Genomic DNA, 288,358 nt, shown 5'->3' with positions numbered 1-288,358 from the left:
ATTCTGTCATAGTAGTGCCTCTTACACATGGTCCTATTACAATAGAATAGAATAGAATAGAATAGAATAGAATAGAATAGAAGGTCTTTATTGTCATTGTACAGGTACAAAAAAGTGCAATCATCCTAGGTGCCATAAAAAAAGTATAATATATATAATAGAGTATAAAAACTAAAATATAAAAGAAAAACCCTGACGGTATAAATATCTAAAAAAAAAAAAAAAAAGGCAGGAAAAAAAAAAAAGAGTGTTACTAGAAGTATAATAAGTTATGATGTTATTATAGGTAGTTATTACAGAAGTTGATGAACAGTAACTTGTTAAAGGCAAATACACAGCTTGGTCAGACCTGAATAAGGGTGTATTGGCAAGAATCTGGCGATACGATAATACGACACGATTTCCATAATGACCTAACCACATGATTTGCGTACTTTCACCCTATCAAGTGCCAACACTACTCAAATGTGATTAAATGGAAAACCCATTTTATTTAGTCACCCATGAATGTTTTATCAGCATTAACTTTGTTATAAATCAATGACATGTCATGTATGTACAGTAACTATGGCAACGTTCAGACAGGAGGTCTTAATGCACAATTCAGATTTTTTGGTGAAATCCCATTTTTTTGTGTGTTCGTCCATATTACACATTAAATGCGACTTCTATCAGTTTTGAGTTTGAACTGAATGTGACCCTGAAGTGCATGCGCAAAAGAGATCCTGATGTAATACGTGACCACGCAGACACACACTGTGTTTACAGAAGGAATTATGTTTTTCCCGCCGCTCCTCCTGGGACACAGAATTGTGATGTTTGTCACATTTCAATTATGTAAAGGTTGGATAAATGCGACCTGGCTGTTCAGACTGAAGTTGCATTGCAAATATCAGGGCCTGTATTCCTAAAGATTCTGAGAATCCTCTCACAGAGCTTCTAACTTCACCAAAAAATTCCTAGCAAGGAGTCTTAGCTTAGGAGTGATTCCAGAACACTCAGAGAACTCTGAGCAAGGAATGGACAGAAACTCCTATCTTAGTGAGGAGGTGTGGTTGACCCCGTTGCCAGGTATGAGTCATCATTTCAAAAGCTGTGATTGGTTGATCCTAAAAGCTAGAAAAAAATATACTTTTGGTGATAATGGGCAAGGGATGGACCCTCAAACCGATAAACTTAATCACAGAATCTAAACTTATGAAGACTATGTAATTGTAAATAATATTTCACATAGAAGAAAATATCTGTTAAATTAATAGTAAGCTATACTTTAAAATTATCCTACAAAATGTGTGATAAAACTCAGGCCCACTGGCACAGTATTCACATAGTGATAGTTTTATTTATTTGCTCATATTAATTGGCATGCTGGTAATTTTTGCACTTTCAGCTTTCAACATTTCACCTCAATTTGGTATTAATGAGGGTAAACTGGCTCAGCTTTCATCAGTGTCTGTGATTGCTGTCCGGCCTCAGGAGGTTGTGACCCTGCAGATGGAGGGTTGGGACAGACCCAGGTCATCACTGCTGCATTGTTGCATTTCCCCTGTTGCCAAATACCTCAGTGTTGTGATGATTTTCATTTGGGGTGGTATTGCATCGTGGCGTTGGGTTAGAGAAGTAAGTGCATCTGTAATGAGATCAACCACAAACATGATTCCTGCACGATCCACACTGTAAAAAAAAATCTGTAATTTAACAGAATTTTCACTGTTTATTTTACAGATTTTTCCTGTATTTTTTAAGATACAGGAAAATATCAGTAAAATGATAAAAAATAGACTGATTTTACACATCAAATGTAAAATAACACAAAAAAACTAACTGTGAATAACCATAAAATTTCCATTTTTTTAAAAGAATTTTTTTCTTTTTTCACAGAAAAATACAGTTAAAATACATTTGCAAATGTATCACAATTTCACAAATATTTCTTTTCTATTCATGAGATTGGGGGGGGGGCACTGATCGTTAGTGTGCAACATAACTCAAAAAGTTCTGGACAGATTTGGATGAAATTTTCAGGGTTTGTTGGAAATGGGATAAGGAAGAAATGATTAAATTTTGGTGGTGATCGGGGGTGGGGGGGCCCACGGGGGGGGCACTGATCGTTAGTGTGCAACATAACTCAAAAAGTTCTGGACAGATTTGGATGAAATTTTCAGGGTTTGTTGGAAATGGGATAAGGAAGAAATGATTAAATTTTGGTGGTGATCGGGGGTGGGGGGCCCCACGGGGGGGGCCACTGATCAGCCTTGGCGGAGGTCTGCGCTCTTCGAGTGCTTCTAGTTTGTAAATGTAGCAAAACTAGTCCAACTGAACCTTGAAGACCTACCAAGAACAATAGTGACCAGGGCAAATGAAAAACTGAATAGGAAACTGTTCTTATTTTAGTTCCAAACTCCAAATTTCTAACAATATTATGAATTAATACCAAATAATATAATAATATACTACATAATTTAATGTTTTATTGCACTAAAAAAAAGGTGTCAATATTTAAAGGTTATGATGATATTACTTTACTGGTCCAGACCAGTTGAGATCCAACTGGGCTAAAGAAATGAGTCTGACACCCCTGATCTACATGTATGAGTTAACTGTTTTATCTTTACATTTCCATCTTCTTTGACTTGTTTTCTTCTGTCTTCTCCTTGTCAGGCCTCTAAACCCTTAGGTAAGATGATGAATTCGTCCTCCTTCAGCCTCCCTCTACCTTCCAACGACATCTACCATCCTCACCATCTCTTCTGCACCAACAACACAAATACCATTTACACCATCGCCTCCTTTGTACTGACCAAAAACCTCCTGCTGACCCCCATCTCCATTCTCACCCTTCAAGTCGCCCTCCAACAATGGCAGCAGCGGCAAACACCCAGCCATTCTGACACCTTTATCTACCACATGGTTGCCATGGACTCTTTCAGTCCTTTAGGGTGTCTCCTCTTCTACTTTGGTGCCTTCTTTGACCTCCCAGAGACAGTCAAACCTGGGCTGATTATACTTTTTGCATGTACTTGTGGACATTTTCTGTTTCATGTCCTCACCTGTGTAGAGCGTTACCTGGCTGTTGTCCACCCAATCACCTACCTGGGGCTCCGACAAGGTGGCGGGGTCAGGATCAGAAACATTAGCATTACTTGTGTGTGGCTGCAGTCTTTGCTATGGATCATTGTAATACATTTCTATTTCCCGGCTTTGCCCAGAGCTGCTTTCTTAATTTTTACAGTTTTCTGTTTTGGTGCAGTGTCTTTCTGCTGCTTTTCAGTTCTCCATGTTCTGATTCGTCCACGGCCAGGGGAGGTGGGCGGGGTCACAGGAGAGTCAAGGGGACTTCAGCAATCAAAAAAGCGAGCTTTCCAGATGATTGCTATGATAACAGGAGTGCTGTTTGTGTCTTTTGTTGGGGTAATTGTTTGCACTGCACTTGACATATCGGCAAAGATGCCCATCGATGGTTGTGCGATTGTGTCTCTTGGATTCTGGTTCGATCTGCCCAGTTATCTGGTTTTACCACTGCTGTTTCTGTATAGAGCAGGAAAACTACCATGTTGCTGTGGCAATGCTGAGCCCTAAACCTGCAGACCACAGATGCAGGACAAGCTGAGTTGAAACCAGTCTGGAGTGGTCCACCACTGCAGCTACATGAGATGGTGTCTCAATGATGTGGCAACGATAACTGCTGGCTTTTCACCGTTATTAGGCAGATGAGTGCATCTATGAAACAGGGTACATTTTCATACCTGGCACTTTTCCAGCTTTTTTAGATCCAATAATAAAAGAGAAATGTAGACATATTTCCCCCCAGGATAGACCGAATGATAACCTCAGATAAATGCAAAAAAAATTATACTGTTGCTCTGAGCCATCCCAGAATTAATGAATTTTTAATAAAATATTGCGGCCAAAAATAGGACCCAAATTGGGACAGTAAAAGCTACCTAGGTGTCAGTGCATTAGATCTGAAAACATGGCTGTAAATGGTCTTATATAGACTATAAATAAAGACACTGTGTTAAATTTGAGGATCCTAGTGGTTTTTCTAATCCAGATATGTGGGTTTTTCATCAATTACCAGTGTCATTCTAGGTTTCGTGTGTAACCCATTGTGTCCACTTGCGTTACATACAGAACCTGCCCATTTAAACACAAATAAATCATGAGTGATTTTGCAACAGCGGCCATTTTTATGATACACTCTGCCTTGAATAATTAGGTCAATTCCCAAAATGTACATGTGAGAGAATAAAGAGATATTTTAAAAAAAATAGCGCGTAATTTTCATGTCCTTTTTACCGTGTTACATGCAGATTTTTGTATTAAAAATAATATAAAAAAACATAAAAATGTGTTCTATCTCTTATATTTTTAAAATAGACCCAAAGTGCTTCCAAACTTGCTTCACAACATTAGTCTAGATTTGGTTTGAATTTTTAGCTCCCATGTCCTGTTTTTTGGGACCAGTTTCATAGAAGCACCCAGGCAGACACTAAATTATATATGTTATAATAAAGGGTCAATCGAAGTGGGGGAAACTTTCAGTGGGTTGAACGGGACTAAACTTAATTACCTGTGACATCCTGAGGCAGATAATTATCTACTTCTACAAGAAAATTTTAATTCCCACTGGCCATGATTGCCAAAAATAGCATCCCATTGAATCTTTAATCTTCCAATGAGAGCACAGTCAGAACACTTAATGTCAACTCTTCCGCAAAAGTTTTAGGCGTACATATTCATTTCACTGATGCCCAGCGACCAGGGAGTGAACATGTTGACACACGAAAAATTCAAATTTCCAGTGGTCATTGGTGCCAAAAATTACATCCGACTGAATCTTTAATCCTCCAATGAGAGCAGAAGTCAGAGCACTTCATGTCACCTGTTCCGCATATTCATTTTAGAGCCTAGTGACATGGAATATTCACACAGAAATACAGATAAAAACAACTTCAATAAATGTTTGAATGTTGTATGGTGAATGTGAGAGTGAATGGTTGGATGTAGTCTATCCCAGCTAACACTCATTGCTAGCTAACACCCATTGTAGTCTATCCCAGCTAACACCCATTGTTAGCTAACACCTATTGTAGTCTATCCATGCTAACACCCATTGCTAGCTAACACCTATTGTAGTCTATCCAAGCTAACACCCATTGCTAGTTAACACCTATTGTAGTCTATCCAAGCTAACACCCATTGCTAGCTAACACCTATTGTAGTCTATCCCAGCTAACACCCATTGCTAGCTAACACCTATTGTAGTCTATCCAAGCTAACACCCATTGCTAGCTAACACCTATTGTAGTCTATCCCAGCTAACACCCATTGCTAGCTAACACCTATTGTAGTCTATCCAAGCTAACACCCATTGCTAGCTAAGACCTATTGTAGTCTATCCCAGCTAACACCCATTGCTAGCTAACACCCACTGTAGTCTATCCCAGTTAACACACATTGCTAGCTGAGATAGACTACACTCTGAACCCACCATGACCATCTCGAAAACTAAGTAGATCAGAAAACGAATGAGTGAATGAATGTCTAAACAGCTTTTAGCAGTGGTTGGAAGTGGGGTGGCGCCCTCTAGTCATGGATAGTGATACAACTAGAAAAGCAGTCGGAGAGCGCAGACCTCCGTCAAGGCAGATCAGTAACCCCCCCCCGATGTTTTCTGGCTGGCTGGCTGTGTGCAAGATAACTCAAAAAGTTACGGACAGATTTGGGTGAAAATTTCAGGAAATGTTGATACTGGCACAAGGAACAAATGATTACATTTTGGTGGTGATCAGGGTGAGGGTGGGGGTGGGGCACTGATCTGCCTTGGCGGAGGTCTGCGCTCTCTTTTCTAGAAAAGCACTCGTAGACCGCAGACCTCCGCCAAGGCAGATCTGTGGCCCACCCCCTGCACCGATCGCCACCAAAATCTAATCATTTGTTCCTTGTGCCAGTATCAACATTTCCTGAAATTTTCATCCAAATCCGTCCATAACTTTGTGAGTTATCTTGCACACGGACAGACAAACCAACGCCGACAAAAACATAACCTCCTTGGCGGAGGTAATAATAGGTCATTTGCTTGTTTTCTGATTCATGATCCTATCTGGTGAATCTATGAATGGGGTCATGCATCATCTTATCAGAGAACCCTCTATCAAGACTTTTCCTTTAACTTGTCGCCCATATTTCTAGCTCTGACCCAAAGCTGAAATAACCTGTAACTGAACCAGAGACAGGTGTACAGGACTAAGATGTAAAGCCTTTGACTGGACAGAATATATGAACCATAACTGAGCACTGATCACAAACAATTCATGTAAATTCAGATGTGCTTTTGTTTAATTTTAGTTTGTAGGAAGATGTAATACTTTTATGTGGACTAGAATGTAAAAGTACAAATAATGATTTAGGTGAGATTTTTTTTCTATGTACCTGTTTGAATGACATGTACCTGTTTTCTGAGATATAAATATACAGTCGCAGAAAAAATTATTAGACCATCAAAAGTCATCAAAAACAATGGTTATGCAATCCAGTACAAACTCCTGTGTGTATCATGTGACTAAAACAGACAGAAAAGAAAACATGGAATGTCTAAAAGCACTGTTTTTGGTACTACATTGATGTAAGAACTGAAGTGATTTTGGTTATTATCAAGAAAACATGGAAAATGGATAGATATCAGCTCTAAAAAAATTACACTACTATGAGCTATTTTTGTTGTTATCATTACATTTGTCCAAACAAATGTACCTTTAGTTGTACCAGGCATTAAAATGAACAAGAAACTGAAGAAAACAAGGGCGATCTAATAATTTTATCTGTGACTGTACATATCTGTTAAGTTGACAACTACAACTAGTTACACTCCAGCTGTCTATGGCATTTTTTTATTGTTTCAATTGATGATAATGAATTTATTCAGTTGTGCTTTAATATATTTTAAAGAAAACAAATCCTGTGTAATATTCAAATATCGGCACAAGTGACTGCACCTTGAGCTCCGTCTTGTACAAATACATTTGCCTGCTGTAATTTACCATAAAAAGTGTCATTCAAAATTAAATGGGTTAGCGACATGCAAATAACTGAACATCCCTGCTGTCAGTGTCTCTTTAAGCGCAAACATCCTCAACACGCTTTAAGAGCATATGTAAGAAGTGAACATCCAGTACATGTGGATCAGATCCAGAGAGTTTGGAGACGAAGGAGAAGACAATCAGAAGCAAAGAACAGCTGACGTGAGTTGATCATTTCAACTTATTTCTGCTTTAAACTTTATTTAAATTTTTCTATTTATCACATTAGTCACATTATAGACGATGTTAGAAACCACTGAGATACATTCATCATTTTCTTTGCATGAAAGTTTTTCATTGTTACATGATTTGCATGAATTCGGACCCAGCCACTAAAATCAGCACATAGTAATTTTCCTTAGTTTAATGAAAACTATGGCAAATTCTCTCGAGTAAAAATGTGCATTGACATATTTTAGATAATTTCACCTAGCACAAAAAATAATAATCCATATTGACCAATGTTGCTGTTAATGGACATATATGTCAGGCTGCAAAAATAAAAAATAAGTAATCAAATTTTTATATATTGATTTTTTTTTTTTTTTCTCACTTTTTGGATCAAAAAAATATGGTTTGTTTAGGTCATATTAAACTAAGATGGATGGATCATTTAAATAAATATGCATCTGTACAGTGTAATCATTTATGACATTTAGAAATAAATCTATTTCTTGGCCTAATTCTTATTATTTTGGGGGTCAATTTGGTCTCTCCCTCTCTCTGTTAACAAAACATTAACAGTTCAGAGGCTCTGTAGTTACCGTGGAAACACCGTCATCTTCTACAACATTGATTCACCAGTAAAACCCATGGAGTTGGATCAATGACAGTGGATGGACACTGGGTTTATGTTCAGTTGTGGATAGATTTGACTGAAAAAATTGGAAGTTGTTAAAAAATATAGTTGCGGAAAAAATTATTAGACCACCCTTTTTCTTCAGTTTCTTGTTCATTTTAATGCCTCGTTCAACTAAAGGTACATTTGTTTGGACAAATACAATGATAACAATAAAAATAGCTCATAGTAGTGTAATTTCAGAGCTGATACCTATCCATTTTCCACGTTTTCCTGAAAATAGCCAAAATCACTTCAGTTCTTACATCAATGTAATACCAAAAACAGTGCTTTTAGGTATTCCATGTTTTCTTTTCTGTCTGTTTTAGTCACATGATACACACAGGAGTTAGTACTGGATTGCATAACCATTGTTTTTGATGACTTTTGATGGTGTAATAATTTTTTCCATGACTGTAATTGTGGGTCTTTAAGGGATTATCCAGTCTTTCTGGGTTTCAGTTCACCTTTATGCAGTAAATATAGTTTGTCAAGACTCTAACTACAACAAGTGGACCAAAACACACCTCTGATTAATGAATGTTAAAATTCTGAAATCCACATTTGTTGAGTATAGGGGTGCAAGAAAAAATTGGTTCTGCAATATATTGCGATGTTTCATTTCACAATACTGTATCGATATTTTTAGGTATTTATTCAAATGCAGATATTGTGGAGGTTCATTTTTCTGTTTATATTTCATTTATTATTTAACACTTATTAAATAATTTTAGTTCCTTTCTTTGGGTTGCACAAAAATAATGTTCTGATGTTAGTTCTGAACTAATAGAATATGAACATTTGAACAGGATTTTAAACTGTAATGTCTGTAAAATATGATTTAAGTTTTAACACAGGAAAATTGTGTGATATAGCATTAGATCCTGTTCTGATCAAATAAAAATGTGTCAAATATTTGTGCATATTTCTGATGTAATTCAATTCTTCAAGGAAATAATATTTTAAAAAAAGAAACAAAGAAAAAAATTGCCTTTTTAACAGTATCATGATATATCGTGATATAGTATCATGATCCTAGTATTGTGATTTGTATCGTATCGCCAGATTCTTGCCAATACGCACCCCTATTTGAGTACTAACTGTTTTCTTTCTTCCTCGTCAGGCCTTCGTGTCTACCAACATGTTGGACCAACCCTCATCGTCAGATGCTCGTCCTCCTCTAAACTCGTCCAACTCTGTCCTCACATGTTTCAGGTCCAAAGACAGCATCATCATCTTCTCCATGTTCACCGCCACCTACTTCCTCCTCGTCCTCTCATGTTTCCTGTTCTTCTGTTACGTGGGGTTTCACCATTGGAGGCAACAGCGACCAAAAACATCCATGAGCCACTCCGACCACTTCACCTTCCAAACCGTCGGCATGCAGCTGGTTGAATTCTTTGGGTTTGTCTTGTTCTTTTGTGGCGGTTACACTAATTCCAGACTTCTGCTGTCAGTTGGGATTGGTTCTATTGCTGTAACTTCAACAGGACAGGCTCTGCTTCACCTCTGCACCTGTCTGGAGCGATACCTGGCTGTTGTCCACCCCATCGCCTACCTGGGGCTGAGACCTTCCTCCAGGATCAGGATCCGGAACGTCACTATTGGGTGCATCTGGTTGCAGAGCTTTGGATGGATGGCCATTTATTCTTCACACAAAACTGTGGCGTTCATATTGTATCTTACCATTCTAGTTTCCTCCTTGGTTCTCGTCTTCTTCTGCAGCGTTTCGGTTCTGCGCGTTCTGAAACGTTCAGGACCAGGTAAAGAGGGCGGAGGCAGGGAACAGGTCGACCAAGCAAAACTGAGGGCTTTCCGTACCATCATGATCATACTGGGGGTGTTACTGTTGAGATTTGCTGGCAGCTTGCTGTGCAACGTAGTCTACACTTTAGGAGCACTGAGTCCTGTAAGTAACTGTGTGATGCCCATGTACTCGGTTTGGTTCTCTGTGCCAAATGGTCTGATGACACTTCTGCTGTTTCTAAATAGAGAAGGGAAACTACAGTGCTGTACACGAAGCACTGAAACAGGAGAGTAATGGAGTTGACTTTTACTGTCACTAGATTAGATTAGATTAGATTAGATTAGATTAGAAAGAACTTTACTGATCCTTAGGCAGAGAAAATTGAGGTTCCAATAGCAGCACAACACCTAAGATAAGATATAAGCTAAAATAAGGTAAGATAAGATGAAGTCATTATTGTCATTGCACAGGCATACTAAACACACGGTACAGTGAAATTGGAGTACTGCTCCCCATGGTGCAAAACAAAAAAAAATGAAGGCATGCAACAATAAACATAAATAAAAATCTGCGCAGAAAAATAGGCATAGGCATATGTACAAAAATATTAAAAACAGTGTGTAAATGTATAAAAAGTACTGCTGATACACACAAGAATTACAAGAAAACCGCAATACAATAACAATAAAAAAAAAACAGTAGTGAAAAATTGTAATTGCACATTGGAAAGTACTAGTAGAAACAAGTGGCAAAGTAGTAGTAGTAATAATAATAATAATAATAATAAAAAGTATCTTATGGTATAATATAATATTATGGTATGCACAATATGTATATAGTAATAATAACAACAGGATAAAAGTTATAATAAAGTCGTAACAGTAATAGTAGTCATAACAATGATATACAAGTAATATAAGTATGTAAGTAATAATAACAGTAGTATTAATAATAATAATAATAATAATAATAATAATAATAATAATAATAATAATAATAATAATAATAATAAGGGCTGAGATCTACACTATATGGACTCGAGTATGTGGACCCGTTGAATTCAGGTGTTTCTTTTCTAACAGGGGATACAAAACAATAATGATAAATGTCACAATGTGGAGAGAAATTAAGTAAAAAACATCTCTGAGCTTTTCAGAAGCAAAGATAACAATTTAACCCAAACTAATCAATGCAATGATATTTATCCTAATCTATATTATGACATTAGTCATTATTGTTTTGTGTCCCAGACCCCTGCTAGAAAAGAAACAACTGAATTCAACGCCTCCACATACTTTTGTCTGTATAGTGCATCTTAATTTGTCCTCTGATCTCCTTTTCATGGGGATTATACAGTTCTTGTCATTGAATAACACTGTCGAGACTGTGTTTCTTATTCATATCCAGTGTATTTATATTTTACAGAGATCACTGCACTGAGCTGTTAGTAATAATGTAGGTAGGTTACCATATTTATTAGTGATTCTTTATCCTCTTTCCACACATTGGTGTTGGGTTTTAGTTTATGTAAACTTACAGAGTTTGTGTAATGTGTTTTATTGCTTTAATTCTAGACAGTGAAGAAGTACTGTTAGCATATGAGTCTGTGGTCCAGGTTTGAAGCCTAAAGGCGAAGACACACCAACCCGGACGTCGTTGGGCAGTCTGGTGAGGACGGTGACATGAGTCTGTTTAGTGTGTTCTGAGTGATCGGCCATCATTAATGCCATCGTCAGTCTTTTCGGCCAGTTCAACATGTGTAATCAGCTACTACTTGTCATTGAGTCAGACCAATCTGATTGGTGGAGAGATAGCCCTGGACTAGTGAATCAGTGAAGGAGAAGTTTCCACGTGAATCCAGCTATGCCAAGGTACTTCACACTTTTATTGTCTTCTGTAATAGTCCAGTCACTGCTCATATCATATCTGAATGAGTGCCAGTCAGTGTTGACTATGGACTTCATTCATTCCATGAAGTGAACACCGTTAGCATTGTTAGCATTGTGCGATTTCTCGTCAGTTTTCACCTGTGACATCTTTCTTCTTCCACAAGAAGAAGCCCAAGAGCTGACAACGCCAGTACCTTCTTAGTACTAACCATCCGTTCAAAGAGTACAACAACAACAACAACCCTTCTTGATGACTCAAAACTCTCTGCTGGCAACAATGACTGATGACAGTGAGCTCTGGGTTTAGAGAGATGTTCCAGTTTTACATCTCACACAAGCACAGAACGTACACTGAAGTCAGTAGTTGATTTGATGTGTACTTCACACTTTTTTGACCGTGCTGGTGATCGTTTCTAGTGATGACTGGCAGTCGGTTGGTGTGTCTTCACCTCAAGTTGTATTGAGTTTGTTCTACAGTAACACTGCAGAATTATGTTATTGTGTAAAACTTTTGGTTCATAATCTCTGTGGACAGACAAATTAAGTCATAATTGATATAATTAATGCAAACACTGTATTACATGTACAGCTATGGAAAAGTGGAGTAATGTTCATTAGCTATCGGTAAAATATTGCTATAATGTGTGTGTAAAATGCAAAAATTTAAAGACTTGTCAGATTACAGTGAGAAAATTGTGGTTAGGATGGTAGATTTTATTTCTGTCAAAAATGATCGTTCTGATATTTTGGCCAGAACCCCCCGGTGCTGTTGAGTGACACCACTGGGGGGTTCTGGTGGGAAGGACACATCAGTGCAACTCTGTATAACAATGAACTAAACATTGACAAAATGGTAATGGTTCTTCTTAGATGTAAATGTTTATATTTCTGTTGTGCAGTCTAATATTTATGTTGTATTTTCAATAATGCATCCTATAATACTCATATAATACTAGATTTGTTCAGACTTGAATAAAGCAAATAAGGGTTATGTTTGAAGTTGAGCTGTGACTTGTGTTAAATTTCCCCAAAAAACAAAATCCAACAGAACATGGACCGGGATCGCAAGTTGGGAAACCAACACACAAACTGCACAAAAACCAAAAAAATCCCATAAAGACCCAGAGCTACTTTTGCAGCACTTCCCAAATGAATTTTTCTCTCTAAGCTTTCTTAAGTGATTTATCCCCATTTATTATATTATCCTCTGTACTTTGCGTTTTTTCAGTGCAAATCATGTAATTTCCTATATTTAATTTAATGATCATGTAGCTGTTCATTAAAGGTCAGATTAAAGTTGAGGGTTAATATATTAAAACAGAGAAAACTGAAGAAAAAGTGACTTTTACAGCAAACATATCATTAACTGAACATAAAACAACTGTCTCCATCCACTGTCATTGATCCAACTCCATGGGTTTTACTGGTGAATCAATGTTGTAGAAGATGACGGTGTTTCCATGGTAACTACGGAGCCTCTGAACATCCAAATGGGTCATATCTGATGACCATGAAAAGATAACTAACTGTATTTTCCACCAATTATTTATATATATTGATAGGATTAATAGATCAACAGGTAATAAATGTTTTAGATCAGCAGATACTTTGTGATCGCCACTGCAGGTTTGGGTCTTTATGGGTTCTAAAAGGCGACTGAAAATGAGTCACCTACTAGGTCTATCGCAAAGATAGAAAAACTGAAAAGGTGAGGTGACTCCGACAAACACCAACGCCTTGTGAACAAGACCCTAAACCAGAAGGGAAAACAACTGTGGGGGGAACTGTGCCTGTAACAACTTGTTACTGCCGCAACATATTTGAAAAAGTTCTAATGTTGTGTTTTGTTTTTTATTTATTTATTTAATTATGGAATCTGCACAACTCCTCTGAGAAGCAGATCATAGGCCAGATGAAGACCACTTCAGGTAACTCCACATATTCATATAATGTGACATTCTGTTAGACTAACCAGTATTCGTCAGTATTTGTGTACTACATATATTTATGTGTGGAACATACTAAACCTCACAAGCAGGTGTGCAGTGAACTTAGCTGAATGTCCCTCTGTTTATGTACAAGTTATTTAAAGCTAGACACAATAAATTAACTGTAGCTGAGGACTGATGCCTTAATGTCAGTTCAGGTATCACTGTCTGCTTTTGTTTACTTTTGGTGGTTAGGAAGCTTTAATAATTGTATGTGCATTTATTTGTTAAATATAAGTATAATATGAAATGAACTGAGGATGTAAAAATGCTCCACATGATGGTATTCATGGTTTTAACCCTCTGGTATCCAAACCTTTAACCACCATAGTAATGTCAAAAACATTTTCATACATTTTTGTCTATGTGTGTGTGTGTGTATTTCATCAACTTCAGCCATAATCAAAAATACCAAATAATCAATAACTGATTTTTTTAACTCTTTAAATTCCGTGTTTGTAATGTAAACAAACCATACTTTTGATGCAAAAAAACAAAAAAAAATTTTTCCCCCAATATACTAAATAAAAATTTGATTACTTTTTTTCCCCAGCCTGGAATATTTAAGTGATTAACAGTAACATTGATTAATATACATCATTATTTTTTTGTGCTCAAAGGTAAAATGTTAAATGCTAAAATGTGTCATGTGCATTATTTACTCACTTTGGAGAATACTGGATATTGGAAGGTTAAACTGGTTTTATCCCTTTGGCCTCTTCATACATTATACAGCAATGTTTGAGATGAGGTTTAAAAAAAAAAAAAGAAAAAAAGATGATCATAGACAATAATAGGGTTTTTTTCTTTGACTAAATTGATTCAGATTCTAAGGTGTCGTATTTACATATCAGTGAAAACTGACCACGACTGCACGAACTGAACTCTGAGTTGAACAATAATGAGGAATAATATATTTGCATGTTTTAATTTACTGTAAAAAGTATCATTGGAAATGAAATGGACAACATGCAAATAACCAAACAGCTCTGCTCTCAGTGTTTCTTCACACACACACACACACACACACACACACACACACACACACACACACACACACACCTAGAACACACACCATATAATGCCACATGGAGCGGGTGTGAACATCCAGTACATGTGGATCAGATCCAGTGAGTTTGGAGACGAAGCAGAAGACGATCAAAAGCAAAGAACAGCTGAGGTGAGTCGATCATTTCAACTCATTTCTGCTTTAAACTTTATTTCATTTTTTCTTTTTTATCACATCAGTCTCATTATAGCTGATGTTAGAAACTAATGAGACATATTAATCATTTTCTTTGCATGAAAGTAGTTCATTTTTGCATAATTTGTAAAATTCTGACCCCTCCACTAAAACTATGTTGAATGACGACACTAACACCCTTCTACCAAATGAGTAAAAAATGCATATTGACATATTTTAGATAATATGACCTAGCGCAAAAAATAATAATGCGTATTAACCAGTGTTGCTGTTAACTGACATATGCCAGGCTGCACAGATTAAAAAATAAGTAATCCAATTTTCATGTAGTATATTGAGGAAAAAAAACCTTATTGTTTTTTGTGTGTTTTTGCATCAAAAAATATGGTTTGTTTCTGTTACAAACATGGCATTTAAACGGTTAAAAAATATGACTATTATTATATTGAGTATTTGGTATTTTTGTTTATGGCTGAAGTTGATGAAATACAATTTTTTTTTAAGTTAAAAACAAACTATTATTATTATTATTTTTTTTATTTTTATTTTTTTACATTATTTCGGTACAGCGCAGATTATGCTCTTTTGGTGATTAGGAAGGGCCTTTGTGGGCAGGATACTGGAGGGTTAATTTAAACCATTCCTAGTGACTACCTCATAAATTAGATCATCACTGTTTAGATTCAGTCAGATGTGACTGATCAACTCCACTGTGTTTGACCTTTACAGTCTTTGGACCAAGAGGAGAGAGCTGCAGAAGGTTGGGTCATTTAGAATTCTGACTTTTCCCTTGATTTCAGCTCCCACACCTTTAATACTTGACATTAAATACCCACAAAGTCTTGAATGTATTGTAATACATATATGGTAACACTTCATTTTAAGACACACATATTCACCATTAATTAGCTGCTTACTAACATGTATATTAGTAGCATACTAGCCATTTGTTAGTCATCATAAATCATTTATTAATACCTTATTGTGCAAGACTTTATTCTACCCTTAATTAGGAATTTCCCCTATACTGGACTGGACATTCTATTTTACAATTCTTTTCCATATACAATGTACATAGACTTAATATACACATTCTTTAGTATTTTTATATTGACGTACATATTGAGTGTTATTATATTATTCCGTTTTTTATTTTTTATCTAGCTCAGAACTACCTCTTAGAAAAGTTTCCTTATATGCTCATAATGACAACAAGGCTTATGGTGTCGTAGGCCAACGGCAAGGGTATCCCCCCAATCATCTGCTTTATAAAAATCTCTCCACAATAATTGTTAGACAATCGATATGAACTCAATTTGAGCTACATGGACCTGATAGTGGTAGAATAATGGTCAGAGAATTTCACCTAGTGAATGAAAATGACCCCATATGAACTCCGGATGGTAGAGAGAACATGGACACTTGGAAGACCATCAATATGAACCAAATTTTATCTGTCAGCCTATTATTGCTTAATTTATGTCCAAAAAACTGATTTCCAACTAAAGCGCCCCCATGTGGATGACTTATAATACTGATAGAGAAGCTGAAATCCATAGGGTTCTTCCACTGGGGGTCCACTATGTTGGTTATCGAGGGAGAAGAAATCCAACCAAATCTGTCCTAGTTATCGCATTCACATGAAAGATATCTGGCAGCAGCGTTCGGGGTAAAGCCATTATATCCCTGAAACTTGATTTTGGGGATATAATAAACATTTCTGAATCTTGGATAAGCTCCTAATTACCGCTTATTCACGGTTAGTAAGTTGTATATTTACTATGATCTCACAGACATGGATATAAGGTACAACATGACTGGTTCTTAGAAGCATCGGGTTGGGAATTGTAGTTCAGAAATTAAATATAATATAATTATTTATGTTTTTTCTTCTGCCCCTCTATCTTCTCCTTCTCTTCCACTTCAGGTCTTTGTGTCTGTAAAATATGGCAGATGAACCTTCTATCATAGATAGTATCCTTTCTCCTCCTCCTCCCAACTCCTCCAGCTCCACATGTTTCACATCTGGAGACACCATCATACTCTTCTCTGCAGACATGGTCATCTACATCCTGCTTGTCCTGCCGTTTCACATGTTCTTCTGCTACCTTGGATTTCATTCCCAGAAACAACAGCGACCACAAATGTTGATAAACCACTCGGACCACTTCACCTTCCAGTCTATTGTCATGCAACTGATTGAATTCTTTGGGTTTGTGTTGCATTTTTGTGGTGGCTACACTAATGACTTGGTAATGGTCGCTGTTGGGATGAGTATACTGACTGTCACTTCGATTGGACAGGCTCTATTTCAAATCTGCACTTGTGTGGAGCAATACATGGCTGTCGTTCACCCCATCACCTACATGGGGCTGAGACCTTCCACCAGGGTCCGCATCAGGAACATCACTATTGGCTGTGTTTGGATAATTAGTCTTGAAAGCATAGCTCAACTTGTTGTTTTTGGTTATTCGATAAATATGACTTCATATTATTGTTTTATTTTGATAATCTTTGCCGTCGTGGCTTTGTGCTGCATTTTAGTTCTGCGAGCTCTAAAGCGTCCAGGACCAGGCAAAGAGGGCAGGGACAGGAAGCAGGTTGACCAATCAAAACAGAGAGCATTCCGAAAAATCCTGGTTATAATGGTAGTGTTATTGTCCAAGTTTGTTTCTTGTGGGCTTTGTATTGCAATTTATTCTAAATTGAGTTCTGACATATGCATGATGTTCTTGTTGGGTGTGAATTTCTGGTTTTTGCTGCCCAGTTATTTAATGTTACCACTGATGTATATACACAAAACAATGAAATTACAGCGGCGTAAGTGAACCTCTAAAGCAGACTTGGGCATTGTACGGCCCGCGGGCCACATGTGGACCAATACCCAACCCTGATTGGCCCACATGAGGTCAGTGGCAAATTAAAAGTCCCTGCAAACACATATAATCGTAATAAATGCAACTAATACAGCGGCACTGCTTTTATTTTGAATGATCTGCTAAATTAACATTTTTTCGCACATACTTTCCATACTTTGCATACCGCTTATGTACTGATTGGTTTCTTGGTCAGTTTCAACCCATGAAGATGTCAGCTAATGCCAAAAAAAGAAAGACTGATTCAGAATCCAGTTTTAAACAAGACATGAACTTCTAAGTATTTCTTCACTGAAGGCAGAGGTAAAGAAGAAAAAAGAACTGAGAAACAAACAAAGCTGGATACATTTATTGTTTTACGTGTAAAGTTACAGGGTTTCTGCAGGTTTCAGGAAATCTAATTTAATGCCCTTTTTAATGCCACTTTAAACAGATTTAATGCCCATGTCCAGCTGCAGAAACAGTTTTATATATAATTTTATGACAGTTTACCATCAACAGGCTTTAACCAGGTTCTGAATAGTTCCTCCTCCAATCACTTCTGCTGAAACTTGCATTTTCCCATTTTCCCGACATCTGCTAATATTCCCTCCGCTCTTTCGCCACAGCATGAACATGCTCACAGCACGCTGCATTCCAAGCATCCGATGTTGTGATTTCGTGTATCGGCCATAAAAAATAGCCAATTAAAGGGTTCCACCTGTCAATCATCACACTATACTTCTGATCAAAATTATTAAATGTTTATATAATCAAAATAAATAGTGAATAACAATTATGACAATGTATTTATTTTTTTAATACCTCTAGACATCGAATTTAATGCTTTTTAATGCCATTCAAGGTCTTAATTTTCACAAAATCTATTTAATGCTTTTTAATGACCCGCAGAAACCCCGAGTTAATGTAGAGGGGGTTTTGCACATTTTCAAATGTTTTGTGAATATTCATTAAATACTTGTATTCTGTGCTCCACATTTCCATTGTATCACTGCCTTGTTTCATGTACAGTTTTTTTAGAGATACATATTGGGCAGAGCTTTAAGTGTATTCGTCCGGCCCTTGACAACTATCACAGTCCCTCAAGTGGTCCCATGAGAAGAATAATTGCCCACCCCTCCTCTAAGGCCTTTAATAAACTTAGGTTTCACAGATTACAGACTGTAAAATATAAAAAACATTGAAGAAGGAGCAATCTGTTCTGTTATAGAAATATAAAATGGTGTAATGGCTGTGAGGTTGATACTTGTATGTAAAATGTTACATACATGCTAAATAATGTAAAACATAGGGAAAGCGTTCTGCAAAATCATGGTTATAATGGTAGTGTTATTGTCCAAGTTTGTTTTTTGTGGGCTTTGTATTGGTATTTATTCTGTATTGAATTCTGATTATTGTGTGATGTTCTTGTATGGTGTGAATTTCTTCTGTATGTTGCCCAGTTACCTAATGTTACCACTGTTGTATATACACAAAACAAATAAATTACGTTAGTGTATACAAACCTCCAAAGCAAGGACATTAATAGATTTAGGTTTTACAGATTACAAAAGCTGTAAAATGTATAAAGCATATTACAAAAGGGGCAATCTGTTGTTATAGAAATATAAAACAGTGTCATCAGTGTATAACAGTTGTGTGGTTGATACCTCTTTGTAAAATATTACAATTGAATAATGTAAAACATAGGGATCAAAAATAACCTTCTGCGAGATGAAGACTGAGGAGCTATGTCAGTTTTGTAAGCTAGAATTAAACATTTTATCTGCTGTAGGTAGCTCCCTATTTAAGCCTCACAACTTAACTGAAAACAATGACTTTTTAATGTTAATGTAACGCAAAGATAAAAAAAACAAACAAACAAAAAAGAACATTGTGACTATATGCATGTTAGAGTTACTTTTTTTCATTTATTTTAGGTGTTTTCTCAAACATCAGATGCTTGAGATGATTCTTCCTCAAAGGAAAAATTTGATGATAACCGTTTAGAATAACATTGACAAACAGGAGTTGTAATGTTTTTTTGGGTCATAAATGTCACATTTGTGTTTTAATTACATATGATGTATAACCTGATGTTTTCTTGTTTTGTGTTTTTTTTGTTATTAGATGTAATAAGAAGGAGTCATTGTAAGCCTTTCAATTATATTAACATGTAAAGTTTTGGAATCACAGGAAACATTTAGTTCATTTGAGCAAATTTACAAACAAGTAAAATTTATACAGAATAAAGTAGAACTGGAGTTTTTACTGCAGAAACACAGTCACATATTTCTTCATATACCAATAACAAAAATTAAAATATTTTTTATTTATGAACATTTTTGTCTAAAAAGAATTATCAAGGTACAACAAATACATACGTGGAAATGATCACAGCTTTATGATATTATTGAACCTAATGAGTCATTAATACACTTGAGCTCTACTTTTTTTTTTGCAAGTATATATCTAAGGAATTAGGCAGGAAAACCATTGAAGATTACGTCCCCATTTACAACTAAGTCTTACTAATGTGAAAATTTGTCACTGGAGGGGGCCATTTTGGTCCTACCCTGGTCATTTTTTAGGAGGTACAAACAGAATAATTAATTTGATGTCTAATGATTACTGGAATAACGATAAACTGTGGTAAAATTGCCAATGATTAGTATTACCGTTTAAATTTTAATTATCATGATAACCATATTTGATTACTGCACTTTTAGGGGAGAAAACGCCTATGTAAAGATATATTTTTATGTCAAATATTTGAGTATAGTTTTAATTTATTACAATTTTAATTGTATATACCTAACATTTGGAACCAATATCCACTTTTAAAGTCTTTGAAAAGGTTCATTAAGCATCTGTGTGTTATTTATGCAATAAATTATATACATTTTTCAAATCGGATTTTATATATTTTTTGTGTTTTCTGTCCTTTTGTGTTGATATAGTAGGTTAAAGTGAAAAAATAATGGACAGATGATATAGATGAAGTTGTGCTGAAAAAAAAAAAAAGATCCCAAACATGGGTATAGTAAACATTAGTTTATATAGTATATAAAGGCAAAATCAAAAGGACTGAGAAACGGACAAAATAGGCTCAGACCACTAAGGGTTAATACTTGAATGTTTTTGTAACAGAAAGTACACTGCACCAATTATTTTATTTATTTATTTATTTTTAATACAACTTGGTTAAATTCTTTCAGTGTGTGTATCAGTACTTTTTGAACATTTTGAGCACAATTTCAACAATACCGTGATAATAATGATAACCGTGATAATTTTGGTCACAATAACCATGACATAAAATTTTCATATTGTTCCATCTCTACTCGTGACCATGATTTGTGATAATTAAGCACTGGGCTCAAAATACTTTGATAAGGTTCAAAACAAAACAAATCATTACAAAATGTTATGGTCAGTGGTGTCCAGTTCTACAAAACAGAATTATGTAGTTTATTTGTGCAGTGTTGCCAATCAAATTACATATTGTAGCAACTAAAAAAAACTCTTTATTTTTGACATTATGCAAATTAGTAACTGTATAAATTAAATACCGGAAAATATCCAATTTTCTGTTTCTTTCTAATTTGCTGTGCAGAAATGTAAATTTTATTTTTTTTCCCAATATTGTGATTGGTATTTACATTTTATAATGAAAGGTAAACAAAGTAAATAATAATATACATAAAGAACATGAATCAAAACAACACAAACACTCATACACACACATGCACACCATGTAGACTTGCATCAAATTATATATATATTCTTATGAACATGTATACATATACATAGAAATAAAATTAAAATACAGCAGTCATAATAATAAAAATAAAACAGCAATTTGGATGTCATGTCCCTATTTTCCAGATTCCATAATGTTCATATAAGGTTCCTATAATTGTACATATTCCTCCAGTTTTCCTTTGGAAATGTAAGTCAGTCTTTCCAGTCCGATGAACTCTGATAGTTCTTTTATCCATTGCTTTACAGAAAGAGATTCCATGCTCTTCCACTTCAAAGCGATAGCTCTCCTGGCACGCAACAGTCCAAAGTCCAACACTTTAGTTTGTTTCTTTGTATGTGTAAAATCCTCATGATATATTACCAGTATACAAAGTTTGGCACAAAATGGAATCTTGATGTTAAATACCTCAGACATACAATTGATGACCTCCTTCCAGAATCTTTGTATCTTTGGACATTCCCATAGACAGTGAGTAAGAGTTCTTGTAGTAGAAATGTTAAATTAGTAAGTGTTCTACCCTGAACTAAACATGTAGCTAAACCTTCTGAAGCCTGTATCTGGACACAGTAAATGAACTGGAACCAGGATTGATGCACTGACACTTTAGCGACAGCTGAATTTCCATTAAACTGCATAACCACGATTACAATAAATGAGACTAAAGTTTAACATTCAAATACGACGGCAGCCAACCGCAATCTGAGCCGAACAGTAATGAGCAAAAAGACATTTGCCTGTTGCAATTTACCATTAAAAAGTGTCATTGACTCACAACAGGCAAATAACTACAGCCCTGCGCTCAGGATCTATTTACACATGCAAACATCTAGAACCCACACACACACTTTAATGTCACATTTACGTGTGAACAGTATATTTGGATCAGATCCAGTAAACATCAGTCAGTGAGTTTGGAGATTCAGCAAGAAAACAATCAGAAGTAACAGCTGAGGTGAGTCTGACATTTACCGTCATTGAACTTACGACAGTTGTTTTTTTGGGTAATTTTTTAAAAAATCGTATACCGAAAGGATGTCCATAAATTGTGTACATGACTTAACCTCCTAGGACCCACTGTCCACAATTGTTGGACAAGAGTTTCACAACTTTATACAAAAAAAAAAAAACAAAAAAAAAAAAGTCCACCACAAAGGACATTCCATAAAAATTTTAAAAACTGCATCTGAAAAAACTGTTGCATCATGATGTTTCCAATATAAGCACTTATTTAATAAAAAAAAAAAAAAAAAAAAAGCTTGTACTTTGCTGACATATCCTGGGTCTTAGGAGGTTAAATTAACTTAACCCATAAAAACACAGTACTAGTTATACGGTAGTTCCCAAAGGCATTTTTCTCTCCATTTCACCTTACTTAAGTGATTTATCACTATTTATTGTAAAATTATCCTCTTTATTTAGCTTTTTTCAGTGTAAATCATTACTTTTCCTATATTTAATTTACTCATCATGTAGATGTTCATAAAAGCTCAGAATAAAGCTGAGGATTATTATATCAGAAACATTGAAATCTGACGAAAAAGTGACTTTTTTCAGCAAAGGCATCAATAACTGAACATAAATGTGTCCATTGAGTTTTTCATTGTGTCATGTATTGTTCTGTTTACTTCAATCATGTAGATGTTCATTACAGCTCAGAGTAAATTCATAAGTAATTCTAACAAAACAGAGAAAAATGAAGAAAAAGTGACTTTTTCAGTCAAATGTATCATTAACTGAACATAAATCAAGTGTGTCCATCCACTGTCATTGATCCACCTCCATGGGTTTTACTGGTGAATCAATGTCGTAGAAGATGACGGTGTTTCGACAGTAACAACGGAGCCTCTGTATGTCCAAATGGGTCATATCTGACAACCATGAAAAGATGAATAACTGTATTTTACACCAATTATTGACATGTACTGATAGCATTAGTGCATCAACAGGTATAAAAGAGTTTAGATCAGCAGATACTTTTGGTCGGTGGATGTTTGGGTCTTTATGGGTTGAAGTAAAACTTGACTTCTAGTGAAATTTTGGGTCTAACGTTAAGGACTTTACAGGTGCAAGCCTCTGAATATTGTATAGACCTTTTTTAGCCATAATTGTCCACTCACTCTTTTGTTTTTATGTTAGGCTGATTCAGTCGACTCCATTAAAAAAAACAGATTGGTTTAATGTAATGCATTTTATTAATAATTAAAATTTTTGTGACACTGTGATTTTTAATCTGTGAAAAAGTGCTACATAAATACATCTTACTTGGATAAAAACAGAACTGGATACATAGCCACTTTACACAGAGATCCCAGAAAAAAAGGCAAGATGGTGATCCCATCTTTTTTCCACCACAGACCAATTTCTTCATTCAAGCCAAAGGAGTAACAGAGGTGAGACAGGCTGGACTTTTTCACAGCGGACCTGCGTTCCAGAATCAAAGAGGCAGTTACGCAGCACCCCTGGCGGCTGCCGCAGAATCCATGCCAGTGCCTCCATAAGCGCCTGCTGTCTCTCAGGTATGGGGGTCGCCTCGTCAAAACGTCACAAAACCGATTTGTGATGTAGCAGCAAAACTTCAGTTTCAACTTGTGTGAAAGTGCAGATGTCAAGATAATACAGTGAACAACGAAGTATAACCCAGGGTTCTCGCTAGCATCCTTGAATGTCGACTACTTCCAGAAGCATTACAAAGCTGCAATAAAGGTGGGACCAAATGTTCCCACCATTTTGTTTACACAGACGTCGTTCTGGAACAAAGGCTAGATATTCCCGTAACAGAAGTGCTGTGGAAAAGGGGCTTTTAGATTATGTCGATCACAGGTGTCAAACATGCGGCCCAGGGGCCAAATCTGGCCCGCCAAATGTTCCATTCTGGCTCGCAGGATGAAAGTGCAAAAATTAACCTGAACAGTCCAGGTTGTCAAAATCGTTTTGGTTCAGGTTCCACATGCAGACCAATGTGATCTACAGTAAAAATAACAACACAATAACCCATAAATAATGACAACTACAAGTTTTCTTGGTGAAAAAGTATGTGGAAAAAATTTAAGAGTAAAAAATAACAATACATTGTGAAAATATTTACAATTTACAAAACTATTTTTCACAATAAAATGCAAATAAATACATAAATAAAAACAAAGATAAACAACCCGAAATGTGCAATTTGAACAATATTCTGCCTGTTACTAAATGTTTGGTGCATTTATGGATCCACTGTGATCTGGAGTTGTGTTAATAATAATAAGAGATGTAATATTGAAGAAATTGTAGTTCCAAACTCCAGAATTTTAACAATATTCTGCCTGTTACCAAATGTTTATGTAACATTGTGTGTAAATGTACATGTATAAATAATAAGTCGAGGCATAATATTGTTGAAATTGCACTAATTTTTCTAATGAAATTTCTGTTTTTTCAGGTTATTCACATCTTTTTTGTAAAATGTAAATATTTTCATAATTAAATTGGTTTTTTTTGTACTAAAACAAAAAGAAAAACTTGGATTTGTCATTATTTAAAGGTTATTAAGTCTTTATTTTACTGGTCTGGCCTGCTTGAGATCAAATTGGGCTAAATATGGAACTGAACCAAAATGAGTTTGACAGCCCTGATGTAGATGTATAGGGAAGCTCTGGGGTTGTGGCGCAAGTCTATCCTTCATTCATATCTCTTTCTTTCATCTCTGCATCCTCCTCAGCCTTCCTTATGATGGACATATCAGTCAACTCCTCCTCCAACTCCTCCCTCCATCCTCCTACTGGTGATTGCATCACTTCCAGAACTGGCCCTTTCATCTACGTAGCCTGGGTTGTCATCTACACCCTCTTCGTTCCAATCTTCAGCTCTGTCTTCTACATTGGCTACCAACGATGGAGGAAACAGCGCTTGGTTTCCATGGTAAGAGTCACAAGTCATTCCGAAGTCATCACCTTTCACATGGTAGCCATGGAGATGGTGGGTGTTGTGAGTGCATGGTTGCATTGTTTGAGCTTGTTCACTACAATCAAAAGTCTAGCAATGGTTGGGGATGGAATGTTCGGCCTAGCTTTGAATGGACAGATGTTCTTCCACGTCCTCACCTGTGTGGATCGCTACCTGGCGGTGGTTCATCCCATCACCTACCGGGGCCTGAAGCAGGTGGGCGGAGTCAGGATCAGAAACCTCAGCACTGGGTGTGTTTGGCTGTTGAGCTGTGGACTGACAACTGCACTAAATGTGTCTGGCGTCAATATGAACTTGAATTTAAGTTTATGTATAATCTGTTTGATGTTATCTTTAGTCGTTGTCTCTTTCTGCAGCATTTCTGTCGCCTGTGTTCTGATTCGTCCAGGGCCAGGGGAAGTGGGCAGGGACAGGAAGCAGATTGACCAATCAAAACGTAGGGCTTTTTACACTATAGTACTCATAATGGGAGCACTCTTGATCAGGTTTATAGTCAGTGTAAATAATTTATTTTTATTTTATTATAATGTTGAGTGTTTTGTAGTATTAATGTCTGCTCTTTGGTTCAATCTTCCCAGCAGTCTGGTGTTACCACTGTTGTTTCTGCACAGAGCAGGAAAACTACCAGGCTGTCAACAAAGAAAAATAACAAAACAAAACAAACAATCGAGCATCTGCACAACACAATGAATAAACTGAATCTTGTAGCAAATAATGTGGACACTAAACATAATTTTTATGGCAAATTAATTTTTTTGCACATAAGTTAGTTGGTTGCTGTAGTCCCTGGACGCACCATCGCGTCCACATAACATAACCGATTTAACATGGCGTAACAGCAAGACTTCAGTTTCAACTTGTGTGAAAGTGCAGATGTCAAGATAATACAGTGAAGTCAATTGTGTTGAACGACGAAGTACAACCAGACTTATGATAAACAATAAAAGCATCATTTTTGGCAATATTGTCATGTTTGGTGTGTGGTCAGTGCAGGAAGAGGAAATCTACGGTGGCCTAGAAATGTCACAGCAATACAAAAGCCGCAACATAACAGAATTAGTCACAGCACAACACAATTAACCGCAACACAACACAATAAGCCACAAGACAACACAAAACTGCAATGGAAGTTACACGCACGAAGTGAGCAATAACAAAAGTTACACCACAGGAAATGAGCAATTTTCAGTCCTAAAGTCCTAAAAGCAGCAGATCTTTGGAAAAAGCTTGAGTAGTAAAACACTGATGGTAAATAATATTTATGAATTTCGCTCTGCGCTATTATAAATGTTGTTAACTGTGATGTGTAAATAAAGAGTTATTGCATGTTCGAGGTAGTGATGTGGCCACCATTGACATATACATAAACGCTGCCACATTGACCACCTTAGCCCTTTGTTGTGACACATCAGTGCGTCTGAGTTGACGAGTCCACAAGTGTTTAAAATGGAATACTTCACTAGTGGAAAAAAGTGAATGTGAGGAAAGCAGACCTTTACTTTATTTAGGGTGACTGGACGTCCTCTTTAACCCGGACTTGCCCACTTTTTGAAAAAAAATGCATCTGGTCGCAATTTCAAAATCATCCGGGATTTTGCCTCAAATACATTTACATCAGATTTGTGTTGCGTTTCACTCCCTACACTCGTTTACTGTTGTTATCCACTCTCTCAGACAATGACCAACATGAGAGGAAGGGGAGAGGAGGGCACAGAGAGGCCAGAGGAACTTGGTGTTTGTGCAAAACTGCGGAGAACTGATATGAGCTACCAGCACTCTGCTTTGCATGGGATGCACTGAGCTTCCCATGCATCACCACCAAGATGAAAATGACATTTTATTCTGTAGTTTGTCCGTGAACTTACATTTACGTTTCTGCATTTTCTAGCTTTGCAAGACACTGGACACTCAGATCTAAAACTTCTTAACAGCTTCTTCCCCAAGCCGTCAAAGTCATCACACCCAAAACATGCACCTTGTCTTCAGTTCGTCTTATTAAGGTGTTTGTGCAAAACTGCAGACAGTGAAAGTATGAATGGCTTTGCATCCCCCATGGGTGCGAAGCCCATCTGAGATCATATGAGGAGGGAGAGTCACGCACACTTTTTCTGCAGTTTTGCACAAGCACCAAGTCTTATTGTGTTGTGGTTTACGGTGTTGTTTTGCACTTAATTGTGTTGTGATTAATTGCATAGTGTTGTGGCTAATTGTGTTGTGACTGTGTTGTGGTTAATTGTATAGTGTTGTGGCTAATTGTGTGGCGTTGTGGCTAATTGTGTAGTGTTGTGGCTAATTGTGTAGTGTTGTGGCTAATTGTGTAGTATTGTGGCTTATTGTGTTGTAGCTAATTGTATAGTGTTGTGTCTTACTGTGTTGTGTTGCAGCTTTTGTATTGCTGTGACTCTGCTGGGCCAAAAAAAAAGGCTTCTTGTATGAAAAAAAAAAATAAAAGTGTCACTGCATTTGGTGTAAAAATGAACTACATCAACCAATGAGATGTGTGGCATCTTATGACAACAAATTGTTTTTAGAAATAGTTATAGTTTTATGAGTTGTAAACACGGATATTTTAACATGTTTGTTCATCATATTGTGACGTCAGATTGTTTTGTAAATGGCTGTATATAGTTAAAGTGCCTGAGACATTGCCTGTATTTTCATTTAAGTGCTAGTATATAACTTTATTATAACTTTACAAATATTCTGTGAACATTTTTTTAAGGAATGGAATCAAAAAGTAAAAGTTGTTAAAAAAAATATTAATCTGAGCACAGTCTCTATCTGTTCTGTTCCCACACTGCCATCTAGTAGTTTATGATATTAACTACAAGAACCACTTGTACATTTTGACATGTGAATATTATGTGATTTATATACATTTATTCATAGATTGGGAACCATTTATTTGAGTTTTTATGAGTTAATTTCACATATCTTGCTTTAGTGTTGAATGATGAACTGCTCTGAAATCCACACTTCTGTCTATTGCTTTGAGTGATTTCACCTATATTTAATTTCATATATATTGTTTCATTATTGTGAAGTGGGTCATGGTGACAGATGAGAATGCAACTTTTCCTTTTTGTGTCTTTACAACAAGCCAACTAAAGAGTCAATGTGGAACAAAATTAAAACACCCAAACTATCTGAAGATTTTGACATTTAACCAAACATCAACACCTTTCAACATTATGCTGATACATGGATTGGAGATTAAAATGGGAAGTTTATACCCAGAAAAAAATGCAGCCAAACCTTCACATCCCAGCGCTCATTGTCTGGTAAATGCAGGTTAAGCCTGGAGGAACTCATAGGAACAGTTCCTCCTCAGAGATGGGTTAATATCAGAGGAGTCATTTTTATTGTTAATATTACATCTTAAATGCTCCAGAATTAGCGTCTTGTTGCCCATTCTCTTACAGTAATTGCACACATCCCATCTTTAACTATCACCCTACTCAGTTAACTGTTATTTTAACCTCCAGTGATTCATTTTACTCATTTTCCTTGCTTTCACTCAATGGTTCGGCAGTTATTGCTGATGTTTATGTTTATGTGTATCCATTTGGCTGATATTCATGGTCATATATTATGTGATGTTAGGACAAATAAAGGTTTTCATTTAGACTTTTTTTTTGCATTTTTTTTTCTGATAACAATGATAAAACACTGCAGTTTCAGCAAAAACTCCATATTTTGTTTATATATTACAACAATTAAGTCTGACATAATTAGAATTTACAAGGTAAAATACTTGTAAAATATAAAAACAGGTAAAGTATCTTTTTCATCAACATGTGTAGTGTGATATCTAGTGACTGTTTTCAAACCTGTGTGGTCACATATGGATATCTAAAGTTAACAAGTGGTTCCAGGCACAACAAACCCCGCCCCTAGCATGTATTGTAGCTTATTTTGGCATCGATCCAGCTGATGTCATCATGTCTATGCATGTGCTGATGTCAGCATATCAGGTGCCTCTATACAGTATATGAGCCAAGTTTTAAGTAAACTGAAACGAAATTAATGTTTTCATAGATATTTGAAATTTTGCCCATTATAAGTAAATTGGAGAAGAAAAAATATTTTAAAAATTCATTTAAAAAAAATGGAACTTGGGCCCAGTGGTTTTAGTTTTGGGCTCTTTTTTTCTAAATCAGTCCAGCTGCTTTTTGACACCTGGTTGAACTCCAAAAAGCAGTTACATGATCAAAACTCAGTAAAAACACTGGGAAAAAAAAAAAAGAAAATCACCACAACACTGAAAAAAAACCCAGTAAAAACAAAAAACCACAAGGAAAACAATGCAAAAAAAAAAAAAAAAAAAAAAAAAAAAAAGCCCAAACCGTCTATTTTTATAGCGAGCCACTCTAACTCACTGCTCTGTGTTTTACTCCCTATTACACAGGCAGTGGGGGGGGGGGGGGGGTGAACTGAGCATGCTCAGATGTCTATGGAAAGAACAAGGTCTATTCTATCAGCACAGTATGAATTTTTTCTAACTGAGCAAATGGTTGAATTTTTATGAATATTTAAAACAAATCATACATTCAGAACACTCAGCACAGGCACGTCAGGGGTTAAAGGGTTAAGTAACACTGACAATCATTACAACACTTGAATTTCTGTAAGTTTTGATTGAATACACTGTACCGCTCTGACATATAATATTTGCAAATTACATTTATAACAAGCTCTGATTTAGAGGAATATGCAACTGAACCACAGAGGTAGGTGTGCAGGGCTAAATAATTGGATTTGAATACATTTCTCTCTATGTAAAAGTCATTGGAATCCTGTATCTGAACACAATAAATGAACCGTAGAAGGAGACTGATGACACTGACACATTCATGGAAATACTGCTGTCACTGCAGGCTTTATTTTTAATTTTAGTATCCAGGAAAATTTAATAGTTTGATGCACTTTAGTGATTTTAACTGTATAACCAAAATTTAAAACAAGTAAATCTGCTGCACCACATAATTTACATCTGTCGATTCATTACATAACATCAGCCTTTTCCGAGACAGTGTATTTTATATGAATGTATGCATTGTCTTTATTAGACATTTTTAAATCATTTACAGGAATTCATTCAAGTGTATTTAAATGCAATTTTGTGATGCAAGTTTTCAAGAAAAAAAAAAAAAAAAAATCATATATATTGACCCCCGTCGTAATATTCAAATATCGCTGCAGCTGACTATAATCTGATGTGAACAACATCAAGGAGAAATACATTTCCCTGCTGTAATTTACCAGAAAACGTGTCATCAGTATATCAGATTTGCAACATGCAAATAATCAAACAGCACTGCTCTCAACATTTGTTCACACACACACACAACTTAAATAGATGTGAACATACGATCTATTAGATTAAATACCGGTGAACATCAGTGAGGTTGAAGATGCAGCAGAAGCTGATCGGAAACAACAGCTGAGGTGAGTCGCACATTTCAACTCATTAGTACTTTAAATGTCATCTTCTCTGCTTTTTACATAAAATGAATGAAGAGATACATTTTTCCTCATCTCTTAATATTGATTGTTGGAATTAACCATTCATGTTATTTTACCTACTGTCATTTAATATCATTGCGGGCTCTTATCTTTTAAAAAAATACAACTTAATGAAATAGTGATGAGATGATCACATTAAATATTGTCTTTTATACTGTATTATACTATTTACTATACTATTTGCTTATAGATAATGTTGCAGTGATAAATAAGCTGTAATTATTAAAGAAAATTGTTGAATTGTTGAGTCTGTTTGACTGTACTGTCATGATCATATTGTTGTTTATAATTCAATTACTGCACTATATATTCGTTATGGTTGAATGCTAAAATTAGGAAAAATGTATAGTTTGATTCTTGTGTTAAGTTAGTGATAAAGGTGTAAAAGCATTTGAGGGGTAGGATTAAATAAGTTTACACTTTTTCCTACACCTTTTCGACCATGCAAAATTCAGACTCGCACATACTTGAAGACAGAATCTGTTCATTTTAATGTTATTTTGTTTTTGTCTTATTTTGCTTTGTTTTGTTTTACTTTGTTTCTTTGCATGTTCGAAATAAATAAATAAATAAATAAATACTACTACTACACTAAATTCATGTATTGTGGAAACAATTGAAAATCTCTGAATATGAATTATCTTGTTCTAGATGTTTTATTTTGTTATGCTTTTTAGGTGTAAAGTTAAACTTAATTAAAGCTATGGGAGATGGATTTGTCATGTGTTGGGATGAATGTGACTATGTTTCTGGATAGTTTTTTCATTCATCAGTGTTTGTATCAAGAAATGGGAAATTTCCCCATGGTGGGATCAATACAGTCTTATCTCAAGAAGCTTAAAGCAAAAATGTCACAAAAAAGCAAGTTGCAGCTTTTCTGATAGACCATAAAAAACTTTTAGGGATAGGTCTACTTTTTTTTTTTTTTTTTAATTATGCAACATTAAGGGGCCATCCATCCATCCATTTGCGGTGTGGATTTCCTTTGACTTCCCTCACCATTAACAAAACAACTTTCCATAGCTTAGTTCCCCTGTCAGTTTCATTGACCCAGGTAATGATAAGAATCTGGAGTTGGTCCCTGAGCACCTTAAAAGGCAGCACACTGCTCCTGATGTGCTAAATGCTAATGATAAAGCAAATTTTAATCTTGGAACTATTTACAAAATTTGAGTCTGTAACGGTCTAAACCCTGCAGAGTTCAGACCAATGCAACAACACACAGGAGTGAATCATTGCAATACCAAAGACTGTCCATCTAAATCCATATCTGGGTGCTTCTATGAAACTGGTCCTAAAAACAAGACATGGGGGCTAAAAATTCATACCAGATGTAGACTAATGTTATGAAGCAAGTTTGAAGGCACTTTGGGTCTATTTAAAAAAAAAAAAAAATACTGAGATAAAGAGAGCATTTTTCAAATAAAACATTTTTACATTATATGTAATACAAAAATCCACATGTAACACGGTAAAAAGGATATGAAAATTACATGCCATTATTTTTTTTTTATATTTCTTTATTCTCTCACAGGTACATTTTGGGAATTGAACTAATTATGCAAGGCAGAGTGTGTCGCAAAAATGACCGCTGTTGCAAAATCATTTGTGATTTATATGTGTTTAAATGGGCAGGTTCTGCATGTAACACCAGTGGACACGATGGGTTACATACAAAACCTGGAATGAGACCAAGATTCATGAAAAACCCACATGTCTGGATTAGAAAAACCACTAGGATCAACACATTTAACACAGTGTCTTTACTTATAGTTTATATAAGACCATTTACAGCCACGTTTTCAGATCTAATACACTGACACCTAGGTAGTTTTTCATGTCCCAGTTTTGGTCCCATTTTTTGCCCCGATATTTTATCAAAAATTCATTAATTCTGGGATGGCTCAGAGAAAGAGTATAATTTTTTGCTTTTATCTGAGGTCATCATTAGGTCCATCCTGGGGGGAAATATGTCTAAATTTACCTTTTATTATTGGGTCTAAAAGCTGGAAAAGTGCCAGGTACCAAAATGAACCCTGTTTCATAGAAGCACCCATCTACTATAAAGATGAACGATACTGAGTTATTTACTATAGTTGAATTTCAGATATTGAAACTGGGAAAACAAAACAGTCAAAAATGTGTCTGTTATTCAGTGGAATTGGTGTCACCTCTAATAAGCAGAAAAACACCAGCTAGCATGTTGAATGCATGAATTATTATAATTGTTAGCATGGTATGATGTTAAAAACATTGCATTTGTGCTTGCAACACAGATACACATCAGATCACAGTTTATGAGCAATTTATGTAGAAAACCTGGACATTTTGAAAGGGTTGACATTTTCCTGCCACTGTATGGGGACCTGAGGGGTTATAATGCAAGTCCGTCCTTCGTCTCACATCTCTTTCTTTCATGTCTACCACCTCCTCCTCCTCAGACTTACAATGGACATATCAGTCAACTCCTCCTCCAACTCCTCCCTCCATCCTCACATTGGCGACTGCTCAGAGTCCACAGTTAGTGGTTTCATCTACATGTCCCGGCTCATTGTCTACATGCTCTTCCTTCCGGTCTTCATCTACGTCCTCTACATTGGCTACAAACGATGCAGGAACCAGCGCCCTGTTTCCACAAGTCACTCCGATGTCTTCACCTTTCACACGGTTGCCATGGAGATGATCAATATTGTAGGCTCATGCTTGTATTTTTGGGGCTTGTTCACTGAGATCAAAACTGTACTATTAACAGGGAGAAACATGTCTGTCTTGGCTTCAAATGGACAGAAGTTCTTCCACGTCCTCACCTGTGTGGAGCACTACCTGGCTGTTGTTCACCCCATTACTTACCGAGGCCTGAAGCAGTCAGGCGGGGTCAGGATCAGAAACATCAGCGTTGGGTGTGTTTGGCTGTTGAGCTGTGGACTGGTGTGTGCAAACTATGTTCTTCCCGTGGATGAGAGTTTTTATTGGATTTTTGGTTTATTCTGGTGGGTTTTATCCTTTGCATTTGTCACTTTCTGCAGCTTTTCTGCTCTCTATGTTCTGATTCGTCCAGGGCCAGGGGAGGTGGGCAGGGTCAGGAAGCAGATTGGCCAATCAAAACGCAGGGCTTTCTACACCATGGTGCCTGTAATGGGAACACAGCTGGTGGGGTTTGCAGTCCATATGGGTATTGCATTTGTATTCATTCTGCATATTGATGCTGTATGTGTGATAATGACATCTTTCTATTGGTTCAGTCTACCCAGCAGTCTGGTGTTACCGTTTCTGTTTCTGCACAGAGCAGGAAAACTACCAGGCTGTACACAAAAACAATAAGAAAGGTCAATATTACATTTCCACCACATTGTTAATCAAACAGGAAGTATCTCATTGGCACAAAAACTAAAGACAGAAACTATCTATGTACAAATCTGGAACATTGTCCTTTGTCATACAAGTTTCCCTCTGGGTTGCTAAGTTGCTCACTGTTGACTATTGTTGTCGTTTGTGATGGTATAAGTCAACCGGAAATGGCCCAATACTTACCAACTGAAAGAATGCATATCAACCACCTATTGTAGCAGAGGTAACATGATTTCAACAATAAACTGAATAAACTCCCTTACATGTTCACTGGGACAAAGACAATAGTCCACCAAAGATACAACATAGCTCAGCTAAGCTGCGCAAGTAAACGTTCTCAGCGTTGGAGAAGACGGGGATGCAGGAGGATATTATACATGCTAATGCTAGCATAGCAACTTACCTGAATTTGAGGTGTCACCCTCCAGAGGTGGGAGGGGAAGTCAATGTTGACACAAATATCTTCTGTATAGGTCAGTGGTTTGTGATGAAGCTGAAATATTGAAATTAGGGCTGACCGATTTTGGCCAAAAATAAAATCCCAATTTTTTCTCCTACAAACTAAATTTTTGAGTTCGATTTTTGGGTTAAACTACAAAAGACAACAGAAGTCGGCATGGCGTTTTCATGAGCAGCCCACAATGCAAGGCATTGCTCCCTACCTCAAATCTGTGACGGTATCACGGAATCCCCGAAAATTCTGTGATAGACCTACAGAAGTTCTACCAATGTAAGTCAGTGACAGGCATCAGTCACGCATACGTGGACCACGTAAGGTGAGTGATCCCCATGTGATTATATTTAAATTGGGGGATCCGTGCGTGGAGGAGACTGACCCAGGACACGCTGGAGGGATTATATCTCTGGGCTGGCATGGGAATGGGATTCCCCTCTGCTGAGGCTGCTGCCCCCGCGACACTGATCGGAAGAAGACGGTACGGTATGGATCCGTGCACGGACAACATAAGATGAGTGACCCCCATGCAGTTATATTTGACTTAGGGGATCCGCAGCTTACTTTGGTAGTAGTATTGGTCAATACTGCGGCCCATGGTCATTACTCAAACTTCTGTGAAAGACCACTCTCACAGTTAGGAGGAGGAGCCTATGGTGGTCCAGAGATACAAGAGAGATGAAACTGATTTGACGATTTCCCTTCTTTAAAAATCGGTCTAATTAAAAAAATCTAATTTCGCTTTAAAAATCGATTAGTTGTGCTGCCCTAATTGATATATTCAAAAATGCTGGGCTGCTTCAGTTGTGTTTCTTTACTATTGTCCGCTGTGACCTGATTTGCCCCACCACCCCATGTGTGTTAAGTTTATCCTGTTTTACAAGCCTGACATAAACAGACTGGCTTTTTGATGCTTTTTTCCAGTCTAAACTGTCAAGAAGATATAATTATTTGATTCCTGAAAGACACATGAGCAGTATTCAACATCTGTCAGATGTAGGATGTATACAGTTGTAGTCAAAGGCAATGACAAGTTTGTTTTTTGGGTTTTGTTTTTTTTTTTTTTGTTGCAAAATTTGCTGCCCAAATTTTTAAAACAAAATTTCCATATATTTCTGAGGTACACTGAAGTACAATTAAAAGTATTATATAGGTTACAAAGACTTTTACTGACCAATAATTCACATTTAAGCAAAGAATCTTTTTGCCTCATTCCCAAGATTTTTGGGAGTGACTGTAGATGGGAAAAATATTCCATTTTCTTTTGGAATTGTCCAGCTAGTGCTAACAGAAGGTGCTGTGTGTATTAGGATGCATGAAATGCAGAGACTGAATTTCCATTCTGTGATAATAAAGTGTGTCCACTTCAACCACGTTTATACAGTCTTTGATTTTCTATTGATTGTCCACGACAGAAAATGGGTGGAAGTTCTTGAAATGCAGAATTTGATAATGAAGACCCGTACCTTTATAACCCTGAAGACTGTTTGTGTAGAAAGAAGGAGACAAAATGACACCTGAAACATTTCATCATATGGCAAAAAGGAATGCCAACATTACAAAGTGGTAAATGCTTTACTGTCCTAAGTTTGTTTTGAATGTGTGGTTGACTGAATATGGGGGATGGATGTACATTAAAACATCAAATAAACCTAATCAGACAAAACATGAAATATAGTGCATTCATACTGCATTTGTAGTTGAACTAATTAATAATTATCTGAGCAGAAACACGGTAATTTGTCTTCATATTTTATTCAGTTTTTTTACAGTGTAGGTTTAATCAGGAATTAAATTTACATGTCTGACCTAGAGCTGTAACATGCAACTAAACCACAGAGGCAGGTGTCTGGGGCTAAATTATTTCACGTGAATACAATAAATGTGTTCTCTTTATGTATGAGTCATTTAACACTTGAATCTGGACACAAATGACCTGTAGCTGAGGGACACATTCCCTAATGCGTTCAGGTAATTCAGCTGTCACTGCCTACATTTAACCCATAAAGACCCAGTACTTTTGTGGTAGTAACAAAATGAATTTTTCCTCTCCATTTAAACTACCTTAAGTGATTTATCATCATTTATTAAAATATTATCCTCTTTGTTTTGTGTTTTTTCAGTGAAAATCAGATATCTTCCCAACGTGATATCATGAATTGCATACAGAAAACACGCCACTTAATTGGCGTGTTCTCTGTACGCATTATAAACTTTCAGTGTGTATATTTAAGCCACGTAGAATAATATGCCATTAGCGTGATTAGTGGCCAGCGCCATTAGCAGTCAGAGTAAGGTTTAGGGTTAGGGGTTAGGGATAGCAGTTACCAATTAGTGCAATTAGCAGCTAGCGCATTGACACACCATCAAATGGCATTAAATAACATGCGAAAGGATGAAAATGTATATGTATAATACGCCAAATGCAATAAACTGGCGTCACATACAGCACGATTTCATGAGATTAGTCTGTATTTTCCTGTATTTAATTCACAGTCATGTAGATGTCCATAAAAACTCAGATTAAAGTTGAGGATTATTATCTAAGAAACAGAAAAAAGTGAAGAAAAAGTTACTTTTTCAGCAAATATATCAATAACTGAACACAAAGTGTGTCCCTCAACTGTCATTTCTGCAACTCCATGGGTGTTACTGGTGAATGAATGTTGTAGAAGATGACAGTGTTTCCACGGTAACTACAGAGCCTCTGAACGTCCAAATGGGTCATATCTGATGACCATGAAAAGATGAAAAACTGTATTTTACACCAGTTATTTACATGTATTGATAGGATTAGTGGATTAACGGGTATTAAACAGTTACATCAGTAGATGGTTTTTCTCTCCAATGGTTGGTTGTGTCTTTGAGGGTTAATGTTTACTCTTAGTATTTAGTAGTGATGGGTAACTCAGATCATTTTAAGGATCCAGATCATTCTGAATCACTCACTGACAGGATCTGGATTGCATGAGTCGCTTGACCCAGAACTGTCCAATCACAGCCAGATGTCTCACATTGCATCAGATCCAATGAATACCTGAATCTCTGTGTTCAAGTGGTTTCTCTGAGAGTGGATCACAGTTAAAGATCCAAGTAGGAATTCACTTGACCACCTCCAGTATTTAGGAAGCTTTAAACTTTTTATATGCAGTTCTATCTATCTATCTATCTATCTATCTATCTATCTATCTATCTATCTATCTATCTATCTATCTATCTATTACTAATCAGAGGATAAGTGATAAGTAAAGTGATATATGTAACAATAGACGTAACAACAACATGCAAGTGATAAATAGATAGATAGATAGATAGATAGATAGATAGATAGATAGATAGATAGATAGATAGATAGATAGATAGATAGATAGATAGATAGATAGATAGATAGATAGATAGATAGATAGATAGTTTATTCATCCCATAGGGAAATTTACAAATACTGCATTTGCATGAAAAGTATCTTTAACAATGACAGGGTTTTGCAACATGCAAATAACCCAATAGCCCTGCTCTTAAGGGTTTTTGCACACACACACTTATCTGAAGCGCACACACACACACACACACACACACACACACTTCAAGGCCATGTATAAGTGTGAACATCCAGAATATGTGGATCAGATACAGTGGACACAGTTGGTGGTATTAGAAATAAATAACAGCTGAGGTGAGTCTGACATTTCAGTTCATTTCTAATCTACTTCAGAGATTGATCATCCTTTTCACATTAAATCAAACTTACTGTCATTATCACATTACTCAGATTACATTTATCTCAATTAACCTGTTCCTACTCCCGAAGAATGTTTAGAATGATTAACTTTGTTAAGATGTGACTCGTCTGCTCCTCTTAACAGAAAAATCAACATTCTACTATTTTTTCTAAATGTCATTATTTACCAGAGCTAAAAACATATGTTTGTATCTCATAACGTTTATAAGTTTTCCTCAGACATTTACTTTACTATTGACTGTTTAATTCCTCATTATAACCACATAATTTTTTTATCACAACAATATTTTCCCACACTAATTTATGTATATTTCTTTAATTAGCTACTTTTTATTATAATACTTGAATGGAGTGACTGTAACACAATAATTTCCCCCTGGGATTAATAAAGTATTCTGATGACAATTACTCCACAAGAACTTATCTTTTGTACGACTGGACTGCTGTAAATCAGCAGACACTGGACTATTTCCTTCAACAAATCTTTGTTTGCCACGACATTAAACATCAACATTATCCTTTAAAAACTGTGAAGAACAGCTTGAATAAGTGAGATAGCATGTCATGTATTTTTCTTGTATTGTATCAGAACTTTTAAGTTCCTGTCTATGTAAACTATGAAGTTTTTTTCTTTCTTACATTTCATCCATTCGATCTTAATGACTGTTTAATGTTTTTGGCTTCTAATCCATCCTGCACAATGTCTGAACCTTTTCCCCATAAATCTATCATTTTATTGTATGTTATATCCAACTAAATTTACCATTTACTTTTAAAACATGAAGTGCTTTTTTATACTTCACGAAGTAAATGAAGTAGCATCAGTGTATAAATATTTTAGCCATCTTTGAGGATGAAGTAAAATTGGAATAGACTCTGAAACCTTCTATGATTTTTCATCAGATTTACCTTGAAATCGTTTCAAGTCCAAGATTCGTCTGTGGATCAGGCAGCTGGTGACTCCAAATATTAAGACGCACTGGAGGAACGCCAACCCCCGACATCATGTTAATTTACCCTAAAACACACACAGAAGTAAGTAGAATTCCATTCACAAAGAATAAAAAAGCAACAGGCCAGTGGCTTTACTGAGATTTACTGCCAACTACGAACTCAACTGGCTGATATCAAAATATAACAGTTGTTTTTCAATCCAAATCTCCAAAACTCTCCAATTCTAATTAAACTCCATACCTTATCAGTATACCTAAATTAAATAATAATAATAATAATAATAATAATAATAATAATAATAATAATAATAATAATAAAGGTATTAAAACTGATTTTCTGACCTACCACTCTTCAGTACTTGACATATATTTTTAATATAACAATACGTGATTTGAGAGATTACAACACGTCATGGTTTACATTCAGTGTTCACTACATGACATGTACCAACAAAAGAAAAAACAGTGGAACCTCTTTGCGTTTTACTCGTTTTACGAATCAGTTTACCCCATTGAAATTAATTAAAATATAATGAATCCTTTCCAGTCCCCCAAAACAACCCAAAAATAATTTTAAGGGTTTGTAGAACTGAAAAATGGCAGTTAGCGCGAAAATAAAAAATTATATAAACAAATAAACTGGTTTTATTAACTTATTTACCTTCAAGATGAAACGGTCTGTGCGCGAGGAAGACGGTTGATGACGTCAGTTAGAAGAGTTTCTGACGTTTTTTCTCTCTCTCTTCACTTAATTTGTTCTTTCTGGCCTCATTTTCATCACTGTCCACACTTGCAGGTCTTTCATTAAAATCCTATCCAGAGAAATCTGGTTTTTGCTTTACAAAATGGTCCGAAAATGCGTCCGACCACTGTCATGTCAAAAAAAAAAAAAAAAAGCAGCTGCACGAGCTTAACATATTTAGATTTTTTTTTTTTTTTCCAACTAAATCAGACACCTGTCTCCACTTTGTCAGCACTTCTTTTAAATTTCTCGTAGAGGTAGCCTCTTCTGCTTCAGGGAATCCGTTATAAACCGAAAAATATGTTAAAAACACATACACACCGGTGCGTACTTCAGCAATGTTACTCCACTTTGTGCGCGTGTGTGCGTACGTGCCGTCTGACGCATGGAACTGTCGCGCTTTACCTGCATCTCTTAAAGGGGCAGCGACACACCCTGAGTAACTGATTCCTTACACTGGGTTACAAAAAAATGTTTTTTGCAAGTTGTCCAGGTTTTTTCAACTGAATTAGGACCATTTTGCACCACTAAATCCAAAAATGACATCCTTTTTTCTCAATCAGGTCAGGTATTTTTTTTTGCTAATTTGATTTTGAAAAATTTGATCTTCTCACAAAATATAATAATTAATACAAAAATAAGATTGGTAAGCACACTTTATGAAACTTGTGACTTGATTCCTGTTAGGTACAATGGTGTATTCACCGCAGATGTAGCAGAATACGTCAGGCTTATTTTTGCAAGATCTTCTAGTCGAAGCCATTTCATTCACTTGTAATATTAAAAAAAACATTAATCATAAATTGGCAAAAGTAAAATCTTCAGAACTCGTTTATTGCAAGAAATATGAAAGAATTTTGTATCATATGATGTGAAAATGCCCATAAATGTAAGCAAAAATGTTAAAAAGCCAATATGTAGCATAGTTCAGAAAGTTGACCTGGTTGAGCAAAATTAATGTGATTTTTGGATTCAGCACACCAAAATTATCCTAAATCAGCTCAAAAAACTTAAACAATAAATTTGTTGTTGACCAGTGTTATGGAACTTTATTTCTACATATATATTTGAGGCTTTAGGAGGATTTAACTTTGTTTTAACATGTAACTACATTATAGAAAAGCTTCCTGTTAAACTTTCTAATTTTCATAAACAGTTACTTTTATGTTGGTCCTTGGTATATAAACATAACTTTTCCCCTCACAAATATTTTATATGGAATAACCAGAATGTATGTTTCAAATGTAAGTCATTGTTTTTAAAGAACTGGGTTGATAACGGAACACTGCTTGTCTGTCAGTTGTTTAAAAGGGAAGGTCAGCTGTTTACTTATAGTGAATTTTTGTTAGAATATAAAATTCCGGTACTCCCAAGAGAATTCGCCATTGTGTTTGATGCTATCCCTTCAGGTTTCAAAACCTTGCTATCTTCTACTATTAGAACTTCAACAACCATTACCCCTCAAATTGCGCAATCAGAATTATACATAGGAAATTTAGATCCATTCTTGAGTAAAAAAAAACAACAACTAATAATAGATGCATTAGATAACTGATCCAAAGGGATACAATGTGTAAGCCAACTTGTACCTTTTTCTGGAGTAATTTATATTCTGATGTGGAATGGGGAAAAGTATGGTTATTACCGAGGAAGTTTTTTAATTCGAATAAGGTAAGAGCGGTATCTTTAAAACTGTTCCACAGGTGTTATCCAGTTAATTTAGCTTTAGTTAAGTATAAGATCAATGTCGACCCTCTTTGTTCATTTTGTCATCATTCGGATGAAACATTAACTCGCGTTTTGGGAATATGCATTCTGTCAAATTTTTTGGTGTGATATCAATCTTTTCTTTAATAGAACGCTGGATATTTCTTTTAACTTCAAAATTGAAGATATTTTATTTGGTTTCTTTATTACTGATCTGCCTGTTCAGAAATTGTTTATTGTTAATCTCATTTCCTAATTAGCCAAATTTCATATACATGCCAGCAAATTTGCCAATCAGAAACCCTGCTTTGTGGTTTTTAAATCTGACTTAGAATCCTACCTAGACACTTAAATTTTGCACTAACCCTAAAGCTGTGAAGACTAAAGCCTTATGTGATGAATTTAAGTTGTAATTTCTTTTTATTTATTTTCTAAATTTATTTATTTATTTATTTATTTTCTCTTCTTGTTTATTACTTTACTTTTATTTATTTAATTTACTTACTTATATATGTATTTATATTTAATTTCTTCCTGCCTTACCTCGAGCACTATGTTTTCTCCATGCCATGTTCTGTTCTATGTGTATATGGTATTATGTAAATAAAGTATGAGAAAAAAAAAAAAAAAAAAAACTGAATAATTGAACTAATGCTGCCTTCATGGCTATGGGCCATTATGGTAAATACTAAATACGAAGTTGAAATTGCACATGAACGCCCCCTCATGTCATATTTTGCACTGGGTAACTGGGAAAAAAATTTGAAACACGAGTGGCTGAGATGAAAATAACCTTTGACCTTTTCAACATAGTGGAAAGCAACGAGGGATTAATCACGAACCATAAACACGGCTTTTATTAATCTCCTGCTGCAGTTACCAGATGTTTTGTACATTTATAGTAAACGCAATTTGCAAAAAACAAAAATTGCTGTATCAGATTAATTAACACATCCAAAACTGGTTTACCCAAGTAACAGGTCATGATAAATTGTGTGTCAGCCATTTTTCATTTGGCTACGACAAATACCACTAGAACACAACGCACATGTAATTTCAAATTTGCAAATTTTTTTTTTCCATCAACAAAAAACAAGTGGAGTTTGCATTAATAGGTTAACTGGTTAAGCTAAAGTGCCCATAGGTGTGAATGTGAGAATGATTTATCTCTATATATGAATGAAAAAAAAATGCAGCAGCAGATGAATTAACATGTCCATAACTGTTTTACCCAAGTAGCAGGTGACGATAAACTGTGTGTCAGCCATTTTTTGTTTTATTAAGACAACAAAAGCACTTGAACACAATGCACCAGTAATTTCAAATTCACAAGTGGAGAGGATCATCTTCCTGATAGCACCTGAAGGCAGCATAAATAACAGGTCCATAACAGTCTGCTTTCAGGAATTTCATCAACTCCTCCACTAAATGCTGGCATTTTGCGACAAAAATTCTCAAAAGCCACGGCTAAAGCTAATGTCTCGCACTTAGATGCACTCATACTGCAAGGTTCCACTGTACTTAGCTAATTTAAACTTAATTAAATCTGAATACTTTTAGAGATTTATTGTATTAATTTGCTGATGTTTTATACTGGGTTTTATTCAACACATGTCAGATGGTTATTATGACTGCGTATTAGGGCCACATAAGAAAAAAAAAATCCAAAAATCCAAGTAGTTATTTCAGGAGAATAAAGTTATTTGACAAGAATAAAATCGTAGTTTTAAAAAACTCATTATTTAATGAGAATAAAGTCGTTATTTAACGACAATAAAGTCATTATTTAACGAGAATAAAGTCGTAGTTTTAAAAAACTCATTATTTAACAAGAATGATAATTCGAGAATAAAGTCATAATTTAATGAGAATAAAGTCGTACCCACTCGTCAAATAATGTGGAACTTGGAATATTTTGTGAAGTTATACTTTCATTTGGGGGTTAGGCATAAAGGCCAAATACTGAGTCCTTTATTCTCATTAAATAATCAGTTTTTAAAACTACGACTTTATTCTCGTTAAATAACGACTTAATTCTTCTTAATTAATGACTTTATTCTCGTTAAATAATGAGTTTTTTTAAAACTATGACTTTATTCTTGTTAATTAACAACTTTATTCTCATTAAATAACGAACTTTATTCTTGTTAAATAATGAGTTTTTAAAAACTACGACTTTATTCTCATTAAATAGTGACTTTATTCTCATAGTGACAAGTGTTTTTATTTTCTTATGTGGCCCTAATACGCCGTCATAGGTTATAACTGTCGGTGCTGTTCCAATTCCAAGTAGCACCAGTCATCAAGAATCTACAGTGGCCAACAAGGGCCAAACACATTGCAATGGCCCAGTGCATCTCAGTTAGAGAAAACAGCTGCATGTATAGAAATGATGCAAATTCACAAACTCAAACAAAAGTCTAAACGAGGTACAAAAAGAGGAACGTGGTGCAAATGAAAAAATGCGCTGCAAGAAACAAAACCAAATACATAATCATCAAATGCTCTGCAAATAAAGAAATTATTCAAACCAAGAAAACATCTGCAAACGAAAAACGCTGCATAACCAGTCACTACAACAAAAGTGCTCCAACTTGGGCCGTTGCATTGTGTTTGGCCCTTTTCAGCCACCGTAAGAATCATCCAATTTTTGTGTATAAAACTGTATTTACATTTTCATGCATCTTCTATTTTAATCATTAGTGCCTGTCTTTCTCCCCCTTTTGTACTCACCTTCCCCCACATCAGACCTTTGTGTCTGTAAATATCTCAGACCAACCTTCATCCTTGGACGAGGTGCTTCCTCCTCCCAATTCCTCCTACTCCTCCTCCTCGCCTCCCTTCTACCTATGTTTCAGGTCCAGAGACAGCATCATAGCCTTCTCTACGCTCACCTTCGTCTACTTCCTGCTTAGCCTGTCATTTGTCATGTTCCTCTGTCACCTGGGATTTCATCAGGAGAGGCAGCAGCGCCCGTCCATGAGCCACTCAGACCACTTCACCTTCCAGTCTATGGCCATGCAGCTGATTGAATCCTTTGGGTTTATCTTGTACTTTTGTGGTGGCTACACTGATCACATAAGGATGGGAGTTGTTGGGGAAAGTTTTATGATCGTCACTTCCACCGGACAGGCTCTGTTTCACCTCTGCACTTGTGTGGAGCGCTACCTGGCTGTTGTTCACCCCATCACCTACCTGGGGCTGAGACCTTCAACCAAGGTCAGGATCAGGAACATCACCATTGGCTGCGTTTGGATAATGAGCTTTGGGTGGATGATTTCATGTTTTGTAGTCAGTTACAGAGCAACCACGATTTTGTATTTTTGTACTGTTGTTTTTTCCTTAGTTCTTCTGTCTTTCTGCAGCATTTCAGTCCTGTTCACTCTGAAGCGCCCAGGACCAGGGGAAGGGGCAAGAGAACAGGCTGACCAATCAAAACTGAGGGCTTTCCGCACCATCATGATTATAATGGGAATATTATTGTTCAGATTTACAGGTAGTGTGATGTACAATTTGATCTATGTTGCACCACTAGCGAGCCACAGTAACCAGTGTGTGACATCCATTTACCAATTTTGGTTTTCTGTGCCCAGCAGTCTGATGTTACCTCTGTTATATCTACACAGAACAGGGAACCTACCATGTTGTAAATAAAACACTGGGGGGGCATACCTATGTTCCCTGGTACCGATGTTCCCCAGTGCCTAACCCTAATCCCTAACCCTTACCCTACATGGGCACTAAAGAACATAGGTACTGGACAACACAGTGCTGACCTCAAACACAAGCAATGGAATTGAATTTGAGAAATATTGAAAACAATCATTAGTTGATACCATTTTGAAATACTGTGGGGTAATTCTGGAAGGATTTAAGTTGGAATGGTTGCAGGATGTGTGCATAAAGGTAATAAAATGCCAATTAGGGTTGCTAGAGGCTTTTTTATAAGAATGAACGTGATAAAAAATTTTAACGTATAGGTAAAACCTGAAATTTTGAAAGCTACGCTATAGAGTCATTATTATTTATGTGTTCTGTAAAATTTCATGTTGAAAGTTTGACTCCTCAGAAGCAGAATTCTTTATCGAAATGAATAATAAATAATTCCTTAAGGTACGACATGAGCTTTGAGAAACTGTGCTCAGACTGTAACTAAAGAAGCGCCACACTAGATTGGCATAAAATGGTGTCATCTGCATAAAATGATTACATGATTGAGGTCATAATATAAATAGTTACTAATAGATATGTCTAACACAACCAAAAATAACGCTCTGGAAGATGCAAACTTAAATTGCTTAAATTGCAGATTTGATCAACTATCGCTATCCATCTACAACTGATTTATTTTAACTTGCTGGAGTTCCACAAGTTGAATGAAAATGCTGTTTGTTTGATATTTTAATCTTTCCATATTATTTGTCTTGAAACATATCTTTTAAAAACATTTTGTAGATATGCTCTTGATGGCTACATACAATATATGGTACTGTGTGAAAACTAATGCTAACTGGTCCTTGGGAAAACATCTGGTAACAGTTGATGAAAAGGATGAAAACAACAATGTGCAACTTAACCCTTTATTTATTTATTTATTTATTTATTTAAAATATTTTATTTCAACTTCATGGGCAACAGTGATTTTTTTCACGTTATTCACATTTTTTTGCGAAAGGATGGTTTGTAAATGTAAACATTCTTGTGGTGTAATTTTACACTTTTCATGCTAAAACAAAGAGAAGAATTTGGAATTGTCATTTATAAGTTATTGAGCTCATAAACAAAGCTGAATTAAATTTGTTGCTGGTCCAGCCCACTTAAGATCAAATTGGACTGTATGTGGTCCCTGAATGATTTTGACACTGTTGACTGTGAATATCTTCAGTATAAGTTGTGCCTCGGGCTGGATTGGACCCTTTGGTGGGTCAGTTTTGGCCCACAGACCATATGTTTGGACATCACTGGTTTAGATAATCTATTGAATTTCAATCTATACAATTAGATCACAATTAATTACATGATAATTTTTGAGTTTATATTGTAGTGTACTTTATTCAGTCATAGACATTTGATATATAGCAATATTTTGTGACAATATGTGTGATATCAGACCTTTACTGTAACTGTTGATTATGACATTTTACTAATAAAGCAAACAAAAACTACAAAGACGGGAAATGAAGTATTTACTCAAGCAACATACAAAATTCACAGTAGTTGCGTTCGATTACCTTTTACACAACTTCATCTTCCACAACTATTACAGATAAACTGATTAAGTTAAACAATTGTTAGTTTTTCACTGATCAACAATACATTTCCAGTCTTCAAAATAACTCCTCTTCTTCATTCTCCCTCCCATCCACCTTCTCTCTTTCTATTTTCACTGGCATGCTAGACTTCCTGGGTTTCTTCTTAGGCAGGATGTCGCTGGACTCCCACTGATTCTTCTGACTGTTCAGTGAAGTGGCACGAGCTTCGCTGACATTTCCCTTTGAAGTGTCATTATCACATATTTCTTGGTTGCTGGAGATTTCTGTAGAGTTTGGAGAGTGGCCAGGAAGGGACTTTGGTGAAGACTGGTAAGGGTGGAGGCTAAGCAAGTGTGGGGATTGTTTAGGTGGGACCTCTACAGGTGAGGTGAAGGAGGCTGGCGAACCAAGGGGGGATGTTGTATCAGCTGGGAGGAAGGGTGGAGGAGGAAGTGGAGGAGGTTGCTGGTTGGATCTGAAAGAAGCGTTGTTGTAGGTGTCAGTGGTTGGAGACTGGGGGATGGAATGAAGCGATGCAGGGGGTGAATCAGCATGAGGTGGTGTGTCACGCTGATGACGGTGCTTCAGAATCATCTGAGTGTTTAACCCATGTCCCACTGTGTTTATATGTTGCATGTTTTGTTGTACGTTGTCACCATTTTGTTGCCAGTGTCTGCTGTAGCTGTCTTGCTCGTCCTGTATGTCATTGGACATTTTCGACGGAGTGTCATGTGTGTGTTTGTGAACATGTGAGTCCCTGTGCGTTTGCATTACTGTGTACGATTCAGAGTGGCTGTTTCGGTAGGAGTAGGAGTCCCTGCTAGTACTCGTGTGTAGCCGTGGGTTCGGATTGGCGCTGTGTCGGTTTCGGCTGCGTAGCGAGCTGAAGACCATGGTGCAACCTGCCACCGTACAGCGATGCTTGATCTTCAGATGAACAGCGTTGTAGTGAATCTTCAGTGTTCCTGCACAGAGATATGGAAGATTATTAAGATCCTTTATTGTCAGAATACAAGGGGGGGGGGGGGGGGGGGGGGGGCTGAAAAGTTCATAGCCTGACAAAGAAGGAGTTATTCCACAGCATTGAAACTTGGCCTACATTAAATTCAACCTTTCCTGATACTAACTGCATGGTTTCCTTCCAGATAAACCCACATTGGATAAATAATTTAGGACTTTGAAAAGTAGTACTACAGGAATTTCATGAAAATGCTTGCTTTTCACCCTTCCCTCGTTCTCCCTACTCGTCTTGAATTCCTCTTCCCAGTTTTGCACAGTTGATAAAGCTGGAGCATCATCCCCTATAGCAACTATGTCAGCGTGAATGTCCTTGGGGGCTAACCCCTTTTTCTGCAGACATTTGATAAGACTACGGTGCCACGGATGGTTCACAAAATGTCTCTGGTACTACTTTTCAAAGTCCTAAATTATTTATCCAGTGTGGGTTTATCTGGAAGGAAACCATGCAATTAGTACTAGAAGAGGTTGAATTTAATGTATGCCAAGTCTCATTTCTGTGGAATAACTCCTTCTTCGTCAGGCTATGAACTTTCCAGCCCCCCGTATAGTACTTTTTTTTTTTTTTTTTTTTTACCACACACTGAAATTCAGCCTCTGCTTTTAACCCATTTCTAGAAAATGCAGGGTGCCATAGCAGGTGCCTGGGGAGCAAATGTAGGGCTAAGTGCCTTGCTCAAGCGCACATCAGCCAACAACTTTTTCTGCCAGTCTGTGGAATCAAACTGGCAACCCTTTGGTCACAAGCCGACTCTCCAGCTGACTCTCCACCCCTCAGGACAATATCTGCCCCCAAAGATAAACTCTAAAGTGAGCCCAATGACACAAGATCAGCATGGACCCTAGAACAGAACCTTGCAGAACTCCCTACGGAACTCAGATTTTGCCCTCAGGAAGTCCATTAAACAATATGTCAAACAAACCTCAATTTGAACCAAATGGAAACCCAGTAACATTACGGAACCCTCTAAAGGTAAGATCAGTTAGGGCCTATGGGAATTCCTCAAGGAACTCATATTTTACCCTCAGGAAACAAAGATCAGCAACAGCCTTTAGACTGAATGCCTTACCTTTGTCATAGAAGCTTTTCCCACAAACACCACAGCAGACCCTTCCTTTCCGACTTCCTGCAGGGGTAGAAGAAGAGAGGGAACAGAGGGAAGAAGGCATAGGAAGGAGGGAGGAAGAGGAGGACAAAGAGGGAAGAGGACAGAGGAAGGCAGAGGAGATGGGTGGGAGTGAATGAATGGAGGATGAAGAAGAGCTTTGCCACTTTTGGGTAGGTTTCAGAGGAGAGGAGGAGGAGGGGGAGGATGAAGAGATGGATGGATAAAATGAAGAAGAATGGTTAAGGGTGGACTTCATGGGAGGGAATGGTGAGGTGGTCTCATGTTTGGGTAAAGCCCTCTGCACTTCAAGCACTTTGAGGTCTTTCTGGATCGAGTGGTTCTGATGCCAAAGTGACCGGTCCAGGTATGGCTTATCAGGGTCAGGTTTAATTTTATAGGCCAGTTCATTGTTAGCTTTTTGCACTCCGTGTCCTCCATCTTGTTTACGTCCTTCAGTCGGTTTGGTCCCACTTAGCTTGGGTTGGCACTGCGTGACTTTAGTGGAAGGAGGAAGATTCTTAGAAAAGGAAAAAAGGAAGAATCATACCAAGGATATTTGAGTTAACTGAAACTGAACTTTAAAATATGAATATTAAATAAATCCCACAATCAACAGTGTAATAAACTAGAACTGAATACATTTGCAGATAAAATCAGCTATGTTTTACTTGTCCCAAAATGTTCCGTAGTGTTTTTTGTCTTTCCTCAAAATATACCAAAAACTAATATTAACATCAAAGTTAAATAAAAATAAAACCCACGAGTAGTCAATTCATCACAGTAAAGATTAAAAAATATTCATGCAGCTGCAACTAAAACTAAAAATATGAAAAGAGTTTCTTAATTTGAAACTATAATAACTATGAATTGAACTGCTTCGGAAAAGAAAAGGATCTGAAATTGAAAGAAACTGCAGTTATAGATGAAATTTGTGCAGAATAAAGTCTTAGACTCTGCTTGTAAACATCTTGAATCTTGACCTGAATTACCTTTGTGGGATGAAGCATACAGTGGAAGGTGGAGCCTGAATAGTGGAATGGGAGAAGCAGAGATGGTCCACCTGGAAAACTTTCGAAAGGGTGGACAGTGCCTTTGCGGTCAGCTGGGGTCTCAAAATGACAGCCATCTGCCAACAATCGTGAATCTCCTCTTGTGTTTCGGAATGCTCCTGGCGTTCCCGTGCTCTGCTCACTGAATGTGCAGACGTTCGAGTGGCAGGTCTTTGGGTGGTCAGGTGACATACACTGGATCATCAACTCGACAATCGGGCGTGTCTCCCCAAAGCGTAGGAACTGTTTGAGGATCAGAAATTCTTCTTCGGGAGTAACCATCAACCACTGGTCCAACACCTTACCACTGGACTGCTGAGGAGGAAAAACAAACAAGAAGTTGAAGTAATGCTCCATTCTAGAGTGCTAGGAGGTAGAATATATCTCACTTGGAATTAAGTACATCCTGAGATGCCGATAAGGGGGGGGTAAACCTGACAAATTCATGGGGCCCAGCATCTGTGGGGGGCCACAGAGCAGAGGAGGGGGTCCAGTGGATACAGGTTGGAAGTTGTGAAAATTTTGTGTAAGATCTGCGGTATAATAGAGACAAAGAAGTCAGGAATTGGACGTTGAAAGAACATTAAGTTTCAGTTTTGTTTTCACACTAGCATAGCATCAGTGATGTTATGTATGGACCCCCTGCTCCAACAGATCAACAAGATACTGAATTTGATGAAAGGGTCCCCAGCGTTTAGCTTTCATGGGGCCCACAATTGGTAGTGGCGCCCCTGACTACATCCCACCTAAAAATGTTTCAGATGGTCCATGTTGAACATAAAAAATAAACATGGAGATTGCGAATCTAAGCTCCTATTTGCTTTGTTACTGAAGAGGCATTTTGACTGTCGACTCAACAGTGTTCTCATATATGCAAACAAGACAGAAGAAGTGTTTTATCATCAGACTTTATGTTGCTTAAAGCTGTACCTGCAACTTGTATCCTCGAACATAATCACTCAGACTCCAGCCCAGTGTGTGCAGGATGTGGCCGACCTAGAGAAGTCAAAAAGCCCTCAGTTACACATTACCATTATTGGAAATGCCATGTTACAAAAGTAATACATTACAGTAATGGATTACTTTTTGCTGTAACGCAGTTGTGTATAGCACTACTAATCAATTTTCAGTTATATTTTACTCGGTACATTTTCAATAGCACTTGGATTACAACACACTTTTCGCCCATTATTTAATTGCTCAAATGAAAAAAAAACAAACAAAAAAAAAACAGCAAAATTGCAAGATCGTAAGGAATCAAAATTGCATCCGTAAAGTTCTATTTCCTGTTGGTGTTCAGCCAATGGGTGCAGACGGCAGAAGACAGTCCATTAACCACATGGACGTATGCTCATTACTAACCCTAACCCTGCTGTACAGACGTTAGTTAGCATGACCCCTGTGAACAGCAATGACAAGGTAAGCTAACGTTTCTATGGCTAGTTCAAATTCTTTATCAGTTGTGGATTTATCTACCGGTGTCCTTGGCCCCGCCCCCTGTTCGAACATGGAAAATGTTGACCGTAATGACTTTAGCGTTACTTACTGAGCTATCCATCCACATGTACTTGGAGGAGCAAATTTACACGTCCCAAGGCTCTCCTATCTCTGGTATTGAGGGGAGGGCTGTTATTATTTGACTTTGGGGTGGGGGGGTTTCTACGCATGTGCCATTTATGACAAGAGTCTGTATGTAACTCCAAAGTAATACAGGAGTCATGTGACACATTACAATTCTGAGACAGTAATATTCTAAGGTAAGGAATTACTTTTAAATAATAGTAACAAGTAATCTGTAATAGATTACAGTTTGGTGGTAACTTGTACAGCACATTACAGGCCAGCTGTGATTTTTTTTTTATAAATTTGATCATAAAATCACTTAGATTTCTCATGTTTTTCTGATCACTGCTGCCATGTCCAGTTTTACCTGTTCTGGGGTCAAGACGCTGTAGAGTCGGTCCAGCAGTATCTTCAGCCGGACGGGTACAGCCTCAGCTCCGTACAGGACCAGGGAGCTGAGGTCAAACACAAGCCCAGGCAGGGCCACCTCCACTGGGCCACAGTTGGAAGGGGGCTGGGCCTGGAACTTCTCCAGAGCTGGAGAATAGGAGAAGGTTTTACTATCAGCTCTTTTTGTCACATCGGTCAAACATGGTGCATTGTCAGTGATTCCAGGTCAGTCATACAGGTGAATGGTTCATGTTAAGGCAAAGAGAGGATACAGCGACACTTCCTACTTCAGCAGGAAGAGTTATAAAAACTCAATTAGTTTTTGTGTTTTCATTTCAGTTTAGTTTAAGTTTAAAAAGTAAAGGAGTATTTTTATTGTGAGGAATGTAATAATTTTATTGGTGTGACTTTTCAGGTATTCAAAGGAAAGGCTAGATTTAAAGCAGCTGAAAAAGGTACGTAAAAACAATGCATGACATCAAATATGATTTATTAAAGTTCCCGTATGATAAGAAGCTATTTTATTGTTACACGCTGCGACTCATGTACCATGAAAAGTCCCAGATTGGCTTATCTTAAGTTCCACTGACTAAGACCTACAACTGGCTAGCATATGTTTACACATTTTAAATCATATTCAGCTTATGAGCGAAGGTTAAGACTTAAGCCAAAGAAGCTTCAAAGACCAAAACACCCACTGGAGACTCCCAAACATCTATTGGTATAATATATTTATTAACTTTTGAAAACCGTAATCCTATCAATACATGTGAATAATTGGTGTAAAATTCAGTTTGTCATCTTTTCATGGTCATCAGATATGACCCATTTGGACGTTCAGAGACCCTGTAGTTGCCGTGGGAACACCGTCATCTTCTACAACATTGCTTCACCAGTAAAACCCACGGAGTTGGATCAATGACAGTAGATGGACACACTGGGTTCATGTTCAGTTGATATATTTTAGTGAAAAGTCACATTTTCTTCAGCTTTCTCTGTTGTGATGTAATAACCTTTGGATTTACTCTGAGTTTTTATGAACATCTGCATCATAAATAAATTAAATACAGGAAAATCTGTGATGATTTGAGATGAAGATAATATTATAGTAAACTGTTAAATCATTTTGGAAAAGTTGAATGAAGATTTTTTAAAAACGTTGTGAATTCACCTCTGAAGTAGTTCTTTGTCTGTAAATGTTAAAGTGTAATACCACTGAGATCCACTAGAGGCCACTCCAAAAAAGCTTAGCTTTCATCGACTTAACATTGAACTTCTCATTGTTACTCAGTTTTTCAGTTTTTCTCTGTGTCAGTCCATACATTAGCATTAGCATTAGCTCCCAAACACAAAACAGTATCTAAACAATCACTGGTGACGTCATGGTGGCTCCGTCCACTTCCACTGCACAGTCTGTGGGAAATGCACTCTCGGCAGATGTCCTCTCAGAGCTATCTGTCGCAGATGTGTGTGTGTGTGTGTGTGTGTGTGTGTGTGCGTGTGTGTGCCTGTGTGTGTGTGTGTGTGTGTGTGTGTGCAGATGCTCAGTCCAGATGCTCTCGGTGATGTGATGACAGCGACACCTGACACCATGTCACCATAGCGATGGAACACATCTGGCCTGTGTGTCAGATGGGTGAGGTCCGTGTTGTTAAACTGAGGAGTTCTGAAGTCTTTTTAAAATCCAGGTTCTAGTGTTGAATATTGGAGGAAGTATTCAGAAGTACTTCTGCAGTAAAAGTACAGATAGAGTCCTGTGTACAAGTCCTGGTCCAACAGTAGGTTTGTTGGTTTAGTTAAGTTCTAATGAGCACACACACATATACATTTGTCTCTATTAAGATTCAGTTTAGATATATGTGGAGGATTTCCATTATGTGTATATATGTGTGTGTGTGTGTGTGTGTGTGTGTGTGTGTGTGTGTGTGTGTGTGTATATATGTGGAGTATATTTATATATGGAGTATTTACATTATTTTTCCCTGAAACTTTTGAAAAAACAAGTTTCATGGGAAAAAACCTCTTCTATAAACCAAAGTGGTCGTATTTACAGTGACTTCACTTCACACTTAACATGTCGTTCACCCTTTTTTTCAGACAATATGAGTTTTACTGCATTCATTTTATTTTATTCCAGATTTCATTCAACATGTCAGATGTTTCAAACTGCATCATGTCATGGGGTCAGGGGTCACACTAATGAGTAACTTTAACATTTAGCTCAGTTTTTTGTGTCTTTTATTTTATTTTCTTGCATGTAAAGAAAAGAGCATGTGAAATAAATATGTATAATTTCAACTCTGCTGTTAAATTTCATGATGTAAATGAGGAAAATATTGGATATGACCCAGAGTTTATGATGGGAGTAAATGTGTTAATCTAAATTACGTACTGTGATGTCACAGGGTGGCGGCCATATTGGATTGTGTCATTTTTAGTAAAACTGAACTTTGAAGTTTTCTTTGTGTTTTTGGTTTTTGTCATCTTATCCTGAAAATAAAAAAAACTTAAACATTAGTATAAAGTATAATGCAGTAAGTTTTAGTGTCTTTTTATCCAATCAGTAGAGTATCCAAATCTGTCCTTATCTATCCAAACTAAAACTCATTAAACTTTACTTCCTTACTGAACCAGTTCAGGACCACACCTTTGAACTCTAGTTTCTTCTCCACTTCCAATAGAAACATGCCCTGAAATAGTGTTGGGACTGAAGGGCACATGTGGTTATGGGAGGTGGTAACAAGCTTTGGTAACTCTATCTGGAGATATTATGGTCTGTTTGATTCAGTTATGTTGTTTGTCGTAATTTTGCAACTTTGGCACTTAAAGGGTTAATTAAATAGTTTTGAGATTTTAGTTTTAAATACATGGTTGATTTATCAGGACAATATATGTGACATGGAGGTTTTGTCCATTATTTGTGCACAGATTAAAGTTTACAATATGAGATATTCTGGAATAGAAGTTTAACCCATGAAGACCCAAATATCCAAAAGCATCTGCTGTAAACTGTTTAATACCTGTTCATGCACTAATCCTATCAATACATGTGAATAGTTGGTGTAAAATACAGTTTATCATCATCTTTTCACGGTCATCAGATATGATCCATTTGGACGTTCAGATGCTCCATAGTTACCATGGAAACACCATCATCTTCTACAACATTGATTCACCAGTAAAACCCATGGAGTTGGATCAATGACAGTGGATGGACACACTGGGTTATGTTCAGTTCATGATAGATCTGCTGAAAAGATCAGTTTTTCTTCAGTTTTGTCTGTTCTTGATATAATATTTTTTGAATTTACTCTGAGTTTTTAAGACTATCTACGTGATCAGTGAAATACATGTAGGAAAATAGCAGATTTTCACTGAAAAATACAAAATGGAATAATAAATACCATAAAAAATGCAATAAAATTATGATAAATTGTGATAAATCATTAAAAAGATTAGATTTAGAGGGGGAAAAATCATTTGGAAGTCAACACAAAAGTAGCACTGGGTCTTTAAGGGTTACAGCTGCAGAAAAACAAATACAGACATGTCAACATTTGTCACTATTAAACCATTCCATGTCCTTTCAGTTGAATATGAGCCCCACTATGACACTCACAGTCTGTTAAATGTCCTCTTATTTATTTCATTTCCATGTAGTGTCTTACCGTGAGCCACCCAGCCGTGTCCACACTGATCACATGACCTGAGCTGGACGCCACCGGGTTTGAAAGACGCACAGCTGCAGGTGGACACTGTACACCTGATGGACTGAAGGGGACGCAACCCCAAAACAGACAGCGCACAGATGTATTTACAACTCAACCCCAAAACAGACAGCGCACAGATGTATTTACAACTCAACCCCAAAACAGACAGCGCACAGATATATTTACAACTCAACCCCAAAACAGACAGCGCACAGATATATTTACAACTCAACCAGAAAACAGACAACGCACAAATATATTTATAACTCAACCCCAAAACAGACAACACACAAATATATCTACAACAAATCAAACTATAATAACATATTCATTTCAAGTTAGTAGAAAAAAAATCAGAAGTTGTAAAATATTCAATATTACACATGTAACATAGAGTAAACTGAATACACATATACACATATACGTACACATATATACACATTTACACACATATACACATTTACACATATACACTTAAACACATATACATATATACATATATACACAAATACACTTATACACATACACATTTACACAAATACACTATATACTAATACACATATACACTAATACACATACACACATTTACACTAATACACATATACACATTTACACATATACGCATATACACTAACACACATCTACACTAATACACATATACACTGATACACAAATACATACTCATACCTCTTCAGCATCTGGAGTCATCCTCATGTCTCGGTCCTGCAGGGTCAGTAACTAAAGAAAAGCATCAATATTAACTCATTTGTCACAGGTGACCATTTTTATTTATATAGTCAATAATAAGTGTCACATTAAAAATGTCTGTATTTAAGGGGAGTTTTTTTTTAAGTTTGAGAAAATAAAAATATGCTGCAGAAAAACTGATTTTAACTTTTTGTAGATACTTTGTAGTTTAATTTTATGAGACATGATGAAGAAAATAAAACAAATGAAAGAAAGATGGAAAAAATATCTAAGTGTTTAATGTGATTTTAAAGAGTAACTGATTATATGAGACAACTTTTAAGTCCTTTTAATATCTGGATTATTAGTAGAGAAAACTGACCTGTTTGATGTGGAATTTCAGCTTCTCTTTCAGTTAATTTCCTTCACTTTGTTTGTCTTTGTGTCTGTTTTCTATCTTCGTTCTAGTCACTTTTCTTCTGTTTGTTCTGTCACATCCTCCGTTGTTTTTTTCTGTCTTTCTTCATGACTTTTCCTCTTCATTTTCTCCTTTCGTTCGTCTCCATCTCACCTTCCAAACTCCACTTTTCTCTCCGTCTCTTACATATTTATACACTCAGTCTTTCTTTCTCTCTTTAAGATGCTCCATCCTTTGGCTCCTCCCATTTATCCACTGTGCTTGGACGTGATTGGGTGAGGATCAAAACCTTTACATTACTTGATTGGATGTGTAGGTTCATTTTTCCTCCTCCTTTTTCTTCCTTTGATCATATTCTAATAGATGATGGCTTCAGGATTCAGAAGAGGAACTGTGAGGAGTTCAGAGATGCAGAATGATAATAAAAATAAATTATTATTATTATTATTATTATTATTATTATTATTATTATTATTAATAATAATAATAATAATAATAATAATAATAATAATAATAATAATAATAATAATAATAATGATAACAGTAAAAATAGACATGAATAAATACATGCAACCAAAAACTAATTAAAAACTCCAATAAACATGAGAATCTGCTTCTTTTTAAAAAAAAATTTCCTCCCAGTATTGATGGTTGAGGTCAACGTGAATATGATGTCTTTATATATTAAGGATTTTTAATATCAGTGTTTTTTAAACATATGGGATTTCAGGTATTGTTTTACCCAAATATTTTCAGCTTCAATAAATCAAAATTTTTTGCACAATTCCTGAAAAAAATCTAACTAACTCTAAGATGGAAAAAAAAAAAAAACTAAACTAAACTGAACTGAATTGAATTGAATTGAGCTGATTTATTTCAAAGTTGAAATATAAATCAAAGCAGTTATGTACTCACCCAAAAAAAAAAAAAAAAAATCTAAAATGTAACTGAAGACAAAACTGAAGTTGAAAGACTCACTAATTCAAACTAATGGAGCTGGACAGGACCAGCTATGTGTTTGTTTTCATTAATAAACCATTAAAAACCAACATATACTTCATTAGTAGCTGTCAAAACAAAGATTTTCATCTTAGATGTTGAGCATATTGAATAGTTTGAAGGAAAAAAGGGAATAATTTACACAAAACATAATAAAATCTCACTAGAACTGACTGAAAGTGTAATAAAACATAAAGATTTAATGCAGTCATTTACCAATAATATAATATAATATAATATAATATAATATAATATAATATAATATGATATAATATGATATAATATAATATAATATGATATAATATAATATAATATAATATAATATAATATGATATAATATAATATAATATAATATAATATAATATAATATAATATAATATAATATAATATAAAATGCCTTGACAGACAGTTCTGTAATAATCTATGGATGGATGGATGGAAAATAGAAAAAACTGAAAAAAGTAAAAAAAAAAAAAAAAAAAAAAAAATCAGTGTAGACATTTTACTATTTTATTGGTCAAACTGTTTCATGGTTGAGTTTTATTACTTTTTTAATCAACTTACATTCATTTATTTTCAATCATTGACATTAATAAAGCACTTTGAACTCCATCTTCTCTGTGTGACGGCTGTGATTCCAGTTTGATCCGTTACTTTACTAATAGTCTCCGTCTTTTCGTCTCATGTCCATGTGACCAGTGTCTCTGAGCGTTGGTTCAAATCCCAGGTCTTTGTCTCCTACCCTCCTTTCCTGTTCCAAATGTACAGGTTTCTCTAAAAGCCCTTCTGTCCTTGCCGTGTCCGTCATCTACTGTGTCCCCCGGGAAACGGCGTCCCCCTGGTAGGACGGCCCCCCCCAAGGGTCCAATTGAATCAGGGCGACAGTAGGGCTTCTGGCCTGCAGCCACACACACACACACACACACACACACACACACACACACACACACACACACACACACACACACACACAAGGTTAAACTAATGACAGTAAACACAGGTGTGATCTGGACATGAACATGCTGAGGGTTCTCTGGGTTCTGCAGAACTTTAACAAAGAAGTAAAACATCTAGTTTGTCCTGCAACTGGAAAAAAAACTAACTATGGCTTAAGATAGTTATTATGGTCTGGAAATATTCATGAGTTTTTATCTTTTCATTTAAGTGAATAATAACTATAATAATAACATGAATAATTCTGTAGTTTTTTTAGTTTTACATTGGGTAGGTGCTGTAAGTGTCGCTTTCTCTTTATTTGGACAAACTGAGTTTTTATTTGGATTTAAAATGATTTATTCTGGCTCACATGTACAGTTTGACATGTTAATACTGAAAATGTTCATTTTAATTTCAATCATGCTGAAAAAACATCAACACGACTACTTTCTATTTGGACCACAATGCAAATTTGAGCTTCATTCATTCATTCATTCATTCATTCATTCATTTTACCCTGAATGCATTAACCAGCAGGACTTTACCAAAGCCATGAAGTATTGAAAAAAAAAAACAGAGTAAAAGTTTCCTTTTTCCGTCCATCCATCCATCCATCCATCCATCCATCCACTGGGTGGTCAGGAGTCATTTCTCCACAGACAGAGTTGACCAGTGGGAGCAGACCTTTGACTGTTTCATGGGACTTATTATTATTATTGAGGATCCTAAATAGGATCAGCCTCACCTGCTGTTGTTCTGTTCTCATCTTACTGGTGGTTGAATCAGTTCATTTGAAAAGAAAAGCTTCAGTCAGAAAAAAAGAACCAGGAATCTGAAAGAAATGACGACTTCACATTTTTCTCTCCCTGAAGCAGAAATGACCTGAAAAGTGTGTGATATTGTTGAACGGAGGTGTAGACACACACACACACACACACACACACACACACACACACACACACACACACACACACACACACACACACATTTAGTCTGAAGGTAGGACTGTTGGACAGGCTGTGGGTCTGCTGGGACCATGTGGACCTCTTTCCTGTTTTGAAGTCTACTAATTAGAATATCAGACGATAACTCTCTGTGTGTGTGTGTGTGTGTGTGCGTGTGCGTGTGTGTGTGTGTGTGTGTGTGATTGCCGTCAGTTGGTTCGTTCCTTGGTTGGTTGGTTGGTTGGTTGACACACTTCCTGAGCAGAACCCCTCAGAGGAGTCCTGTTTGAAAGGCGGCAGCAGTACCACCTCCTCTCCCTGTCCTGGTCCTGTATTCTTGGCTCGGTCTTCTCTAAACTCACTGAATCAGGTCGCACTCTTTTGTTAAACACCACAAGAAAAACAACTCAACCAGACAGGAACAGGAGGAAACTCAAATCACCTTCACTGACTCCGTCTACATCCATATTCCACATGTATACCTTTACTCTGAGCTCTGGAATGTTCCAAACACGTTTCCATTTCCATGCAGCTGTGCAGCTTTGTATTGAAACGTACAAACCCTTCAAACAAAAAGGTTCATTAGTTTGTATCTGAGCGCTTCTATGAAACTGGTCCTAAAAACAGGACATGGGGCTAAACATTCAAACCAGATGTAGACTAATGTTATGAAGCAAGTAGGGCATTAGTGACTCCAGAGTTTTTCAGGTCGACTTTTTTGTCAGTAAAGTTGAAATCGAGTCAACTTGTCGTATGATGACGTCATCACGTTGACAGCGGAGGAACAACCCAGACACACAGGTGATCAACAATGAGCAACTTGTACTAATGTTCACTGGAACATGAACAATGTACAGTAAAGAGCAAATTAAAAAACAACCCGTCAACAGTCCTTCACAGACATTTAACCAAACTAAACAGAGGTTAACACCTGGAATTTTCTTTCAAATTTAACTGAACAACATAAAGTGGGAAAAAGTTCAGACAGCAGCAGAAAAGACGCACAGCATGTTAGAGAACAGCGTGCATTGTCTTCATGAAATAAATGAACAGAATGATCCAAACACACTGGCTGTTCAAATTATTATTAGTACTGGTGGTGCTTCCATGGTTCACAGAACATCAGTGAGACCAGAGTTTTTCCAGATCATAGTCAGTTCAGTTATCGTACTCTGAGTCGTCTTCTTCCTTCAGTCTTGGGTTTGCACTAGTGATGCGTGGGTGTTTTTTTTTTTTAACCCGCTTTGTGGAATTTTTTGACCCGCCCCGCAAACAAAGTGACATGTTTTTTTGGACCCGCACCAACCCGACCCAGGTCCGCTGATCCACGCATCACTACCACTCACTGCGCTCCATGTTTTCATGTAGAAAGATGAGAGTATCGACATGCGCTGAATCACGGCTTGTGCGCTGTCGGGTGATGGAAGTGAGAGAGAGAATAACACACGACTAGTCGACTCCTCCAAAGTAACGTCGACTTGTGCCACAGATGTCGACGCGTCGACAAACCGTTAATGCCCTGGAAGCAAGTTTGGAAGCACTTTGGGTCTGTTTTAAAAATAGATACTTACTGAGATAAAAGAGAAACTATTTTTTAGATAAAAAACATTATGAAAAAGGACCTGGAATCTGGTACCTGGTACTAGTTTTTCGGTATCACCTCTGCTGTGGTTCCAAGTGATACTAAACTGTGACATATAAACACTGCAGACCACTGGTTGGTCAGACAGTCTTCTCTGTGACCCGCCGCTTTACAAAAAACAGATGTGGAAATGGACAGTAAATACAGCGGTAGGTTATTCCACATGATGACAGCCCGTAAAACTACACCATGGTCGGTCGAGGAGATTCAGTCTTTGGTGGCCGACGTAAAAATTCAGACGAGACAATACGCAGCAAGCGAGTTTCCAAGCCCGGACCACCAGACTCCGAAACAGTTTTTATCCAGAGGCAGTTAGAATGAACTCCTGCTGAACTTTGAGCCCAGAACGCACTTTAAAATTGGCACTTTACTGCTGTGCACTTTATAAATAAAACTGTTTTTTTAGTTATTTATAAGTAATTTTTAGGGGGGGTGTTATTGTTATTGTTATTGCTATTTTAATATCAGTATTTTATTATTTTTATTATTTTATCAGTAACTTATACTATTTTTTAGTAAATGCTGCTGACAGTTGGGGACCTGAGTACAATATTTCGTTTCTGTGTATTTTTTATATGCTGAAATGACAAATAAACTTGAATCTGAATCTGAATCAGACAACATGGAAAAAACGTGCCACATCGCTATGACGTCCAGGTACTGTAAAGTCTGTAGTATCCTGTAATAGAAAATGGTCTACAGGAATACCGAGCCGAGACAAGTCGAGCCGAGCCGGTTCCATGTAGTGGAAACGCAGCATTAGAACACGAATCAAAAAAACAACTGAAAAGTCCAACTTCTGAACTCAGAGTACGTACGGATACACGTCAACCCTCGGGAACAAGCATTGCGCGTTCTGGTACTCTGGAGGCGTGGCTTCGGGGGGAACTCTGAAGAAAGGGGTTTGGACTTCTGAACTGTGTCTTTTCAAAATGTAGCTTACTCAAACTGTTTTTCCAAGATCTCCCACCCTACCTTTAATTTTGGGTTTTCGGTCCATAATGTTGGTTTAATGAGCTCAAACACCAGCACAGCCCTTTAAAAAACAACTCTTCCCTCTCTGCGCCGGTGCCACATCCCTTTCCCCTCTCTCCTTGTCATTTGTCACCGCTTCAGGGGCTCCAGAGGTGAATTTTACATGACACTAAAATCCACGTGTGGTGAGTGTAATGTCTTTAAATGGACATTTTAGGTCTCTTTAATATCCGTGTCCCCTCACATATGGTGCGAGTCTTGGAGTGTTTGTGCGTCCTCTCTAAACCCTCCCCCACTCCCCCCGTCACGGTGCATTCAGGTCCCTTCTCCCACCCCTCGGAGTGATCCCACCCCCTTTAAATCTGTGTCATTACACCACCCCAGTGTGAGTGTGTGAGCGTGGGCTTTGTAGTGGGTCCAACTTGGCATCCGTGCAGTCACTGTGCGCAACTTTAAGAGCGTTTGAACATGTGTGTCGTCAGGTACAACTAGGACAGCAGGCAGGGAGGAACAAGGACTCCGAGATGAAAAATAAAGTTTGGGAACTAAAACTGCAGTTGAATATTCATAAGGGAAATGCACGAGGAAAAAACGGGGCGCTGACATGTTTTAATGAATTCTTTCTGTTATCGTTGGACTTTTCTGGCTTTTCACTCTGAAAAACGGGCTAATCTAGCGTCAGCTCAGATATTCAGTGAAAGAAAAGGACAGTTTTACATTTCAGGACAGAGCTGAGGATTAAAAAAACCACTTAAGATGTAAAAAAGGGACAAGCTGCACACAGGATTAGGCTGAAACATTTCTGAGCTCAAAACATGTAACACGATGACAACCAGAATCATGAAATTAGTGTCATTTAACCCATAAAAACCTAAACCGTCTGAACTGTTTAGTACCTGTTGATCCACTAACCCAGTGGTTCCAAACCTTTTTAACATCACAAATTTCTGGTGACCCCAGACATTCAAGATGGAGACTTTTTTTGCTAAAATTAATTTGTTTTTGATCATGTAATAGTTTGCTGTACTATGTTGCAAATAAACCTTAATTTTAGACGACATTTAGGCACAGGCATTTATTTGAACTGGATTTTTATCAGGAAAAGTGTGTGGTGTTTTAATTATAATGAAATGTATATTGAATCATTAAAAAAATGTATTAATAACTTTTTTTTTAATCAATTACCAGTGTTGGGAATAACGGCGTTAAAATAATGGTGTTACTAACGCCATTATTGTTTTCCAGTAACAGGTAATCTAATGAATTACTATTTGAAATGTTACAACGCTGTTACCGTTACCGGCAGTGAAACGTGTCACGTTACTTTGCACTGGTATCTAACAGCTGTTTTCTGTCCTGGCTCAGCCAGGCATGAGATGTGGCGTTCGCGGATGAGTCGAGTCTTTTAAACGGCTCTTTTCAGTGAACGATAAGAACTGATTCACTGTGAGTCGTTCGTTTATGAGCCGTTCTTCTATTCACATCCCCCACACTGCCTTCATGCTTCACCTGTGTGTCCACGCTGCCTTCACCTGAACCACTAATGACATCTACCAGTTTGAGTTGTCCCAGCACACCACATGCACTTGAATGCAGCTACGTGCGCAGTTTAATTTCTGGGAGGAGTCATCAGTGAGAGTCTGAGTGACTGAAGACATTTACTGCTGTACCAGGGAGAGTGGCTGAAAAAAGAGATGTGGGATTAACTGGAGGAGCACCTTCTTCCTATAAATGCAGATATGCACTTATGTGGTGGAAAAGCCGGGCCCTGGTGGACCCCAGCCGGGCCCTGGTGGACCCCAGCCGGACCCTGGTGGACCCCAGCCGGACCCTGGTGGACCCCAGCCTCACCACAGTTATGGTATTCAGTCCCTGTCTGCTGTTCTACTTTATACAACTGGCAGGTTAAACACGCTCAAAAATCAGTTTCCTTTTACGTATTTGAAGGTTTTTCAAAAAAGTAATGCAATAATTACTTTCCCTGGTAACTAATTACATTTATGAAGGAGTAATTCCATTACTAATTCATTACTTTTTTGGGAAAGTAACTAGTAAGTATAATTAATTACTTTTAAAAATAATTTGCCTAACACTGTCAGTTACTAGACATTTTAGGCGACCCCATTTGAATTCCAGGCGACCCCACATTGGCTCACGACCCCAAGGTTGAAAAACGCAGCACTAACCCTGTCAGTACATGTAAATAACTGGTGTAAAATGCTACCAGCTACCATGTGTTTACATGATTTAGATCATATTCAGCCTATGAGCGAAGGGTAAGACTGAAGCCAAACCAGCTGGAAAGACCTAAACAGCCCCTGGAGACCCCGAACATCTGCTGATATCAACTGTTTATTAACTTCTGACGCACTAATCCAATCAACACATGGAAATAATGACGTTATTAAACATTGTTTCATATATTGGTCGATGATTTTGGTTGCCAGAGGTTGTTTGGGTCTTTATGGGTTAATGGACAAAGGAACCGTTCAATCATACGAACCAAAACAACCATGGAGGAACAGAGGAAGTGTGATGTCATACATTTAGCTGTTGCCATGTTAGGTTTTTGGAGATGGAAGTGACCATATTTGGACAAAAAGGGTGGTGGTGCAGCAGTATGAGAGGTCAGAGCTATATTTAAGGGTCATGGGGCAGGTCATGCTAAATGCTAAATGCTAGCTTAATGTATCGGTAAAACACTAAATTTGATCAAGTACTACATAACAAAGTCACTGTAGCGTCTTACATTCAGTATTTTTTGCACATTTTGGGCGTTTCTTATAAATGTTGTTTTGGTGTGTTTTAGTTTTCATTCCAACTCTGCATCTCCTGTCAGGAAAACTAGTCCATATGCTTTTCTTAGCTGTGCAGTTGTTCCACTGGTGGTCATTTAGTCGTCAGGATCAGAGGGTGAAAATGTACTTGTCGCCTCTTTGGTTTTGGGATTAAGTGATTTATCCTCAGAAGGTATTCATTTCTCCTCAGCCTGTTTCACATGTGTCACTTCCAGCTAGAAATGCGATTTGGTTTTCTAAAGGAGAAGTTGCTGCTTGGTCGGGTATTAAAGTCAGAGCGCGTTGGAAGAGCAGCAGGACAGACTCTGACCGCAGCCCATGAATGAAGCCGTCTGCGGGAACACAGTCAGCTGTCCTGAGTGGACGCCCACACCACATAAACCTCCATCCTCCACTCAAAGCCGGTGACAGGACACGGGTCCAAGGCTTTAATGTGGTTTCAGTCCAACAACAGAAGAGACGACGACGACGACGAAACTCAAGTCCATCTCAAACCTCATACAAACGCATCCAATCATGTGCAATAACCCTGCAAAATGTGGATTATGTGCAATACGCTACACAATTACCTTCAGTTTGCAATATTAATGCAATATTTATCGGAATACAAATGCACTATTTTTATATAGACTCGACTTCATAGATATACAGACTGTTAATACTGTTAATATTGTGACCATTTGTATTTTATGTCTATTTTTTATGCTTTATTCTTTTCATAACACTATAAAATATCCATGATTTTAAGGAAATATTGATGTTTTTATCTCAAATCTTCATGAGAATTACATCTTCCAGCTGTAGACATGATGTGTCCCAATATTTATGGAAGTGTGGAATATAAAACTGTAGGATCACTCTATTATTGTATGATTTTATTATTGTTGTTCTGTGGTGTTTGAATGTAAGCGACATCTGGAAGTGGGGTTTTTTTTATACAAAGTACAATAAAATACAACAAAATCTAAGATACCATGAACAGAAAAAGAACCCTTTGTACAATTTATTAAAAAAACAAACAAATAAAAAAAAACAGAGATGGGATGAAATATTGAGAATGTCAACATCTGGAACGTGTCCACATACTTTTGTCCATATAGTGTTCTTAAAGATAAAAAGTCTAAAAATATATGAAGATATCTGGAAACACTTTGTACAATTTATTTAAATAAATAAATAAATAAATAAATATATATAGGACAAATCCTACAGAAAGTGTCGGATATAATACTATAGGATCATTGTATTATTGTTTAATTATTATTTGTTCTGTGTTTGAATGTGAGCCACAACTGGAAGTTTGTTTTTTTTTAATGCAAAGTAAAATTAAATGTTACAAAATCTAAAGTACCATTAAGAGAAAAGGAAGACACCTGAATTCAATGTGTCCCTATACTTTTGTCCATATAGTGTTCTTAGAAATAAAAACTATAAAAGTATCTGAAGGTATCTGGAAACCCTTTGTACAATTTATTAAAAAAAAAAAAAAACAGAGATGATATACTGAGAATGTCAGCAACATCTGGAAGTGTTTTTTTTTTTTTTTTTAAATGCAAACTACAATAAAATACAAAAAAATCTAAAAAGAAACACCTGAACTCAACATGTCCACATACTTTTGTCCACAGTGTTTTCCTCGGTGGACAGATGTGGAACTGCGATGCCAACTTTCCTTAAAAAACTTCCAGAATGTGAGAAAAAGAAAAGGGAGTGTGAGCTGCAGCGACTCCTCTGAGGGATGACGGAGGAACAAAGCGACAGGCATCTCCAGAGGCAGAGGAGCTTTGAGCGGAGCTGAGTCAGCACTGGCTGAGTGGGTGAGTGGGCGACAGACACACACACAGACACACACAGACACACACACAGACACACACACAGACGGCAGCTTAAGTGTGTGAAAGGAAAGGAAAGGCCGGCGGCGGCGTTGGCGCTCACACACTCTCACACACACACACACACACTCACACTGGGCCTCAGGCGTCACCAGGGTCGTGATGCTGATGCAGCAGCTGGATGTTTGTCATCATGTTCTTTGATTGAAAACTTCCCTCACTTTGTCGTCCACTTTTCCACCATCATCTGCCTCATTTATTAAACTGGATTTGTGTTGAATACAGGGAAAAAATGTAATATTTCAACCCTAGAGTGTTACTGGAGGACATAACAGGAGTATTATTTAATGAAATTTTCTAAACTTTTAGTGTCATGTAGAAAATCAAGGTTACTGAAGTTACCATATTTGGTTCCTTACCTGTATGCGGCAAAAAAAAGAAGTAAATATAAAATACAACAGCGTATTAAGGCCACATACCAGTTGTTACTATGAGAATAAAGTTGCAAAATATTGAGATAAAACCCATAATTTTATGAGAAGGAAGTCAAACACAAAAGAGTCATAATTTAATGAGAATAGCATCGGAAAATTTCAAGAATAAAGCCATAATATTATGAGAATAAAGTCGTAGTTTAAAGAAAAAAAAAACAACTCAATTTAATGAAAAGAATGTCATACTTCTATGAGACTGAAGTCCTCACATTTTGAGAATAAAGCCATAATATTATGAGAATAACGCAATTTAAAAACAGATGGTAAATATCATAATTTACAAGAATAAAGTCGTACCCACTCGCATAATAGAGAACTTGGAAAATTGTGAGTTTATACTTTCGTTTGGGATTTACGCACAGTGAAATATTCAGCCTATTAGCCCCGCCCACCATCAACACATTAGCATTAGCCGTCCGCTCCAACAGAAGTGAAAGTTGCTGCTTCGCTTGGTGCGTTCGTTGTAACTGGAAACTGTCATCAACAAGGTTTAAGGCTTACGATTTGTAAATTATGACTTTTTAATCGCACTATTGTGAATTTATTTTCAAAATGTTACAACTTTATTCTCATAATATTATGGCTTTTTTCTCAAAATATTACAACTTTATTCTTATAAAATTATGTGTTTTATCTCGATATCTTATGACTTTATTCTTGTGGTGACAAGTGTTTTTATTTTCTTATGTGGTCCTAATACGCCGTCATAATAAAAAATACATCATGTTCTTAGTCTGATTGAAAACTTCCCTCACTTTGTCGTCCACTTTTCCACCATTATCTGCCTCATTTATGCAGTATTTGTGTTCAATACAAGGAAAAAATGTAATATTTCAACCCTAGAGTGTTATTGGAGGACATACCAAGACTATTATTTAGTGAAATTTTCAAAACTTTTAGTGTCATGTAGAAAATCAAGGTTAATGAAGTTACCATATTTGGTTCCTTACCTGTAAGTGGCAAAAAAACATAAAAGTAAATTTAAAATATGACAGCGTATTAAGGCCACATAAGAAAATAAAAACACTTGTCACTACAAGAATAAAGTTGTAAAATATCAGGCTAAAACCCATAATTTGTTGGTACTTTCACTGGAGGAGAACTCAGCTAATTCAATTCAAGTCCATGTATGACTTCTACTAGTGATCAATAGGAACTATACTGATATCTCTAACTATTTACATGTTGCAAACCATCAAAATATGGACCATTAGAAGTAAAGGGTGACTGTGGCTCAGGTGGTGGAGCGGGTCATCCAGTGACCGGAGGGTTGGTGGTTCAAATCCTGGCTCCGACTATCCACCTGTCAGTGTCCGAAACTGCTCCCTCTAGAGCCTGGCAGCACGTGTGTGAATGTGTGTGTGTATGTGTGTGTGTGTGAATGTGTGTGTGTGAATGTGTGTGTGTATGTGTGTGTGAATGTGTGTGTGTATGTGTGTGTGTGTATGTGAATGTGTGTGTGTGTGAATGTGTGTGTGAATGTGTATGTGTGTGTGTGTGTATGTGTGTGTGTGAATGTGTGTGTGTGAATGTGTGTGTGTGAATGTGTGTGAATGTGTGTGTGTGAATGTGTGTGTGTATGTGTGTGTGAATGTGTGTGTGTATGTGTGTGTGTGAATGTGTGTGTGAATGTGTATGAATGTGTGTGTGTATGTGTGTGTGTGAATGTGTGTGTGAATGTGTGTGTGTGTGTGTGAGTGTGTGAATGTGTGTGTGTGTATGAGTGTGTGTATGAATGTGTGAATGTGTGTGTGTATGAGTGTGTGTATGAATGTGTGAATGTGTGTGTGAATGTGAGGAACTGTAAAGCGTTCTGGGCACCATTAAGGTGTAGAAAATGTGTCATGTAAGTTCAGTCCATTTACCAAAGGTACGTTTGTCAAAGATGCAAACTTTGTTGACATTGTTCCAAACTACGTAAAAAATTTGAAATGAATCCAGGCTGTAGTTATGGAAAAGAACAGATGGAATGTACGCAGAGGACGGACAGAACGCTGCGTCTGTTTCTGTCTGTGTCTGTAACGTTACTTGCAGTCAGCGTTACTTTTATCATCGTCATTTATTTTGAAAAATCTCCGCACTCTTCACACATTATACCTGCTGCACTGAACTGTGACTGTCACACAACCATAAGTGGTATCAGTGCATTTGTATCAGATTACTTTTACGAGTACAAGTACACACACTGAGTATCAGAGCCGATGCCTGATACTGGTATCAGATCAGTGCATCCCTACATTTCAGGTTCATGGTGGTTCAGGTTATTTACATTTTCATTATGTATTTTTTTGTATTTTTCACTGTAAAACTGTTACTTGGTGGTTAATATGCTGATATTATTTTACTTGAGATCAATTTCGATGAATGTGGCCCCTGAACTAAAATGATGGAGAGGGAAAATACAGAGTTGTGTCCTGGTCCTATAGTGGGATTTACCAGGCTGAAGTAATGTGATTTATTGAACTTATTTTGTTCATGGTTGTGCATTGCATCAGCAGACATTCAATAATCCTCAGGTGAACAAACATTTACACACACATGCTCGAAAAGGAGCAGGATGAGGAAAATCTTGTACTTCCTGACCCCTTCTAAATAATAATAGCCTTAATGGTTAGCCATACACAACTAGCTCTACAGTCATACTGTATAAAGTCAGACAAACCAAACAAAAAACATCCAAAGATAATACAAAATGAATACAAAACCAAGTGCAAAACTACACATCTAGGAAGTACAAAACAAACAAAACACAGGTAAATAAATATATCTGACGAAATGATGCAAAACAATTACGATACCAGACCAAAATAAGTAAATAAATAAATGTCACAAGATGCAAAAACAAATTCGTAGTAAAATGTACTTCCAGTGTTTTCTCCATGAGTGTTTTCTTTCACCTTTCCCTGCGCTGCCCTGCTGTCTGTCTGAGCTGACGTTAAACATCTGCTCCAGTGTCAGATCAGACCAGCAGATGGTCTTCATGTGTCTGTCACCAAACACCTGTGTTCTGAACACACACACACACACACGCACACACACACACACACTGTCACCAGGTTTTCAGCTGACATTTAGTTTTTGTTTTTTGTTTTTTTTACAGCTGGTATATAAATATATTTTAAATACAAACAGTCCAGGATTTCTATCTTTATGAACTAAAGTGGATCTAAAACAGGGAGGTCGAACTCATTTTAGCTCAGGTTCAACATTCAGCCCAATATGATTAATAAAATAATAATATAACAGCCTTTAAATAGTCGACTCCAAACTTTACTCCATGTTTTAAAGTGAAAAAAGGAAAATTACATTAAGAAAATATTTACATCTACAAACTATCCTTTAAAACAAATGACTAACATGAACAACCTGGAATTTCTGAAGAAAAATAAGCGTAATTTTAACAATATTCTGCCTCAGTTTATATAATTTACACATTATAATGTACAGACCACAGTGGAAATACAAATATACAAAACATTTAATAACAGACAGAATATTAAAATGAAACTCTAAGACATTTCAGGTTGTTCATTGTCACCATACTGTAAATATTGTAAATTTGTGTCCATACATATATTGTCTTTTTTTTATTCTATTCAGCTTTATTCTTATGTTACTTTGTCAAATTTATATCTATTTTCTTATCTTAAGTTTAGTTTTTGTAATTTTATATTCACTCTTTTCGTATTTTCTGAAGTATCAGTTTTTTATTCATATAACTGCACTGACTGGAGGAACACTGAACACACGACAATAAAGCCTATTCTATTCTGTTCTATTGTATTCTGTTCTATTTTGTTGTATTCTGTTCTATTCTATTCGGTTCTATTGTATTTTATTCTTTCACTGTATTCTGTTCTATTGTATTCCGTTCTATTTTATTGTATTCTATTGTATTCTGTTCTATTTTATTGTATTCTATTGTATTCTGTTCTATTTTATTGTATTCTATTCTATTCGGTTCTATTTTATTGTATTCTATTCTGTTCTATTTGTTCAGGTTATTCATATTTTTTGTGAAAGGACAGTTTTTAAATGTAAACGTTTTCATGTAATTGTATTTCTTTACACTAAAAACAAAGACAAACATTTGTATTTCTCATCATTTATTGTTTATTCCGTTACTATTTTACTGGTTTCATCCACTTTAGATCATATTAATCTGAATGTGGAACCTGAACTAAAACTAATTTAACATCATTGACTGTAAATATCTTCTACAAATTCCTCCCAAAGGCCCAGATCGGACCCTTCGCCGGGCTGGTTTTGGTCCGCGGGCCACATGTTTACCACCCCTGATCTAAAACAACACTTCCATGTTGTCAAATCATTCCGTGTTTTTACTTAATTTTGGATTTTCTTCACTTTCTGACTCTTTCCCGTCCTTTCTTCTTCTTCATGACTTTCTTCTCTTTATTTTTGGTTGGTTTGGGTGTGGCTGGAGAAGGGGCGGGGTTTAATTTGGAAGGGGCAGGGCTTAAACAGACAGGCAAAGGTTTTAAGGAATCGCAGAGCAGAATGGGCTCGGCAGCTTCGACGTCAGTGAACGGAGACGTTTCAGGAAATTCAGGCACCTGAAAAACATGGACACGAGAGTTCCGATCAATACATCAGCTGATCGGTGAATCTGTCACCTCACTGCTCTGAAAGTACGGACAAATATTCCACCGTGTTGAATTTCATTTTTTATTTACAGAGGTGTAAGCGAGGTTGTCACGGAGACAGGCGTCCTGAAGCTCACTGCGCAGCGCAGTCACATGACTGCGGTGGGCGGAGACTTCCTGCTCCAGCCAGTCGACCCTGGAGATGAACGTCTGAGAGAGCTGAGAGAAGGACGAGAGTAAACTCTGCAAGAGACGAAGAGAAACTGGGAGTGAGGAGAAAAATAAGGGAAAAGGAAAGCAAATAAAGTAAATATTAAGAAAAAAACACATTAACCCTTTAAGCGCTAAATAACAATATATATTTATATATAATGTATAATGGCACATGTACTATAAAATATAAACAGAACGGACCTAAAACTGCACCAATGAGAGTTCCACTTATAATTAGATTAAATTATTAACCCTTTAAGCACCGATGTTGTAATATTATGACAAGCAACATAACTGAAAGACTGTAGCCAAGTTACATTTGACTAAAAGTTACACAATCCAATATGGCCGCCACCCTGTGACATCACAATATGCAAATTAGATGAGTACATTTACTCTCATCATATTGAACTTTCAACATATTTTATTTGGCCTTTCACAAATTGATAAAATAACGCCAGAAAAAAGATATATTATCAGCCTTCTAATAATATTTGCCAAATTTCATATCCATTGGACTAAATCTGCACACCAGCGTCCAAACATTATTGTTTTTAAAGCCCTTTTTTCCAAATATTTAGAAAATTTAAAGAACATCACAAACTCTAAAGCAAATAAAATAAAAAAATTATGTCAAGTATATAAATTTATTTAATTTGTATAATTTCTATTTTATACCTTGAGCTTATTTTTTTTTAAATTATATCTTTTATTTTATTTTATATATTTTTACTTCCATTTGTTTCTATGTATTTGAAATGTAAATTATACTGTGAAATGTGAATTTTTCTATCCTACTTTGGAGTATACTATTATGTATATATTCTGTTCAATTGTTCAATTCATGTTCCAAACACTTCCAAGATACAGCTTTTTGAAATCTTGATATCAATATTGAATATTAAAAAAAAAAAAAAAAACTTAAAATTGTAAATGTTGATAAAAAATTACTTAAATGGGAGAAAAAAACTAAGCAAAGAAAAAAGGCTAGGAAAAACAAAAGGTTAGCAAATAATAAACAAAAAAAAGACAAATTAAAAACTTAAAAAGGGAATAAATGTTATTGAATTGTTCATAAAATGATTTACACGGAATAAACACAAAGAAAAAGACAAAAGGATAAATTATAGATAAATTAAAAAATGAAAAACTCAGATACAAAAAAAAAAAAAAAAAAAAAGGAAACAAAATATTTGAAGCAGAAAATACAGCGACCTGACACGATGCCAGAGCAGGATCTCCCATAATGCCTTCTGTTCCACTGAGCTCCAGAAGTCCCACAGGTAACATGAGGGGGCGTGGCTGAGCTTGTAGGGAGCGCTGTGATTGGACGAGGCTTTCCCTGAGCTGAGGGTCACAGATAGGAACGTCACTCATATACAACTTTTTTTTCTTTAGAAGTTATCTAAAAAAAACTGTATTAAATGTGCTAAATTGACTTTAATCACATTAACTGAAAACCAACGACTAAAATGTTTGTCTGATGTTTTCAGTGTATTTGATGAAGTCTTATTCCACATTTATGTTGGTTTCTGTCCATTTATCCAGTAGGTTATAAATGTTCCAGGATACAGAACCTGTAAAGTCAGTATATTGTGTGTTGAAGTCAGTGTGATATAAACATTCCTTTGGACTCAAACCCGTTCTATCATTAATGGCCAATATTTCACATTTAGACCATAGACTGTATCTGTGAAACTACACAAAACCAGTATTTAGTCTGAGCTGTTCTTTGTTAGTGCCTCAGACTTGTTAAACTTTCTCTGCTTTTATTATTCCTTTTCCTTGTGGACCAGAGTTCCACATGTGTGTGTCTGTGTGTGAACCTGTTTGTTTCTATATTACCTGGCTGTAACTCATCTCTGCTGCCTTCATGTGTCCAATCAGACGATCTCTGCGCCTAAAACAGACCAAAAAGTACAACGACTGGATTCATTCTGCTGAACACTTCCAGTCATCATCAGTACAAAGTATTGAATCTAAAGGGATGAAGTGAATGAGTCGTACGTGGCGTCCTCCCTCAGCTCCTCGTCCGCCCGTTGCAGTCTCTCCTCCAGCTGACGCTTCTCCCTCTGAACCCCGGACAGGTGCTTACCCAGAATCCTCAGCGAGCGCTCCTTACCGCTCACCTGTTGATGAGCCTCCGCCAAAAGCTGAAGAAAAGAGTGAGCAGAAGAAATCATCAAAACTCATTTATGTTCAGGTTCCACATTCAGCCCAATTTGAACCCCAGTGGATCAGACCAGGAAAAGAATATTATAATAACCTATAAATGATCACAACTCCAAACTAGTCTCATGTTTTAGAGTGAAAAAACAATTAATTACATGATGGAAATTAAGGAAAATGCTTACATCTACAAACTATCCTTGAAACAACGTGAATAATATGAACAACCATGAAAAAGCTAAAATTTCTTATGAAAAATACATGCATTTTTAACAATATTAAACTTCAGTTTATCATTTACACGTGTATTATAACATGCAGATCACAGTGGATCTACAAATAAACAAAACATATTATTAAAACGACACTTCTCAGACATTTCAGTTGGTGTATGTGCTTTTATGTGACTTTTTTTTAGACATTTTTTACTATTTTTTATCCTATTTCTTATCTTATTGTGGTAGTTGGACAGGAACTTGTATGTTTCTTGTTATATATCTGAAAATCAGAACCCTTTTGTAGTCTTATGGTTTGGGTTGGTTGTCGTACCTGTTGGTTGTGAGTCAGTGTGCGTTGTGTGTCTGTCTGCTCTGTGGTGTGTGAGTCCACTCTGACTCGCAGTGTGTTGAGCTGGTTGTTCTGGTCCTGAATCAGTTTCTGAGCCTCCTGTTCCCGACTCAGAGCCTGACGGAGCTCTGAACACACACTGTGGAAACGCTCGACCGGGACCTAAAAAAAACAAAATATGTTTTTCCTCCACAAAATCAAATGTCAGGATGGTGTATAGAAAACAGAACAATAAAGCAGAGAACAGGTGCATTAGCTGACAGACGATAAATTCACACAAGATAGATGGAAAATGAGTCTAAAGTAAAATTCCAATACCTTTTTTAAATAGGGGTGCAAGAAAATATAAGTTCCACAATATATCACGATATTTCATTTCACGATACTGTTTCGATGTAAAAAAGTACTGTATCAATATTTTTAGGTATTTATTCAAATGCAGACATGCTGAGGGTTCATTTTTGTTTTTTGTTTATATTTTATTTATTATTATTTAAGAATGTTTTTTAAATAATGGTTATTCAAAGCATCCTAAAGCCCTTTTTATTGTCTGAAAGAGGCAGATGTTAGTTCCTGTGTCAGAATCACACAAATATAATGTTATAATGTTGGATGATTCAGGGACTGTCCACAATGCATTCTTTTCACAACTAATAAAATATGAATGTTTGAGTGGGATCTCAAACTGTAATGTCTGTGAAACATAATTTAAGTTTTTACTGAGGAACGTTTTGTGATACAGCAATAGATCCTGTTCTGAGTGAAATTAGTTTAGTATTTGTGCATATTTTTGGTGTAATCAAAATTGACAGTACATAATCTTTTAAAAACGGAAACAAAATTAAAAAATATTGCTTTATTAACAGTATCGTGATATATCGTGATATATCGTAACATGATCCTAGTATTGTGATTTGTATCGTATCGCCAGATTCTTGCCAATACACACTCCTACTGTTAAATACTGCACTAATACGCTGGATACACCTGTGGTTCACACTCAATAATATTCACCGCTGTTTTCAACATTTTATTTTTCTAAATTGTTAATCTTAAGTGTTATTGCTCAATTCCAGTCACTGCAGGTGTGTGTCCCTTATTCCTTCATCACATCTGTTCTTTGCAGAAGGTCCTTGGGCTCTCGGCTGCAATATCAACAACTAATGTGACAGCAACGAAAATTTAAATCTAATTTTTGCACACTTGTACATGAACGAAAACATAATTCACATAAGCCAAATGTCAGTACGTGGAAACAGTGATAAACTATGACATCTGAGTTTCATCAACTTATTTTAATGGAGCTCAACGTGGACAGTTTTCACCACTGTACAAAATAATCATGATTAACTGAAATAATTGCATAATAATAGGTGTATCTGAGGACAGTTTTGATGGGAGCGGTCATTTTTACAGTTCATTTCACTAACGTTTCTTAATGTTTCGTTAATAATGCTAAACTGTGCAACATTTTACCTTCATCAAAACATTGCAGATCCTGTAATATTAATATTGCACTTGGCTATATGGTGATTTTTGACATTTTACATTTATTGTTCAGCTCTAAAATGAGAAACTAAAACATTAAATATCTTGTCGTATCTGTGATGAACCATGTGAATTTAAAAATCACCGTTTCCTACTCCCACTTTTTCTGATACGAAGCACCAATATTTAACTTTGAACCAGATTTAAAACACTTAATAAAGTCAAATTTCCTCAAATGTAAACAATAATCAGTATTAATTGTATCACAACATTATCCTGTGAGTTACCGTCTTGCAGCTTTTCTCGCTCTCCTGCCTCCTCGCTGCTTTCCTCAGATTGGCCAGCTCCACCCTCAGGCTCCGCCTCTCCACCTCGGCCGAGTGCAGCCGTTGGCTAAAGAGCAGGAAGTGCTGCTGCAGGCTAGACACCAGGGTCTGATGGGAAATCACACACAGAAGGATTTTATTTAAAACATTTAATACTGAATGATATATCACCTTTTTCCAACTAAGCCACGCCCACTGTGAGAGACTGCAGCCAATCACGGCTCTTCTTGTCCTGACCTTCATGCGGGACTGTGGAGACGTCACTTTCAGTCTGTCCTCATCTGCTTTACCAGCAATGCATCGACCTGACGCTCTGTCTGATTGGCCGAGCAGGTGACCCAGGAGGCGGGTCAAAGTGGACCGGGCTGCTGACACCACATGTGGAGGGGAGGAGCCTAAAGTTGAAGAGAATGAGAGTCAGACATTCTGATGATGGCTGTAGTAAAAGCGTTTGTCTGTGTGTGTTTGTGGTTACCAGGGTGTGTTAGCGCCGCCTGCAGGTCACTCATGGACGACAGGATTAGAGCTGAGATGCCTTTGGAGCGAAGCCAACGAACGAATGTCGCCTCACGACTGGAATCATCATCTGGAAAACAAATGAGGGAAGACCTGATCAAAAAGAGACACGGAAAACTAACTTTTGTGACATTTCAAGGAGCTCAAGACAGCTTTTAGAAAAGCTTTTGGTAGATGGATTTATCCTTTTTATTTATTTTATTATTCTATTCTATATAATTATTCTTATGTAGTTTTATTGCACCCATTTTACGTGCAGCACTTTATAAATAAACTTTACTTACTTTACATACATTTATGAGATTGAAACTGCAGAACGACCAAAAAAAAACATTCTGCAGGACACTTCAGTGGGACTGAAGACGGACTTTCCAATAATACAGAGTGTCTTTACAGTTTCAAACATGTATGACAAAAGCACCTGATGACATCTGTTTATCAGATCAGTTCTATTTACTCAGTGGTTATCAAAGCTTTTAATCACATTGTTGGATCATGTGATAACGAATCCTTCGTCTATTTTTGTTCAATTACTGCAAATGTTGACCTTTGACTGAATATGTGGCACCACAACTGGATGACTTTCAACCAACCATCATTTCACAATAAGTTTGTTGGCGTTGTCATTTCTTTTTCTTCTTCTTAATACTATTATTATCACTATTACTTGCATACTTATATTACTTATTACTTACATATCATTGTTATGACTATTACTATTATCACTTTATTATTTTTATTCTGTGGTTATTAAACTACATATATACTGTACATAATTTAATATTATAATCCTACTTATTCATTATTACTACTTTATTATTTAATAATTCTACTAGTGCTTTTTAATGTGCAATTGCCTGTTATTTCACTACTGTTTTGATAGTTATTGTTATCGCTCTTTTCTTAAAATATTTCTTACATGTGTACATTCAGTGTTGGGCTGCGACTGGAACCTTAATTTCCAGAGGGATTAATAAATTTCTATCTTATCTTATCTCAGTTACATAATTCCAGGTGTCTGACAGCTCGAAGGACATAAACTTTGACAGTGCAGTGACCACCCACCTGTCCTCTGTGTGTTTTGTCCCTCCTGAGCTGCCGTACTCTCTCCACATACAGATAAACCCACTGCAGGTCCACCTCCCAACTCCAGCTGAAACATCACACATGTGTTTTTCCCCAGAATCCTCCATGTTCTGAGTGCAGACAGCACACACAGCGTCCTCCTCCACCTCCTCATGGCCCTGCTCCTCCTCTGCTCCTCTTCCTCCTCCTCTTCGTCGCCCAGCGCTGCAGCCAGCCTCCTCACCTCCTCCTCCAGATGCTCCCTCTCCTTCAGCCGTCGGCTCAGCAGCCTCTTGTGTTCGCACAGCGTGTGGACGCGGCGCTCGGTGTGTGTCAGAGCCCCGCCCACTAGCAGACACGCCCACAGGAAGCACGACGACTCCCTGCGGCTCCGGGCGAGGAGACCCCGCAGACGGGAGAGGTCGGAGGTCAACGAGGAGACCTGATCTTGAAGAGAGGTGCACTGGGACCGACACAGCTGAAACAGAGACGATGAGTTTATGGAACAAAATAAACACTTGGCAAAATATATGGCACTTCTGATTTGAACTTTTATTTCAGTCTGACAATTTACAGTTCACTCTGTTGTAAATATGTATATAGTCTGTGTAGTTTGTATTATTATTATTATTATATATTATTTTAATTGCACTATCTATGCATGCACACATATTTCTGCACTTCATTCTGTTGCTGCTTTGAGGAATTTCACAGTTGCGGGATCAATCAAATCAAATCAAATCGAATCTAATCTAATGTGGTCTAATCTAATTTATTCTAATCTAATCTCATTTAGTTTAATCTAATCTAATGCAGTCTAATCTAATCTAGTTTAATCTAGTCTAATATAAACTATTTTAATAAGTCTAATCTAATTTATTCCAATCTAATCTAATTTAGTTTAATTTAATCGAGTCAAATCTAATCTAATGTAGTCTGATCTAATCTGGTCTAATCTAATCTAGGCTAATCTAATCTATTCTAATCTAATCTAATCTAATTTAGTTTAATCTAGTCTAATCTAATTTATTCCAATCTAACCTAATTTAGTCTAATCTAATCGAATCTAGTCTAATCTAACCATCATTCAGCAGCATGATGGACCTGAAGATATTGTAAAAATTTAATTATATATACATATTCAACATTCTCGAGACCGTGAATCATTTTGGCCGATGACATGGGATCAGGAGAAGGTTTTACAAACTATCAGTATCAGCTTTTTCAGGCACAACCTATATTTACATCTGTATCATTAAAACAAAACTGTCAGTCTGTTAATACCCTTTATAAATGGAATATTAACATCCCAGTCCAATCACTATCAGACTGCACACATGTGTAGACTTAATGTGTGTGTGTGTGTGTGTATGTGTGTGTGTGTGTGTATTACCTCCAGCTCATTGTGCAGTTGCGTTACAGTGTGTGTGTGTTGGCTGCTCCACGCCTCCTCTCTCCTCCTCACACTCTCCTCCAGACGAGTCAACACACACTCCTGACTGCGCTGAAGTTCACGCACACACACACTCTTCTTCGCACACACACTCTGCAGCTGGGCGACCTACAGAGAGAGAAACAGACAAACAGTGTGTTCAATGTTCTGTGTATGACATGTTATTATCACATTATTAATATTATTATTATGATGTCACTGTATCTCAGGGTCATGTTCTATCAGAATCAATAAGTTGAATGTGTGAGGTTGTCAGGTTCTGTTCTATGTTCTAGTCCTGTGGTCTGGATGCAGATCAATCTAACAATAGAAGTGGGCGGGACTTTCACTGGAGGAAAACTCAACTATTTCAATCAAAGTCCATATATGACTTCTATCAGTGATCAAGAGGAACTATTTTGATATCTGTAACCATTTACATGCTATAAACCATCAAAATATGGACCATTAGAAGAAAGGCACATTTGTAATGTTTAGAAAATTCCTCAAATTTAAATATATCAATAAAGTGAACAAAATAATCAAGAAAATGGACAAAATAATCACAAGACAAAGTTTTTAATATGTCAAAAATTCATAAAAATTTCAAAAATCGAAATTTCTAACCCTGTGACCAAACTTTGTAGACACTGTTCCAAGGAAGACACAGATCAAAACTGAAAAGAATCTCACCAGTAGTTTTGGAGAAGAAGATTGTTGAAATCTAGACATTGGTGACCTTGAGTTTGACACTTCAAGGTCAAAGGTCATGAACCCAAATGAAAGTCCATATATGACTTCCTATCAGTGCTCAATAGGAACTATATTGATATTTGTAACCATTTACATGTTATAAACCCCCATGGCTGTTTGATGTGAAATTTGAAAATACATTTAAAAGTGATACAGTTAACTTTAACAATTTAATTTAAATGATTGAGATATAGTGAACTGATATTAGATACTGATTGTATTTTCAGTTTTCTCTACATCTTTAGCCTCCTCCTGCCTTTAGCCGAACAGCTAACAGACTCTGAAGCTCTGAGCTCGGATGACAATGGATGAAATGCACCCTGGGAGTTGTAGTTGGCTCTTCACAGAATCACAGATCAACTGTTTTAGTCTGACCACTGCTCACCTGGTCATTGGCTTTCTGGAGGTCAGAGGTCAGCTGGTCGACCTGCTCGTTGATGACGCCGCACAGCTCCTCCCATGTGAAGTTTCCCAGAATGCTTTGGGGCTGATGGAGGAGGACGCAGCCGGCCAGCAGGCGCTGATACAGACAGTAGAGGAAGGACAGTCGAGCCTGGAACACACCAACACAACGGGGGGGCGGGGTTTGATCAGATTGACGCAGCAGCACAAAGGGTTTAATTAAATGCATCTGACATAATGACTGCACACTGTTCTGTAGGAACGCCTCACACAGGGACCACATGAAGAGAAGGAGGCAAAGAGCAACGGGCTTTAACTTTGAGTTTACAGCTCCTGCAGCTTTAATGTACAGCCTTTAAGATGATCATGTAGGAAATGTATGACCCATTCCAGAACCAGACCCAGGGTTTCCTTTATATACATTTTAACATATAGGGTGTCCACAAAGTCTCTTTACCATTTAAAATATTCATTACAAAAGCAATTGATGAGATATATTAATCAGATTTGTTCTAATTATAAAGGTTTTTAACCCATAAAGACCCAGCTCTACTTCTGTGGAAGTTCCCAAATGAATCTTTCTCTCTATTTAATCATTCTTAAATGAGTTATCATCATTTATTATAATATTATCCTCTGAATTTAAATTTTTTTCAGTGAAAATCATGTATTTTCGCATTTAACAGATACAAAAAGGGGAAACATCTGCTCGAACAGAGAGGGTATAATGCACATGTATAGATGATAAATTGAGGAATAATATTGTTAAAATTGCACATACAGTATTTTTCTTAAGAAATTTCATTTTTTTCAGGTTATTCGCATCTTTTTTTTTTTTTAATTTTTTGGATCATTTGTTAATGTAAATATTTTCACTATTCAATATTACCCCACCCCCCGAAGGGGAGGCAAGGGGTATTGTTTTTGGTTCGGTTTGTTTGTTTGTTTGTTAACACTCTAGCAGTAAAACTATTGGGCGAATTCATACCAAATTGGGTTTATTGATTCCCAGTAACCCAGAATGGATCTCATTACATTTTGGGAAAAGTAGGTCAAAGTTCAAATTTTTTATGAATTTTTAAAATCTTACCATTAACTTATAATGGGTGAAATATGTGTGAGGGGCGGGGTTTGTTATGTCTGACACCACTTGCTTAATGTTTTTGTTTTTTTTTTGCATTAAAACAAAGAAAAATTCTGAATTGTCAATAATTATAAGCTATTATGTTATTATTTTACTGGTCTGACTCATCTGAGATCAAATTGGGCTGAATGTGGAACCTGAACTAAAATGACTTTGCGACCCCTGGTTTATACTTTGATGTTTTTCACTGTAAGACAAACATATTCACAACAATTTAGCTTTTAATGCATGTCATGTAAAATCAAATCACATCAAATCTTGTGGTAATGAGTTTCTTGTTTTTCCTATATTATCCTGTTGTGTGTCTTTGTGATTTGTTGCATTTGTAGGATTTAAAACAGCCTGATCTCACAGCTTTTACAGCATCTGTTTGTAACTAATTGGCAAAAATCAGTGCAATTGAAAGTACAGTCGCTGAAAAAATTATTAGCCCATCAAAAGTCATCAAAACAATAGTTATGCAACAAGTACTAACTCCTGTGAGTGTCATGTGACTAAAACAGACAGAAAAGAAAACATGGAATGCCTAAAAGCACTGTTTTTGTCAGTACAATGCCATAGATACTGATGGAAGAACTGAAGGAATTTTGGTTATTATCAAGAAAACCATGGAAAATGGATAGATATCAGCTCTGAGATTAAACTATTATGAGCTGTTTTTGTTGTTATCATTATATTTGTCCGAACAAATGTACCTTTAGTTGTACCAGGCATTAAAATGAACAAGAAATTTAAGAAAACAAGGGGTGGTCTAATAATTTTTTCCACAATTGTATTATTTGCCACAACTTTTCATCCGTTTCCATCAAAAAAAACTGACCTTTATAAGATTAAAAAGGCACCAACAGGATAAAGCTACAATATGAGACAAAGCATTATGGGAGTTGCAGTTTTTGATGCTAAGCGACTGTTCTGAGCTTTAGCCCATTTGCAAACAGAACTAAAGTAGTCAGAAAAAGTCCATAAAGGCACCTTTGAGTCTTTCTGGTAGTGTTCAGTTATCTTCTGCACTTCTTCTGCCCTCTCCTCCTTCTCTCTCTTCTTCTCTTCCTGTAATTCCTGCAGCTCGGCCTGCAGATTTTGGCTGTGTGTTGACCAATCAGAGCTCTGCAGCTGCAGCCGGGCCAGCTCCTCCTTCAGTTTGACCATCAGCTGCTGCGCCTCCTGCAGGAAAACGAACACAGACACAAACCAATGCACCGCTGAACGTTGCGCTCTGCAGGTCTGAGTCGGACATTTACCTCCATCTCTGCGCTCTGATCTGAGGTCAGCTGGGTCAGACTCTGCTTCTCCGCCTGCAGCTTCTGTGATTCCAACAGCAGATCCTGGACCTGCGAACAGTAAATACAACACAGATGAGAAACTGACAGTAAAACCACAGCAGACTCACCATGAGTGGTGTATTTATACCCGTTGGTCCGCCTCCTGCTGTCGCCGTCTGCAGGTGCACAGCGTCGTCTGCAGCAGCTGCAGGACATCAGCAGGACTACAACTCCTAGGACTACAACTCCCAGCAGAGGATACTGGAGGATCACAGCCTGCACACAGACAGCATTTACATTCAAGTCATCACATTTTATTAATCCTTATTTTCACACAGAAATACACTGGAGTACAGGCTTCATTTACAATGTAGCAGAATAAAAATCAAGATTTCAGAAACTTATGTTTATGAAGTTGTATTAGGTTACATTTATGTAAAGAAACTGTGACAAAAGTGGAGCAGATCGATGTTAAAGTTGGAATTATGAATCAAAATGTTGAAATCAGGAGACAAAATGCTGAAATTGTAAGATTAAGTTAATATTTTGAGGTAAAATGTTAAAATAATGACATTTATATGTTGATATTAAGTGATTAAATGTTGCCATCATTACATAAAAAGACAAAAGGTGATTTAAGGTTTTTAAATACACTGAAGTACAGGGATCATTTACATTACAGCAGAACAAAAAAAAAAAAATCAAGATTTCAGACAGTTATATTTATAGATTTGTATTAAATTACTTTTACATGAAGATAAATTATAACAAGATTGCAGCAGAATTCTGAATTAAAATGTCGAAACTGGGAGAAAAAATTTTGATTACTTTTATTAACCTTTATTTAACCAGGAAAAAAAAAAGACTTGTTGAGATTAAAAATCTATTTTGCAACAGTGTCCTGGCCAAGATAGCAAAGTTAGACAACAGAAATTTCAGCCACACATCTACACTAAAAATATACATAAACACATTGTAAAACTCAGTTCTAAATTGAAATCATAAGATTTATATGTAGATGTTTGGTGATTAAATGTTGTAATCATGAAAAGTTAAAATGTGATTTCAATGTTGAAATTACAAGATTAAACATCAAACCTATGACAAAATAAGTTGAAAACATTACAGTTACGAGAGTAAAAGCCAATTATGAGGTAACACTAAAAGTATTGTTTCCCTCTGAAATGTTTGACAATAAATCTCAGTGATCTGTGTTTTTTTTTTTTAACTACTTTTTATTAGGGTTTTACAAATACAAGTACATTTCAAACAAGCTACAACGATATGCATATGTATATACTATAAGTTCCCAAAATGGGGAAAGAAAGATGAGTGAATAAATAAATACACACATAACATATGCACCAAACCAAACAAAACCAGACAAAACACAGTGACAACAGGAGAAAAAAAAACACACATACAAAGGATGTCTTATGCTCTTAGTTTTTTGGGGGGGTTTCTTTACGTATTTATGGTGGGTTATTTAGTGATCTGTGGGTTTTTTTCATGGTTTCCTGATGACAGTGTAGCTCAACAGCTCAGACCAATGACATAAATGAGTTTATAGACACAGATAAAACCCTTTGGAGGATTAATTCACTGCTATTTTTGGCTGTGAAATGTGAATCTATTACTTCCTCACAGAGAAAGTGGAGTGATCCTTTGGGTGAGACCCTAGTGTGTGTTCTCAGGTGTGTGTTCAGTGTTTACCTGTGTCTGTGTGCGGTTGAAGTGTCTCTTTGACCTGTTTCCTGAAGTTCTTGAAGGCGTTGTCTGTGTTGCTCTGCCAGTGAACCGCCTAAACACCACAGAAGAAGAACCAAACCCATCAGTATTAAAGTTAGAGTTAAGCTAAAGTTAGCGTGGGTGTGTTACCTGCTCCAGCTCTGAGCGTTTATCACAGTGTCGCCTTTTCTCCTCCTCCAGCAGTTGTGTGAGGTCAGAGGTCGTTTTCTTTTCTGCTTCCAAGGCAACGCTGAAGTTGGACTTGCACTGCTCATACTCCTCCTGCAACCTGAATACAAAACATATTTAATCGTTTTCATTCAAAGCCAAATATGTCATTAAAATAATCAGAACACAGAAAAATGAATAAATATTACAACATATTTGTATTTATAATGGCATATGTACAACATCATATAAACAGAACTCACCTAAAACTGCATCAGTGAGAGTTCCATTTATGATTATCTTAAATTATTATTATAGTAAATATTCAGATATTCAGATATTAAATAGGAGAAAAGAATGACAAAAGAAAAAAAGGGCTAGGAAAAACAAAGATTACCAAATAATAAATAAAAAAAGACAAACAAAAACTTAAAAAAGGAATAAATGCTACTTAAGTGTTCATAAAATGATTTACAAGAAATAAACACAAAGAAAAAGACAAAAGCTTGAAATGAGATAAATTACAGACAGACTGAAAGACTCAGAGGCACAAGCTACAGCTTTTGAAAACTTAATATCAAAGTTGAATAAAAAAAAAAAAAAAGAAAGAAAAAGCACCAAAAGGGTTAAAATATTTCACTATATGTGGCTTTGGAAATTATATTACGAGGGCCATTCAATAAGTTCATGGCCTCACCCAGAACAGAACAACACAGACTGATAATTTATATTTTATTTTTCAACATAATCTCCATTTACAGCAATGCACTTGGTCCATCGATGTTCAAGCATCACTATCCCATCACGAAAGAATGTAACATCCTGTATTATAACAACCCGTATTTCTGGGTGAGGCCATGAACTTATTGAACAGCCCTCGTATGAGACCAAGTCAGTGAGATATGCAAATATTTCAAGAACATAATCTCAAAAGTTCATATTGAGGGTCTACTGAATTCTACAAATCACAGGAGGTTGAATAACAACAACAACAACAATAATAATAATAATAATGATAATAATAATAAATTTACTATAACATATTTAATTCAGGGCTGTGCTGGTATGCAAATCCAACACACCTCTGTGTATCAGCTGACCGTCCCACCTGTTCAGAGCGCGCTCAGTGCTGCTGCTCCTCTCTCTCTCCACACCGTATGCTCGCTCCACCTCTTTGAACTGAGTCCTGAGCAGCTCCAGACTGGACGTGGCCTCCTGCAGACCGGACCGCTCCACCGCCAACGCCGCCTCCAGGTCACGCACGCGCAGCTGGGAGGTCACATGACCAGGGAGGGAAGTCTGTTTACGGCTTCATTCAGAGACGGTGACGCAATACTGGTGCAATTATAATTTTTACTGAAAGGAACATCAATATCAGAACAGTTCTTTTTGCTTTTCTTTGAATAATTTGCTGTGCAAGTTAAAAATAACTGAAGATTTTTACTTGAACAAAACAAATAAACTCAAAGAGATGGCTCCATGAGAATATTTTTCCAAATACAAATAGGAAATGTGCAGTTATCTTGTAACCATAATGATAAAGCTACTTTTCTTTTAGAACAACAAACAAATTTAGGTAACAAAGATGAATATTTTATACCCACATATTCTGGACGTGTCCTAAGATCAGACCTTTCCGGGATGATATATTTGCTGCTGTGAACACAGTTTTCAAACATTTTCTAAAGATTTAAAGTTTGCTATTTAAGGTGTAATCCCAGAAAGTTTCGTTGGAAATAAATGAAAATACCTCTTGCGAATTTTGCTAACGGCAGCCATTAAATGCATCACTATCAAGTGGTTGAAACCTGAACCTCCCACATATGACCTTTGGAATGAGAAAGTGAAGGAAATCTATCAGATGGAGCAAATTACTTATGTACTTAGAATTCAGGGAGAGCTATTTATGAAGAGATGGAGTCCCATGATGAAGCTTTTAATGCAATAAGCATTCAGAAGTGGTTGTATACATGTGTGGTTTTTTTTGTTTTGTTTTTTTCCATTCATGTTTCATTTGTGATTAATTGTAATCAACATCTACTGCAGATATCTTTTTTCTTTCCATGTGTACCATATGGGGATGTTTGATTAGATATGTCAATGTATGTAAAATGTCTTGTATATTTGTATGAGCAAAACTACATAAAAATTAAGTTGAAACAAACAAAAAAAAGGGTGAATATTTTAACAGTATTAGTGACTGCAGTGAGTCCATTTACACTGCACATCTCAGAACATTAAAGTGCAAACTGTACAAATGCAGCCAGGCCAGCGTCTGTCTTTCTCAATGAGAAATCCGTCTGGAATCGTGGGGCTTGAATCCAAATATGAAGGTGGGACTAACAGACGCCGAGTAAACCAATCACAGATAAGACGGGCGTGACGCTTTTATCAGAGAAACTTGAGAATACAGGATGTAATCTGTAATTCAATCCTTATTTTTGAATCAAACAACTGACAACAGTTGTAGGGAGATCTGCGGACTAGGAACTGACTTTGACTCACGACAAAAAGAAGTCTGTGCGTATGGCGGATTGTGAAACACCCGCCCCCCCAGACTTGTGATTGGTTCAGCATTGAATAGATTGTGTAAATTTTACAGCGACTGGTCCAATTCCAGACTGTTTTCTCAGTACTGAATACACTGAGAAAACCGGATAGATGGACAGGTGAGAACAAATAGTGCAAAAACAGAAATATTGTACATTTTTCTTTTCCAGTAAAATACTTGTCTATTCTCCGAGCCTCAACCCCTCGTCTAGTGTAGTGGTATGCAGGTGTGTGTGTGTGTGTGTGTGTGTGTGTGTGTGTTACCTGGATGATCTCAGAGTTGAATTTGGACTGGAGGTGTGCAGCTCGCTCTGCCTCGATGTTGGACTCCAAAGCCTTCACCCTCTGGTCTGACAGCTGCAAAACACAAACAGTCCTGACCCAAACCACAGCCACAACAGAGCCTTTAGTTCAGTAAAAGTCCTTATACACGGCCTTACACACTCCTGTTTCCCAAATGAATCTGATAGGGATCTCAATCTGTCAATGTGGAATCAATCAAATTTTATTTATATAGCGCCACATCATGACAAAAGTTATCTTATGACACTTTACATTTAGAGCTGGTCTAAACCAGACTCTTAATAAGTCAATTCATAACTGGGTATTATCACCATAACAGTGAAAGTTGATGCTGTGTTTCCTACTTAAGTTACATAAGGAAGCATGTTTAAAGGGGTCATATTTATCTAAAAACACTTTTATTAGTCTTTGGTTCATTTGTTTGTGTATTTGGACCCTAACAGTTCATAAAGATCTCTATAACCCATTTCAATTCCTGCTTAATTTGTTACATCTATAACTAGTTACGTCACGACATTTGCACGTATGAGGTCAAGACTTCCAACAAACATTTCTCTGAGTGCGCCATAATTGTTTGTCAGCAGCAGCAGTTGTAGTAAAAACTGAAAATATGTCCAAACTTCAAGCCAGTTACCTAAAATGTTCAGTTGTTGGTTGAATGGGACAGAGCAGCACAGCTGACAACCTAGAAGGGTGGAGTCATGTGCATTTAAAGGGCCAGCGCTCAAAACAACCTTTTTCGTGTCATTACTCAGAAATAGGGTTGAAGACGGACCTGTGGAGTTGAATTAATGAAGAATTCAGATCCAAGCAGAGCGCTTACAGTTTATGTAGACCACAGGGAAATGTTGGAAAATGAAGAATTCTATTTAAAAAAGCAAAATATCACTCTTTTAAGGTGAACAGTATTGGTCCAAGAACCGAGCCTTGAGGAACTCCATGACCAACTGTAGTGTACTGAGAAGATTCATTATTAACATTAACACACTGATCTGTTTGATCGGATTTAAACCACATTAATGCAGTTCCTTTAATATCACCTGATGGTTTATCTGTTCGGTCCAGTTCAGGAAAAGGTAAATAAAGTCAAGCCCACCTCCTCCTACTGGACCAGATATGGTTAAGTCTGACTCCAAAAGGCCAAAATGGAGCAGCACATATACAGATATTAGATACATATTATGGATTCATTCATTCATTTTCCAAACTCTCAAGCCTGGAAACAAACAACCATTCACCATCATGTTCACATCTACAGTTGATTCAGATTTAGACCAATTACAGTCTAGGAGTCCAGGATCTGGGCAAATTCAAGTATAAACCTGCAGAAACTGGACCCCCGGCAGTGCAGTCCAAGTCCTGGGTCCTCACCTCTTTGTCCCTTTGGCTCCGGTCGTCTCTGTCCGTCAGATACTTGAGTTCCTCCGCCTGTCGTCTGTTTAGCTCCGCCTCCCTGTCGGCGTCTTTCTGCAGCTCGGCCATCCTCGCCTCCATCTCCTCCAGAGCTGCTTCCTGCTCCTGGACCAACCACCACCCCCACAGACCAGGACACTTCAACAGGACTCACTGACTGGACTCATGTCTGGTGTAAAAGTGATAACTCTGGTGTTCTTCCAACTGTACAATCACTGCCCTCCTCAATGTAACAAGTCGTGCATTAATGTTCTGTGCAATAACAATGCAATATTTATTCAATATTTATCCAAACAAATGCACTATTTTTAACAGATCTGAGACACAGATATACATACTGTTTCATAGATATACACTTAAGTCCCTTTCTTCAGTTTTCTGTTTTTGATATAATAACCCTCAAATGTAATCTGAGATTTTATGAACATCTATATGATCAGTGAATTAAATAGAAGAAAATACCTGATTTTCACTTTAAAATACAAAATACAGAGGATAATATTAGAATAAATGGTGATAAATCACTTCTATTTAAAGACTTAGAGAAAGATTCACTTGGGAACTGCTGCAAAAATAGCACTGGGTCTTGATGGGTTAAAAAATGACCTAGGGTGTATAGAAGAAAGAGCTCTGAAATTATGCCAGTGTATTAGATTGTGAACTTAATTTATTTAAAATGCTTGTCTGACAAATATATGTGACCACTAGAGGGAGTAGTGACTCACTCTGTCGGTGGAACATGGTGTTGAAACCTAAAACCACTGGGACTTTGACCAAAGCATCAGAGAGTGACCAGATTTGATGAGAACCGATTAGAAACAACTTTTAGAGTCGAAGAAAGTGACAAAGTGACAAAAGCTAGAAGTCCTGTTGTTTTCTCTACTGGACTCAGCTGTAAACGTAAAGAATAGAGTTTCAACGTTTCTTCTACATGGCTGAGTTTGATTCTGAAGTTAATGAAGGTCTAAAGATATTATGGGATGTGATTGTCTTTGCTAAGCTGGTGTTTGTTGGATCCATGGTGACAGTTCTGACCTTGTTTGTTGGATTCCAAACAGATGTTTAGTTCAGCTACTGACAACACAAACCATACAAAAAAAGGAGGTGATTTGTGGTTTTACTGTGGCTCTTTTTGGTCAGAGCTAAGCTAACAGAGCTAAGCAAACTGCAGATGTAAATTAGCCAAAGGCTAACTCTGGTACGATGCATCAAACGGCAACATTTGTGTTTAAAATTGTAAATGGTCCCTAATAAATAGAGTAAATAAATACAAAAAAAATAAATAAAAATAGAGCTAAGATAACAGAGCTATAATGTAAACTATTAGCTGATGCAGCACATCAACATTATAAGGCACAGTGTTATTTTGAAAGTGTTAATTTGGAATATAATTACTACATGAACCCCTTCATCAATATCACTGTATTCATGTGTTTTCTTGAACTTTATTGTAAGTTGCCAAACAGACAGTTTTACACCACTGATATGTCTATTCCTTCCAAAACGTCAACATGCTTCTGTCATTGTGCTTGTTTCTTATTATAATGGATGGATAACTTCGACCTCATTTTGAAATATCCATGAGTCTGCTCCTCACAAACACACAAACACAAACCTGTGTGTGTGTGTGTGTGTGTGTGTGGTGTTCATTAAAACCTGCAGGAGTCCATGCAGTCTTTGGTTGTCTCCGTTGAGGCTCTGAATCAATCTGCTACCCTCTTCCACTTCCTGCTGTAAAGCATGCTGGTCCTCTTCTCTGGCCTGTCGGGTGATGTCCAGAGCTTTCTGCAGCTCCGTGACTGTCTGCTGGAGCTGCGACACTCGACCTGGGACGCAAAAGCACATAGAGATCACTATGGTATCACTGGGAGTCAGAATATTGATGGATTTAATCTGATGGATGACAGTGAAAACAAAAGGAAAATGTACAGATACGTGTCTATAAACGCTGATTAACAATGATAATCACATAGTTTCACATATTTTTGATCAGGTAGCACATGTGAATGACCTCACCTGACCTGTAACACTCCCAATAATGTGCAATAACCCAGTATAATGTGAATTTTATCATTACTATCATTATTATTATTTATTACTATTACTTATACTACTTATTACACTGGTCTACAATTTTTTTAGAAATGATTTGCTTCAGAGATTAAATGTGCTAAATGTTACGTATTTTAATAAGATTAATTGGAAAATAAATGACAAAAGTGCCGGTTTGCTGATGTTTTCAAGGTATATGATTAAGTGTTATTACACATATATATTGGTTTATGTACATTTATATAATAGTTTTATAAATCTTCCACTAAATAGAACCTGTAAAGTGAATGTATTCTAATGTGCAGACAGTGTTGTGAAGTAGATCTTGTAGCTCTGAGACAAATATTCCTTTTGAGTCAAACCCATTCTGTCGTTAATTCTTGAATTTCACATTTTGACCCAAGGCTGTATCTTGGAAACTTCAGCCAACCAGCATTTTTGACTTGATTTTTCTTTATCAGTGACTCTCATGTGGTAAAATTTCATTACTTTTATTCTGGAAGCATTTTCCTTGTAGACCAGTGTTACTTATATCGTTACGACTACTATCACTGTTATCACTTTATTGTAACTTTTATCCTGTGATTATAAATACATACATACATATTGTGCATATTATATTATAACATCACATAATTAGTTATTTATTATTATTACTACAACTTATTATTACTACTCTGTTGTTTGTTGTTTTCACTGTACTTTGCCTGTTTTTTCACTACTGTTTTTTCGAAGTTATTGCTTTACTATTTTCTTATAATATTTCTTAAACTGTACTTTCGGTGTTCTGTTGCTATTGGAACCTCAAACCCCCAAGGGATCAATAAAGTTCTATCTAATCTAATTATGTGCAATAACCCTCTGCTCTGCAATAACAATGCAATATTTACTCAATATTTATTCATACATAAATGCACTATGTTTATAGATTTGTTCATAAATATACATACTGTTAATATTGTGTCTATTTATATTTTATGCCTATTTGTATTTTTGTTTTCATTTCATTTTTATTGAAAAAGGTGACAAAATATCTCCAACATTACCATTCATACAGATGTTATCTATTAGAACCCTTTTCGTATTTCTTATTTTATACATACAAAAGTGTAGAAAAAAAAACAAAAAACAAATTATGAACTGGGTGCTTACAGTTTTGGTATTTCTCACTTAAAAAACAATCATAGCGTTACAATACCTCTGGGTTCTTTAAACACTGTCTATTTGTATTTTATTCTACTTTTAGTTCTATTCTCATTACTTTGTGTAAAATTTGATATTCTATTTTCTCATTTTACGCTTTAGTTTTTGTAATTTTATATTCACTCTATTCTTATTTTCACACATACTGTTTTTCTTCTTCAAATTGTTGCACCGACTGAAGTGTCACTTTCACTGAACACACTCTGACAATAAAGCCTGTTCTGATTCTAAAAACTCCTCTGTCTGTTCATCTGTGTAAAAAAAAAAAGCTTGTGCCCACATTATTTCCATTAATGCACCTCCTCGTTGTCACTGTGGTTATAGGAGCTGCAGGGTGCGTTGGATTCGCTTACCTGTGAGTGTCTGTCTGTCTCTGCTGAGCTCGTCGGCCCGGTCGGCGTCCCTGCGGCTCACGGTCAGCTGATACTGAAGCTCCACCCTCTGGGCTTCACCGCGCTCAACCGATGACCTGAGCCGGGTAAGCTCCGCCTCCAGCCTGCACACCTGCACCCGGGAAGGATCCAGTACAGGTTAACTTAGCCTCATTCTCTGCACTGACTAAAGGGACCTACCAATCATTCTCTTCTTATGATACTTTCAACAAATCCTAACAAAGCGATGAAGTAAATTAACACCAAGGACAGAATGTTTCTTTTCTCAGAAACACAAAAGACAGAGCATTGAGGCCACTGTATGTTGAGATAATAAGAATATAGAGCTAGGGCAACATTTAGAAAAATAAAATAAAAATTTCATTCTCCAATTGTTTTAAATGAAAGTTGTAAACTGAAGAGAAAAAAAGTCACAAAAGTAGGATTCTATGTCTGGTTTATTTGATCTCTTATGCATCTAAATTGAATATATTTGAGCTTTGGACTCTTGGTCTAACAAACAAGATCAGTATTTTTCTGGTGAATTATTATAAATAACTGTATTTAATAGGGATAGTGCTGTTTTGGAGGGTTTTTGTGGAGTTAACCCATTTGTTTTTGCCTTTTTTTTCACAGTTTTAAATCTGTATTTTTCTAGTTTTTATAGTTCATTGATAGTTGTATTTTAACTGGAAATATTATATAAATGTATATATACTGTTGTGTTAATATATATACAGAGAGCTAGCCAGGACACAAAGAGATGCGCTGTTTGTAAAAGAAGCAGATCATGGATGTTTTTCTTCCAGTGGGGGGCTCTGTCTACAGATACTATCACACAGGCTAAAAACAACTAGAAATAATAAAAAAAATAAAAAGGTATAACATGAAAACAGAATGCTCTAGACAAAAAAATAAATGTTTGAGCTCATGTAAAATAGTTGAAAGTTTATTTCTATAATTTCATAAAGTTTGTTCTGAACATTTACAGCCGTTTTCATAAATAATATGATTGAAAAAATGCAAGTTCGGTTTTTTTTGTTTTGTTTTTTGTTTTGCTACAACACACTGTTTTCAGCATTCATTACATATAATAATGATCATTAATGGCCAAATATTGAAAGTTAAATTCTTGCTGAAAAAAGGTGCAAAAGAATTGGCAAGAAAGACATTTTCTGACACTTTAATTGCAAAAAAAGAAAAAAACATCAAGAAACCTAGGCGGCCTGTTATAACAGTAGTTAGTAGTAGTATAAAAGGGTTTAAGAAACTCAAGGACTATGTTAAGTTTTTGGGTTTTTTTAAATTCTAACATTTTGTATAGATTATCACAAACAGTCTACAACAAAATTCCCATTTTATTTCCAAAAACCGGTGTCATATGAGTTTGAACATGAAAACAAGGAGAGGAATTGGTCCAAAACAAAACCCTTAAATGCTAAATTAAAAATAAGTAAATAAAAACAACACAGATCTGCTGACTTCATTCTCACCTCCTGGTTGTGACTCGTCGTCAGCTGAAGCTTGTCTTTCTCCAGCTGATTGAGTTTCAGCCTCAGCGTCCTCGTCTCCTCGCTCTTGTCGCTTCCTTCTGACGTGGCCTTCCTCCCTCTCCTCCTGCTTCCTCTGTCTCCTCGGCTCCTGTCCTTCACCTCCTCCTCATCCTCCTCCTCCCTTTTTGAACCTCGGCCTCTGTCTCCTGCTCTCTCTGTTTCATGCTGCATGGTGGCGATGGTTTCTTTAAACCTGATGGTGGTTCAAGAAATAATCAGAGCCTTTATTTTAGAAAACAGAAAAACTACTAACAGTGTACCGTGCAAATATCCCACTACATGTAAAAATATTCATGTATACTGTCAACAGAATATAGTTATTGTATGAAAAGTCATTGTGCAGTAAAATGATCCATCAGTGTTTTACTGATGATGTTGCTGATTGCTTGTGGTTTTTAGTTGGTTTAGTTCAGGGACCACATCCGCCCCAATATGTTCTGAACATTGCTGAAGTTTTTTTCCTCCTCAGTGACAGTAAACTGAATACCTTTGAATTCTGGACCAGACGTGAGCTCCAGGACCCATTTAAAGACCACACCGGAGGTTTTGGGTTAAACTATAATGTAAAAATAATGTGAATTACAGCTATAGTAAACTGCATCTTCAATGTTTGTCAACGGGGACATAGAAAGTCACTTCCATTGGTCAATATTTCTAATTGTAAATGATTTGATATTCAATTTTCTTCAGTTTTGTGTAGAAAAGGATTTGGGCCACTGGAAAAAAAATTAAAACTAAGGTCCAATACATTTTTTAAAATTATTATTATTATTATTACGAGAAAAAAGTCCGAATTCTGAGTTTAAAGTCCGAATTCTGAGATTAAAGTCACAATTCTGAGAAAAAAGTCTGACTTTTTTCCTCAGAATTCTGACTTTTTTCTCAGAATCATAAGATAAAAAAATATCCATCCATCCATTCTCTTCCGCTTATCCGGGGCCGGGTCGCGGGGGTAACAGTCTAAGCAGGGATGCCCAGACTTCCCTCTCCCCAGACACCTCCTCCAGCTCTTCCGGGGGGGATCCCGAGGCGTTCCCAGTCCAGCCGAGAGACATAGTCTCTCCAACGTGTCCTGGGTCTTCCCCGAGGTCTCCCCCCGGTGGGACATGCCCGGAACACCTCCCCAGGGAGGCGTCCAGGAGGCATCCGAAACAGATGCCCGAGCCACCTCAGCTGGCCCCTCTCGACGCGGAGGAGCAGCGGCTCTACTCCGAGCTCCTCCCTGGTGACTGAGCTCCTCACCCTATCCCTAAGGGTGCGCCCAGCCACCCGACGGAGGAAACTCATTTCGACCGCTTGTATCCGGGATCTTGTCCTTTCGGTCATGACCCAAAGCTCATGACCATAGGTGAGGGTAGAAAAATATATTGGGCCTTATTGTTCTTTTTTTCCAGTGGCCCTAATCCTCCTTTTTTTCCCCTTTAGATTTAATGTGCAGGCATTTGTAACAAGATGCTTTTAGATACATACTCAGTGAAACACTAAGTGCACCTCTGCATGCATGTTATTTACATTCAGTAAAAACATACTTATTTGCATGTATTTCCAAGCAGCTTAGGCCCGGAGGTGGTTGTGGTACCAGGGGGTTTGGTGGTTGCTTGGCTGCTGGTGTTGCCTTGCCAGCAGACGCACACAACCCTTGGATTAGACAGAAAACTATCTAAAAAATCGTCATATTTAGCTTCATTTAATTCAAACTTCATTCAAGCTTCTCTCTTGCAATTAAGCATATTTTTAACACAAAAACACGTTCTTTACAAAGCAGCCAGATTAACTTTTTCGCAGCAAATATTTTGATTTGTCAGGGTATAAAATAAAATTGATCAGATTACCTAAAAAACTGATGTTTATCTGTTGTAACAAGTTCCAAATAAGTAAAAATAAAACATCCAACTCCGTTTATTTTAACATCAGTTCAACCTGTGACTTCACATTTTAAGTGTACGTACGTCACCTCTCCAAAATGTATAACGTCAATTTATGAACATTAAAAGACAGCAGGGGTATCAATTGTAAGCCGATTTCACCAGAAGGTCATAAAGATTCTTAAATTGATCATTTATTAGCTTTAATGGACTTACATTTTACTTGTCAACAAAACAATTGCTAACTTTCTCATTTCGGGAACGGAATTTGGTGAAGTGTTTCTCGTAACTACCTTAAAAGTTATTTACGCGTGTATTGTTGCATAATACAAGCTTAGTGTGTCTCAAATATGATAATTAAGTAGTTTCAATGCAGTTACAGTGTCTATAAATACAAAAAAAACTTGGAAAAACTCAATACTTACTGCTACAGCTACTCATAAGCCGTTTGAATCAGACGCCATCTTTAGTGTCACAACGTCACTTCCGTGGTACCTGTTGATTGGTTGGATCCAACCAATGGAGAGCGCCCTCTTCCGTGAGTCACAAATGATTGAAACACAATAAAATAAAATAAAATAAAATAAAATAAAGGTAAAAAAAACCAAAAAAAAACAAAACAAACCCAAAACGTAAATCTACATCTACATCTCATCTACACAGCAGACTTCCGACACCACACAACAAACTGCCACCTACAAAAGTTCTCAGACGACTCAGCCATTGTCGGTCTCATCAACAATGGAGACGAAAATGAGTACAGAGAACTGAACCAGAACTTTGTGGCCTGGTGCCAGCGGAACTGCCTCCAGATTAATGCTGGAAAGACAAAGGAGCTGGTGGTGGACTTTCGCCGGCACAAGGCCTCCCCTCCCTCCCCAGTGAACATCCAGGGTACAGACATTGAGATAGTGGACTCTTACAAGTACCTGGGTGTTCACCTGAACCATAACCTGGACTGGGCTGCCAACACCCAGGCCCTTTTCAAAAAGGGCCAAAGCAGACTCCACCTACTGCGGAGACTGAGGTCCTTTGGTGTGCAGAAAGCTCTCCTGAGGACCTTTTACGAGTCTGCAGTTGCAACGGCCATCCTTTACAGTGTGGTCTGCTGGAGCAGCAGCATCACGGCAGCAGAGAGGAAAAGACTGAACAAACTGGTGAAGAAAGCCGGTTCGGTCCTAGGCTGCAGTCTCGATCCAGTCGAGGTGGTGGGGGACAGAAGAATGATAACAAAGCTGTCATCAATCATGGACAATGTCTCCCACCCCCTACATGAGACTGTAAGAGCCCTGGAAAGCACCATCAGTGACCGGCTTCTTCACCCACGCTGTACGAAGGACAGATACCGCAGGTCCTTCCTTCCCTCTGCTGTCAGACTGCACAACCAGTCCTGCTCCCAGAAGATCACCACATATGTGGTGTAATAACAACCCTCCCTCCATTCCATCTAATGTTGTATATATATATATATACATATATTCAAATCCATATTTATATATATATATTTTTTTTTTTCTATATTTATAACCATTGCACTACATACCAAAGCATATTTGCACTCTCCTTTTTTAAACACTTTTTTCTTTTATTCAAATTTATATGACTGTTTTACGTGAATGTGTATGTCTATGTGTATGTTTCTATGCTGCTGTTAACACTGTGAATTTCCCCATTGTGGGATCAATAAAGGAATATCTTATCTTATCTTATCTTAAATAATCGATTGTAAAATAATAACAATAAACAAATAAATAAATATAGAAAAGCAGAGAAATTACTTTGTTTTAATTTATAAGTGTTTAAATAAAATAATAATTGTGAAGGTACTTAGTGACATTGTAATGAACATTACTCATCATCTGTACATGTTTTACATGACTTGTATCTTTGATCTCCCTTTACTTTCTCATTAACTGTATCTTTTTTGCATTTTCTTACAAGAGAGGCACAAAATTAAACTGTATGGTGCTCAGTAAATTTTAGGACCAATTGTGTTTTTTATAGTCTTTTTGCATTTTAAGTATTTTCTGCTTCTATTCTATTCTATTCTATTCAATATGCCGAATGTATAGTTATTGTGAAAATACAGTAATATTGTTTTTTTGTGTACAAAATCTAATCTAATCTAATCTAAACTAAACTAATCTAAATATTTACATATCACCCATAACATCTAACTGTATCATTGTATCCAAATAATGATGACAGGTTCCAATACCCTTTTTGTTAGAAATCCCATTTTACTTTCATCGTACTTTCACAAAAGAATCCAAGTATAAATGTACAAACACAAGCACCCACACAAGAACCCATTAAACAGATGCAAACAGTTATTTTGCAGCGTTTGCAGGTTTTAAAGCTCGTTCATCAAGGAAACAGTTTCCTCTGTACGTCTGTGTGAAAATCCACAGTTCAAAGGCACCGATTCATTTACACATCGAACATGAAATACTGTTTTTTTAATCGCTGCCGCTGTCACTGTCGCTATCTTCCTCTTCCTCCTCCTCTTCTTCATTGTCTTGTTCTTTCTTCTCCGTTTCCTCTACAAGTCCTGAGAAGAAGTCATTGTCTCCGTGTGCTTTCTTGGTGAGAGACTTCATCCTGCCGTCTTTCTTCTTCCTCTTGCGGTACTCGTTGACTGTTGTGTTCGGTAAACTGGAAATGTCCCAGAACTTGATGAGCTGGTCGTGGCCCGTGCTGACCAGGAAGCGGGAGTCCCAGGATGTGGCGAGCTCCTCGATGGGTTCGCCCACGTGTTGGCCGATGCATCCGATGACCCGGTTAGGGAGCAGGTTGATGGCTCTGACGGAGGAGAAAGACGACAAACTTAGACCAACAAATGACTTAAACCATAAAGAAACCTCTAAACCATGAGCCCGAACCATTTAATAGACTATCAGAAACATAAGTTTGAATCAAATTAAACTCTTAAAAACTATTTCAGACAAGCATTTACACCCTTAACCCATGTCTTAAACCATAAAGAAACCTCAAAGCCATGAATCATTTCAGACATTAAAAACACTTTCAGTCCAATAAACTAATTTGAGCCAGAAAATAGACCATCACGAACACACTTTTGAACCATTTTGAACAATTAAAAACAATTTCAGACCAGTATTTACAACCTTAACCCATGTCTTAAACCACAGTTTGTTTGTTTTTTTTGACAATTTTAGCTAATGTAACCATTAAAACAGGGTTCCTCCAGGTTAAATTTAAGACTTTTTAAGACCTTTTTAAGACTACTTAGAACAGAATTTAATCCCCAATTTCAAAATTCACAGCCTGTTTCATGGCCACACTGGCAAAAATTCCTGACTCCTAGAATTTAGGAAAATGTATTTATTTACTCCAGTGCCTTGATTCCCACCATTCAGAGTCATTTCTCATTGGGGGCTGCAGAGTTAATGAGAACTGGTTCCTAATTTCAGTGTAAATTGTCGGGTTGGAACGGGTGGAACTGAGTCGACTAATGTTACTTTCTTTGCAGCTTGAACATTTAACGACACATTTAACACAACACAGTGAACAAATTTATGGCAATGTGGCTTAAGACCTACCATATCAAATTTAATACTATAGACTTTTAAGACTTTTTAAGACCCTGCGGGAACCCTGTTAAAAACATCGTGGACAAATAATTGATGATCATAAACCAGGTCCAAACTAATTTTGGACCATTAAAGCATCAGCTCAAATTATTTTACACCATTAAAAATATTTTTAGTATAATAAACAACTGCTTAAACTACATTAAAACACACTTGGTCCATTTGGGTCTCAAAGTCCAACAACTGAAAATAAAAAGTTAAAATGTACTAAAGGTCACTCAAACATGTTTCAGTGTGAGTGTGTTGCACCAGTGCCCCCCCCCCAATCCTTTCCCCTCTTACCGGATGTACCCGTCCATGGAGCCGGTGCACATGATGCTGTCGGTGACGGGGACGATGCAGTCCACAGACTCAGCTTTGACAGCGAAGCGGTCGCTGGTGGCTCCGAAGCCGTTCCAGTTGAAGATATAGATGGTCCCCTCACTGGACCCGCAGACCACCTTCTTGCCCCTCTTCATCAGGGCCACTGAGGTCAGGTCTCCGCTCTGGTACTCCGACAGCAGCTCGAAGCGCCGCCGCTTGATGTTGAAGACGCCCAAAGTACCGTCACCACTGTCAAAGATGAGTTTAGGTTAAAGATGCCAAGAAATGGATATCTGGTCAAAAAGTATGACTGTATAATTAGAAGAGGAGAGTAAACCTGTTTCCATCACATTCCATATAGTAGAGGATTAAACATACGGCCTGTGGGCCAAACCAGCCCACCAAAGGGTCCAAGAGGGAGGAATTTATAAAAGGCAAAAATTACAATTCAGGAGCCACATGAAGCCCGATGGACTCAAGTGGGTCAGACCAGTGAAATAGAATAGAATAGAATAGAATAGAACAGAATAGAATAGAACAGAACAGAACAGAATAGAATAGAATAGAATAGAATAGAATAGAATAGAATAGAATAGAATAGAACAGAACAGAACAGAACAGAACAGAATAGAATAGAATAGAATAGAATAGAATAGAATAGAATAGAATAAGGCTATGTTTCTGCTTGACACTTCAAGTGTAAAAATGCTACAAAAAAAAATATCACACAAAATACTGAAAAATATTAACAACATACAAAAACTACAAAGATCAAATACTAAATATACAAATACTACTAAAATATACAAAAGCTAACTTTATACTACAGATAAGAAATATGTACAACATATAATGATATATACAGGTAATAAAGATACAAGGTAAAATTAAAGACAAGGTTTTAGTGTAAAAAAAGTTAAATTAAATGAAAATGTTTCCATTTACAAATTATCCTTTCAAACAAAATGTGTAAAACCTGAAATGTACAAGAACAGTAAATGCAATTTGACCAATATTCTGCTTGTTACTAAATGTTTAGTGTATTTATAGATCCAGTGCAATATATAAGTTGTAATGCACATGTGTAAACGATAAACTGAGACATAATATTGTTAAAATTGCACTTATTTTTCTTCTTAAGAAATTTCAGGTTGTTCATATTATTTGCATTTTTTTAAAGGATAGTTTGTAGATGTAAATATTTTCATCATGTAATTTTACTTTTTTCGCTCTAAAACATAGAGAAAAGTTTGGAGTTGACATCATTTATATATTATTGTTACCTCCGCCAAGGAGGTTATGTTTTTGCCAGGGTTTGTTTGTTTGTTTGTCTGTCTGTTTGTTTGTTTGTCTGTCCGTTAGTGTGCAACATAACTCAAAAAGTTCTGGACAGATTTGGATGAAATTTTCAGGGTTTGTTGGAAATGGGATAAGGAAGAAATGATTACATTTTGGTGGTGATCGGGGGTGGGGGGGCCCACTGATCAGCCTTGGCGGAGGTCTGCGCTCTCCGAGTGCTTCTAGTTATTACTGTATTGGTCTGACCCACTTGAGGTCATATCAGGGTGAATGTGGAACCAGATCTAAACTGAATTTGACACCTGTCATACAGCAGAGTATTATGGGATGCGGTCCTGCAGTTCCAGCAGTAGTATTACCTGGCGGTGAGCAGGATCCTCTTGGCCTGGTCCACTGCTATGTCACTGATGTAATCGTCATGGTGTTTCAGATCCATGATGGACGTCCCTTTCCTCATGTCCCAAACCTTCACAATGACACAAAACAAAACAAAACAAAAAACAAAAACAAAAGAAAAACAGAACACAAACACAAACAGATGAACACATGGACTCAGAACTAATAAATACACAAACCAGTCAGTGGATTCAGTGATTAGTATCAGTTCATTATTTATCAAAGTTAAATGGATGACATTTAATCCTGAGTGAAAGTTCAAGAAACTAGAGGAGGAACAGGATGTAAAAGACACAAGATGAACATGAAGTACAAGATAAATTCTAAACCAGTCTGGTGTAACATGTAAATAACTAGAATACAAGGATTTCCAACCCAACACATCTCAGAAAAGTTGGGACAGGGGCAACGAAAAGCTCAGTGACACTAAAAAAAAAAAAAAAAACAGCTGGAGAAACATTTTCCAACTAACCACGTTAACTGGTACCAGGTTAGTGACAGACTGGGTTTAAAACCAGGATGTGAGGCTGTCATCAGTACAGACTGGCAGAGGGTCACCAGTCTGTCCAGAACTACACACACGTTATCCACCAGTTTCAGACTGAGGTTCCTCTGCCTCCAGTTCTAAAGACTGTGAATGTGTGGAATCTGGAGTGAAGAAGATACTGCTATGAGGAGTGGGTTCAGTGGGTTCAGACCTGAGGGGTGGGTTCAGTGGGTTCAGACCTGAGGGGTGGGTTCAGACCCGAGGGGTGGGTTCAGGAGTGGGTTCAGACTGTGGTGGATTGTGGGTAGTGGGTTCAGATAGTGGTGCATTGTGGGTAGTGGGTTCAGATAGTGGTGCATTGTGGGTAGTGGGTTCAGCGTTCAGATAGTGGTGCATTGTAGGTAGTGGGTTCAGACTGTGGTGGATTGTGGGTAGTGGGTACAGATTGTGGTGGATTGTGGGTAGTGGGTTCAGATAGTGGTGCATTGTGGGTAGTGGGTTCAGATAGTGGTGCATTGTGGGTAGTGGGTTCAGGGTTCAGATAGTGGTGCATTGTAGGTAGTGGGTTCAGACTGTGGTGGATTGTGGGTAGTGGGTACAGACTGTGGTGCATTGTGGGTAGTGGGTTAAGACTGTGATGGATTGTGGGTAGTGGGTTCAGACTGTGGTGCATTGTGGGTAGTGGTACAGACTGTGGTGCATTGTGGGTAGTGGGTTCAGCCTGTGGTGCATTGTGAGTAGTGAGAACAGGGTTCAGAGTGTGGTGCATTGTGGGTAGTGGGTTCAGACTGTGGTGCATTGTGGGTAGTGGTACAGACTGTGGTGCATTGTGAGTAGTGAGAACAGGGTTCAGAGTGTGGTGCATTGTGGGTAGTGGGTTCACACTGTGGTGCATTGTGGGTAGTGGTACAGACTGTGGTGCATTGTGGGTAGTGAGAACAGGGTTCAGACTGTGGTGCATTGTGGGTAGTGGGTTCAGGGTTCAGATAGTGGTGCATTGTGGGTAGTGGGTTCAGGGTTCAGATAGTGGTGCATTGTGGGTAGTGGGTTCAGACTGTGGTGGATTGTGGGTAGTGGGTTCAGACTGTGGTGCATTGTGGGTAGTGGTACAGACTGGTGCATTGTGGGTAGTGGGTACAGACTGTGGTGCATTGTGAGTAGTGAGAACAGGGTTCAGACTGTGGTGCATTGTGGGTAGTGGGTACAGACTGTGGTGCATTGTGGGTAGTGGTACAGACCTTCAGGGTGCCTTTATCGTCTCCGGTCGCCAGGATGTTTTCGTCCACCAGCAGCAGACTGTTAATCGGAGCCGCGTGGGCCCCTCGGATCCTCGTGACCAGCTGTCCCCTCTCCACGTCCAGCTCGTGCACCGCCTTGTCCCGGGACACGGTGAACACTTTCTGTCCGTCCGCGGAGAACCGGACCTGGCGGCAGGACTTCAGGTGGTGTCCGGACGACCACAGCTCCCGGGTCTCGCCCTCCGTGCACGAGTAGGAAAAGGCGTACACGTCCCCGTCCACGTCCCCGCACACCAGGACGTCCCGCCCCGGGTGCACAGCCACCGTGTTGGCGATGGCCTCCAGCCGGATGTCCTCCGGGGTTTCACGGACCTTTGGAGCCGCCGGTTCACCTCCGTCCTCGTCTTCGTCCTCATGTGGGTCTGGACCAGCGGGTTCTGAATCGGAGGATTCTGGGTCTCTGGTGGGTTCAGGAGGTTTGGGTTCGGGTGTTTCTGTTGGATCTGCTGAAGAGGAGGAGACTTCAACGTGTTCCGTGGGAGCCGCCATATTGTTTTCATTCTTTCTTCTTCTACGCTCCTGATGTACCTGAACATGTCACACTGCCCCCTAGTGGACGGATGGACGGAACCGAAAAATAAAGTAAAAACGGACTGGGTTTGGTTTTAGTTTATACTAATGCTGTCAAACTCATTTTAGTTCAGTTCCACATTCGCCCCAGTTTGATCTGCAGTGGGCCGGACCAGTAAAATAATACCAGTGAAAAAAGTAAAATTCTATTATGATCAGGTTTACGTTGACGAAGTTTCCTTAAAAATCTGAATAACGTGAACAACTTGAAATGTCTTAAGAAAAACAAGTGCAATTTTAACAATATTCTGCCTCGGTTTATCAGTTTATCATTTACATGTGTGCGTTACAATCGCACAAAACATTTAGTAACAGGCAGAATATTGATCAAATTGCATTTACTTTTTTAAAGACATTTCCGTTTGTTCATATTTGTTCAGGTTATTCACATTTTTTTGTAAAAGTAGAGTTTGGTAATGTAAACATTTTCATGTAATTTTACTTTTTTTAAACCAAAAAACAAAGAGAAAATTTGGGGTATCATTATTCATAGGTTATTCTGATAATATTTTACTGGTCTGACCCACTTGAAATCTAATTGGACTGTATGTGTCTGTATGTGGAACCTGAATTAAAATGATTTTGACACCACTGATTGTTAATATCTTCAGTGTAATTTTTGCATTTCACAAATTCATCCCTGGGGCCAGACTGGACCCTTTGGTGGGTCAGATTTGGCCCTCAGGCCGCATGTTTGACACCTGTGTTATAAGTCATTCATATTAAATTTGAGCAGTAGTCCTCTGTCTGTCAGATCTCACATTAGCTGTCCTTAAAAAAGTCAGTCCATTTACTCCACCTTCTCCTGTAGAGTTCCGCTTGCAGCCTTAACATAAATGCAAACCTCTCCCCTTTGTGGATTTCATCCACTGTACTCATCCAGTCTTCCAACACTGGTGGCTCAGGCCGAAGCCATCTTTGGGTGATTGTTTTCTTTGCTGCAGCACCAAAAATCTTCAGGAGGTACCTGTCATTCACCGTCGAATCATCGGGAAAATCTCCCAACAGAAGTGACAGTGTGGGTTGCTGCAGTTCAAAACCCAGAATCTGTTCTATTTTGTTCCAACATCTTTCCAAAAAGTTGTAATTTTTGTACAGGACCAAAACATGTGAGTGGTTTGACTCCGTGTCCACACAACCCCTCCAGCATGCAGAAGCACTCAAGTTTTTACTGAACTGTTGCTTTGGCGTTATTAAGAACCGTACTAAATGTTTCTAGTAAAATTCTCGCTAGTAGGCTGAAGAGGAGGTAGCAGTAGCAGATTCACACATACTGTCCCATTGTTCACATGATATAACAGTATTCCAGCGAGGAAACCTCTGGTGAAATTGTGCTAGAACATGATGTCACCAACATTTCCTGCGGCCATGGCTCAGTTGGTAGAGCGGGTCGTCCAATAACCGAAGGGTTGGCGGTTCGAATCCCACTCTGTCCATGTGCTGTTGTGTCCTTGGGCAAGACACTTCACCCCCCTTGCCTCCGGTGCTGCTACTCACACTGGTGTGTGAATGTTCGGTGGTGGTGGGAGGGGCCGTAGGTGCGGATTGGCAGCCACGCTTCAGTCAGTCTGCCCCAGGACAGCTGTGGATACAGATGTAGTTTACCACCACCAGAGGGAGGATGTGAGAGTGAATGAATAATGGATCCACTGTGTGCGCTTTGAGTATGTGTTCATAGAAAAGCGCTGTATAAATCTAATCAATTATTATTATTATTCAATTCTTTCTCCCATCTTTTTTTAATATAATCTCTTGAGTTTCCTTTGCTTTTAACAGGCCTTGATAGAGCTTAGAAATAATACTTACATTGTTTAGAATAAGATTTTTCTTGCACTTTAATCTGTTGCTGCCTTGATCATTGAATTTCACCGTTGTGGCATCAATAAAGTCTAATCTACTCTAATAATGTAGGGTTAGCCTCATTTTTCATTTTCATTTTAAAGATTCTTTGTTTGATTTTCAGTGACATTCACTATCAGGGACCCAAACAAGTCCCTTCTTTTATCTTGAGATTAAAAGTGTATTTTCCATCATTGACCTGAATTTAGCAGTACAGACTAATTCTGTTAAAATGGACCCCCCCCCCCAGCCTAATGAAATATTTACAGTTTGAAAATATAAGATTATTACTGAGGGGCATATTGGAAGTATTTGATCAAACATGGCAACCGTTCATGGACGTCTTTGATGCTGCAGCTTGATCTGATTCAGACAGTGATGTGATGTCCTCTTGTTGATGTTTGCTGTTATTGATTTGTGAATGTGTTTTGTAAAAAAAAAAAAAAAAAAGCTGAGTGAAGAGATTTGGCAAAAGAAGAAAAAGTACATAAATATTCACTATATGACTGACATTTGAGTCATAGTCACATATTAAACAGTCGTACATGCATGACCGTCTTTGACATTTCCTGTTGGTGAAAAAGCCAAAAATGACTCGTCAGTCCAAAATGCACAATTATTCTCCTTTTATTGCACCATTTCTAACCATATAGCCGTTATATAGGATTGTATCGCTTCCTGCTGTAAATACATACAGTAAAGTCTCATTTTTAAAAAAAGAAGAAAAGAAAGAATAAACACATTGAATAACATGCAAAGCAAATCCTATAGAAAACCCTCTGGAAGGACAGTCTGAGCACAGACACAGAAAGAGGCACTGACAGAATGAATGAAACACATCAACCACAAGAGCTGTGACAATCAAAGACTAACGTTTTATCTTTCACATCTATATCCTCTGTACTTGGCTCTGTTGCATAATAATGAGATTACATCGGTTAATTTAGCCAGAAAAATGATAGCGTTTCCTTTTGTACTGTGGTTGAAAAGCCTTCTTAGTATTTATATTTATATCTCACTATGTTCATACTTTTATAAACCTGGTACAAAGTAAGGCAGCATATATCATGTCTGGACTAAATATGTGTATTCGTACACAAACGTTAACTTAAGAAACAGATTAAAATACCCTTATGATGTGATGAACAGAATATTTGTCTTATTCAAGTAGTGTGAAAGGTCAACGCAACAAGTTTAATCGTTGCCAAACATCCTGCTGGGTTTTCACATTGAATGTTTATGTTGACAACAATGAAATGAAGCTAACACATTAGCATTGTCTCCCACTGTAGCGTAGCCTACCATTGTCAAAGTAAATTAAATAACAAAGTAACCAACATTTCAGCAGTTGTAAAAGCTGTTTTCTAACATAAGGGATAAGATTATGTTGTTGTTTAGCTCTGGGACGCTAATTTAATAGTGTAGTTAGCATCTAGCATCTATTAGCATAAACTATACAGGTAGTTGTCAAGGGAAGAAACATGCTAAACATGTAGCATATTTGGATTTGTTGCTAGAATATATTTTGTAAGTTTCAGTTCCACTTAGAAACATAAACAGTTGAAAATTCTGTTGTTTTCACCATTATGAAAATTCCAATTTGCATTTAATATATTTAGTACCATTAGCTTGAATTAGCACCATCCTTGAATTTTAGTAATTTCAGCTAAACTTCCCAATTTTTTCCTTAGATTAGAATTAGCAACACTAGCCAAACACTTCTAACTTCATCCTTATGTTACACATCTTTTAGGAATATTAACCTAAAACTCCTCGCTATGTAAATTACTCAGCATTAGCCAAATGTTGCTAAGTTCATCCTTGAATTAGCACGACACTCATGGGGCTTCATTAGTTTCATTGTCACAACTCTTAATGGTATACGACTCTGTTCTTCAATACATTTGACTTCAGCGACTAAGACAAACTCTTTATTATTTATTACACAAATAAAGTTGTTCTGTAGTTTTCGATTACATAAAATTACACCCAAACAATTGTAGGCACTAACAACACACAAGAAAAAATAAAAATAAAAAGACACATATAGCAATACACATATAGAATTTGGTCTTTAGGTTGATACATTCATTGAAGGGAGAAGGATAATTATTATCAACGCTGCTTTTATTCAGTAAAACGAGTTGCAGTGACTTCTGAATAAGAGTCAATGGGAAAGTGGGTCCTTCTCCCAAAAGGAAGTTACGAGGCCATAAACCGACTCTGCTGCTGTTTTTTTTTTTTTTTTAAATTCATAAGGTGGATTCTGAACATCAGTGGTTATGGTTCATCTGTAGCTCTAACATTTCTGACGTCACCTGTCCGGACTCATTTTACATGATTTTTGGACATTAAAACATTTCCATCCACCCACCTCTTGTCATTGCATCTTCATTTTTGTAAATTTAGTGTTTACACATAAAAACTAATCTGAGCAATCGCAGAAAAAACAGTCTTTTATAAATCTTAAAAATATTTGATTTTCAGCAATGGCAGATTGTAAATTGTGCTTTTTTAAAACTCTATCAGTACATAAGCGAATATTATTTATTCTTGTTTGTTATAAAGTATGGAATTCAGTTAATAGAATAAACATAATAAACATCTAGTGTTAGTTAATGTGTATTCAACTAAAACCTTAAGAGCCGGGATGTTAGCATACTACATTTTTTTCCTTGATTTTCAGACAAAGTGATTTAGGAGTTTCAGTGTTATGGACGTTCTGGATTCTTTATTAAAGCTGCATCAAACTATTTTTGACCACAAGGTGGCAGCAGAACAGTGGACACTGTGGTAGAACTGACTTCGCTTTTTATTAGATGGTGTTTATGTCAACATGGTGAATCTAAGACCAGTACTTTTGGATTTAAATTCTATTTTGAGCCTCACCACTTCGCAAGAAACATGTCTCATTAGTTGGTAGTTTAATGCGTTCCAAAAACTAGACAAAAAAAATCAAGGATTAAGTTCGAAGGCCAGAAATCTATTAGCAATAATCAGCTAAATAATAGGAAAATTAGAAATGGTTAAATTTAGCAGAAACATCAGTTGACTTGAATGGAATCATGAAAATTAGGGCATTTACATCTGTAGATCCTTCAGAATTTTAAGCTGAATTTAATTTTCAAGAACTTACTTTGTGGGACTACAACTAGCTTTACTTATTCTTTAGCAAAAATAAGATCGAGGGTTATAGGAAAATTGCAAATGGTTAAATTTAGCAGAAACATCTTGAATAGAATTATGAAAATTAGAGCATTTTAATCCTTAGATCATTTAGAATTTAAAGTTGAATTTAATTTTCATGAACTTTTTTGTGTGACTACTACTAGCCTTTTATCAAAAATAAGCTAATAGCTCCTAGGAAAATTGGAAATGGTTAAATTTAGCATAAACATCAGTTGACTTGAATGTAATCATGAAAATTCAGGCATTTACATCTGTAGATCCTTCGGAATTTTAAGCTGAATTCAACTTTCATTAACTTATTTTGTGGAACTACTACTAGCTTTACTTAAATAAAACCTTCTTGTGTGATCAGGCTTTAAAAGACTATTTTCTTATTGTGTTCTTCAGTACAACAACCCCTTTCAACTGTTCAAATGTTAGTTCAATCTACGTATTGTTGGTTATTGCAGCTTTAATTGAAAAACATACAAAATGTCCTCAAAGTTGGAAGATAAGTTTCAAAACAGCTCTGTTTTTCTTCAAACAGTCTGCTCTACATGAACACACTGACAAAACCACAACTTGACAGCACAAATTCTTTCATATTGCTGCTAAATATGTGCGTTTACAGCCGTGTGGGTTTCTTTTGAAAAACTGTGCAGAATGTGTACACCGTTTCTAAGTTAAGGCTGCGATTGCACATCTGTGTGCATGTACGACTGATTATTAAGAAAAATCTAAAAGGCAAAGTAAAAGAAAATCTAAAGCGTATATACAGTGTGTTATACTCGCCATCTCCCTGCTGTAGATGATTGCACTCACCAGAGTTTCTTCATCTGTGTTCTGTCCATACTTCAACAGTCAGTAATCATGATTCATAAAATATATATATATATATATATATACATAAAATATATTAGTAAACGAATATCTTGTAATGGGTTCAAACTTTGAAAGGAAATGTGCACTGCTTCAGTTTAAGGCTAAGATTTGTTTATAAGAATGGTCAGCTTTTACACAAATTGAGGCGGGTTCAAACTGAGAAATGAAACATGACTGGAGATGATGGACGTGAAAATGGAGTATTTGTGTCAGGAATGTGCCAAATACTGCCTTGGCTTTTGCCCCTTCACTTTGTGCTTTACTGATGCCATGTATACACATAACTAGGTATCTGGAAAACTGATATTTTCTCATGTGTTTTTCCTTTCATTCACATGAAAACTCTGGTTTAGTTCAATGAAAATGACTATTTCTGTAAAACTCGAGCCAAAGTGGAGATTTTGGAAAACTTGGAATATCCCAGTATTCAACAAAAAATGCATCTTTATCATGTGTTTATCCTAAGCCTGACCCTATGATGGCGCTCTACGGCATATTTATGCAAGAAAACCTTTCTGAAAACAATCATGTACAGTGTTATTATTGAATACAGGTGGATCCACTTCTATAAATACCAGGCTACTTGTATACATAACCGGAAAAAGGACAGCAGTCAAACTGCTGTAGGAGGAGCCAAATGTCATGGGCGAACGTGGAGGTTTTGCTCTGGTTTCCTTCAACAAAAAGCCAGTGGGATTTTTTTTTTTTTGCTGGATTTGGGTTCATTTCATTAAAAAAGCTCCATAATAAAGAAGAGGTTATGATACTTGCACAGAATCCCATAGAAAACAACTTTAATAGTAGCATTAAGTAGTGAGCTATGGCTAACGTTGGCTAGTGAGCCTTAAGGCGAAGATGCACCAAATCAACTGCTGACTGTCGCCAGAAAAGGTAGTCAGACTGATCAGTCACCTCCCGTCTCCCTGACATAGTTAAAAAAGTGCAAAGAACACACCAAATCCACGACCGACTTGAGAATATGTTCTGCATTTGCACGACATGTAATGTCTCCATAACAGCAGGTGGCGCTAATCTGTATTGTGGACTAAAAAAAAATTTAAAAACTAGAAATGAAGGAACATCTCTCGAGACCACAGGTGTCAAACATGTGGCCTGGGGGCCAAAACCGGCCCGCTAAAGGTTCATATCCGGCCCGCAGGATGAATTTGCAAACTGCAAGTTAGGGCATCAAACTCAAAAATAATATCATAATGACAACACCAGTTTTTTCTCTTTGATTTAGTGCAAAAAAACATTAAATTATGAAAATGTTTACATTAACAAACTATCCTGTAACAATAAAATGTGAATAACCTGAACAAATATGAACAACCTGAAATTTCTGAAGTAAATTAAGTGTAATTTTAACAATTTTCTGCCTGTTACTAAATGTTTTGTGCCTTTTCAGATCTGATCTGTAATGCACATGTATATGAATATAAATGATAAATCAAGGTAGAATATTGGTAAAATTGTACTTATGTTTCTTTACAAATTAAATTTTTCTCAGGTTATTCACATCCTTTTTGTTTGGATAGTTTGTAAACGCAAATATTGGCATAATTTAATGTCATTTTTTGTACTAAAACCATTTGGAGTTGTCATTATTTATTGGCTATCATGCTATTATTTGACTGGTCCGGCCCACTTCAGATTAAATTGGGCTGAATGTGTCCCCTGGAAGAAAATGAGTTTGACACCCTTGCTCTTGACCAAAACACAGAGCTCGCTGCTGTCAGTCATTGTCAGCAGAGAGAGCTGAGTTGTCAAGACGGATAGCTGCTGTACTCGTTGAATGGATGGCTAGTATTAAGAAGATACTAGTGTTATCAGCTGTCGAGCTTCTTCTTGTGGAAGAAAAAAGATTCCAGTCTTCTCGTTCACTGATTCGCTAGTGGAGAGCTATCCCTCCACCAGTCAGACTAGTCAGACTGAATGACTGGGTAGTGGCCGATTACACATGTTGAATTGGTTGAAAAGAATGGCATTAACGATGGCCAATCGCATGGAACACACCAAACAGACTCATGTCACCGACCTCACCAGACTGCCCAACAGCGTCCGACTGCCGAAAATCGGGTTGGTGTGTCTTCGCCTTAATTAGTCAGCGAGACAGAGGAGAATTTATATTCAAGTTATTATGAAAACCTTCTTGTGAGAAAACATTTGTTCCCAGAGCCCCAAAAAGCATTTCCTATTTCATGCCAAGTGGTTAATAACAAAAAAGTGGCTAATCCTCCATGTCATTAGCACCATACGATAGGAATTCTATACTAAAAAAAGAAAGATGTGTTTTCTTTTCTATCTTCACCTTTTATATATAGTAAATACAATGATAATATTTACTTTCAGTACCAGAAATTTACACTCAGTTTTGGTGGAAGGAGGTAGCTGTATTTTTGAAACACATACAGAGTAAACCAGGAACTGAAAAGTATGTCAGTAAAACAAAACAAAAACCAAACTCTGATCCAGCTGCGAATAGTGAGTACAGTCTTGCCAACTATTTTTATAGAAGCTAAAGCACGCTCCAAGAGTCACTAGATAATGTCACATAATAATTAGCATGTTTATGATGTGCAGATATTTACAGGGTTGAAATTGTGTTTTTGCAAAAAATTAACAGTCAGTAGTTTCTTCATTTCTACTTAAAAACAAAACAAAACAAAACTTCTGGTTTCTAAACGAATTTAAAATACTACACTGAGCTCTGTCCATTTACAGTCTATGGTTGAAATCTGCGCAAAAACCGTTCATGAGGCTAAACCTAGCAACAAAACTGCTAAGATGGCACCAATGCTTATAAGAGCTCAATATAGCAAAACTATAAAAACAGACGAGTGAGTAGAAGTTGATGTTTAATGCCCTCGACAACCTGTTAACAAATGCCTTTAAAAGATACAAAAAAGCCTCAAAATCAATAAGTGAGGTATTTAATTGCATATTTTATGATGTGCAGAAAAAAACAAAAAAGTCCTAACGTTGAGCGAACCCAAAACCCTTCGACCCCATTGACTTCAAGGGGAAGGAAACCAGAAAATCCCAAATGTTGACTTGTTTTGGGTGATTTCAGGATCTACTGAACAGTTCCAGTTGATTTCATTAACTCTCGTTGTCTCTGACTGAACAAACCTCCAGTCTGACCATGAAACATGTTCAGCCTTGTGTTCAATTACACTGTTTCTACATAAAATCCAAAAGAATGTTCCTACATATTCACATCTTTCTGTCTCTTTTTGCATACTTTGAAGAAATATTCTGTCTTTCCTTTGCCATAATTCCTGTTAATTTTGGTTTGCACATAAAGTTAATAGCTATTATCTATGAGGCTAATATTTGGCATCGACTGAAACTCTGCATCCAGCTGTAAAATCTGGATTTCAGATGAATGTGAAGTGGAAGCCCAGGCCTGTTTGGAAAGAAGCTTCAAATAATCTCAGCAACACAAATAAATACAAGAAACACATATGATGTCGTATAATAGCAATAAGGAATAAGAGTCCAGGTGAATTAAAAACAACAACAAACCTAAGCTTCTTCATTAATAATCCAGCAGAATTCTGGTTTTTCAGACATGTCCTGTTGTTTCCAGCTGCAGGTGTGGTTGTTTGGAGTATTATGGGGTGCTAACGGGGGATCCTTTGAGGCTGCTGAGAGCTGCATGGATCCTGAAGTGCAGCCTGGACTCCATGGAATAGTCCTTGTAGTTGGTCCTGATGGAGAACACAACGAAACCGTCAGATCAATGGATAAATGCATTTAATTAAAAAAAAAAAAAAACAAACATAAAACTATCATTCCTTATGCTCATTTTCTCCCAAATCTGTTACTATCCCCTGCAAGAGTTAATTCTTTTTCATGAGACCAGATCTGTTTGTAGGCTTGAGTACGTCATCCAGCCTTTAGGAAATACCAAAGTATTTCTCAATTGAAACGTCTGGTTCGACAGTGAAACAACTGGTGCGTCAGCGCTGTTGAAGGAGTGGAGTTGAGGTAATGCTGAAACGCTGTACAAATAAAAAAAAGACAAAACATGGGCATGTTCTGGTGGTACAAATATCTAAAAGTTATAGAACAGTTTAAAAAAGTGTAAAAACTAAATTGATATGATATATATTGATGTTTAGAACCTATATGGACAAAAATATTGGGACACATTGAATTCAGGTGTTTCTTTTCAAACAGGGTTTGGGATACAAAAGATGTTTATTAACTATATGGACATAATTATTGGGACACATTAGGGCTGCACGATTAATCGATTTTAAATCGAAATCGGATTTTTTAATTAGGACGATTTTTAAAAAAGGGAAATCGTAAAATCGATTTCATCTCTCTCGTGCCTGCGGGCCGTGCGCTTGCGGGCTCCCGTAGGCTCCTCCTCCTATCAGTGACAGCGGTCTGTCACAGAACTCCGTGTAATGACCGGACTTTAAATGTGTTCATGAGCCCGCAGTACTTATACCAATGTAAGCCGTGGCTTCACGCACGGATCCCGCAACTGAAATAGAACTGCATGCGGATCACTCATCTTCCGTTGTCCCGGATCCGTACCGTACTGTCTTCTTCTGATCCGGGTCCGGGTCTCGGGTCATCAGCCTCAGCAGAGGAGCCCACACAGCCCCCTGCCCACACACATCCACCAGCTCCAGGGATAGAATCCCTCCAGTGTGTCCTGGGTCAGTCTGTTCCACGCACGGATCCCTCAGTTTAAATAGAACCGCATGTGGATCACTTATATTAACCTGGTCCACGCACGCACGCACGCACGACTGATGCCTGTCACTGACTTACATTGGTATCACTTCTGTGGGCCCAGATACCCAGGAAAAAATAAATAAATAAATAAAATTAAAAAAAACAACAACAACAACAACACACATATATATATTTTTAAAAAATTTAAATAATTAATTTAGTCCTCTTACTTGCTAAATTTTTCATTCACAAATGTAAGTTCTGTTACACAAAACCAAATATTATTTATTTTTTGAAAGATGTTGAACTTTATTTAAAGCTGTTAGATAAATCTGGAAACAAAAAGGCTATAAAAAACATAAGTATTTGCTCTGATTTGGACATTGTATTATAGTGTATTCCCCCTTGCAAACTTATGTTATTTTCTTGTTGCATACATTGTTTGTATACTCTATTTCAGTCAATAAAGATTTAATTAAGAAAAAATAAACTTCTGTGGGTTCATCACGTGATACCATCACAGATTTGAGGTCAGAGCAGTGCCTTGCATTGTTGGCTGCTCACGAAAACGACATGCTGACTTCTGTTGTCTTTTGTAGTTTTACCCAAAAATCTAAATCAAAATTGAAAATCGAGTTTTTAGAGGAAAAAAATCGGGATTTTTTTTCTGCCAAAATCGTGCAGCCCTAGGACACATCATTTCTACAGCCGTGAGATGTCCTGTTCATGAGGAGTTGAGAGGAGGATTTGTCTTCCTCAGTGAGATGTGAACAAAGTAGATGGTTAGTTGTGGTAGAAAATTATTATTTACAGTCAGAGCAGGAAAAATATTTTAGAAATTTAGAGGAAGAACAGTTAAAAATCATAGCCATGGATAAAAAAATTAAATAAATCAATGGTAAGAGAAATTAAGTAAAAACCATCTCTAAGGCATTTTGGAAACAAAGATAACAATTTAAACAAAACCAGTGATATTTATCCTAATATAAAACTATATTCTGACATGCGTCATTATTGTTTTGTCCCAGACCCCTGTTAGAAAAGAAACACCTGAATTCAACATGTTCACATACTTTTGCCTGTATAGTGTATGAACCTGCAAAATTTTTGAAGTAATAAAATCAGTAATTTGTTGTGTTAAATATCTGAATTTCAAATGAAGCCAAACATGTAACCACTAGGTGTCGTACTTCTGCTCAGCTTAGTAGAAGAAATGAGACTACCAAAGCTCATGACTGAGACTGTAGGCCATATTGGTAGCGATAATGCCCACATAAACTGGTTCAACACCTGCTGGTAAACTCTTAGTAAAGAGGGCTGGTTATCTGAGACTAAAGCAGCATCGTAAGCAGGTGTAGTTTTAGTCTCATGTCACCTCAAAAAGCTGGATTTAGCTCCATGACACCTTCGGCATCAGGTCGCCTATCATAACGACACGTCAGTTTGGTCCATTTGATCAAATCACATTGAACTGAGCTTCAACACCAGAAACCCAGAAAGAACTGCAGGGGTTTCCAGGTTAACAAAAGCCATTTAAATGTTTGGTTTAATCTAATATTCCTATGAAATGAAACACAAACAGCCAGTTTGGTTACAGCCCTGATTCATAAATACTAAGCAGAAAACACCACTGGTAACAACCAACCAGGTGTTAACCAACAGGTAACAACCAACAGTAATAATATGCAATAAACCACATATTTTTCATTTTATTATATTTTAGAAAACTATCTTGAAGTGGGTTTAACATATAAAGTTGACTTACTTGGCATTTTCGATGTACGTCGCCGCCTTGGTGAAATCTCCCTGCTGTTTATAGAGCAGACCCAACTCATAGAGAGTGAAGGGAATCAGGTAGTGGTCGTACCGGATTCTCCTCTCACTGACACCATGGAAACAGACACAACACTGGGTTTTACCTCTGTTTACAGGACAAGCAGGAACAGTATGTGTGTCCATGTTTGAGTGTGTGTGTTCTACCTGGATAGGACCTGTGTGAAGCAGAGCTCGGCCTGTAGTAACCTGCCCAGGTGTTTCAGACAGAGGCCCTTCAACATCTGGACCAGACAGCTGTCGTCTGGGTGGAACTCTGACGGGTCTGAACAGTCAGATTAAACTGGTTAACCCTGTAAAACCTGACCCATCAAAAACTAGCCACAAAATTCAAATTTTTACCAAAACATTATGTTTATGATACATTTTTGTATCAGGTTTGATATATTGGGTGTTTTATAAAGTACCTTACACACCTGCAGTATCAAATATGATACACACATTTTTAACACAATTTAACTGTACAATAAAGAATCAATTATCAAGTAGCTATGCATTGTTTCAGTACATGAAGTACTTTTTTTTTTTTTTTAAATGAACAACATTAAAGTTCTTCTTAACGTAACTTTTTGAGAATTACCAAACACTTGACTGCAAAATGTGCGTCGATGACTTAACGACAGCAGCCATATTGAAAAAGGGCAAAAAAAAGCCCTTCCACTGGCTGCAGGGGTATGATAATCCACCAGGGGGCACAAAACACATATTGCGTCAGAAACAACAGGTTTTTAAGGTAAGGTCTCAGAACTTGGTGTAGCAAATACAATACAAATGGATTTATAGGGTTGAGAACTTTTCATCAACAGAGCCCAGACTTAACATCAGCTGGACAACACTAATCTACCTGTATTTACTTCAAAACAAAAACAAAAAATAGGACCATTGCCCCTGTATGTCAGCGTCATGTTCTACGTGAATCAATCCCCAGTTGAATTTGTGAGGTTGTCAGGTTCTGTTCTATGTTCCAGTCCTGTGGTCTGGATGCAGGAGATGAATCTCCCAGTAGAAGTGGGTGGTACTTCTACTGGAGGAGAACTCAACTAATTCAATCAAAGTCCATATTAGACTTCTACCAGTGCTCAATAGGAACTATATTGATATCTGTAACCATTTACATGTTATTAACCATTGAAATATGAACCATTATAAGTAAAAGCACAGTTTGAATGTTCCAGAAATTAATCAAAAATTCAAATAACAAAATTTCTCAAAACTGTGAACAGATTTTGTAGACAGTTTCCCAAAGGAAGATACATATAAGATTTGAAATTAATCTGAGCAGTAGCTTTGGAGAAGATTGTTGAAATGCAGACATTTGTGCCCTTGAGTTTGACCCTTCAAGGTCACTCAAGGTCAAAGATCAAGCCATATGGACCAATATAAGTTAAAGCAAATTTTTAATATTTCCAAAATTTGAAAGTCAAAATTTGCCAAAACTGTGAGCAAACTCTGAAAACATTGTCCCAAGAAAGCTACATAAAATTTTGAAATTAATCCGACCAGTAGTTTCGGAGAAGATTACTGAAATGTGGACACTGATCACATTCGAGGTCAAAGGTCATGGACTTAAATGAAAGTCCATATATGACTTCTATCAATGATCAATAATATACTGATATCTGTAACCATTAACATGTTCATAAACCATCAAAATATGAACCATCATAAGTAAAGTTACATTTTATAGATTCCAAAAATTCAAAAATCAACATTTCTCAAAAGTGTGATCAAACTTTGTAGAATCCAACCAATAGCAGGTGTGCTACAAAAAACCAGACATAACGTGACTTTTATTTTGTTAACGTGTACATTATTTACTATCATCTACGTGTATTCACTCACTGGGGTCATTGCGGAGCTGCTCCTCTGCCGTTTCTATGGTAACCAGCAGGGCTTCAGTAGAGTCGGCTCTTTTCCCGACGATGGTGAACCCGTTCCAAACGTACATCATCTCCTACAAAGACATGAAAAGTCACGGATATGTCCTGTTTGATCAGGTCACATGGTTGTGGTTCGTACAGACTGAAACTCTACCAGCGCAGGGACGACCAGGAGGACGGGGTTCGCAGCTTTGTATCGTCTCGACTTCCTCACTGCAAATTTCTCCGTTGGGATGGATTTCCCTGCCAGACGCTGCTTCAGACCCTCCACCTGCCTGGAAACACAGACGCAGGTTTATTATTCAGTACTTTTGTGGAAAACTGTCTGACCTGCAATGATGTACAGCGAACCCTTAGGTCGTCCTCAGGCACTTTTGCACTTTTTTTTTTTCGAACATTTTTTTTAAAATTTTCATCATGCATCTCCAAAAGTACAACACAAAAAAGAAAGAAAGTCACATTTTATGATACAAGGTTCTGTGACATACAAAGTATAAATCCCCCCCAATCCAATGGTGACCCCCATACCAACCCAACCTGGATCTTAAAATACGAAAACCACTAATAAAAACAAATACACATGTATAGATGAAAATGAATATAATTTACAGATATAAACAGATCAGGATAGTCAATGACAATTACGCTGCACTCTTTCTTTAACCATAATGTAAACACCATCCCACATTCTGCCTGCATGCATCCAGGCCACTGACCTCTCCATCATAACTATAGCTAGAAAATAACTGATCCATTGTTATTTCTGTACATTTTTATGATTTTTTTTTATTTCAATTTGGCTTTGTTGCAGCTTTTGGCATCAAATTTGGCAAGAACTTAGATTTTCAGTTATATTTTTGAAATCCAGTGTCTTTTACTCTTACATGTGTTTTATACTCCCATGATACATTCTGCACCCTCTGGTTACCTTAAGAGCAAAAACGTACACGCACAAAAAAACTGCAGTTTTTTCATGCATCAGCCTACAATGGGAAAAGGGTTGAAACTGGTGGAATACAGTAAAGGCTTTGTTAGAATAACTGTAAATAAGTTATCACATTCATGCCATACTTATGATGTTATTATATGCTATGTTGAATGAGGGCAAAGTGCTCTTAGAGTTCTTTTACAGGCTTTGCAGAAGTGAAACTAATCACACCCATGTAACTAGGGAACACCCAAATGAAATAAATGAGGAGACCAAGGGCAGGACCCTCAGAGTGAGTTGGGACATTGTAACTGAGCAGTGTTCTGTCAACTACTCTCCTCGCGAGCAAGAGATGTTTGAGATGAGATACTTGACTCCTGTGTGTTCTTGTGTCTTTCTTTTGAACCTGACAGGCTTTTTCAGGATTCTATCTTTTAAACAATGAAGACAAGGGTGTCCTATGTTTTTCCTCATAAATAAATTATTAATTAGAATTTACCAACACATTTTAAAAAGCATTTCTTAAGTTTCATCTTTACCTCTGCCAAGGTTATGTTTTTGCTGGCGCTGGTTCTGTCTGTCTGTCTGTATGCAAGATAACTCCAAAAGTTATGGACGGATTTGGATGAAAATTTCAGGAAATGTTGATACTGGCACAAGGAACAAATGATTAAATTTTGGTGATGATCGGGGGGCCACTGATCTGCCTTGGCGGAGGTCTGCGCTCTCCGAGTGCTTTTCTAGTTTTAGGTATATTTTCTCCACATTTTAGTAGAGTTCAAATAAAGATAAAAATCCCAGATGATTAGACTAAGTTAAGCTGTAAAAAGGGGGGACATCCTAACTTGTTGCTCCCTCGCTGAATCAATATCGTGTTCATCCACGGCACTCGTGCTACAGTGCATCAGCGGAGCTCATATACTGTAGTGTGAAGTGTACACATCCGCAAATCTGCGGTGCATGTTAACGTGGGTCTAAAGAAAAGAAAAACTTTACCCAAATAAATAGTAACATTTTTAAATGCAAGTAAAAATATATTCTATTGAATGGATTGAATTTTATTGATACAAACATTGCATGCATCTCAATATCATTCCAAAATTTTCATTCACTCGCAGCTTTTCTACCAGTGCGTTCAGATTGTGCACACACGTGTCGGTGTATCGGTACGCATCAGATCATCTACAAAACTGCAGGTCTCCTGGTGCACGCTGCATGTTTTCTGCTGTGTCCAGATAATCTGCACTACTGTACCTCACTAACAAGAGCTGCTTGCAACCAGGGAAACTGTTCATATTCATCTTCACTGGAATCAACTTTTCTCTGTTTTGTGCTGCATGACCACCTGCCCACGCCCCAGTGTCTCTCCAGGTGTTTGTACTAATACTTAAGGGTTAACTGTGTCTACTGCATATGTGAACTAATGCTGTGGAATGTGTGGGTGGAGCCTTAATTTTTAAAATGTTTCTAATTTTATGAACGCTGGTACTTTACTTCTTACCCAGGGACAACAGTTGAAAAATAGCTTTTGCTAATACTGGCACATTTACAGAAAAGTTCATTAATGTGTACTGTCCCTACTAAACACACAAACAAACAAACAAATAAATAAATAAATCTTCCCATCCCTAATCCACTCTGGGACATTCAGATCCTCCTCCCCTCCTCTAAACCTGACTTTGAGGTGCTTTTCCAGTCATTTCGTTTAGACTTTCATACCTGAACAGTTCTACGACGTCCTCTCCGGTCTTCTTCACTTCCTCCTCAGTCATCATACTGAGGATGGCTGCCTTCTGGTAAACGTAGATGGCCTGGACACAGACACAGAAGCACAACAGTGAAGTGTCTGAAGAACTAAAACAACATTCTAAAACAGGAATAGAGTGACTGAGCCTATACCATCCTAAACACCAGACTAATCCCAGAGGTTCGGTGCCTGTTACCTTGGACCAGCGGCTCTCTTTGCACAGCAGGTCTGCGTAGCGGTACGCCTCAGTCCACTCCTGCTGGTACGAGTGGGTCCACATCAGCTCCCAGTAACACAGATGGTGGATCTGCTTCCACTCCTGCTGACTGCCGATGCACTCCTCGTACCGGGCCCGGGCCTGGAGAACCACCACAACATAAGGCTCCAACTTTTAACCCATAAAGACCCAGTTCTACTTTTATGGGACCTTTATTTAGTGATTTATCATAATTTATTATATTATTGCCTGTATTTTCCATGTTTTCAGTGAAAATCAGATGTTTTCCTACATTTAATTCAGTGATCATGAAGATGTTCATAAAACATCCTACAGCTGTCTCACTGCTGAACTCTGCCCCATGACTCCCATGACCCCCCAACCCCCGTACACACACATACCCACCAACCACCCAACAACCCACCACCCCCTTCTCTGTGGATAATGTACATTCTGTACATATATGCTGTAATCATCCCATTTGCACTACTGTATATAATAGACATTCAAGTAGATGTATACTATAGCATTCATACCACACGTCCTGTACACACTGTATAATATGTATAACACACTATCATATGCTATTTTAAGATGTAATATTAAATATTTAATCACTGCTAAGCACTTCTGGTTAGATGCAAACTGCATTTTGTTGCTTTGTACTTGTGACATGTGCAATGACAATAAAGTTGAATCTAATCTAATCTAATCTAATCTAATCTAATCTAAAAACTCAGATTAAAGTTGAGGGTCATCATATCTGAAATGTTGCACCATGTAGGACTGTTGTAAATATTCTGTCTAAATGGTTTGTAATTGGTTTTATTCCACTGACTATCCAACACGTATGCGTGACCTTTTGACCTTCTGACCTTTTCAAAGTTTCCTCGCAGTGTCGCGATTCGAGCCGAGTAGAACAGAATAATGGAACCCTGAAAGACAAAACAGAGGAATGTTTATGCAAGTGAATACACTTCATTTGAATTTCATTTTCAATTCAAGTACATTTTCCTACAGTTGATTTCTGACTGATTTTTTAATTCGTTTTGCACTATTTTCACCACGATTATTAAATAATAATTCCAATGTCCCTGTATCTCAGTGTCATGTTCTATCAAGTTGAATGTGTGAGGTTGTCATGTTCTGTTCTATGTTAGACTCCTGTGGTCTGGATGCAGATCAATCTAACAATAGAAGTGGGTGGTTCTTTCACTGGAGGAGAACTCAGCTCATTCAATCAAAGTCCAAATATGACTTCTGTCAGTGATCAATAGGAACTATATTGATATCTGTAACCATTTATATGTTATAAACCATCAAAATATGGACAACACTGGAAAAAAATCTAAATCTTACTGAGTGTATTTTTCTCATTTCTGAAAATCTTGAAATTTCTTGAAAATCTTATTTCAAGAAATCTTACCAAGATAATTTTCACTTGTTCCATTGGCAGAATTTTTTGCTTAATTCAAGCAAATAAATCTGCCGATGGAACAAGTGAAAATTATCTTGGTAAGATTTCTTGAAATAAGATTTTCAAGATCTATTGTCTAAAAATAAGTTCTTATATCTCACTGAAAAGTTACTCTTCAGGTGATTATGTCTTAGTTTAAGTGTGATGAGATATTTGGACTAGAAATGAGAAAAATACACTTGGTAAGATTTTGATTTTTGCAGTGCATTATACGTAAAGGCAAATTTTTAATATTTAAGAAATTCATGAAAAATTAAAAAATGAAAATTTCTCAAAACTGTGAACAAAGAAAATACACATAAAATGTGACATGAATCCAACCAGTAGTTTTGTAAGTGGCCTTCATTATGGTCCACTGAGCTGGAGTGGACTTACTTTGGGGTACTTGTGTTGGTACGGCTCCAGCAGAGCTTCAGCCTCCACCAGGTTCCCTTCACCGGTTCCTGATGAAACACAAAACCAGTACTGGACCATTTTCAGGATTTAACATGATAAACAGAATCTGAGGATTTTAATGCCCAGTGTCTGTTAATAATTCCCAAAATGCTGAAGGTAATTATGACACATGCATGGTGGTTTGTACCGAGTATGAGCGACACATATGTGTTGTAGAAGAGCAGCGTGAGGGCGCAGAGGATGGACCGCAGGCTGTGACTGGAGGCGCCTTCTCTGAGCTGAGACAGTCCAAACTCCTGCACAGTAAAACCAAACACGCACCGAAATCAGACGAATACGACAGCGTCTAGTTTGACTCAGAGATACAGAAGAAAACACACATCCCACTCACTCTGTTTCCTGAGAATCCGATAAACTCCAACAACCGCAGAATCCTCTGAGGCAGCAGAGACAACATCTGAAAAAGATTCAACCACGTCACATTCATGGAATAAACCACAGGTGTCAAACATACGGCCCGTGGATCAAAACCGGCCCGCCAAAGGTTTCAACCAGGTCCGTGGATGAACCTGTGAAGTACTCAAACTCAGTTTAATTCAGGTTCCATATTCAGCCCAATATGATCTCCAGTGGGTCAGAGCAGTAAAAGAATAACATAAATAATGACAACGTGTCAATGTATCCTCAGAATCACTTCCTATAATGTGCAGTAATCCATCAAATGTGAATTATGTGCAATAAGTCCTGCAAGAATCTTCTGTCCTGCAATAACAATGCAAAATTTATTCAATATTTATCAAAAATAAATGCACTATTTCTATATAGACTTGGTACACAGGTACTCATACTGTTTATGTACATATACATACATATACATACTGTTTCTGTAGGAAATACATACTGTTAATATTGTTAATATTTTTCAAAGATATACATATTGTCACATACTATTAATGATGTAAATTTGTGCCTATTCATATTTCTCTCTATTCTTATCTTATTTTGTAAACTATAAAATATATGTTCTATTGTCTTAGATTATTTTTAGCAATTTTTTATTTGCTCTATTCTTATTTTCTGTTGAAATGGTGTTTTGTTAACATCTCTATTCTATTCTATTCTATTCTATTCTATTCTATTCTATTCTATTCTATTCTATCTGTATTCTATTCCAACATTTTAACAACATAAAGCGTGTTAAACTAACTAAATCCAATCCAACTTTATTTCTAAAGCAACAATACAGTTGGTCAAAGTGCTGAACACAAATAAACACCTAAAAGAGTTATTAAACACATAAAACCAAATATAAAACTAAAGCAAAACAGTTAAAAAAAAGCAAAAAAAACCCCCAAAACCATAAAACCATAAAACACATAAAAAAACAACAACTGTAAAATGTAAATGTTTTGTGCATTTGTAGATCCACTGCGATTTGAAATACAGATGTTGAGGCATAATATTGCTACAATTCTTCAATTTTTTCTGAGTAAATTTCCAGTTGTACATGATTAAAAAAGGTGAACAACACGCACATCCAAAATTAGAGGTGTGCTGGATCCCAAAAACAGTAGAACGTGAGAAAAAATAAAGGAAGGTCCGCACAACCAGTGAGCTCCCAGTGAGCTCCTTCAGTTGTACATGATTGTCAGGTTATTCTCCTTTTTTTTATTAAAGGATAGTTGCAAAATTTACAGTGTAATTTTACATTTTTGCACTAAAATAAAGACAACAGTTTGGAGTTGTCATTATTTATTAGCTATTATAGAATTATTTTACTTGAGATCGTTTTGTGTAATTGCTGCCTGAACCAAAATGAGTCTGACATCTGTGGAATAAACTATTACAATATCATCCATCATAATCACCAACAAATACAGCTATTGTTTGATCCATTTTCACTTTCACCAAATAAAGACAGAACTTATTTTAACCTTCCGGTATCCAGGTGAGCATATTATGCACACTTTGCCTTTCATGTTACAAAAGGTTATATTATTTTTCACAATTTATTCTTGGTCAGAATTCAAAAGTTGTTCATTTTTGTGTGGTTTTTTAAAATTCTGACTCAGCCCCTAAAATCAGCACATTCTAAACAATGGAAAATGACTACACTAACACCCTTTTACAGAGTGAGAAAAAAATGCACACAAAAAGTAACAATGCATATTAACCGATGTTGCTGTTAATCACTGACATATGCCAGGCTGCAAAAATTGAAAAATAAGTAATCCAATATTTATGTAGTATTTAGAAAACAAACAAACATCAAAACATATGGTTTGTTTACATTACAAACATGGCTTTTAAATGGTTGAAAATATGACAATTATTGAGTATTTGGTATTTTTGTTAATGGCACAAATTGATGAAATACAAAAAAATGTTTAAAAAAGTTAAAAACTATGAAAAACTGTGTGATTATGTGCTTTTAATTGTTATGAAGGGTCTCTATGGGTGGGATACCGAAGGGTTAAAGGTGAACACATCGAACACTCACCAAGTTAAAGGATCCAATGCCCAGCTTGACCCCGCCCTCAAACTGTCTGAATGAATCCGATTGGCCTGCGAGGTCCTGAGTGACATTCATCACATTCTGACAGTCCCTATTGGACAAGAAGAAGTGCAACATCACACCCATGATCAGGACAGACAGACAGACAGACAGACGTCACAACTTAAAATACATGTAAAAAACAAAACAAACAAATGCACATTGAACTGTACGAGTCTTAAGCCTTATATGTACAGGATTAATATAATATATGAGCCTCTGGTCATTTGTATTGATTAAAGTGGTCGTCTGTACAACACAGAGAACGTTACATTTCCATTTGTCCTTATCTTATCTTATCTCATCTTATCTTACACATTGGAGTAATTGTGAAGACAGCCCTACTTTACTATATTTTGAGATCAATGACTTTAAAAGTACAAATGGTTTTCCTATTATGACAGACAGACAGATAGACAGACAGACAGACAGACAGACAGATAAATGACGGTCGCTGCTTTAATCCAGTATTGTTCTGATATTTGTGACATATCACTCACTTATAGATTTGGTAGCTGGTTCGAATCTTGATGCCTCCTTTGATGAAACTGATCATGTTCTCATCCTGAAACAAAACCAGTGCATCACTTTTATCATGTTTTATTCAGTAAATACCAACAGTTTATTCAGATAATGGACCTTTGGAGACGGGACGGATTATTTGAAGAAATAAAGTCACAATTTGTGTTTTCAAGATTCAAATTCAGGGTCCTTTTTTTCCTTTCACCTTTGTTTTCTTTTTTTGGGCAGCAAACTGCAGATTCTTTTCATGTTCATGAACACATGAGAATATGTGGATTGTTGGTGGGTGGGGGGTAGAGGTTAAAGGTCATTATGTATATGTATATTATATGTATTTCTTTTGTACTTGAAAACTCTCAGTAAAATATATTAAAAACAAATTCATTCAGTCACTTCACTAGATGCACAGGACATACAAAGAACTGAGATGCAGTTTCTCACCTTGTGATAAAAAAGAGGTAAAAACAGGACAAGAATAAATAATAGGTATGAAGGATAAACTATAATAGAATATAAAGTGTATGCATTAATCTGTTTATAATGGCAGTGTTAGTGTAATACAGTATAATGGATCAAAACAGCAGCAGATATGAGTATAGTGCAATGTTTGTGATGAGGTAATTTTCTTTTTAATTATGGCATTTGATGATTAAAAATCTGCCTTCTCTTTGTGTGTTTGCTTTTTGTTTTTTTTTAATATGGAAGGAAAACGTCATTTCGTGCTGATTTTTTTGTGTTTTTCTCATGTGAATCTGCAGCTGACGGTGGATCTGAGTGTCAGGTTCAGAACTGAATAATAAATGATCCTGTAACTCTATAATGAAGCTGCTGTGACCTCTGAAACTTCACCTCCTCCCAACTGTTTACAAAAGGGGCTTTTCACATGCATTATGGGAAATGTAGGCTGGCATCAGGGAGTGCTTCTGACCTGGACGAAGGTGAGCGTGGCTTTCTGCAGGAGGCACTCGGCGTAGCAGATCTCTGCATGCATCTCCTCTACAGACACAAAGAAAACAGCATAATATTATTATTACTGTTATTACTGTCTGTGAGACCTCAGCTGTCAATCAAAGTGTGTTAGGGCGGGACATGTGTGTACCTTCCTGCAGGTTGGACTGTTTGCTGATCAGACTGGACAGAGATCCAACCATCGAGTTTCTCTTCCTGAACCTGCAGAGACACAAACGTCACATCCTTCTAGTTATTATGAGGTAATTATAAAGTGTTTGTATGTCAGCGTCATGTTCCATGAATAATCAATAACCAGTTGAATGTGTGAGCTTGTCAGGTTCTGTTCTATGTTCCAGTCCTGTGGTCTGGATACACATCAATCTAACAATAGAAGTGGGCGGGACTTTCACTGGAGAAGAACTCAACTCATTCAATCAAAGTCCATATATGACTTCTATCAGTGATCAATAGGAACTATATTGATATCTGTAAACATTTACACGTTATAAACCATCAAAATATGGATAATGTGAAGGAAAGGCACATCTGCGATATTTCAAAAATCCAAATTTGTCAAAAGCGTGAACATACTTTGCAGACACTGTCCCAAGGAAACAACATAAAAAATATGAAATTAATCTGACCAGTAGTTTAGGAATGGAGACATTGGTGACCTTGAGTTTGACCCTTCAAGGTCACTCAAGGTCAAAGGTCATGGACCCAAATGAAAGTCCATATATGACTTCCTATCAGTGATCAATAGGAACTATATTGATATCTGTAACCATGTACATGTAATAAACCATCAGAATATGAACCATTAGAAGGACAGGCAAATTTTTTTATATTTAAAAAATTTCTCAAAGTTTTTAAAATCTAAATTTCTCAAAACTGTGAACAAACTTTGTACACTTTGTCCCAAAGAAGGTAAAATCTGAAATGAATCTGACCAGTAGTATCTATCTATCTATCTATCTATCTATCTATCTATCTATCTATCTATCTATCTATCTATCTATCTATCTATCTATCTATCTATCTATCTATCTATCTATCTATCTATTGTGTTGGTGTGTTGCCTTCGATATTCTGGAGTATTCTGTTTAAATTTGTGGTTTCTCTTTGCCTTCGGTTCACCTTTATATTTTGTTCCTGTTCATGTTCAAAATAACATTTATCATTATCATTAACAACTTACAATGAAGTTGGTCAGTCAAAACAATTCTTTACATTTTTCTCAATCCAATAAAAGCCCAAACAGTTCAAGTAATCATATATTATAGTTTTTACTGTATCCTCAAAAAAGTCTTTTCTGGATACGGAGTTTGTACATTCACTCTAACAGAAGTATTAAGTGCCACATTAGTTCCCACATACTGTATATATGTCACATGGAATAATAATAATAATAATAATAATAATAATAATAATAATAATAATAATAATGATGTCAGACCATGTAGATGTGATCCAAAATATTTAAAGTGTTTACATTATTCACTTGCCATCGTCTAAAATTAAACTGTTCATGTGCAGACGGACCCACCTCTGACAGGTGTGTAACGCCTCCTTGATGGTTGCCATGGCAGTCTGGATGTCTCTTTGCTCGAAGGTCATGGTCGCCTGCATCACCAAGATGCTGCTGTAACCCAAGGCATGGTACATACTGTCCCTCCACCTACACAACACACACAGTTACTGACAGCTCCGGTAAACACTGAAGAGGAGGAGGCAGACTTTGGACTTGTACTGTCCTACGCCTCAGTCAGTAGGACGGAGATTTAACAACTGAGGCTTTATACAGTACTTCAGGTGAGTGTCTGGACCTTAAACTCTGCCATAAACAGGTCAAAAAGGACTCCTGCTGAAATCTAAGTGTTTTTTATGACACTTTTGTCATTTTGTCATGCTAGAAATGATCACTTGTTTTATATATTCATACACAAAAAAAAAGATTTCATGTTTGAAACATTTACTTATTTTTCCACATTTTTGAGTTTAAAATTTTTTTTTTTGACAATTTAAAAGATAAAGTCTATATTGTTAAACTCATAACATAGTTGCTTTAAGGGGTCATATTTAGCTAAACCCACTTTTATTAGTCTTTGGTTCATTTATTTGTGTATTTGGACCCTAACAGTTCATACAGTTTGAATTTGAACCCTCCAGGTGCTGCAAAACTATCTGTATATTCATTTTGGCAAAAATCCAGTGGATTTCTACAACCTGTTGCTGTTTAATTTGTTATGTTTTATAACTAGTTACGTCACGACATTTGCACATATAAGGTCAAAACTTCCGACAAACATTCCTCTGAGTACGACATAGTTTGTCGTCAGCGGCGGTTGCGGTCCAGACTGAAAATATGTCCAAACTTCGAGCCCATCACCTAACGGGTCAGGGACGGGGGTTGAACGGGAGTTGAATTAATGAAGGATTCAGACCCAAGCAGAGCATTTACAGTTTATGGAGACCAAGGTTGTAATAGTTTTGGATTTTTCATCATAGTTTAGTTTTATTTAGTTTTGACTTGTTTTTCTCTAATTCAGTTAGTTTTCATTAGTTTTTAGAGCAGGTTTGCCAGTTTTTATTAGTTTTTGTTATTTTCTAAATGCTTAGTTTTAGTTTAGTTTTAGTATTAATTTTAGTTTTGTCGTATCTTTTCTCTTCTCTTCTCCGTCGTATTCAAATAAATCCCAGACAGGACTCTGCTGCTTTCTCCCAACTTTAGTCTCCATGTTTCCAGGTAGAGTGGGGACCAGAAGACGACTAAACGACAAGTGACGAGAAGTGACGGATCATTAAATATCGTAGGGTTCCAGCAGTTAAAATTGCTTGAGGAAAATAAATTGATTTCATATCAATCCGACACTGACACAGACGAAAACGAAGGGAATTTTATCCATAATTTTTATACGTTTTAGTTAGTTTTGTAAACACACAATACAGTTTCAGTTAGTTATCATTTTTTTCTTTGAATTATAGTTTTTATTTATTTCAGTTAACGAAAAAGTTTTTACAATTCTAGTTTTTTTTAATTTCATTAGTTTTTGTTAAGGATAATAACCTTAATGTAGACCACAGGGAAATGTTTGAAAATTAAGAATTCCATGAAAAAAAAGCAAAATATCACTTCTTTAAGTCATATTTTTGGCCAAATTGTGATTTATGCATTAAATGGAGCAGCAGCGTTAGGAGAGTAAAGTTATGCTGATTTCAGTTTGGCCAAAAATACGACTTAGGCAATTATGCTATGAGGCTAACGAGTTTATAAAATATAGTATTAAAAAAACAATAGAACAATGTCAACATCCATTTTAGGAGAGAGTGTGTCCTTTGGTTTTACTGTTGAATGAATCACAGGTTCAGGTGTAATTCCATTGAAAATGAATGCAGTTCATTTTGGCCCCCCCATATGGAAGGATGGGGTAGTAATACAAGAACTACAATTACATCAAATCTATAAAAGGTAAGTTAAAAATTCAAATAGCATGATGTCAGTAACATGTTTTTTGAGGAAGGCCTGGAATATGAAATAATAATAATAACTTACGTCATATTTTTGACCCACTTCTGCATCTAAGGGTTAACTGCTGCAAAATGTGAATAGTCTTTTTTTTAAGTTGATGTATTGCCATATTTCATCAAAACCTACAATTTCATAAAATCTACAAAAGGTAAGTTAAAAATTTAAATGGTATGACATCAATAACATGTTTTTTGAGGAATAGCTAAAGTATGAAATAATAACTTTTCATTACAAAGATATTATAATAAAAGCACCTCACCGGGTCATTTTAACCCACTCATACATCTAAGGGTTAAACATCTACAGGAGTAAAATGAAAAAAAAAAAAACACCTGAATGCATCATATGTAATAATATGACACCGACACCATTTTTCTACACAATGAATGCTGTGACTTTTCACACTTTGACAACATTTTGCTGATGACTTAAGGTTTGGAATGCACCACTTTTGTCTATTACTCATCGCAGATACGTTGCCGTGGTTACCATGGTTTGAGGAGGTCCAGCGCTTCAGAGAACTTGTTGTTGAGGACCAGATTCAGAGCACACTGAGTCTCCTGGATGGCAGTGTGGAGGTCCATCTGACACGCCCTGCACACACACACACACACACACACACACACACACACACACACACAGAGTTTTCCATTGACTTACATTCATCTCATTGGACACTTACTCTAGCTGTCACATGTCTGGACTTTACTTCATGTATTATTATAAATACATCTGACAACTTTTCACTTTTACCATTTATTTTTCACTTTTTTTTCTCTATACATTAATTTTTTTTTAAATTTAAAAACAGGCTTGTGATCAGTTTTAATACATCTGAGGAAAATTCTTTAAAAAATTAAGAAAAATTTGCATCTGTGCATATAACACACAACAAATGTAAAAAATGAAAACGATGTAAAAGTCAAAATGAGATGTGAAAATGTAAAGGACAAAAACATCAGTGCATGTTGGCAACATTAAACAGAACTAAAAAAAAAAAAAAAAAAGCCTATTCAAGAAAGTTTAAACATAAAAATATAACAGGATGGAAAAAAAACAAAGACGAACAAGAAGAAAGAAACATAAAAGACGAAATGGGATGACGGGATAAACCGACTTTCACATTTAATAAAAAAAATAAAATAAAATAAAAAAAATAGTGAAGCCTGAGTCCTCATTCAACAACTTTAAACAGTGTAAAAGGTTTTACAAGATGAAAACGTTAAGTTCAGATTTCCAGTGAATAAGTTCTGTCTGTACTTTTGGTCTGCATTTGACCTTATTTACATTGTGAAAACCAGCTTTTTGTTCCCATAATGTGACTGTAATCCTTTTTGCATCCCCACAACAAACTAATGAGTTTATTCTGTTAAAGTGTGTGTTTGACTCACGCAGGTATCCGGTCGAAGGCATCTTCGAAGCAGTCCTGAAACAGACAAACACACACACATCAGTGTTCTGACTGAAGGAAACACATGTCATTCTCTCCTATTGTTGGATTTCTCAGCCTCATGAACCCATGAAGACCCAAATATTCACCAGTGTCCAAAAGCATCTACTGATCTAAAATGTTTAATAACTTTAGAGCCACTAATTCTTTCAATCCATGTAAATAATTGGTGTAAAATACAGTTTGTCATATTTTCATGGTCATCAGATATGACCCATTTGGACATTCAGAGGCTCCGTAGTTACCATGGAAACACCGTCATCTTCTACAACACTGATTCACCAGTAAAACCCATGGAGTTGGATCAATGACAGTGGATGGAGACACTGGGTTTATGTTCAGTTAATGATAGATTTTACCGATAAAGTCACTTTTTCTCAAGTTTTCTCTGTTTTTGGTATGATAACCCTCAAATGTAGTCTCACCATGATGACTAAAGTACATGATCAGTAAAATAAATACTGGAAAATATCTAGTTTTCACTGAAATAAATGCAAAATGGAAAGGATAATATTATGATAAACAGTGATAAATCACATAAGAAAGGATTAAATAGAGAGAAAAATGTATATATGAACCCTCACAAAAGCAGCACTGGGTCTTTAGAGTTTAATGTCATCAAAAAAAATTGTATTTATTGATTTATTTTTACCAAAAAAACATACCTAAACACAATAAGATATGTTCTAGTTCTAACTTTGAAAGGCCAAAAGTGACCTCCAGATGAAGGAAAGAAGGAAACAATCTAGTACCATGTGCATTAATGATGGGCTGAACTAGTAAAATGATAGGAAAAAAAACTGCCTATAAATATTTACAATTCCAGACAGATAGACAGATAGACAGATAGATAGATAGATAGATAGATAGATAGATAGATAGATAGATAGATAGATAGATAGATAGATAGATAGATAGATAGATAGATAGATAGAGATTTACTTTATTAATCCCAAGGGGAAATTCAGAATACAATAAATAAATAAATAAATGCTACTCTTTGATTTAATAGGAAAAAGTAAAATTAAATGTTAAAATGTCTACATTTACAAACATTCCTTTCACAAAAAATAATGAATAACATGAAAAACCTGAAATTTCCTTAGAAAAATAAGTGCAGTTTTAACAGTTCTATCCTTCAACTTGTTATTTATACATGTGCATGACAGATGACAGTGGATCTGTAAAGGCACAAAACGTTTAACAGAATATTATTAAAATTTTGCATTTTGGCATTTATAGATTATTCTGCTGTTATTTTACTAGTCTGACCCACTTGAGATCAAACTGAGTGAAAATGAATTTGATGCCACTGACTGTTTATGTTTTCAGTGTAAATTTTGCACTTTGCAGATTCATCCTATGGGTTGGATTGGAATCTGTGGTGGGCCGGTTTTGTCCCACGGACCTTATGTTTGACCCCCCCTGATGTAATATAAGCAGATGAGCGCAGGTGTCACAGGAGAGGAAATTAGCTACAGAGACCATAATCATGTAATGTACCATGATGTAAACATGTTTAACCCTTTCATGCATACTGGTCACTCCAGTGGACAGCTATTCTACAGCTGTTCTCTTGTATATTCATGGATTTTGTTGTTCTTTTCATTGTTTTTTTGTTTTTATTTTTTTTACACATATCTTTATTAAAGTTTTAAGACACTACATATCTTTTCTGACATGAACTGGTAACATTATGTAGATCTCTCCTGAGCATAAACCCCCAGAATCACAAGCCCTCCCCACAGTTTTCACACAATTTATCAGTAAATACATGTTTCTGTGCGTTAAAAATTAAACGTGTGTCCAGCTGAGTGGATATATTTGCAACTTCATGAAAAATAGGTTCATTTTGAATTTTTTTTGTCATTATTACTTTTTTAAATGTATTTTTAATTTTTTTAAATTTTTTTTTAAATTTATTTATTTTTCAGAAGAAAATTTTCTATCATATTGTTTTTTTCATGCCTAAAGAGGAATAAAAACACTCAGGAAAAATTTTTGATTAAGGTTCTCATAATTCGTGCATGAAAGGGTTAATTCTGCTATAAAGATCATATTCACACAGGGACGTGGTTTCCAACCTTTTTTGGCTCGTGACCCCATTTTAACATCGCAAATTTCTGCGACCCCAGACATTCAAAATGCAGACTTTTTTTTTTTTGCTAAAATTAATTTGTTTTTAATCATGTAATTAGGGATGTAACGATTACCAGTATAACGATAAACTGTGGTAAAATTCCCGATGGTTAGTATTACCGTTTAAATTCGAATTATCATGATAACCGTGTTTGATTACCGCACTTTGAAAACTAATGGTACTGCTCATTTACTATCTATCTATCTATCTATCTATCTATCTATCTATCTATCTATCTATCTATCTATCTATCTATCTAGCTATCTATCTATCTATCTATCTATCTATCTATCTATCTATCTATCTATCTATCTATCTCTGAAAAAGAAACTAAAACAACTCAAACTTGATCTGGAAAATGGTCAAACAATGGCCATGAAGTGACATCTTTAATGCACATTTGTATGTTTGATCATTTACATGTTAATATTTGAATGTTCTGCCAACAGAAAGTACACAGTGGCTATTATTTAATTTTATTTGTTTATATATTTTATTTATTTATTTCAAAATAAAACTTGGTTAAATTATTTCAGTGTGTGTATCAGTACTTTTTGAACATTTTGAGCACAATTTCAACAATATCACGATAATAATGATAACCGTGATAATTTGGGTCGCAATAACCGTGATATGAAATTTTCATATCATTACATCCCTACATGTAATAGTTTGCTATACCATGTTACAAATAAATGTTAATTTTAGACACATTTAGTCTATATAATGTATATTATTCTGGACAGAGGCAGTAAATCCAGGTGTAGATTACTGCACAAAGTGAGAATTGTATTTTCCTTGGTCAGGATATGTACAGTCAGTCCAGCTTGGATTCACAAGGCTGACAATTAATACTGAACAAACAAGAACTCAAACTATGAATTATAAAAGAGCTGCAGCATCTGAAACTGACCACAGTGAACATTTGACAGATAAACAGAACCACAGTGCTGCAGTTTCACACTCACAGTTTGTCATGTCTGTTATGGATTGAGATTGTCTCTCTCAACTCACCATATATTTTTTATTAGGAAGTTTTTATTTATATTTTTATCAATTACTAAAAATTTCAGGCGACCCCATTTGAATTCCAGGCAACCCCACAGTGGGTCCTGACCCTAAGGTTGAAAAACACTTACATAGGGACACCACCCCCACCCCCACCCCACCCCATGAACCAGCCCCGAGTGGACACACAGTTTACAGCTGACTTTGAAGCTTCTGCACTAGCTTCACTTTTCAGGCCCCGAGGCTTGATAAGCCACAGCGCTGACCCAGAGTCGAGGAGCCGTCTGATTGGTCACAGCTTTTTCCGCCAGTTTGAGCTTCATGTGGTAACGTTTCCAACGATACACTGATATAAACTCTATTCAGAAGTGATTAAAATCTAAAACAATATCTAGTCATACAACACAGCACATCAAGTGGGAAGTCACAGCACACACACACACACACACAAACACATGCACACACACACACACACACACACACACACACACACACACACACACACACACACACACAGTCTCTGGAGCCTCAGTAGCAGGCTAATAATAGCAGTCAGTGGCTTCTTACATAATAACATACAGCTGCAGTCTGAGGGCTCAGCTATCGACCCACTGTAGTTACACACACACACACACACATACACACACACACACATACAACACACCACAACGCTCTGACCCATAACTGAACACTATGTGGACGCCGAGCCATGAAAAAGATATCTAAAGATCTGCGCTTACATGAACATCCATTCTACACATGGACACTGTTTGACATGAGTTTCCAGTGTTTTAAATGTGCTTTCAAGGAAAACTGCAAAAAAAATAATCTGTTATATAAATTAAATGACTGAAATAAAATGTATATCTACAAAGCTGAAAGTCAAAACAGTTCTAAAATATAGAGTTCGGATCAAGTTACATATACATAGATAATACTGTTTATAGCAGGGGTGTAAACATACAGCCTGGGGGCCAAAACTGGGGTAAAAAGGGTAAAAATGACAAAGAAGACATAAACAATCAAGTGTGTCACTGAGTCATGAAATGTTGTATTTATCATAAAGTTAAATATAAATAAATAAATAAATAAATAAAACTACATGAAATTATTTACATTTGTACACTATCCTTTCACAAAAAATGTGAATAACATGAACAAATATGAACAATCTGAAACATCTTAAGAGACGTGTAACTGGACCGATATTCTGCCTGTTGTTAACTGTTCTGTGTGTTTGTAGATCCACTGTGATCTGTAAGATGTAATACTGCATATGTATAATTGATCAGCTGAGGCAGAATATTGTTAAATTACACAGATTCTTCTTCAAATTACTAGTCGTTCACAGATGTTCATGTCATTCACATTTTTTTTTTTAAAAAGAGAGTTTGTAAATGTAAACATTTTACCTTTTTTGTGCTAAAAACTAAAGAATTTGGAGTTGACATTTATAATTTCATTTATGTTATTATTTTACTGATCCAGCCTGTTGGAGATCATACTGGACACTTCGTTTATGCGTGTGTGTGTGCGCTGTTCTTTACAGTAGATATGTAAAAAAAAAAAAAATTTTTACAGCCGTTTTTAACACTAATATTGTCTTTTTAACGTAACTGTTCCATACTTATATTTTTATTCTTGAATGTATATTTGATGTGTCTATCTTATTTGAGCACCTAACAGAATGACAATAAAGCTGATTCCATTCTATTCTATTCTATTCTATTCTATTCTATTCTATTCTATTCTATTCTATTCTATTCTATGCTGTTCTGTTCTATTCTATTCTATTCTATTCTATGCTGTTCTGTTCTATTCTATTATACTCTATTCTATTCTATGCTGTTCTCTCTATTCTGCTCTATTCTATTGTATTCTATTCTATTCTATTGTATTCTATTCTATTCTATGCTGCTCTATTCTATTCTATACTATTTTATTCTATTCTGTTCTATTCTATTCTCCTCTATGCTGTTCTCTATTCTATTCTATTCTATTCTATTCTGCTCTGTTCTATTCTATGCTGTTCTATTCTATTCTATGCTGCTCTGTTCTATTCTATTCTATTCTATGCTATGCTATGCTATGCTATTCTATTCTCTGCTCTTCTGTTCTGTTCTACTCTATTCTGCTCTGTTCTATTCTATTCTGTTCTATTCTATTCTGTTCTATTCTAAACTCAAATTAGTTCAGGTTCCACATTGATAGAACAGAATAGAATAGAAAAGAGCAGAATAGAGTAGAATAGAACAGACTGCTCTGCTCTATCGTATTCTATTCTATGAATGTGGAACCTGAACTAAAGTGAGGTTCACAGCTCTGGTTTATCGGATCATTTCGCTGCTGCTTTAGGTCTGTACATCAGATTAAATTGACAATAAAAAAAATAAATAAATAAAATCACCGAACTGCCTTTAAATGCATTGAACTGTTCCTTTAAAATGAAGACAACGAAGTCTGAGAGAAAACAGGAGGAAAAGAACAGAGGGAAGTGGGAGGAAGAAAAAGATGGAAGAGGCTGGAGGTCAGAAAAAAGAATCCTGTTGAAAATGTGTGTGAGTTTGTGTGTGAAGTTAAACACACGCTCACACACTCATCCACGTTTCACACTTGTACGTCTGTGACTTTCTCTTTTCCTACCAACAGATGCTCCCTCTGACACTCCCTCACACTTCGGGGGTGTTTTCTGCTCGAGTTAAAAACAGAAATACGACTTTTTCCTCGAGTTAAAAACAGAAATCCTATCAACTCCTGCTATTGTTATTGACTTTTTCTGTTTTCTTTGCCTCTTTTTTCTTCTCCACAACCTACTACTTATTAAATACAATAACTGATGACCGATGATCCATTAATAACTGGATTAGAATATTTGTTTTTCTTATTGTTTAGTGGTTTGTGTGTTGAATGGTAGGAGGGTCACTGCACTTACCAGTTTTTTAAACCTATCGATTAAAACAGGTTTCATGTCTTCTGTGTGTGTGTAAAAAAATGAATGTCGTTAAACCAGACAGTCGTGCACTTTAACACACAACAGAAAATACATGATCATAAAAGTTGTAGAGCCTGTAGCACAGAGAAAACAAAGTGCTACTCCTTTGAAATTTGAAGTTCTGGTGTCCCCCAAAGCTCATTCCTTGACCCACTTTAGAACGTCTATAAAAACCTTGTTTTATGAGTGAACAATGTAATATTTATGGGGATTTATTTGTAGAAATGGAAATTAACACTCATCATTGTTTTCATTTTTATATAATTGTGTAAAAATAGTAATCTAGGGTAATGGGTGAATGGGTCAGAATGGACTTCCTCTATTCTTTTACTGTCATCCAATGTTAAGGTGTCTTACCATAACGTAACACTTGAGGTGCCACCGGACTTTAAATTTTTTTTTTAATATTCAATTTTGATATCAAGATTTCGGATTAGTATTGGCAAAACTAATATAAAAAAAAAACTCTATCAGAAGCAAAAAAATCCAGATCGGGACATGACTAATTACAATAGCTGCAGGTAATGTTAATATGTAAATGTTATCATAGTCAACAGTCTAAGACACCAGGACTAAGGTTCTAAATAAAAGGTAAATTATAAGAAAATATAAGTGCTTCTATTTACCAAGTCTGTAATTCAAGACTTTCCATTTGGTGACGTAAAACATATGATTCTACTGAATGGTGAATTTACAGAAAATGTGTTGTGATCAAGATTGTTCTTTGAATATTAAATTATTGGTATAAGGCAGGGGTGTCAAACATAAGGCCCACAGCCCAAAAACTGCCCACTAAAGGGGCCAATGAGGCCTGTGGGATGAATTTGTGAAATACAAAAATTACACAGCAGACATTAATAACACTGGTCTACAATTTTTATTTATTTATTTAACAAATTATCTGCCTCAGAGATTAAATGTGCTAAATGTTACTTTTTTTTTTTTATCAGATTCATTGGAAAACAAATGATAAAAGTGCTGGTTTGCTGATGTTTTCAAGGTCTATGATAAAGTGTTATTATACTTATATATTGGTTTATGTACATTTATACACTACATTTATAAATGTTTCACTGATAGAGCCTGTAAAGTGAATGTACTGTCATGTGCAGACAGTGTTTTGACGTAGATCTGGTAGCTCTGACACTAATATTCCTTTGGAGTTAAACCCATTCTGTCGTTAATTCTCGAATTTCACATTTTAACCCAAAACTATATCTGGGAAACTTCAGCCAAACAGCATTAAGGACTGGATGTGTCTTTATCAGTGACTCAGACGTGGTAAAATTTCACTACTTTTATTCTGGAAGTATTTTACTTGTAGACCAGTGTAACCAATCAGCCCAGGTTCCACAGACAGACCAGTATGACGTCAAGTACCAGTAAAATATTATCATAATAACCTGAAAATAATGAAAACTACAATTTTTTCTCTTTGTAAATGTGTAAAAAAAGTTAAATTACATGAAAATCTTTACATTTACAAACCATCCTTTCACAAAAAGTGTGAATAACTAGATCAAATATGAACAACATGAAATGTTAAGAGAAATAAGTGTAATTGTACCAATATTCTGCCTGTTATTATATCTTGTGTGTATTTGTAGATCCACTGTGATCTGTAAGTTGTAATCCACATGTGTAAATGATAAACTGAGGCAGAGTATTGATAAAATTACACTTATTTTTCTTGGGAAATACCAGATGGCTCATGTTATTCACATTTTTTAAAGGATATTGTGCGGATGTTAACATTTTCATAATGTAATTTTTCTTTTTTCACTCTAAAACATAGAGAGACATTTAGAGTTGACATAAATTATAGGTTATTATGTTATTATTGTCCTGGTCCGACCCATTTCAGATCATACTGGGCTGAACGTGGAACCTGAACAAATGGATTGGACATCCCTGGTATCAGGTGATGAGATTTCAGTGCGATGAGGTTTTACTCAACTGCAGTTTTTATCCCATGGTTGGAACTGTTAGTGTCAACAATAGAGACCTTATGAACGTGAAGCAGAGCAAATAAAGGTTAAAGCATGTTATTTACATTCCTTTCATATCTCAGGGATTTAAACACTGAGAAATACTCTGCACTCAGCAGCAGAATTAGCATTAGTCTCTAAACTGAAGTGATAAAAAAAGGAAAAGGGAAGTAAAAGTAAAAGCCGTCAGGGGTTAAAGGTCACAGGACTTTAATGAAGGGCTGCCTGGGTTTGAGTCCAGACCAACAAACCCCAGACACACACATCACCTCTGTCTGCATACCACAGTTATTTATTGTTGTGTTGCTGGGCAGTAAGTCGGACGATGACCTTCCACTGTGTTTAGTTTTTGTTTTTTTTTAGACATAAACACAGTTGGTCTCACATTCAGCGGCACTCAGTGCAGTCAGCTAAATTCCTCTGTAATGTGATGAGTTAGACTGAAGGAGGCTGACAGAGGGGCGTTTGTCAGCTCCTATGAGGAGATGAACTGGTGTGATATGACGCAGGACGGCTTCGACATCCACAAAAACACCCACACATCCACCTGAAGGCAGGCAGCTGGGACACAAACGCACAAAGACATAAGAAAGGAGACAGAGTTCCACCGGAATCTTCCTCAGAATGAACAAGACCCAAACTAATCGACGGTGGAGCTCTTAAAAATACGACCAATGTCCCTGTATCTCAGCATTATGTTCTATTAAGAATCAGTGAATTAGGCAGTGAGCCATGCACCCATGATTTCCACAGCTAATTTTCAAAAAGCATGGCCAAAAAAATGGTGCACATCTTGCTCAAGGCTGTGCTAATTATCAATATACTCTTCTCTTACCTTGTCATGGCCTAATTTTGCCTAAATCCATCTATTTTTCACAAAAATGAAGTGAATCGTCATTTAACTCTAGAGCAGTGTTTTTCAACCTTGGGGTCAGGACCCCACATGGGGTCGCCTGGAATTCAAATGGGGTTGCCTGAAATTTCTAGTAATTGAAAAAAATAAAAATAAAAACTTACTAATAAAAATATATGGTAAGGTGACAGAGACAATCCCAATCCATAACAGACATGACAAACTCTGAGTCTGAAACTGCAGCACTGTGGTTCTGTTTATCTGTCAAATGTTCATTGTGGTCAGTTTCAGATGCTGCAGCTCTTTCATAATTCATAGTTTGAGTTCTTGTTTGTTCAGTATTAATTGTCCTCCTTGTAAATCCAAGTTGGACTGACTGAACATATCCTGACCAAGGAAAATACAATTCTCACTTTGTGCAGTAATCTACACCTGGTTTTACTGCCTCCGTCCAGAGTAATACACATTATATAGACTAAATGTTGTGTAAAATTAACGTTTATTTGCAGCATTGTATAATAAACTATTACATGATCAAAAACCAATTAATTTTAGCCAAAAAAAATTTTACGTTTTGTATGTTTGGGGTCACCAGAAATTTGTGATGTTAAAATGGGGTCACGAGCCAAAAAAGGTTGGAAACCACTGCACTAGAGGGTCCCTGGACGTGTCGGCATGTCCTGATGACGTGTGATTTAAGACGATGTGGCAGTAGACGCAGCCTCACTGAAACTCCATTTCAATTAGTGTGAAAACTGCAGATGTCAAACTAACACTGTGAAGTCAATGGTGTTAAAGCAAATGGAGAACCAACGTTCTGAGACACAAGAAGAACATCACTTTTCAGCAAATGTGTCATTCCATTTGGTGTGTGTTCGGTGCAATTGGAGACGGTAAAAACAGGCTTCGAAGGGAATTTTTGCACACAGGAAGTGCCTGCATGAAAGAAAACATATCTGTGTTAGTCACTGAAAAGTGACTAGAATTTTATTCTTTACCCTATTATTTTCATTATCTAATTATTTATTTCTAAACTATTTTTGCACATTTGTACATGGTTGAATAAATGTTCTAAGCTGTTCAATGTTGTTTGCGTAATGAACAGGATCTCACAATACATTCCATGACGTGTGTCGCTTTTACACCCCCTCAGAATATTACACACCCTGCTTTTTTTTTTTTTACACACCCTGTTCCTCCATTTCTGCTGAACACACTGACAAGAATCAATACCAAGCTGATGTTGCATGCATGTTTGTTATAATCATCCTCCCTAGACCTCACTTTCTTGTTCTTGTTTGTAAAATTTAAATGTTATAAATAAAAAGTGTCAAAAAAAAGAATCAATACCAAGTTGAATTTGCGAGCTTGTCAGGTTCTGTCTCTATGTATGTGCATCACATTACATCTGGTGTAAAAATAACAGCATTTCATAAAAACAACATCCTTCCAACAGTCAAACATGACGGTGGTGGAACTACTTGCTGAACTTGATGGAAGCATGGATTCTGTTCTCTACTAGAAAATGTCTGACCATCAGTTCCTGACCTGAAGCTCAAATGCATCTGGGTTCTGCAGCAGGACAATGACCTGAAACATACCAGCAATTTCCACATCTGAACAACTTAAAAAAATACTAAATAAGACCAATGTCCCTGTATTTATTTCATTATACTTTTACTTTTTTTTTTTTGCTACACTCTAATTAGAGTGCTCTTTCATTTGTTGTTTTTATATGCATGTGTGTGTATATATGTGTGTAAATGTGTCTATATATGCACATATACTTAGCTAAAAGGACGGTAAATTGGAATTCTGTGATTGAAAGTATCTTATTCTTCTTCAATAAAAGTATTTTGGGAAAAAAAGGAGTGGGTGGTACTTTCACTTTCACATAATTTTCTTTGTTTTGCACAAAAAAAAGACAAAAAATGTGCAGTTGTCATTATTTCTAGGTTATTATGATTGTATTTTACTGGTCTGACCCACTTAAGATCAAACTGTTCTATTATATGTGCCCCTGAACTAAAATAATTTTACACCCTTGACTGTTAATATCTTCAGTGTAATTTTTGCATTTCACAAATTCCTCCCATGGCCCAGATCGGACCCTTTGTCGGACCGGTTTTGGCCCACAGGCCGCATGTTTGACACCCCTGTTCTACAACATTGCTTCACCAGTAAAACCCATGGAATTGGATCAATGACAGTAGATGGAGACACTTGTTTTTACCTTCAGTTAATGATAGATTGGATGGAAAAATCACATTTTCTTCAGTTTTCTCTGTTTCTGATGTAATAACCCTCGACTTTAATCTGAACTTGAATGAACATCTACATGATCAGTGAATTAAATATAGGAAAATACACGATTTACACTGAAAAAACACAAAATATGATGATGATAAATTATTTTAAGAAATATATAATAATAATATGTTAAATATTGAGAAACATTCATTTGGGAACTGGCATAAAAGTAGCTTTGGGTCTTTAAGGGTTAATTTTTTTTAAATCCAGGTGGAAGAACTGCAACTACAGCTGTATTTGGACCAGAATAAATGCATTTCAGACGCCTGAGACTCTTATTCAGCTTCCTGTTTGTTGTGCAGTGAAGACAAACTGTGGGTGAAATCAGATCTGTCATTTACATAAGCCCAAACACACACACACACACACACACACACTGACAGGAGGGACTGGATCGTATCACCTCACTTAGAGCTGATTACACTCGGCAGATACATAAGTCCAATAATCAGCTCATGCCTCACCTGTTCTGCACATGAACCATCTACAGCCACCTGTGGAACCAGAACCAGCCTCCTCTAAAATACAGATACTGTGGACATGTAACGACCGAACATGTCAGTAAACGCCTCATGTACCGGCAGTAAAACAGAGGTACTACAGACGCCACACACACACACACACACACACACACACACACACACACACACACACACACACACACACACACACACAGGGCTGTAAATTACAAACATGTGATGGAGCAAATAAACAACAAATGAGGAAAGGAAGGAGGGAATCTACCAGTGAAATGGAAGACGGAGCTAATGAGCTACGGTTACATGTTGTCTGGACTGACGTATGTGTGACCATTCAGCATTTTATTTTATCGCACATTAACGCACAATCTGAGTGGGATTCTTTTTTACACTTTTTACACTTGCAGAGGTATAAAGGCTGGTGTTTGAGTAAAATATCAAAGCAAATGAATAAATGATGAGCAAATTTGTTGCCAAAACTTAAAAAATAAATAGATTTTTAACAAATATCTGAAATTTCACATACAAATGCATTTTGTTTTGCAAATACAAAACACACCTGTCAAATTAAAAAAACAAAACAACCCCAAACATGAACTATTTGCACAGAACCATAACCGGCACTGTTAGCGTGTTCTTTTGTTGGAACCTCCAAGAATAAGTCTGGATTCGTCTCTGTCTCATTATTATAAATGTATTTTGACTTGATCTGACCACAAAGTACAACTCAGTGCTGAGGATTCACACTAAAGCCGGAGATGGACCCAGATATTCCAACACACATTGCTTTTATAATCCTTGTAAATTTCAACTATCTAAATTAAAATCATATTTCAGTACCATCACACCTCACAAAACCCACTGGTTTTGTCCACACTGTATCTCTGTCTTACTTGTTTATTTTATTTTTTGCATGCTCCGTCTTCTACATATGCACCAAACCACTGAAACAAATCCCTGCTGATGTGAACCCTGTTTACTTACACGCCAATAAACATGATTCTGATTCAACAGTTTTTCCGCCAATGTAATGCCCCGTTTCCACTACGTGGTATCGGCTCGGCTCGACTCGACTCGACTCGACTCGACTCGGCTCAGCCTTTTTTGTGTTTCCATTATGAAAAAGGACCTGGAATCTGGTACCCGGTACTACTTTTTTGGTATCACCTCCGCTGAGGTTCCAGGACTGGGGACCAGATACTAAAACATGACGTGTAAACACTGCAGACCACTGATTGGTCAGACAGTTTTCTCTGTGACCCACTGTTTTACAAAAAAAAGCTGAAGTGGACAGCAAATACAGCGGTAGGTTAATCCACATGATAACAGCCCAAAACTGCACCATGGTAGGGCGAGGAGATTCAGTCTTTGGCAGCCGACGTGAAAATTCAGACGAGACAACACGTAACGAGCGAGTTTATCAGCAACTCTCTGAACAGACGACATGGAAGTAACGCACCACATCGCTATGACGACCAGGTACTGTAAAGTCTGTAGTATCTGTAATGGAAACGCTCTCCAGGAATACCGAGTCGAGCCGAGCCGAGCTGAGTCAAACTGGTTCCACGTAGTGGAAACGCGGCATAATAAACAGCTTTCCTACAGGTAAGGTTTAAAATACTTACCATCACACCATACATTTGATATAAAAAAATCATCACTACACATATGTATAATATATAATAGTTCTACTATCTTCAATAAGAAGCCACACACTCTGTGCCACTGTATAATTTTTACTCCCATATTTTTTTTTACCCCCCTAAGAATTATTATAGAATACTAGCAGCATTGTACCCATGGTGCCATTGTACAATAGCATAACAGACTAAAATCGCCCAGCATACCTCACAACATTTGAATACGGACATAAAATTGTGCCTAGTAGATAGTCAGGTAATGTTTCTATTCATTTGGTGAGTTTGGCGGTGGTCGGGCCTGTGAAGGCTGAGGAAAACCCGTACAAACGCCCTCCTGTGCTGCAACATCGATCGGACACAGGACGGACACAGAACGTGCATTACAGCAGGATCCATGCACATGCTCCAAACCGTCAGGCATGTGCAACTGCATTCTTTTTGATGTAAACATCTGGTAGTGAAACCTGTAGTACTGAATTCACCCCATTTATTTATCATTTACTACAGTAAATGTCAGTGTATTTGGATATTCAAAACTACACAGTTAATGGGGGTGAAAATAATACGGGTGTAAAACTGCGGTTTTAACACCTCTGATATAACTGATACTGATGAGTTTTGACTTGAGTGGATGGTGGAAGTGTACAAACAGGTAAACAAAGACCATATTTCCCTTTTTTTTCCCTCTATAATAGTCATTTTCTGTTGTTCACTTTCTCTTATTTCTTATTTCTTCACTCTCTTGTATTTCTATGTTATTTACTCATATGTTCTATTAGAGATGTAACGATATGAAAATTTCATATCACGGTTATTGTGACCAAAATTATCATGGTTATCATTATTATCACGGTATTGTTGAAATTGTGCTCAAAATATTCAAAAAGTACTGATACACACACTGAAATAATTTAACCAAGTTGTATTTTGGAAAACAACAACAAAAAAACAAATAAAATAATTGGCACAATGTCCCTTCTGTTGCAGAAACATTCAAATATTAACCCTTAGTGGTCTGAGCCTATTTTCAGTCCTTTTGATTTTGCTTTTATATACTATATAAACAAATGTTTACTATACCCATGTTTGGGATCTTTTTTTCAGCATAACTTCATTAATATCATCTGCCTATTATTTTCACTTTAACCTACTATAAAAACATAAAAGGCCAGAATACATACACACAAAAAAAAAAAAAAAAACGATTTGAAAAATGTATATACTTTATTGCATAAATAACACACAGATGCTTAACGAACCTTTTCAAAGACTTTAGGTATATACAGTTAAAATTGTAATAAATTAAAACTATACTCAAATATTTGACATAAAAGCAGATCTTTACATAGGCGTTTTCTCTGGAAAAGTGCAGTAATCAAACACTGTTATGATAATTAGAATTTAAACGGTAATACTAACTGTCTGCAATTTTACCACGGTTTATGGTTATATTGGTAATCGTTCCATCCCTGTGTTCTACATTAGGGGTGTCCTTGAGGGCTGGTATCCTGCATGTTTTAGATAGTTCCCTCTTCCTGCACACCTGCTTCAGTTAATGATCAGCTCATCATCGTGCTCTGCAGAAGCCTGATTATGATGTAATGGCCTCCAGGTGTGATGGATGAGGGGAATGTCTAAACCATGCAGGATACCGGCCCCGGAGGACCAGATTTGGACACCCCTGTGCTACATTCATTCATCTCTTCCCTTCATAAACCCACCTACGTTCACACACCCACACATTCACAGCTCACATGTTTCATCCTCTTATTGTGGTTTAGAATATCATGTTAGATATTTTACCCATATATGACCCCATTATTTTACATTCAAGTCAGCAAATTCCAGTAGAGAAGCCTCAGGATGCAACGTCTGACAGTTCCACTAGTTTCTAAGTAAATCTATAATATTATTCAATCTAATGCAATCACCTCCAAAAATGTGCAATAACCCTGAAGAATGAGAATTATGAGCAATGAGTCAAACAATAATCCTCTGTTCTATCTATCTATCTATCTATCTAGACATATATACTGTTAATATTGTGTCTATTCATATTTCATGTCTATTTCCATTTTTGTTCTACTTTTAGCTCTATTCTTATTTCACTTTTTGTTAAATTTTCTATTCTTTTATTTTAAGTTTTTGTAATTTTATATTTGCTCTATACTTATTACCCCGCCCCCCAAAGGGAAGGCAAGGGGTATTGTTTTTATTTTCGTTTGTTTGTTTGCTTGTTTATTTGTTAACACTCTAGCAGCAAAATTATTGGTTGAATTCATACCAAATTGGGTTTATAGATTACCAGTGATCCAGATTATATGTGATTACGTTTTGGGAAAAGTGAGTCAAGGTTAAAATTTTTAATGATTTTTTTTTAAATCTGTTTTTCCTCATTCACTTATAATGGGCGAAATTTCAAATGTCTGCAGTAGCAAAACTATTGGTTGAATTCATATCAAATTTGGTTTATAGACTGCTAAAGACACAGAATAGATGTCATTGCATTTTGGGAAAAGTAGGTCAAAGTTCAAATTTTTTATGACTTTTTAATATAATTTTTTTCCCCATTTACTTAAGATGGGCAATATTTGTCATGTCTATAAAAACAGCTATTTTGTTTCAGTTTCCTTCAAACTTGGCACATAGATAGAGGCAATTGATAATGATGACATCAGAACACACGTAGACATGATGACATCAGCTGGATTGATGCCAAAATAAGCAACAATACGTGCAAGGGGCGAGGTTTGTTGTGCCTGGAACCACTTGTTTTCTAATGTATTGATTTTTTTTTAAATTATTAATATTGTTGCACTGACTGGAGTAGCACTCCTAATTTCATTGCACACACAATGACAAGAAAGGCTATTCTATTCTATTCTATTCTATTCTATTCTATTCTATTCTATGACCTGACAGTATGTTTGTCTTTATGTGTTATTTGCATTGAATTTGCATGTGCTGCCTCTGTAATCATTCTATAAAGTAAACGTATAAACACCATATGGTCTTTGGAGTGTTTTGCAGAGGTATGATGTATTACAGTAGGGGTGTCAAACATAAGGTCCGCGGGCCAAAAGTGGCCAGCCAAGTAGGGCTGAAAGATATATCGTTATCGTATCGATATCTAGATATGAACATTCAAGATATTAATATCGAAAAAGCAACGATATAAACGATATAGATTTCCCCCGCGCTCGCCCTGCATGTACAGCTCTGGAAGTCACAACAAATTTCATTTATTCGTATTTTATGTTAATGTTGATGACTGGTAGTGAGTTCTTATAAATAAAACTGCACTTTCCACATTCTTTTGTATTATCATGTTTGTATTTTTCTGAAAAATGCTTGGTTTTCATTGAACCCGTAGTCATATTGTATTGTATCGATATCGAGATATCTGGCATGAATATCGAGATACGAAATTTAGTCCATATCGTTCAGCCCTACTGCCAAGTGGTCCAATCCGGCCCACAGGATGAATCTGCAAAGTTCAAAAATTACACTGAAAATATTAACAGTTAAGGGTGTTCAGGGGTTACATACAGCTCAATGTGATGACGTTAAATAATAGCATAATACCCATTAAATAAAAATAATGACAACTCCAAATTTTCTCCTTGGTTTAACACGAATAAACTAAAATTACATTATGAAAATATGTACATTTACAAACTATCCTGTCACAATAAAATGTGAATAACCTAAACAACTATGAACAGCATGAAGCGTCTTAAGAAAAATAAATGCAATTTTAACAATATAATGCCTGTTAATAGGGACGTTAGAAAATATCAGTTCTGCAATATATCGCGATATTTCATTTCACAATACTGTATCGATATTAAAAAGTACTGTATTGATATTTTTAGGTATTTATTCAAATGCAGATATGGCAGAGGTTCATTTTTGTTTTTTGTTTTTTTTCTTTATTGTTTATCTCTTATTTATTGTTATTTAACACTGTTTTATTAAATAATGGTTATTTGAAGCATCCTAAAAGCACTTTTTACTCTTTACGTTACCCCTGCCCTCTTTATTCTGATTCATTTAATTTATTTGAAGTGTCATGTTTCTGTATTGTTGTACACATCTCTCCTATTGTGTTGCTTCTGTTTTAGTGTTTTCACTTGCATCTTGAATCCTGCTGTTGTGCCCTTTACTTGTTTGTCAAAAGCACTTTGTAAACTTTGTTTTTAAAAGGTGCTATACAAATAAAGCTATTATTATTATTATTATTATTATTATTATTATTATTATTATTATTATTATTACTGTCTGAGAGGCAGGTGTTAGTTCCTTTGGAAACTAGGAGAATTAGAAAAATTTTGTGATATAGCATTAGATCCTGTTCTGATCAAATAAAAATGTGTTTAGTATTTGTACATATTTCTGGTGTAATTCAATTCTTCCAGGAAAAAATCTTTAAGAAAAAAGAAATAAACAAAAAATTGCCTTTTTAACAGTATCATGATATATTGTGATATATCGTACTGTGATCCTAGTATTGTGATTTGTATTGTATCGCCAGATTCTTGCCGATACACACCCCAACCTGTTAATAAATGTTTTCTACATTTTTAGATCCACTGTGATCTGTAAACGGCATTAATAATAATAATCTGACACATAATTCTGTTGGAACTGCACTTACATTTTTAAAAGATATTTCAGGTTGTACACGGTTGTTCTAGTTTTATCACATTTTCTTTATCAGATTACATTAAATTAAATAGAACTTTATCGATCTTTAGGGCAGAGCTCTCAGGAAATTGAGGTTTCTAATAGCAGCACAAACACAGGATATAGACACGAGAAATACCACAAGAAAAGAGCAAAACAATAAGTGGAAAAGAGAAAAACAGCCATGAATGTAATGTATATGCAACTGAATGTATATGCAACTGAATGTATAAGTAATTGAATGTCATGTGACTTTCAAACAAAAACAGGAAGAAAATTTGGTAATATTTATTATTTTTAGGTTATTATTTTACTGGTAGAGGGATCACATTGGGTTTGTATGTGGAACCTGAATTAAAGTGAGTCGGACACACCTGTGAAACAGCCTGAGTGTGTCACAAGTGATGGAGTTAATGGAAGCAAAGGTCAGCGGTGAAAACAATGGAGCCAGTGTAAGGAGGGTCATTATAGGAACATGAAGCAGCAACAGCACTAAGGACACAGGGAGGCAATACAGAGGAAGTATGACAGCAAACACACACACACACATGACATATATATAACACACACACACACACACACACATATGACATATATATATAACACACACACACATATGACATATATATATAACACACACACACACACACACACACACACACACAGACAGGAGGACAGACAGACAGACAGACAGACAGACACACACACACACACACACACACACACACACACACACACACACACACACACAGACGGGGCTCCCACCTCCTCCTCCGCCGTGGCTCCGTTGCCTACGTGGGCCATATCCGTACCCCGTGTGTCCTCTCTCAGGTCCGCAGGTTCCGTTCTCTTCGTCTCTCAGGACAACCGCGCGCCCATGTCCGTGTCCGCGTCCCCGCCGCAGCCTGAGCCGCCGCAGCTGCACCCAAACCCGGCCGTCCTCGCGCCCGCCTGCGCCTGCGTATCCCCGGGTCACCTTCCCTCCTTCGGCCTCCGGAGATGGAGCTGCTGCTGCTGCCTGAGCTCCTGTATGGTGACTCTTCCGTGAACGAAGGGAGGAAAAAAAAAAAAAAAAACACGACTACGTTGTCTCACACACCGACAGAAAACACACCTCCTGGACTTCCTTGTCTCCGCCCCTCCGACTGCTGTCAGGACGGAGCTACGTGGAAACCAAGCTCACATTTCACTCACGAGTATGGACCTGGAAACGGAATTAGCACTTATTATTATTATTATTATTATTATCATTATTATTATTAGGACTTATTATTAGGACTTATTAAGAGTCATTAAACGATTTTTAATAATTTATTACCTGAAAACGGGCTGATACGTACAGAAGCGCATTGCATTCACTCACACAAAAAAAAATTAAATTCAGCTGTTTTTCCAAATTAACGAGATAATTATCTCGTAAAAACAGAGCCGATTTTTTTTTTCAGAAAATAGTAGAAAGTCAAAAAAAAAAAAAAAAGAGAAAAAGGCTGTTTTTCCAAATTAACGAGAAACTGTTTTCTGAAAAAATAAGAATTCAGCTCTGTTTTTACGAGATAATTCTCTCATTAATTCAAATAAACTGAGCCAGATTTTATTTTTTTGTGTGAATGCAATATGCTTCTGTATTACTGCACTGCAATTCTAATATGTCCTAATTCTAAAATCTATCGACACTTATTTTAACTTTAGCACAAATTTTAATCAGTTTAGAAATGCTGTTTTAATTCTGTTTTTTCATAATGCATGCATGAAGGAGTTAACAAATATAAATTAATGGCTTATTACAATAAAACAGGCCATTTTCGATTTTTCATTGTTCATGTATATTTGGCGCTTTTTAGTTTTAAAGGTTTCAATGCAGGAATTTAATTTTAAACTAGTATTTTTCCACTTTGGTATCGACACATTTACTGCACTACTGTACTTTACAGTACATTTGAGGTTCTAGTTCTTTTATTTAACTCTATACTCCACTACATCTCAAAGCCAATTCAGACCTAGATCAACAACTAGAAAAGTAACTACAATGAGAAATAAAGTTTTTTACTCATGAAACAAAACAATAAATCAAAGTCCAAAGTCACTTAACATGTTTCAACACATTTAGACAAAATAATCCCAACCCAGATGAAGTGTAAGGCTTGTAAAACAGTCATTTTACTTAAAGATTTCTGCAAACCAAATGCACATATTTACATGTAACTTAAAAACAGATGAAACATCTGCACAAGGTTACAAAAGAATATAAAAAATGTTGTGAAAATACAAAATAAAAAATCTATTTAAAAAAAATGTTGCTGTGACAGTAAAGGGTTTAATACTTCAGTGAACTAAATTTCAGCATATTTGACTACAATTCCCATCAGCCCTGTTACCTCGCGTACCGGTCGGAATATGAGTTAACATCAGATAAAAAATAAAATAAATAAAAAGCGACCATAACAGCTGGCAGAGGTAGATCAAATTTAATGCTAATGTGATGGAATTTAATTTGTCTCTGCATTTTAATAGTTAACTTAGCTTAGCATAAAGACTAGAAGCAGGTTAAATAAACAAAAATAATCTCACCTGTTTAATGCACATAATGACCAAAAAACCCAAAAAGAGCCAAAACACTTTTCTAACATGGGACGACTTCTTAGAATGTCGTTGCCATAACAACAGCAGCATCAAATGGTGCAAATGTGGTGACTATGGATGGAGCCAAAAATAACAGTGAAAAAGTGTCAAAATACTCCATTAAACTTAGGCTGAAAAGTGAAAAGGGACAACTTTCAAAACCCACAAAGGAGCCTAAAAGCTTAAAATGTAGAAATAAAGCTGTGGCTGGGATAAACACTTTCCTGGTACATTCAAGTGAGACAGTAACTCTGTGTTATATATAGTAATGCAAGTAAAATGACAACATAAATACAGCAGTAACAGGGAGAACACACAGTTCAAAACATTCAACCGTCCATGAGAAGGGGCGGGGCTTCAATTCGAGACACGCCCATCTGTGCGGAGTTGGTTCGGTCCCAGTTGAATTTAGCATCTGTCAGTGACAATCCAATGAAGCTGCGGACGGTAAACAAAACAAATAGTAAACCACATGACAATTTTAATGAGTCTGAATTAGCTAGCATAGCTTAGCATGAAGACAATTTAGGTACAAATACAGTTCAAAAAGACATACAGTTGAAAAAGCAGGAGCAGAAATCAGCATTTACATATGGAGTAAGTGTACAAATACAAGACAAACATGACATTGATTCCTTCCACCATGTGAAAATGAAGCCAAAATACCACTGTTATGGGAGCTACCGTGTTGCCTCTGTATTGAACCACAGAGCAGTAGAACTCAGTAAAGCAGCCAATCACACACGTAGAAATGTGATTTGACACTGTATAAACCATTCATTCATTTGTTTTCTGAACCCGCTTTATCCTCACTAGGGTCACAGGGGTCACTTGGAGCCTATCCCAGCTACATGGGGCGAAGGCGGGGTACACCCTGGACAAGTCACCAGTTCATCGCAGGACTGACATATAGAGACAAACAATCACTCACATTCACACCTATGGGCAATTTAGATTAATGCATGTCTTTGGATGGTGGAGTACCCAGGGAGAACATGCAAAAAGGTCCCACCCCATCGACTGGTGTTGGAATCAAACCCAGGACATTCTTGCTGTGAGGCACGAGTGCTAACCACTGCACCACCATGTCGCCTGTATGAACCAGTCAATGGCCAAAATCTTGTGACAAAAATAAAAGTAGTGACAAAAATAACTATAAAATTCTCTAATGGGGGTGTCAAACATGCGGTCCGTGGGCAAAAACTGTACCGCAAAAGGTACCATTCAGGCCTACAGGATGAATGTACGAAGTGCAAAAATTACACTGAAGATATTAACAGTCATGGGTATCAAAGTAATTTTAGTTCCAAACTCCAAAACTGTAATAATATTCATCCTGTTACTAAATGTTTTGTGTATTTGTAGATCCATTGTGATCTGTAATGTACATGCATAAATCAATCAATCAATCAACCTTTATTTATAGAGCGCTTTTCATGCACAGATGCAACACAAAGTGCTTTACAGAATTAAAAACAATTACACAATAAAAACAGAAAAACAATTACAAAGAAAACCCCTCCCTCCCACCCTCCATACTAGACACGCACACACACACACACACACACATATACGCACACACACGCACACAACAGGGAGACATGGCATGGCACTAAGGATCAAGGAAACGCCACCTTTGGGGCCGTCCACACTGGGAGGAGCCGCAGGCCGTGCCATCGGGGGGACCGGCACCCAGGCCCCCCGACTCCGACAGACACATCGAAGGGAGGACCCCCAGCCAGCCGGGCCAAAGGGACCCAAGGACAGTACCCCCACTAGCAGACCAGACACAGCTCCCAGTGTGGAGGACCCCCCTGAGGAAACACTGGCGTTAAAAGCTAAAGACTAAAAGCATAACATAGGACTAAGAGAATAAATAAAATAAAATAAATACAGTACCAAGAGTAAAATACGTAAGATTATAAATAAAATAGAATAGATAAAGTATCAGTGATAAATAAAACAAAATAAGAACAAGAAGAGTTTAAAAAATTAGTTAAAAGCCTGATTAAAAAGGTGTGTCTTTAATCTTCTTTTAAAAATAACAACAGTCTCTGCAGTCCTGAGGCTCTCTGGCAGGCTGTTCCACAGGTGGGGGCCATAGTGGCTAAATGCATAATAAGTTGATGCATAATATTGTTAAAATTACACTTATTTTTCTTAAGAAATTTCAGGTTATTCACATAGTTTGTTATTTAAACATTTTCCTAATTTAATTTTACTTTTTTGCACTAAAATAAAGAGAATATTTGGAGTTCTTTTTATTAATAGGCTATTATTTTATTATTTGACTGGTCTGACCCACTTCAGATCAAATTGGCCTGAATGTGGCTCCTGTTCTAATATAATAGAACTCATTGAACATCGCTGAATGACTAAGCTTTTTTTTTTTTTTTACTTGCGATATCGATATTTGCATTCACATTTTACAGTAAAAAAAACATTCTGTATGGGTGGAGTCAATTCCCAAAGGACTGAATTGAGGCTGAATTTCTTTCTTGGACGTTCTCATCTGGTAGTTCACCTTTAAGTTATTACTATAATTATCATATAATTATTATTTTTAATTATACCTCAAGTCTAACAGGCAGGCACCTCCACTGTAATTGTGTTTCAAAGGTTCTCCTAACACCACTGCAAAATGATCTTATTATGCAATGCTTGATTAACCTTCCTCTTGTCTTAGGGTTGGCACCGACCCATTTTAGGTTCTAAATGCATAAAGGAACCACATAAAATTTGTGTATTGCATCGAGGCTTTTTAACTTTATGATGAACCTCTGTTTCAACAAAATAATACAAAAAAAGTTTCACTAAATTATGAAATGCTCTGGTTGAATTTTTTTTTTTAACCTTTATTTACCCAGGCAGGCAATTAAGAACAGATTCTTCTTTACAAATGCAGCCTTATCAAAGAGCAATGGCTCCTACAAATTAACACCTTTGGATTGTTAGGGTCGACCCAGTTCTAAAAATAAGATTATAAAGCAATAAATAGAGCCAAAACTGAACTCATAAGTGCACTGTCAGCCAACACACTGACAGACAGCTCCTCCACCAATCATGTGAGCTTTGGGAGATTCTCATTTCCTTACTACAAACTTACCACACTTTTATCATTAGGACAATTTAAATCCTTAATCACTTCTTATTTTATCTCCAGCTGCTCCTGTTTTTAAGTAAATGTCTTTGTTTTTACTTAATCTTTATCACGTTTACTTTTTGGTACTTCTGATATGGCATTGCATGTTTCAAATATTTTGTGTTTTAAATCCATGATTCCATCTTATTTTACCTCCAGCTGCTCCTTTTTTAAGTAGACTTCTCTGTTTTTAATTTGTCTTTGTCACTTTTACTTTTCAGTATTTCTGAAATGTACATTGTATGTTTCAGATGTTTTGTTTTGTCTCGGCTATATTGTAAATGAGGTTGCATCCTCAATACACCTCTGAGTTTAAATAAAGGTTATGAATGAATTAATTTTGCCTTGTTATCCAGTATACCTGCAAAAAAAAAAAAAAACAAGCACAGATGGGCATGTCCACACGTGGGATCAGTTTGGTATAGAGTTGGTGACTTACAGAATGCACATCAAGGGGTATGCTGATAAAAAAAAGGCCCAGAGGCTAACACCAAAAATATTAAAACCAATATTTTCATGGATAAGGAAGCCTAACAAAGTAACCAAGAGATGAGAAACACATTGGATGGTAGATAATTGTTTTTAGTGTATTTTACAGCAGATGGGTCAAAACCGACCTGTTAACGTAAGAGATGGCAACAGAAAGCGAACACAAGAGGAAGGTTAAGTTCTGGTTTAGAGTCAGTAAACTAGCATTTAGCATTAGCTCAATTATGATCCATTCAAATTTTCATAACTCATAGTATCTTTAATTTATATGTTTATTATTACTAGCAGCATTGTACCCGTGGTGCCATTGTACGATAGCATGATAAGTAGAACTTGTCTGCCACCACTATCCATTTGTAAACTACCATTTAATCATGCATTGTGCAGGTAATAATTTGAGCCAACATGTGAGGCATGAAGGGAAGAGCATGTATTTGTTTGGCCTGTGAAGCATGATTAAATCCATACAGCGGTAGTGAACTGCAGCATTCTCATTGTAGTGTCGTCTGCTAGCAGTAGAAATTTCATGAACGGCAGCATAACCACTTCCGAAAATGGAGTATGGCGGCAGGGATGAAGAATTCAAAGTAGAGAGAGGCTAAAATCACCCAGCATACCTCACAACATTTGAATACGGACATAAAATTGTGCCTAGTACATAGTCAGATAATGTTTCTATTCATTTGGCGAGTTTGGTAGCGATCGGGCCTGTGAAGGCTGAGGAAAACCTGTACAAACGCCCTCCTGTGCTGCAACATCGATCGAACGACAGACACAGAACGTGCATTATATAGTAGGATTTATAATCATTTTCTAACATGTAAAATGAAAACCCAACAAATCTCTGAATTGACTTCAATGATGAGTCTTTACCTTTTCTGAGCGTCTCCTCCTCCTCTTCCTCCCTCTTCCTCTCCTTCACCTGGTCCATTCTCTTCTTCACTTCCTGTAGAAGCTCCTCCCTCCTGTCCCGGCAGCGCTCCACCCGCTGAGCCTCCTCCCTCTCCTTCTCCTCCAGCAGCGAGCGCAGGAAGGCGGCGCTCACCACCTCCTCCCCCTCTCCGAGCAGGAAGGCGTTTTTGAAGCGGTTGTAGAGCATCGAGGCCTTGTGCATGATGGCCTGGTTGGCCCGGTAAAAACGCAGCTGAGCACCACGACAGAACAAAAGAAACAAACAGGTCAAATACTCAGATCCAGACGGTTATTTATGTATACTTAGAGACACACTTGATTTACTGCTCAGTTTATATTCATACATTCATCCGTGACCATGAAAAAAAAACTCATTTTAGTTCCGGTTCCACATTCAGCCCAAGTGGGCCAGAGCAGTACAGGAAAATAAAATCTTCCCGATTGCACCTGAAGGCATCATAACTGAGCTACTCAATAATGGGTCAGGGTCTGTACCTTCCTCAAAGTGGCGACGAGTTCACTGTGCCTCTGGACATGTTGAGACGTCACATAAACCATACTGAGCTGATCCAGCGCCAAGATACACTTACTTATGTCCTGAAACAGAAAGAAAAACAAAGGGTCAAATAATATTAGCTTCAAATTCAAATCAACTTTAGACCAGTCACAATTCAATTTCAGACTGTTATGGACTTAGATAAAACCTACACTATATGGACAAAAGTATGTGGACTTGTTGAATTCAGGTGTTTCTTTTCTAACAGGGGTCTGGGATACAAAACAATAATGACAAATGTCAGAATATAGTTTTATATTATGGGATAAATATCATTGCATTGGTTAGTTTGGTTTTGTTTCCACCTCAAATCAGCACGAACAAGACATCTTACACGTGTCCCAATATTTTTGTACTTTTGTTGACTATTTTGTTCCATTCGTTGATTATTTTGGTCCTTTTTCTTCATTTTGTTGATTACTTTCTTACTTTTTGTTAAATTAGTTGATTTTGTTCATTTTTCCTGATTTTTTAAATTATTTTATTCAATTTGTTGATTCTTTTGGTAATGATTATTTTGTTGATTATTTACCAACAATAAATAAATAACAGTCCATATAGTTAATAAACTATTTTTTGTTTACTGACATTTATATGTTTAAGTCAAATCAGCATGAACTGTTTATAATCATCAATAGTTTATAAACATCAATATTTCCTTACAGTTTAATGGGAGGATTTTCTTCCTCAGTGAGATGTGAAGAAAGTAGATGGAAAATTATTTACAGTCAGAGCATGATTTTTTTTTTTTTTAATTTAGAGGTAGAAGATTTAAAATCATAGTCATGGATACAAAAAAAAAAAAAATCAACGTTGAGAGAAATTAACTCAAAACCATCTCTGAGGCAAAGAAAACAATTTAAACCAAACTAACCAATGCAATGATATTTATCCCAATATAAAACTATATAATAACATTCATCATTATTGTTTGTATCTCAGAACACTGTTAGAAAAGAAACACCTAAATTCAACGAGTCCACATACTTTTTGTCCATATAGTATAGTGTTTCCCAACCACTGTGCTGCAGCACATAAGTGTGCTGTGAGAAATCATCAGGTGTGCCGTAGAAGATTATCCAATTTCACAAGGTTGGTACTGTAAGTAGGCAGCATGATATAGATACACACGACTGCATGCACCAATGATCCACTCCACAACGGTCTCCTGTTCCCCTTTGCAAAATAAAAATGAAAGTGAACCGGCCCTGATGTGGTGTGTTCTGTTGATAAAGCCCCGGTATATATGACATGCTGGTCCCACATGAACCATGTTGGACCCTGAGAACCTCAGGGACTGGTCTTCTGCTGCTGCCCAGAGTCAGGACTAAACACGGTGAAGGTGCGTTTCAGTTCCATGAGCTAAACCAGTGGTTCCCAACCTTTTTTGGCTCGTGACCCCATTTTGACATCACAAATTTCTGGTGAACCCAGATATTCAAAACAAAGAAATTTTTTTGCTAAAATTAATTTGTCTTTGATCATGTAATAGTTTGTTATACTATGTTACAAAAAAAGTTAATTTTTGAGGACATTTAGTCTATATAATGTATATTATTATGGACAGAGGCAGTAAATCCAGGTGTAGATTACTGCACAAAGGGAGAATTTTATTTTCCTTGGTCAGGATATGTACAGTCAGTCCAGCTGTGATTTACAAGGCTGACACTTAATACTGAACAAACAAGAACTCAAACTATGAATTATGAAAGAGCTGCAGCATCTGAAACTGGCCACAATGAACATTTGACAGATAAACAGAACCACAGTGCTTCAGTTTCAGAGTTTGTCATGTCTTTTATGGATTGGGATTGTCTCTCACAACTCAACATATATTTTTTATTAGTAACTTTTAAAAAATGTTATCAATTACCAGAAATTCCAGGCGACCCCACGTGGGGTCCCAACCCCAAGGTTGAAAACACTGAGCTAAACTCTGGAACAGTCTTCCTGATGATGTGAGGCAGGCCTCTACTCTGACAGTGTTAAAGTCCTGGCTGAAAACGGCTCTGTTCAACTGTGCATAGAACAACTGAAAGGGTTCTATCTGCACTCTGACCTTTTACGTTATTTTAACTGATTATTATTTATGTTTTATTATGTTTTAATTGTAACTGTGTGTTTTTAACCTGTCTCTTTACCAATTTTGTAAAGCACTGTGAATTGCCCCTTGTATGAACTGTGCTATACAAATAAATTTGCCTTGCCTTTGCCTATCGGGTTGGGGCAGGGGAGATACGCCTCCCATACTATTATATGACGGACCTCAATCCATACGCCGGGGGGTCCGTCTGAGGGGTCGCTGACACACCCCTCTCAGCTTTCTTGTTCCAAACGCCCCACGACAATGTCACCCGTGCACAAAGTGAGAGACTCAGAGCTGTTGAGGAAGATACGTGTGTGTCTTTCTTTCCTGCGAGTATATCAGCTTTGTGTTCAACTAAACAGGCCCAGGTTTCACACTGAGGAAGTAAATTGAGACTAGATCTGCATCATATTTAAATAAATACACTTCGTGTGATATTTTTGTTTGGTGTGCCTTGTGATTTTTCTAATATAGGGTCAAAACACGGTATTCAAAATCTCTCTGACGGGACATTTTAGAGACAATTTGACGTATCAGTGTTGCTAAATGACCCACAGTTTTACTTTTAAATTCATTTTTGCTTTAGTCGGACCATAAGGGATTATCCAAAACAAGGAGCTACTTAATATTGAAATAAATGTTGGAATGGCAATCAAATGAAGTTCGCTCTCTGATGGGATATTACTGGGTTTTAACCCTATAACTAACAGGTGTCACACATCCGGCCCGCCAAAGGGTCTAATCTGGCCCACTGGATGAATTTGTGAAGAACTGCAAAAATTACACTGAAGATATTAATAATCAGTGGTGTTAAAATCATTTTAATTCAGGTTCCACATACAGTCCAATTAGATTTTAAGTGGGTCAGACCAGTAAAATATTATAATAATAACCTATGAATAATGACAACCCCAAATTTTCTTTGTTTTTTGGTGTAAAAAAGTAAAATTACACAAAAATGTTTACATTACCAAAATACATGTTTACAAAAAATGTGAATAACCTGAACAAATATGAACAAACAGAAATGTCTTAAGAAAAGTAAATGCAAATTTACCAATATTCTGCCTGTTACTAAATATTTTGTGTGACTGTAATGCACATGAGCATGGGTCGGCAACCTTTGCAAACTAAAGAGCCACTGTAGGACAGAAAAAGAAAAAGAAAAAATGTCTGGAGCCAAAAGATACCCTGATATCTTTCCTCAAACTGGTGACTGCTTATGAAGCTCTTCAGGATTAGTTTGGACAGAATATGTGGAGAATAAATCAAAGTTTCAGTGCATTTACAGACCTACAAAGAAATGACAAAACTAAAAAAAACAGTGATATTTGTCATTTTTGTTTGATGCTAAAATCAACTGATAAGTAAAGGCTTTCTTTGCAATGGAGACTACAGATAAATACACTACAAACAAAAAGTTAAGGATATTTTTTCTTTTTTTTTGGTCTTTTTTCTTTTGCCATTTTTAAATAAAATCATGCCTGGTCATTAAAAAAATGTGTTTCAATTCAATTCACACACAAAAAAGTAAAAAGCTCTATGCAAGAATCCCAACTGAAAAAAAATAGTCCAAAAAAAAAAAAAAATCCTTAACTTTTTTGTTTGTAATGACCCTTCAGCAGTCTACTTTTGCTACTGTTACTTTTTTTTTTTAATTATTCATTTGAAGTAAAGTCTATATTTTTACAACTGCATAACATCAGAATCCCTTTATTGTAATGGCAAAATGTGAACAAAAAAAGTGTTTTTCATTTCCAAATAGTTTTTGACAAAGATACATTGAGCCACTGGAAAAGGGTCCAAGAGCCAAATGTGGCCACAGGTTGCCTACCCCTGCACATGAGTACATGATAAACTGAGGCAGAATATTGATAAATTCTGTTGGGTTTCTGTAAATTGGCTTAGAGTCTGGTTTTGACCAACTCTATATATAAAGTGTCATGAGATAACTTTTTTGTTGGGATCTGGCGCTATATAAATCAAATTTGATTGATTGAGTGATTTGATTGGTTTTCCCCTGTAAGTCGCTTTGGAAAAAAGTGTCTGCCAAATGCATAAACATAAACATAAATTGCACTTGTTTTTCTTAAGACAATTCAAGTTGTTTCATGTTATTCAGATTTTTAAGGAACTTTGTAGACTACCCCCTGATCATAATATAATTTTACTTTTTTCACTGTTATTATTTTACTGGTCCGGCCCACTTGAGATCAAATCGTGCTGAATGTGGAACTGAACTAAAATGACTTGGACACTCCTGCTATAACATATGCACCGTGGCTCAAAAAGGTTAGGAAACACAGATATTGTGTAAGTGCTCCCACCGGCCACCAGGGGGCATAGTTTGCTTCATTTTGCGGCCTGTGTGTTTGCTCTTACTGGGTTGTCGCTCTTGAGGGAAATCCGAATGTCCCCGTGGATTCTGTGCAGAGTGGAGTCGGTCAGCGTCATACCCAGAGTCTTCTTCTGCTCCGCTTCTTCGTTACCTTTCGCTTTTCTTTCTTCTTCTTCTGCGCTGATGTTCGTCGTCTTTACCTGCGACGTCTGTGGAGTTTCTGGTTCTTTGTCGTTCTTCATCGTTCTAGTTTTGACATCCTCCTCTTCCTCCATTTCATTCTTTCCGTCTTTCTTCTGTTCTCTCGTCTTCACTTCTTCGTCTTTCATCTCCTGCATTTTTCTCTGTCCATCTTTCCTCCTCTGCTCTCTAGTTGTTACTTTCACAGTTTGTTCTGCCGTCGTTTTCTCATCCTTTTCATCCTTCCTCTGTTCTCTTGTCACTTTTTCGACTGCAGTTCTCTCATCCTTTTTCCCCTGTGTTTCATTCTTTCCATCTTTCCTCTTCTGTTCTCGCGTCGTCACTTTTTCCGTTTGATTCGATGTCGTTTCTTCTTCATTTTTCTTCTCCTCCATTTTGCTCTGTCCATCTTTCCTCCTCAGCTCTCTAGTGCGTTACTTTTTCAGTTTGTTCTGTCGTCGTTTCTCGTCCTTTTTCTGCTGCGTTTCACTCTTTCATCCTTCCTCTGTTCTCTTGGGACTTTTTCTGCTGCAGTTTTCTCATCCTCTTTTCCCTGTGTATCATTCTTTCCCTCTTTCCTCTTCTGTTCTCTTGTTGTTACTTTTTCTGTCTGATCCTCCGTAGTTTTCTCATCCTTTTTCTCATGCGTTTCATTCTTTCCATCCTTCTTCCTCTGCTCTCATTGTGACTTTTTCCGTTTGTTCTGCTGTAGTCTTGTCATTTTTCTTCTCCTGTATTTCACTCTTTCCGTCTTTTCTTTTCTGTTCTCTTGTCGTTACTTTTTCAGTTTGTTCTGCTGTCATTTTCTCCTCCTTTTTCTCATGCGTTTCGCTCTTTTCATCTTTCTTCTGTTCTTTTGTCACTTTTACTGCAGCAGTTTTGTTGTCACTTTTACCCTGCGTTTCACTCTTTCCATCTTTTCTTTTCTGTTCTCTGGTCATTACTTTTTCAGTTTGTTCTTCTGTCATTTTCTCATGTGCTTCATTCTTTCCATCTTTCTTCCTTTGCTCTCTTGTTACTTTTTCTGTTTCCTCTGTACTTTTCTCCTCCTTTTTCTCATGCATTTCATTCTTTCCATCTTTCCTCTTCTGCTCTCTTGTTACTTTTTCTTTTTCTTCTGTACTTTTGTCATCCTTTTTCTCATTCATTTCATTCTTTCCATCTTTCTTCCTCTGTTCTCTTGTCACTACTTTTTGTGTTTCCTCTGTACTTTTCTCATCCTTTTTCTCATGTGCTTCATTCTTTCCATCCTTCCTTTGCTCTCTTGTTTTTTTTTTCTGTTTCTTCTGTACTTTTCTCATCCTTTTTCTCATGTGCTTCATTCTTTCCATCCTTCCTTTGCTCTCTTGTTTTTTTTTCTGTTTCTTCTGTACTTTTCTCATCCTTTTTCTCATGTGCTTCATTCTTTCCATCCTTCTTCCTTTGCTCTCTTGTTACTTTTTCTGTTTCCTCTGTACTTTTCTCATCCTTTTTCTCATGCGCTTCATTCTTTCCATCCTTCTTCCTTTGCTCTCTTGTTACTTTTTCTGTTTCTTCTGTACTTTTCTCATCCTTTTTCTCATTCATTTCATTCTTTCCATCTTTCTTCCTCTGTTCTCTTGTCACTACTTTTTGTGTTTCCTCTGTAATTTTCTCATCCTTGTTCTCATTCATTTCATTCTTTCCATCCTTCTTCCTTTGCTCTCTTGTTACTTTTTCTGTTTCTTCTGTACTTTTCTCATGCGCTTCATTCTTTCCATCCTTCTTTCTTTGCTCTCTTGTTACTTTTTCCGTTTGTTCTGCTGTAGTCTTGTCATCTTTCTTCTCCTGTATTTCACTCTTTCCATCCTTTCTCTTCTGCTCTCTAGTTGTTACTTTTTCAGTTTGTTCTGTAATTTTCTCATCCTTTTTCTCGTGCGTTTCACTCTTTCCATCCTTCTTTCTCTGCTCTCCTGTCGTCACTTTGTCTGCTGTCGTTTTCACTTCCTTCTCTGACGTTTCATTCTTTCCATCCTTCCTCTTCTGGTCTCTTGTCGTCACTTTGTCCTCCTGTGACTTCCCTTCCAGTTTATCTTCTGCCTTCTTCTCTCCGTCCTCTCTTCTCTTTTTCTGTCTTTCCTCATCCCCTTTTCCCTTCCCATCCGCCTCTTTTGCCGATCTTTCCGACCTCCTCTTGCCGTCTTTTCTTCCCTCTCCTTCCGCCTCGTTGGCCTTTTCTGAACTTTTCTGGTCCGTTCTCTTCTTGTCCTCCTCGGTGGTCGACGGTCCTCCCATCGTCTTCACCTGAACCTTGGCTCCTGGCGCTTTGACGATTTTTCCGATAATACTCCTCTCTTCCTTCGGCGGCTTCGTGTCATCACTTTTCTTTTCCTTGATTTCATCGTCCCTGTCTAGTTTCTTTCCCTGTTTGTTGCTGTCTTTCGGGTTGACCTCTGCCGGTTTTGTCTGTGAGGTGTTTCTATCGTCCTTCTCCTCCAGTGTTCTGCTTTTTCTGGATGAACCTTCACTTCCTGTCCTCTTGGAGACCACCTTAGTCACAGCTGATTCTTTGATGCTCTTCTTATCCGTTGATGTGGACTCCGTCTTCTTTTTCTTTGCTTCATCCCCAGCTGTCCTAAAAAGGAGTTACAAATATCAAATTAATATCGACATGAATATAAATTATGTGATGCACTTCCTTCCCACTTAAACACTGGACTAATTAAATTACAATCCCATATCAGAGGCACAAAATGACCCCACCCTCTGGTATCGCTAATGTAGTTTGAGTTAGTTCATGTCTTACTGAGCGCTCTTCACACTCTCCCTCCTCTTCACTCCTCCAGTTGTTGTTAACAGACCTCGCAGAGATTTTAACAGACTCTCCCTCTTTGCAGCCAGGCGTTGTCTCTGCACATTTAAAGAAAATAAAAACATCCCATATTGGGGTGAACGCATGTGTCCCTCAAATGTGAGAAATAATTTTTATGCACGTATTTCATTAGTATCAAACCATTATTTACATTCTGCATGACCAAATTACAATGATTCTATCTATCTATCTATCTATCTATCTATCTATCTATCTATCTATCTATCTATCTATCTATCTATCTATTTTGAGTGATAAAGATATCACATCGATGCTGATGTTCCAACCTCTTATGCTTCATTACAGATTATAATGACGACAGCAGTTTAAAGTGGATGTGGAACATTGAACATTTAGACTGTAGTGTGTGATTTTGACCTTAGGCTGCGTATGTGAGGAAAACTTAATGAAGTGTGAGTGAGTGTGATAGGGCTGAGAACTGATAGAACTGTGAAAGGAGAAAATAGAACAAACGTAAAAAGCCAGTGTATCTCTGTTAGCGGGGTACATCTGTGGAATAATGTGGATCAAAACTTTAAAATGTTTTCTTCAATTTGTACATTAAAAAAGATGTATACATCCACTACAATAACAAAATATAGAATATTATTTGAATAAGTGAACATCTAGTTATAATATACGTAGAAGAATATGTAAAATAAGATATTATTGTAATTAATCAATACAGACCATCATGATTAGGAGATATTACCATATTTATTAATGATTGTATTTGTAGTAAATGTTTAAAGTGCATATAAATATTATAGTTTATATTAAAAATGAATTCAACATGTCCACATACTTTTGTCCATATAGTGTATTTTTGTGGTGCAACACTCATAATCTAACTTTAATCAGAATTAAATTTGTACAGTACTAATACTTACAACACATTTTACACAAAGTCTTGAAAATGAGAGTTTGAGCAGGAGTCTGGTCTTAATAAAACCCACCTCCTCGTCCACAAGTCCGTCTCCTCCCTCCCTCTCCTCTTCGTCCATGTTCTTCATTGCCTCCTCTTCCTCTTCTCCCACATCCTCCTGCCTGCTTTTCCTCTCCACCCTGTTCCTCTTCATCACCCTGTTCTCCTCTTCACCTCCTGAAAAGTCCTGCTTGGTTTTCCTCTGCTCCTCCTTCTCCGACCTCCTCGTCCTCATACCTTCTCCATCCGTAGGCGGTTTCTTCATCTCTTCTTCCTTCTTTTCATCCTCCTTCGTTTCCTTGTCTTTGTCTACGTTTTCTTTCTTCTTTTTCGTTGATGCTTTTCCCTCTGCTGTTGTTTCGTTTCCTCCTTCACTTTCTGCCTCCTTCTCTTCTTCCCTCTTCCTCTTCACTCCTTGACTCTCTGACAACTTCTCCTTTATTTCTTCAGGTTCCTTCTTCTCTTGGACTTTCTGCACTCCATCATTCTTACTTATTTTACTTTTATCTGCAGACTTTGACTCTGAGTTCTTCGGTCTCCTGAATTCTGGGAGCGGAAGAGGCGGTCCTATCAGACTTCCCCCTGACCTAGTGTTTCTTGTACTTACGGCCGGTCCTGCCGCCGCTTCTTTGACCGTCGGTGTCTTTGCAGGGGTTTGTTTAGAGTCTGGGGTTTTATCTGGAGCCCCTCTTGACGAAGCTCTGAGAGGAGTTTTATCAGCAGACGCCGTTTCTTTCTTACCACTGGGCTTTGAAGGAGTTTTAGGCGGAGTCGCTTTACTGGTAGCTTTTTTAGCACGTGTAGTGTTACTGGCAGTAGGAGTTACTTTTGCAGGTGTAGTTTTTGCAGGAGTCTGTGTGCTGGACTTTGCGGGCATCTGAGGTGACAAAACAGAAATCAGATCAAAAAAGGAATGCATGAATCAGTTAAATAACAGACAGTTTCTGAGACTGTTTCACAACTCATTAAGGATCAAAATGTGAAGAGTCCTAGATTTCCTGTTTTAATATGGAAAAGGAGATAGCTCCAATTAGTACCATTTGTCTCCACTTGATACTTTTTTGTGAAAGAATAGAATGCCATTGTGGGTTCAATGTAATGAGTGTACTACTCCAGTCAGAGCAACAATATATATATATACATACATACATACATATACACACATATGTGTGTGTGTGTATATATATATATATATATATATATATATATATATATATATATATATATATATATATATATATATACACATATACATATTTATATAAAAACACCAGAAAATAAGAATAGAGCAAGTAAAAAATTACAAAAAATAAAATAAAATAAAATGCGAAAACAGAATACAAATTTAACAAAAGTACAAAAAAAAGAACTAAAAGTACAATAAAATAAATGTGAATATAGATAGATGTGAACAGAATAGAATAAAATAGATATGAATGGACACAATATTTACAATATTAACAGTATTCACAGTATGTGTATCTATGAAAATAAAAATCTAAAAAAATATCTATAAAAATAGTGCATTTGGATCTGAATAAATATTGTATTGTTATTGTAAAAACTATTGCAAGAATTAAGAAATATGCATTAAGAATTATTGCACAAGAAGAAGAAGACTGTTGCTGTAATATCTGACATAATGAATTACATTATTATCATAATTATCAATAATAACAACATGCAAAAACATTGATACACAGTAGCTTTTCTGGAATTGTGGTTGTAAATTTTGCATGGAATAAACACTAACTTTGAGTTTGCTCCCAATTCCGGGCGTGTTCTGGATCTCCCACATCCCCTCAGAGAAGCCTTTGATGCGAACACCAGTGCCGTACTTCATCTTGTTTCCGACATAAGGAACAACGTTTTCTGGCACGAGACTTCCTCTGAGGAGGAACATGGAGTTAACACCCATTAACCAACAACTGTCATTTAATAAGATCAAGTGTTGCAGTCGATGTAGAGGTACATACATCTGGTGGGTTCCGAAAAAGTAGACCAGGACTCGCTTCTTGCATCCGTGTTCTGGATTATGGACCTGAAGAAACACAAAAGGAGATAAATCCAAGTAGTTTCTCCTTCTGGTAAATTAAAAAAAACAGCTTCAATCTAAAGAGAATTTCTAGACTTTATAATCTCTGATCTTATCTGTGTTTTATTTTTAATTTATGAACTTATCTCCTCAGAAAAAGTATCACTTTAAACTGTGGAAATAGTCAGGCTTATCTTCATGTAAATTTACACCTTTTGTGTTTGTTCATAAATATATAATTTTAAAATCTTTGATCTTTCCCTTATAAATATATGAGTGGTTTTGTGCATTCACCATTTTAATGTCAGAGGATTTTCTTTGAATATTTCTTAGTTTCATCTTGTATATTTATCATTTTAATGTAGTTTTTTCTCATCAATCTAGACATTTCTGTTATTTAAAAAAGAGCATTAGTTTGTAATTGAAGTTTATGAGTGATGCCCAAAAATGAATGAAAACAGACTAATTTTAGAGAATATGTTTCTTTTCTTACACATTTTTACCTCTATAATCTCTCAGAATATCTCATCTTTTTACCTCATTTCTTTAACCTACACTGGCCCTACCACCCTGCAAAAAAAAAAAACAGTAGAAAGTTGCAAAGAAACTGTCATTTGGCATCCATTTTTTTGAACAAGAACTCAAGAGAGTTGAACGCTGGGGTGAGATTCCCCCGTTTGTGTCTTACCCTGGCCGGCCAGTGAGGGAAGCCCTTCATCTTGGCGAATACGAGGTCTCCTGTTTTGAAGCGTTCGTTGGATTTCCCCGCCATCCTGCTGCTTCAGTCACACAGAGAGAACTGAATCTGTGACACAGTAAAAGAAAACAGGTCATTTTCAGCTTTGAGACAGCGATTACCTCCAACATCTATGTCTAGCCAGATGTGACACCATGTGTTATTTTGCAGTAAAATTTTAAACACAAGAGGAGACCAAAAAGAAAAACAAATAATAACAACAACAGCAGCTTGCGTATTCATCTAGACAGAATATTACACTACAGACTGAATGGCTTTCACTCTGAGCTACAGCAACAAGTTACTATTTACTAACTCACTGTTTTGATCACTTTATGAAGAAAACATTTTTGATCTGAATTGTGAGGCTTTAATTACTTTTTATATTGTGAGTCAGGACAGACGTGTTTTGAATAGATTTCTGGACGTGTCAGTTGGTCAGTTTTTTACATGCTTGGCCATTTAGTCCCAGTCTCTTTGGCTACATTCAGACTGGAGGCAAATGTGGCCCAAATACAATTTTTTTGCTCGTATGTGACCTGTACCCAATCTGTTAAAGACAGTTTTTTTTCATATCTGACCCAGGACACTTTCATATGTGGTAAATGGTAAATGGACTGAATTTATATAGCGCATTTTCTACACCTTAATGGTGCCCAAAGTGCTTTACAATTCCTCACATTCACCCATTCACACACATTCATACACCAGTAGGTGGCTGCTGCCAGGTTCTACTGGGAGCAATTTAGGGTTCAGGGCCCCATGTGGACAGTTGGAGCCAGGATTCGAACCGCTGACCCTTCGGTCAAAGGACAACTGAGCCACATGTGGTCCTCGATCCAATACGTATGTGATATTTTGCAATGCGACTTCAGTCTGAACACCCAAGTCGCATTTAACCGACCTTTACATCACTGAAATGCAACAAAAGTCTCAATTCTGTGTCCCAGGAGGAGGAGCAGCGGGAAAAACATATTTACCTCCATAAACACAGTGTGTGTCTGCATGGCCACATATTACATCAGGACCTCTTTTGCGCATGCGGGTCACTTCAGGGTCACATTCAGTTCATACTCAAAACTGATAGAAGTCCCATTTAATGTGGAATATGAACCAGCACACACAAAAAAATCTGATTTCACCAAAAAATCTGAACTGTGCATTAAGACCTGCTGTGTGAACGTAGCCTTAGTTTGACCATCAAGCAGCATGGATAATATATAGTAGCACCATCATTTGTTTGAGAAGTGAAACATTAACTTTAGGTATTCGATTTCAAAGATGACAAAAGCTAAACATGAAAAAATAAACAAATTGGCCAATTTAATGGGCCTTTCAGTTTTATGTGTTAACACATTTACACACCTGCAATGTTTTTAGTTTGTGGTTTTATTCACTCTCTCAGATGTGAGCTTATAATGACAAGCAATGTCCTCTGAGTGCATAAATGAAAATACTTGTATTAGGTTCAAGTAGAGATGGTTAATGTGTTTAGCAGGCTTATTTAAAAAAATAATACTTGGTTTGAATTATGTTGAGGTAAGAGAGGACTTCATGAAAACATGGATGTGAGTCCGAATGGGAAACCACTAGTTTACAGGAAACACAAATCTGTTGAAGCACACAGTATTTGGTCATTTGACACTGATACTTTAGTAAAGATGTGTGCTTCTTCCATCTTCGTGCATATCGTTTTACTTGTGTACATAAGAGCTGAAAAAGACCTAATATATTAGAAAGACGGTTGGTATCAAGCAGTTGTACTAAGCATTTTCTGTTTATAGTTAGCCTGTGACTGTTGTTTGTCCTCGTGTTTATTTGAATGAATGAATCAATCAATCAATGGTTTATTTTTGGTTTGCACAGTAATCACCGCTCACTGTACAACCACAATAAACACAAAAACCAAAAATAGGAACAGGCCAGAAGTAGAAGCTTATCTTTTGTCTATCCTTTTCATCTGACACACCGCTTACATTAAATTAAATATGTGTAGAAACTGTTGACCTAACAATTTCTTTAACTAAAAACGAAGAGAAACAAAACTCTAAAGCAGTCCTTTCACATCTTTCTGAGGGACTTAAACTGCCTGTGAATGTTGCACCATTATCTCCGCCATCCTTCCTACTGTCGTTCAAAGCAGCGTGTTGGTCTGTGTTTACAAATACAACTGCAGTAGCACTGAAGCTAACCACAGCTAAGAGGCTAAGAACACCCTTTGACAGGATGCTTTAAACACAACTATGCGCTACTTTTGCACAATACAGCTCCGGTACTTACGGCAAAACGACGTGCAATGTTTTGTGAAATGTAGATTAAAAACTCTCGATGTTTCCCCGGTGAAAATCGCTTCTTGTTACCAGATTAAAGCGTCCTGTTCGCCACCATGTTGGCTAATGACGTACTGCGTCACGTGAATCCGAGAAAGGCGGTCTTTCCCGCCTGTTGGACTGTACCAACTGGGGAAATGAACTGGACTGTACCATGTTATTGGACATAAAGCTTTGTAGGTCCCAAATATATTATTACGGTTTTGTTTTTTTTTGTTTTTTTAAATTTCATACTCAAAGGCAATTCAATGTGCTTTAAGTCCCACTATATATATATATATATATATATATATATATATATATATATATATATATATATATATATATATATATATATGTATATATATATATATATATATATATTTTTTTTTTTTTTAATATAATTTTATTTGTGGATTTTCAACAGCATAACATGGCTGCATCATACAATCTGTACATTTCCACTGTCTTTTTAAACACAAGTCTCTACCCCCAACTTAAATATAAGCATAAACATGTAAATATATCTACTAAAAGACATCAGGATTATGAACAGGAGGCATATAGCATTCATACAAAGTCTAGATGTGAAAACATAGCAAAAGCAAAAATAAATACATGAAATAAGATTTAATAGATAACAATTAAGCATATATTGAAAAAAAAAAAAAAAAAGACAGAAATTAAATATGTACCATACCTACAGTTATCCAGGTGATTTGCTGTTAAAGTCATGATATATGGCTCATTCTATAAGTTTCTGTGAATTATAGAAAAGGCTGCCATGCTTTATAGAATTTTCCAGTTGATCCTGCTAACATACATCTCACAATATTAAAAAGTATTTTGAGAAGAGAGTACAGGATACTTAGAACACAGTTTTGGGGCATTTAAATAGGCTGTTTACCTTGTTTTTTCTTAGAGGTTATATATCACTCATGAAGCAACTGTTTGATTGTCATTGGCAAAAAAATAAGCTTCTGCTTCTGGCCTATTCCTTTTTTTGTTTTTTGTATTTATTGTGGTTGTTGTACTGTGTGCGGTGATTACTGTACAAACCAAAAATAAACCATTCATTCATTCATTTATTTGAAACTTCAGATCCCAAGCCTTACAGCAGATTTCTTTTACCCGGCAACACATGATGGATTTAATATGATTGGACAAACGTTCTAACATACACAAACACTAACGTAAGCAGAAACAGAATAGACTATTGGGAATTATTTAATACATCTTCATGGATCAAATATAAAAAAGAAAGGGAAAAAAAACATATATAAAAATGTTGAGTGTAAATGTAGGCCAGTGTTTCCAATTCTTTAGGCCAGCAGAAATAGACCACCACTGGTAGAATTACCGAAACTGTTTTCTAAAATATTTTCTCTATTTTGCTGTAAAATTACACAGTGTTGCTCATTGTGTGGCTGTTATATATTTTTTTTATTCCTCCAGGTTGCTCAGTACTTGGAGTGGCTCAGGCTAAATACAGCTTGGCTTACAGTAACCGAATTTAACACCTAATAACGTAACATGTTGACATTAATTCTAATTTATCATTGATTTAAAAGTTGTCACGCCATCTGATACTTTGATGCAGCAGAAAGTAAAACATGCTGTAATTCAAAAAGCTGCTGTCAATGACCTAAATTACTAATCTTATTTTAATAAAAATTTACATTATGAGTCAGTAACCACTGAAATACTGTGCATCATCTATGTTACTTGCACTGTTCACACTGATACAAATGTCAACATTGTTTATAATACTACTACTACATTTGCACATTTTATACTACTTTCAATTTTTGAATCATTCATACAGTATATCTCCATTTTGTACATACTTTTGACTGCACACTTTACATTCTTATACTTTTTTTTTTTTTTTAATGTCTGTATTTTATTGTATTGCTACTTAGATTTAAGTGCACTGTCGCTGGCAGAGACCTCCTGCAATTTCGTTGCACAACTGTAAGATGTGTGATGACAATCAAGTGTATTGTATTGTATTGTATTCTATCACGTAAATATCATGTTTGGTTCCGATGCTAATGTTAATGTTAGCATTGGCATTAAGTAACCTGAAAATGTTACTATGGGTTTAGTTTCATCCACTTTCTGTTCCATCTTTAGACAGTAAAGTTGTGTTCTGTCCACACTCACTGGTCATAGTTGTACTGTCAGTACTTGGTTTCACAGATATCCTCATGCATGTGTACACTTTGTACTTTGGACTGATTCATTGTATTGATTTTGTGTGTATGTGGTTTTTTAAAAAGGCCCTTATTGCAAAAGAAACAAATACATGGGGACATGAGTAACAGGCAGTGATTCAGCTCCGATAATCCAATAATAATATACTGGAAATACTACCAGTAATACTACATGTAAAACTTCTGCATTGAAACCTTTGATTATCTGTCAAATGTAGTTCAATATGTGTTTGTTTGTCTGTATACAGTATACCTAATTACCTAACATTATCCTATCTATTTACCATATACTTGGGGACTGTAAAGCATCATAAATTATTAAGTAACTAATTTTTGAAGTTGTCAGACAAATGTAAAAGTACTGTAAAAAAAAAAAAGTACATCTGCCTCTGGCATGTACTAGAGCTAACAAAAAAAAAAAAAAAAGCAACAGAAAGAGGAAATGCTGAAGCCAAGAACTCCAAACATGAACTGCAGTAAAAGTACCTCATGCATAAAAGGTGCTTAGACTGGCTGTGAGTGTCACAGTTACCGTATGTGTACAGTTATTTTGAAATACTCCAGTATTGGTATTATGTTGAACATTAACTTTCAGTGTTTTAACCCATAAAGACCCAAAAATCCACCATCGAACTAAATCGTCTGTTGATCTAAAGTGTCTAATACCAGTTGATCCATTAATCCGATCAATACATATAAATAATTGGCGTAAAATACAGTTTATTATCTTTTCATGGTCGTCAGATATGACCCACTTAGACGTTCAGAGATTCCATAGTTACCATGGAAACACTGCCATCCTCCACAACATTGATTCACCAGTAAAACCCATGGAGTTGGATAAATAAAAGTCAATGTACAGTAGATGCTTGATTTATGTTTAGGTATTGATATATTTGATTTATTTATTGATTTGTTTGATATATAACTCACTTTTTTCTTCAGTTTTCTCTGTTTCTGATGTAACAACCATCAACTTTAATCTCAGCCTTTATGAACACTTACATGATCAATAAATTAAACATAGGAAAATACTTGAGTTTCACTGAAAAAATACAAAATACAGAGGATAATATTATAATAAATGTAGAAATTACTGAAAAATATTCACTTGTCTAATAAAGGCTAATAAAGAGATTTACTTTAAAAAAAAAAAAAAAAAAAAAAAAGTATTTAAGTAAGATGATTTTATAGCTTTTTTTAGTGCGTGTACATTTGTGCCACAACAGTAACCAGAGGGTAATAAATTTGAGGAGGTCATGAGGGTTCAGACTCTTCATATCTTATTGATATGACTTGAATTTCAGTTCCTTTTGCACACAAACACCCATCACAAATGTCAACGGAAGACTGACCTTAAGCTTTTATACTGTGAGGATGTTTCAGTCTTTTAGAGAAAACTTTACTGGAAAAAAAACAATTACTACTTGATTCTGCAGGAGAAAATGCAGAGTTGACTCCTCCCACCTCTGAACGACATGGCACTGAATGATGAGAAGCTGATTCTGAGTCAGTGGACATTCAGTGTGTTATTGACGAGCTAATGATCGATTGATGACATCATAGGTAAACAGCAGAGACATCAGATGGTCAGTGACTCACTGAGGGCAACTCAGTGGAAACTCAGTGTTTTTATTTTTGCTTATTTCAGTCGGTTGTTTTTAATGTCAGGTGTCAGACGCCCATGTTTGTGAAGATGAGATCAGCCATACTTTCTTCTCTTTTGCTGCTACATCTTGTCTCCTATTCTGTAACGGTAAGTTCAGAAATTCTCCCTTTAAACTTTGTGTTTTTCTCTTTAAATTTGATCACTTCCCATTAAAATCAAACACATTTCAGAGATAAATATCGAAGTGGGTACTGACACAGTACTGTGGCAAGAAATATCGGTTTGTCTGTTACCACAGAGCCAATCAGCACCCTCCTTATATCATTTCTAGACAGGTAACTTTTAACATCCTGAAAAGTACCAGGCAGTCAGATAGGAAGTAGGTCAGGCTTCATTACAGCAGAGATTTAGTTCATTCTAGTAATGCATTGGAATGCAACATGGAAGACTTGGGTTCAGTTCCTGGTTTAATTGCTTTTTTGTTTCTGAGGTTTTCAGACGGGGGTGGGAGCAGGGGCGCACAGCACCGAGGGCGCCAGTAGGTAAATCTGATACTGATATAAATCAGCTGCTTGGACAACATTCAGAGTGCAGAATTCAGACCACAGCACTCCATACACAACTGACACAGAACTGACAGACGCTGAAAGTCACATGGCACAGCTAACATGTAGCTCCGCCCACTTTCTCCAGCCTCACTGACTGCAAAGAGCAAAGAACACCATAAAAAAATACATAGAGTATTTAGAACAATAATTCCTATTCTATACTTTATACTATCACTAATTTGTCGTTTCTTCCATCAATTTCCACAGTACTGTGGTAGCAAAATGCACAAAAGAATGAACTGAAGTACATGCCATATATGACCACAGTACTGTGGCAACAACAGGCTAATGAGTTCATGTAAAGGTATCCCTGATTGGCTCTGGTACACATGCTAACATTTGACTGGTTCTGTGGCAATAGACAAACCAATATTTTGTGCTGCAGTACTGTGGCAGCAGCTATTGCCTAATGATATTGTTTAGAGCTGTACAAAGATCATATCAGAGTGTAAAAGCAGTTTAGTGACCAAAATGGTAATTATAGTAATCAAGTAATTATTGTTATTCATATGTAACAGCAGTAACTTGCACTCTATCCATTTATATTATTTACCATTCATATTCAAAGACATGCAGCACCCTGTTTTTTGGTTTGTGAATAAATAATTTACTAAATAATAATTTCTAAATTGCTAAATCTACTCAAGTCAAGTTATATACATCAGTTCTTTTAGGACAACCTGGACTATCAGATTGAATACTGCAGTGATGTCACATGTTAACATATGAAACATAAAATATCGGGATAAACATACATTTCTTAAGGAGACTGAAAAAGATTTATGTTTGATTATGCAACACAGGGTTGAGGTCATACAAGCGTTAAAACAAAGAGACCATTTAAGCCAAAGGGAAGCTTCGTAAAACACTTCTAACTTGTGAAAACGTTTCATTAAAAATCATCATTTATTATTCTATGATTTAGAATTAATGATTTAGTTTGGTTTGTAAAAAAGCAACACTCATGTAAACGTGTGTCTCATCTGCATAAAATGACATCCATTTAAAATAATCCATATTTCTTCCATCCCGTTAAATGTATGTTTGTAAATTTCTGGTTTATTGTCTCCATCAGTGGCGTTCATCACAAAATGATCCACAATCCACAAACCCACAGATCGAACAAATAGAGCAGACCCTAGAAATACCACAATTCACCGCCCAACACCCCCCTTCTGTGGCCACCACCCCTGTGGTCACCACCCCTGTGGTCACCACCCCTGTGGCCACCACCCCTGTGGTCACCACCCCTGTGGCCACCACTCCTACTCCTGCAATGCCTAAAGAACCTCTGACAGATGACTTTCTGGGTCCACCTGAGTGTCTGAAACAGAAGTATGTGCTCTATAAGCTGATGGTTCTTTTTCTGTTAACCTGTAAAATTCAGGTTTTATTTAGTATATTTGATTAGTGCATTCAGTATAGAAATATTCATTACTATTTTCTCCATTTTGACATGTTACTGCCATTTAAATGTATATTTTTATCTGCAGTGTCACAAGTATTATATTGCAAATTGTTGTCACTCTACTGTATTCCTGGCTGTGTAAACACTTTATAACCTTACTTTAGAAAACTACTTTACCTGCAGGAATAAAGTTCAGTACTTACATTGTTGTTGCATTTGACAGGTTGACACGTGCATCATGTAACCTGGTGTTTTGTCTTCCGTGGGAGCGCTGTATTGAAGGGCGGTGCAGTTGTAAACCACCTTATCTGTGTCCGATAAACAACGTAAGCCCAGTCTGTGGCCATGACAACAGAAACTATCGGTCCTACTGCCAGGTAACATCATCACCAGCCGATTCCGAATCAGTACCAGGTATTTTAGGAGCGTACCTTTGTTCCCTGATACCTATGTTCTCTGGTACCTATGTCCCCTGGTACCTGTGTTCTCTGGTACCTATGTTCTCTGGTACATGTGTTCTCTGGTACCTATGTTCTCTGGTACCTGTGTTCTCTGGTACCTGTGTTCTCTGGTACCTGTGTTCTCTGGTACCTATGTCCCCCGGTACCTATGTTCTCTGGTACCTGTGTTCTCTGGTACCTATGTTCTCTGGTACCTATGTTCTCTGGTACCTATGTTCCCTGGTGCCTATGTTCTCTGGTACCTATGTTCCCTGGTGCCTATGTTCTCCGGTACCTATGTTCCCCAGTATCTATGTTCTCTGATACCTATGTTCCCTGGTACCTATGTTCTCTGGTACCTATGTTCCCCAGTACCTATGTTCCCTAGTACCTATGTTCTCCGGTACCTATGTTCCCCAGTGTGTATGTTCCCTGGTACCTATGTTCCTCAGTGGCTATGTTCCCTGGTAATTATGTTCTCTGGTACCAATGTTCCCCAGTGCCTATGTTCCCTGGTACCTATGTTCTCCGGTACCTATATTCCCCAGTGCATATGTTCCCTGGTACCTATGTTCCTCAGTGGCTATGTTTCCTGGTAATTATGTTCTCTGGTACCTATATTCCCTGGTATCTATATTCCCTGGTACCTATGTTCCCCAGTACCTATAATAATAATAATAATAATAATAATAATAATAATCTTTATTTATATAGCTCTTTTCATACATTAAAAACTGTAGCACAAAGTGCTTTACATATCAGTTTAAAAATCAGTACCGCCCCCCACCCACACCCACCCACTCACCCGCACACACACACACACACACACACACACACACACACGCACACACACACACACATACATGCAAACCCACAAGCTCACACATACTTAAGAAGACTGACTGAGCACGGGTAGACCAGAACAAAAATGTACAAGTAAAAGTAAAAGATCAATTTAGGAGGCGCTGTCTCAGGGAGCCATCCGCACCAGGATGCAGCCGCCAACCCCGGCGACCAGGCACCAGCAACACAGCCCCGCATCCCAACTAGTGGGAGAGGGGCCAACTGGGACCCCCACCCACCAGAAAGGAGCGGACCCCAGTGAGAGAAGGCGCCACAGCCCCCGGAGTCCACAGCCGCCTATATTCCCTAGTACCTATGTTCCCTGGAACCTATGTTCCCCAGTACCTATGTTCCCTGGTACCTATGTTCCCTGGTACCTATGTTCCCCAGTACCTATGTTCCCCAGTACCTATATTCCCTAGTACCTATGTTCCCTGGAACCTATGTTCCCCAGTACCTGTGTTCCCTAGTACCTATGTTCCCCAGTACCTATGTTCCCTGGTACCTATGTTCCCTGGTACCTATGTTCCCCAGTACCTATATTCCCTAGTACCTATGTTCCCTGGAACCTATGTTCCCCAGTACCTGTGTTCCCTAGTACCTATGTTCCCCAGTACCTATGTTCCCTGGTACCTATGTTCCCTGGTACCTATGTTCCCCAGTACCTATGTTCCCTGGTACCTATGTTCCCCAGTACCTATATTCCCTAGTACCTATGTTCCCTGAAACCTATGTTCCCTGGTACTCATGTTCCCCAGTGCCTATGTTCCCTGGTACCTATGTTCCCCAGTACCTTTGTTCCCTGGAACCTATGTTCCCTGGTACTCATGTTCCCCAGTGCCTATGTTCCCTGGTACTCATGTTCCCCAGTGCCTATGTTCCCTGGTACCTATGTTCCCCAGTACCTTTGTTCCCTGGAACCTATGTTCCCTGGTACTCATGTTCCCCAGTGCCTATGTTCCCTGGTAGCTATGTTCCCCAGTACCTTTGTTCCCTGGAACCTATGTTCCCTGGTACTCATGTTCCCCAGTGCCTATGTTCCCTGGTAGCTACGTTCCCCATATATAAATCAATATATAAATATAAAACTATATTCTGACATTTGTTATTATCGTTCTGAAACTCTGTGCACATGTTTTGTCAAAGTTGATAAAATACAGGTTTGACTGAAGTCAGAATCAAAGACAAATTCATTCCCACATCCAGATCCAGCTTCTGAAGCATCATTCGTGTTCAGTGTAAATGTCTGGGTCATTCATGTTTCGTCAGTAGTGCCCTGAGGTTTCATTTTGACTCTGTTTTTTCCAGGTGATGGCTTTGTCCTGTCGGATTAAAACACCCGTCATGTCTCATTTTGGGAAAACTTGCAGAGGTTTGTTCCAAAGTTCCACAACATGTGACATTTTCATTCAGTGTTTTCATCTTTCATTTTGACTGATGATGTTTTATTGCTTTTATTGCATTTGTTTTTAGTTTGTTCACTTTTTACTACTTTATTTTACTATTTACTACTATCTAATGTCATTTCCTGTTCATTTCAATGTCTCACAACAGCTAATGACCCAAAGTTCAGCGTTTCAGTAGACGCAGACACACATGTGGTCATGGTCAGTATTCCTGATCCTCAGAACGCCGAGGGAACGCAGAAGATGTTACTGGTTTGTGGGAAGCAGTGGGACATGGCAGCTGCTAACGTGGCCTGTAAACACCATGGGCACGGATATGCACTGTAAGGCATTCCATAATACACATTTACACATTTACATATTTACACATTTACACATTTACATATTTACATATTTACACATTTACATATTTACATATTTACACATTTACATATTTACACATTTACACATTTACATATTTACACATTTACACATTTACATATTTACATATTTACACATTTACATATTTACATATTTACACATTTACATATTTACATATTTACACATTTACATATTTACACATTTACACATTTACACATTTACATATTTACATATTTACACATTTACATATTTACATATTTACATATTTACAATACACAGCGTTTACAGGGTTGTATTTTAATTGTGGAAGGGGTGTGATGAAACCTGTCACAGATACTGACCTCTGGATAATATGAATCAGATTTAACAAAAGGAAATCATCATTTAGCAAATACCACTATAATGAAAGGACAAGGTTATGTTTATTATTATAAATATTATTATTGTGTTTATTTGTTAAGTTTTATTTAAGATATACAGACTATAGAATATATACTTTGTATTTATATTTTATTGTTTAATTTATTTACTTGAATTTATTTAATCTTCTCTTAAGTTATATGTATGTATGTATGTATGTATGTATGTGTATATATATATATATATATATATATATATATATATATATATATATATATATATATATATATATTTGTAGTTATTTGCTTCTGTCTGTTCTTTTAGGCATTGTGATTATTCTTATTTCCTCATATTTCTTTATTTTGCCTGTACACCTCTGGAATCTTTATATTTGTTTACTCAACATTTAACTGCTCTCAAGTATTTTATACTGAATTACTTAATTTTCTTTTCATGTTGCTTACCTCTTAAAAGTTGGTTTTATTTATGTAGTGAATGTGTCTTGTTTTAGAAGAGGAGAGTTTTTTGTTTATTTATGTTGTTTATTTACATGTAGTCTGTGCTCTGTGTTATTTATTTGACCAGTTAGGCTTACTTAGTTAACATGTACAATGCTCTTAAAATGTTTTCTAATAATTAAATATCTATCTGTTGTATGTGTCGTATGTGCAGTGGAGCCGTGTCTGCAGACTCAGTACCTTATAAAACCCTGAACATCGACGACAGACAGGAGTTTCCAAACAGCTGTGTTAGCGTACACTGCCAAGGATACGAGACTTCTCTGGCCGAGTGTGTGATCTACGACACTGTCGCCATTGATGGCGACATGAAGGTTGCCACAGCAACCTGTTATGATGACTCTACCGCACCAAAAGGTCAGTGATCGATTCTTAATTGAAAGGGTAAAATTTAGAAATATAAGAGTAGCATAAAAATGTGCAGATGTAACAGTGTAAACAGTGTAAACAATGCAAATGTAGCAGGGTAAACAATGTAAACATACATGTGCCAGACATGAGGCCCACGTTCTGTGTGTGGTTATTACACATATATAAAACTGTAAATATACAAACAAGCATACCTCTGAATTTATATCTATATATAAAGGAATAAACATCACAATTTCCTGTAAAAGGACGTTACACTTTGGCTACGTTCAGACTGCAGGCAAATGTGGCCCAAATCTGATTTTGTTGTCCATATGTGACCTGTGTCCGATCGGTTAACCTCCTCGGACCCACTGTCCACATTTGTGGACAAGAGTTTTACAACTTTATACAAAAAAAAAAAGAAAAGAAAACTGTCCATCACAAAGGACATTCCATAAAAATTTTAAAAACTGCATCTGAAAAAACTGTTGCATCATGATGTTTCCAATATAGGCACTTATTTAATAAAAAACAAAAAAGCTTGTACTTTGCTGACATGTCCTGGGTCTGAGGAGGTTAAAGACACTTTGAACAGCACAAATCCAATCCAGGCCACTTTCAAATGTGGTCCCAAAAATATACTTTTATAGAGCAACCATGTAACACACAATAATTTCACCCTGGATTAATGAAGTATTCTGATTCTGAGTAACCTGTGAAAGTTAAGATAGTGGAGAGAAAATAAGGTTATGTTCGGACTTCAGGCAAATGTGGCCCAAATCCCTTTTTTTTTTTACATGACCTGTATCCGATCTGTTAAAGACAGTCTGAACAGCACAAATCTGATTTTTTCAAATCCGACCCAGGTCACTGTCATATGTGGTCCTAAATCTGATACGTATCTGATATTTTGCAATGCGACTTCAGTCTGAACGGCCAGGTCGCATTTATCCGACCTTTGCATCATTGTAATGCGACAAACGTCACAGTTCTCCATCCCAGGAGGAGGAGCGGCAGGAATTTTTTTTCCATAAACACAGCGTATGGTCATGTATTATGTCAGGGCTTCTTTTGCACATGCAGGTCACTTCAGGGTCACATTCAGTTCATGCTCAAAACTGATAGAAGTCGCATTTAATGTGTAATATGAACAAGCACAAAAAAAATCAGATTTCCCCAAAAAATCCAAATTGTGCATTAAGACCTGCTGAGTGAACGCAGTCTTTTAGTCGTACATATATTTTCATTGTGCTTTGTGCTGTTGTGTTGCAGACTGTGACTTCACGTGCACTAATGGGAAGTGTGTGTCACTGAGCCAGACGTGTGACGGTGTTGACGACTGTGGCGACCGCAGCGATGAAATGTGTTGTAAAAGTAAACTGGGGACACACACACACACACACACACACACACACACACAGACTTCAGAACACTTTCTTTCCCACCTGATAAATAACATAAATAACCGTATTAACGTCAGATTGCAGGAACGGTGCTTTCCGCTGTAAGACGGGCGTATGTGTGCATAAAGAAGCAGTGGGAGACAAACAGATGGACTGTCTGGATGGTGCAGACGAAGCAGAAAGACACGAACGTATGGACGACAGTCAGACAAACCCATTTCCACCACTGGGTTGAAAACAGTGATCCTGTTAGAATAATGACCTCTGCATTATGATCAGTTAAGATCTTCATGTCTTAGTACAGGGCTGTTAAATTCAGTTGAGTTCAGGTTCCACATTCAGCCCAGTTTGACCTCAAGTGGACCAGACCAGTCAGATAATCCCATAATAACCTATACACAATGACAAGTACAAACGTTTCTCTTGTTTTAGTGGAAAAAAATAAGATTAAATTATGAAATATTTACATTTACAAGCTATCCAAACAAACAGAAAAGTGAATAACCTGAAAAAAAAGAAACTTCTTAGAAAAATAATTGTATTTTTAACAATATTCTGCCTCAACTTCTCATTTATACATGTACATTATGGATCAGATCTACAAAGGCACAAAACAGTTAGTAAGAGGCAGAATATTGGTAAAACTGCACTTAATTTTCTTTAGACATTTTATGTTGTTCGTATTTGTTAAGGTTATTCCCATTTCATTGTTAAAGGATTGTGATTTTAGTGATTTATTCCGAACATGCAACGAAATGTAACATATATGCGAACAAGCAAAACATGCATAATAATACAAATATCAACAATCACAACAATTTTAGACAGAAGAACAGCACGATAGTTTCATTTACATGCCCAAAAAAGGGTGGGAAGAAGTGCAATTTATTTAATCCCACCCCCTTTCCATAAAATATTAGTAATAATATATATGTCCCTCTTCCTTTTACATTACTCTTTTATATTTGTATATCTATTCACACATATACACATACATTTATACATATACCCACAACATACAAATACACATATAATCTTTTATCTATGCGTTTCTTAGTTGCGTTGGTGAATAAATAAATAAATAATAAATAACTCAAAGAAAGAAATATATACATAAGGATGGTTTGTTAATGTAAATATTACCAAAATGTAATGTTTCTTTTTTTTTTGCATTAAAACATAGAGAACAATTTTGAGTCATTATTTATAAGTTATTATGATGTTATTTAACTTTTACTTCCTCCCACTCCTTTTCGAATATGCAAATTATATCATACTTCATTTTCATATGTATATATACATATATGTACAGGTTTTTGTTTTTGTTTGTTTTGTTTTCTTATAATCTGGTTCATTTGTAAAGACTAAGTGGGATTACTTGGTTTTGTTGCATATTCAAAATAAATAAATAAATTTCACTTGAGATCACATTGGTCTGTATGTGGAACTTTAACTAAAACCAGTTCCACACCTTTAACTCTTGATCTTCAGTGTAACTTTTGCACTTTACTAATTCATCCTGCGGGCCACTTTAGACCCTTTGGTGGGCCTGTTTTGGTCCATGGACCACATGTTTGACACCCCTGTATTAGTATCGCATAATAATTTGCATCTCATCGAACTCTTACCCTTTTGAGGATGTCATATTTTGAGATACTGAGTAATTATTTTTATTTATTATATCAAAAGAAAAATTTGAAGTTCAGCTACTGGACTTTAGACATGTTTAAACTGACATTCTGCCGTCCACTGATTAACTGCATCTTTTCGTTTTGTGCCATATTTTTATTTTCTACAGAGCCAGAGGAAACCCATCATCCACTGAACAACACAGGTACACTCTGAATCTAAGGTACAAAAGACTAAAAACTAACAGTAGTACAAATGATAACAGTCCTTTTGTTTTGGTTTTCAGAGTTCATCTCACCGAAAAATGGTACGTTACTTTTATCACTATCATAGCACAGTTCAGTCAGATACAGTCAGTCACGCTTAAATACCACAACTTTTTTTTATTATTCTTAATTAGTCTTTCATTTTAACTTTTCAGCTTTTAGAGGGGAGGAAATATTTTATGAGAACTAGCAAATATTAGTTTTTTATTACTAAAGAAAAGGGAGTACCACAGGGGTGTGTTGCTGGCCCATTGCATCTTCCCTCTTGAATATCATTATATGCAGATGACTTTGTATTTTCTAAGTGTCCCAGGACCTGAAACATAAACAGTCTACCAATTATATACCAATTATTCTTTTTTATACTTAGTTTAGTTGAATTTTACAAGTTCTGTTCTACTGCAGAGAATTTAATAGGTTTGAATGAAAACCAGGGAAAATTAATTGTTTGAGATGAGATGTTCTTCAGTTTGAGTTTTTAATGTATCTATAGAAAAACTTGAATCATCAAAGCTGAAAAACATAGGACAAAAGCATAAATGATACCAAATATGATTTACAAAAGTCCTTTTATTCTTACATTACTTGAACCATTAACATGAGTAAGATGATTTTACGTGGCATCCTTGTTTTAGCTTGTGTTGTTAATCATAAACAGTCAATTTTTAGCATCCATATAGTTCTGATCAACTACTTTCCTTTTTTTTTGTTTACGTTGATTTTGCAAATTTTCAACTTAATACAACTCTATGTCTTTGTGCAGAAACTCGGGCCAGTAGAGCTGATCTGGAGTCCAAATTGTTCTGTGGGATTCCAAACCCAAACACGGTGGATGACGACGAAATGGAAGTGAGAGGAAGAACAAACGGCCGAGTGAAGCGAGTAGTGGGAGGAGTCAGAGCCAAACCGGTCAGTTATATATCCATACACAGTCGCAGAAAAAATTCTTAGACCACCCTTGTTTTCTTCAATTTCTTGTTCATTGTAATACCTGGGACGCAGAATTGTGATGTTTGTCGCATTTCAATGACGTAAAGGTCGGATAAATGCGACCTGGCCGTTCAGACTGAAGTCGCATTGCAAAATATCAGATATGTATCGGATTTAGGACCACATATGAAAGTGGCCTGGGTCAGATTTTTAAAAAATCAGAGTTGTGCTGTTCAAACTGTCTTTAACAGATCGGAAACAGGTCACATATGGGCAAAAAAATCGGATTTGGGCCACATTTGGCTGCAGTCTGAACGTAGCCTTATTCTCTCTCTACTATAATCAGAATCAGAATACTTTATTAATCCAAGGGTAAAATTATTGTGTGTTACATGGTTGCTCCATTAAAGTATAATAAGAAGTAGCAGGAAAGAAATTATCAATACAACAAAAAAGAAAAAACATATATAAACATATAAATAGCTACAAACACATTAAGACGCTCTAATCAGATACAATTAGAACAACAATTTGTACAATATTAAAGACTTAAATAAATATACATAAATATTATATTATTGTACATGATCACTGCTTTGTATGTTATTATATTTCATATACCACTGAGTCTTATTTTTGTGATTTCTCCATGTTTTACAGACTCAGATTCAGTGGCAGGTTGCTCTGGAGGAGTACAAGCACATTGACTGTGGAGGAGCGTATATAGGAGGATGCTGGGTAATAACGGCTGCTCACTGTGTCAGGTACGATGAATATCATGTATTATTATATCACTTGATGATGCACACATGTTTGTCTGCTTATGTGACTCTGACTGTTGCCCTGCCTACATGCCTACGGTCAGAATAATGAGATCTCCATGTGGGTTGAATAGAACAGAGTATGTTACAGCCTACAGTCCTACGCTCGTCATCTATGAAGATACATTTGTGCCTTTAGTATACGAGTAAAAGGAAAAAGGCAAACAAAAAATACAGTTTTGAAACAAAAAATCAAGATTTGAAAACAAAAATTAAAATTACAAGATTTTTAAGTTTAACAAAATCGATTGTGTTCTCATTTTCGTTCATTTCTGCATACATTCATTTGAACATAACATTTCATACAAACACTATTTTGTACCGGCAAGCTAACAGCTAACTATTAATTACAGGAACATTTGTTTTAAGTTAGACACTTTTTAGGCTATCATTCTTTTAAATTGTTGTCGATTACAAGCAAAATGCTGTTTGTTAACTTTATACTGATAAATATTGTGAATCATGTGGATGACCGTGAAGATAAATTTGTGCCTTTAGTATACGAGTAAAAGGAAAAAGGCAAACAAAAAATAGTTTTGAAACAAAAAATCAAGATTTGAAAACAAAAGTGAAAGTTACAAGATTTTTAAGTTTAACAAAATCGATTGTGTTCTCATTTTCTTTCATTTCACATCTGAAACTTCTGCTTGTAGGCCAAAATGTTTTGTCATTATAAAGGTTTTGCTTGCAAGTCCAAAGGTTTTGCACTTCTAAATCTTTTGCAAATCAAAAACTTTTGCTTGCAAGTTCAAGTGGTACTTACTTCTGGGTCAAAATCGTTTGTGAGTAGGCAAGATTTGCGTGTCAGAATCTTTCAAAAGTTTCAGATTTGAAATGAAAGAAAATGAGAACACAATCGATTTTGTTTAGCTTAAAAATCTTGAAACCTTCATTTTTGTTTTCAAATCTTGATTTTTTGTTTTAAAACTGTATTTTTCCCTTTGCTTGTGTAATAAAGACACAAATTTATCTTCACAGTCATTCACATGATTCACAATATTTATCACTAAAAAGTTAACAAACATCATTTTGCTTGTAATCAACAATTTTAAAGAATGATCGCCACAAGAGTGTCTAACTCAGACCAAATGTTCCTGTGTTTAGTAGTTAGCTGTTAGCTTGCTGGTACAAAACAGTGTTTGTATGAAATGGTATGTTCAAATGAATGTATGTAGATAATTTCATGTTCATGTTTTAAAACTAAGTTAATATAATGATGATAATTAATGGCCAGATATTGAAAGTTAGGTGCTTCCTGAAAAAAAGGCGCAAAAGAATTGGCATAAAAGACATTTTCTGACAATTTTACTGTGAAAACAACACAAAGAAATCCAGGTGCCCTGTTAAAATGGTGATCCTTAAAGGGTTAATATGTTCTTTTCATGGTAATAAACAGCCCTAATAATTCTGTCTTGTTTTTTTCTTTCCTCAGGCCAAGGCCTTCTGCGTTTAGGGTCAAGTTTTCTCTCTGGAAGAAGAACAGAGCTCAGGGCACAACTGACATCGTTCCTGTTGCAGACATCCGCATCCATCCAAAGTATCATCACCCTGTTTCATGTCCTCAGTCGACCTCTGCTTACATGTGTCCGATGTGACCGGATGAACAAATGAAACTCCTGAATTCTCCTGTAGGTACAACGCCAGCACCTATGAGAACGACATCGCTCTGGTGCAGCTGCAGACGCTTCCGTTTCAGCAGAAATGCCTACAGGACAACCCGGCTGTGAGGGCGGTGTGTGTGCCCTGGACCACTGAACTGTTCCAGCCCCACCACACCTGCAGCATCTCAGGGTGGGGGCGAAACGAAGGTACGACCACTGCTTCTAATGATGCCTTCAGGGGCTATGGGAATTATGAAAATTGCACATGAACGCTCCCTTATGTCTTATTTTCCACTGAAGAACTGGGAAAACATTTGAATACACGAGTTACCCAGATGAAAATAACCTTTGACCTTTTCAACATGGGGGAAAGCAACGAGGGATTAATCACAAATGATAAACAATGCTTTTATTCATGTTCTGCTGCTGTTAGCTGGTGATTTTGTACATTTATACTGTACACCAGTGGTTCCCAACCTGTTTTGGCTCATGACCCCGTTTTAACATCACAAATTTCTGGTGATGCCAGACATTCAAAACTGAGACTTTTTTTTTTGTTGAAATTAATTTGTTTTTGATCATGTAATAGTTTGTAATAGTTTGCTATACTATGTTGCAAATAAACATTAACTTTAGATGACATTTAGTCTAGATAATGTACATTATTCTGGACAGAGGCAGTAAATCCAGGTTCAGATTACTGCACAAAGGGAGAATTGGATTTTCCTTGGTCAGGACATGTACAGTCAGTCCAGCTGTGATTTACAAGGAGGACAATTAATACTGAACAAACAAGAACTGAAACTATGAATTATGGAAGAGCTGCAGCATCTGAAACTGACCACAGTGAATATTTGACAGATAAACAGAACCACAGTGCTTCAGCTTCAGTTTGTCATGTCTGTTATGGATTGGGATTGTCTCTGTCAACTCACCATATATTTTTTATTAATAAGAGGTTTTTTTTTTTATCAATTACTAGAAATTTCAGGTGACCCCATTTGAATTCCAGTTGACCCCATGTGGGGTCCCGACCCCAAGGTTGAAAAACACTGCTGTACACAATTGGAAAAAAAACTATTTTACAAAAAAAGTGGAGTTTTTATGTTTTCCCTCTGTGTGTGTGTGTGTGTGCGTGTGTGTGTGTGTGTGCGTGCGTGCGTGCGTGCGTGCGTGTGTGTGTGTGTGTGTGTGTGTAGAGGGCAGATCAGCTCAGGTGTTACTGTGGGCCAACGTCTCCCTCATCCCCAAATGTGAACGGTTTTACGGAGACCGCATCAGACCAGGCATGATGTGTGCAGGTGTGTATGTGAACAGGTAACACACCATATACTGTCCACACTGCACAGGTGTACAAGTGTGTGTGTGTGTGTGTGTGTGTGTGTGTGTGCAGGTGACTTAGACGGCAGTGTGGACTCGTGTCAGGGGGACAGCGGGGGTCCTTTGGTTTGTGAGGATGAACTCGGGGTCTCCTACCTCTGGGGCATCGTCAGCTGGGGTGAGAGGTGTGGTCAAGCAGGATTCCCAGGAGTCTACACTCAGGTAAAGGACATGACTATATCCTACGAGTATATTATACATGTGACACCTTTTGGGTTTTTTTTGGGGGGGGGGGCAGGGGCTCTTCCCTGAGGAAGGCCTTCCTCTCTCATCTCCCATGAATATCAGTTTGTTTGTCAAACAAAGTAAGTAAGCCATGTTTTTCAGGAATATCTTGATGTGGGACTAATACAGGAATATCTTCTGTATATTTATAGCTGGGAAGGAGAAGACCGAATTATTTAAATGTAAAATCCAAAATAAATGTCATTTTAATCTGTTACAGTTCTGACAAAAATCTGTAGAAATAGGACCAATGTCCCTGGTGTCACAGCCTCATGTTCTATAAAGAATCAATCCCAGTTGAATGTGTGAGGTTGTCAGGTTCTGTTCTATGTTCCAATCCTGTGGTCTGGATGCAGAACAATCTCCCAATAGAAGTGGGCGGTACTTTCACTGGAGGAGGACTCAACTCATTCAATCAAAGTCCATATATGACTTCTATCAGTGATCAATAGGAACTATATCGGTATCTCTAAAATCTGAATTTATCAAAACTGTGAACAAACTTTGTAGACATTGTCTCAAGGAAGATACATTAAATAAAAAATTGAAATGAATCTGACCTGTAGTTTTAGAGAAGATTGGTGAAATGTAGACATTGTTGACCTTGAGTTTGACCCTTCAAGGTCACTCAAGGTCAAAGGTCATGGACCCAAATGAAAGTCCATATGTGATTTCCTATCAGTGATCAGTAGTCACTGTATTAATATCGGTAACCATTTACACGTTATAAACCACCAAAATATGGACCATTAGAAGTAAAAGCAAATTTGTAATTGAAAAATTCATCAAAAATTTAAAAATTTAAATTTGTCAAAAAATATGAGCAAATGATATTTGAAGAAGTTGTTATTGTTTTGAAGCTTTCTATTTTTATGTTCAGTCTAAGGTATGAATGGTTCATTCAACATATTTTTGGTGAAAAAGTTAGAAATCTAATTTTTTCCTACTCGGATTTCTTATTTTCTGTGTGATTTTACGTTTAGTGTGTTAATACAACATGTCAAATGAAAAAAAAAAAAAAAAGTGTACAGTCACACAGGTGAGGTGTGCTGAAAAAAATGACACCAAATAAGGCAAGATAAACATTTATTTATGGAGATATGAAGGCAAAATCAAAAGTATTCAATGCTGAGTATGCATAATATGTGTTAAACTTCAAAGGTCCTGAGTAACCTCTAAATATGGATTAATATTGATAACACTTTGCCCTAATTGTTTTTTTTTTAATTCATTCAGACATATTAATTTTAGTTTTAAAGGTTGAATAATGAGGACCAGCCTAATGTGCACATCAGTAAAGTCTACGAGCGTCATGTGATGCTGTTTCTGTTTGCTTTTCTCGCAGGTTGCTCATTACTTCGAGTGGATCCGACTCCACACAGGCTGGTCCGAAGTCACCAAGTTTAACTCCTGATCAAACCAACACACACTAAACCCACTGCTGAAGGGCTCAAGTCTGTTTTTTGAGACGTTTCATCGTTTTACTGTGAATAAAACATGTAGAAATATAGAATTCAAGCACAAAGTTTTTTCATTTTTAAGACTTGTTGTGTGACTTTATCGGGGGGGGTCAAACATGCAGTCCATGGACCAAAACCGGCCCACCAAAGGGTCCAACCCAAAGGAGGAATTTGTAAAAAGCAAAAATTACACTGAAGATTTTAACCATCAAGGAGGTCAAAATCATTTTAGTTCAGGTTTCACATTCAGACCAATATGATCTACAGTGGGTTGAACCAGTAAAACAATAACATAATAATCTATAAATAATGACAACTCCAACTTTTTCTCTTCGGTTTAGTGTAAAAAATTTAAATTATGTGAAAGGGCTTAAATTTACAAACCTTCGTTTCACAAAAAATGTCAATAACATGAACAAATAAAACAACTTAAGACATTCTAAACTACAAAAATGCTTTTAGTGCAGTTTTCCCATATGCACACCATTCTTTTTTTTTCTTTTTCCTGTTTGGCGTGCTATATATATATATACACTTATGTACGCTCTAATAATATTAATAACACTGCATGTCCATATCTTGTGTGTAGGATGTAATTGTGAATAAGCAGATTTGTCTACTATTAGAGTATTTTTTTTTCTTTCTTTGCTTTTATTATTTTATTTTATTTATTTTATTTTATTTTACCTTTTTGTTCTATGAATATTTTGCTATTTTTCTTTTCATCACTATCATCAAGTATGTCATGTAGAACCAGGGGTGGGGAGGGTGAGGGGGTGTGAAGGATGGGACATGCTGAAAATGATAAACAAATATGTTAAAAAAAAAAAAATAAAAAAAAAAAAAAACATGAACAAATATGAACAATCTGGTATGCATTAAGACAAGCAAGTGCAACTGGACCAACTTTCTACCTGTTATTAAATGTTTTGTGTCTTTGTAGATCCACTGTGATCTGTAAGTTCTAATATACATGTGTAAATAATAAGCTAAGGTATAATATTGTTTAAATTGGACAATATAAAAACTTATGTCATGATTTTTTCCAATATTTCTTTTACTTTTGCTCTGTAAACTGCAGAAAAACTAGAGAAAAACACCAGATGTGGTTACCGCTGAACAAGTCAACTAAAGTGGACAACAGAGTCCTCTTGTGGCCAAATTATATAAGTTGCAAAAAAAAAAAAAAAGTTAAAAAAGAAAATGTTCAGTGCATTTAAATATTGTATTACAAGCCACTGCAACAATTACAGTTTTTTTAAGAATATATTTTATTTATTTTAATCCAGTCCTTCCCATTTTAAATAAATACCTCAGATAAATACAAAGTCATTTTTTATTTATTTATTTTTTCATATTCTTACAGAACATGATCATAGTAAAATTGGGGACAATGTTTAGAGACATGACTGTTTTACAGAATTGAAATTAATCTAGAACACACACCAGTAGAGATTAACTGTTTGTTTTTTTTCAGCTTTATCACATATTGTGAATCTGTTGCAATAAATGAATGCACTAAATTTAACCCTTAGAGACCTTGATCTATTTTTCTGGTTCCAAATGAATTTCGCTCAACATCTGTTCTTTCCCAATTGATTTATTTTTCACTTAGAAAATTCTTTATATATGTATGTGTTATATATTATGTAGTTGTGGGTTATTATGATGGTATTTTACTGGTCTGATCCACCTGAGATCAAACTGTTCTGTATGTGGAACCTGAACTAAAATGCTTTGAACGTCATGAACTGTTCATTCCTTCAGTGTAATTCTTGCATTTTGCAAATTGTGACTGAACTGAGCTGAATTTGGAACCTGAACTAAAATAATTCTTAATATTTTCAGTGTCATTTTTTACATGTCACAGATTCATCCCATGGACTGGATTGGACCCTTTGGTGGGCCAGTTTTTGTTTTTTCTTCTTCTTCTTTTATTAGTGATAGTTAACAAGACATTATGGACAGAAAAACAACAACAACAACAAGTTAACAAAGGGAAAATCAAACAAATAAACCGAAAACAACAACAACAACAACAACAACAACAACAACAGAGTGATGACAAACAATGACGACATATAAATGTAAAGAGCAACTAAACAATATAGCTTGGTTAGGGGCGATAGGGAAAAGGGGAAGGGGGTGTGAATGAAAGAAAGAAAGAGAGAGGGGGGAGTGAAGGGGAAAATAATAATTGTAATAATACAAAAATATATAATAATACTGGGTTACAAAAAAATGGTTTTTGCAAGTTGTCTAGGTTTTTTCAACTGAATTCGGACCATTTTGCACCGCTAAATCCAAAAATGACATCTGTTTTTCTCAATCAGGTCAGGTTTTTTTTGCTAATTTGATTTTGAAAAATTTGATCTTCTCACAAAATTGATTACATTTTTGTGACTTTATCAGTTGATTTTTTTAGATATTTCTCACCCAAAATAGGTTTTAAGAGAAAACAAATCATTTGATCACTTGATTCCTGTTAGGTACAATGGTGTATTCACCGCAGATGGAGCAGAATACGTCAGGCTTATTTTTGCAAGATCTTCTAGTCGAAGCCATTTCATTCACCTGTAATATTTAAAAAAACATTAATCATAAATTGGCAAAAGTAAAATCTTCAGAACTTGTTTATTGCAAGAAATATGAAAGAATTTTGTATCATATGATGTGAAAATGCCCATAAATGTAAGCAAAAGTGTTAAAAAGCCAATATGTAGCATAGTTCAGAAAGTTGACCTGATTGAGCAAAATTAATGTGATTGGATTGGATTCAGCACACCAAAATGATCCTAAATCAGCTCAAAAAACTGAAACAATAAATTTGCTGTTGACCAGTGTAATAATAATAATAATAATAATAATAATAATAATAATAATAATAATAATAACAATAATAATAATAATAATAATAATAATAATAATAATACCAGTAATTTAATTTGCTAGTATTATTGTGGTGGTGGTAGGGGTGGAGGCAGTCAAAATACAACAATGAGTTAAATAATCTAATAGTTGTAATCATGTATTTGTGTCAGTTACTATGCGTTTTGAGTTTATATGAATTAATTTAAATCAATACAGCTATGGGGGGGGGGGGGGGGGGGGGTCCCAGCACACAGGGGGCCAGTTTTGATTTATTGATTTATTTTGCACATACATAACATGATCAAATCATAGTAAAACAGTAAAGGTGCAGTTACAGACAGAGATCCTAAAAGAGCTTGTTTTAAAGCCTCCACTGTATAAATACATCAACATTATAAAAGTTTTGAGTCTTCCATAGTCCATACACATTCAGAATTTATTTAAAAAAGAAAGACAATATAAATATATACATATGTATCAATGCGATATCATAATTGATTTCGTTAAATAATTCTTAAAGGACATCTCATGAACATGTGAAAATGGGCTCCACAGTTTATACCCTCTAAACCTAATACAAAACTGAGTTCTTCATGTGACGCATTAAGGCAAATGAAAATGTTGATTTTGACGAGTATTGTATTTATGAACTGCAGCACTGGTTGCAAAATACAAAACGAAATGCTCAGGCAAGGTTCTGAGATTATACTGGACTTTATACACAAAAATACACATTTGGTAGAATTAATATCAAAAATATTAAGTAAATTTAGTTTGAAGAATAAATTAGCAGAAGCGGTCAGTGGCTTAGAATGAGTTGCAATTCAAACGAAACGCTTTGTAAGATCAATATTTTATTTAAAGTTGACGGGAAAGTGCTCGCCCACACAATATTACAATTTGACAGATATGGATAAATTAAACTGTCATATAAAGCAAGTGTACATTTTAAATCAACACAATGACTAACCTTTGTTATTATGCTAAGTGATTCATTTATTTTTTTCATCACCCAGTCAATGTGCTCTTTACAATTTAGGTTCTCATCTACAACGACAACACCCAAGAACCTAGTGGATGAGACACCAGCTATTTCAGCTGAAGCAGAGTTCAGCTTAGGGCTAGTTGGACATGTTTTTTTTACTACTAAAAATCATGTAGTTAGGTTTTTTTTTTTTTTTTTTATAATCAAGTCTAGTTTGTTCCTCTTGAACCATTTGTCATATGCAGATAATCCCACATTGGTTTGGTTTATGAGTGCATTAACATTTGAATGAGACACAACTAAAGTGGTGTCATCTGCAAACATTATCAGAATAAGAGCATAAGAAACTGTAAACAAATTATTTATGTAAATTTAAAATAATAATGGACCTTATATGGACCCCTGAGGGACTCCACAATGTATATGTAAGGGTAGAGACTGCGATCTGGTAGGATCGGCAATTCTACCAGTAGAGACTCCGATCGTAGTCTCTACCGGTAGAAACTCCGATCCTGCCAGTAGAAGGGTTAGGGTTAGGGTTAGGGTTAGGGTTTGGGGTTAGGGTTCAGATTGGAGTTTCTACCAGTAGAGACTACGATCGGAGTCTCTACTGGTAGAATCGCCGATCCTACCAAATCGCAGTCTCTACCCTGGCATATACCTAACCAGTTCGAATTGCACTCATTAATACAGATGTACTGATATCTATTGCCAATGTAATTTTGCAACCATTTAAAAGCACTTCCATGAAAATCACACTTATGTAATTTTGAATGTAATACAATAATGTGCAAAAACATTAGAACATTTGTCAAATCTTAAGAAACTGGTGGTTGATTTTTTTTTCCTCAGAGCCTGAATTTCACTTTTTTTCCATTACAAAAGGTAAAAGCAAAGGTACTGAGAATATGTCACCTACAAATTTATCAGTCCAGTCCTTTTTTTTTTTTTTTTTTTAAACATTTTACTCTACTATTTAGTGTGGCCCCCCCCTTGGCAACAATCACAGCAGTGCATCTTTCTGGTTTTGTGTCGATGTATTTTCTGAGTTTCAACCCCAATGTCATTCCAGAGAGTTTCCTGAGATCACAGGTGTCAAACATGCGTCCCAGGGTCCAAATCTGGCCAAAGGGTCCAGTCCGGCCCTTGGGATGAATTTGTGAAATGTAAAAATTACACTGAAGATATTAACAATCCTTTTAGTTCAATTTCCACTTTCAGGACAATTCAATCTCCAGTGGGCAGGATTTAGTAAAATACTGTCATAATAACATCTAAATAATGACAACTCCACATTTTTCTCTTTGTAAATATTTTCATGTATTTACACTAAAAACAAAGAATAATTTTGCAAAAAATGTGAATAACCTGAAATGTCTTGAGAGAAGTAAATACAATTTTAACAAGATTCTGTCTGTTATTTTAAATGTTTTGTGTATTTGTAGATCCACTGTGATCTGTACGTTATAATGTACATGTGTAAAATTATAAACTGAGGCAGAACATTGTTAAAATTACATTTATTTTTTCAGTTTCTTCATGTTATTCACATTGTTTGAAAGGACAGTTTGTAGATGTAAACCTTTTCATAATGTAAATTTACTTTTTTTGCTCTTAAACATGAGAAAAGTTTGGAGTTGACATTATTTATATATATTACTGTTATTATTTTACTGGTCCGGCCCACTTCAGATCAAATTTAGCTGAATGTGGCCCCTGGACTAAAATGAGTTTGACACCCCTGCTGTACATTGTTGCCAAGAGGGGCTACACTAAATATTAAAGTAAAATGTAAAAAAAAAAAAAAAAAAGGACTGGACTGATAAATTTGTAGGTGAAATATTCTCAGTACCTTTGCCTTTACCTTTTACAATGGCAAAATAAGTGAAATTCCGGCTCTGGGAACAAAATAAACCATCACTTTCTAAAGATTTGACAAGTGTTCTAATATTTTTGGACACCACTGTATTACTTTCAAAATTACGTAAGTATGTTTTTCGTGGAAGTGCTTTTAAATAGTTGCAAAATTACATTGGCAATAGATCTCAGTATGTCTGTATTAATGGGTGCAGTTTGAACAGGTTAGGTTTACATTGTGGAGTCCCTCAGGGATCCATATTAGGTCCATTAGTATTTTTAATTTCTATAAATGACTTGTGTACAGTTTCTTATGCTCTTACTCTGATAATATTTGCGGATGATACCACTTCTAATATTTTTGCACACCACTGTATATTATGATTGTGTCAAAAGCTTTTGAAGTCTAAAAAAAATACTGCAAATAAATTTATTGTTATCTAATGCAGAGATAATACTATCTATTAAATGAACTAAGGCCATATAAGTATGGTGATTTTTCCAAAAACCATACTGATGTTTATAAAGAATGGAATTATTATTTACATGACAAATAATCCTTTTGTAAACAACTTTTTCAATTACTTTAGAGAAGCATGGCAGTACAGATGTTAGTCTACAGTTATTAAAACACAGTCTGTCATCTGCTTTAAAGAAGGGAATGACCTTAGCTACCTTTAGATCTTCAGGTACAACACCAGTGTTTAGAAACAGTGAAATAATAGGAGTTAATGGCTTCAGTATAAACAGTTTTATTAGTGTCACGAGCTGAGCAGATATGTCATCATGTCCTGGTGAAGATAGTTTTAATTCATCAATGATTTCACCTATTTCTATGATGTCAGAGGCTGAAAAGACAACATCTGCACGTAGCTAGATTCTATGTATTCAAGTGGATCTTTATTAGAACCTGACATTTTTTTTTTTTTTTTACCAATTCAGGTCCAGAATTCACAAAAAAAGTATTGAACTGAGCAATGTCAAAGGAATTTTCATATGTTGTTCCACCATCAACAAATATTGAGGGTACTGTAGCATTAGTGGAAGTAGCATGTTTTTGCAGTAGCTCATTTATAACTTTAAAGTACTCTTAATGTCATTGGAACTATTTGTTATTTTGTCTAAATAATACGTCCTCCTTCCTTCCTTATTTCTGGCTTTTTTAACCCTTTCATGCATGAATTATGAAAACCTTAGTCAAAATTTTTTTCTTGAGTGTTTTTATTCCTCCTTAGGCATTAAAAAAACAATGTGATCAAGTTTTTTTTTTCTTTTCATGGAGTTACATAATGTCCAAGCATTTAATTTTTGAAGTAAAAAAACGTGTTTACAACCCAATATCAGAAAGTGAGATGAAAACAACGAAATAAAAACATTTTAATGCTGCTAATCTGATGTTTTCTCAGATTTTAACATATTCTAATGCTACTTATTACTCACTTCATGGAGATAATATGCAAAAAAAAAAAAAACTTTTTGTCTAACAAATAACACTTGATTTTACACTAAAACATGTCACTGCAGATCAGGTTTATCAAGAACAGCAAAGTTACAGTAATGGTCTGAATTGCAGTGTTTGGGATGGTGCATAAGTGTCCGCTGTGTTGGCTGATATGGAACGAAAACAACAAAACCCATGAATATACAAGAGAACAGCTGGAGAAGAACTGTCCACTGGAGTGACCAGTATGCATGAAAGGGTTAAATTATTTAGAGTGAGGGGAGTTGGATTGGACAAAAATTTTTTTATGAAGTTTCATTTTGATCCTTGACATTTTTAACAAATTAGATGTGAACCATAGCTTTTTAAATTTTTGACTTTGATTTTTAAAAAATTGCCAAACTGGGAAAGAACCGTCAAAATGAATTTTAATTTGCTGCATGAAACATTTGTATGCATCATCTGCATTTGTCTCCAAATACAGGTATCACTTAGTTTAGGTTTAAATTTGTCCACATTAGATTTGCTCATGTTCCTCTTCAATATTGTTAGTTTAGTTAGTCTTGGTTTTGTAACTCTTTAATGCAGTGGTTCCCAACCTTTTTTGGTTCATGACTCCATTTTAACATCACAAATTTCTGGTGACCCCAGACATTCAAAAAGGAGACTTTTTTTTTTTTGGGCTAAAATTAATTTGTTTTTAATCATGTAATAGTTTGCTATACTACGTTGCTGAGGTGGCTCGGGCATCTGTTTCGGATGCCTCCTGGACGCCTCCCTGGGGAGGTGTTCTGGGCATGTCCCACCGGGGGGAGACCTCGGGGAAGACCCAGGACACGTTGGAGAGACTATGTCTCTCGGCTGGCCTGGGAACGCCTCGGGATCCCCCCGGAAGAGCTGGAGGAGGTGTCTGGGGAGAGGGAAGTCTGGGCATCCCTGCTTAGACTGTTACCCCCGCGACCCGGCCCCGGATAAGCGGAAGAGAATGGATGGATGGACTACGTTGCAAATAAACGTTAATTTTAGACACATTTAGTCTATATAATGTATATTATTATGGACAGAGGCAGTAAATCCAGGTGTAGATTACGTATGTACAGTCAGTCCAGCTGTGGTTTACAAGGCTGACAATTAATACTGAACAAACAAGAACTCAAACTATGAATTATGAAAGAGCTGCAGCATCTGAAACTGACCACAAAGAACATTTGACAGATAAACAGAACCACAGTGCTGCAGTTTCACACTCACAGTTTGTCATGTCTGTTGTGGATTGGGATTGTCTCTGTCAACACACCATATTTTTTATTAGTATGTTTTATTTATTTATTTATTTTTATCAATTACTAGACATTTCAGGCGACCCCATGTGGAGTCCTGACCCCAAGATTGAAAAACACTGCTTTACTGTAAGAGAACAAACCTGAAATATGGGGAAGTGATCAGACAAATCTGAATAGATGACTCCAGACTTAGATTCATAGTTTAACCCTTTCATGCATGAATTATGAGAATGTTTCCTGAGTGTTTTTATTTCTCTTTAGGCATTAAAAAAAAATGCGATTGAAAAAAAAAAAGAACTTGTTTTTCGTGGAGTTGCAGCTGGACACTAGGCGTTTAATTTTTGAAGCAAAGAAACATGTATTGACTGTGTGAAATCTATGAAATAATTTTTAATGCTGCTTTTCTCACATTTTATCAGACTCTAATACTTGTCAATACTCATTTCATGGAGATAATATACAAAAAAAAAAAACTTTTGTTTAACGCTTTAATGCATGAATTATGAGAACCTTAATCAAGATTTTTTTTTTTTTTTCCCCTGGGTGTTTTTATTCCTCTTCAGGCATTTTTTTTTATGAAGCAATTTTCCATAGAGTTGCAAAAATGTCCACTAAACTGGACACCAAAGAAAGCAAAGAAAACAAGTATTTACTGATATACTGTGTGAAAACTATGACATAAGAACATTTTATTGCTGTTAATCTGATGTTTTTAACAAACTCTAACACAAGTTAATACTCACTTCATGGAGATAATATGCAAAAAAAAAAAAAAATCTTTCTGTTGTTAATTACAGTCTAATAACGGTAATAACGGTATATTTGACTTACACTCAAATATGTTAGATCTGGTTTATCAAGAACAGCAAAGTTCCAGTAACGTTATCAATTGTAGTGTATGGGATGATGCATGTGTTGGCAGATATGAAACTAAAACAAAATCCATGAATATACAAGAGATCAGCTGTAGAATAATTGTCCACTGTAGTGACCACTGTGCATGAAAGGGTTAAAAAAAAAAAGACATTAATTACAGTCTAATAACAAGCATTTGATTTCCACTCAAACATGTTACTGCAGATCAGGTTTATCAAGAACAGCAAAGTTACAGTAACGGTATGAATGTCAGTGTATGAGATGATGCATGAGCGCCCACTGTGTTGGCTGATATGGAACTAAAATAATAAAATCCATGAATAAACAAGAGAACTTCTGTAGAATAGCTGTCCACTGTAGTGACCACTATGCATGAAAGGGTTAAATAGTTTGTAATTATATTGTCAGTTAAGGCAGTAGATTGGTCTCTTACTCTTGTTGGTTTGTGGATTTGAGGAAAAAAGTAACTGGCATAAAGAGCATTAATGAATTCATCCGTTTGTGCTGCCATTTTACTTTTTAGAATATCTATATTGAAATCTCCTCAAATGTAGCAGAGCTTATTTTCAGAGTTTATCATGTCAAGAGTTACAGATCAACTTTCAATAAAATCTTTGATACGAGAATCTGGTGGATGGTAAATGACTCCAACAATAACAGTTTTTCCTTCAGAGGAACCAATAAGCTCCACAAACAGGGATTCTTGTTCACCTCTATCTGAGTTAAGCTTTAGATCATGCCTTCATTTAAATTCAGAATTATTCTGAATAAAAAGAGAGACCCCCCCCCCCCCCGGATTTTCTCTTACATGACAGGACTGGTAATTTGGTTACTTATACAGATCACTTGAGCCTTCACTAAGCCATGTTTCTGATAAAGCAATAACTGAAAAAGAGTGTTGAAGGGAGTGTAAAAAGTGCATAAACTCATTATAATGTTTAGATAAGCTACGTATGATTAGATGGAAAGTAGTAAATGCATTTGAAGGCATATTAGCACAAATTTCATTGACATCTTTCACACTATAATATTGACAAAAGTTAGAAGCATTAAAATTAGGGCTGCACGATATTGGAAATAACTGACATTGCGATTTTTTTTAACCCTGCGATATATATTGCGATATGAAAAAATACTCAGGAGGATACAATAGCTATATGGTGCCGACATAAATGGTCAAACAAATTAGTTGTATTTCCTCTCATTGTGGCAACAGGTGGAAGGCACTGTTGACACAGAACACATGGTTTAATATCATCGTTTTTGTAGCTGAAATAATTCCATTTACACTGATTTTCTCTCATTTGTTGCTAATTTTTAATGTTGTCACCAGCGATTCACTCCAAACTGATAAAGAATGATTGTAATCGGTGGATTGCTGTGTGCAGTGTCAGGTACCCTTGAAATTAGGTGAGAACACGTTGAGTTCATTTGCCTCCTACATTGCAGGTCCTGCCATGTGACTATTGCGCACACGTACATTGCGATGACGATGCTCAAACGATATATTGTGCAGCTCTAATTAATACTGGAGTAAAAGTGCACATCAGGATAAATGTCACTGTTAAAAGAGTCAGCAGAATCCAAAAATCTGTTTCATTAACATATGAAGTACGAGCCATTGTGAGTAGAAATGTGGTCGACCTTTTCAGATTTAAAGATAACAGCATGCAATATTCTCTGACTAATCAAGCACACTAGGCATTTTGGTTTTGTTAGTTGAGCGGCAGTGCAGGGTGGATGAACAATCAGTTTGTCATATTTTAGATATGCGCTGCTTTCAGAGCTGGAAGAAGTTCTGTCCTTTTCTGTCGGACAGTTTCAGAAAAGTCCTCATTCATGAAGATCCCTGTGCCCTTCAGCCTCTGGGCCCGATCCAGGTCAACCAGTTTATCCTTCAGTCGTAGAAATCTGACCGCAATGAGACGTGGTTTGTCTGAGTTACGACACAGACTTCCCAGCTCTATGCACCCAGTCCAGCTCAACCTGGACATGATCCAGTTGAAGAAAAGCTGAGAAGAGCTTCCTTACTTTGTCTTCCCGTTCAGCCACACTTTCCTTTCCTGACTCTTGAATGCCTTCAATTACAACATTGTTGCATCTTGAGTGATCTTCTAGAGATTCAGTCTTGTCAGAAAATGCCAGAAGACTTTTGCTGGTAGTGTTCAGATCAGACCTGAACTCACTGCAGTTCTTTGTCAAGGCAGAGGATGAAACTGTAAAATCATCAACATCCTTTTGAGTCATTTCTAGACTCTGTTTAAAATCCTACATTTGCTTTGTCAGGTCATTTATTCTCTTATTTGAAGAGTCCACAAACACCTGAAGATGCGATTTAAGACTTCTTTCTTGTTGTTCAAGCCAAGTTTTATAAAAGTCTTTTTGCTGATCCAACAATTCACACACCTGAGACATGATGACATACTCCTCAGAGGTGGTGGTGTTAGCTTTTGGAGGCATGGTGGTGGTCTCTGAGGCCTGCGAGGCCCAAGACTCACTTCAACAACAACAAATAATCCCTCAAAATAGGTTTTAATGGACCAAAGAGTGACAGATCAACACTCTTTGGCTTCCTCAGAGAACAGTAAGTTGAATAGATCCTTGGTTTTTGCCAGGATTCCTTAGATTTTTGTTGGATACAGGAGCAGCATCAGTTCAAGGACACGTCATTGTTTGACAACTGGAACTTAGGCTATGTTCAGACTGCAGCCAAATGTGGCCAAAATCCGATTTTTTTGTCCATATGTGGCCTGTATCCGATCTGTTAAAGACAGTTTGAATGGCACAAATCAGAATTTTTCATATCCAACCCAGGTCACTTACATATGTGGTCCTAAATCCGATACGTATCTGATATTTTGCTGTAAAAATTCAGTTTGACGGACCGGATCGCATTTATCCGACCTTTAAGTCACTGAAATGCAACAAATGTCACAATTCTGTGTCCCAGGAGGAGAAGTGGCAGGAAAAACATATTTACTTCCATAAACACAGTGCGTGCCTGCGTGGTCATGTATTACGTCAGGACCTCTTTAGTGCATGCGGGTCACTTCAGGGTCGCATTCACTTCATACTCAAAACTGATAGAAGTCACATTTAATGTGGAATATAAACAAGCACACAAAAAAATAGGATTTCCCCCAAAAATCCGAGTTGTGGATTAAGACCTGCTGTATGAACGTAGGCTTAGAGTAAAATATCAAATAGCTTTGAAACTAAAGGTTTATCTTATAAATCAGCACAGCTCCAACATTAAACGTTCACTGTTGACATTTTATTGAATGTACATCACTTTGGTGTCGTTGGACCGTCTGCTTCAATCAAAACCATAACCTCATATTGTTGAATTTACATAAACACACACACACAGAACCTGGCATTCTGCCACAATGACGCTGTTAAGCATGTGATCAGCAACTGAAAAGACAATGACTGTGAAACCCAGACATTAAATGAGATTAAGTTAAAACAACATATTTCATCACCACGAACTACTTTTAAAAGCTAATGTTAGCATTCAACAGCTGTCGAGCTAACACTATTATCTGACTCAACAGAAAACATGCCAGTTACTTCAGAAATATCGGTGAGGAACAAAAGTTTTACATTATTCCATAAATATAGAAAAGAAAAAAAATATATGATGAAGACATTAAAGATATCATAACTAAAACCTTGTAAAAGGCAAAAGTAGCACAGAGGACGCAGCGATGTAGAAAATGCTACAAAATAAAAAATAATGTAAAAACGTTATTTGTGGTTTTATTCTTTAAGGTCACAACACACAGATGTAGAGCAGTGAAAACATGTCTGATCAAATGTTCAACATCCAAATATGAAACTTGGTGTTTTAGCTGAGAACAAACTCAAAAGGTTTAAAATTCTAGATCACAAAATCAACAATAATCTCTACATGAAAGCATATTGCGATAATTATCACTTTTTGATGGCCCAGCTCTCATTTGAACATCATTTTATTTACCGAGACTTGTGTCGCAGAGAACATTTGACACCGGTAGTTTACGGTTCAGCCATGTTGGCTTTTGGATCCAGAAGTGACTATATTTGGACAAAAGGACTAAGCTGCTCAAGGCAAGAGGATCATGTTGTATTACGACATTATGTATGCAGGCACTGTCCCAAGGAAGCTACATATAAAATTTGAAATTAATTTGACCAGTAGTTTTGTCAGCCATGTTTGAAGAAATTGCTAATGAAGACGACAACGGAGCTAAAAATGAGCAGTAGTATTTCAGAATGAATCTGCACCTTTCCTACGGCATCACAGAAGACTCCAACAGTCAAGTTGTCTAAGAAGTGGTTGAATGTTAACAGTTACTGTTTAATGGTTGTTAATAGTTATCAAATAGAATATGAAACATACTTTATGATTATTCATTGCCTTTTCAGTTGCTGATCAGTTGATGAGCATAAGTGTTGTCATGATAAAATGTCAGATCATCTGTTTATACGACATCCATAGAGAACGCGTGCAGTAGTCGATGGTCCTGTAACGGTTTGATCCTGTTTAATAGTGATATCAGTTACACGTAATGACAGACACTTCCTCCGGTGATGATAGTCTCTTGTGACTCAAGCGCTGTGTCGTCGTGACGAAGGCATTGTGAATGCGTTCATGAGTCTGAAGTGCACTGTGGGAGCTTAACTTCTTCCCACACTGCTCACAGGAGAAGATGGTCTCATTGGTATCAGCGGTTCTGTGGGTGCGTTCGTGCACCTTTCGGTCCGAGATGGAGGCGAAGGCTTTGTCGCAGTGTTTGCAACAGTACGGTTTCTCTCCGCTGTGGATTCCCTGGTGGACAATGAGGTTTCTCTCCAGGATGAAACACTTCCCGCACTCGCCACACTGATGCTGCTTCTCTACATGAGTGGGCTTGTGGCGCCTGAGGTGCGACAGCCGAGAGAAGGTTTTCCCACACTGCTCGCAGCTGTATGGTTTGTCTTGAGTGTGGACACGCTGGTGCCGCCGATAGTCGCTCGCTCCGGCAAATGTTTTCTCGCAGTGTTCGCAGCTGAACGGTTTATATCCAGTGTGGACACGCTGGTGTTGCTCATAGCTCCACTCTCTGGCGAATGTTTTCCCACACAGCTCACAAGAATAGGGTTTCTCTCCGGTGTGGATGCGTTGGTGTCGCTGAGAGTCGGCAGCTCTGGCAAATGTCCTCCCACACAGCTCACAGCCAAATGGTTTATACCCGGTGTGGACGTCCTGGTGGCGTTGATAGTTATCTGCTCTGGCAAATGTTTTCCCACAGTGTTCACAAGTATAAGGTTTTTCTCCGGTGTGAACTCGCCGATGAATCGTTAGCTGCCCTTTTGTGGTATATTTTTTGTCACACAGGTCGCAGGCGAATGGCCTGTCTCCGGTGTGAATCCTCTGATGAGTCTTTAACTGACCGGCTGAACCAAACTCTTTCTCACAGTCCTCACAACGGTGAAGTTTCTGCAGATATAACAGAAATGACCAAAGTAACAACCAGCAAAATATGGAAGAACATCACAGTCAGTAATAAAATGAAAATATAGAAAAACAAAAATGACTAACAAAATGAAATACGACAAATACGATACATGTCAATGCAAAAGGTAAAAATGTTATGGTCATAGGTGGACAAACACAAGAAAACAACAAAATTATATAAAACAGACAACAATACATGACTTTAAAAAGCAGCAGAATTCCACCAGAACAAACAAATAGATGGAAATAAATAATGACACGTTAAAGTCACCTTTTGTGTTGAAGTCATGTTTCTTGGTGAGACAGCTGATGCTCCTCTGCGCCGTCAACAACCACACACCTCCTGTAGACGAATCCAGTATTAAACTACCGACAGCCTCAGTCATGTCCATTCATTACCTCAGTTCTTTTCCTTACAGTCTGAAAGGTAACAATGTCTCTCTGGTATTTGGGTTAATATACTGTCATGCTCTGTAGCTTTGTTTAGTTTTTGTTATCCTTTTCTATGGTTCAATGTTGTTTCCTCCAAGTTGTCATTCAAACATTTATCTCAGATACTTAGTATCTCTTCACAGTCTATAAAAAAAGCTTTTCAAATATACAATCTTTAACATTCTATCTGTAAAGGTTATAACGTCGTGTGAAAAGAGAGCAACCCAAGACTTATTATTTGAGAGAGAAAACACTGTTGATGATGTTGCGACAGAAAGATGTCAGACCTCCTCCAAGGCAGATCAGTCCCCCATCCCACCCCCCAAAAAAATTTAATCATTTTTAACCTTGTGCCAGTATCAACATTCCCTGAAAATTTAATCAAAATCCGTGTCCCTCCCTCCCTCCCTCCCTCCCTCCCTGGATCACCACCGAAATTTAATCATTTGTTCCTTGTGCCAGTATAAACATTTCCTGAAAATTTAATCAAAATCCGTCCATAACTTTTTGTGTTATCTTGCTAACAGACAGACAGACAAACAAACCCCGATGAAAAAATAACCTCCACCGTCCTTGGCGGAGGTAATGAATTCACTAACCATATCTGGATCCTCCACTGCCACGTCCTTAAAGCCAAAATACACAAGGCCAGCTGTCGGTAAACATTAATAGAACTGACAGCCTGCCATTGGTTCGCGACGATACACGTGACCTTAGCTAAAGCTAGTTAGCTGCTAGGCTTTTTTTTTTTTTTTTAGTTAGCTGCTAGGGTTTCGTCAAAGGAGACACTGCAGACATCGCTGCGTCGCTCGACAAGGAGAACATCCCTACACATTATTAAACCACTAAAGTTGTTCCTGCATGTTCCAAAGAAGATGGCAGTAATGTTTTAACATGTTACGAAAGTCCAGTTAACGTCTCCGGTTTATTTGTATGTGTTAGCTTAATTTGTAGCTAACATTAGCACAAATGCTAGTAACTCAAACGCATCACTTCAGAATCAACGCTTTTAAGAACAGAATTACTGACTAATACTTGCCCTTTTGGCTCTCTCAGTCGGGTTAGACTTCAGTCCCTTAGTTGTAGTTTACCCGTTTGTGTCAAAGTCGGGTTGTTACATCCGTCTTCTCCTTTTGCCTCTTCTCCGCTGGCAGACCGTTCATGCTGTTGTGTAATGCTGCCCCCTACAGACACGGATGAAACATGGCACCCTGTGTTTAACCCTGTCATGCATAGTGGTCACTGCAGTGGACAGCTGTTCAAAGCTGTTCTCTTGTATATTTATGGATTTTGTCGTTTTAGTTCCATATCAGCCAACACAGTGGATGCTTATGCATCATCCCATACACTGACATTCACACCATTACTGTAAATTTGCTGTTCTAGATAAACCTGAGCTGCAGAAACATGTTTGAGTGTAAAAAATTGCTAATTGTTATTAGGATGTAATTAATTATGTTGGTTATTTTAAACAAAAAGGTTGTTTTGTTTTTGTTTGTTTTTTTTGTTGCAAATTATCTCTATGCAGGTATGTTAAAATTTGAGAAAACATCAGATTAGCAGTATTAATATTTATCACACTGGAAGAAAAATCCAAGGCACTCTCTTTAAACATTTAGGCCTAGATATGACCATGCCATGATAATAAAGGCATTTTAATGTTGAAAGAGAGTGCCTTGGATTTTTCTTCCAGTGTGATAAATACTTTTTGAATCCCTTTTTCCAAAGAGCACCTCGAACAAACTCTTTTTTGGTCTGAGAAGCATTCCTTTCCAAACATTTTTTTTAATTAGCAGTATTAATATTTTTATTTCATAGTTTTTATACAGTATATCAGTAAATACATGTTTCTTTGCTTCTAAAATTAAATCTGCGGTGTCCAGCTGAGTGGATATTTTTGTAATGCCATGAAAAATAGGTTCACAAAAAAATTCCATCACATTGTTTGTTTGTTTTTCCATGCCTAAAGAGGAATTAAAAACACTCAGGAAAAAGAAATCTTGATTAAGGTTCTCATAATTAATCCATGAAAGGGTTAAAAACAGGCCTGTTGAGCACAATTCTCTAACAACAGGTTGGAAGAGTCTCAAACAGAAAAAAAATAGACTTGAAAGAGAACTGATGAAAGACCCAGGGTTGACAATCATTGAATATCTTGTTTTTTCTTCCACGTTAACCCTTTCATGCCTAGTGGTCACTACAGTGGACAGTTATTCTACAGCTGTTCTCTTGTATATTCATGGGTTTTGTTGTTTTAGTTCCATATCAGCCAACACAGTGGACGCTTATGCACCATCCCATACACTGACATTCATACCATTACTGTAACTTTGCTGTTCTTGATAAAACTGATCTGCAGTAACATGTTTGAGCGTAAAGTAATTGCTTATTATTTATATTAGACTGTAATTAACAACAAAAAGTTCTTTTTTTTCGTATTATCTCCATGAAGTGAGGAATGACTAGTATTAGGGTATGTTAAAATGTGACAAAACATCAGATTAGCAGCATGAAAAATGTTTTTATTTCATAGTTTACACACATCATATTAGTAAATACATGTTTCTTTGCTTCAAAAATTTAACGCATGGTGTCCAGCTGAGTGGACTTTTTTGCAACTTCATGAAAAATAGATCCATAAAAAAAATTTTAAAAAATCAAACGCATTGTTTTTTTCAATCCAATCCAATTCAATTTTATTTGTAAAGCACAGTGGATTAAAGTACTGTACAGAAAAATAAATAAAAACCAAAATAACAGAGTAAAATACAAGAATAGATTAAAAGACATAGAACAACTGTAAAAAATAATAAAAATGAAATAAAATAGATAGATAAAAATACAGAAGAATAGATAAAACGTAAAATAAAAGAATAAAAACCAAGAATAGATTAAAAAATAAAATTTATGCCAAATGTAAGAAGAATAAAAACATTCAGTAAAAACATCTTGATTAAGGTTCTCATAATTCATGCATGAAAGGGTTAATCAGATGTTTACACCTCCAAGTGGGCAGAGTGATGCATTCTGGGTAGGGATGAAATGATCCCACGATTCTTGGCTGGTACCACTACCAACATTTAATACTGATATTTTTGCCCATAGCTGATGCCAGTAAAAAGTGTTGAACCGTGATGTATCCCTGTAAAGACTAAACCTATGGTGAATGTTTTCTATCCGGTCATATCAAACATGAACCTGCTGACTGTAGAATCTGACACAAGGGTGTTATTTGTATATTGTCAGAACCAGTGTGGTTATTTATAAACTTAATTAGCAATAACTTCATACCAATAATCAGCCAAAGTAGGAAACAAAATCCAGTTTGAGCTTTTATTCTTTTTTCAGTGTAGACCTTTACAGACGTTCATACATATACATGCTATTAATACTGTTAATATTGTAAATATTGTGTATATTTCTATTTAGTCGACTTTTATTTTATTCTACTTTTAGAATAACTTCTATTCTTATTTTACAATTTTGTAATTGTATATTTGGTCTATTATTACTTTCGGATATATTGTTGTTTTTATTATTCTATTCTATTCTATTCTATTCTATTCTATTCTATTCTATTCTATTCTATTCTATTTCTGTTGATAGACGTCAGTGACTGTAGATGACCACTAAGGGGCATATGTGAACTACAGTTGAGTGCCATTTAGTGCCACTGCCAATGTGAAAAATAAATAACATGAATATGGAAAAAAAGAAAAGGAAAAAAAAAGATAATTTAAAAACAACGCATTGATAAAAATACAATGAGCAATGCAACGTGAATTAAAACACAGAATTGTTCTTGTTTCAAGTGATTTACGTTTACATTGGGATTACTATTTTAGTGTATTGACCTATATTTATTCATCCATTTGTTTGTTTGTCAAACTGCTTTTATCACCCCAGTATCACCCCAATATATGTATTTATTTATTGTTTGTTTGTTTTTTTGTTTGTTTGTTAGGCTTTTATTGTTTCAGAATTAATTTTTATCTTCACTAATTCACACGTTTTCTGGGTTATATCATAAATGAAGCCTTCACTTCAACATATTATGACATTAAACAACAACAACAACAACAACAACAACAACAATACTACTACTACTACTACTACTACCACCACAAATAATAATAATAATAATAATAATAATAATAATAATAATAATAATAATAATAATAATAATAATAATAATGTAGTTAAATAAGATTAGTTTTTATTTTCATTATGGTGATACATCAATAATACCAAAGTATCATACAATAATTTTCATAATATAAACCTGCAAAAAACTAAAACTAATTTAATGCTAAAACTCAAATGAAATAAGTCAATTTTCATAACAAAAAATAAAAAATAATAATAATAATAAAAAAAAGCTTATTATTCCTGTATTACCAAAACTACTTTAAACTCTCAGGTGGAACCGAACTGAAATTCTGAATAAAAATAAACTTACTGTTGGAAAAAAAAAAAAAAAAAAAAAAACACGTTTAAAACAAGTGTTCTCATAAAAGCTTTTATTACATAAAATTACTATTATACGTGGGATTTAAGGACATAAAACCTGTGTCTGTTTTGAAGCACTAAATAAATAAATAAAAAAGGAGGCGAATGCATAAAATAAATAAATAACTGCTCTACCTCTTGTTGCTAGGAGCGGCAGCCTCCCGCAGCGCGCGCTCTGATTGGCCCGCGGTCTGTCACCTTTGGCCAATCAGAGCTCAGTGCGTCCGCCATGAGAATCCATAATCCTGTGTTTTTTCTCCATCATCACTTACTACCATTTATTATGAGCGCGGGGTTAAAAGCAGCGCGTGGACGGCTCGTGGCCCCTGACCCGGGCCCTGGACCCGGTAACTCTACGTGCACGGGTTTATTTGTCACGTGCACGAACAGAACCGTGTGGCCGTTCTATTAACAGTGGAAATATGAAAGCAGTGTGTTTGTGTTTGTGTTGGTGTTGGATGTGGGTGCTTTCCTTGACTTCACCCAGACCCGTCTGTGGACTGCAGGGGGGCTGGCTGGGGGCTGTAATGGCGGGGGGGTCAAGTTTAAAGAGTCACGCACGCGCCGGACTTCTGGTTAGAATGTCGACCCGCTTTGTCTGTCAAAATAAAAGCACGGATTGTATGGCATTTAAGAAGTCACAACAATCACAATGAACTACTATTATTATACTTTTGTCAAGTTCATTATTTTTTTTTTTAAAATAGCTTTTCAGTTTTGATCATGGCTGAGTTTTGTTAACCCCTTTAGCCCTATCAGCCGAAAAAATTATATTAATATTCATCTATAATAAAAATTTAATAAATCAGGACAATGGATGTTTTTTTCAACTTTTGCTCAAAGTTTAGACCCTAATGTTAATAAAAGTACATCAAAAGTGTATTTTAGTGCAAACTTTAATGTTCAAACATGATTTTTAATCTTTGTGGGGTGAAATATACGCTATTAAAAATCTCCGACACGAACAATTAATTTATGCATCGTCAATCCAGCTGAAAAAAAAAACAGGCGAGGATAAAAAAAATTCTAATTTCTCTTTTAGTTTGTTCCACTTTACTCAGGCATAGTAATAGATACAATATTTTAGACAATGGGAATAGATTCTGTGAGGTCTCTGAATGTCCATAGACACCAAGATCATCATCCATATGAACCTTAGTATTGTGAAGTAATTCTTCATTTATTTTGGGTATGTCTTTTTAGGCGTTTTTCCCCTGAAAATATGGTCAGAGTTAAACAGGTTAAACTGTTTTATATCTGTGGTTAGAGGTATCCTCATACAATCACTTCCAATAATGTGCAATAACCCTGCAAAATGTGAATTATTTGCAATAAGTCATGCAATAATCTTCTGTACTGCAATAACAGTGCAATATTTATTCAATATTTATCAAAATATAAATGTACACTTTTTATTTCATAGATATACATATGGTCACATACTGTTAATATTGTAAATATTGTGTTTATTCATATTTTATGTCTATCTTTTTATTTCTTATTCTACATTAGCTCTATTAGTTACATTTTATATTCTATTTTCTGATTTATAGTTTTATAATTTTATATTCACTCTATTTTTGTTTTCTGAAGTATTTGTGTTTTATTCACATTGTTGCACTGACCGGAGTGGAGTATTTATAGTGTTAGTGTGAGAAATTCTTATAGTATAAGGAAAAAGCTGTGACAGAGTGATGATATGATTAACAAAACTATTATTTATGAAATCATTTACATCTCATTTTGTCTTTGGGGTCAGTTTTTTTCTAGTTTTGTCTTTCACATCTTTTCCTTCTCATTTATAAGGGTCTAAAAATACATTAATTTTATTTTTGATTCAATGTTCGGAATTATAAATATTAACTAAATAAATGGAATAAGAAAAGACAATACTTTAAACAACTGAACAAAACAAAACACATCCAGCACAATCACTGTTACATCATTTGGGCCACAACTTTAACATGATTTAGTTTTTCTTTCTCCTTTATTTTCATCAAATTTTGTGTTGTTATGTGATATGCATCTTTTCTGTGTGGTATTGTTCCATCCATTTTGGAAGGCGATGGAGGAATACAAAGAATTAAAAGATTATTTAAAATGCATTAGAACCAAAGTAATGACTTTGTTTAAAAAGATAAGGAACTGAAACAGTGTACAGTTTAGTTCAAATGTGGGGAGTAAAAGGAAAGGGTTACTAGAAAATTAAGTACAGATACCTGAAACTCTAGTCTCTGCAGAAACAAACAATTTATTCCTCGAAAATAAATAAATAAATAAATAAAAAGTAAGATCCCATATATATATATATATATATACATATATATATATATATATATATATATATATATATATATATATATATATATATATATATATATATATATATATATATATCATTCTGAGAAAAAAACTAGAATTCAAATTTTTTTTTCTCAGAATTCTAACTTTTTTTCCTTATAATAATAAAAATATATAGGTATATTGGACCTAATTTTTTTTTTTCAGTGGCCCTAATCCTCTTCTGTTATTAGTTAATGAACCAAGAGGGGATGAATAAATACTAGAGCACAGGTGTCAAACATGTGGCCCGGGGGCCAAATCCGGCCCGCCAAAGGGTCAGATCTGGCCCGTGGGATGAATTTGTGAAATGCAAAAATTACACTGAAGATACTAACAATCAATGGTGTCAAAATCATTTTAATTCAGGCTCCACATACAGACAAATATAATCTCAAGTGGGTCAGTCCAGTAAAATATAATCGTAATAACCTATTAATAATGACAAAAGCAAATTATCTTGTTGTTTAGTGTAAAAAAAAAAAAAAAAGCAAAATTACATGAAAATGTTTACATCGACAAACTTTCCTTTTTCAAAAAATGTGAATAACCTGAATAAATATGAACTATCTGAAATGTCTTAAGAGATTTAAGTTCATTTTTACCAATATTCTGCCTGTTAGGAAATATTTTATGTTTTTGTAATTGTAAAGTAAGTTGTGATGCACATGTGTAAATGATAAACTGAGGCAGAATATTGTTAAAATTGCACCTGTTTTTCTTGAGACATTTCAAGTTGTCCATGTTATTCAAGATTTTTAGGGAAACTTTATAGATGTAAACACTGACATAATTCAATATGACTTTTGTCACTGTAATTATTTCTGATCCAGCCCACTTGAGATCTTATTGGGGTGAATGTGGCCCCAGAACTAGAATGAGTTTGACACCCACCCCTGTACTAGAGCGAAATTAGTGCCTGGCACCGCTGACACGTGACGGGCTTTTACTTTGAAATCCATCCATGCGACAAGACGGAAGCGGCTGGTGTCGCGCGGCGCTGCCTTGACGTGCCGCTGGCGCTGCTGATGGCGGCGGGGCTGGCGGAGGGGTCGCACCGAGGAGGGAGCGCGAGGAGGCGGGGAACCGGAGAGACGGGCGAAAAGAAGAGGCCCCGGCGGTACCGAGCACCACCGACAGACGAACCGCAACCGCACGGACGAGGACAGCCGACAGGGACCGACGAGTGAAGCGGGACGGATGGAGCGGTAGGCTACGGCGGTTTGACGGTGTTTATTAGCGACCGGGATTTACCGTTAACGGGGAGTCCGATTTCATATAATAGACATGAAAGTGTGTGTGTAGACTTCATGAATACAGTGTAAGGATTCCATGTGTTGTGTGCAGTGTGTAAACAGATGCAGGTTTTATTCTATTACACTGTTCATATGGCCTGTATGTTTGTGTTGTTATACATGTATGTGCCCGTGTTGTGTTCACGGACCGTCAGATATCAGGTTTACCTCAGGATGTCATTTCATAGCAGTTTCCTTGTATGTGTGTGTGTGTGTGTGTGTGTGTGTGTGTGTGTGTGTCTGTGTGTGTGTGTGCAGCACTGCAGCATGTAGGCACAACTTAGCCCAGTAAGAAAATATTTACAGACCACCAAGGTTTACTGTGAACCTTCCCTTTGACACTGCAGCGGTGTGTGTGTGTGTGTGTGTGTGTGTGTGTGTGTGTGTGTGTGCTGTCTTTAAGAGGTCCAACACCAGTATTTAACCATGAACACTTTTTAGCTGTTTGCAGGCGCTGACCCCATGTGCACAGAAAAGATTTCATAAAAACTAAAGAGATTATCAAGCAAAATAACACAATTCAAAAACAGTTACGTGCAGATTCGCAACATTTTGGATCATGATCTGATCAATTATGCACCAGAATCACACCAAATACGAGTAGTAGATTGGTACGTCTGCATCTTCACCTCTAGATGCCAGTAAATCTTACACACTGGATCTTTAAACACATCATTCTAACCTGTGAGACATGATTATTCTTTGCTATTTTCAAACACTCTGTAGCTCAGATGATGAATTATTTAAATTGGGATAATCATCCAAATCATGTCAAACAAATCATTAGTTTTTTAAAGACCAGTATCATAAGAAAAGTTCAGAGAGAAAAACCAATAGCTGACTAAAGGTGCCATATGGGAGATTTAGAGGGTCATAATTACATAAATGGAATTTAATATTAGTGTTGGTTGTTTCTCTTGACTTTAAAATGAGTCATTTTTTCAACAGAGGGAATGGGTATGGGGTGGGGGGGGGGGTACAATCTGTAACTTCACCAACAGATCCACTTTTATTAACCAATATAACCAGCCAAACTAAGTAGTTGGTCTCTTTCTTGTAAATATTTCTAATTTTTGTCCAAATCATGCTTTGATTGATGTCATGTTAGCTAATAATATTATTTTCTCAACAACCTGGGATAAACACGTTAGCAAAATGTTGAAAATTATATAAACCTAAATAGAGTAATCTGATAATATGCTTGGTCAATTGCATATAAAACATAATTAATCGTTACATTAGTACACAGGTGTCAAACATGTGGCCCGGGGGCCAAAACCGGCCCGCTACAGGTTCCAATCTGGCCCACTGGATGAATTTGCAAAGTGTAAGTTAGGGCATCAAACTCAAAAATAATATCATAATAACATATAAATAATGACAACACCGATTTTTTCTGTTTGATTTAGTGCAAAAAACATTAAATTTTGAAAATGTTTACATTAACAAACTATCCTTAAACAATAAAATGTGAATAACCTAAAATGTCTTCAGTAAATTCAGTGCAATTTTAACTATTTTCTGCCTGTTACTGAATGTTTTGCGCCTTTGTAGATCAGATCTGTAATGCATATGTATAAATGACAAGTTGAGGCATAATATTGATAAAATTGTAATCACATTTCTTAACAAATTTCCTTTTTGTCAGGTTATTCACATCCATTTTGTCTGGGTAGTTTGTAAATGTAAATATTGGCATAATTGAATGTTATTTTTTTGTGCTAAAATAATTTGGAGTTATCATTTATTGGCTATCATGCTATTATTTTACTGGTTTGGCCCACTTCAGATTAAATTGGGCTAAATGTGGCCACCGGAAGAAAATGAGTTTGACACCTCTGCATTAGTAGATAGATAGTTAGCTAACGTATAACCACTAATGATTGATTTTCACTTCTGGTTAAAACACAGTCTAGGATCATTTTAATAATTGGTTTGGATTTGAATTATTAGTGTAATTAATCTCCAGTCTAACCTCACCCACTTTAATGTAAATCAAGTAGCGTACACTTTTCAGCCGTACCATTCTGACCTCCGACAGGTAAAGTGGTATAAGTTTTGATTATTTCATTAATTCATATATTAGGTAGCCAGTGAATATGTAGACCTCAAAGTTGATGTGTTAAAAACAGCCAATGTGCACGAGTAGGAATCTGAACAACTTTGACAAGGGAGAAATTGTGACGGTCCAATCACTGGGTTTTATTTAACCTTTTATTTAACCTTGGGTGAGTATGAAGGACCGACATTGTCGTATTTAATAAAATATACAGAAATATAAAAATGGCTCGATAAATTAATTCATGTGTCAATACATGATACAAATTAAAAGGCATTTTGTATGAAGTATGTAGGACATGGTGGGTTATATGGCTCTGTAAATAAAGATTATCATTGAGTACCTGCTGACCCCTGAAAACAAATTTGCACCGGGGGGGGGGGGGGGGGGGGGGGGGGGGGGGCTGGACCCCGTAATCCATCCTCAATACATAATTCCATAAGGAATGACGGCCCTGTTTGTGGAGGACGTGTTGATAAAGCTGTGAGAAAGTGAAAGTGAGCTCCCTTCACCTTATCATTGTTTACTATCTCCTGACAAAATTTTTTCACATACGGACAGATGGACGAACGATGAAGTGATGACAATAAAAATGGAAACGCAGGAATAAATAGCCTTGGAGAAATAAGCCGAGGAAGAAAATGTAAGAGGGGGAATACTGGAGAGGTAAATATGACTATGAATTACAAAAAATGACAGTAAATTAATAAAATGTCAGATGAATAGAAAATATAGAAATAAATAATTTTGGGGCCATAAAGACATAAAGAAAATATAAATAGAAAACAATGCAAATATAAATGCAGGGATAAAAAATAAATAAGGAAAAATATAAATGAGGACAAAATAAATAAATAAATGGTACAGAAAATGAAATGTTAAAGTAAATAACTAGGGTTTTTACCACAAAATTACATTAAAACCGTTAAAAATTACAATACAAATAACCATTTTTGTCACATTTGACAGATAACTTCATAGAAAATACCTTTTAATTTTTTTTGTATCATGCATTGGCACATGAATGAATTTACTGAGCCCTTTATTAAATACGACAAGGTAAGGCCAGTCCTCCATAGGTCAGATCATCTCCAGATCTTATTGTTGATTCTCAGGGTAAAGCGGTTAGAACCGACCATATTGTGTAGGTCCCCCTTTTTCCACAAAAACAGCTCTGACCCAAGGCCTAGACTCCACCAAACCACTGCAGGTGTGTGTGGTATCTGGACCAACACATGAGCAGCAGATCCCTGAAGTCCTGAAAGTACAGAGGTGGACCCCCATGGATCAGCTTTAATCCCTCCCACAGATGCTCAATGGTCCTAAGGTTGGGATGTCCTTCCTTAGTCCATATTTGGTCAGTGCTAACTTCTGCAGACCAGGAACACCAACAAGACCTGCAGATGTGGAGATGTTCTGACCCAGTCATCAATATGGACCTGGACCACTCAGTTCTTTATGTTGTTCATTTTGTTGCTTCCAAAACATCAGCTTTAACGACTAAATGTTCACTTGCTGCTTAATAGATTCAACCCAGTAAAGGTACTACTGAAATTAAATTATCAGTATCGTTAACACTTCTCTTGTCAGTTTTCATAATATTATGGCTGTTAAGTGTAAAGTTTACCAGATCTCAAATGTGTTCATTATTTTTAAAAGTAGTGAGACTGATAACTTGATTGAAATATTTGTTGATAAATTTAATAGCTGATGATGCATCATACTTTTCCTTTTAGGGGAACATTTCCAGTGTGGTTTTAGTAGTTTTAGTGACAGCATCTGAATCCAGCCACTGCTCTATTGTCCATCATTGGTTTTGCCCAAATGTCAGGCTGCTCTTTAAGGGGTCAGTGAATGCACCACAGTCCTCACAAGTATCTAAATCTAAAAGCGTGTGTTGGGGTGAGAGGGATCTTTGTGTAGGTTTGTGGTTTGAGCTGTGCACTGATGAATATCAAATAGGCCTGTAGTTGGGTGTTTGTGTGCGCGTGTGTTGTCGGGCTATTTATCAATAAACTATTGTTGTGTTTTTTTGTTCTCTCTCCAGTTGGCCGTCATCCTGTCCCTCTCCACCAGCTGCAGTAGTCAGTGCTCGTGTTTGATTTGAGGCTCTGTTAACCTTCATGCAGACTCCATCTGCTGCCAGAGGACCTGCTACACAAACACTAGTCTCTTAGCATTAGCTTTAGCATTAGCTTTAGCTTGAGTGTCGGGTCGCCCTCCTTTGTAATCTTGCCAAGAAGTGAACTCAATTCCTTGCTGCCATTAAACAAACCGGAAAAATGCCCGGTTAGTATTTGGGTTTCCTGGAAATCCTCTCAGCTCAAATGTTTGAAGTCCTTTTGGAAAATATTTAGCTAAAAATGTAGTTGGAGTCCGACCACTCTCACCAGTTCAGTGGCTAACGGCTAGTTAGCGGCTCACAGTGAGCACGTAGCGGTGGCGCGGAGCTAGGTTCCGGGCAGAGCAGGGGTGCGATGGAGTACCACTCCGGTGGCAGCCTGCCCCTGCTGGGGAGACCGCGGTACTGCCCCGGGGCCAACGCGAACGGAGGATACCTGTGTGAGACGGGACACTGCTGTGGAGAGACCGGCTGCTGCACATACTACTACGAACTGTGGTGTAAGTACCAGGAAATGCGCATGCGCGAGGGCACCTAGTGAAAACAAATCTACACTTAATTATGAAATAGTTAAAAAAATATATTTCTAGAATGTAAATTATGTAAAACGTACCAGTAATTATAATTTCATCTGAAAGGTTTTTGTCTATGATGTAAAAGAAGATACTTTAATTAATTCATTAATGATTAGACTGGAAACAATACACAGCTACTTATTACTTCCACTATATCATGTTTATGTATGTAAGGACTAATATATTGAATACAGAAATGCTTAAACAAGCTAAAAAAGTGTACATTCTATATAGAAACACTATAACACAGTGTTTTCCAACCTTGGGGTCGGGACCCCACAACAACAACGTACTAATAACAAATATATGGTGAGTTGACAGAGACAATCCCAATATATAAAAGACAAACTGTGAAGCTGAAACTGAAGCACTGTGCTACTGTTTATCTGTCAAATGTTCATTGTGGTCAGTTTCAGATGCTGCAGTTCTTTCATAATTCATAGTTTGAGTTCTTGTTTGTTCAGTATTAATTGTCAGCCTTGTAAATCCAAGCTGGACTGACCGTACATATCCTGACCAAGGAAAATACAATTTTACCTTTGTGCAGTAATCTACACCTGGCTTTACTGCCTCCGTACAGAATAATATACATTATATCGAATAAATGTCATCTAAAATGAACATTTATTTGTACCATACTATAGCCAGCTATTACATGATCAAAAACTAATTAATTTTAGCAAAAAAAAAAGGTCTCAGTTTTGAATGTCTTGGGTTGCCAGAAATTTGTGATGTTAAAATTGGGTCACGAGTTTAAAAAAGTTGGAAACCACTGCTATAACAAGATAAAATTTGCTAATTTGACTGAAAGAAGCTAAAATAAGTTGATTGTGGAACTAATTTTCAGTAGTATTTAATTTACAATATCTTACTCCTTATTTAATAAACCTACAACATTACATAAGAATATGAGGGAACTGAATTAGATTATCCATACAATTATATATTAATAATTAACCAAAATTGAAATGATTGTATTATAGTATCTCTTGTATTTTATGTAAAAATCCTTGTGGCAAAACATCTGTGTCATGTGACCCAGTGACTCCAAAGACAGTGTCAGACTTTATTACTGAACAAACAGAACATACCTGTTTTTACTGGAGTTTATGCTTCTTCTACCTAATGAAAAATGAGATAAGAGTAGGTTAGTGTTACAGTGATTAGCAACTAAACATACGTTCTCAGAAATATGACGTCTTTTCTCATTAGTGGCAGCTAGTGATTCATAACTGCGTTTGCCATCGTAATGTAATTGTTGCAGACAGAAGTAGATAATGTATAATTCCATTAGTCTGAGTAATGAAGCGGTGTAAATGACATCACTGTTGTATTTTTGGTTCAGACTGAGCTTCAATGAACGTCCCAGAGTTCATAGGTTTCCTGTGTTGTGTGCTGGCCTGTGTGTGTTCAGGGTTCTGGCTGCTTTGGACCGTCCTCATCCTGTTCAGCTGCTGCTGCGCCTATCGACACCGACGAGCCAAGCTGAGAGTCCAGCAGCAGCAGAGGCAGAGAGAGATCAGCCTGCTGGCCTACCATGGAGCCAACTCATACCCCTCCTCCATGCTGGACCTGAGTAAGACTGACCTGTCGTGTGTTTCTGTGAAAAGAGGTCAACAAAAGGAAGGACATCTCAACTCAGTTATCTCAGTTAAACAGGATAAACCGATAAAAAAACAAACACATAGAGGAAGCTTAGATCCAAACCAAAGTTACAAATAAACACAAAACAGTTTGCCCACAAATGAACGTCTTAATATGATTTTGCAGTTAGTGGACTATGCTGGTTAGGGTCGACTCTCTGAATTGTCTCCAATATCTGATCAGATTAATTACTTGGACTCTGCACCTCTTTCCGTTGTCGGCACTCTGGTGGTTTTGAGCAATTTCCGCTCAGCATACAATCTGATTGGTAGTATATTCTTGAGTAGTAGCCCATCAACACGCAAATTATAAAAAAAAAAAATAGTAGTTGTATTTATTTAACATTGCTCATTATTTAAAGTAGATTCCCTTAAGTACAATGTGAAAAACTGACTTTGTTAATATAATAAAATACACTGCACAGTATATTTAAATATATTATTATTATTATTATTATTGACAGCTTGAAGGCACTTCAACAGAGTTTGGTGTTAGTTATTCTAAAATTTGGTGTAAATATTTTAATTTTTACTTCAAATGTACATCACCTCCAAACACCACTCATCTTGTTGATTACTTCTAATTAGTCCTGATCACAAATTGACATCTTCTGTGAAAGAAATGGCTTTTCACTATGTCGCCATGACAACTTGTGAGACATTTCTTTTTCAGGGAAACACCTCAGGCCTCCAGTGAATGTTGTGTACTAAAGAAAAAATAGCCAATAAAATTCACCCAGAGGCAACAGCTGCTGTCCTGTAATGATCTGTCCTGCTCTGCTCAGGTTTCCTGGCATCTCTGAAGCTGCCGTCATATGAGGAGGTGGCAGCTCAGCCCTCCACCCCTCCTCCCCCGTACAGCTCCGTGTTCACAACGCCACGGTACCCGCAGCCGCCCCGGGCCGCTGACCCCCACCTGCTCACGCAGCATGGTCCGCTATTACACCGACCGCTCAGCGATGGCCCCTCCTCACTCAGCTCTGACAACAGGTGTCACATATTGCACTATATAAATAACTGTAATCTGTTATGTTGATTTGTTGTTCCAGTCTTGAGATGTAAAAAGTCAAATGTCAAATGTCCAATCTAGCGTAGATTTACTTATTTGTTGATAATAATGCATTGTGTACCTTTTTCTTGTAGCTCCAGTTGTTCCTGTGACTCCTGCTGCCCCTCCTCTCCATGTAGCTCCTCCTTATCGGCACCGGTCACCTATGAGACTGATACAAGCCACGCCTCCACGCCAAGCGAGGCAGCACCCCTTGCTCTTGATGTCACCATGGAAACCATCAGTGCAGCTGCGAGCCGCCTGGAAGCCAATGAGACGCGATTTGCTTCTGAAAGGACGACTGCCGCAGTGGCTGTTGATATTGGGGATGCTGCCGAAGAACAGGAACCAGTTGCCACGGACTCATCAGTTCCTAAACAGACTGTTACTGTCGCAGTCATTACCAGGTCTGCGTCACCCCAGCATTTGACCTCTCCTGGGTCTGAGGTGGCTCTTTCTGTAGGAATTACATCTCCTGTAAAGCAACAGCTTGATCCAGCACCGTGTACACCTAACATCAGCACCTGTAGCCCAAGTACAAGTCCAACGTATATTAACACAGTGCTCCCCTCTGTCCAAATAAGCACTACTGAGGGCCCAGCTGCCTTTATCCCAAAATCCACCTCAAAGTCAAACCCATCTACCCCAACAGCTAGCATGTGTGACAGCCCTCCCCCCACCCAAACCCTCCATCTTACAAGAACTTTTGATACAGCCAATAGTCCTACTAGTCCAACTTCTGCATCATCCCCAGATGTTGACAGAACTTTGATATTAGACCCTGGAACTGTCCCTTTTTCAGACCTGAACCCTAGCCTTTTACTAATCTCAGCATCTTCTGGTCCAGACACAGTACCTACAAAGGTTATCCAAGGTCCAGAGGAAGTACCTTCAGTCCTTACCCAAATATCTGACACAGTACCAATACTTACCCAAGTCCTTGAAACAGCACCTACAAACCTTGCCCAGTCCCCAGTTTTGACACAGACGCACCTATCCCTCACCCAAACTACAAACTCAGAATGTAAAAGCCTTACACAAGCTCCAGATCCAGTACTGACAAAACTTACCCAAGCTCAAGACTCAGTACCTTCAGTGCTAAGCCAAACACCTGACACTGCACCCACAGATTTTACCCAAACTCTTCAACCTGTATCTACAAGTCTTGTCCAAACACCGGTCCCAACACCTTCACACCTCCAACTCACAGAAACCACAAATCCAGAACCCAAAAACCTGTTGCAGGCTCCAGCACCTACAAACCTTACCACATTTTTAGTGCCAGAAGCTGCCCCAGACCCCATTAACCCTGTTTTATCCCCAAAACCTACCCTTTCAAACCTTACTCTAGCTTCAGATGCAGGGCTCTTTTCACCTACAGCAGTCCAGTGCCAGAAACCAGAACTGTCACCTGGGCCAGGTCTAGCCATGGGCCCTCCTAGTCCACAGTCAGGATTGCCTAAACATGCAGAGCCCAATGGTGTTTTTATATCTTGTCCTGATCCAACTGCAGCACCAATTGATTCAGGTCCTTCCATGGCCTTGTCTCAACCGCCAGATCTCGTCAGCCTGTTGGTGTCAGATAATCTGGCAGATTTACGTTCTGGTGTTGATGTAGGTTCTAGATCAAGTCTGATGACATCCCCAGTGTTGACCGTTCCAACATCCTCCTCTTCCACATGTCCAGCCATAACCATACAGGCCGATTCTTCTTTTGCCACCTCTGGAGACCTCTCCCCAACCTCACCCTCATCCATCCCTTCTCCCTCTCTCCCCTCCCCCTCAACTCTCCTCGACCCCCTCAGTGCTCTGCATCAGACTGAAAAAAGTGGATCTTCCTCTGGCCATGCATCCTCCCTTTCCCCTTCACCTCGAAACACTCAGTCACCTCCGAAACAGACACTCTTCTCCCCATGTGTGGATGTCTTTGAGCCCGTCCCACCGAATTGGGAAGATGATGAAGACGACCAGGCAGAAGACGATAATGACGATGAAGAAGACGACGACATGGGAGCCGACGAGAGCCAATACAGGCATCGGCGGCTGACGGGCGACTCTGGGATTGAGGTGTGCAGGTGTCGGGTGGAAGAGGAAGATGAGGATGATGAAGATGAAGAGGAGGAGGAGGGAGAAAAGAAGGAGAATGGAAGGAGGGGAGGAGTAGTTGGGGGAGAGAGGGACAAAAAAGGAGGTGGAAATGCAGATCTCCATGACAGTGTGGACTGCCCTGCCAGAGGCCAGATGAGCACAGGTGAAGAACTTACATTGTGTAACCCCACATCCACGACTACGCCAACCTCCGACGACAGCGGCAAAGTTGTGATTGTCATGGAGACAGTGTGAGTGAAGCATAACAAGTCAGTTAGTGACAATTTCTCATTTGTCATTCAAGATAAGAAATGAACACGGAGGGACCTCAGACTGTTTTCCGAAAACCCACTCTGGTTGCAAATAAGTTATATCACATTACTTAACGTTGATTGTCTGGCCACTGTTTGTCAGATCAACGCTTTCAGGAGGAATCTTAGAGGGCCATGGTTCCGGGTTTCTACATGGTAAGCACTGGTGTGTTCTGATAAGAGGAGATGCTTTTTAGCAGTTTGCTTTCAGGAATGATAATGTTTAGCCACCGCTACTCTACAGAACTGTCGTGAAATGTTCGAGCCCTACATTTTCTCAATTTTGATCCTAACAATACTTTGAAAGTTTAAGCATTTCATTATCTACTATTAGGAAGCATTGGAGAGTTGTCTATTAATGAAGAATGTCTATGGCCACTGTGACACCATAATTTTGGACTTTTCGGTTTCATCCAAACTAAACTGTATTAGTTAAAATCTCCCCTGTGTCAAACAGCCTAATCAAGAAGAGGTGAAGCTGGAGTGGAAATACTTTTTTGGTTTGTTCAGACACTTACGGCAGGCTTTAGTAGACTATGAAAGGAGAAACAATTAGCAGAAGACCAATGGGTTAAAATAGCACTCAAAGTTTTTTTTAACAGAAGTAAGGCCCAAAGAAGTAATACAATTGTAAACAATTATTTCATTCAAAATGAAAAGGCTATTTGGATGAAGTGGTAACAATCATGTCAGATGCACCCCAGTCAACAAACCACTCAGTGTCAAGTAAAAGAAGGACCTGTCCACTTACATTAGATGATATTGACAGGATGGACCTTAAGTACATCACGCAAAGTTTTTTAGTGCACTCATGAAATTAAGATGTGAAAGCAAAAATGTAGTACATGTTTGTAGTATTACAAAAACAAGAATCTTGATCTGAAAAGCTCTAAATGTCTACTCTAGTTCTGCTGACAAATTCAGCTTTAAGTCATCTGGTAAAAGATTTGATCATATCCATAGGAAGGTCAATACTAAGCCATGTTTCCACCACAGGATCTTTCCATAGGGACCTAAGTACATTTCTGGTGACTATTTAGAGGATTTCATTTTACCCTGCAATAACTACCTACTTGAGTACAATCACAGTTAAGGGAGTTTAGGTATGAGGTTACAAATGCTGAACATTTCTGATTGGTCAGTACTCACAGCCATTTATTGCACCTCTAAATTTTAGCTATATTGGCAGTCTTTATTGTTCTTTGATCCATCATCCATGGATTTACAAACTGAAGCATGTGGCAGATGGATCTACGACAAAGTCCACGTCTTTGTACAGTCGTGGGCAAAAATGACTAATTTCTATAATCCTCCTGGGGTTTTGGAGAATGGTGGAAACAGGCAACTGGCAATCTATAGAAACCCTTTAGTTCCTGGGAATAGATGAACAACATTAGGTACTTTCTGCACCAGTTAACTTTCAGTACTTCCCAGTTCTGGGATGCAAAAGTGTCTGGAAAATAAGTATCAGTTTGCAAATTTACCTAAAAGCAAGTCCAATATGGGGGGATTATGACCAGGCACGATATGTTAATAACCATCATATAGCAGCTGCAATCATACAACTTTCAAGAGTTGTCCAGTGACATGGTTCAGTGAATCATTGTGTTCATGGTCTTCTGTAATCATCAATGACGCGACTGTATCGCCATGTAATGTTTCAAAAAATGGCAATTTCTTAAAGAGCAACTTTAAATAGTTGAATGTTAAACAGAACACACCTCACTTGTTCTCGCTGATGACGAAGGCTTGGACATGTGCCGTGAACAAATTGGCAGCTCAAAGAACGAACAGAGGCTAATGTGGGAGGATGATTCACTCTGACTGACAGAGGGAAGACTGATTCATTTATTGGAGGGGATGTTGTTTTATCGGGACGTCTGACAGGAGAGCGGAATTAGGTGGGTAGTTGATAGAAAAGGGGAGTGACAGTTTCTCAAATCTGACATGGTAACGACATGCTAACGGAGTAGCTAGTTAGTCGTCAATGAAAACTTTTGGGCTCATGGACCCGGTGGTTTCCTGTGCGTCGGCTTTTACTGCAGGGAAAAAAAAAAGCTTTTACGTAAGTAGGAATAAAACAATAGCGACTTTTACTGAGAAACAAAGACACCATACAGAGCAGCATACGGAACACGTCATTGCCGTCACCGTCTTTGTTGTTCTGTCTCTTCCCCTGCAGATGCAACAATAACCGTTGCATCTGTGTTGCAACTGTTGTCAGTCACATCAAAACTCTGAAATATGCCCTTTGACAGTATATATTTCTCCATTCATAGACATCTCTCCTATTTAATGAGCCATTTCAGAGCCTTACAATTAAAAATAATAACCTCAATTTTGCTAAAAATTCAAAGCAGTCATGTAGGATTTATTTTTACAATGTGTTTTTTTTTTTTTTTTCTTTTTTTGTTGCATTGTGTAGTTGATAGTTGTGTCAATGCGGATATTTTGTGAAAGAAAGACATAAAGGTAGAGTCTATTTTGTGAATAGGGTATTTGAATTCACCTTAGAAACAAGACAAGAGCAATATTTTTCATCAGCAAGAGTCTGTGTGTAAATAATCCCCCTGAAAATATTTAGGACAGCTGCTGCAGGAAGACAAGTAGGTAACGCATTGTTACAGGGCAACCTTTTTTTTTTGTTGTTGAAATTTGTCAAGCTCTGGCAGAAATATCACATCCTTCATTGTCATTCGTCAATTTCAACACGCTTTCAGTTCTTTACAGTCCTCCCAAATTCTAATTAACTACAAAATACATAGTGCTCAGTAAGTGAATTGAAGCTTAGAAGATGGTTTTCACCCAATAAGAGCAGTGCAATGTTTGTAAGTGAGGCTGTTATTTCCAACACGCTTAACTTTAGGGCTGTGTGATACGACCTAAACCTCATATCCTAATAATAACACATATCATGTTACATATAGTTTTCTAAGAGATACTCATGTGTACTCAAACAAAGCAATATACTTTATTTTTCTCCTTGTTTTTGACAATTTTCAGTTGAAACAAATGATTTTAATCTACAAAATGTAAAAAGTAAATGTGGATGGATGGCATTTTTTAGCTAGTTTGAAACAATATAAAAGTAAAACCTGAATATAGTCAAAAACATTAAACATATTAAATTGTTAAATAGTAGAATAATTGTACATTGTAGCAGCAGTTCTGTAAATGAATCACTGGACATTTTTTATATATGACATCATATTTGTTATCATATCACACAGCCCTATGTAACACAGATGTGCCATTATACGTATATGTACTTTATAATTATGTATGGAAATGTAGAAGATGTTCTCACTTTCTGATCTTTGTCCATGTTGTAATAATCGCCTATTTAACATTTTCCAACAACAAAGCACCCGGAAAATACACCTGCTCTTGTTCGTACACCTGCTCCCACAAAGTGCACTTGTTTTTACTGTTAATGTAAACCGTACTGTGATGACTACGTTTACATGCACAAAATATTCCCCGACAAAATGATTAATAATATCTGCATTGTGACAGTGGCTCATATCCAAAAGCCTGGTTCCGAGTCTTTGACGGTGTCTGGAACTAGGAGTGTTTCTTCAGAAATGTGGACTTTTGCTCTCGCGTCTGTACCACAGTCATGGGGCAACAAACATGGCTAGCACTAGCCATTGCTAGTGTAACACCACTGGCAGCCATTAGATGCTAGCTCTGACTGACTTGGAATTAGACTTCTTAACCTTTTGTTTATTGAATAATTTAGTTTTTTCTTGATAGACCGTTGGACTGAACTTGTGGTTTTGAATTTACACTAACAAGTTTGCCGGATGACTTTGTGATGCACATGTTTTACTCTTTTAACACGCCTGTAAGTTAGCGTTAGCTTGGCAAGGTTCACTCCTAGTTAAAATGTGGTCATTTCTACCTCTAAAATGTCATGATAGCAATAGCAAAACACCAAGTCCAAGCTTTGAAATTGCAGTGCAGTAAACAGAATTCAGTGGTGACAGTAGTTACTTTTATACAGTCTGTGCCAAAGCTTGACCAACTTTTAGCTAGTTGGTTTGTGTCCAACAAACACAACTCACAGGCAAGAAACTGAATGTTGCTAACTGCAGCAAAAATCACAGCTGGGATACATATTTGGAATCTCGACAAGCCTAAATTATGTTGACATATCCCACGTTTAATCTAAAAATACTCCGCTCAGAAAATGGCCAAATTTGGAGTATCCAAACTGAATATGCTGTTTACATGAGCCTGATCGAATCTAGACTATTGGTATATTAGTGAAATAGTGGAATATAATGTGGATATAAACGTAGTGAATGTTCCACAGGTGTATTGTTTCAAACTAGGTGCATCAGCGTGTTGGAAAGACGCCGCACAATAAAGTGTAACCTGTAGCCAGCTGGAGAATGAGCATTCAGTGACAAGACCAGATCATGTCGGTCATTCGTCTCAAGTAGAACTCTTTAAAATGTTGTTTTAGAAAGTAAAGATGTAGGAACTCACTGGTTCTCATTGAGGATGAATCGATGATTTCAGATCCACTTGTGAGATCTCATCACCTGATGATTGTTTCAGATTATCAGTCACTCAGATGGAAAGACCTGGAGTCTGGTTGACTGATCCTTAAACCCTGTGTCCATGCTGCATTACAACTCAGACTTCATGTACTTCGTATGTAAAAAAACGGACAAGCTTTTGTTGGACTTGGGACACCAGAAAACAAACTGAATGCTCTCTGGACGTTCAAGTCGGACGCTGATTGGATTTAAAATCATCTCTTGGGTTTTTTTTGTTTTGTTTTGTTTTTTTACACTTCTGTGGCTGATTTCACAGATACAGAATCTCGTTTTGAGCTGATCTGGACTTCTGAGAGCTCAAACAGATTTCCGAGAACTCGTCGGATTAAATCCAGGCTGAAGTCCTGCCTGACGCTGAAGAGTTGGTAGAGGCTGAAGGACCTCCTTGAGAAAGCTCACGGGTGACACCAAGCAGTTGATGTTGTGGTTCATGTTGTGGTTGATAGTGTTTTTTGTTTACCTGAACTAATAAGGTTATGTATCTCCATGGTTACAGAGTGCCATTTCTACTTGACAACTGTTAAAACTTAGCGTTAGATAGAGCAGTTCTCGCTCTGTGTGGATGTGGATGTTCGGACCGAGTGACTGGAAAAATTTGTCTGAAATCTGTCAGTAGCTCAGGGTCCCAGAAGTTAGAAGCTCCTTCGTCTGCCTTTCAACAGGAAACAGCAGTTGATAATGACAGTCATAACGTTGTCCAAAATGTGCTACGAAGAAGAAACTGTCTGAGTTATCACCTGGGAATCCTAAAACAGACGAATGATGGAGAACCTCCACAAAATTCACCTAAATTACCACTAAGTACTGGAACAATTCCATAATTATATTAAACATGGAAATATACAGGGTGTCTGTAAAGTATTCTTATAATTTAACACATTTATTACAAAAGCAAATGAATAGACGAATCTGTCGAAATTATTTCAAAATGAAAAGTAGAGGTTGATTTTTTTTGCCTCATTTAATCCACCTCTATATGGGATCATTAGTTGGTACTTTATTTGTTTCCATGTTGGCTGTATCATAGCCTCATCAATGGTGTCAGTGGCATCAGTGATCTTTAGCTTCAGGTCGTCGATGTCCCGTATCTTTGTTCTATACACGATATCTTTAACGTAACCCCATAGAAAGAAACCCAGGGTAGTGATATCTGGTGAATGAGGTGTTAAGGGAATTTGACCATCCCTTTCAATCCACCAGTCTGGAAATGTTAGATTTAGGAACCCACCAACATGCAGTCCCCAATGTGGTGGTGCATCATCTACCTGGAAAATAATGGTTGGTTGAAGGTCATCCAGTTGTGGTGATACATATTCAGTCAAAAGGTCAAGGCCAGCATTTGAACTTTTCATCAACCTGGTACCTGAAATAGACAAATCCAATGTGATTAAAAACTTTGAAAACCACTGAGTAAATAGAACAAATCTGATTAACATATCTCATCAATTGCTTTTGTAATACATTTTTTAAATTGTAAAGAGACTTTGTGGGCACCCTGTATGATTTCTGTAAGCCAACGATTGGTGGAGACACAAGGTATTGAAAGAAAGGGATGAAATTCAACCCATTTCACAGTTTTGACAGTTGAATATATGAAAACATTGGTTCAGTTCTCTCTGAATTCATGTCGACACGGAGGTGTTTAGGGTCGATTTGCATGTTCTCTTTGTTGTTGAGGCTGATGTAAGGGCTGGGCTAACTTTTGGAAACTGTGTCTCGTCTTTATTTTGTTGAAAAATCAACCAGAAATAGTTTTTCCATCAAATGTCAGCGGACAAAAATAGTCCATGTCCAAGTAGAACTGTTTCGTACTGAGTGGATTCACGTCAGCAAATCTGAACGTCTGGTTTTTAAAGTAGTAGCGACGCATTATATGATTGTTTAAAGGCGACTTCTTATCTTAGGGCCAATTTTATGCAAAAAAACCTGATCACTTTTGCTCATGATCTCTTCCTGAAATGCTGCAGAAGTTAGTTACTAATGAAAGAAAAAATATTTTTGGCATCTTTCTGCAGTTACATCATCGGAACAGTTCACTGTGGGGAGACACAAAACAGGATGTAGACATGAAGGATACGAAAGGTGGTTTTCATCAGCACAGCAAGCAACACCTTTCACTGTGGAAGGTGGTGGAAATTCTTCAGCACAAGTTGTGATAACAGTTTCTACTGGTGCATCAGAGTGCAGGTATTCACTGTAAAGACTAAAACAACTTTTAAATCTGTTGAGAGAGATTCAATTCATGGATTTACTGGACTTTTAGGTGCACTAGAACAAGAGTGGCACTCCTAAAACAGCATAGGTTTAAGAAAAACTTGGTCAGATATAAAATTGAAGAGATCATTTGCAAATATTACTTTGTTTTAATTTGTAGGTAAAATGTTAAACCATTGAATGTATCTTAAAGGAGCATCCCAGTGATTTTATGGTTAATCCAAATAACTGCATGTCCACCTTCTGCTAGATATTTCTAGTACATACATACATACAGTGTTTTAAGTCTTTATCATATTGAGAAGAATTATTTGGAGACCCACTTTTTTTTATTATTGATTTATTTAACAGGGACATTGTACATTAATTTACATTGCAGAGTTAAACTAATGACTGTTTTTTATCTGCAGTCCCTGAACAGTTAAATTTTCACCCTAAAAAATAACACTACGTTATAAACCTGCAATTAAAAAAAAAAAAAAAAGTATAAATTTAAAATACAGACACAGACAAATACAGGACGAGTGTGTAATGCAAAAATTTACAATTAATTACATATCAGACAGTAAATAAGTGAAAAACTGTTAAAATACACTTTGCACTTACAAACATTTAAAAAATACAAAAGATGGTTTTCAAACTCAGTATATGATTTTCACATCAGTTAATGTCCCTGGCCATTTTAATACCGTATTAATATTGGCGTTATAAATAATCGTAAATAGTATTGGAATACGACAGCTCTGGCAAAAAAATGGGGCGACTATTGCTTATTTGAACCAAAATGTCTGACTTCCTGCTAGGTTTAGTTATGGTTCTGATCAGCTTTTCTGTAGACATGAAACTGATACATGAGCCAAACAGATTTGGTACCTGGGCCTCATTTAAAAAAGAAACTAGGGGGCGCTATTTAGCCATTTTCATGATTTTTGACACCATGTCAATTATGTTTAGTTCAAGAGTCAGAGGAGTTACTGTTGGTTCTCAGAAGGTCTCAACTACAATAACCTTGATCACAATAATATATAATGAAATCACACTGGTGGGGTTTTGTCAACGTGTCTTTTAGGCAGAATATTTGGTAAAATCTGATAATAATCCATAAAAACATTTGCATTTAATTTTCACAAACAGTCGTGGTCAAAAGTTCTGGGAGTGACACAGATTCTTTCCTTAACTGTGATATATTTACCAATAAATGTCTTTGAAAACTATAACACTTCTAATTGTTCTTCAATGTACCTCAGAAACACATCGGAATTTTCTTTTTAAAACCTAGCAAATTTTGCAAAAAACAAACTTGTGTCATTCCCAAAACGTTCTGCGATAACTGTACTTATATAAACGAGTCAAACATTGTCATCATGTTTGTGGAAAACATATGAACTTCCCAGTGGGTCGTCCCGCAAGACAATTTAACATTTTTCAAGAGTGTACATGGAAAAACAAAAGTAGATGAATCAGTAGTACTCAAGAAACATTGTACCTGTAATGTTTGGAAGAACCTTGAATGACCTTCTCTAATGGACGTAGACCACCATGGGATGCTCCTTTAACCCGTGGTCTTCAAAACCTGCTCAGACTCTGAAACGTGAACCCACTCAGGACTTTTTGGCCTCTTTCTCTTAATCTGCTGATTATTATTTATTTTTGGCTCTTTGGTCGCCTTTACTGGACGCAGCTCACCTGTGGTGTTTTGACAGAATATTTAATCGGAATCATCGGTGTGTTCCTTCGATGGTAGGAGCTCCCTTCCCTCGTCTGAAAAGTGTTTTCCGTTATCTCCTCTCTGCCGTCCTTCGCTTTGCATGAGGTTTGTGCTGGAGTGGCAGAAGGACGCACAGAAGAGATTCAGATCCCGTAAAATTATGATAATAACGACTCTAATTATTAGTATTACTAAATCAATAGTGAGTTTGTGCGTGTGAGTGTATGTGTGTGATCTAACTAAACCAGCCTGTTCTAAAAGTGTGTGAAGATATACTGAATATAACTGTCAAATCTATCAGCGGTCTGACTGTTTATTTAACCGTCATAGAAAAACTGCACTACACAACTTTATCATGATGAATATTGATCATTATGAACCAAATACATACAGTAATAATATAAAATCCCACCCCATCTGCATTACACCTGAGCTAAATACTAGAACATAAGAAAAACTGGAAAAGCACCCAGAGAGCGCAGACCCCCCCCCCCAGTCCATCATCACCAAAATTTAATTATTTGTTCCTTGTGCCAGAATCAACATTTCCTGAAATTTCATCAAAATCCTTCCATAACTTTTTGAATTATCTTGTTAACAGACAAACAAACAGACAAACCCCAATGAAAACATAACCTCCTTGGTAGAGATTACAAAGTTTTCCATTTGATTTGATAGGACATGAATTAAAACACAATAATCCTACATTTATGAGGAAGCTGGTGTTCTCTGAAATGAAAAACCTAAATTTATAAATCAGAATGAATGCAATATAATCAGTTTACTAGAGAATGTGAAGATTGAAGGTCATGTGATCTGATGAGTCCAGATTGACCCTATTGGTGGATGAAGTGATTACCCATCATACCTAAAGCCTACAGTACCAGCCTGTGGGGGTGTTGTTATGACCTGGGGTTGGTTCAGTAACATTATCCATCCATAAAATGAGTTCAGCTGAACCTGAATATATTGAACGATCAGATCTGAACATCAGTGGATTTCTTTCTTTGCTGATGATATTGTTATATTCCAATATGACAATACCAGGATTCATCAGGATCAAATTGTGATAGAGTGGTTCAGGAGCATGACATCAGTTTCACATATGGGTTGGCCTCCATCATCAGAACAAGATCCCAAGAAGACCAAAACTTAGTGCAGCCTGGATGGAAATAAATGCGGTATTTCTTGTGATATTGCATGAGCATTATGTGGCATAAGTAATGCTGCAGTGAAGGCATCAAAGGCAGTCCAATGAAACTAAAAAAAAATCTAGGTTTTTTTTGTATGTAATTCACAATTATGAGAATAATTCAGAAAACTCAGTCTCATACATTTTAATTTCACAAATTATCCAACAAATAAACAGCCAAATAAAAACATCCAAATATTTTCTAAAACTTTAAAGTCACAAATATTGTTTCTGATGTAGAGTAATGATGCTGATTCTAGTTTTATATTTTCTTTAATCTGAGGTGGTGAATTTAGTTTCATTCAACTGACAAACAGAACTTTGCGTTTTAAACATTGTTTCTGTGTTTAGTTAAAAGGCGGAGCTGCATAGTAATAACTCATTTGGCCCCGCCCTCCCACCCTGCCCTTGGCGTGACAACAACATTGTAAGGTAACGGCTGTAGAACGACCCCCAGTCGCCCCTGCAGGTTGGGCGGGGAAGCCCCGTCTGGCAGCCTGAAGCTCATTCGCTGCAGCAGGGACGACAGGAAGAGGAAAAGCTCCAGTCGGGCCAATGATTCGCCAACACACACCCGAGGCCCCGCCCCAAATGGCATGAAGCAGGAGGGCGTGGCACGTTGACCCTGGTCATCAAGGAAACGATCTGGAAAGAGCATTTGGGTTACTACTGTTCCTTCAATACCTTGCCACACTGAAAATTGTGAACTAACCCACTATAAGTATAGTTTTGGAGTTTTCGTTAGCATTTCACTTTTTTGCCTCAGTTTAGGTTTGCTTTTTGTTACAAAAAAATAGAATGAAAAATTTTCGATGTTTTCCTCTGCTAATTTCACTTTTTGAAACGATATTAACCCTGATTTCGACAAAACAATTTGCGTTAAGCACTAAAGTTGCAAAATTGTGACAACGTAACTGAATGAAACAGACCATAGCTCCAGACAGAGTTACCAAATCTTGTTACCACCTCCCACCAATAGATGGGAGACTTGTGCTCCTTCAATCCTAACACCATTTCAGGGCATGTTTCTGTTTAAAGTGAAGAAAATCCAGTTTAAGGGCGTGGTCCTGAACTGGTTTAGTAAGTAAGTAAAGTTTATTTAGTTTTAGTTTGGATAGATAAGGACAGATTTGTCAACTCTGCTGCTTGGATAAAAAAAATACTAAAACTTACTATATTTTACTTTGTACTAATGTTCAAGTTAATTGAGTTTAAGATGATAAAAAAAAAACCACAAAAAACTTCCATGTAAATATGCTCAAAATTAAACTTCACTAAAAGTTACACAATCCAATATGGCTGCTGTCCTGTGACATCACAATATGCAAATTACATGAGTAAATTTACTTCCATCATAAACTTTGGATCATTCCCAGTATTTTTCTCATTTACAATATGACTTTGTCTCTAACCACTTCCAAGCTACAGCTTTTTGAAATCTTGATATCAAAATTGAATATTTTTTTGGGAAAATAAAACAAACTAACGCCTGAAGGGTTAATTGAACGTTACCTGGGTTGAAGAGGTCTGGTTTATCCCAGTGTTGGGGGTCGTGGTGAATTGACCACATGTTGACCAAAACACGAGTTCCACATCTGACAGGGTGACCTCCGATTCTGCAACAGAGATACACTGAGTTCAAGAGGTGTTTCTAACAGGGGTCTGGGATACAAAACAATAATGGCTGATGTCATAATATAGTTTTATATTGAGGTAAATATTATTGCATTGGTTAGTTTGGTTTAAATTGTTATCTTTGCTTCCAAAATGCTTCAGAGATGGTTTTGACTTAATTTCTCTCAACATTGATTTTGTTTTTATCCATGACTATGATTTTAAATGGTCTACATCTAAATTTCGAAAATATTTTTCATGCTCTGACTGTAAATAATAATTTTCTACCACAACTAACCATCTACTTTCTTCACATCTCACTGAGGAAGAAAAATCTCCCATTAAACGTTAAAAGAGTGATATTTTGCTTTTTTAAATGGAATTCTTCATTTTCCAACATTTCCCTGTGGTCTCCATAAACTGTAAATGCTCTGCTTGGGTCTGAATTCTTCATTAATTCAACTCCACAGGTCCATCTTCAACCCTATTTCTGAGTAATGACACCAGAAAGGCGGTTTGGGGCGCTGGCCCTTTAAATGCACATGAGTCATTTCAGGCCCCGCCCCCTCCAGGTTGTAGGCTGTGCTGCTCTGTCCGGTTCAACCAACAACTGAACATCTTAGGTAATCAGCTCGAAGTTTGGACATATTTTCAGTTTTTACTACAACCGCTGCTGCTGACAGTTATGTCGTACTCGGAGAAATGTTCGTCTGAAGTTTTGACCTTTTATGTGCAAATATTGTGACATAACTAGTTATAAAACGCAACAAATTAAGCAGGAATTAAAACACTTTGGAGAAATCCACTTTATTTTTGTCAAAATGAATATAAAGATAGCTTTGCAGCACCAGGAGGGTTCAAATTCAAACTTTTGGACCTATTAGGGTCCAAATACACAAATAAATGAACCAAAGACTAATAAAAGTGGGTTTAGATAAATATGAGCCCTTTAAGGAAATATCGATATTTTTATCTCAAATCCTCATGAACAGGACATCTTACAGCTGTAGACATGATGTGTCCCAATATTTATGCCCATATAGTTTATTAACATCAATTTAAACCAAGCTTACCAATGCAATGCAATGATATTTATCCCAATATAAAATATATGATGACATTTATTTTTATTGTTTTGTATCCCAGACCCCTGTTGGAAAACAAACACCTGAATTCAATATGTCCACATACTTTTGTCCATATAATTTAATTAAAGATCCTTCCACACTGGCTTCACTTTTGACCTGTAGTCCTTTCCCCTTCAGTCACATTGAACTTTTGAATATCTCAGATGAACACACCTATATAGAGTCATGTATTTGTTTTTTTTTGTTTTATTTTGCGGGCCCACCTGCTGTCGGTCATGGCCGTATGTGGGATCAGGACTGGACTGACTGGACGGATCCTCATGCCCTCGTTGATCACACAGTCCAGATACGGCAGCTGACCGCGGTCCGACACACAAACCGGACGCTCACCACCGACGTATTCATCCAGCTCCCTCTGCACACGCTCCTGGACCTGCAGCGTGTTCATATGTCATTCAGACGTGCGTTCATTCTGATTACTGTGCCTCACTGTGAGTTCCTGACCTGTGGGTGGTGCAGCAGGTAGGCCAGGATCCACAGCAGAGTGGTGGACGTCGTCTCCACTCCAGCTCCGAACGCCTCGGCCGCGGTCATCAGGACGTGGTCGTCTGTGATCCCCTCCTCCTCAGACGAAGGTGACCTCTGACCCCTCTGACCCTTCAGCAGAGCATCCAGAAGGTCACAGGGGTCACCGTCACTCAGCGCCGCCTGATGCAAATCAGAATATGTGGAGGTTTTAGAAATGATTAAGCTGTTTTCATGAGACTTTAATCACTATGAAAAATGTATGAAATAAATGAGACTTATCTTGTGAAATACAGGAGACGCCAAAATAGGTTGAATTTTTGTTGTTTTTTTAACTCTTAAAGATCCAAACATCCACTGCCATTTTCATTTGGCTCCATGACCTTTGACTTTGAGTGACCTTGAAGGGTCAAATTCAAGGTCACCAATGTGTAGATTTTAGCAGTCTTCTCCGAAACTACTGGTCGGATTCATTTCAAATTTTATATGTAGCTTCCTTGGGGCAATGTCTATAAAGCTTGTTCACAGTTTTCAGAAATTTAGATTGAAAAAAAAAAAAATTATGAATTTTTTAAATATTAGAAATGTGCCTTTACTTATAATGGTCCAAATTGTGATAGTTTATAACATGTAAATGGTTACAGATATCAGTGTAGTAACTATTGAGCACTGATAGAAAGTCATGTATGAGCTTTGATTTGGCTCCATGACCTTTGACCTTGAGTGACCTTGAAGGGTCAAACTTGAGGTCACCAATGTCTAGATTTCAACAATCTTTTTCTCTGAAACTACTGGTTGTATTCATTTAAAATTTTATACGTATCTTCCTTGGGACATTTTTTGTTCACAGTTTTGGGAAATTTTGAATTTTGCCAATTTTTTTGAAATATTAAAAATGTGCCTTTCTTTATAATGGTCCATATTTTGATGATTTATAACATGTAAATGGTTACAGATATCAGTATACAATAGTTCCTAATGATCACTGATAGAAGTCATATATGAACTTTGACTAAATTAGTTGAGTTCTCCTCCAGTGAAAGTACCGCCCACTTCTATTAGGACATTGCTCTCCTCCACATGATGCTGACATACAGGGACACTGGAACTATTCTTTATTTATCTGTAGTGAAATGGCGTTGTAGTTACCTTGTGCTCCTCCAGTTTGCGGGTCAGTAGTCGGTCTCTAACAGTGATGGACTCCTTCAGTTTATTCAGACACTTGTTGGGAAACACCTGTCAGACAGAAACATATTTTAGGATGTCAGCACAGTTTTAGATGAACAAAAAGATGTTACATAGGATGTCCATGGGTTTGTCTGTACCTTGATCCAGGGGTAAATATCCACCAGACCTCCTCTGGCAATCGTCTGCACGATGCCGTCGTTGTATCGAATCACCTCCTGTAACTCAGTGTCTCCAGGGCTGTAGGTGGCGCTAAACACTAGTGTGCACACAACGTTGGTGACAGCTCTGGTTATGGCAGGAGACGGATCAAAACTCTGGGAGCCATTGGACAATAACTCACTGCACAGACTGTCCACAGAGGAGAGGACTAGAAAATAAATACAGAAAGAGGAAAAACAGATCATACAACTACTAATTATTATTTTCAATACTGTAGTTTAAAGCAGTTGTTTTTTTGTTTAGTTTTTTACATCACTGACTATAAAATCCACAAAACCGGGGTCGTACTATTATTCAAGCATTCCACCAAGAAACTGGGCTTCTACATTTGCAAAATCTTTGCATGTGTAAAAATTTGTTAAAATTTGACAGTTTCCCCACAGATTTCTACCTACTACAGCTTTAATCAATGGATTTAGTATTTACATAAGAAAACAAATAAAAAGCTGACATGGAAAGCGTTTCCACATTTATTACATTTATATCAGTCTATTTCTATTTGACGCTCTATTTAACCCATAAAGACCCAGCGCTGTTTTTGTGATTGTTCCCAAAATTTTCTGTTGATTTAACCCTTTTTAGGTGGTTTATCACCATTTATTCTAATATTATCCTCTGTATTTTGCATTCTTTTCAGTGAAAATCAGGTATTTTCTTATATTTAATTGACTGATCACCTAGATGTTCATAAAAGCTCAAAGTAAATTTAAAGGTTATTATATCAAAACAGAGAAAACTGAAGAAAAAGTTACCTTTTTTTTTTTTAAAGCAAATATATCAATAAATAAATGTAAAAAGAAGTGTCTCCATCCACTATCATTGATCCAACTCCATGGGTTTTACTGGTGAATCAATGTTGTAGAAGATGACGGTGTTTCCATGGTAACTACAGAGCCTCTGAATGTCCAAATGGGTCATATCTGATGACCATGAAAAGATGATAAACTGTATTTTACACCATTTATTTACATATATTGATAGGATTAGTGGATCAGCAGGTATAAAACAGTTTACATCAGTAGATGGTTTTGGTCGCCAGTGGTTGGTTGGGTCTTTAAGGGTTAGTTTTAATGTGGTTTCCTCTTTTCTTTGTGTTTTCATCTTAGTATTTTATCTTTTATTGTATTTTTATTGTGTTTATTTTACTGTTCAGCACCTTGGAAACCTTTGTGTTTATTTAAATTTGTGCTTTATAAATAAAAATGGATTGAATTTCAAGGCTACTTTTACAAAACCTTTACCTTGATGGGTCAAAAGAACACCACGTATCCTGATTTTCAGACTTTCTTTAAATAAGAGGAAATATACAACATATTGCAATATAATAGCTGACCAACACAAGTCAAATGTGGACTAAAAGTGAAGATCAGGGATAGATCCGAGTACCGATGTCCTGCAGTCGGCTGGTTCCTTCTCCGAACAGAGTGAAGGAGTTATGGACGAGGCGACGATGCGACTTCCAGAGAGGGGAGTAATCACAAAACGCAATGTCTTTTCCTCCTCTGGTCAGCAGGTCAGTGGTCACCTAGAAGGAAGACAAAACAGGATCAGGGCTTTAACCCTTCCTTTACAAACCCAGATTTAACAGTAATCTGCAGCAGTGACAGGTTCAGTTACATGACGACATAAATGATCCTCTGTACCAGGCTAATGTCAAACACATTTGAGTTCAGGTTCCACATTCAGCCCAATATGATCTCAAACAGGCCGGACCAGTAAAATAATAACATAATAACCTAGAAATAATGACAACTCCAACATTTTCTCTATGGTTTAGTGTCAAAAAAGTAAAATTACATTACAAAAATGTTCACATTTACAAACTTTCATTATAGTCTTTCAGTGTAGTTTTAAAGGAGGATGTAAAAGTACTGTAATAGTAGTAGTATTAGCAGTACTAGCAGTAAAAGTATTAGCAGCAGTAGTAGTAGTAGTAGAAATAGTATTAGCAGTAGTAGTAGGAGTAGTATTAGCAGTAGGAGAAGCAGTAGTAGTAGAAGTAGTAATAGTATTAGCAGTAGTAGTGGTAGTAGTCAGTAGTATTAGCAGTAGTATTAATAGTAGCAGTAGTAGTAGTTGTATTAGCAGCAGTAGAAGCTGTAGTAGTAGTAGTAGTAGTAGTAGTATTAGCAGTAGTAGTGGTAGTAGTCATAGTAGTATTAGCAGTAGTATTAATAGTAGCAGTAGTGGTAGTAGTATTAGCAGTAGGAGAAGCAGTAGTAATAGTAATAGTATTAGTAGCAGTTATAGTTGTAGTATTAGCAGTAGCAGTAGCAGTAGTATTAGCAGTAGTAGTAGTAGTAGTAGTAGTAGTAGTAGTATTAATAGTAGCAGTAGTAGTAGATGTATTAGCAGTAGTAGAAGCCATAGTAGTAGCAGTAGTAGTAATAGTAATAGTAATAGTATTAGCAGCAGTTATAGTAGTAGTATTAGCAGTAGTTGTAATATTATTAGTAGTAGTATTAGCAGTAGTCATAGTTTAAGCAGTAGTAGTAGCAGGAGTAGTAGTAGTAGCAGAAGTAGCATTAATAGTAGAGCAGAAAAAGTAGTAGTAATTTTAAAGGGCCCCTCTCTCTCTCTCTCTCTCTCTCTCTCTCTCTCACCATGCTCGGACGCCCAGCGAAGTCCCTCCCTCTCTGCAGTAAAACCTCTTTGGCGTGTTGATGACTGTTGACGACTAAAGTGTAATGAGGACCGAGGTAAAGAGCGAACAGAGGCCCGTACCTGAACAGAAAAAATACAGACATACAATCCAGCTGATTAACTTCATCTACCAGTATTCATTTGATCAGAGTCTGTAACTTCACCACTAGATGTCACTAAATGTCACACATTGAACCTTTAACCGACAAAAGCAGGAAGAATAGGTTTTTACTGTTTTCACAAAATACTACAACGAACTTAATTCTATTTTTATAAGTAGAATTAAATACAGATTTCAGTGTCTATAACACACGTGGAATAGTTTGATGTAGAAATAATACGATTGTGTCAGATTCCATAGTTAACAGGTTTAAAAGGTAAGATTTTACAGGATTATGACAGTAAATAGTATTAGGAGTTGAGGAAAAACTTATGTTTTTTAGAAAACTGTACATTGTCTGGTAAATGAAAATTCAAATGGATTAATTTTTTACTATGTTTTACAAAAAGCCTCAACTTTTTTCTTTCTACAGCATTCAAATGCAGCATACACATGAAACACACCAGTAAAATTAAAAACACATCAGATATAATAAGAAAACTGGGACTACTTTACAACACAATCAACACTTGGACTTTTTACACCTCAGCTACATTATCTGAAAACACTGTTACTGACGTTTTGAGGTTTTGAATGCCCTACTTGTGGTGGATGATTTTCGATGTATTAATACATTTTACTGGATCCTCGTAATCTCACCTATGGGACAGCTGGGTGAAGAGGAGGTGAGGGGGGAGTCCTCCTCTCATCCAGGGGAGGCTGCCCAGGATGGGGATGGTTGGCAGGCAGGGGATGGAGCCCCGATCTGGACAAGTCCGCAAGAGCAGGACGGTAACCACGGCGATGATAAAGAAGGCGAGGAGGTGGAGGACTGACGGGGAGAACGAGGAGAGTAGAGAGGAAAGCATGTCGACCAGGAGGAGAAGGAGAAGAGGATGAAGTGAGGACAGAAATGTGGAGTTCAGGTTTAAATCAGAGAGGAGGAGAGGGAGGCCTTGGAGAGGTCAAAGGTCAGCTGTTTGCTGTTTTTAATTGTGTGTGTGTTCTCACCTTGACCACATGTGTTTATCAGGGAAAGGCGACCTTCATGTTATCAGGCAGTGTCACCGGTTGCTATGGCAACCTTAAAGGGCAGCAGCAGCAGCATGTCTGTAAGACTGATGCTGTACAACCCAGATTCCAAAAAAGTTTAAATGTTGTGTAAAATGTAAATAAAAAAGAATGCACAAACTTACTAAACCAATCTTTTGTTCACAGTTAATCATAGAAAACATCAAATGCAGAATTTTTGGGACAAAAATAATGATTGAATTTGAGGACAACAACACATCTGTAAAAAAAAGTTGAGACAGGGAAAATAAAAGGCTGGAAAAAAGAAGTGTTACTTAAAAAGAAACAGTTGGATGAATGAGGGTAATGGTCAACAGGTCAGTGACATTACAGCATGACAGTGTGTGGATCATGATCTCACACACACACACACACACACACACACACACACACACGTGTGATGGAGAACAAACAACAGGCCAAGATCCTGTGGAACTTCCAGATCCAGACCGACAACATGGTGATGGCCAATCAGCCTGACATAGTGGTGGTGGATAACCTTCAGAGGACAGTGGTAGTGATAGACGTAGCAATCCCCAGAGACAGCAACATCAGAAAGAAAGAACACGACAAGCTCGAGAAATACCAAGGGCTGAAAGAGGAGATAGAGAAAATGTGGGGTGTGAAGGTTACAGTGGTGCCAGTAGTGATGGAGGCACTAGGGGCAGTGACCCCCCAGGCTAAGAGGATGGAACCAGCAGATACCAGGAACAACATCAGAGATCTGAGTCCAAAAGAGGGCCCAAGCCTGGAGGGGAGGGGGGGGGAGAGAGAGAGAGAGAGAGAGAGAGAGAGAGAGAGAGAGAGAGAGAGAGAGAGAGAGAGAGAGAGAGGAGAGAGAGAGGGAGAGAGAGAGAGAGAGAGAGAGAGAGAGATTTGAAGCTAACTCACTTTATTATTTGCTCAATGTATTTTACTCAACCTAATACACACAGCACCTAACATTACCATTGGTAATTAGCATTAGCATTTAGCACATTAGGAGCAGTGAATTTCCATTAAAAACAATCAGGGACCCACTCCATATCTTCATTGGCACCTTAGTCAAGAATACTGACAAGAGAATTAACCTACCTAAACCAGTTTTAAATGGCAGGGAAAATGATCACATTGGATCAACAAATCTAAACAAAACATGATTTTCACACTAAAACAAAGACAAACATTTGTAGTTGTCATTATATATAGCCTATGTTATGTTCTTATATTGGCCTGATGTACCTGAGATCAGATGGGTCTGTATATGGAACATGAACTAGCATATTTGACACCTTTGATTGTTAATATCCTCAGTGTAAATTTTTCCACTTTGAAAATTCATCCCATGGGCCGGATTGGACCCTTTCGGGGGGCCAGTTTTGGGCCGCGGGCCCTATGTGTGACACCCATGTGTTAGAGAATAATCAGTGGATGGAGTTTTCTGTAGTTCTATTGTGAACATGAAGGCTTGAATACTGGAATATCAGAGGGAAATGGGTCAGTGTGGATGCTGAAGAAACCTGGAAGATGAGTAGAAGTAACTGAGGAGGAGGAGGAGGGAAAGGAAACCTGCTGACGGGGAAACGAAGGAGAACTGGAGCAGAATGAACAGAGGAGAGCAGTGATGGAGATGTGAGCGGATCATGTCAGTCCAACTGATGCCAGATCAGTCGGAGTGATTCAGCGGCTTCAGACGACAGAGGCTGAAGGCTGCAGAGCTGACGCCACTCTGCTCTGAAGTCCTCTGCGCAGCTCCGTTAGCGTGTTATTTTCAACAGGTGGACGAACAGAAGGTGGCACAGCGCCATGGCAACAACCTCTCCTCCTCGGCTCCTCCAACACAAGCGCTTCCATCAGTGTTTCTTCTTAATTTAGTCCGATTGCGCCGTCATGTAAGAGGGTTTCTCTGTATGCAACGTCATCCATAAGCAGACTGATGGTAAGATTCAGCTCCCGTCCTCTGACTGGTCACATGACGCTATAATCACAGCGAGCTACACAAATCCATCACTGTTTCTGTTTGTCTGGATCACAGTACAAGCGTAAGCAGCAACCTGAACGCAGCAGCAGGAGGAAGTGCAGCTGCTGTTTAGAGGCCTGTCTCATCCTTATATAACGTCCTGATGGGGGGTCACTGGAGCTGAACGCCATCTTTGGGGATTTTAGGTTCTGCAGGGTTCTTAAAGCATACATCAGTTCAATCTCAGCACCTTTAAAAAATATTACATTTTTTTCTGACTTTTCACTGTTAAAAAAAAAAAAAAAAAAAAAGAGAGAGAGAGAGAGAGAGAGAGTTGTTTCCAGATTTTCAGTGAAAAACAGCAGTGATAATGTCTAAGATATTTACAGCAACCATAGATTTTACAGGTGGTAACTACTGACAGCAACTAACATAAAAAAAATCCATCCATCCATCCATCCATCCATCCATCCATCCATCCATCCATCCATCCATCCATCCATCCATCCATCCATCCATCCATCCATCCATCCATCCATGGGGCCGGATCACAAGGGCCACACTTTAAGCAGGGATGCCCAGACTTCCCTCTCCCCGGACACCTCCTCTAGCTCTTCCGAGGGGATCCCAAGGCATTCCCAGGCCAGCCAAGAGACATTGTCTCTCCAGCATGTTCTAGGTCTTCCCCGACGTCTCCTCCTGGTGAGACATTCCCGGAACACCTCTCCAGAAGGCGGTTCACGCTCCACTGCTGCTAAATCTGTGTGAGTGATTTGAAAAGAAATAAAATAATGAAATCAAATAGATAAATGAATTCATAAATGCATGATTTGTCCACATCACGAAAACCCAGTGAAGTAAACAGATGTGAAATGGATGTGAACATGTATGTATGTATGTATATATATAAATTGTAGTATATTAGCGTTCAACTGGATGTCTGAGGGACAGACGAGGGTTTATTCCACTGGTCGCTTTATTGGAAGAACAGTATTGGTTAATGTCGGCTGTAACGACGCTAAAAGAATAGACAGAAAATTATTGGAAATCTTAACTGCTGGATCTGCCTCATGCATCTGCGCTGTCTCTCTGCTTTCACCTGACCCCTCTCTCTCTCTCTCTCTCTCTCTCTCTCTCTCTCACACACACACACACACACACACACACACACACACACACACACACACACACACACACTTTGGCTCCGCCCCCATACCTTTCTCATCCACTCACCTGTCCATCATAGCCCCCTGCACACTCAGTCCTGCATTCCACAGTAACTGCCGCACATTCAAACAGTAACATTAACAGAACAGTTACTGCAGGGTTGCTCCTATACATGTACTTACCTGGCTTTAGTGATGTGCATCAATCATGCATTGATTTATTTATTCATTGATTGATTTATTTGTTTTGTTCATGTTCTTATCAAATCACCACCTCACTCACCATCTATCACTGACCAGTCCCATGTACTTGGAGAGCTTCCTCTCAAAGGCCTCTTCCAGGTGGTCTTCCCACTGAACTGTCAGCTCCAGTAGCACAGCTTGTTAGGTGGACTCAGACATGAGGACAATGTCTGGTCTCAAGGAGGTGACTGATGTGACAGGGAAACTTCAGATGCTACTCAAGGTCCACCAACAACTGCCAATCTTTTGCGTAGGTCAGGAGTCCTACCAGTGTTCTTCTGGCGGGGGTTGCCGACTCCCCAGCTCTGACAGAAGTGATTGATTTCTTGGAGGGTCGGAGCTATTTTCCCACACAAGTCCAGCATTGATGGCTTCAGCAATGGTCTTACGGACATGGTTGTGCCTCCATTGGTACCGACCATCTCCAAGTGCCCTGGGACAGCAGCTGAGGATATGTTCCAGGGTTCCTTGCTTGGAACACAAAAGGCATACTCGTGTCTCTGCTGTGCTCCATGTGTGCAGGTTGGATGGGCTTGGAAGCACGTTATACACTGCCTGGAAGCAGAATTTGATACAGTGAGGCTCAGCTTTCCAGAGCTTTGTCCAGGTGACTTTCCTCTTGACCACATTCTCCCATCTGGTTCAGGCTCCCTGTTGTTTCATCCCCACTGCCTTGCAGAATCTTGACTCCTCCGCTGCTGCTCTCACCTCATCCTGAACAAGGCGTTGCCTTTCCTTCCCCTTGATTTTCAGCTGGGGAGTTGGGAAGGATTCAAGCCCTGCACAGCTTTGTGTGACCACTCCCACCAGACTCTTGTGACGCAGCCTTGCCTCTGCATCTTGGACAGTATCCTCTGTCCTCCACTTCCTGCCAGTCCTCACCTGGATTCCAGCTTTGACCCCCTTTGGATCACTTGAGTTCTTGTACTGCACCACTTTTCTAGCTCTTGACATCTTGAATGCCAGTTGCAGCTTATTATTGCGCCCATAGAGTGCGATGCTGCTCTGGCTCTTGGGCAAACTAAGCCATCTCAGGAGATGGCTATAACCTTCCTCTCTAGGGCCTCCACAGTTGTGATTGGGACAGCATAGACAAGGAGCCGTTCGGAAATTGCACTGAAGAAGACCTTTGCCTCAACACATAGCATGCGGAACTGTTCTAGTCGGGTGGAGTTTTCCTCCACACCCCTTCAGCCACTCACCATTGATCTGGGATCTTTCCCCCTCTCTAGAACTTGCGGGATTTTCCACAGACGCAGTAGGAGTTTGGGACAGGTCTTATACACTTTCTATGAAGTGCCATTTGGTCCTGAAGCAGAGTAAGCCCTTGCTTTGTGGGCGACCTCTCTGACGTCCTTAAGTTACAGTTCTGACATGGTGAACTGCACTCCTGGTTCAAAGGGGTCTATGAGGATGTTACATTCTCCCAACTCCTGCTTTCTTTTGGGGTCACTTTACATCCGTTTAAGATTACTCAATGAAAGAATGAACCTCCCTCATGCATGAAATATATAGCCTTGACAGATTAATTTAACACATGATTCATGAGGATAAATAAAAATAGACTAAATATATATGAGGAAAAGAGCACTTTGTAGGCTACATGGTTTAAAACCAACTAAAATGCCACAAATAATACTTTGCAGAGATACTTGTTGTCTTCTCAAGAGGAGACAAACTCCACCTGGTCTACTGTGGTTAAGATGGAGATCGATATATTTCATGACTTATTTGAACCCAGAAACATTGATCAATGCTTAATTTCTGCAGTCTGTCTTTTGGTTCATCACTGTCTATTTAAAACATAACTGAGCATGTTGTTTTGGCTTCGTAAAGATAGACCATTGAGTCACAATCAATCTAATGTCGCTCTGACGCGCACTGATCAATTATAAATAAATGAAAAGGAATGTAAACTGTTCCTTTTTATATAAGCTCTCTCTCAATCTCCTTCCGTCTCCATGGAGACTACATCACATTGGCTAAACGTTGAGGCGCACATGCAGGAATGTCATATGTGGGGCACTAATATGTAATAATCTCCCTCCTCCTCCCATCGCACTCTCTCTCCTTTCTTTCCATTCTCGGTGAACGTCTCTCGACCTCTCTGCAGCACTGCAGAGCTGTCCATGGTGCTGATTCCACGACAAACATTGCGACACGGGAATGAAAGCAAAGGAAGACGTGTTGGTTTTGCTGAATATCTGTACAGACAGTGTTACAAATGTATAGTTTGTACATTTGTGTTTGTTTGTATGCATCAAAATGAAAAGATGACAAATGAAGCAGCAGGTTTTGCTAATCTGAAACATCTTTTTTGCAGCCTGTCGTATCAGATTTGGTATTTTATGTAACATGAAGTATCATTTTTGATCATCTGCAGCATGACTAATTAGTTTTATTTTCAATTGTCACTGTTCCTTTTTTAAAATTATATATATATATATATATATACATATACATATATATATATATATATATATATATATATATATATATATATATATATATATATATATATACATATACATATATATATATATATATATATATATATATATATATATATATATATATAATTTATTTTTTTTACATTTGCACCCACTACTGCAAAAACTACTTGCTTTAATGTCATTTAATGCACAAGACAGTTAGATTTGATGCATATCACTATGAAACTGAACCAAATCTCTCCATCATTCCTCCATCTGTTGCTGACTCCCTGCATCCATCCATCCCTCTCCGGTTGTATAATCTCTCTCCGTTGCCGCAGTGAAGGAAACCCCCCTCCTCTCGTCTCAGTGCCGCTTTCCCGCCTGTCCTTATATGGCATGGGGATACCCGTCGTCACAGCCGGATGCTGCCCATGTTTGGGCAACTACGAAGCGCGCGGCGGGGGGAATCCCTCGCGCCGGCGTCGACCAATAAGGCCGGACGGGAGTTACCTAGGAGACGGAGAGTATAAAAGCGGAGAGGCGAGTGGAGGGAGCCCAGCATCTTCAGTTCAGCATCACTGAACCGAACGGACTATAAGGCAAAGGAACGACTGAGCACCGGTGAACGATTAGTAGTCTATTTGGATTTTTAACAGTTGGTGGGAATCCCTGACAACCGAACCAGGTTCATCAACATTTAAAGCTTCACATTTTATTCATAACTTCAAAAAAACAACAACCTGCAAATCGCAATGCTTCTGGAGCGCGAAGACAGCTTCATGTCGGAGTTTGAGGACGCATGCAGCGCCTGGGTGGACAGTGTGGGCTCCAGCCCCAGCGACGGATCCGACTCTGACCTGGGATCACCATTCAGCCAAGGTACATTTCATCATGTGTCATATGTTCATTACTTTCTGAATGAACGTTTAAAGTATTAGTATTCAGTATGTGTAAAACAGTAAAAATGATGCAAACAATCAATTAATCAGTAATATAAATGTGTATAATCAATACAAAGTAACATCTGCACATCTTATTGATTTTTGGTGTGTAGGCAGCTGAGCACAGATTATGCAATGACAATAACACCTCCTCCTCCTCCTCCTCCCTCCCCCTCTCTCTCTTCAGTCTTTTCTCCAGGCACTGACGCCTCAGACTCGGATTTCTTCTCTGACTTCAGTGAGTGTTCTTCAGACACCTTCTCGCCCTCCCTCGGCTACACCAGCACCTTCTTCGCCGAGCCGGAACCGACAGCGGCGGCTGCAGCTGCCGGGCTGAGCAGCACGGCAGATGCCATCCTCAACATGATCACGGAGATCGTTGGGATCTGCACCGAGATGGAGCAGCAGGGTGACACCGCTTCCATCCGCAGGTCCACACCTTCCTCCTCTGCGGCAGCTTCTCCGGACTCAGCCTCCGCAGCTTCGCCCCCGCACTTTGCTCCAGCTCCATCAGCAGCCTCCAACGCCGACATGAGCAGCTCCGCCTTGCAGCTGGCTCCCGCCTCCGTCTCACAGCCAATGGTGGTGAAAAGTGAGTTTGTGAGCTCCAGCTGCAGCAGTGGCTGTGGACAGTCACTGCCCGGGAATGATGCTCTTTATCCCGCCAGCGCGGACGCTCTCCTCACGCTGTCGGATCTGGAGCAACAGGTGGATGTGTCTGACTTCCTCGACTCTCTGCTGAGCTCTGAAGCCGGCCAGGGTGAACTGAAGGCCGGCTGTGAGGTGAAGCAGGAGCCGCTGGGGGTGGAGGACTGGCTGAAGAGTTTAACCCCGGTTAACGGGGGGGACTCCACCAACTACGTCATCAGCAGGCCGGCTGTCAAGACAGAGCTCGTGCAGAGCGGGAGCGAGCTCCTCCTCCCCCCTCCCTCCCTCCCCTCCACTCTGGACGCACACCTTCTCTCCTCACTTCTGCAAGGCGCGTTCCCTATTGTCAACCTCAGCAACGTGCACGCCACTGGAGCCCCTAAAGCGTCTCGAGGGGGCAGGAGAACTCCGGCTAAGGGCGGGCTCAAAGCCAAGCCCTTCCCGTGCTCGGTGCAGGGATGCGAGCGCCGCTTCTCGCGCTCTGATGAGTTGAATCGCCACGTGCGCATCCACACGGGACAGAAGCCATTCCAGTGCACCATTTGCGCGCGCAGCTTCAGCCGCAGCGACCACCTGACAACGCACACGCGCACGCACACAGGGGAGAAGCCCTTCTCCTGCGACGTGTGCGGCAAGCGCTTCGCGCGCAGCGACGAAAGGAAGAGGCACGGGCGTGTGCACGTCAAGCAGCAGCTCCGCGCGCAGATGATGGCCGCCTACTCGCTGGCCCTGAACGCGCCTGGCGTCTAAACAAGCAGCGCGAGCTCCTGATCTGTGGAGAGAGGGTGAAACTTCTGGATTTAAACCGTCAACCGGAAACCGTCAAGAGGCGTTTCCAAGTGACGTCACACTAAGGGTGATTTTTGCAGGTGATCAAAGGTTCACCTTATTGGACAGGTGCGCGAGCTTAAGGCCTGGCCTGCAGCAGGAGGATTCTGGGAGATGAAACAGCAGCTGATGTGATGCTGAAGTGGGCCTCCTGATGGTCACGTGGTGTGGACTGAGGGCTGTGGGTTAATGGGACTGAGCTGAAGCTGCAGTCTGTTTACCTGAAGGAGAGTCCTGCCTGTTAAATATTCCTGTTTAGTGCATGAGGACGTGAACAGTGAACTGTGAATGTTGACGTCAGAATGTGGTGAAGATACTTTTCTGTCACACTGCTTTATATTGGAGGAGTTCTATGTTTGTATCCATATCTCTATTTTTCTATGGTGTCTGTTTTTGTCACACTGTTTTCAAATCAGAGTGTGTATATTTCTAGAAAAGATCGATGCCAGATTTTTGGCGGATAAATGTGCAATGATGTCACTTTTCTATGAAACAAATGATTGTAAACCCTCTGAATGATTTTTATTATATAACTTTCATTCAGACCTTTTCGCCCGTTTGTGAGCAGCACAGGTGCATTGCACTGGTGGATTGTGGGATAGCGGTGTAGTGTAAAGAACAAACCCCAGCTCAGTGTGTGGGCTGAGCTCTGAGTAGCACACATGGATGTGCAGGTTAATGTTTCCTCGTTCTGCATGGAAACTGCTGTTGTCGCTGTCAATAAACAAACAAACAAACAAACAGCAAGAAACGTGTGGTCTGTTTACTCTACTTCATTTGATAATTAAGATTATAAACACCATCATCTTCACAACAATTAGGAGTACTAGTTTTGAGATAAGTGTGGGGCGGTAGTCTAGTTTTAGTTAGTTATACAAGATCATAAGTAGTTTTAGTTGGAGAATATATCAGTCAGAGGGATCAAGCCAGTACTTTAATTAAAAATACATTAACTACATTTTACTGCCAATACAAGTACACATTTACTTTTGTTGGATTCATACATATATTTTTTCCAGATTTTCACAAACTGCAGCTAAAATAAAATACTGCAGTAAAAGTAATAGGCTACATTCACAGGGTGTTACCATAGCAACACAGTAAAAATAGCAATAAATGAATAAACATATATTCATTTAATTCCGTTTTATTCACAAAGCAATCATAATCTATGACTATCTCAAGGCACTTAAAATATTAAACATAAGAATCCATCCAAACCTCAGAGTGCAGCGGGGGAAACTTCCATCACAGAAGATAAAACCTGAGACAGATCCAGCCTCCGGATCCACAGCCATCTGCCTCCACTGGTGGGGATGAGTCCAAAAAGGAGAGAGAAAAGAAAAGCACAGATAGAGAGCAACAAACAACAGAAACACTGGATGGCACAGGAGAACACTGGGCAGGATGGAGTCCAGAACCACACATCAGGAACGATCAGAACCAGAACCAGAGAAACCTGGAGAAAGGACAGAAAGGAAAAAGCACAAACTAGTAACTGGGAACTGGGTTTCAAACAGGTGTAACCCAGAAATATTTTAGGCTGAAGTCATCATTAAGTCTATTGGATTCATTGTGTTGAACACATACAGCACAGAGAGAAAAGTACTGGGGCTCATTGAAATGAGCTGTTTCATTGTGAACCAGCAGCTGGGCTATAAAACAATAGGCTAATGAAAAATGTCACTATATAATTACTAGTGTGTTGACCTGTGGGAAACCACGAGTTCTAGACGTTGTAGTTTGTATGCTGGGGAGAACTTCATTTCCCATCTTGCAGTGTGGTACTGCGCTTCCGGTCAACCGTCATGGGCATAGCAACATGATTGTAAGGCTATTGTATTCCACAATTACTAATATCTCACAAAATATTGGTCTGATCAACTTGCTGAGATATTTAATGTGGAGATGGGACTATTCCTCAACTGGTGGTACCAAAGTGGCCAGTTAAAAACATCTCAATTTCTCAGAATTGTGCAGATACACACACACATACACGCTCTGAGACCTTCCAGTATTATGATATAGATAAATTACAATAAATAACATTGCATTAAAACATTTTTATTTAGTCTGTAGGGTTATTTGGTTTACATTGCTATCTAAAATGCTTACAAAATCAGTTTGCTGTTTATTTTTACTTAATTTTGTTTGACATTGAACATTTTTGGGTGATCATTATTGTTTTGCAGTTGTCCAACATTTGTGTTTCTGAGATATCTGTCATGTTCTGACCATATTAAAAAAAAAAAAAAATAATAATAATAGGAATACAAAGCAAAGCTGTAGGTGTGATGTGTCCCAGTATTTTTGACCACATAGTGTATATCCAAAACCCATCTCCTCCCCTAGTGAACATCTTGATCTTCTCAGTCCTATGGAATTTCATTAATCTTCATCCTCATGTTGGAAAGATGACCCACGTCCAGGGAAGGATAAGCTTTAAGTCAGCACATGTTATTCACCTGTTGTTAGATCCCTATGGTCTGACATGTTGGCCAATTAAAAAACCTCAAACCATGAATTAACATAAAATGTGTACGTAAAATACAACATAAACCATAGTTCATTATCTTCTTTGAAATTCCGTGGGATATAATAGAGAAGTTTCAGTGAGGGGAAATGCCTCATTTGACAACCTGATCAGGATGGGACAATGACAACCACCTCAACTGTATCCTCACAATGTGCATGTAAAATAAGCTTAGTTTAAAAAAAAAATGCACCATATGACACCTTGAAAAAAGGATGGTTTTGTAATTTATATTCGACTTTTTTCATTCTCTATGAATCTCAAACTCTCTCTCTTCAAATATACAATTCTAGTCTTAGTAAAAGTAACGTCATTGCTTTAAATAACTACAAATTTACACCTAAAATTTAATTTTTGTCATAATATTTTCATTTCTCTAACCTTGACTGGGTTTGATTCCAACACCAGTCGACAGGGGGTGGGACCTTTCTGTGTGGAGTTTGCATGTTCTCCCCGTGTCTGCGTGGGTTCTCTCCGGCTTCCTCCCATCATCCAAAGACATGCACTAATAGGTTAATTGGTTAATCTAAATTGCCCATAGGTGTGAATGTGAGAGTGATTGTCTCTATATGTCAGCCCTGCGATGAACTGGTGAAATGTCCAGGGTGTACCCTGCCTTCGCCCGTAAGTAGCTGGGATAGGCTCCAAGCGACCCCCGTGACCCTAGTGAGGAAAAAGCGGGTTCAGAAAATGAATGAATGAATAACCTTGACTGTCTCAGTTTAACATTTTTTTGACTAATGGAAAAAGTTGTTCATTATTTTTTTGTTAAATTTCTTGAGAATGAATAAAATTAAAGTTATTCAAGATACCTGGTTATTCAGTAAATATGGAAATACCCAAAAATTCAGTCAGTGAACACTGATTTTTGTGAAATACTTAAAAAATATAACTAAATCTAAGAACTTTTAAAGCACATTTGATCAACTTGTTAAAATAAAATTTAAATGTTTTAGAACAAGTTGTTAGGTGTCTTTTTTTTTTTTTTTTTTTTACAGTGTAATGAACCTTTAAACCCATAATAACTGTGTGACCTACATGTGCAGATATCAGCAGCTGAAACAGTATGTGTCAAACCAATGCACTATTTAGTTCAAACAGTCGACTGATGGTGAATATGGACGTGTTGGCTGTAAAAATTAAAGCTGTAACCATTATCACAACTAGTTTCATCTTTATCCGTATTATAGGTGTCATTTTCTTCATCATCATTATTATTAAAATCCATCCTCACGGTATCTCCATCCTTAAAACACTCCTTGGTTTTGTTTCATCTGTCAGCCTCGTCTTCATAATCCTCACCACACATTTCTCTGGACTATCCGTCACATTCATCAACAGGCTGCTGTTGCCAGGCGACAAACAGTCCCATCAGATCCGTCGGCTGAGTCCACTCTTATGAACTGTGAAGGCTGTGTCGCTATGGTAACAGCCACAGGTGGAATGTAACTTTATTTGAGTAATGTCTATTTTCAGCAGCTACATCTCAGAGACAAATATTCTATTTTATTTTTTTTTTCTTACCCCACTATGTTTCTCTTGCAGCTTTGATTATTTTTCAGATTATTCTTTTTCATTCCCTTCATGTCTGGTGAAAACCACATATCTCCAGATCTTCTGATTTTGACTATTTGTGATAAAACGAAGGAAAAAATGGCCATCTATAGGTTGTGTTTCAAATTAAACTAAATAAACAGCTACAGGTCAACCATGAATATAAATCTGCATGTTCAATCTAAATCTAAATCTAAACATTAAGTGTTAAATCTTGAACTGTTTTTCTGAGCTCATATAAAACTGATTTTTTAAAGATATGTGATTCTCACAGGAAAGAAACACCACAAACATGTAATGATCTGACACAATGTGATGAACCACTATAGATGAAACAAGCATCAGTTTATAAAGTAGCTGAAATGAACTCAACCTTCAACATGTACAGCAGGAAAATAGAACACAGTACATATGCATGTAGCATCAAAATGAATCCATGGTCCAGATCCATGGGAATATCTATATTATAAAAGGGAATGGACTCTGTCTGTGTGTCTCGGGCATCACACAAAATCCGGAAAGAGCTGACTGCTTCAGTTTGGCATATTTATGTATTTTTGGTCAAGGAAGAGACTAGCAAAAACGACAAGTTGATAGGACCAATATTTTGGGAGATATTAGTAATTTTGTAATACAATAGCCTTCCAATCACATTGCTATGCTCATAATCATAGAATCATCATTGAAGTGGGTTACCTAGCAACAGATAAACAATAGGGCCACAATGCCATGGTGTTGAATTTCATGTGCAGAAATAGACAGGCCAGCTGAGAGGTTATTCAACTGAAAATGCAAGTGGAATTTACCAAAAAAGTAAAGAAAGTTAAGGAATGAACTGGATCAGAGGATCTAGACACACTGGTTCATGTTTTAATGTGTCTGTTCAAAATTTGATGACAGTTAATTTTAAGATAATTTAATTCACTGTCGGTCATTAATTTAATCTGATACATAGAAACAAAGTGGCATCATCATCCTCATCATCATCGTTGTTGTCCATCCATCCATCATCCATCCATCTATCCGTCCGTCACTACTAGTAACAATTTGACCTTTTGCTTACATGGTGATGTTTTCTACAAAAACCCCATCAGTCTATGGACTTCTATCACTAGCTTCATGGTTTTAAAGTAGCCCAGACTTCTGTAAGAACAATTATTAATAATTTTTCTTTTGTTGAATCAGTATTAACCTTGTCTTTAATTTACTTGTTTAAATTACTTCTTCTTTGTCGTCTTTTTGAAACAGAACCTGGCTTTTAAAACACCTCAGTGTGATACTGTTGTCATTTATTCAGTGTTTTTTATACTACTGGTGGGTCTGAATGTCAGTTTCCCTTTATGTAATTATTTTGGCTGCTCACAATTTCCATCTTAAAGATTTCTAGAACTTTTAGGACATAAAAGTATTTCATCTCTTTGCCACAAGTAAGTTTTCCAGTCAATGGAGATGAGGCCCATTACTGCCCCCTGCTGTCCTGAGGATAGGACTGTAGCCATTATTCCTTCTAAACACTCAACTGACTGAATATCGATTTCATTGATTCATTTTGATTCAGTACCAGTTCTGGAGTAATAACTGTCATATAAAAGACTTATATATATTATAAATAAGGAAACAATAAGTTAATCTTTATGTAGATCTATACCTGAAGATGTAAGTTGTATCATTTTATTACTATTCACTGTAGCATTGGGCAAATTCTAAAATGTAGAAATTTTCCCATAAAACAGAAACACATAGATACTATTTTTTTCTGTTTTGCAAAAATTTAAACAAAGACTATGCTGTCTTTGATCAAAATGTGTATTTTATTTATTTTTTTATTCGTTTGTTTGTTTTATGAGCCACAACCGGTCTGCCAAAGGGTCCAAACCGGCCCATGGGATGAGCAAAAATATACACTAACGATATTAACAGTCAGTTTTGTTCAGGGGCCACATTCAACCCAATGTGATCTCAAGTGGGTCAGACCAGTAAAATACAATCATAATAACCTATAAATATTGAAAACTCCAAATTCTTTTCTTTGTTTTAGTGTAAACATAGTAAAATTACATAAAAATGTTTACATTTACAAACTATCCTATCACAATAAATGTGAATAACCTAAACAAATATGAACAATGTAATGTACATGAGTAAATGAGAAGCTGGAGTGTAATAATGTTAAAACTGCACTTATTTTTCTTAACAAATTTCAGTATTTTCAAGGTTATTCATGTTATTCACCTTTTTATAAGATAGTTTGTAGATGTAAATGTTTTCCTTATTCAATTTTACTTTGTTTCCACTTTAAAACAAAGAGAAAAGTTTGTAGCTGACATTATTTATATATTATGTTATTATTTGACTGGTCCAACCCACTTCAGGTCATATTGGGCTGAATGTGTCTCCTGAACTAAAATGAGTTTAACATCCATAATTTAGAGGAATATTCCACATTAGGTTTGGCTCATGTTGTTGAACTGTAGGCTCTTGGCGCCCTCTCGTGCTCATTATGCTGAACTACAACTGTCACAATAAAATTTTTTAGTTTTTTTTCTTTTTTTCATTCCTTCTTAAATTGATTAAACCAGTCAGATGAGTCACCATATGGGTTCATCAGAGTGGTTTATCACATGTTTTACAGTCAGATTGTAGATACAGCACATAAAAAGCAGAAACAAACACAAAACCAGAAAAAAAGATAACATTTATACACTTTTCACTGATAACAGGTCTTTTTTTTATCTGTGGCTGTAATTATTTAGCATCTATGCTAATATTTCATATGACCAGTTTAGACAAGAAAACAAACTCTGCTTTAAGGCACAGCTAATGGCGAATAAGTAAACCAATTATGTGAAAAGTTTTCAGTAAATAAGAAGAAAAAAGAAAAGAAACTATAAAATAAATACAGAAAAATGTTTACTTGTTACTTACACTTGTTTGTCATCTGTCATTAAACGCCCTGAGCTCGTGCTGCTCATTGATGGGCCTCGCGCTCGCCCCGCCCTCCTCTGCCTCACATCCCCACAACCTCAGCACCGACACACCGAAGTGTCACGCGGCTCTGACGTCAGCAGCAGTAGCAGCGGCGGCGGCAGCAGCACGCGGACAGGCTGCTGGCGGTAGGATAAGCGAGACAGCGGCGCGCGAGGCGGTGGCTGCAACATACGAGGTGGAGCTGTCACGGTACCGGATTAAAAAAACAAACAAAAACAAGACCGAATCGATCCGAGCAGGCATGACTAGAGCCCTGACCTGGAAACCATGGCAACGGGACTGAGAATGAGGCTGACGGACCGCCGCGCGGACAGGTAGAGCCACCGGAAATAAGGTAGGAGTTTAAAAGAATCCCAGTTATTGAGTTTGGAGATACTGCGAAAACATGAGTCATATTTGTGCCGTTTATCATTTCTGTTTAAATACAGTCCTGACATATAATCATTCACCACATTCATTTAGTTTAAGTCAGTACATGAATTATTATTTTTACAACAACACCACAATAACAACAATAATAATGGCAAAAATATAGTAATAATAATAATAATAATAATAATAATAATAATAATAATAATAATGATAACAATAATAATAATGATAACAATAATAATAATATTTATTAATAGTTGTAGTGGTGATTTTATTATTTGTGGTGTTAATTTATCTATTTGTGAGTGGTTTGGTTTTTTGTTGTCTGGTCTTTCTTGACCTGATCAATCAAATTGATTTTTTGATAGATTGTTTTTTTTTTTATACATTCTTATATTTTATATTTTAAAACAATTTTTTAAATACATAAAAAATAGTTTAAAAATGTAAAATTTCCATTAATGTTATGGGTATTTGTCAAGCACACGAGCTTTTTACTTATGAATTTCAAACAAACTAGGTTTTACTGGTACAATGTAAACCTGGTCAATGGGTATTTAAAAGTTCAGTGTGTAAAATTCAGTGACATCTAGTGAAGATTTTTTTTTATTTTTTAAAGTTCTGGGTTTTTTAGTCAAAGCATCTAAACACTGATCTGCACTCAAGCATAGTAGGTTACAGTAATGGACCTTAGTGCTAGATGCCACCTGTAATAAAACTGAAAAATAAAATAAAATAAAATAAAATAAAAGGAAGTCTGATATGAGGTGACCCACTCCCTTGGAAATATATTTCACAATTCGATGTGATTATATACTAACAAAAACAGAATTTTGATTGTTATACATCTTTTCCGCAAGTAGATCCTCCTGAATTCCTCTAAATCAAACACACTGGACTGAACACAACTGAATTTCAATTAAAATGAGACAAATAATGGCAACATAAGCAGAAAATAAATAAAATATGGGTTCAAAGAGGTCAGAGTGAGGAGACATTTGGGGGAGGTGGGGTTGGTCCACACCCCGACTCATCTTTTCTTTCTTCTTGCTCATCCATCCGTGGTTAAAATTCCTCTGCATGGGGTTGACCAGAGGACACACACACACACACACACACACACACACACACACACACACTGTATCTGTACTTATGAGGACCTCACTGACACAGGGCGAAAAGGACCCAGACCCATTAACCTTTGCACTGTCCATCAGAAATTACAATGTTGGATATTTACATAATTGCATTTCATTATAACATAATGCTGCCTACATTCTTTGGTATAGTCTGTGCTAGTTATTAGCTTAGACTTAAAATTACAGTGCATTCAAGCAGATCTTTCCAAGTTCCAAGGATCATCTTAACCTCACCTTCAAAACTGAAGATAGTGGAAGTTGTGGTAATATCAAAGTACTTGTATCGACATGAAGTATAAGCTAATATATCGTCCATTGCAACAACAAAGCTTCTTTCTCAGCATTCTGGACCGAAAGTGATTCTGAAAATGCAACACAGTTTGGTACTGGTTTGATTCCAGTGCTGACTGGCATGGGCCTTTTTTCGTGGAGCTTACATGTTCTCCTTACCACCATCCAAAGATATGGCTGTTGGCTTGTACATATCGGTCCTGCAATGAACTGGCAACATGTCCGGGGTGTTCTGTACCTTCACTTGTTGGCAGTGGGCATAGACTCTGGCACCCCTGCAAAGACAAACTGTTCAGAAAGAAGAATTAAAGGATTTTCTCTTAAGCAGCCAATATTGTTAGAAGTGAAACTAGCAGGAGTGTGTAGCAGCAGAGCTACACCCGCACCATGTTGAACTGAACACAGTCCTTAAAAAATGCTAACAGTGGCTAGTCTGGCTGAAACTGCTGGAATTGCTCATGGTTTTTCAATTAGTTGCACTGGAAGACTCTCCCAACATGCACTTTTGACTCTACAAGTAAAAACAATGTAGCAATACAGTAGAACATGTGGTTATCCAGCAGGTAGGCAATCAAGGCAACCAAGAATTTCACTATATGGACAAAAATATTGGGACACATCATGGCTAATCATTACAGAGGTGGGACCAGATGATCCCACCATTTCATTTCCACAGACCTCATTCCGGAATAAAGGTGGAATATTCCCGGATAGAGCTGCTCAGTATATCGTTTGAGCATCATTATTGCAATGTGCGTGTGTGCAATAGTCACATTGCAGGTCCTGCAATGTAAGAGGCAAATTAACTCAACATGTTCTCATCTAATTTCAACCTGGGTACCTGACACACACTTAACACCAAGGTTATTATTGTTAACGAAAACTAACGAAATGACGAAAACTTGAATTGAAAAAACATTTTTGTTAACTGAAATAAATAAAAACTATAATTAAAAAAAAAAACATAACCAACTGAAACTGTATTGTGTGTTTACAAAACAAACTAAAACATAAAAATTATGGATATAATTCCCTTTGTTTTCATCTTTGTCAAAGTCGGATTGATACGAAAGTGATTTATTTTGCTCTAGCAATTTTAGCTAGTGGCACCATACGGTATTTCACGGTCCGACACTTCTCGACACTTGTGGTTTCCAGTCGTCTTCTGGTCCCCACTCTACCTGGAAACATGGAGACTAAAGTTGGGAGAAAGCAGCAGAGTCCTGTCTGGGATTTATCTGAATATGACAGCGAAGAAGAGAAAAGATACAACAAAACTAAAATTAATACTAAAACTAAAACTAAGCATAGAGAAAAAACGAAAACTAGTAAAAACTAGCAAACCTGCTCTAAAAATGAATTGAAACTAACTGAATGAGAAAAAAAAGTCAAAACTAAATAAAACTAAACTATAATGAAAACTCCAAAACTATTACAACCTTGCTGCACACAGCGATCCACCAATCACAGTCTTTCTTAAACATTTTGCCAAAGCAGACCACACCCCCTGCACATGGAGGGAGTTGCTGGTAACATTGAAACATGAGCAACGAACAGGAGAAAATCACTGAAAACAAAGACTTGGTGCCAAAAAGAAAAGCAACATCAGTTTTCTGGAATTATTTGTGCGTTCTGTGTCGATAGTGTCTTGTACCTGTTGACACAATGAAAGGAAACACAACTAATTTGTTTGACCATTAATGTCGGCACCACACAGATATTATATCCTCTTGAGTAGTTTTTCATATCGCAATATATATCACAGGGTTAAAAAAAAATATCGCAATGTCAGTTTTTTCCAATATCATGCAGCCCTATTCCCGGAACAGAAGTGCTGTGGAAAAGGGGCTAATGGTAGCAAATAGAACCCCTTGCAAGACTAGAAGAAAAACACACTGTACACACCCTGTGCAGCATCAGCAAGTGTGTTTTTATGTATTTTTATCCAGTGACACACTCAGTGAAGCAGAAGATGTATGCTTCAGTGGACGATTATCCTCGCAGTACACACGTGTCCTATTAATGTCATATCCAACAGGCGTGTGTGTGTTAGATATGCAAATGCTGCTGTATGAAAATGTAGCACCATGGTAAGTGGAACATTGAATCACTCATTCTGCTGAAGCATTTCTCTTTTTAATCTACAGATTTCAGTCTCATCAAATCTTTATCTGGACAAAATCAATTATGTAGTGAACTCACACATACACATATTCACTCACTCACACACACACACACACACACACACACACACACACACACACACACACACACTGACCTAGTTTTCCGTTCAGGTTTATTCATTTTTAAGGCGTGTGTGTATTGGCCTCGTTTCATTCTCGCAGTTGTAAAGTGTTTTTTTCCCTCATCTCTGTTTTGTCTTTTAGGTCTGCGGCTCGTCGCTGAATCATGTCTTCCTCCTTCTCCTCTGCCTCCTCTTCCTCAGAGCTGCCCTACTTTTGCCCTCGCTGTGGTGATGACTTCAGGTTCTCATCTGTACCTGAGCTCAGGGCTCACCTGGTCAGCCGACACACCTACGAGACTCTGCTGGTGCTGTCGCAGGTAAAATATCGGATAAAATTTGACAATTTTCAAAATAAGAGATAGCAATGCAATATTTATTCAATATTTATCCAAACATAAATGCACTATTTTTTATATAAACTTGAGTTTATAGATAGGCTATACATACTGTCACTATTGTTGATATTGTGTCTATTCATATTTAGTCTATTTTTATTTTTATTCTACTCTTAATTCTGTTCTTATTTTACTTTTTGTAAACTTTTATATTCTATTTTCTTATCTTTTTAGTACTCTAATTTTATATTCGCTCTATTCTTATTTCCTGACGTATTGTTTTATTTTGTTAATATTGTTGCACTGACTGGAGCAGCACTTCTAATTTCATTGAACACACAATGACATTAAAGTCTATTCTATTCTATTCTATTCTATTCTATTCTATTCTATTCTATTCTATTCTATTCTATAGTTCACGATTTGATAACCTCCGCCTCTAAACTCTGTAATTATATAAGAACTACACTGTATGGACAAAAGTATGTGGACATGTTGAATTCATGTGTTTCTTTTCTAACAGGGGTCTGGAATACAAAAATGACTAATGTCAGAATATAGTTTTATATTGGGATAAATATCGTTGCATTGGGTAGTTTGGTTTGAAGTGCTATCTTTGCTTCCAAAATGCCTCAGAGGTGGTTTTAACTTAATTTCTTTCAACTTTGATTTTATTTTTTTTTAATTCATGACTATGATTTTTAATGTTCTTCCTCTAAATTCCTCAAATATTTTTCATGCTCTGACTGTAAATAATAATTTTTTTATCACAACTAATCATCTACTTTCATCACATCTCACTGAGGAAGAAAAATCTCCAATTAAACTTTAAGGAAATATTGATGTTTTTATCTCAAATCAGCATGAACAGGACATCTTGCAGCTGTAGACATGATGTGTCCCAATATTTTTTTCCATTTTGTTTATAAACATCAATATTTCTACGTTTAATGGGAGATTTTTCTTCTTGATTTAGTCAGAGTAAGAAAAATATTTTAAAAATTTAGAGGTAGAACATTAAAAATCATAGTCATGGATTAAACAAACTAAATCAATGTTGAGAGAAATGAAGTTAAAACCATCTCTGAGGTATTTTGGAAGCAAAGATAACAATTTAAACCAAACTAACCAATGCAATAATATTTCTCAAATATAAAACTATATTTTGAAATTTGTCATTTTTGTTTTGTACCCCAGACCCCTGTTAGAAAAGAAACACTTGAATTCAACGTGTCCACATACTTTTGTTCATATAGTGTCGATCACTGAGTGTTAGAAACTTTGAGATGTGGCACATGAGAGGCTGGAGTTGAGGCTACGATTAAAATACAAGCCTTAACTACATTGTTGCATGTTATTCACCTCATTTTTAGGCTCGGGTTCGAAGCTCCAGACCTGGTGCTCTCCTCCCGCTCCCTGGCCCAGCTGTAGCCCAGACACAGAGCTCTTCCCTGGGCATGGAGCCCCGCAGCCTCCCCCTGCCTCTGGCATGTCTGGACCTGGCGTCATCGTCAGCCTCCATCCGGCTGCTCAGGGAAATGTTCACCACTACAGGTCCCTCCACCTCTGCTGGGCTGCCCGCTGACCCCTCCACTGCCCTGGCCCTCCCTGGTTCTCTAGAACCTTTTTGGGGGAAGAATGTGGAACTGGAGCTGGGGATGGCGGTGAGGATCGGCCTGGAGGAGAGACTGGGGCTCGGTCTGGATCGGAAGATCACCCGGACGTTCGCAGAGGTGGAGGAAAGGGTGAACCAGCGCTTGAGCCGACTAAAGGTGGAGCTACAGAAGAGGGAGGCGGAGCTAGAGCAGCAGAGGCTGGACAGGGAACGACTGAGGGGTGAGAAACAGGAAGTGGAGGACAGAGCGGCATACCTGTCCAGACAGGTGAGAGGAGCAAATGACAGCCGGCTGTCAGGTTTTATTTATTTATAATGTTTCAGATTGGTTTTTGAATTCAGCTTTCAGAAAGGAAGAATGGTTTCAAGAGAAGTAACAGAAATATGTTATATTATTAAAGAAGTGGAGTACCACAGGGGTCCGTTCTTGGCCCAGTACTATTTATGTTATTGAATATTCTAAAGTATTTCTTATATATCTGCAAACAACACAATTTTATATCACAGCATTTTTAATCATTTTTATTAAATCTTTCCATTTTGTTTTTGGTTTTAATTGAGTTTTACAAAGTTTTCTTTTCTAACTGCAAAATAAGCTGCATTTTAATTTTTTTTCAACTGACTAGTTTTAATTTACTTGTCAGCTGTTATCAGGAAAGCTTTTATTTGTAGAAGCTGAAAATGGTAGGATGACATGAAATATGCTTTACGAAAGATGAAACTGAAATTGAAACGGGGGTTTTCTTTTTAAATCCAGTCTTACGTTTCTTTCAAGAACAACAAAATACTTTTTGCTGCCAAATTAATATCTGCTGGACTATGGTGATGTGATGTAACGTGTAACTTCTGAATGCTCTGAATACTGTTTAACATTAAGCACTGAGGTTAAGTACAAATTTTAAAGCCCTAACTCATTGATTGATTATTGTAATCTCATGTTGGACATTCCATCCATGAATTAAGTCTATTTTGGGTTTTTGTCACGTTGTAAAATATACATTTGTCAAAAAACCTAAAGTTTTCAGTCTCAGGATATATTGTTACTATCTGTAGGTACATGAATACAAATGTGAATTTACCTGCAGCTCTTTGTTTTAGTTAGTGTTGTTCATTATTTTTTTCTGTAATTTTGGCTTTTTTTAATTAACAAAATTATTTTTCACTGCTGGTTTTACTTTTAATCTTAGTTTTACTTTAATACTCAGAAGAAAATAGTTATTTAATTAATATGTTATTATAGTAATGCATTATTGTATTCATAATATAACAATACTTTTTTTTCCTAAATATTTGTATTTTGTGGCCTTTCTACTAAATTGGTGTAACCTGCTGTCCCTCCACCAAAACCCATTTAAAATGCATTTAATGAAATAAATCCAAAATATTTACTAAGATCCTTCTACTTTCTAATGAAACCTAAGATAGTAATAATAATAATATATTTGAGATAGCACAAATTTGCACCTGTCTTGATGATTTTTTTAAAATTACTTATTTTATCTTATGTTGTGATGTCCGTGGTTGTTATTTATTGTTATTGTTATTATTATTGTCTTAATAAACCAAGCAAATATGAAGTATTTAATTTAGCTGTTTTTCAGGTCTCTGCTGCCATGGAGATGATGGAGCAACTGAAGAAAGATCTGGAAGGGAAAGAGAAAGAGCTGAGTGAACGACAACAGTAAGTATGTCTGAGGTTTCACTCGTCTTTTGTATTTCTGAATGTTTTTTCACTACTGGATCATTTTCATCCAAACACCTGTTTTTCTGTAAAGAAATGAAATGTTTAAACACACTTTATATTGTCATGCAAATGTGTTAGAACACAGAGAACAGCAGACAAACACAACATGATGTGGTGATAGAGGACATGTCAGGTTTAGTCTGCTTCAATGAACACGCACGCACACACACACACGCGCACACGCGCACACACACACACACGCACACACACACACACACACTGTTTACTGTGGATATAAATGTAAGATGACAGAAGCCCACAGTCCTCAGGGTTTGTGTGTGTTTGTATTTGTCTGGCTGGGTCTTCATGTTCATTTTCATGGAATGTACTTTTGAAATAAAGCGTTTATAAAAAAAATCACTCATTGGACTCACAGTAAAACGTACATTTTGGAAATTTTGAGGCTTGAGGCCATTTTGTAAAAAAGTGAAGAGAAAACTAAATTGACTGTTTAAAACATGTATTTGTGTAAAATAAAAATGCTGTTTCCATCTAGGAATTACTATGAGATTTCTTAAATTCATTAAAAAAAATCATCTCAAATTAAAAACAGTTAAATGCAGATCATAGTTAACCTCTACAAACAGGAATGATTGTGTTTTGCTGATAGCTTCTTCACATGAGTATTGCTGTTATTAGGTGAACATTTTTTAAAGAAGATGGCAATTAAATTATACAAAATTCAATTTTTCAGAAGACATCTCATGTTAATTAAACAGAGGTACTACAATCACAATATTCTACACAGTTTAAAACAGGGGTGTCAAATATATGGTCCGTGGGCCAAAACTGACCCACCAAAGGGTCCAATTCGACCCATGAGATGAATTTGTGATATGCAAAATTAACAGTTAAGATATTAACAGTCAATGGTGTCAAAATCATTTTAGTTCAGGGGCCACTTACAGGCAAATACGATCTAAAGTAAAATATGATAATAACCTATAAATAATGACAACTCCAAATGTTCTCTTTGTTTTAATGTAAAAAAAGTAAAACTACATGAAAATATTTACATCTACAAACTATCTTTTCACAAAAAAATGTGAATAATCTGAGCAAATATGAACCTGAAATGTCACAAGAGAAGTACATGTGATTTTAACAATTTTCTGCCTGTTCCTAAATGTTTTGTGTATTTGTACATCCACTGTGATCTGTATATTGTAATGCACATGAGTAAATGACAAACTGAGGCAGAATATTGTTCAAATTGCACCTTTTTTTCCTTAAGAAATTTCAGGTTGTTCACGAGATTCACATTTTTTTTTAATACTTTGTAGATGTAAACATTTAGCATAATGTAATTTTACTTTTTCCACACTAAACTACAGATAGAACTTTGGAGTTGACATTATTTATAGGCTACAGTGGTTATTATGTTATGTTACTGGTGAGTTTGACACCCCTAATTTAACATGATAAATTACCTACCATATAGACTACGACTGAGTGTATGAGCAGTTCTTTCTTTAGAAAAATACTCAGTTGACCTTTATGCACCCAGTGTTTTACTTTAAAAACTCCACAGAGGTACTACAAAGAAAATAAAAAGAACATGAATTCGTATTTTAATGTAATTTCATAAACAAAACCTTGTGTGTGTGTGTGTGTCTGTGTCTTTTTCCTCAGGGAGATGGTGGATATTGAACATTTCCTCAGAGAAACAGCAGAAAAAGAAGCCCGGGCCAAAGCTAAACTGCAGGTGATTCACTTTTTTTTTTTGTTGTCTAAATTATGATCCTGAATCTAACTCTACATCGGTGAGATGGGAGTCAGCCAATGGCCGATATCTACAGTCGATATTAAAGGCCAATTTTTTCTTTTTTTTTAAAGCACATTGACCATAAAATACAATTGAAACACTCAGATAACTAAGATTTTTATGCAGCAATATGAATGAAATTATCAATACACATACAATTAGTACCGTACTTTCCGGACTATAAGCCGCTACTTTTTTCTCGTTTTGAACTCCGCAGCTTATACAGCGATGCAGCTCGAGTATAGATTTATACAGGCTAATGGCCACCAGGGGGCGCTCTAGCAGGAAGCGCTAAAGTGAGAGACAGGTGGAAGAGGTGATGTGGAGAGGAGAAGTTTTAATCTGAACTTTTAACAATCATTTTGCGTGTCATACACAAACCCTCATCATGGAAAACACACGAAGAAATGCATATTTCGCAGCTTTTAAGTTAAAAGTGTAGAAAATAAAATAAGGTAAATAATGTAAAGAGATACTGTTTGAAGAAGGCCCTGCATGTGTCTTTTCATGGAAGAAGGCCCTGCTGATGATTCTGCAGGCGCAAGCTTTTGTAAACAATTGTGAAAGGAAGATTCTCTGCTGGTTGTGGTATGAAGTTCCTTGACCCGGCTGCTGACCCTGCAAACCATGTTGACCATGGTAGGCCGGGTTGGTGCTGGTTTAATAACTTCTGGGCAGTACACCCAGACCATCTAGTGACTCATCCAGCACAGCTGCATTACTTAATTAAAAAAAGAAACAAAACAAGTGATAAGAAGACCAAAATGACCTAGTGTGTGTATGCAGCAAGTAGGGTAAACGGCACAGATGTGCCTGACCAAAGATGGTCTTAATGGGGGGAGCTTCCGGGGCTGATAGAAACCGTGGGATGGTTTCTGCCAGTGGAAAAACACACCGAACCTTCTAGAAGGATGGGAAAAAGGGTATGAAGGCTTGTGAATTCAGAACGACGTCGGCTCTTCTCCGGAGAACCGTCCCGTGTGTTTACTTTGTGTGCTTCATGAATAAACACATGTAAGGCTCTGAAGACTGACTGGCTCGGCTCATCTCTGATGCAGAAGTGTCTGTATCAGATCACCACTTAGGTATAGAGTATAGTTAAGTTAAGTTTTTTAACTTCTATTAAAATAGGACTTAGTATTCAGTTACGGTAAATTAGTGTCAGAATATAGTCTTCATCTGATTTTGAATGACGGGAAACTGCCACAACAAAAGCAATCGATGCGTCTGACTAAGAAGCAAATAGAGCTGCCGCACGGAAGTGCCATTGAGCAACAACGGAGGAGAGACTGAGAAGGAGTGTGTCGGGGAATTTGAGGCTGTTCAACTCCAACACTGGAGAAGACGACTGCAGTGGTTTACTGAGCAGAAAGAAGACGAAGATAGCGATCAATGACTTTTCTTGGTTTTTGAACCAGCCGTGTTCCTGCCGTTTTACTGCCGTGTTACAGGTACTGTTTGGAAAAAAGCAGTTAAGGTATGGAAATAAATACTTAAATAATCTTTCTGTTTACCATCTTTCTGTGTAAATATCTCAGGTCACAATGTGGACACCTGCGGCTTATATTCTGGTGCGCCTTGTAGCCCGGAAAGTACGGTACTCTTGTAACATTTATTGAACTTCAAGTGCTGCCCACAGAGGTGCCAGATCAAATATCTTATAACATTTTTTACAACAGATCAAATATTGGCTTTAAAAAAAACATTAAGGCCGATATTGAAATAATCTATATATCGGCCTGATATATCGACCGGCCGATATACTGGTCTACCTCTAGTTACAATGACAATAATGATATTCTATTCTATTCTATTCTATTCTATTCTATTCTATTCTATTCTATTCTATTCTCTCTTTATTATATTAAAGGGGAAGTGTTGTGATTTTTCAGGCGTTCATTGAGATGCTGTTGGAGCGAGCTGACCGTGCAGAGAGACACTTACTGCTGCTCAACACACACACACATCACAACCATTACACAAACAGCGACACATACATACACGCCGACTCGTACGGATCTGTGAACATCCGAGGTGGACGCAGTCTGGACGGCAGCGTGGACGACATCCTGCATAACAAGATGCAGGAAACCATCGGCAACAGGGTGAGAGAACCTGAACACACCTGGAAAATGAATATGAGAAAAAAAAACACCATGGCACCAGTGATACCTTTATGTCTGGTCTAAATATAATTTCTGCTCCTTCTCGTCCTCAGAGGAGTTACAGTGTGTCAGGTTCCTGCAGACTGGGAGAGCAGCTGTACAGCCACCATCACTACAGGTACCTGAATGCACCACAGCTCATCTGAACGCATCGTGTGCTGCCTGTGAAGGTTCAGGTTCCTTCTGATGCTCCGTGTGGTCTCTGTGATTCCAGCGGTCTGTCCGGGCGGATGCGGACCCTGTCTCTGGGTTCAGGAGGATGGGACGTCGAGGGGGGGCTGGTCCACCTCCCTCCCCATCATTACGCCTCACCGTGGGGTCAGCAGAGAGGAGGAGACAGGAGGAGAGAGAGGATACGGTATGTGAGAGGCATCATCAAGTGTCGGATCAGATCAGGAGTGGAGGCGGAAAACTCTGCTTCCTGTTTTGAATACTTTTTTCCGTCAGATTCAGAAAGAACTGTGGGAGACTGTGTTTGTTTATGTCAGATGTGGAAGTTTGGAGAAACCACTTTGAAGCACATTTTGTAGGATTTAACTGGGAAGTAAACCCCTTAACCCTAACATGCATTCGTGGGTCAAAATGACCTGGTGAGGTGGTTTTCTTCCAGTATCTTTGTAATGAAAAATTATTACTTCATATTCCAGGTATTCCTCAAAGAACATATTATTGGCATGATGACATTTACATTTTAACTTATCTTATATAGATTTTATGAAATTGTAGTTTTTAGTCCAAAACCATCAACCGGAATCAACTGAAATTCATAGCAGAGGTTCCTTGGGGCAAGGTTAATAATAATAATAATAATAATAATAATAATGATAATGATAATGATAATAATAATAATAAAAACTTTATTTATATAGCACCTTTAAAAACTGAGTTTACAAAGTGCTTTGACAAACAAAGCAGAAGGGCACAACAGCAGGATACAAGATGCAAGTAAAGACACGAAAACAGAAAACAACACAATAAAAGAGATATGTACAGCAAACGCAAAGACATGACACTTCAAATAAATTGAGTGAATCAGAGCAAAGAGGGCAGACATAACATAACATAACATGATGCTGTCAAATCAATGCAAAAATGAAGGAGTGAGATAAAACAACATCATGTATGAGAATATAAGTTAATAACCAAACAGGGTAAAATTAAATATTCAACATTAAAAAAGGGACAACATCACATAAAGGCAAGTCTATAAAAATGTGTTTTAAGCTAGGTTGACCAAGTTTCCTCAAAGAATTGAGAAATACAGATTTTTTTTTTTTTTTTTTAATTTTTTATGAATTTTTGATTGGTATTACTGCCCCAACCTTCCATTGGTGGGACAAAATGACCCACATTCATTTTCAGTGGAATTTCATCTGAACCTTTGATTCATTCAACAGCAAAACTAAATGAGACGGTCTTTTTTTTTTTGTTCATTTAAATTCAACTTTATTTTGAGTCTAGTTGTAATTGAGTCTTTATTCAGTTGAAGTGTTGGATTTTCAGCTCCAGAAAGAGAAGTTAACTCAAACTCTAACCCAATTAACCAACAAAGAATTAAAACATTTATACTACAACTCCCAGGATGCACCAACAAACATCCAATCACAGAGCTTCAAATTCTCCTGAAGTTGAAATAGTTACCTTTACAGACTTACCTTAACATGTTGGTGATCTTCTTCATTGTTTTCCTCTTCCTCTATATCTTGTATTCTTCGTCTTGGTTGTCTTCTTCAGGGCTGGAGAAAGTGGAAGGTGGGGTATGACCTGGAACAAAAGGCCCCGTCGTCACCACAGCACTGAGGAGGAGGAAGAGGAGGATGAAGTTGATGATGAAGAGGAAGAGGGCTTATGGAGTTCTGCAGAGCTGAGGAGGCTGGTCTTTGCTCGAACACACACACCTGGATCCGGTAAATCCACCACGTTTTATTTCTTGATTTTACTCTGTACTTTTTATCTCACTAGCCGTTAGGTCTTGAGCCATTGTGATAACTGTGTCCGGTGTAGTCTTCATCATGTTGTGTTGTCATCATCTTTGTCGTCATCTTCTTCTTCGTCTTCTTTAGCAATTTCTTCAAACATCTTCTCCAACGATTGTATATTTATCTTCCTTGGGGCAATGTTTACAAAGTTTGTTCACAGTTTTGAGAAATATTGATTAAAAATGTGCCTTTACTTATAATGTTTCATATTTTGATTACTTATAACATGTAAATGGTTGGAGATATCAGTATAGTTCCTATTGATCACTGATAGAAGTCATATATGGACTTTATTTAATTAGCTGAGTTCTCCTCCAGTGAAAGTACCGCCCACTTCTATTGTTTGATTGATCTCCTGCATCCAGACCACAGGACTGGACCATAGAGACAGAACCTGACAACCTCACAAATTCAACTGGTATTGATTCTTGATAGAACATGTCGCTGAAATACAGTGACAGCGGTCTAATTTTTTTGTGGTTTCTTGTCTTTTCCTACAGACGTCCTGTCCTCTGTCCCCTCGTCTCCGTCTTGTCGTCATGGTGAGAGAGGGTTGGGTCCAGACGCCTTGAGGCTGAGGGCGGGGCTTTTCTGTGTCTTTCCGTATTTGGATGTGCGCTCGTTGCTGCGAGTGGCTGAGGTATGCTCTGATTGGCGCTTTGTTGCCAGGCACCCAGCAGTTTGGACACGCCTCCATCTGGAGAACAGCAGAATATCAGCTGAGGTACACGAGTCTTCATCATCAACATCAGTCACTGCGTAGTGAAATTATTATAGCTTTAAGTGTTTCGGTTTGGTTTTTGACCTCACTTTTTTTTTTGTTAATTTACAAATTCAACTTTATCTTAAGTCTAGTTGTAGCTGAGACTTTATTCAGTTTATTCAAAAAGAGAAGTTAACTGAAACTAACCCAATTACCTACAAAAGACTGAAAACATTGAAACTACAACTCTCAGGATGCACCAACAAACATCCAATCACAGAGCTTCAGATTCTACTTAAGTGAAATTGTTACATTTAAAGACTTTCCATGCCATGTAGAAACAGTTTTACGCCTTTTTACAATGGCAACTGCAGCTGAGGATCGTGGGTGTTTTAGTAGGAAGAGTAAAGTATTCCATCAGAATCAAAGCTGAAGTGAAAGAACTTACACACTTACAGGCTGTGAAATGATCATTAATATCTAGCTCCATTTGTAGATATAAGGACTCAAAAACACAAAGTTCTTATTTTTAGGTGATAATATATACAGGTATATAATGAAGACACAGCCTAATTATGCAAAAACTCTGCAATTAGATCCTCCAATTTACACCCTAAACAGTTTGCACACAATTTCAGTTTTATTTTAGTTGATGAAAAAAACACAGAGGCAAGATTTTATCAACTATAGTTAACCCTGTTGTGTGTGTTTGCAGTTCCTCATCACTCTGTCTCAGTGGTGTACCCAGACTCAAACTGTCGTTCTAAACAACCTGAAGCCTCGAAGCCGGAGAACCAATGAGACGAGAGAAGATTACCACCGGAACATACGGTAACACACATACACACACACACACACAGCTCATGGATTAACACTAAGACTTGCAGCGTATTGTTAAATGTGACAAAGCTTTTCCTTATCTGTTTGAAGATGAAAAAAAAAGTGCAGTGTTGCCATGGTAACAGCTAATTCCAGCTGTGCATTCTGGGCCTCCCAGTTGCATATTTTTCACTGGACTGAAGGGATGAAGGATGAACGATCATTTAAAACACGCTTTCATGTAAATGGTTCAAATCCATTTTACGCCTAAAATGAAGAACCTTGCATTTTTTAAACTCTGAAGTCTCTCCAATAGGTTTCATTTTGTTGTCACCAAACATGGATTGTCTGTTTTATTAATATTGATTTGTCATTTTTAGACGTTATTCAGTCCTGCATAAAAAAACTGAGTAAAAGTTAATTCACTTCTTCATGCCTAGGAAGAAATTTGGTCTCTGCATTTTAATCCTAACACATATAGCATCTAGCATTAGCACTTTGTGCATTAGGAGTGGTGAGCTGAAATTTATCTTGCTAAATATTACGTCAGAGCTGGAAAAATACATTGTGACTATGGTTTCTCCCTGAAAGATTATTTGAATTGCCTTGAGACTTAAATTTCCTGAAATTTCCCCCATTGATGTACAAATAAATGGTACATGCGTGGACTTTCTTGGGGGTTCAGCACAAATTTCCATTCAATCGACTGAAAAATAAACAACTTTGGAGTCCAGTTTCAGGGTTTAACATGATCAGAAAATCTTGATAGAACTTCACAGGATTTGTTTCAACAAAATCAGGACATAAACCGAAGGGGTATGGAATGACAATATGACATATTTATTCCTGAAGTGCATTGTGGGTCTTGTAGTTTACCTGTGTGGTGGTGTTGTGTCTAACAGAGGCAGTGTGGAGCCGGGGGTGGAGGCTCTGCTCCGGTCAGCAGGGGGCAGTCTGCTCCATCTGTCGGTGTCTCAGTGTCCTCACATCCTCACAGACCGGACGCTGTGGTTGGCCAGCTGCTACTGCAGGAACCTCAGCGCACTCACATATAGGTGATAACTATTCTGACTTTTCACAATTTACATTTAGGTAATTATACTTTCATACTCTTACTTTCATACTTTAAAGTTTTAAACGCAGAACTACTTTTAGTACGTGTAGTGAGGTATTTTCAGTCGTAGTAATACTATGACTTACCACAGCTTGTTTGTGTTGTTTCCTCTTGTGTGTAGGAGTTCTTCAGATCCTCTCGGTCAGGAGGTTCTCTGGGCCCTGGGTGCTGGCTGCAGGAACATCAGCAGCCTGCAGGTGGCGCCTGCTCACCCTTGGTCAGTACACACACAAGCACACGCATACATTTATAGGTAGGGTGGGAGATACTGGAAAAACAGTTCGAGCAAGCTACACAGTCCAAACCCCTTTCTTCAGCCCTCCCCCCGAAGCCACGCCTCCAGAGTACTGGATGGAATGGGCAATGCTTGTTCCTGAGGGTTCCTGAGCGCTGTACAGCATCAACCCGCCCCCCAGCTCTTACGAGTGGTCCAAGCCTCTGAGAATGCATGATTCGTGCATGAAGAGGGGCACGCACAGAGGGGGGGAGGGACAAATGGCAGTTGAGTTTGACAGACGTATCACCATTCAATCATTTCGATGTGCCGGTTAAAATGATTGGATGCTGTTTTTTCAGTCCTGTCCGTTTCACAGATGACTACGTTTTATAATTTTTGTGTACCTGTGGTGAATTTTCATTGCTAGCTATTTCAAAAGATCATGCATAATACTAGTGGTTCTGTCAGGTTACTTATATTATAGCCTGCTGTCAAGTATGTGGGAGTACTACGTCACAGCTCCGTCAGTCAGTCATGGTCAGACATGTTGCCTCATTTCATGCGCTGTTCCAGCATCAGTAGTAATAAAGTAACGGTCCTCATGTAGCAGACACCAGCCTAAGATGACACATTGTCAGCCAGTGCCGGGTCACGTCTCTAGGACAATGGCAGAGTGCTAAACTAACTGCTAGCCATAGTTTGCTTTTGAACATGTGCTTTCCACTCAATCTTGCTCACTGACTGCTGCTTGTTTAATAACACTCGATCACCCAGAATCAATGATGGTACATCACTTTCACCCAGCAATGGCTGCTCCCTATAGGTTCTGCCCCCGCCCATAATTCATGTAATAAAAGGTCCAGTGTGGCGCATTTATAGCGATTTTTTTTACTGAATGTGCGCCTCTGTTTCTTACAATACACAAGGTACAAATAATGTTATAAGCATGACCAGTACAGGTACACTCAAACAGTCTGTCTGTTTTTTAGTCAACAGCCAACTCGATTTGGAAACCGCTGCCTGCAGACGATTGGTCGATGCTGGCCACACCTCAGCTCGCTCAGTGTGGGCGGGGCCAGTTGTGATACTCAGGGATTGGTTGGTGTCGGTAAGTCATAAATCACGTTCTACACGTGTGTATTTTATTTATAATAACAAATGAAGGAAATATAACTGCAAGCAGGAGGTCATCGGTTTGATTCCAACCCCAGGAATGTTTCTGTGTGGAGTTTTCATGTTCTAACTACACCTGCATGGGTTCTCTCAGGGAACTCTGGCTTCATCCTACCACCCAAAAACATGCACTCGATAGGTTAATTGGTTGGGGTTAGAATTTGTGCCCAAGCACCGACCACAGGAGTAAATGTCACATCCTGAAAAGAATCAAGACCTTTCTCAGAAATGCAATGTCATATAAGATCATCTAAACCAGGGATTTAAATCCAAGACAAAACAATGCATGTCCACTACTTATGAATATATATCAGCGGACAGCTCAGTGGATAACACTACTGACTATGTTGCAGGAGGTTGGGGTTCGAAACCTGGTAGAGGTGGAAACAACAGTGTCATTTAGGCCAACTTGTATTTTTTTTTATTTTTTTTAATGCCATGTGATCTACCCCCACTACCTCCACCCCTGGTCTAAACGCATTGTCCCTATTATCAGTGGAAAAGACACCTGCCAGGGACTTTAACAATAGAGTCATAGAAAAATGTGCATGTTTGAAGGATTGAACGGGTGAAATTTACATATAAAAGTACATGACTGAAAACACATACTGTGTATTTTTCTTATAATTTAAATTAATTCCTTTTTGAATATGTTTTCTTTTTTAATATAGATTTGTGTTGTTGTTTTAGTTTTAAATGTTGATATTGGAAATAAGCAATCAATCAATATTTTAAAATAGTTGTGCATGTACTTTGGCGTATCCTAGTGGTGATATGAGGTTATAGTGTATCTGAAAACAGACTGTGCTCCACCAAAAAATGATTTCACCATCCACCACTGGTCACTAAATATCATACAATGAAACTTTATATTGTAAAATTAAATCTGCGACAGTTCTCACTACTTTGTCTATAAACAAACAGAACGTTCATATAACTCTTACAGCCTGATCTCTTTTGTTTTGGTCTCAGATAATAAAGCATAAAATAAACCTGCAGATTCTTTTGTCTGTGTTTTGTTGTCTTTTAGTGCGAAGCTGTTCAAAGCTGCAGCTGCTGGAGTTGGAGCGTATTACCGACTTAGGCCTGCAGGCGGCGACACAGCTGTGTGAAGCCGGACTGAAGACTCTGCACACACTGATCCTGACACACACTCCTGTGAGCGGACAGGCCATCCTGCACTTCCACAGTGAGACACACTCTGCTGCTCCATCACATATGGACGTACCTTTGAACTGTGGGCTGTGTGGTTCATCCTCCTCTGTATGTGTGTGTCTGCAGGTGTGTGTGCGAACATCAGGTCCATCGTGGTCCAGGTCTCGGCCGCTGATTACTTTGAAGAACCAGACACTCAGGAAGCTCAACACCTGTTTGGAGAAATCCTCAGCACACTAAAGGTTAATGAGAGGAGTCTCAAATAATGAAAATACACACCTGAATGAACAGACATCACACACATTTTTACATTTTACATATTTTCTAAATATATTAAAGTAATGGATCACTTAAGCAGACATTTGGAATAAGCCTGTAGCTTCAGATCTGCAACTATACTATAGCACCTGTTTCATAATATAGAGAAACATAAAATACACACATATATTCAGCAAGTATAAAAACACTAAACACCAGAGTAAAACAGAGACGTGTGTAATGGGCCGAACAGGACATGATCTGTCTTTCTGTCTCTTGTTAGTGACTATTAACAGCTGTAATTTCATTAGCTATTTATAGTTCACTGAACATGTGAAAAAAACATAAATGTATTTGATTAAAAAATTAATCTCATATTTTATATGCACATATATCTCCATCTTTTAATTCCAGAAACTGCCAGGAAGTATTATTCTTGCACATGATAAAGCAGAAAAATCAGGTTTATGGTACAGACCCAGGTACAAATTCACATCCAAATAAATACAATTAAAAACAACTTTAACAACTATTGACATTAATTATAGGGCACAGAATGAGTATTATAGCAATTTCTAAAAAAAAAAATTCATTTCAGACATTTAGGCTAGAATGAATATATATAAGTAACATATTTAACCCTTTCATGCATGAATTGTGAGAACCTTAATCAAGATGTTTTTCCCGAGTGATTTTTATTCCTCTTTGGGCATGAAAAAAAAAAAAAAAATGCAGTTGAATTTTTGTATGAACCTGTTTTTCAAGGAGTTACAAAAATGTCCACTCAGCTGGGCACCATGTGTTTAGGAGCAAAGAAACGTGTATTTACTACATGTATTTACTGATACACTGTGTGAAAACTATGAAATAAAAACATGTTTAATGCTGCTAATCTGATGTTTAATCACATTTTATTATACTCTAATACTAGTTATTACTCACTTCATGGAGATAATATGCAAAAAAAAACCTTTTTATTTAAAAAAGCAAAAAAAAAAAAAAAAAAATCCTGTTAATTACAGTCTAATAACAATTAGCATTTTTTCTACACTCAAACATGTTACTGCCTATTAGGTTTATCTAGAACAGCAAAGTTACAGTAATGGTATGAGTTGCAGCGTATGGGATGATGCATAAGTGTCCACTGTTTATGGAAGTAAAACAACAAAATCGATGAATATACAAGAGAACACCTTCGAACAGCTGTCCACTGTAGTGACCACTATGCATGAAAGGGTTAAATAGCACTTCTTTTTCAGGTAATTATGTGTGTGCATGGACTAGCCTCCGCTGGCAGTGAGATAATTAAAGTCTGCATAGTTTGTCAAACTCTCCATCTATTCAGAATGTCTTCAAGAGGGTTGAATAGAAAGCATTTCTCATTCTTTTTTAATAACTTTGATCAAATATGTATGGCCTGTTGATGAAATAATCCATTAAACTATTGTAACACACTGTAATATGCTAACACTGCCTTTCTCAAACTCAGGACTGGGACTCAAAACAGGTTGTGTTGTTATCATCATGAAATTTCAGTTAAAAAAAAAAAAAAAGATCAGTCACAGATGTGTTTCATCTGTTCTTCAGCTGGAGTCAGACAAAAAGATTTCTTTGAAGAAACCTACAGCCCTGTGTCTTTCATCACTGCCTCAAATTGTTAATTTACTTGTCAGTTTGGATCTGAACTAACTTATTAAAACACCAACGTCACACACATCAGGTTGGATGAGCGGAGAACTGATTTTATTTTTGGCTGAGTTTAGTTGATTGAATAAGGGTTTCTAGGGTTTCAGTATTCCAAATATACAGTCTACTCTCGTTATACCGCCAACTTCCGTTCACGGCCAAATTGGCGGTATAGTGAAAATGGCGTTACAACGGGTTGCGTCCATAATGTGCATGTCTTTACTATATGATGTCTATGCTGCCTCCGTTAACCCGTTCTAATTGCGTTTCTAAATAAATCTTGATTCTGTTATGTTGTAAGGGATCATTTAAAGTGGGGAAACATTTTAAGCATTATTATACCGTGTCGGGAAATGACACCCCATCATCTTGAGGCTTTGGCTTAATCCCACGTCCTCTTCCCGACATCTTGACCTACTGAGTGTTCTGCGATAAATGAACGGTGGCCGTTCCGTAGACCTACTCGTAGCTTGTCGCGATCAGCGTCTGGCGCGTTTGTTTCAGTGCATTGTTAAAATTTATGTGTACTCGATGGCAATCACGCTGGCGGTATAACGGTCGGGAAATCAATGGTATAAGTGTTGTTTGTGCATGGAACTGGGCTGGCGGATGGCGATAGGCGGAAATGGCGGTAGCTAATGGAATAATGCATTGGGGATTTTTGTGCAATGGTTTTGGTTGGCGGTGAGCGAAAATGGCGGTATAACGGCGGGCGGTTTAACGAGAGTAGACTGTATCACATAAATCATACATGTTAACCCTTTAAGCGCCAAAGTTGCAATATTGCAACAAGCAACATAACTGAATAAAAGACAGCTTTTTGAAATCTTGATATCAAAATCAAATATTCAAAACAAAACTAAACTCCAGCGCCTAAAAGGTTAATTCAGATAATACTTTTAGTTGGCCTTTTTTAAGTGATAATTTAGTACAAAATCCTAAAATAGCCCCATATGGTTCTGCCAGGGGGGATGGTGGTGTGGTGGTTAGCGCTGTTGCCTTGTTGTGGGTTTGATCCCAGTCCAGATCCGTGTTGTATTTGCATGTTCTCCCTGTTTCTGTGTGGGTTCTCCAGGTTCCTCCCACTATCCACAGACATGTATTAATAGGTTAATTGCCAGCCAACACCTCTGAATGAATCTGTACACAGTTTACACAAAACAATAGCTGCGTAATAATCATTTAGTCATATTTAATGTGCTCTATCTATTAAATATAAAAGCACCTCTCAGTCTTTATTTCCCTATAATGTTCTTTGTTTTTATAAATTAAAAATACATCTGTTTATGGTCATACCACACTATTACTGAATTTGTCACATATTTTGATGTGCGATTTGAAAGTGTTTTATGGAAATGAGAGATGAGGTAAATGCTAGAGATAATACTATTTTCTCCCACACATTTTTGACATGACTGCTACTCAGATATACTTTAAAAACATGGAGGATATTTTTCTTATTCTGTCTATTATTTGTTCTCCAGGTTCTTCAGAATCGTCCGGGCCTGTGTGACATCCTGCAGGTTAAAGTTGACGGATCCTGACCTCAAGTCTGAACTGAAGCTCAACTTCAAGTCAACACTCAAACCAAACATTTACTGCAGCTCCAGATGTACAAGAAGGCACACAAACACACAGGGACGGGAACCAAGAATGAGTTTGAAACTGTCTGCTCCATCTTCAGCGCTTATCTTTTCCTTTCACTGTCCTTCACCTGCTTTTACAGAGGTCATCACCCTGATCTTTGGCCACTAAGTGAACATCTGCACCAACTTGGAAGGCGTTAATGTGATACTGCAGTGATCAGAATGGACAAACATGAGGTCGCATTGAGTGTGACCTTTGACCACAAAAATCGTTCCAGTTCATCCTTGCCTATAAATGAATATATGTGCCAAATATTTGTACCATTCTGTTGAATTGTTCTTTAGGTACTGCATTATCGTTAGCCTCACAGCATAATTGCCTAAGTCACATTTTTGTGATATTGGCATAAAATGAAGCAACACTTTTAGGAGAGTAAAGTTATGCAGATTTCACAATATGATTTAGGCAATTATTCCGTGAGGCTAATGATTATAAATGTAATGGGAACTGATTGACAGACACCTCATATTTGAGATGCACCATAGACGCATCGTAAAACAAAACCTCCTTAATTGCCCTAAAAGTTTTACCAGTCATTTAAAAATAGTTTTTACAATATTTTTGACAAACCCAAACCACAATAAACACCCTTAACCTTTTCTAATAGCCATATTTATCCTTGTTCTTGTTGAGTCGTGCACAGTTTAACCCTATTTAGTTTGTACTTTCTTGTTAAACCATGAAAGTATGAGAGATACCAACCAATAATAATCAACAAGAAAATTTGTTTTACCTTAAAACCCCTGTATAGTAAATCTAGTTTTTTTGTTTTTTTTTTTACATTTGAATGAAAACCCTAAAGTTTACTTTTAAAATAAGCACAAACACGTATGCACAAATATTTTTGCACGAGCACAAAAGCATCAAAGTAAAGGGAAAGTTTGGTGATTTTCTGTACTTTACTAAAGTGTCAAATAAAATCACCGAACTGAGCCTTGGACTCATATGCAAAAGACACCGATCAGTGAGTCATTTATCAATCAGATTCATCACGTGTCTTGACAGATTTTAAAGGTGCTTCCTGTGTTGTTGTATCACCAATAAATAAATACTTTTCTCATCAGTTTGTCAACTTTTGAGTCTTTATTATCTAAAAAATGTAATATCTGTCCTGTTGTTTTAGACAGAAAGAGTTCTAAGTTGTGTGTCCAGTACAAAGGTCAAGTGTGTGTGTGTGTGTGTGTGTGTGTGTGTGGTCGTACCTGTGGGAGTGAGCAAACAAACGACCTTTCACCTGCAGCATAGAGAAAGTCAGCATGTGATAATATGTAGCAGCTTGTAACCAGTGTGTATTTGTTTAAGTTAAATATCTGTGTATGTAACTGACAGACTGAGGATTTAAAGGGGAGAGTGTGTGCATTGTGTGTGTGTTTGTGTATTTAGGTAACCATGGTATTTGTCAGACAGATGTCACTACTTCGCTATCGGCTGCTGGCGGCCATGTTGGCTTTGCTCCTTTTCCTCAGCTCCTTCTGGTTACGTGAGTTTCCTGAAACTAATCGCCTACGTCGGCGCCACATCACTGACAACTTATGTTTACTGTCTTTACTGACTGATCTTGTGGTTATTGTCTTCACAAAGTGGTTTGCAAATTATTTTTAAATGTCAGTTCAAATCCCAAATTATTAAATTTAGTGAAATACAAGATTCCAAAGTAACCTTTTGTGTTCTGCTGATTATATGCTATATATTTGGATGAATGGACACCTATTTCCTCCACTGTTTTGGAAAATAAAAATGAAGATAACTTTAATTTTTCAGGTTTAAATTTTTGTTATGGCATTGGTTACTGCTGGCACGAAATGTCAGTTAGTCTACTGCCACAGAGCCAATCAAAAGTGAGCATTTGTACAAGAGCCAATCAGGGATACTGTTACATGAGCTCATTAGCCTCTTGTCGCCACAGTACTATGGTTATATATGGCGTATACTTGCCTTGGTTCTTTACAGGCTGTAACAAATTACTAGTCTAGACATGATATAACGAATGCACTGATTGGCTCTGATAATAGACAAACCGATATTTCGTGCCACAGTACTGTGTCAATAGCAACTTCGTTTTCTTATTGTGAGCCTGTTTACATCCACACTAATAGTCCAAACATTATCCAATGTTTGGAGTTTTCAGATTATTCAAGTGATCATGTAAACAGTATAATCTGATATATTTCATCAGACTACAGCAGTAATCTGATTATGAGAAATCAGATTAACACACCTGGAGTTCTTCACAGTACTCTCATGTCTTCCTGCATGTGCACAAATTAATCTGATTTATTTTCTTCTATTTATTACATCTGTGCAAAAACAAAACAATTAAAGCCTCTCAAGGATTAAACAATTCAGAAAATAGATGAATAAACAGTAAACATTAAACCATTCACCTTCAAAGACCATTAAGAACCCTTAATGATTTTATAACCTCTGTACTTTAGCTAAACACCAACAAGCTAACATGCTAATAATCTGTATATTCCACAAAGCAAGACTCAACACTAATCAGCAGGACTGTAGCAAAGTGTAAATCTTTGTGTTGTGAATTAATGAAAAAAAAAAAAAGTCAAAATTTAAAAAATCTCATTTAGAGCTTTCAACGTTAAAGAGAGAAACTTGAAAAGATAGTCAAAGGAATCTTTCACAGTAGTTTGAAAACTTGGACACATCAAATGTTAAAAAACAAAAACAAAGAAAATTAAAAAAAAAAAAAAAAGACAATTTAACCACCTCAAATTTGCAGTTGTACTTGGAGACCTCATTATGATAGCATAGGCTACTAAAAAAATTCACAGTAAATGTTACATGTATTTACCAGCTATGTGAAGCTACACCTAGCTAATGCTAACTCTACACCTAGCTAATGTTAACTCTACACCTTCTTAATGCTAACTTTACACCTAGCTAATGCTATACCTAGCTTATGCTAACTCTACACCTAGCTAATGTTAACTCTACACGTAGCTAATGCTAACTCTACACCTAGCTAATGCTAACTCTACACCTAGCTAATGCTAACTCTACACATAGCTAATGCTATACCTAGCTTATGCTAACTCTACACCTAGCTAATGCTGACACTGGAAAGCTTTTTGTGCTTTCTTTTTAAGTTAAAATGATCAAACCCATCATAAAAACTGAATGAGAGGAGTAAGATGGTATTAGAGTTTAAAAGACACGTTCTTATATTTGTGGCATTAAATGATGAATACATGCATATATGCCGGTTAATTTACTTTTAACTGGCCAATCGATAATTTGCTTTAGTATTAAAATAAAAAAGGTCATATAATTTTTTTTTTTTTTTTTACGTCTTTCAGCTCAGGCTGGGATCAGAGACTGTGGAACTGCGTGGCATCCATGTTTGACTTACTACAAACAAACAGTAAGGTTACAACACAAACAAACTAAAATAAATACAACCAAACACAATAAATACAGTCTGAGACTTTCATTCACTATTTGTCAACACTTTCATATGTTTTCTCTGTGTAAAGGAAGGTTTTATCATATTTGAATCTGTTGCTTAAGCAGATATTCTCCCCATTGTAACTTCCAATATTATATGTTTGCATTCAATTGTAACTGAATACAAATATTCACCTGCATTATTTTTATAGACTCTTTCAGATACACTGTCTCAATATTGTGTTTATTCATATTTCATGTCTATTTTTATTTTATTCTACTCTAGTTCTATTCTTATTTTGCCATTTGTAAAATTTTATAGTCTATTTTCTTATTTTATATTTTAGTTTTTGTTATTTTATAGTCAGTCCTCATTTCATTGCACATGTAATGTCTATTCAGTTCTATTCTATTAGATGATTTTATCTTAGATTATCCTCTAGGTGAAAATACTGAAGTGAAAACATGAAACTGTCTTGTAATTTACCCAGTATGCATAGCTAGGAAAAGATCATGTATTGTGTATTTCCATATTTTACATAATATGTTGTTATACTCATATGAAACAGTGAACTGGAGTATAGTATGTTTTTACCTGGACTTAAACTGGACTCGCCCTTTTTCAGGCTGAGCCCCCATTGGCTGCCGTCACAGCCCCGCCCCTCATCCAGGAGTGTCCAGGCCAGTCGTTTCAGACTTGGCGTCTGCTGTTGTATTTGAAGTCCAGTCTGAGTGAAGATGATGACATCCTGTTGGAACCGTACCTACAGGCCTGGGATCAGCTCATCAAGTACTGCCACATACTAATAAACACTGATGTATACAAGTACACACAAATACACACAGGATATACACCACTCATCCACAGATGTACAAACAGAGGCAAGGCTACTTTTAGCATAATCATAGCAAGTAACTAAATACAAATACATTGGATAAATATTTTAAAACTGTACATGAATGGACTTTTCAGAAAAATAAAAGTGGAATGTCGTGAAGTTTTTCCACTTCCTACGTTTTAACACAATTATCTGTACTTCCTTCTTCTTACTGTTACCTTAGTAACAGTAGAGTTTGAGGTCAGCTATCCAATATTTTCATTTTTTTTTTTTTTTTAAATCAAGATTGATTTCAGTGTAATGATCCCTCAGTTCATTCATCACACCCAAAACCCATTTACTTTACCTGGTTTAATTTGTATTTTTATACTAGGTTTTACATGATGAACAGACTGGATGGCACTTTTAAATTTTGTTGTACTTGTTGCAATGGCAATGAAGATATTCTATTCTCTTCTCTTCATTTCTAATCTATTCTAGTCTACTGTCTTCATTTCTACACTGCAAAAATCTAAATCTTACCAAGTGTATTTTTTTTTTTCAAATTTCTAGTCAAAGTATCTCATCACACTTAAAATACGACATAATCATATAAAGAGTAACTTTTCAGTGAGATATAAGAACTTATTTTAGACAATAGATCTGGAAAGTGTTATTTCAAGAAATCTTACCAAGATAATTTTCACTTGTTCCATTGACAGAATTTTTTGCTTAATTCAAGATTTTTTTGCTTAATTCAAGGAAAAAATCTGCCAATGGAACAAGTGACATTTATCTTGGTAAGATTTCTTGAAATAAGATTTTCTGGATCTATTGTCTAAAAACAAGTTTTTATATCTCACTGAAAAGTTAATCTTTAGGTGATTATGTCTTATTTTAAAAGTGATGAGATATTTTGACTAGAAATGAGAAAAATACACTTGATACGATTTAGATTTTTGCAGTGTATTCTGTTCTATTCTATACAGATTAAATGGCAAATGTAAAAAGACAAAAGCATTAGTTGGATTACAAATGGAATCTATATCATTCGTAACACTAAAATAGATTTTTATGTTTTATTGCTTATCGGTGGTCATGTCACTTATTTTGAACTCGTCCGTTTCTTCCTCAGATTTATGGAGTCTCTTGGAACCATGGTCAGTTTTTTCTCTCAGAAGGTAAAGGAAAAGGTCATAGTGATCCGTAAGCTGTCGGTCCAGCGCAGCCTGGAGGCTTCTGGGAAACATGGTCGGCCTGCGGATCCCAGACTACAAACCCCACCGTCCTTTGGGCTGAAAAGCGGGGTGAGGGGAGGTTTGGTTCATTTTAACTGAGGCTACCTGTGAACAAATGTAGACACTAAATTTCCTTCCTCTACAGGTATATCGTTCGGTTCAATCTATGGTGGAGGCGGAGCTAAAAGAGGGTGTGGTCAGCTTCTCTCGGCGCACAGATTCGGGCTGCAGGATGTTGCTGAGGCTGCATCGGTCATTGCTGTGGGTGAAGCTGATGTTGGAGGGTTTGGCTGAAGGACCCACTGCTGACGGACGCTATAAAACACCTGGAGAACTCAGCAGGTAAGACATGTGGGGCATTTAAGGACAAGGCTTTAAATGTTGACAAATCAACTCCTTACTGTGATTTAAGGGACTTTTGGCAGCATCTGTAGGAGTATGAAATTTTCACTTGTTCCATTGGCAGATTTTTTTTTTTTTTTTGCTTGAATTAAACAAAAAAATCTGCCAGTGGAACAAGTGAAAATTATCTTGGTAAGATTTCTTGAAATAAGATTTTCCAGATCTATTGTCTAAAAATAGGTTCTTATATCTCACTGAAAAGTTACTCTTTAGGTGATTATGTCTTGTTTTAAGTGCGATGAGATATTTTGACTAGAAATGAGAAAAATACACTTGGTAAGATTTAGATTTTTGCAGTGTAGTTATATTTTAACCTCTTAAGACCCAGGAAATGTCAGCAAAGTACAAGCTTTTTTGTTTTTTATTAAATAAGTGCCTATATTGGAAACATAATGACGCAACGGTTTTTTTCAGATGCAGTTTTTAAAATTTTTATGGAATGTCCTTTGTGGTGGACAGTTTTTTTTCCTTTTTTTTGTATAAAGTTGTGAAACTCTTGTCCACAAATGTGGACGGTAAACCCATAGCTGGGTCTGAGGAGGTTAAAGATACAATAAACTGGTCCCCCCTCGCCCCTCTTCAGGGAGGCCTATAGGGTGGCGTTGGCCCCCCACCACCACTGGGTGCTCCGACAGGCTGCAGAGTTAGTGTTCCTCGCTCTCCCGGAGAGGAAGTACTTCCTGAAGCTGGTGTGTGTGCAGAGCCAGCAGGAGGCCACGCCCATCTTACGCATCATCATCCACGCTCTGACACTGGTGCACACGCAAACACAACGAATCCTGGAGCAAAACAACATGCTTGAGTTGCCCTGAGCGACCAACGACCACCTCAACAAGAAGTAAGTCCTTCTGCAGCGCTTTAGTATTTGTTTTGTTTTCATGGGTCTGAACATTAATCTCCTGATTTTGGTTCAATTTGTTAAACAACTACATAAATCTGACAAGTGTTGAGCTCTTAGTAGACAAATACGTTCATTCACAGAGAAAAAATATGTAAGTCAATCTAACAAACTTTGAATGTTTCTCCATGTATCATTGTGATCTGTAAGTTGTAATGCGCATGTGGAAATGAGCCAGAATATTGATGGAATTGCACAAATTTTACATGAAAACAAAGAAAAACATTTGGCGTTATTCTGTTATATGAGTAAATTGCACTTATTTTTCTTAATACATTTCAGGTTTTATATGGTTCAGGTTATTCACATTTTCATAATGTAAATGTAATTTTTCATACTAAAAGAGAAAAATGTGGATTATTATTTCTAGGTTGTTGTGTTCTTTTACTGGTCCGACCCACTTCAGATCAAACTGGGCTGAGTGTGGAGCCTGAACTAAACTGAGTTTGATTCATGGAATAAATGTTTACATTCAGTGTTTGCTCCATCTGTCAGTGACTGAACACATGTTCCACAGTCCGTCTGAAGGCAGACTGCCTTGTTGTTGTTGTTTCACTCACCTGTCCTCTCCAGTTTGACCTGGGGCTGCAGGAGGACCTCCAGCTGCCTCCTCTGCCGCTCCATCTCCTTCCTGAAGCCCGATGCCTCCTCCTCGTATCCGGCCACGGTTCTCTCCACCACTGCCA

General features: G+C 37.1%; 11 protein-coding genes across 18 annotated transcripts; 5 read left to right on the top strand and 6 right to left on the bottom strand.

The window, feature by feature from the left end:
- Positions 1-71,952: 71,952 nt before the first annotated feature.
- ccdc171 (coiled-coil domain containing 171) lies at positions 71,953-97,215 on the bottom strand. 2 transcript variants are annotated; one of them, XM_030162336.1, is made up of 24 exons: positions 97,171-97,215; positions 94,821-95,073; positions 93,310-93,460; positions 91,358-91,527; positions 89,660-89,806; positions 88,250-88,342; positions 86,544-86,704; positions 85,418-85,556; positions 85,253-85,340; positions 83,688-83,815; positions 83,519-83,608; positions 83,250-83,441; positions 81,117-81,284; positions 79,940-80,107; positions 78,547-79,024; positions 77,441-77,551; positions 77,203-77,360; positions 76,927-77,073; positions 75,134-75,313; positions 74,423-74,568; positions 74,261-74,315; positions 73,631-73,762; positions 72,293-72,445; positions 71,953-72,172 (listed from the first exon to the last, which is right to left on the bottom strand). In XM_030162336.1, the coding sequence occupies exons 2-24, from the start codon at positions 95,049-95,051 to the stop codon at positions 71,960-71,962; spliced, it is 3,699 nt and encodes a 1,232-aa protein (XP_030018196.1). In that variant the 5' UTR covers positions 95,052-95,073; positions 97,171-97,215; the 3' UTR covers positions 71,953-71,959. The 2 variants fall into 2 exon arrangements, with proteins under 2 accessions (XP_030018196.1, XP_030018197.1); XM_030162337.1 differs by lacking the exon at positions 97,171-97,215 and adding an exon at positions 96,410-96,603.
- Positions 97,216-99,199: 1,984 nt separating this feature from the next.
- On the bottom strand, positions 99,200-104,744 carry wdr55 (WD repeat domain 55). Its single transcript, XM_030162382.1, has 4 exons — positions 104,083-104,744; positions 102,321-102,427; positions 100,642-100,911; positions 99,200-99,547 (listed from the first exon to the last, which is right to left on the bottom strand). The coding sequence occupies exons 1-4, from the start codon at positions 104,629-104,631 to the stop codon at positions 99,205-99,207; spliced, it is 1,269 nt and encodes a 422-aa protein (XP_030018242.1). The 5' UTR covers positions 104,632-104,744; the 3' UTR covers positions 99,200-99,204.
- Positions 104,745-112,700: 7,956 nt separating this feature from the next.
- On the bottom strand, positions 112,701-151,949 carry ttc39b (tetratricopeptide repeat domain 39B). Its single transcript, XM_030162375.1, has 19 exons — positions 151,645-151,949; positions 132,725-132,759; positions 131,823-131,927; positions 129,351-129,482; positions 127,953-128,023; positions 127,782-127,849; positions 126,832-126,896; positions 126,278-126,383; positions 124,169-124,234; positions 123,965-124,073; positions 123,757-123,824; positions 122,780-122,839; positions 121,884-122,045; positions 121,660-121,751; positions 119,167-119,287; positions 118,975-119,086; positions 117,280-117,397; positions 117,065-117,181; positions 112,701-114,314 (listed from the first exon to the last, which is right to left on the bottom strand). The coding sequence occupies exons 1-19, from the start codon at positions 151,681-151,683 to the stop codon at positions 114,218-114,220; spliced, it is 1,743 nt and encodes a 580-aa protein (XP_030018235.1). The 5' UTR covers positions 151,684-151,949; the 3' UTR covers positions 112,701-114,217.
- A 1,065-nt stretch (positions 151,950-153,014) lies between these two features.
- psip1b (PC4 and SFRS1 interacting protein 1b) lies at positions 153,015-172,120 on the bottom strand. 5 transcript variants are annotated; one of them, XM_030162343.1, is made up of 11 exons: positions 172,008-172,120; positions 169,680-169,796; positions 168,933-168,997; positions 168,710-168,845; positions 166,988-167,833; positions 165,966-166,069; positions 164,914-165,794; positions 163,066-163,436; positions 158,537-158,638; positions 158,004-158,273; positions 153,015-153,940 (listed from the first exon to the last, which is right to left on the bottom strand). In XM_030162343.1, exons 2-11 carry the CDS (start codon positions 169,761-169,763, stop codon positions 153,917-153,919), a joined length of 2,883 nt encoding a protein of 960 aa, XP_030018203.1. In that variant the 5' UTR covers positions 169,764-169,796; positions 172,008-172,120; the 3' UTR covers positions 153,015-153,916. The 5 variants fall into 5 exon arrangements, with proteins under 5 accessions (XP_030018203.1, XP_030018204.1, XP_030018206.1 ...); XM_030162344.1 differs by lacking the exons at positions 153,015-153,940; positions 158,004-158,273; positions 158,537-158,638; positions 163,066-163,436 and adding exons at positions 163,508-163,882; positions 163,971-164,180; XM_030162346.1 differs by lacking the exons at positions 153,015-153,940; positions 158,004-158,273; positions 158,537-158,638; positions 163,066-163,436 and adding an exon at positions 164,391-164,794 and having other exon boundaries at positions 164,954-165,794.
- Positions 172,121-175,835: 3,715 nt separating this feature from the next.
- Positions 175,836-191,922, top strand: cfi (complement factor I). Its single transcript, XM_030162359.1, has 17 exons — positions 175,836-176,008; positions 177,545-177,804; positions 178,101-178,254; positions 180,469-180,532; positions 180,715-180,889; positions 181,959-182,161; positions 183,428-183,529; positions 183,636-183,749; positions 185,357-185,392; positions 185,474-185,494; positions 186,217-186,362; positions 187,044-187,147; positions 188,637-188,741; positions 188,837-189,012; positions 190,005-190,106; positions 190,199-190,347; positions 191,756-191,922. Exons 1-17 carry the CDS (start codon positions 175,937-175,939, stop codon positions 191,822-191,824), a joined length of 2,052 nt encoding a protein of 683 aa, XP_030018219.1. The 5' UTR covers positions 175,836-175,936; the 3' UTR covers positions 191,825-191,922.
- Positions 191,923-204,435: 12,513 nt separating this feature from the next.
- On the bottom strand, positions 204,436-208,262 carry LOC115438643 (zinc finger protein 239-like). 3 transcript variants are annotated; one of them, XM_030162394.1, is made up of 3 exons: positions 208,137-208,262; positions 206,937-207,008; positions 204,436-206,647 (listed from the first exon to the last, which is right to left on the bottom strand). In XM_030162394.1, exons 2-3 carry the CDS (start codon positions 206,952-206,954, stop codon positions 205,724-205,726), a joined length of 942 nt encoding a protein of 313 aa, XP_030018254.1. In that variant the 5' UTR covers positions 206,955-207,008; positions 208,137-208,262; the 3' UTR covers positions 204,436-205,723. The 3 variants fall into 3 exon arrangements, with proteins under 3 accessions (XP_030018254.1, XP_030018257.1, XP_030018256.1); XM_030162397.1 differs by having other exon boundaries at positions 208,189-208,225; XM_030162396.1 differs by lacking the exon at positions 208,137-208,262 and adding an exon at positions 207,697-207,836.
- Positions 208,263-214,977: 6,715 nt separating this feature from the next.
- LOC115438614 (mucin-3A-like) lies at positions 214,978-229,769 on the top strand. Its single transcript, XM_030162348.1, has 5 exons — positions 214,978-215,154; positions 219,348-219,922; positions 221,412-221,573; positions 222,426-222,630; positions 222,784-229,769. The coding sequence occupies exons 2-5, from the start codon at positions 219,778-219,780 to the stop codon at positions 225,029-225,031; spliced, it is 2,760 nt and encodes a 919-aa protein (XP_030018208.1). The 5' UTR covers positions 214,978-215,154; positions 219,348-219,777; the 3' UTR covers positions 225,032-229,769.
- Positions 229,770-235,148: 5,379 nt separating this feature from the next.
- Positions 235,149-243,300, bottom strand: cyp17a2 (cytochrome P450, family 17, subfamily A, polypeptide 2). Its single transcript, XM_030162376.1, has 9 exons — positions 242,807-243,300; positions 242,007-242,127; positions 240,790-240,928; positions 239,322-239,551; positions 239,146-239,232; positions 237,976-238,179; positions 237,735-237,904; positions 236,282-236,385; positions 235,149-235,414 (listed from the first exon to the last, which is right to left on the bottom strand). Exons 1-9 carry the CDS (start codon positions 243,013-243,015, stop codon positions 235,149-235,151), a joined length of 1,530 nt encoding a protein of 509 aa, XP_030018236.1. The 5' UTR covers positions 243,016-243,300.
- A 6,273-nt stretch (positions 243,301-249,573) lies between these two features.
- On the top strand, positions 249,574-252,156 carry LOC115438633 (early growth response protein 1-like). Its single transcript, XM_030162381.1, has 2 exons — positions 249,574-249,879; positions 250,129-252,156. Exons 1-2 carry the CDS (start codon positions 249,753-249,755, stop codon positions 251,337-251,339), a joined length of 1,338 nt encoding a protein of 445 aa, XP_030018241.1. The 5' UTR covers positions 249,574-249,752; the 3' UTR covers positions 251,340-252,156.
- Positions 252,157-258,585: 6,429 nt separating this feature from the next.
- Positions 258,586-281,977, top strand: LOC115438617 (F-box only protein 41-like). The gene is made up of 17 exons (XM_030162351.1): positions 258,586-258,826; positions 262,682-262,856; positions 264,248-264,757; positions 266,091-266,170; positions 267,866-267,938; positions 269,891-270,103; positions 270,217-270,281; positions 270,378-270,521; positions 271,898-272,070; positions 272,643-272,866; positions 273,561-273,676; positions 274,567-274,719; positions 274,900-274,995; positions 275,985-276,103; positions 277,199-277,357; positions 277,450-277,565; positions 280,752-281,977. The coding sequence occupies exons 2-17, from the start codon at positions 262,704-262,706 to the stop codon at positions 280,809-280,811; spliced, it is 2,454 nt and encodes an 817-aa protein (XP_030018211.1). The 5' UTR covers positions 258,586-258,826; positions 262,682-262,703; the 3' UTR covers positions 280,812-281,977.
- A 326-nt stretch (positions 281,978-282,303) lies between these two features.
- Positions 282,304-287,611, top strand: LOC115438646 (ceramide-1-phosphate transfer protein-like). Its single transcript, XM_030162402.1, has 6 exons — positions 282,304-282,394; positions 284,229-284,293; positions 284,949-285,106; positions 286,270-286,441; positions 286,518-286,714; positions 287,358-287,611. Exons 1-6 carry the CDS (start codon positions 282,304-282,306, stop codon positions 287,584-287,586), a joined length of 912 nt encoding a protein of 303 aa, XP_030018262.1. The 3' UTR covers positions 287,587-287,611.
- The last annotated feature ends 747 nt before the right edge of the window (positions 287,612-288,358 follow it).

Source organism: Sphaeramia orbicularis, chromosome 18 (assembly GCF_902148855.1).
Source record: "Sphaeramia orbicularis chromosome 18, fSphaOr1.1, whole genome shotgun sequence".
Taxonomy (NCBI): Eukaryota; Metazoa; Chordata; class Actinopteri; order Kurtiformes; family Apogonidae; genus Sphaeramia; species Sphaeramia orbicularis.
The sequence above is the reverse complement of the archived record's forward strand: the minus strand, read 5'-3'. Positions and strand labels throughout refer to the sequence as shown.

Bases quoted from the DNA above. Each gene is read 5' to 3' on its own strand.
- psip1b (XM_030162343.1), bottom strand. From the start codon at position 169,763: ATGGCGGGGAAATCCAACGAACGCTTCAAAACAGGAGACCTCGTATTC. The intron at 165,795-165,965 runs GTAAGACATGAA...ACTCCTTTTTAG, and splicing joins GAGAGTGTGAAGAGCGCTCA to GACAGCTGGGGATGAAGCAA. The intron at 163,437-164,913 runs GTACAGAAGAAA...GGAAGGATGAAA, and splicing joins GAATGAAGCGCATGAGAAAA to AGGATGAGAAAACGACGGCA.
- LOC115438617 (XM_030162351.1), top strand. From the start codon at position 262,704: ATGTCTTCCTCCTTCTCCTCTGCCTCCTCTTCCTCAGAGCTGCCCTAC. The intron at 267,939-269,890 runs GTGATTCACTTT...GTGATTTTTCAG, and splicing joins GGGCCAAAGCTAAACTGCAG to GCGTTCATTGAGATGCTGTT. The intron at 273,677-274,566 runs GTAACACACATA...TGTGTCTAACAG, and splicing joins GATTACCACCGGAACATACG to AGGCAGTGTGGAGCCGGGGG.
- wdr55 (XM_030162382.1), bottom strand. From the start codon at position 104,631: ATGGCGGCTCCCACGGAACACGTTGAAGTCTCCTCCTCTTCAGCAGAT. The intron at 100,912-102,320 runs GTAATACTACTG...CATCTTTGACAG, and splicing joins AGGATCCTGCTCACCGCCAG to TGGTGACGGTACTTTGGGCG. The intron at 99,548-100,641 runs GTAAGAGGGGAA...CTCCTCCGTCAG, and splicing joins TCCATGGACGGGTACATCCG to AGCCATCAACCTGCTCCCTA.
- LOC115438633 (XM_030162381.1), top strand. From the start codon at position 249,753: ATGCTTCTGGAGCGCGAAGACAGCTTCATGTCGGAGTTTGAGGACGCA. The intron at 249,880-250,128 runs GTACATTTCATC...CTCTCTCTTCAG, and splicing joins GGGATCACCATTCAGCCAAG to TCTTTTCTCCAGGCACTGAC.
- cfi (XM_030162359.1), top strand. From the start codon at position 175,937: ATGTTTGTGAAGATGAGATCAGCCATACTTTCTTCTCTTTTGCTGCTA. The intron at 178,255-180,468 runs GTAACATCATCA...TGTTTTTTCCAG, and splicing joins ACTATCGGTCCTACTGCCAG to GTGATGGCTTTGTCCTGTCG. The intron at 183,530-183,635 runs GTAAACTGGGGA...TATTAACGTCAG, and splicing joins CGATGAAATGTGTTGTAAAA to ATTGCAGGAACGGTGCTTTC.
- LOC115438646 (XM_030162402.1), top strand. From the start codon at position 282,304: ATGGTATTTGTCAGACAGATGTCACTACTTCGCTATCGGCTGCTGGCG. The intron at 284,294-284,948 runs GTAAGGTTACAA...TTTCAGGCTGAG, and splicing joins TGACTTACTACAAACAAACA to CCCCCATTGGCTGCCGTCAC. The intron at 286,442-286,517 runs GTGAGGGGAGGT...CTTCCTCTACAG, and splicing joins CCTTTGGGCTGAAAAGCGGG to GTATATCGTTCGGTTCAATC.
- ttc39b (XM_030162375.1), bottom strand. From the start codon at position 151,683: ATGGCCCACGTAGGCAACGGAGCCACGGCGGAGGAGGAG. The intron at 124,074-124,168 runs GTGAGTGGGATG...TTTACTGTGCAG, and splicing joins TCGGATTCTCAGGAAACAGA to GAGTTTGGACTGTCTCAGCT. The intron at 119,288-121,659 runs GTATGAAAGTCT...CTGTGTTTCCAG, and splicing joins GACGTCGTAGAACTGTTCAG to GCAGGTGGAGGGTCTGAAGC.
- cyp17a2 (XM_030162376.1), bottom strand. From the start codon at position 243,015: ATGCTTTCCTCTCTACTCTCCTCGTTCTCCCCGTCAGTCCTCCACCTC. The intron at 239,233-239,321 runs GTACAGACAAAC...TCTGTCTGACAG, and splicing joins ATATTTACCCCTGGATCAAG to GTGTTTCCCAACAAGTGTCT. The intron at 236,386-237,734 runs GTGGGCCCGCAA...TCTCTGTTGCAG, and splicing joins ACGGCCATGACCGACAGCAG to AATCGGAGGTCACCCTGTCA.
- ccdc171 (XM_030162336.1), bottom strand. From the start codon at position 95,051: ATGCAGCATGAAACAGAGAGAGCAGGAGACAGAGGCCGAGGTTCAAAA. The intron at 91,528-93,309 runs GTAAGCGAATCC...TTTGCGTCCCAG, and splicing joins AGACAGACAGACACTCACAG to GTCGAGTGTCGCAGCTCCAG. The intron at 77,361-77,440 runs GTAACCACAAAC...CTTCAACTTTAG, and splicing joins GGCGGCGCTAACACACCCTG to GCTCCTCCCCTCCACATGTG.
- LOC115438614 (XM_030162348.1), top strand. From the start codon at position 219,778: ATGGAGTACCACTCCGGTGGCAGCCTGCCCCTGCTGGGGAGACCGCGG. The intron at 219,923-221,411 runs GTAAGTACCAGG...GTGTGTGTTCAG, and splicing joins ATACTACTACGAACTGTGGT to GGTTCTGGCTGCTTTGGACC. The intron at 221,574-222,425 runs GTAAGACTGACC...TGCTCTGCTCAG, and splicing joins CTCCTCCATGCTGGACCTGA to GTTTCCTGGCATCTCTGAAG.